The sequence below is a fragment of the Spodoptera frugiperda genome, chromosome 29 (assembly GCF_023101765.2).
Source record: "Spodoptera frugiperda isolate SF20-4 chromosome 29, AGI-APGP_CSIRO_Sfru_2.0, whole genome shotgun sequence".
Classification (NCBI taxonomy): Eukaryota; Metazoa; Arthropoda; class Insecta; order Lepidoptera; family Noctuidae; genus Spodoptera; species Spodoptera frugiperda.
This window is the reverse complement of record NC_064240.1, coordinates 646,062-906,228: the sequence shown is the minus strand read 5'-3', so window position 1 is coordinate 906,228 and position 260,167 is coordinate 646,062. Positions and strand designations below refer to the sequence as shown.

The 260,167-nt window shown below is 36.7% G+C and overlaps 14 protein-coding genes and 1 long non-coding RNA gene across 78 annotated transcripts; 7 read left to right on the top strand and 8 right to left on the bottom strand.

Annotated features, from left to right (window-relative positions):
- The first annotated feature begins 2,194 nt into the window (after positions 1-2,194).
- On the top strand, positions 2,195-32,018 carry LOC118268660 (fibrillin-2-like). The gene is made up of 13 exons (XM_035583228.2): positions 2,195-2,362; positions 3,353-3,485; positions 3,882-3,946; positions 4,241-5,922; positions 23,734-25,876; positions 25,960-26,072; positions 26,327-26,429; positions 28,365-28,541; positions 28,818-28,941; positions 29,056-29,126; positions 29,220-30,197; positions 30,278-30,399; positions 30,676-32,018. Exons 1-13 carry the CDS (start codon positions 2,265-2,267, stop codon positions 30,720-30,722), a joined length of 5,856 nt encoding a protein of 1,951 aa, XP_035439121.2. The 5' UTR covers positions 2,195-2,264; the 3' UTR covers positions 30,723-32,018.
- On the bottom strand, positions 19,793-22,842 carry LOC126912722 (uncharacterized). Of its 8 annotated transcripts, none has more exons than XR_007707387.1 (7): positions 22,694-22,842; positions 22,055-22,267; positions 21,629-21,841; positions 20,990-21,202; positions 20,564-20,776; positions 20,138-20,350; positions 19,793-19,924 (listed from the first exon to the last, which is right to left on the bottom strand). It is a non-coding gene; the product is annotated as an uncharacterized LOC126912722 (long non-coding RNA). The 8 variants fall into 8 exon arrangements; XR_007707388.1 differs by lacking the exon at positions 21,629-21,841 and adding an exon at positions 21,416-21,628; XR_007707384.1 differs by lacking the exon at positions 20,990-21,202.
- A 1,983-nt stretch (positions 32,019-34,001) lies between the features above and the next one.
- On the bottom strand, positions 34,002-45,271 carry LOC118268598 (mucin-5AC). Its single transcript, XM_050706659.1, has 22 exons — positions 45,132-45,271; positions 44,178-44,227; positions 43,940-43,981; positions 43,477-43,507; positions 42,356-42,405; positions 42,104-42,145; positions 41,087-42,023; positions 40,744-40,796; positions 40,475-40,510; positions 40,212-40,239; positions 40,007-40,053; positions 39,473-39,508; positions 39,297-39,391; positions 38,567-38,683; positions 37,967-38,530; positions 37,631-37,870; positions 37,343-37,486; positions 37,206-37,241; positions 35,829-36,485; positions 35,276-35,684; positions 34,727-34,872; positions 34,002-34,033 (listed from the first exon to the last, which is right to left on the bottom strand). Exons 1-22 carry the CDS (start codon positions 45,168-45,170, stop codon positions 34,017-34,019), a joined length of 3,816 nt encoding a protein of 1,271 aa, XP_050562616.1. The 5' UTR covers positions 45,171-45,271; the 3' UTR covers positions 34,002-34,016.
- A 3,190-nt stretch (positions 45,272-48,461) lies between these two features.
- Positions 48,462-61,257, bottom strand: LOC118268661 (cadherin-related family member 5). 50 transcript variants are annotated; one of them, XM_050706335.1, is made up of 13 exons: positions 61,100-61,257; positions 58,646-58,704; positions 57,776-57,811; positions 57,571-57,592; positions 55,807-55,847; positions 51,427-51,462; positions 51,122-51,327; positions 50,909-51,061; positions 50,762-50,848; positions 50,522-50,581; positions 50,248-50,461; positions 49,982-50,136; positions 48,462-49,443 (listed from the first exon to the last, which is right to left on the bottom strand). In XM_050706335.1, exons 1-13 carry the CDS (start codon positions 61,133-61,135, stop codon positions 49,412-49,414), a joined length of 1,137 nt encoding a protein of 378 aa, XP_050562292.1. In that variant the 5' UTR covers positions 61,136-61,257; the 3' UTR covers positions 48,462-49,411. The 50 variants fall into 50 exon arrangements, with proteins under 50 accessions (XP_050562292.1, XP_050562284.1, XP_050562291.1 ...); XM_050706327.1 differs by having other exon boundaries at positions 50,522-50,641; positions 50,702-50,788; XM_050706334.1 differs by having other exon boundaries at positions 50,702-50,788.
- A 4,446-nt stretch (positions 61,258-65,703) lies between these two features.
- Positions 65,704-68,511, top strand: LOC118268634 (epidermal growth factor-like protein). Its single transcript, XM_035583194.2, has 3 exons — positions 65,704-65,997; positions 67,705-67,741; positions 67,871-68,511. Exons 1-3 carry the CDS (start codon positions 65,867-65,869, stop codon positions 68,366-68,368), a joined length of 666 nt encoding a protein of 221 aa, XP_035439087.2. The 5' UTR covers positions 65,704-65,866; the 3' UTR covers positions 68,369-68,511.
- Positions 68,512-69,842: 1,331 nt separating this feature from the next.
- Positions 69,843-91,426, bottom strand: LOC118268307 (platelet endothelial aggregation receptor 1). Its single transcript, XM_050706296.1, has 8 exons — positions 91,273-91,426; positions 90,801-90,891; positions 89,930-90,726; positions 74,048-74,075; positions 72,934-73,880; positions 71,827-71,961; positions 70,320-70,450; positions 69,843-70,072 (listed from the first exon to the last, which is right to left on the bottom strand). The coding sequence occupies exons 1-8, from the start codon at positions 91,383-91,385 to the stop codon at positions 69,930-69,932; spliced, it is 2,385 nt and encodes a 794-aa protein (XP_050562253.1). The 5' UTR covers positions 91,386-91,426; the 3' UTR covers positions 69,843-69,929.
- A 6,118-nt stretch (positions 91,427-97,544) lies between these two features.
- Positions 97,545-103,278, top strand: LOC118268664 (putative uncharacterized protein DDB_G0282133). Its single transcript, XM_035583236.2, has 4 exons — positions 97,545-97,761; positions 98,385-98,485; positions 99,051-102,160; positions 102,938-103,278. Exons 1-4 carry the CDS (start codon positions 97,723-97,725, stop codon positions 102,985-102,987), a joined length of 3,300 nt encoding a protein of 1,099 aa, XP_035439129.2. The 5' UTR covers positions 97,545-97,722; the 3' UTR covers positions 102,988-103,278.
- Positions 103,279-104,485: 1,207 nt separating this feature from the next.
- Positions 104,486-155,804, top strand: LOC118268665 (uncharacterized). 4 transcript variants are annotated; one of them, XM_035583239.2, is made up of 8 exons: positions 104,486-104,921; positions 127,500-127,709; positions 147,953-148,096; positions 148,883-149,044; positions 149,233-149,409; positions 149,643-149,882; positions 152,561-152,787; positions 153,454-155,804. In XM_035583239.2, exons 2-8 carry the CDS (start codon positions 127,538-127,540, stop codon positions 153,520-153,522), a joined length of 1,191 nt encoding a protein of 396 aa, XP_035439132.2. In that variant the 5' UTR covers positions 104,486-104,921; positions 127,500-127,537; the 3' UTR covers positions 153,523-155,804. The 4 variants fall into 4 exon arrangements, with proteins under 4 accessions (XP_035439132.2, XP_035439131.2, XP_035439130.2 ...); XM_035583238.2 differs by having other exon boundaries at positions 104,491-104,921; positions 127,503-127,709; positions 152,561-152,805; XM_035583237.2 differs by having other exon boundaries at positions 104,491-104,921; positions 152,561-152,805.
- A 5,646-nt stretch (positions 155,805-161,450) lies between these two features.
- On the bottom strand, positions 161,451-165,253 carry LOC118268613 (heat shock 70 kDa protein cognate 4). Its single transcript, XM_035583160.2, has 3 exons — positions 165,085-165,253; positions 164,166-164,373; positions 161,451-163,293 (listed from the first exon to the last, which is right to left on the bottom strand). The coding sequence occupies exons 2-3, from the start codon at positions 164,371-164,373 to the stop codon at positions 161,540-161,542; spliced, it is 1,962 nt and encodes a 653-aa protein (XP_035439053.1). The 5' UTR covers positions 165,085-165,253; the 3' UTR covers positions 161,451-161,539.
- Positions 165,254-168,524: 3,271 nt separating this feature from the next.
- On the bottom strand, positions 168,525-175,749 carry LOC118268614 (transmembrane protein 161B). The gene is made up of 9 exons (XM_035583161.2): positions 175,585-175,749; positions 175,142-175,504; positions 174,932-175,011; positions 174,535-174,750; positions 174,231-174,347; positions 173,828-173,968; positions 173,364-173,538; positions 172,734-172,970; positions 168,525-172,404 (listed from the first exon to the last, which is right to left on the bottom strand). Exons 1-9 carry the CDS (start codon positions 175,585-175,587, stop codon positions 172,285-172,287), a joined length of 1,452 nt encoding a protein of 483 aa, XP_035439054.2. The 5' UTR covers positions 175,588-175,749; the 3' UTR covers positions 168,525-172,284.
- Positions 175,750-176,372: 623 nt separating this feature from the next.
- Positions 176,373-209,448, top strand: LOC118268468 (V-type proton ATPase 116 kDa subunit a 1). Of its 5 annotated transcripts, XM_050706290.1 has the most exons (19): positions 176,386-176,684; positions 179,956-180,135; positions 180,229-180,357; positions 182,356-182,444; positions 183,203-183,241; positions 197,053-197,179; positions 197,919-198,095; positions 202,799-203,011; positions 203,310-203,460; positions 203,833-203,972; positions 204,371-204,607; positions 204,989-205,101; positions 205,641-205,789; positions 206,116-206,252; positions 206,651-206,737; positions 207,045-207,158; positions 207,563-207,689; positions 208,068-208,200; positions 208,419-209,448. In XM_050706290.1, the coding sequence occupies exons 1-19, from the start codon at positions 176,568-176,570 to the stop codon at positions 208,516-208,518; spliced, it is 2,559 nt and encodes an 852-aa protein (XP_050562247.1). In that variant the 5' UTR covers positions 176,386-176,567; the 3' UTR covers positions 208,519-209,448. The 5 variants fall into 5 exon arrangements, with proteins under 5 accessions (XP_050562251.1, XP_050562249.1, XP_050562247.1 ...); XM_050706294.1 differs by lacking the exons at positions 182,356-182,444; positions 183,203-183,241 and adding an exon at positions 181,599-181,645 and having other exon boundaries at positions 176,373-176,684; XM_050706292.1 differs by lacking the exons at positions 182,356-182,444; positions 183,203-183,241 and adding an exon at positions 181,413-181,498 and having other exon boundaries at positions 176,373-176,684.
- A 28-nt stretch (positions 209,449-209,476) lies between these two features.
- LOC118268480 (uncharacterized) lies at positions 209,477-211,894 on the bottom strand. Its single transcript, XM_035582997.2, has 5 exons — positions 211,486-211,894; positions 211,095-211,286; positions 210,530-210,835; positions 209,999-210,128; positions 209,477-209,649 (listed from the first exon to the last, which is right to left on the bottom strand). Exons 1-5 carry the CDS (start codon positions 211,756-211,758, stop codon positions 209,564-209,566), a joined length of 987 nt encoding a protein of 328 aa, XP_035438890.2. The 5' UTR covers positions 211,759-211,894; the 3' UTR covers positions 209,477-209,563.
- Positions 211,895-212,609: 715 nt separating this feature from the next.
- LOC118268471 (protoporphyrinogen oxidase) lies at positions 212,610-214,261 on the top strand. Its single transcript, XM_035582989.2, has one exon. The coding sequence runs from the start codon at positions 212,709-212,711 to the stop codon at positions 214,128-214,130; it is 1,422 nt and encodes a 473-aa protein (XP_035438882.1). The 5' UTR covers positions 212,610-212,708; the 3' UTR covers positions 214,131-214,261.
- Positions 214,262-214,391: 130 nt separating this feature from the next.
- On the bottom strand, positions 214,392-222,544 carry LOC118268469 (dynactin subunit 4). The gene is made up of 8 exons (XM_050706228.1): positions 222,325-222,544; positions 221,309-221,585; positions 220,851-221,005; positions 220,087-220,249; positions 219,336-219,519; positions 218,810-219,014; positions 218,235-218,377; positions 214,392-216,227 (listed from the first exon to the last, which is right to left on the bottom strand). The coding sequence occupies exons 1-8, from the start codon at positions 222,451-222,453 to the stop codon at positions 216,014-216,016; spliced, it is 1,470 nt and encodes a 489-aa protein (XP_050562185.1). The 5' UTR covers positions 222,454-222,544; the 3' UTR covers positions 214,392-216,013.
- Positions 222,545-229,890: 7,346 nt separating this feature from the next.
- LOC118268476 (phospholipase B1, membrane-associated) lies at positions 229,891-253,827 on the top strand. The gene is made up of 7 exons (XM_035582993.2): positions 229,891-230,264; positions 246,516-246,771; positions 248,685-248,854; positions 250,562-250,778; positions 251,265-251,410; positions 251,894-252,062; positions 252,455-253,827. The coding sequence occupies exons 1-7, from the start codon at positions 230,178-230,180 to the stop codon at positions 252,637-252,639; spliced, it is 1,230 nt and encodes a 409-aa protein (XP_035438886.2). The 5' UTR covers positions 229,891-230,177; the 3' UTR covers positions 252,640-253,827.
- The last annotated feature ends 6,340 nt before the right edge of the window (positions 253,828-260,167 follow it).

The following is a 260,167-nucleotide window of genomic DNA, read 5'->3' as shown; positions in this document are numbered from 1 at the left end:
GTTTTACCGTTACCCTATATACGTATGTACCCACCTATACCTAATAAAGAATTTATAGGTATTCAATATTTGTGTGCCTCCCACCCTGGGTGAGGCGTGAGGGAGATTCAACTGTTACCGAATAAAAACCACTCGCCACCTCGAACAGGGATGGTGGTAGCTACTCCGGAGCTGCGGACTACCTAGCGAATTTACCGAGGCTCCGGCTCGAAAAACAAGAGTAGGAATGGGGTGGTTTTGAGACAGAGTCTAACCCTCCCTCTCGCCTCGCCCAAGACGAAAAAAGACATTGGATAATATTCCATACTTAAAAAAACATGGATCGCGGTAATTTGTTGAGTTGTTGCACTCTGTCAAAGACCCCGGCGAAAAATTATAAAATACTGTAAATGGTATTCCTTTCGAACGCAATTTTAACTCCCTAATACCAAAAAGGTAATTTATCTACCAAAAATAATAGACTGTTGACTGAAAACAAGCTAAGGTGATTTTTGGAAGGGGAATGCCCCAGCTGTATGTACTACAGGAAGATGAACCTATCTTGTACCTAATTATAACACAGTTAACTTAATAGGTATATAATTTTCCTGCATTATGCAGACCTACAATGTCTATTGTTAAGTTTTAGGGAACAGTGAGTAAAGTTTTGGGATTTTCTATCCATGTTTATTAGCATGTAAACTTCAAATGTGCGATATATGATTTTAATGACGTCATCCGTTGATTAGCTCGTCGATGGTCTATGTGCGAGTTCTGTCATGTGTCGGCACAAGTTCTTCACTTACCGAATAGCAAGTTAATTGTCATTCATCACTATTTCACCAAGCATTGCATGACAATTCAAAAAATGGAAAAGCAATATCTCAGCATTTATAAGTTTTTAAACTGCCATGGTCACTAACATTAGAATTGGAACTTGAAACAGGATATTTACCATGTTTTTCTATGATGACGGATGAACTGATCATGGCGCTTGCAACAGTGTCGAAATATCGGAAATTCATAGAAATAGAAAAACATGATAAATATCCTGTTTCAAGTTCCAATTCTAATTTCAGCATTTGTTTCTGCACCTGCCTGTAACGTAACCCTCTAGGTTCTTAGGTAGGTGTGCTTATTTCCAGGCGGACCTTTGGGGCCACGGGTGCATAAAGTAGGGACTCTACGTCCCATCCAGGTCACCTAAGGGGAGATGGTGATACAGTGGTCACGTGCACAGCAAAGCTCAATGGTGATCTCATCTCCCTAGGGATGTGCCGTACTTAACAGGCGTTGCACTGTGGGGACTCCAGGGTAGGTCAATTAGCGTGCTTTCGTACTCTTTTATCCTAAATAATCCTTATTTTTTGGAGTAGCACAATAATAATTTTCTTAACGAAAAGTGTACTTATTTCAATGATTTGACCGTGAAATCCTATTCACTGTTTGAATGGATTTATAGATTCCAGAACTTTACTCCTTCCTGTGTTTTGGGGAAACGGATTCTGTTGGCTATAGATTATTTCGTAATAGTACTAACAAACTGCACGGATCTCCCATGCTTAATTCACCTACTTAGATATATAAATACATAATTATATAGTTATGTATGCCTTTTCATGAGTTTAGAAAGGCGATATAGTCCGGTCAAAATAGACATTGAAGGTTACATTAATTCGTACCGGGGAAACCACGTAAAAAAACGCGCCATGTACCTACCTCACGGGTGGCGCGGAAACGTGTGCATATTATGAAGAATACAACTTTTTCAACATTTTGCATCGCTGTATCTTCGAAATGGTGATTCTTAGGAAAAATGTGTAGGAACAATTTTTATAGATAATTGCATGATGAATCATTTTGTCTCACCTATTTTTATTGTAAAACTTACCGTTTAGCTGAAAAACTCAAAAAACCGATTTTTGCAACATTTGACCTTGAATAATTTTTTTCCACACTCCGGATTGATGTGGTTAATTGACAAATTGTGTATAATAGGCTTCCCAATAACCATGCCAATTTTTAGGAAGGTGCGAATTAATGTAACCTTACCCCTATTTTTGATGCTAACTTGACCGGACTAATAGGACAAAAGTTGTTTTTGATTTAATGTTAGTGTTGCACCACAGGGTGACATGTGAGGATTTTGTTATAATTTAACAGTACAAATAATTTTATTACTACTTACATAACAGATTAGTGGCAGGAAGGGGGGTGATAGCAAAAAATATGAAGCTGCAAAAACCGACAGCATCTATCAGTGGTATCTCGGATGTAAAGTGAGGATGCTGGCGCGTCTGCCCACACTATGGTGTATTGTGTTTTTACAAATATTTACTACTGCTTGCGGTGACAGTTCGTCATACTGCACCAAAACTGTTCAGTAAGTTCCTATGTAATAATTAAAATAGTGATCTTGAAAAGGAAACTATTTGTCTCTGGAGCCGTTAACATCGATAGTTTGGACTATTTATTAGCGACCAGTTGATCCCTATTTTACATTATTACGTTTTTTTTTTTATTAAACTGCTGACTCGGCGAACGTTGTTTTGCCTTACAAATTATTTTTAGAAAATAGATTGTAGCCGATTTATAGACCTTCTGAATACGCATATAACATTTGGTAAAAATCGGTAAAGCCGTTTCGGAGGAGTACTTACGATAACTAACACTGTGACACACATTTCCCTATACAGTTCGACTACAGTTAAATCGTAAAATGTGTAATATATGTGCATTAGACGCAATGAAAACTGTCAACGAAGTGGCAACCACAATTAATTTGTCGAACACATACAACCTACAATAACATTACTGTAAACTGTCGAGGAGTTTCCATAACAATTATACTTCTTCATCATCAGGGTCTTAATAACAATCCCACTTTATCTAGGTGTAAAGTTCTCATCAACACAAATTAATCAAGTTCAAACACAAGTTAGTTACTGTTAACCGCTGAGGAGTTACCTCGGCTGTCTGTTGGGATCCCTACAATTTTCGAAAGTTCCTCTTGGTTTCCCTAGGATTCCATCATTAGATCCTGACCTGTTGAAAATGGGACCGGGTCGGGAGTCCGTTTCAATAATAAAAAAATAATAATAATTAGTTCACAAATGGCTGAGTAATCGGTGAACAAACAAAAAAAAAAACATCCGAACATAGTACCTTCTCCTTTTTTTTTAATTCGGTAAAAAGAAGATAGATAGCCTAGTAGGTAATAATTAAAATAATAACTATGTTAATCAAATATTTTTCTATTAAAAATTATTCAATGGATTTTGGTCATTCTGCTTTGAGTGTCACAATAAATATTTCCGCTTATCAAATATAAACCATAATGTTATCTATTGAATAAGTTATTTTTAATTTTCAGGGCTACACGTATCAAATGGATGACTTTCGTGGAGACATACGGCAAATATGAAAAAGAAAAATTTCCTAAATGTATCTTCAATTGTGAATATAAATATGTGGTGTATACTAAAATAAGTGGAGGGTATAGAACAGTGAGTATGTTTATATTTCACTTCTTAATAGTCTGTTCGATAAAGTCAAAGCTTTCTCATACTCAACAGACGTTTCCTAAGGTTTTCTGTGAGGCGCGATATTACTCCGGTCGAGTCGAAGCAGTCGTGCCGAAGCATGACTCTCCCACACTTAAGCAACTTAAGGATTAGGAGCATCATTCATTATTAAAAAAAATTACTGTGTCTTTACGATCCTCGAGATCTGTCTTGTTATGAGAATCTGGCGGAATGATGCATTTTAGTTCTTCGAAAAGACTATTGACTCATGTTTTAAGAACCTGACGCCTTTACCCGACTGGTACCCACAACCTCAAAACTCTTAACTTCTCAAAACTTTAATCTTCCAACTAAAAGTAAAGTAATTATTAATTTCAGGTAACTTACATCGATTGGAAATATACATGTTGTCCTGGATACACATCTGTGGAAAAATATTCAGGGTACGTAAGTACATATTAGTGACACTTTTTATTAATACTGTTATAGGTACTGTTTTATGATAATAGACGTTATTTACTTACGAAATCACATAATTATGTAGATACATAATTTACGGTATAGGGACGGTGAACAGATGGATGATCTGATGGTAAGCAATCGACGTCGCCCATGGACAACACCGATGGAGTTACATTTACAATTGCGTATTATTAATTATTGGGGATATATCTGGGAGACATGGGCCTCCAATAACTTCAATCACACGAGTTTATTAACCAATGTGGTATTTTCAGACTCCAATGTGAACCAATATGTTCAAGACCCTGCAAAAATGCGACGTGTGAGGCACCAGAAACCTGTAAGTGCAATAACGGATATGTTAAGTTTGACGAATACAGCTGCAAGCCTCACTGCTCCAGTGGCTGCCCACACGGCACCTGTGTTGCACCTGAAACGTGTACATGTGATTCAGGCTGGCAATTAGTTCAACCAAAAGATAATACAACGAAAATATGCCAAGCGATTTGTCCCAAACCTTGCATAAATGGATCATGTGTGGCACCAGACACCTGTCAGTGTACAAACGGATACATAAAGTCTGACAAATACAGCTGTAAGCCAGTCTGCTCTACTGGATGTCCCAATGGTGTTTGTGTCGGCCCAGAAACTTGCGCCTGTAACTCGGGGTGGCAATTGGTTCCACTGAAAGGCACCAATAAAACGATTTGCGAACCGGTTTGTTCTAAACCGTGCGTTAATGGCACATGTGCGGCACCAGAAACTTGTCACTGTGCAAAAGGGTATGTAAAATCTGATCAGTATAACTGCAAGCCATTCTGCTCTACTGGATGTCCCAATGGTGTTTGTGTCGGTCCAGAAAGTTGCGTCTGTAATTCGGGGTGGCAATTGATTCAACCAAAAGGTATTGCTACAAAGATATGTCAACCAATTTGCTCAAAACCCTGTATTAACAGTACTTGTGTGGGTCCAGAAGCCTGCATATGTACAAGTGGATATGTTAGGAGTGACATGTACAGCTGCAAGCCTTTCTGCTCCAGTGGCTGCCCACACGGCACCTGTATCGGCCCTGAGACTTGTATATGTAATAACGGATGGGAAATGATTCAAACTCAAGGATCCACCAACAAAACCTGCCAGCCTGTCTGCTCAAAGCCTTGCGTAAATGGAATATGTGTAGCTCCCGAGACCTGTAAATGTACAAATGGGTATACCAAATCTGGAAATTATAGCTGCGAACCTTTTTGTTCAAACGGATGTCCGCATGGAGTGTGTGTAGCGCCTGAAACGTGTGATTGTCATCCGGGATGGCATATATCTAATGACAATAAAACATGTCTGCCAGTTTGTTCAAAGCCTTGTGTGAACGGCACATGTATTGCGCCGAATACATGCAAGTGTTTGTTGGGTTATAGAGTTTCCGGTAAATTCACGTGTAAGCCTCACTGTAGCGATGGATGTCCAAATGGAACATGTGTGGGTCCTGAAAAGTGTGACTGTAATGCAGGATGGCAATTAACTAGATTGAATAACTCAAAGATTAGTTCATGTCAACCCAAATGTTCCAAGCCCTGTGTTAATGGCACATGTGCGGCACCAGAAACTTGTCACTGTGCAAAAGGATATGTAAAATCTGATCAGTATAACTGCAAGCCATTCTGCTCTACTGGATGTCCCAATGGTGTTTGTGTCGGCCCAGAAACTTGCGTCTGTAACTCGGGGTGGCAATTGGTTCCACAGAAAGGCACCACTAAAACGATTTGCGAACCGATTTGTTCTAAACCCTGTGTTAATGGCACATGTGCGGCACCAGAAACTTGTCACTGTGCAAAAGGATATGTAAAATCTGATCAGTATAACTGCAAGCCATTCTGCTCTACTGGATGTCCCAATGGTGTTTGTGTCGGTCCAGAAACATGCGTCTGTAACTCGGGGTGGCAATTGGTTCAACCAAAGGGTATCCCCATAGAAATATGTCAACCTATTTGCTCAAAACCCTGTATTAATAGCACTTGTGTGGGTCCAGAAGCCTGCATATGTACAAATGGATATGTTAGGACTGACATGTACAGCTGTAAGCCTTTCTGCTCCAGTGGGTGCCCACATGGCACCTGTATCGGCCCTGAGACTTGTATATGTAATAACGGATGGGAAATGATTCAATCACAAGGGTCCACCAACAAAACCTGCCAGCCTGTCTGCTCAAAGCCTTGCGTAAATGGAATATGTGTAGCTCCCGAGACCTGTAAATGTACAAATGGGTATACCAAATCTGGAAATTATAGCTGCGAACCTTTTTGCTCAAACGGATGTCCGCATGGAGTGTGTGTAGCGCCTGAAACTTGTAATTGCCGTCCAGGATGGCATATATCTAATGACAATAAAACTTGTCTTCCAGTTTGTTCAAAGCCTTGTGTAAACGGCACATGTATTGCGCCGAATACATGCAAGTGTTTGTTGGGTTATAGAGTTTCCGGTAAATTCACGTGTAAGCCTCACTGTAGCGATGGATGTCCAAATGGAACATGTGTGGGTCCTGAAAAGTGTGACTGTAATGCAGGATGGCAATTAACCAGATTGAATAACTCAAAGATTAGTTCATGTCAACCCGAATGTACCAAGCCTTGTATAAATGGCACGTGTGTCGCTCCAGAGACTTGTAAATGTCTTGCCGGTTACGTGAAGTCTGGCGAGAATGTATGTATGCCCCATTGCCGTGATGGATGTCCTCATGGCATTTGTATCAGTCCAGAGACGTGTATCTGTAATCCTGGCTGGAAGATGACGCAGACCAACACCACACTGAATAAAACTTGTGAGCCGGAGTGCAGTCCACCTTGTGTCAATGGTTCGTGTACAGCTCCCGGAAGGTGCGAATGTTATTTCGGCCATGAGAAAACTGAGAAGAAGAATGTTTGTCGACCGCGCTGCTCCAATGGGTGCAAGAACGGTGTGTGTGCCGGCCCGGACACTTGTGTCTGCGGCGCTGGATGGGAAGCGAGTAATGGCACGTGTCAGCCGGTGTGTAGTCAGCCCTGCGTGCACGGCGCGTGCGTCGGTCCTGACACCTGCGCGTGCCTCGCTGGGTATGAAGCAGGAGACAACAATACTTGCGTGCCACGCTGTGCTGCCGGCTGTTCTCACGGAGTATGTGTGAGTCCTGACAACTGTGTTTGTGACGCGGGATGGCGCAGAAGTAATAACAACGTAACATGCGAACGGGACCTAAATGGACAGATAAAGTAAGTTATCGTCATGTTAGTCACTGATAAGTTCTGTTCAGCCAAAATTACATATTATGTAAGTTAATTATGTTTAGTAAAAAAAAAAAATTTTTCTAGATTGAGGAAATTTTAAGGAATTCCTAAGCAAAGATAGATGACATTTAACATTATTTTGGGTTTCCCCAACCTATCAGTGATACCTAACAATACAAGTAAGGAGTTGGTTTAGGTACCATGTCACGGTAGGGGTGATAAATATAAACGACTTAAAAATAATTATAAAAATAACTTTATCAAATAGAGTGACTAAATAATTGATATAACACACTATAGAAAAGAAACCTCGAGAGAAGAAAATCTTACTAATATTATGAATGCAAATGTTTGCGTGTATGTTTGTTAACATAATCACATCAAATTGGTTGAAGGGATCGGGGTAAAATTTGTAACAGGGCAGATTATACTATGGAATAACACATAGGGCACTTTTTTAGCATGGAACCGCGGGCGAAGCCGCTGGCAGAAGCTAGTAAACAATATTTTATAAGTTACATAAAGCACGTTGCAGAAGGTGAAACATCCTCCCGTTCATTAATGTTATTTATGATTATACTTACATTTCCAGGTTGGAATCCCACGGAGTTACGATCACTGTCATTGTATTAAGCAGCATCGGCCTTATAGTGATGATTGCTGCATGTTCCGGAACTATTATTATATTGGTCCGGCGAAGCCGTCAACGGAAACATTACAAAGGTAAATAATTACATTATTTATTATTTTTGATATACTTTTTTGTATCTCCGGCGAGCCTGATGGCACGGGCTTAAGCCAAGTATTCGTCAACGTGGTTTTGGTTGTAAGTGTGAGCGGATTGTGTTGAATTTTCCGACTCACACTAAAGGAACTTTCTAACCAGTCTGCAGGTGTTTAAAATAGCTGCCTTTTGCAGAAGGTGGTAAGTGTTAGCGGGCAGAGAAGGGACTGGTAAAGTTGTCTAAGGATTACTCCCGTGGTAGATATAACGGTTGGGACAATAACAACTTTTTGCGAACGCCACATATTATTATCATCTTGCACAGGCATGCCACAAAGGCGTTAAACGTTAAACATTATTTTCCACATGTATGGGTATGAAAGTAAAACTTGGGCTGGCAACGATTTCTACTACTGAAACTTTGTTGTAGATATATCATGGTGACAACATTGACAAAAATAATTCCATGATGCAGTTAATTCGACTCATCTGCCACTTGCACCAAGATTGTAATTCGATGTGATATTGATTTGTCGGTGAATAATATTTCTTTGTCTGCAATTAATTCAATTTAGAGAAATAGAAAAATTCTAAAACGATCATGTCAACATCAATCATGTCAGTCTATTTTAAAAAAATATATCTTTTTTTATGATTGTGATTCTATTTTAAACATTTCCTTTGCAGATGTTGCTGTTTCAATTCCAGTACAAGAAATTACTCCTAAAGCACATAATATATTCGAAGACAGTGACAACGTAACCTAATCAGTTGGTAAATTAATGTAAGCCAATATGGATTATAATTAAAATTATTCTCTATACATTGTTTTATATTTGTTGATGAAGTGCGAAATAATGCTGCCCTGAGGTACACCAATATTCAAATCACAACAGCCGGAGAAAATATCACCATGCTGATTGCTACCCCTCCTAAAGATATGAAGAATGCCAAGGATTTGTTAGAAATTTCAAGTTGTGACATGATTGCGTGTCGGTCCAACACAAATCGCAAGCCCCGCTCGCGCGCTAGTGCCCTTTACTTTGCCCTGTAGAACAAACCGTATGATAGGTTATCCCACCTTGGATGATTTAGGAAATCTGTCCATCATAAATGATTAGTGTCATTATTTTCTTCCGTAGTAAATATATCTTTAGCGCTTCTATCTTGTTCTGCACTTCTCGCAGTGGCTACGTTTCAGTAGTATACAAAAAAATGGGGAAGATAGGACGTCCTAGTATTCGTAGCCCTGATTCTCATTGGGATTCCTCTCTACCTGCTTCATCTATTGTTTTGTTACAAATATGTCGTGGCGAGAGTCAGTTTTGATTATGAATTAGAATCAATGCGTTTTCGTGCCATCGGCTGTCGTCGCACCGTCGGCCCAAAGTATAAGGCGTCGGACTGTCTCCATGACACCTCATCTCAGCCACCGTGTCAACACAACGGGCCCAACTACGCTACCTTCAGCGACCTAGCCAAACTCAAGGATATTATGACATTGTTGTTACTTACAACTACAGCCGGAATCCGATAGATGGCAGTGTATCGTACTAAGGAACAATAGCAATCCTCCACATGTATAAGGACTGTCTACTGTCTACCTTCTACTTGCTTACGTAGCAGGTGATAACTGCGACACAGTTATAAAACTTTTGTAGCTATCATTGTATCATTTGTATTTAAGTTCAAACTATTTTACATTTGATTTTACATTAGTTGAAAAACTTACTTGAACTATAGTTATAAAGGTTAACTACTTACATACATACATATTTTATTTGTAACTTTTTTATTTGGCTATAAACAGAAAGGTCTATAAAATTACTAAATACTAGTACACCAGGTGTCTCAGTGGTGGGAAAATCATCTAATGACTACGCCCGCCTTGGGCGAACAAAAAGAGTGTCGGTGTCTTACTGACTAAAAACCACCCCGTTCCTATACCTGCTTTTCGAGCCGGAGTCTCGTAAACCCGCTAGGTAGTCCGCAGCTCCGGATCAGGCGTTCGGATCAGGATCGGATCAGCCCTCCTGGGCCCCATCTGAAGTGGTCTGATGGCTCTTTGAGACACGTGCGGAACGCGACGCGCCGTACCGCTCTGGTTGGGCGGCGAGCTACCCTTGCTCACCGTCCACAGACCCCCAGACGATGGCTGGAAATCGTAGCGCGATCTCCGACGCCCAGAGAGTCTCTCGTGACGTCAGGAGCGTGATGAGGTTCATTCCCTCCTACTAGTAGGCCAATACTGAAATTTTGGAGACGAAAAAAAAAATGAATGAATGATAATATACCAAAACAGAACCAAGTTACTGTGCTAAAGAAATTGAGTCCTTAAGTTGTAAGACGGAAAGTAGAAAGTGCAAGAATTCCTGGGTACAATTACACAAGGTAAACAATTACTTATATTCATGTTGCGGCCAATGCACCGTACAAGTCATATCATCATCATCAGCCGAGAGACGTCCACTGCTGAACAAAGGCCTCCCCCTTGGTCCTCCACGTAGAACGACAAGCCGCCACCTGCATCCACTGGCTCCCCGCCACTCTGACGATGTCGTCGGTCCACCTAGTGGGAGGTCTGCCCACGCTGCGTCTTCCGGTACGCGGTCGCCACTCAGTCACCTTCCTGGCCCAGCGGCCATCAGTCCTCCGAGCGACGTGGCCTGCCCATTGCCACTTCAGCCTGCATATTTTGAGAGCTATGTCTGTAACTCCTGTTCTTTGGCGAATTTCCATATTTCGGATTTTGTCGCGCAAAGATACTCCGAGCATAGCTCTCTCCATCGCGCGCTGGGCGACTCTGAGCCTTTCTAAAAGGCCAGCAGTTAAGGACCATGTCTCGGTACCGTACGTCATCACTGGCAACACACACTGGTTGTACATCCTGGTCTTCAGACACTGCGGGATTTTTGACGAGAAGACTTCATGCAACTTCCCAAATGCTGCCCATCCGAGTTGGATTCTTCGAGCGACCTCTTTCTCGAAGTTGGACCTACCTAGCTGGATGATCTGACCCAGGTATGTGTAGTGGTCTACAACTTCGAGTATATCGCTCCCAGCGACAACCGGTATAGGTGCAACATGGACATTTGACATGATTTTCGTCTTGTCCATGTTCATTTTAAGGCCCACCTGTTGGGAAACGGTATTGAGGTCGCTGAGCATGGTGTTCAGCTCTTCCAGCGACTCTGCCATTACGACTATGTCATCGGCGAAACGGAGATGAGTGATGTATTCGCCATTAATGTTGATGCCGCGTCCGCTCCAGTCCAAGAGCTTAAAAACGTCCTCCAGTGCGTTCGTGAACAGTTTCGGAGATATAACGTCTCCCTGTCTCACGCCCTTCCGCAACTGGATTGGCCTCGTAGTCTCTTCCTGGAGTCGGATGCGCATGGTGGCGTTGTTATACAAACACTTCAAAACCTCGATGTATCTATAGTCGATGTGGCACCGCTGGAGAGACTGCAGCACCGCCCAGGTTTCGATTGAATCGAAGGCTTTCTCATAGTCCACAAACGCCAAGCATAGTGGCAAGTTATACTCCTCGGTCTTCTGTATAACCTGCCGCAGCGTATGAATGTGGTCTATGGTACTGAAACCTTTTCGGAATCCGGCTTGTTCGGGAGGCTGGAAGTCATCAAGCCTGCGTTCGAGACGGTTCGTGATGACCCTCGAAAACAGCTTATACACATGGCTCAGAAGTGAGATAGGTCTGTAGTTCTTTAGCAGACAGTTGTCGCCTTTTTTAAAGAACAGAACCACCACACTCCGTTGCCATGCTGCCGGCGTGGTTCCCTCGAGTATGACGGAATTGAATAGCTTCTGGAGGACTAAAAGTATCGGTTTTCCACCCGCTCGCAGAAGTTCCGACGTGATTCCGTCATCGCCCGGCGCCTTGTTGTTTTTAAGCTGTTTGAGAGCCATCCTAATCTCGTACAGGCTGATGTCTGGGATATCCTCAGTGTAGTGCCGCGTCAGTTTAGCTCTTGGGTCCCGAGCTGTACCGACGATGGGTTGCCGTGTTGAGGTGTATAACTGTCCGTAAAACCTCTCGAGCTCTCCGAGGATCTCGGACTTCGACGAGATGACGCTGCCATCCTCGGTCTTCAGCCTCGTCATTTGGCTTTGCCCACAAGTCATATGTGACGATCAAATTACCATTGAGCGATTAGACAAGGTCGGGATACTCGTATTAGCAAGTGGATGCGTCATCAAAGACGACGGAATCACATTACTTTCGCGCAGACAGTCGAGCAATGACTTAAAGTTGAAACCAGATATCATAAACATTGATATACCTACCATTAACAATATTGTAAATGTAACCATGCCCTTACATGTTTCTGAGATCGACACTAACCACACAGACATTCGCTGGGAATTAAAAATGATCGGTGATAAAATTGATCAAGTAAAAAATAACACCAAAACAGATCTAGAAGACGAAACATCCTTCAACTACCACGATATTCACCACTACATCGCGATTTATGTACTTGCTGGAGCTATTCTATTAACATGTTTGGCGTACGGAGTGCGGAGGATCCGCGCACGAGTGCTGTGGCGCGCGGAAGCGACGCTGCCACCGCCCCAACCGCAACCGAGAACCCGCCGTGTAACTGACCACCAGTACCATAGTGAAAATAATCAGTGTTTTAGTGTTAGTGATGAATACAATAGAGTGAATAACCATCCCAGTACGAGTGCGACTGACCATGTATATGCCCGAGTGAATAAAGTGAAATTCCCAAACTCATTCAGTTTTAGTGTAGTGGAATAGAGACTGTAATAAATTGAATTTTAAGAGTTTTATGTTACTATCATCTTGTTTATTGCACCATATTATTGTTTTATCACCTTGTATCACCGTGCACCCTCATCATCCAGTCCCTCGGGAATATGTACAAAGTACAGTTTATTGATGTCAATCGCGCGCGCAGTCAGCAGTTCCACGCTGGCCCAAATCTTTAGTTTTAATATTAAAATTATTATAGAGTTAGTTAACAAACGATCACCAACCAAGACGCGTTTGCTCATACCATTAACCATTACCATTTTAACCAACCAATATACCATATTTTTACCATACGAGTTTTACTATTTATTTGTTGGATTTACGCCCAACACCATCTGTAAGAAATAAACAAATAGGTAATGAATTTGAATTTATCGTAAAAAAGGTTAAGGGAAAGGTTAAGTACTTACCTATAAACACAAAAGTTGTAGATCTTTTATTAGTTTACTACATAACTAGAAGTTACAAATACTTTATTGTGAGAAAATAACATCACATCGTCACATTACCAGCATATAAGTGGCCCCTGTTGACAAAAGGCCTCTTCTCGCATGGAGAAGGTTCGAGCATTAATCACAACGCTTGCTCAATGCGGATTGGCGATTTCAAATCAGAAATTATAAGCCAAGGTTTCCTTACGATGTTTTCCTTCACTGTTAGTCAGTAGTGTCTAAATAATCTTAGAAAGTACTTTTAACTCGGAAAAAGTCACATTGGTACTTCTCCGTTTGGTAGGTCTGAAACTAGATATACACACACATACACTGAGATGTACCTGAGATACAAAGTCTTAAGCCTCCGGACCACCACCACATTAACATGTCACATCGACAATGAGATAATAAACCTTAATATAATTGCTGAAAGTGTTTTATTACCTACTAAATTTCTCATTAATATTTTTTACTAGCTTCCGCCCGCAACTCCGTCCGCGCGGATGTCGGTCTTCGCGTGGAAGTTTTATTTCTCCATTTTGAGTAACTCTGACAATGACATCTTATAAATATCTATTGAAACCAAATATGGCGAGGCTCATAACAATTAAGGAGACCCCTCTATTGAGCTACTGCTGTTGAGCTCGCGTTCTGTAGAATAAAACTGAAAAATAAAGATTTTTCTACGTATTTTTCCAGGATAAAAAGTATCCTGGGCATAAACCCAGGATAATAAGGTATAATTATACCAAGTTTCATCGAAATCGAACCGTTAGTTTTCACGTGATGCCTGCCTGCGTACAGACAGACAAAACAATTTTTAATCACATATTTGGGTTTGGTATCTATCCAGTAACACCCCCTGCTATTTATTCTTTCAATATTTTCAATGTACAGAATTAACCCTTCTACAGATTTCTTATAATATGAATAAGAGAGTGTTCTACTCTTATGTTTATAATAATAAATGTAAGAGTAGACAAATATAATCAGAAAGCTCCAAACTGCTGAGTTATCGGGAGTTATACGTGTTATTGTGAGTTAACCATAAAAGATAGACATTTGCTGTCGTGGAATATTTTTTAAACCATTTTAAGGAGAACATTTCTGTCATACATTATTTCTGTGTAGCTTTAACCATTAAGGCTGCACACGCGACGGAAACTTAAAAAAATGGAGTAAGTTCTCCTGTTTTCCCAACATTTGCCTTCACTGCTCTGCTCCTATTGATCGTAACGTGATGAAAAGTATACTATAACCTGCCCAGGAGTATGAAGAACAATTGTACCAAGTTTCGTTGAAATCTGTCGAGTGGTTTTTATTAGAACATACAGACAGAGAGACAGACGAAATTTTTTCTTATTGCATTTTTGGCGCCAGTATCGATCACTAATCACCCGCTGATAGTTATTTTGGAAATATATTTCATGTACAGAATTGACCTCTCTACAGATTTATTATAAGTATAGATAACTGTGATTTCGGAATATTTTACGGTTATCACAAATATCCGCTTTTAAAATAATATTATTGTCTCGCCGGGATTAATAATGTCGGTGATAAGTTTGTTTGATTAAATTCTGAAATAGCTTGTGGAGCGCCATCAGTGTCAGAGGAGTGGTGCTACAATGGAGACTCACAACTTGCTTTTATTTTTAATTGTTTTTATACAAATAATTAGTGAGTGTCACTCTGGTGCAAACGTCTGTATAAAAAAATTTACGTAAGTGAAAAGTTTTTGTTTATTAGGTAACACATTTTTATTTATGATGCAGACTTTTTATTTTGAAACTAAAGAAAGGTAGGTACTTAGTTTTAAATATTGTTTTTTTTTTATTTTGTATCTTAAAGATGTAATGTTTTGTATCTTAAAGATACAAAATAAAAAAAAAACCTGTCTCCCATAGAGGTAGGCAGAGATAATGGAACGTCAATTGCAATTCATACCAACTCTGAATGAAATCTCCAAAATAATGTTGAGTTGATTATTACTAGATGTTTCGGTTTCCAAAAATATTTTGTAGAGCTTTGAAGGTTATAACTTGTATAACTTGTAAATCTTATTTAAAACTTTTGTTGTAGAGTGTTTTTTGAAGAAACTGTTGTAAACGTCTTATCACACCGAAATTAGTAGCCTTTACGTTACGTATGTACGAGTTGACTTTACTTTTAAGTAATCGAAACGAGACCGCGTCTGGCGCTCTGGTTGGTTGGTTTATTTGAGCCGGCCAATCCGAACGTAAATCCAACTCGTACTAAGACAACTGCCAAGACGCGAGTACAGTTGTAAGTTAAAACTATCGTACGTTTAGTTGCGTTTTCTCAATTAGTTTAGTGTCTAGTAGTCTTAATAGAATGCCAGTACTTTACTTAACAGCCTGTCATACCCTTCAAAACCAGCTAAGGGTGATTCTTTGCTACACCCGTTTTCAGATATTTGAACTTTCTGACCTGTTGTTTCTGTAAAAATGATCAGAATCGTTCGACTACCATATGTGCTCATTGGCATACCGCCTTGACATGAGACTCTTTATGACACTTAAGAATTCTTATAATCGTTACGCTTTTGTATTCTTTCGTCCGCGCACGCTGCTCATGACGAAGTGACTTGGAACGGCTTTCTTAACCTTTTGTATATAAGACAACAATAGAAAATACATTGTGTCTCGCGTGTATCCGCACTCCCGGCATTAACCACGGTTTAATATTAATTTGAGTAAAGCAGGATTTTATTTTTTTTTATATATCGCACAATAGTTATTATTTACACATTTACACACAACGAAATTTAGTAATTCAAACACACGAAGGCTTATTATAAAATTTTGTGAATTAAACAATAAACACCCCTCTCCAGTTGAAATTAGTTTACAGTTCTTAATAAACTTTGAACTGTTTCAATCACTGTCATTTATTACAACTTTATTAAAGAAACTAAGTATAAAGTGTGTTGTTTCTCGGACTTATACATACATACATATACATTACACAGGAACATAACATACTTATTTTTTTTAATAATAATTATAATGATTAATCAGGGGCTGGCACCGTTATATGTACGATAATCTACCCGAGTTCCAAATAAACTACCGATCCCTTCAGCCGTTTTGACGTGATTGAATAAGAAACATACACACAAGCACACAACCTTACAAACTTTCGCATTCATAATATTAGTAAGATTCCCGATACATACATGAGATGTTTTTTTTTTATGGAACGCGAAACGTAACGTAAACGACCCGACGTATCACCTGATGTTAAGCAATCGCCGCCGCCCACGGACACTTGAAACACCAGAGGCGTTACAAGTTCGTTGCCGGCCTTTAGAGGGTTAGGAATTTAAGGGGGTGTTGGGGAATCGGGGATTGGGACTTTAGTGTTAACTTGATATCATTGGAACAAACACGGGACGAACTTATTGTCGTCCCACGCTTTCAAAGTAAAAACATTACGTGATACACATTATGGCGTGATAATGTGTTTTGGGAAATCCCTGCAATCCCAACGGAAGCTCGTCCTATCAAAATAGTTCCAATTATTACGAAAAGTAATCATGTGATTCCCAATGTTGAATGAATATTCAACATTGGGAATCACATTGATTGAAATAAATATAACAAGATGTCCTTTCTATTTATATTTCTCAAATAACCCAAATAAATGTTAAATTATGCTATATTGTGTTTTGTCCTCCATCTATTAAGGCACAGTTTCATTAAATACGTAGACAGACATTAAATACGTAGTAGCAAGGAGTTAACACGTACCTACTATCTTTGGACCACCTAAAGAAAGTGAGACCTACCTCAAGTACGTACCTAAGAAAATGAAAAAAATACACGTGTCTAATGTTTTAAATTAATCTACACGACGGACATTAAAGTAAAAATTTGTTAAGGTTATTTTCTTTTTCTATCACCTTGACTGAATATTAGTTTTACATTGTTCTCACATAGTTGAAGCAATCGAAACAATGTAACCAAGAATTGTACTGTGAATCTGATTGCAAAAGAGTAACCTATGGAGTTTCTTGCTCATTCTTCCATAGGAATCTACACTTTGGAACGAGCAAATAGCTTCACTAGGGGACTGACCGGAAGACATACGTTATTAATATTATTATGTTTGCTTTGACGTTCAAAAGTGCCTTCCAGGTCTATTTGAAATAGATAATTTTGACTTTGACGTTGAAGTCGTCGACTCTACTGTAGCCAGTGTTTACTTATAAACCATTATAAAAAAAAAAACGAAAATCTACAATAATGCTTGACTTTATACCAGAATCGGATGAAGTAGTAAAACAATAAATAAACAATAAAAAATAAACTACTTTAGGTATATAGTTGTGGCGCCAACGATAACGCACAGGAAAACGTAGTTATTGTTTTGTTACAGTGGAGTGATATAATGAAAACGGTTGAAAAATGTTAGATGATAATGATGTAGGACCAAGTCATTGGACTCGCTGTTTTTGCGGCGGTAAGTCCCCTCTTTGAGCAGTGGCTTGAGAGGCGCCATGGCGTCCTCACCTACTGCATGACGCAGGTGCTAATCGGACATGACACCTTCGGTAGGTTCTTGTTTATGATTGGGCGGGTGGAAACGCCCGGGTGTCATCACTGTGAACACTGCCCGGAGGTCACGGTGGAACATACGGTGACGGTGTGCCTTGCATGGGCTGAACACCGCCGTGTCCTCAGAGATGTGGTCGGCGACGGCAACCTCTCGCGTTCGGCATTGGTTCAAGCCATGGTGCGGAGCGAGGGGGACTGGGATGCCGTCTCCTCTTTCTGCAAAGCAATCATGCTAGCTAAGAAGGCGGGGTAGGACTGGGGCGGTGAGGGAACGAACCTCCTCACGCCCCAGCCGTTGCGAGAGATACTCCGGGCGTCGGGGATCGTGTGACGATCTCCGGCCACCGTAAGTGCGAGTCTGCGGCGATGAGCAAAGGTAACTCGCCGCCCGATCAGAACCAGACCTAGTGTCTTTTATACCACTGAACCAATTTCAGTGTAATTAGGTACAACAATAGATCTGGGAAATGACGTTTGATAGTTTTTATTCCATATATCTCACGGGAACTGGAACTATTCGTTAAAATCCTGGGGCTCTATCTTCTAAATAATGTATACTTGTTTGATTAAAATGCGGTACAATGATGGGAAAATACATAGGACAGTGTCTATCTAATGGGAACGGGCACTGTACTACACGTATAACCCCTGTAGGATTGTTAATTTTTTCTCTTCCCGTAACTAAACAAGGGAAATAAATTAAATTACAACAACAACATAGTATCATAACTTAGATACCGAATCTATTCTGATAACGTATACTATAAACTTAAAAATTATTAATTAAAACACACAAATTTTCACAGGAATCATTATTCTACATGAGGTAGAAAAAAACGCTTGATCAAATTAAAACAGTTTCTTTCAATTATTTTCTTTCATCTAATCGAAATAGATAAATTTTTCTTTATTATGGATATTTATATACAGATTTTTCTAGGTATTTTTTTACTATTTTACAGGAAAACCAAAAAGGTTCGTGAGACTTATTGGCAAACGTCCGTCTCCAAATTCACACATCGAATAACAAGAAAACGTCAATTCCGAAATGTTATTGTAAGTTTCTTTATTTGTTATTAATTTTAGGCGCCGGCGCACTACACTCGAACCGCACGGGTTTGGGGGTGCGGGACAAAACCGCATGTGCGGCCGCGTGTATCCGGTTTCCTGTTTTATTTTTTTAAAGAGTAAAGATGAAGTTTTTTGCTCGTTCTTCTCCATTCGATGCTACACTTTGGAACCAGCACTTAGCTTCACTGACAGACAGACTGACGGACAATTCAATTTGATTGGTCAAAAACATCAATTTTTTAGTTCTCTTTTTAGTAAAGTGTACGTCGTACTTTGCATTATAAATGACAACATAATTTTATTTTATTAAAATTGTATTACATGTTCACAGTTTTAATGATTCTTTTTTTTTATGAAACAAGCCGGTTGTTTCACGCCGGTTTTCTCTGAACGCTTCGCGGTTTTGTTTTTTTTTACGTACAAAGCTGATATACATTAATCTGTGTTTTCTGTAATAAGTACCGACAACCGTGCAAGTGATTTACTTAGTTTTTATTTATTTTCAGAAAACTTATACAGAATGGTCGACTGTTTGCTGTACTGGATATGTCGTAGATAAACGGGTTCCAACGTAAGTATAAAACAGATGTGTAAATGTAGACAAATTTCTTAAAAAAGCAATCAATTAAATAGAACTAATAGTACCTATATAACAAAATTACTTTTTCCTTTCAGACTCACTTGCAAAGCTTCATGTTCAAAACCTTGTGTTAACGGATTTTGCCGCAATCCAGAAGAATGTGGATGCAAAACCGGGTATATTTTAGATCTCAAGAACAAGTACAACTGTCTACCACGATGTTCGAAGCCTTGTGGAAAAGGTACCTGTATAGCACCAGAAAAGTGTAATTGCAATAAAGGATACAAGTTTATAAAAGGAACCTGTCAACCGATTTGCTCAAAACCTTGCGTGAAAGGTTCGTGCACAGCTCCAGAAACTTGTGTATGCACAAAAGGATACACAAAAGTTGACAAATACAACTGTAAGCCCGTTTGCTCCAGCGGGTGTCCTCATGGCACTTGTATCGCACCCGAATCTTGTAAATGTAATGCTGGCTATCAACTTGTTCAACCGAAGGGCAGCACGAAGAAAACCTGTCAACCGATTTGTTCAAAACCCTGCGTCAACGGTTCGTGCACAGCTCCAGAAACTTGTGTATGCACAAAAGGATACACAAAAGTTGACACATACAACTGTAAGCCCGTTTGCTCCAGCGGGTGTCCTCATGGCACTTGTATCGCACCCGAATCGTGTAAATGTAATGCTGGCTATCAACTTGTTCAACCGAAGGGCAGCACCAAGAAAACCTGTCAACCGATTTGTTCAAAACCCTGCGTCAACGGTTTGTGCACAGCTCCAGAAACTTGTGTATGCACAAAAGGATACACAAAAGTTGACAAATACAACTGTAAGCCCGTTTGCTCCAGCGGGTGCCCTCAAGGCACTTGTATCGCACCCGAATCTTGTAAATGTAATGCTGGCTATCAACTTGTTCAACCGAAGGGCAGCACGAAGAAAACCTGTCAACCGATTTGTTCAAAACCCTGCGTCAACGGCTCGTGCACAGCTCCAGAAACTTGTGTATGCACAAAAGGATACACAAAAGTTGACAAATACAACTGTAAGCCCGTTTGCTCCAGCGGGTGTCCTCATGGCACTTGTATCGCTCCCGAATCGTGTAAATGTAATGCTGGCTATCAACTTGTTCAACCGAAGGGCAGCACCAAGAAAACCTGTCAACCGATTTGTTCAAAACCCTGCGTCAACGGTTCGTGCACAGCTCCAGAAACTTGTGTATGCACAAAAGGATACACAAAAGTTGACAAATACAACTGTAAGCCCGTTTGCTCCAGCGGGTGTCCTCATGGCACTTGTATCGCACCCGAATCTTGTAAATGTAATGCTGGCTATCAACTTGTTCAACCGAAGGGCAGCACCAAGAAAACCTGTCAACCGATTTGTTCAAAACCCTGCGTCAACGGTTCGTGCACAGCTCCAGAAACTTGTGTATGCACAAAAGGATACACAAAAGTTGACAAATATAACTGTAAGCCCGTTTGCTCCAGCGGGTGCCCTCAAGGCACTTGTATCGCACCCGAATCTTGTAAATGTAATGCTGGCTATCAACTTGTTCAACCGAAGGGCAGCACGAAGAAAACCTGTCAACCGATTTGTTCAAAACCCTGCGTCAACGGTTCGTGCACAGCTCCAGAAACTTGTGTATGCACAAAAGGATACACAAAAGTTGACAAATACAACTGTAAGCCCGTTTGCTCCAGCGGGTGCCCTCAAGGCACTTGTATCGCACCCGAATCTTGTAAATGTAATGCTGGCTATCAACTTGTTCAACCGAAGGGCAGCACGAAGAAAACCTGTCAACCGATTTGTTCAAAACCCTGCGTCAACGGCTCGTGCACAGCTCCAGAAACTTGTGTATGCACAAAAGGATACACAAAAGTTGACAAATACAACTGTAAGCCCGTTTGCTCCAGCGGGTGTCCTCATGGCACTTGTATCGCTCCCGAATCGTGTAAATGTAATGCTGGCTATCAACTTGTTCAACCGAAGGGCAGCACGAAGAAAACCTGTCAACCGATTTGTTCAAAACCCTGCGTCAACGGTTCGTGCACAGCTCCAGAAACTTGTGTATGCACAAAAGGATACACAAAAGTTGACAAATACAACTGTAAGCCCGTTTGCTCCAGCGGGTGCCCTCAAGGCACTTGTATCGCACCCGAATCGTGTAAATGTAATGCTGGCTATCAACTTGTTCAACCGAAGGGCAGCACGAAGAAAACCTGTCAACCGATTTGTTCAAAACCCTGCATCAACGGCTCGTGCACAGCTCCCGAAACTTGTGTATGCACAAAAGGATACACAAAAGTTGACAAATACAACTGTAAGCCCGTTTGCTCCAGCGGGTGCCCTCAAGGCACTTGTATCGCACCCGAATCTTGTAAATGTAATGCTGGCTATCAACTTGTTCAACCGAAGGGCAGCACGAAGAAAACCTGTCAACCGATTTGTTCAAAACCCTGCGTCAACGGCTCGTGCACAGCTCCAGAAACTTGTGTATGCACAAAAGGATACACAAAAGTTGACAAATACAACTGTAAGCCCGTTTGCTCCAGCGGGTGTCCTCATGGCACTTGTATCGCTCCCGAATCGTGTAAATGTAATGCTGGCTATCAACTTGTTCAACCGAAGGGCAGCACCAAGAAAACCTGTCAACCGATTTGTTCAAAACCCTGCGTCAACGGTTTGTGCACAGCTCCAGAAACTTGTGTATGCACAAAAGGATACACAAAAGTTGACAAATACAACTGTAAGCCCGTTTGCTCCAGCGGGTGTCCTCATGGCACTTGTATCGCACCCGAATCTTGTAAATGTAATGCTGGCTATCAACTTGTTCAACCGAAGGGCAGCACCAAGAAAACCTGTCAACCGATTTGTGCAAAACCCTGCGTCAACGGTTCGTGCACAGCTCCAGAAACTTGTGTATGCACAAAAGGATACACAAAAGTTGACAAATACAACTGTAAGCCCGTTTGCTCCAGCGGGTGCCCTCAAGGCACTTGTATCGCACCCGAATCTTGTAAATGTAATGCTGGCTATCAACTTGTTCAACCGAAGGGCAGCACGAAGAAAACCTGTCAACCGATTTGTTCAAAACCCTGCGTCAACGGTTCGTGCACAGCTCCAGAAACTTGTGTATGCACAAAAGGATACACAAAAGTTGACAAATACAACTGTAAGCCCGTTTGCTCCAGCGGGTGCCCTCAAGGCACTTGTATCGCACCCGAATCTTGTAAATGTAATGCTGGCTATCAACTTGTTCAACCGAAAGGCAGTACCAAGAAAACCTGTCAACCGATTTGTTCAAAACCCTGCATCAACGGCTCGTGCACAGCTCCAGAAACTTGTGTATGCACAAAAGGATACACAAAAGTTGACAAATACAACTGTAAGCCCGTTTGCTCCAGCGGGTGCCCTCAAGGCACTTGTATCGCACCCGAATCTTGTAAATGTAATGCTGGCTATCAACTTGTTCAACCGAAGGGCAGCACCAAGAAAACCTGTCAACCGATTTGTTCAAAACCCTGCATCAACGGCTCGTGCACAGCTCCCGAAATTTGTGTATGCACGAAAGGATACACAAAAGTTGACAAATACAACTGCAAGCCCGTTTGCTCCAGCGGATGCCTCAATGGTACCTGTATACGGCCAGAAACTTGTGTCTGCAACTCAGGGTGGCAATTAGTAGGCACTACTAAAAAAACATGTCAACCTATTTGCTCAAAACCCTGTACTAATGGCACCTGCGTAGCTCCACAATCTTGTCAATGCACAAAAGGGTATGTAAAATCTGATCAGTATAACTGCAAGCCATTCTGCTCTACTGGATGTCCCAATGGTGTTTGTGTCGGTCCAGAAACTTGCATCTGTAACTCTGGGTGGCAATTGGTTTCACTGAAAGGCACCACTAAAACAATTTGCGAACCGGTTTGTTCTAAACCCTGTGTTAATGGCACATGTACGGCACCAGAAACTTGTCACTGTGCAAAAGGCTATGTAAAATCGGATCAGTATAATTGCAAGCCATTCTGCTCTACTGGGTGTCCCAATGGTGTTTGTGTCGGTCCAGAAACTTGCGCCTGTAACTCGGGGTGGCAATTGGTTCCACTGAAAGGCACCAATAAAACGATTTGCGAACCGGTTTGTTCTAAACCGTGCGTTAATGGCACATGTACGGCACCAGAAACTTGTCACTGTGCAAAAGGATATGTAAAATCTGATCAGTATAACTGCAAGCCATTCTGCTCTACTGGGTGTCCCAATGGTGTTTGTGTCGGCCCAGAAACTTGCGCCTGTAATTCGGGGTGGCAATTGGTTCAACCAAAAGGTATTGCTACAAAGATATGTCAACCAATTTGCTCAAAACCCTGTGTTAACAGTACTTGTGTGGGGCCAGAAGCCTGCACATGTACAAGTGGATATGTTAGGACTGACATGTACAGCTGCAAGCCTTTCTGCTCCAGTGGCTGCCCACACGGCACCTGTATCGGCCCTGAGACTTGTATATGTAATAATGGATGGGAAATGATTCAATCACAAGGGTCCACCAACAAAACCTGCCAGCCTGTCTGCTCAAAGCCTTGCGTAAATGGAATATGTGTAGCTCCCGAGACCTGTAAATGTACAAATGGGTATACCAAATCTGGAAATTATAGCTGCGAACCTTTTTGCTCAAATGGATGTCTGCATGGAATTTGTGCAGCGCCTGAAATTTGTAATTGCCGTCCAGGATGGCATATATCTAATGACAATAAAACTTGTCTCCCAGTGTGTTCAAAGCCTTGTGTAAACGGCACATGTATTGCGCCGAATACATGCAAGTGTTTGTTGGGTTATAGAGTTTCCGGTAAATTCACGTGTAAGCCTCACTGTAGCGATGGATGTCCAAATGGAACATGTGTGGGTCCTGAAAAGTGTGACTGTAATGTTGGATGGCAATTAACTAGATTGAATAATTCAACAATTGGCTCATGTCAACCCAAATGTTCTAAACCCTGTGTTAATGGCACATGTGTGGCACCAGAAACTTGTCACTGTGCAAAAGGATATGTAAAATCTGATCAGTATAACTGCAAGCCATTCTGCTCTACTGGATGTCCCAATGGTGTTTGTGTCGGTCCAGAAACTTGCGCCTGTAACTCTGGATGGCAATTGATTCCACTGAAAGATACCACTAATATTATTTGCGAACCGATTTGTTCCAAACCATGCGTTAATAGCACATGTAAAGCACCAGAAACGTGTCAGTGTGCATCCGGATTTATAAAATCTGATCAGTATAGCTGCAAGCCTTTCTGCTCCAGTGGGTGTCCACACGGCACCTGTATCGGCCCTGAGACTTGTATATGTAATAATGGATGGGAAATGATTCAATCACAAGGGTCCACCAACAAAACCTGCCAGCCTGTCTGCTCAAAGCCTTGCGTAAATGGAATATGTGTAGCTCCCGAGACCTGTAAATGTACAAATGGGTATACCAAATCTGGAAATTATAGCTGCGAACCTTTTTGCTCAAATGGATGTCTGCATGGAATTTGTGCAGCGCCTGAAATTTGTAATTGCCGTCCAGGATGGCATATATCTAATGACAATAAAACTTGTCTCCCAGTGTGTTCAAAGCCTTGTGTAAACGGCACATGTATTGCGCCGAATACATGCAAGTGTTTGTTGGGTTATAGAGTTTCCGGTAAATTCACGTGTAAGCCTCACTGTAGCGATGGATGTCCAAATGGAGCATGTGTGGGTCCTGAAAAGTGTGACTGTAAAGCAGGATGGCAATTAACCAGATTGAATAACTCAAAGATTAGTTCATGTCAACCCAAATGTACCAAGCCTTGTATAAATGGCACGTGTGTCGCTCCAGAGACTTGTAAATGTCTTGCCGGTTACGTGAAGTCTGGCGAGAATGTATGTATGCCCCATTGCCGTGATGGATGTCCTCATGGCATTTGTGTCAGTCCAGAGACGTGTATCTGTAATCCTGGCTGGAAGGTGACACAGACCAACACCACACTGAATAAAACTTGTGAGCCGGAGTGCAGTCCACCTTGTGTCAATGGTTCGTGTACAGCTCCCGGAAGGTGCGAATGTTATTTCGGCCATGAGAAAACTGAAAAGAATGTTTGTCGACCGCGCTGCTCCAATGGGTGCAAGAACGGTGTGTGTGCCGGCCCGGACACTTGTGTCTGCGGTGCTGGATGGGAAGCGAGTAATGGCACGTGTCAGCCGGTGTGTAGTCAGCCCTGCGTGCACGGCGCATGCGTCGGTCCTGACACCTGCGCGTGCCTCGCTGGGTATGAAGCAGGAGACAACAATACTTGCGTGCCACGCTGTGCTGCCGGCTGTTCTCACGGAGTATGTGTGAGTCCTGACAACTGTATTTGTGACCCGGGATGGCGCAGAAGTACTGTCAATGGCTCGTGTGAGGTGGAGACTATTAGTCTTAATAACGGAATGACGGAAAAAAATTGGTAAGCAGTGTTACTGTTAACTTTAGAAGCAGTATCGCCCTATTGGTAATGAAGAGTTTTGTTCACTATGCTCATATTTTCAGGATTCAAACGTACTGGGTGTATGTTGCGGCTGTTGGAGCCAGCAGTTTGCTGCTGCTAACTTGTTGTATATTCATAATATTATGTTCGAAAAGGAAGCGAGCTTCTGAGAATGGTATGTTTTTTTGCTAACAAAAATGATTGGATTATTATACACGCTGTTTTCTCAATTAAAAAACATTCATTGGGAATATATTTTAACAATTTTATTAACAAATACGTTCTCCCAAGGCTTATGAACCAATAAGAACATAAAAATAACAACTGTTCAATATTGTTAAAAACGAAATGATGCCTCTCCGATTCGATGGAGTACAGTAAAACATAAAGTTGACATTTTAACTTTAATTTTCTTGAATTTCTTTACAGATGGAGCTACTGTCGTTTCGGTTCAAGAATTTGTTCACAAAAATTTCAATCCCCACAAGACGAAACAAAGTTATGACGTAAACTGCAAGAGTTCAGAACTTTAAATTAAAAGTAATATTTAAATAGTTAGAAGAATAATACGTTTAAATAGTTATGTAAATATTAAAATTTTATACATTTGATTCTAAGTTATTTATTTTAGTTAACTTCTAGAAACTATTACTTTTACTTTAAGATGGTTTTACATGTATTTTAAAATTATGTTTAAATGAAATGAAATGCAATGCAATGAAATTAAATTTAATTAGTTACGTATACGATAAAGTATACTATTATTTTTCTAGTCAATGTAAATCTTTGTTAGTAACAGTAAGTACTAATTGTGTATTATTTTTACTATTATTACTACTTTACAAAATAAAGTAAAAAGATAAGAAATATTAGCAATTTTATTTAAAATTACTTTTTGCATCATCATCCATATCGTGTGGTGGTAAGCAATGATGCGACCTACGATAGAACACGTCTGTCCATAAGCAACCTATTCACTCGAGCTTTGACGACACCTTCAGACTAACACAGACTACAGCAAAGAATTCCATTCCCTAGTTCGCATAAGCAAGTTTAAAGCGAAGCAGTATTACATTAGCAGTTTTTTTTTATTACGTTCGCCTTTAATCCCCGAAGGGGTAGGCAGAGGTGCACATTATGGCACGTAATTCCAATGTACACCCACATTTCACAATTTATGTTGTAAGTCCCATGTTATAGATAGTGAGCCTTTTTTGGTGACGGGGGGAAACCTTCAAAAGGCGCCTAGCTTTTTGGGGATAAAAGACTAGGGAGTGTGGGATTTTTACCTCACTAAAACCACCCCGGTGGCCACCCTCAACACCCGTAAGGGGCACCGGGTATAGGTGGTGAGCTTATTGCCATTTACCGGGCACATTTCAAGACTCCGTGCTACCACTGAGAAATGTTCGTTTCAGTTTAAAAATATTTGTCTAAATTTACAACAATTGACATGGTGTAAACAGTAGGCGCCTATTTCACCACCTTTATATTATACATAAGAGCCCGATAATATTAAGTGGCGTGGCTAATAGCTCCTACAAACTACGTTCTTTATTTTCTGGTATATAGCGGTTATACCAGACGATAATATATGGACATTGTGAAACATCCCAGAGCTACAGACTACCAAGCGGGCTACCGGAGCTCCGGCTAGAAAAGCAGGAGTAGGAACGGGGTAGTTTTTAATCAGTAAGAATCTAACACCTCGACTCACCCAAGGCGGAAGAAGCCATTAGATGATTCCGCTCCCCTCCATCAAAAAGACATTTAGAAACATAGCATAAATATTGTGAAAAGCGTGTCGCGAAATTAAATTTTATGTACTAAACTATAGAGTTTAGTTAGACAATGACTTTCTAACGTGTTGAAAAGAAACCATTCTTATATTTTCCATCATCATTAATTTAGGGTGTGACGCCACTAATATTGTTTGTTGCTTAAAAAATTTTTGATTTATGAATTTCATACTTTACGTGGCTTTGATCTGTAAAATATGTGACAGTATATTGTTACTTTATTTTAAAGGTGAACAATTGTATTTTTATAACAATGTTAATGAAAATCAAAACAAGGGATCGGTAGTTTGTTATCTATCACGTACAAAACTTAAACAATTTGTTATAAATGGTATTTATCTACAGGTACAGTTGACATGAAATGAAATATGAAAGACGTGCATACTACACGGACTTCACGGACCTATATACCTACTAGTATTTTTAGATAAAATCACAAAAAAACTAATTTTAAGAATGTCGTTGTGAATTAGTATACTTATCTCTAGTCTCGAGGGCGCAATAGATAACAACGTCGACTTAAAATATAAACAATTATCAAAACGTTTCCTTGATATTGTAAAAAATATATATTTATGTTCCGCTAATATCTTTTTTACTTAATTGTACTTTTCTAATCAATTGTTTTCACAAGTAAAGTTAAACTTTACTTAGTAATATTTTATTAGTTCGCAAGAGTGGTATAGGTACCTCACACGCATTTATTTTAGCCCTGCTTTTCCTCCCTTGTTTGTCATGTTATTGAAAATGACATTAAACCTTGATGTTATCAAAATCCTAATTTGGTATATTATTGTGCTACAAATAACACAAGTTTTGGGTCAAATTTGTGTAGAAACTAAACTGTAAGTAATATCTTTTTTAAACGATTAGAAAAACATTACATTTGTAGAGTAAGGAGTAAATACTTACATCAACTTCAATCCTCCTATTCCTTTTGGGGGAAGCCTATGTTCAGCAGTGGACATCTTATGGAAGATATGATGATGATTCCTTAAATAGATGTAAACACCAGCACATCAAGTTACTCTAATTGAACTTTCAGATTTTTATAAAGATCAAAATATCTATTGAAGAAGTGGCTTGCGCTAGTAACTATATACGTCATTTTAATCCTACAGGAGTTACCGTGACGTTCCTGAAACTTACACATACACCTACATGGAGGCTTACGAGAAGTCAGACTGTCTGTTCTGGTGTACCGACACTAGAGTGGCTACTGCAGTGGGCACGAGAATTGTGCGGGTAAGTTCACGATACACTTTCATACGATTTTATCTGTGTGTGACTGTTCCTTTTTCATGCGGATTAAGTTTCGAGGAAAATTTAATCTAAATTCATATAGAAAAATAATTACAGAAACTAATGCCCGAACAAGTTCACGTGTGCTGCGAAGGATACATACGAAAGGATGATAATAACGAGACCAGGTACCTGATTACTTTATTAAACCCTGTAACTTTAAGCAGGACCTCCAGCCAAGCTGTGTAACTACTTATATACCGTAATATTCTTTATTTCAGTATTAACTGTGAGCCATATTGTTCACCTCCTTGCGTTAATGGCTACTGCAAATCTCCAGGAGTGTGTGCCTGCAACGCTGGCTACTTGCCCGACATGTTCGCCAGTCACAACTGTTCCCCACTGTGCATCAAACCATGTGACCATGGAATGTGCGTCGCTCCCAACACGTGTGAGTGCGACGAAGGCTACAACCTAGCCAATGAAGTATGTGAACCAATTTGCTCCAACTATACAGAAACTGGCGACTGTATCAACTCAGTTATTTGTGAACCTGGATGGAGTAAAGTAATGAGGAATTCAATTGAAATATGTGAACCAACATGCACAAGCCCGTGTAACAATGGGACTTGTGTAGCACCCGACATATGTGAATGTTTCGAAGGTTACGAGAAAACAGGTGATGATAACTGTATGCCGCATTGCTCTTGGTGTGTGCATGGCACCTGTATTGGTCCTCAATTATGCCTTTGTGATCCTGGATGGTATAAAAAGGAGTGGAATGGCAATTGCCTTCCGCACTGCGACTACAAATGCGGTAATGGCACATGTGTAGCTCCAAATACTTGCGAATGTTTACCAGGATATAAAGTTGATGAAAAAGCCACTAAACTTGGTGAAGATAGTGCATTGTGTGCTCCTGAATGTAAACATTGTGATGGTACGTGTGCTGCTCCTGGTACATGCGTGTGTGAACCGCCTGAACATGAGGTACTGGTTACCATTGATGGACAGCCATGTGACTGTGTAGACAACTGTTCTGATACAGCTCATACATGTGAGAGAACAATTTGTCTGCTAACTACTACAGTGTCAAGTGTGACTAAGACTAGTGCAGACCAAACTTCAGAAACTAAAGTTACTGATATTTACACGAGTACATTAAGATCAACTGATATTGAAATTGCTGAGGTGACTACAGATGGATATACGGATACGGATTGGGAACAAAATCAATTAATGATTAGTGAGACACCATGGTATGTATATAGTAAATTATTTATTACTATTACATTGGTTATAATAGACTTTGTAAATAATATCAGAATTTCTTCCAAAGGTACAACTCTAGCTGGTTCTACGTGGCTGGGTCTCTTACTGTAATGGCGTTAGTCGTGACGATAGCCGCCATTTTGAAAAGGCGATATTTAAAGTCAATTACGAGAATATTTAATACACAGAGTAAGAACAAAAGTAATCTTTGAAAAATTTAAATCATTAATAATTTTTTAATTTAATACATTGAACTCCGTGGTGGCGGTCACCGGTAACCGATGTTAGGGGAGGATTTCCTTTCAACAGTTTTCTATTGGCAGTCAAAGACTTAAATAACCTTTTTTTGTCTATCTCGGAAATACTACATGTTACAAAATACTTATCTTGACTTTAGAATATTGTTATCCATATTAAAACTGTCTATATATAGTAACAATAATAATTATGTTTTCCCAATTTCAGATTCAGATGTGACTACAGCCGTGCATTATAAACAAAACATCAGTTGATACAATTTATTTATCCTATACGTTGTTATTTTATGCTGAATTTATCTAAAGGTGTACAATAAAGGTTATTATTATATTTGTTCCTTACATAATCACGGGACCACAGGGTCCCGGACCTTTGGAAGGCGTACGAAGGGCCGAAGCCAACTCGCAGAGGCCCGTTGAACAATTTTAATCTAAATGTAATGGGACATCAGCCGGCGATTATCCCTGTATGCACTATGGAAGTACACCAAAGGACAATCCCCGGTTGATGCAGGACTATTGTGAGATATGGTAAAAGGAAATGATAGGGATATGGGTGTGGGTGGCTGTGGAATAGTTAACCGGTTAACTATGGGGACTATGGCCCCTGCCCCTGACCAATATTGAAAAATACGGATAAACAGGCAGGGGGTGACTCGCAAACTCAATAGTGGGCCCCGGAAACGGCCGCTAGCATGTAGCGACAAGGGAAGCAACATCCGTTGAGCTGCTTGAGGAAGGGGAGGCATCCCACGGCTATCAGAGCAATCCCGGAAGTACGGTCAAGACCCCTACCAGCATCTTACTGGGATACGTCCTTCCCCCAAGTGGAGCTGAAGGCAACTCCACTCTTGCGAATCTCCACTCAAACCAGCCGATTAAGGCAAGAGTGAGGTAGGAGAGGCCACTCCGGATAGTCACGAGTACTAACCGGAGTTAAAAAGTAGGGCCTCTCCCGGGAGTCAGGTCCGTGGGGTCGCCACTGCCCAACAGCTCGCCACAAGCTGCCTTGCGGACTTATTATTATTATTATTATGTTTGTTCTTCACATAATCACGGGACCACAGGGTCCCGGACCTTTGGAAGGCGTACGAGGGGCCGAAGCCAACTCGCAGAGGCCCGTTGAACAATTTTAATCTAAATGTAATGGGACATCAGCCGGCGATTATCCCTGTATGCACTATGGAAGTACACCAAAGGACAATCCCCGGTTGATGCAGGACTATTGCGAGATATGGTAAAAGGAAATGATAGGGATATGGGTGTGGGTGGCTGTGGAATAGTTAACCGGTTAACTATGGGGACTATGGCCCCTGCCCCTGACCAATATTGAAAAATACGGATAAACAGGCAGGGGGTGACTCGCAAACTCAATAGTGGGCCCCGGAAACGGCCGCTAGCATGTAGCGACAAGGGAAGCAACATCCGTTGAGCTGCTTGAGGAAGGGGAGGCATCCCACGGCTATCAGAGCAATCCCGGAAGTACGGTCAAGACCCCTACCAGCATCTTACTGGGATACGTCCTTCCCCCAAGTGGAGCTGAAGGCAACTCCACTCTTGCGAATCTCCACTCAAACCAGCCGATTAAGGCAAGAGTGAGGTAGGAGAGGCCACTCCGGATAGTCACGAGTACCAACCGGAGTTAAAAAGTAGGGCCTCTCCCGGGAGTCAGGTCCGTGGGGTCGCCACTGCCCAACAGCTCGCCACAAGCTGCCTTGCGGACTTATTATTATTATGTTTGTTCCTTACATAATCACGGGACCACAGGGTCCCGGACCTTTGGAAGGCGTACGAGGGGCCGAAGCCAACTCGCAGAGGCCCGTTGAACAATTTTAATCTAAATGTAATGGGACATCAGCCGGCGATTATCCCTGTATGCACTATGGAAGTACACCAAAGGACAATCCCCGGTTGATGCAGGACTATTGTGAGATATGGTAAAAGGAAATGATAGGGATATGGGTGTGGGTGGCTGTGGAATAGTTAACCGGTTAACTATGGGGACTATGGCCCCTGCCCCTGACCAATATTGAAAAATACGGATAAACAGGCAGGGGGTGACTCGCAAACTCAATAGTGGGCCCCGGAAACGGCCGCTAGCATGTAGCGACAAGGGAAGCAACATCCGTTGAGCTGCTTGAGGAAGGGGAGGCATCCCACGGCTATCAGAGCAATCCCGGAAGTACGGTCAAGACCCCTACCAGCATCTTACTGGGATACGTCCTTCCCCCAAGTGGAGCTGAAGGCAACTCCACTCTTGCGAATCTCCACTCAAACCAGCCGATTAAGGCAAGAGTGAGGTAGGAGAGGCCACTCCGGATAGTCACGAGTACCAACCGGAGTTAAAAAGTAGGGCCTCTCCCGGGAGTCAGGTCCGTGGGGTCGCCACTGCCCAACAGCTCGCCACAAGCTGCCTTGCGGACTTATTATTATTATTATTATCAAGTTGTTTTTACACTTTGGTGTGAGTGTTAAACTCAAAAAAATATTATATGTATTAGTTACCCTTTTAAATTAAAGTTTATGATTCCTATAATAACTATCGTGAGACTTACTAAATTATCTAAAAATCACGGTTTACTCACATATGGAGTATAATAGTATATTAACGTATATTAATGGAGAACAACTCTACTAATTTCGAGTCACAGAGGGCGTGCGTAGACGCGGCGACGTTGCGTACTAGGTAGGTTAAACCTACTCTATTAATAAATCGTGATTTTGAGTAAATTTTATGAGTTTCGCTTATTTTCTTTTTTAGATTAGAACATAGATAATTGTTTATTTAAGCTGTAAGTTTTCTAAATGTAAAAATAAAATATCAGTTAATGTTTAATAGTAAAATAATTTTAGATAAAATAAAATATAATTTTTATTTCTTAACATTCAAAGTTGAAATATGTCGTATATTTTCTATTCTGATTCTATTCTAAAAATTAATGCAGTCTGGAGCTGACCAGTCCAAGTTTACAGTCCAATAGGGTTAGTTTAAACTAATCGACACCAGCCTTTAAATATCCCACTGCTAAGAAACACTCTTAAATTACTACATAGTATAAAACAGAGTCGCTTTATCTGTACCTATGTCCCTTTGTATGCTTTAATCTTTAAAACTACGCATCGGATTTTGATCTTTTTTAACAGATAGAGTGATTCAAGAGGATGGTTTATATGTATGATACGTGCATTACATATCTCCATTGCACCCATACGAGGCTGGGACGGGTCGCTAGTTTAAAATAAAACAATTTTATATTAACAGTTTCAAACGTGTATTAATGCTTATTACAAAAATCATCAATATTCGCTACGCTATCAGCAGTATAACTTACAAACTACACTTACCGCTGTACTCAGAGTCATTTAATGGTTACTTAACCCATTCCTTAGCAATTGTTTTCCATACAAAGATTCTATTCTTTCATTTAATGATCACTTAAACTATTCCTTAGTTTAAGTAATCATTAAATGACTCTGAGTACGGCGGTTAAAGAAGTTAATGTGTCCTAATATCATGTTGGCTCTTATTTTATCTTCTATCTTCTTCATTCAGGGTCGGTACGTCACTGAAATAGTGGAATAAAGCATTTGTTTCATTTATATCGATAACTATTATTTATCATAGGACATAGCTCTTAAAATCATCGGGCTGAATCGCTCAAAAGAAAAATTGCAATGTGGACAGACGATGGCATTGTGAGAGCCGCGGGGAATGAATCGATGCAAGTGGTGAGTTACCGTTCGACGTGGAGGACTGAGGGAAAGGGCTCTGATCAGCATTGGATGCCTTTCGGACAATGATGAGGATAAAATAATATTAACGGTTATTTTCTCTGCACCACCCAAGGGTGGCTCAGACAGGTAGAAAATGACAACGGCTTTAAATAATACTGCCTCGTTGGTTGAGTGGTCGTAAAGTATTATTGGGCTTTTTTCGATATTTCGAAAATGTCTCAGCAGCACAGAGTCTGGAATTGTGCCCAGTATATGGCAATAGGCTCACCCACTATTACATGGGACCTACAACACAAATGATGAAAAGTGGGTGTACATTGTATAGCGGCATTACGTGCCGTAATGTGCACCTCTGTATACCCCTTCGGGGATAAAAGAGGAGGTTACTATATAAATAAATAATACGCAAAAAATATTTTATTACAATAATGTAGTTATGGTAACTTACTGCAAAATATTGCTCCTATCATTACATAAATACTCAAAATCCCTCTAGATATGAAAAAAGGATCTTTCTTACGTACCGTACACTCTTCTTCTGTATCGTATGTATGTCATGGTGACAGCTATGACGAGTAGGACGCCACAAACAAACCCACAAATGGCGAGTCCCAAAACCGTTGCCATGCTATATGTTTCAGGTTCTTTGTCTATCGGTCCTAGTGGAGATCTACAAACACATTGTAATAAAGCCAATTAAAATCAATATAGAGAAAATATAATGAATAACTTATTTTTAAATAGAAATTAGAATAAAAAAAGTAATGATATTGTTTTATATGTCCTGCGATTCAAGTCTATAGAAATTTGTAAGTGAATATTTTTTATCGAAGTATTCGTAAAACCTGTAAGTTTTGATATGAAAATGTTCATATTTTATCCACAAAAATAATATTTATTAAGGAGATAGATCAAAGTAAAAATATTGTATTTATTTAACTGCACAATTATCACAGTGGCTGGGCAACCTGACCGTGGGTCCAGTTCCCTCAGCTTACCATTAAGTTAATGTATAATAAATAAATAGATAAATAATTAATTTTAAATATTCTACGCTTAAAGTCAACGCTTACCTTTCTGTTTTGTTTGGTATTGCACCTGGAACTGTTGTTGTCTCAGGCCGTCTCACTTTTTGGATATTAGCACCTGGAGCAGCTGTCGTCTCAGGTTGTCTCTTGTTCTGGTTAATAGCACCTGGAGCAGCTGTCGTCTCAGGTTGTCTCTTGTTCTGGTTAATAGCACCTGGAGCAGCTGTTGTCTCAGGTTGTCTCTTGTTCTGGTTAATAGCACCTGGAGCAGCTGTTGTCTCAGGTTGTCTCTTGTTCTGGTTAATAGCACCTGGAGCAGCTGTTGTCTCAGGTTGTCTCTTGTTCTGGTTAATAGCACCTGGAGCAGCTGTTGTCTCAGGTTGTCTCACTTTTTCGATATTAGCACCTGGAGCAGCTGTTGTCTTAGGTTGTCTCAAATTCTGGTTAATAGCACCTGGAGCTGCTGTGTTCTCAGGTTGCTTCATATTCTGGTTAATATCACCTGGAGCAGCTTTTGTCTCAGGCTGTCTCAAATTCTGGTTAATAGCACCTGGAGCTGCTGTGTTCTCAGGTTGCTTCATATTCTGGTTAATATCACCTGGAGCAGCTGTTGTCTCAGGTTGTCTCATATTCTGGTTATTAGCTGGGGCAGCTGTTGTCTCAGTATGTTTCACATTTTTGATATTTGCTTCTGGAGTAGTTGTTGTCATATTTTGTTTAATTGGATCTGGAGTAGCTGGTGTCTCAGTTTGCGTTACATTTAAGATATTAGCATCTGGAGTAGCTGTTGTCTCAGTTTGCGTTACATTTAAGATATTAGCAGCTGGAGTAGCCGTTGTCTCAGTTTGCGTTACATTTAAGATATTAGCAGCTGGAGTAGCCGTTGTCTCAGTTTGCGTTACATTTAAGATATTAGCATCTGGAGTAGCGGGTGTCTCAGTTTGCGTTACATTTAAGATATTAGCATCTGGAGTAGCTGGTGTCTCAGTTTGCGTTACATTTAAGATATTAGCATCTGGAGTAGCTGGTGTCTCAGTTTGCGTTACATTTAAGATATTAGCATCTGGAGTAGCCGTTGTCTCAGTTTGCGTTACATTTAAGATATTAGCATCTGGAGTAGCTGGTGTCTCAGTTTGCGTTACATTTAAGATATTAGCATCTGGAGTAGCCGTTGTCTCAGTTTGCGTTACATTTAAGATATTAGCATCTGGAGTAGCTGGTGTCTCAGTTTGCGTTACATTTAAGATATTAGCATCTGGAGTAGCCGTTGTCTCAGTTTGCGTTACATTTAAGATATTAGCATCTGGAGTAGCTGGTGTCTCAGTTTGCGTTACATTTAAGATATTACCATCTGGAGTAGCTGGTGTCTCAGTTTGCGTTACATTTAAGATATTACCATCTGGAGTAGCTGGTGTCTCAGTTTGCGTTACATTTAAGATATTAGCATCTGGAGTAGCTGGTGTCTCAGTTTGCGTTACATTTAAGATATTAGCACCTGGAGTAGCTGATGTCTCAGTTTGCGTTACATATTCCGTATTAGCAGCTGGAGTAGCTGTTGTCTCAGTTTGCGTTACATTTAAGATATTAGCATCTGGAGTAGCTGGTGTCTCAGTTTGCGTTACATTTAAGATATTACCATCTGGAGTAGCTGGTGTCTCAGTTTGCGTTACATTTAAGATATTAGCATCTGGAGTAGCTGGTGTCTCAGTATGTTTCACATTTTCGATATTAGCACCTTGAGTAGCTATTGTCTCGATGTGGCTCACATTTTCGATATTAGCACCTGGAGTAGCTGATATCTCAGTGTGACTCACATTTTCGATAGTAGCACCTGGAGTAGCTGGTGTCTCAGTGTGACTCACATTTTCGATATTAGCACCTGGAGTAGCTGTTGTCTCAGTGTGACTCACATTTTCGATAGTAGCACCTGGAGTAGCTGTTGTCTCAGTGTGACTCACATTTTCGATAGTAGCACCTGGAGTAGCTGGTGTCTCAGTATGTTTCACATTTTCGATATTAGCATCTGGAGTAGCTGGTGTCTCAGTGTGACTCACATTTTCGATAGTAGCACCTGGAGTAGCAACTGTCGTCTCAGAATGTGGCTCACATTTTTGATATTTGCTTCTGGAGTAGTTGTTGTCATATTTTGTTTAATTGGATTTGGAGCAGCTGTTGTCTCAGTTTGCGTTACATTTAAGATATTACCATCTGGAGTAGCTGGTGTCTCAGTTTGCGTTACATTTAAGATATTACCATCTGGAGTAGCTGGTGTCTCAGTTTGCGTTACATTTAAGATATTACCAACTGGAGTAGCTGGTGTCTCAGTTTGCGTTACATTTAAGATATTACCATCTGGAGTAGCTGGTGTCTCAGTTTGCGTTACATTTAAGATATTACCACCTGGAGTAGCTGGTGTCTCAGTTTGCGTTACATTTAAGATATTACCATCTGGAGTAGCTGGTGTCTCAGTTTGCGTTACATTTAAGATATTACCATCTGGAGTAGCTGGTGTCTCAGTTTGCGTTACATTTAAGATATTACCATCTGGAGTAGCTGGTGTCTCAGTTTGCGTTACATTTAAGATATTACCATCTGGAGTAGCTGGTGTCTCAGTTTGCGTTACATTTAAGATATTAGCATCTGGAGTAGCTGGTGTCTCAGTTTGCGTTACATATTCCGTATTAGCATCTGGAGTAGCTGGTGTCTCAGTGTGTTTCACATTTTCGATATTAGCACCTGGAGTAGCTGGTGTCTCAGTTTGCGTTACATTTAAGATATTACCATCTGGAGTAGCTGGTGTCTCAGTTTGCGTTACATTTAAGATATTAGCATCTGGAGTAGCTGGTGTCTCAGTTTGCGTTACATTTAAGATATTACCATCTGGAGTAGCTGGTGTCTCAGTTTGCGTTACATTTAAGATATTACCATCTGGAGTAGCTGGTGTCTCAGTTTGCGTTACATTTAAGATATTAGCATCTGGAGTAGCTGGTGTCTCAGTTTGCGTTACATTTAAGATATTACCATCTGGAGTAGCTGGTGTCTCAGTTTGCGTTACATTTAAGATATTACCATCTGGAGTAGCTGGTGTCTCAGTTTGCGTTACATTTAAGATATTACCATCTGGAGTAGCTGGTGTCTCAGTTTGCGTTACATTTAAGATATTAGCATCTGGAGTAGCTGTTGTCTCAGTTTGCGTTACATATTCCGTATTAGCACCTGGAGTAGCTGGTGTCTCAGTGTGACTCACATTTTCGATATTAGCACCTAGAGTAGCTGTCGACACTTTTTGGTTATTTGGACCTGGAGTAGTTGTTGTCATATTTTGATTATTAGCACCTGGAGTAGTTGATGTCATATTTTGGTTATTTGGATCTGGAGTAGTTGTCATATTTTGGTTATTTGAACCTTCAGTAGCTGTTGTCTCGGGATGTGTCATATTTTCAATATTTGCACCTGGAACAATTTGTTTGCATTACATTATTAAATTAAAAATAATATTTTAATTGTTCGTAATAATACCATAAAAAATTTAAGAAACAAATAGAATTGAGTAGAAGCGAGGACCAAAATTATGGCCATTATTATAAGTAATTTAGTGATGGTAAAGATACAAGATAAACCATCACAAAATCAGGAACTGAGGCAGTTCTTCACAAATATTTACCCGGAAAAAGGATAGCAATAAATACTGCCATCCTTTTTCATCGAACCCTTAGAGTGTAACTACGTACGTTCGCTCTGTGATTATGTCCTTCAGAGTAATAAACCAATAAAAATAATGACGTATATGAAATATGAAAAATCTGAATGGTAGCCCGGAGGTTATAATGCCCGCTTCTGGGGTTCGGGTTCGAAACCTACCAACGGCAAGTACCAATGTAACAATATCCGAGGTATGTGTACATACTTTTCAAGATTATTTAGACACCACTGACAAACGATAAAAGCCTGGGCTTTTAATTTCTAATTATAGGTTTGAAATCGCCAACCCGCATTGAGCAAGCGTGGTGATTAATGCTCCAACCTCCTCCGATGAGATATATTTAGACGTGATATAAATTCTTACCTTCAAAGTTTTCTGACCTTTTCACGTTACTCGAACAGTCTTCATTTCCCACTGAAGGTTCCTTTTTTTCTGAAGTTAATATTGAAATCTTATTTCTGTAAAAAAAAAATTAACATTCATTTGTGAAATGTTATGCAAAGAGTGCGAAAAGTATTTGAATCTTTAGTTATACTTACTTTAAGTATTCACAAAGTGCGTCGATGTCGCTCAGCCTGAAAAATAAAAGTATTTATTGAAAAAGGAACAAAATCATATTTAATACTTTTTTAGCTAGAAGAAAGACATGTTTAGTGCCTTTTCAGTCGCTCCAATTTGCAGGTGATCACTACAAAGCTGATGAGTACAAACTCATCAGCGGGTTTAAACGCACTACTATCTACACCTAGCGGTTTGAATTGAAAAAAAAAATGTGTTTGTATAATCTACTTATCGAAGGAAGAATGCCTATGCCTATGGGCTATAAAACATCAAGCTACAACCTATATATAGGGTGACTGGTAATTAGTGAGTCCTCATTAGGTATCTTGAGACATTACGCGTGCAAATGAAATTTTGTTGTTTTGTCATTGTGATAAAACTAAAACTAACGAGTATACAAAAAAGTTGTTTGTAATCATGAGTACAATCACTTGTTCAAATATCCTTCACTTATAACCAGTCACCCTATATAGTAGTGTAGTAATTTAAAAAATGAACTGTAATGCACATACATTAACGATCCCAAAGTCGCGAATGCCGCAGAAGCGGTGCAGTTCACCTGGAGAATAGAAAATATCAATATAGAAACTATTTTTGAAATGAACTTAATCTGCTATCAAATTAAGTCAAGTAGGTACCAAGAAACATTAATTAAGTCGTACACAGTATGTATTATAAATTATTTCTTACATTATTAATACTAGAAAATGAACTTACTTTGCCCGTGTCTTTTAATATAGGCTGGCTGAAAATAAAACAGATTCTTAAAACACGCAATTATTATACTGCAACAGATATGAGGACAATTACTTTAGATGTAAGATATACAATAGGCTCACCCCTTTCACATTGGACTTAATATATTGGTGAAAATTTTCATTACTTTGTATTGTCGGAGATCAGATGACCACAATTATTACTATAGAATTGAAAGGTGAAAAGTGTGAAATTAGTTATTATATAAATACTGTATAACTTACTTTGAGCAAGCGCAAATGTATTTTGCTAGTTGTACTCTGAAAAATGTAAAACCGTATTATTAGTATAATGTAATATATTTCTCATTAAAAACTTAATAGCGGGAGTTATAGAGTAAAATTTATAAAATAGTTAAGGGGTATATTAAAGACGAGCATGCATGAGAAGACTGTTGATGAAGCGAAAGAAGTATGTAACTTAAAATAGTTATTTTACAAATAACCCTGAAATTACAATACTGAAAATGATAATTGAATTCTTGAATACTTACGTTTCTTCTAATACCTGTATATCAGATATGTTATTAAGCTTTTTGTTAAATACCTGAAAAATAAAATTAGATAATGAATACAGATATTCATCGGATACTATAATTATGAATAAGAAATTGATAAAATAAAACGAAATTCATGGGCGGCTAGTGTCCACAGGCGCCGCCGATTGCATACGATCAAGTGATCCTCGTTTCAATTTTGCTCGTTTGCCGCCCATTGCCATATAAACCATTGCAGTTAATTATCAATATCAGCCCTAAACTTGCCATGTATTATGCATATGTAGGCACTCATGGAAATAACATAATACTTTGCCATGTATTATGACATTTTGTTTACCTTTAGAACTAAAGGTGGCTCATGTTTATCATCCTCATTTTTTGTATTAACTTGTTTAATAGTTTTGTTCTTAATTAAACTAGGAGGGTGTATTTTTTCATGTTCTTCAGTTACTACGCTATTTTTGTCGTCAATTTTACTTTCAAGACGATTAGCATAATTTATTATGTCATCATTTCCATCAGTTTTCTTTGCCTTTGGAAGTGAAGGTATTTCTTCTCCGTTAATTTTAGTAGGCTCAGATTTATTGTCGTCATTTCGTGTATTGGCTTGTTCAATAGGTTTGTTCTCATTCAAGGTTGCATGATGTATTTTTTCAAGTTTTTCATCTACAGTACTACCGTTTTCGTCATTTTTAGTCCTTATAGGAAATGAATATTTTTTTCCATTTATTGTATTATTTTCATGGGTATTGTTTATGTTTGGAACTGAAAGTTGTTTTTCTGTTCTTACTAAGGTTTTGTTTTCATCACTGTAATTTTGAATTGGCTCATTTTCTTCTTTTGTTGTATTGACTAGTTCAGTATTTTTGTTTTTATATAAAGTAGGAAGGGGTATTACAGATTCTTCAGTTCTTTGTTCGTCATTTTCAATTCCAAGGGGAGGTGTATAATTTTTGCCATTTAATGTGTTATTTCCATCTGTTTTGTTTATGTTTTGAACAAAAGGAGGTATTTTTTCACTAACTGAACTATTTTTTTCATCAATCTTATTTACTACCGATATTTTGTGATTTCTATCGGTTATATAAATAAATAAAGGCACATTATCGTTTTCTACATTTAGTGTATGATTTCTGTCATCTTTTTTGTTTTCTTTTAACTCTGGCTTATTTTCAGTTTCTATTTTCTCGATCTCACTAGTTTTTATCTCATTGTCAGTATAGTTAAGAAAATTTTTATACCAAGGGTCAATCCAGATTCTGCGTTCCAAGTCTCTGTGAACGTAAAAGAGTTAATAAGTGAATTCCGTATTCAGTACATCCATAAAATGATTATAATAATAAATGCGACTTACTTGGTCATCGATTCACATGTTGCCTTAATTGAATGTTGGAGTCTGAAAAAGTATACGTCTTATTATATCTATCTGCATATATCAACGGTTCTGAATCTCTAATTAATTCTTAAATGTTTAGATATTTCACGTACATTGTACTAAGACAGCCTCATTCGAAAGTCAAAATTAATAGAATATATATTTTCTTGTATATAGTAAGTATAGTAATATAATAATAATCGTATTAATAGGTAACAAGAGAAGACTTACTCTGGAGATAACTTGTCGGTAGCCACGACAGGTTTACAGAATAAAGCTTTCTAAAAAAATAAATTGGTAACGTTAAATTAACACAATTACAGCAAAAACGTAAACCTAATAATGCATAATTTACCTTACATAACCTCGGCTTATTGCAAGAAGTCATTGTGTGACATATATTCTGAGACAAATCGTATTTGGTTCCAATTAGGCATTGGTTGGTTGTTGATCTGTCCATATTATCACGTTAATGAAATTAATTTTTGCTTTTTGTACAATGTCAAAATAAATCCACTATAGATAAAAACGTATTAAGTGATTTTTTGCAGTTAATGATATCTTGCAATAGACCGACAATACTCATGCTTTGTACATAAAAATCTATATATGTACATAAAAAAGAGAAGGAATTCATTTCGGTTTCATTGTCACCATCAGTATTTTACATGTGTATTATATGTATAAGTTATTGCATATGTCAGAAGGGTAATAGTACGGGCACTTCTACAGACAACAAAGAAATAAAAATGGCACGCTTCGATAATTAATAGTGACATCAAATCCGGCAAAGAGGAGAGATTGCGGTTGACGAGAGGGAACATGGGAGCACCACAGCTGACACATGTCCTGGGACAGAATCAATATAAGTAGGATATAGAATATATATAAGAATCAATGTTCGACCAGAGATCGACCATTCTGACACAATTGTAATAGCAGACTAAGGCCCCTGGACTCCGAGAGGACAACCACTTACTAGAAATTCTGTCAGTCGATCAGTGTGATTGCAATCATTAGAATCAGAGTTGTGAGGTTGATATTGTAACAGTGAATTTCCCTTGATGTACGTTGTCAACTATGTTTGCACTTTGAAAATGACTGAGACCTCTGGAGTTTGTTTCGGCATTTCTTCTCACACTAGTCAGTAGGAAATGCCAGACCCATCAGTAGCTTAATTTTGAGGTAACAGTGTAATTTACGAAAATAAAGAATAATTTTATAACGAATAATCTATTGTATGCTGCTACCAACATATCGCCAACACCCATCCTCCGAAATATATATTAAGTTGTATAAAATGTTTATGTTATTTATTATTTATTACATGTATATAACATTCTAACACTTACTCGAGCGCCGTTGACATCGGGGCTTTGATTTCTGGAAAATAATTAGAAAAACATTTATCAGTAAGAGTTTTTTATAGCAAAATTCCCGTGATTACTTTTATAATATTAGAGTACATAATAATATATCAAAATCTAATACATATAATAATATAAAACATAATTAGGAGGCAAGTCACTTGACTTGCCTTATCGACATAGATTTGTACTTACAAATCTATGTCGATAATAAAACTGTAGAAGTATTAGTTCTGTACATTGAAAAAAAATTGGGTGTGTTAATACCGTGGGTGTTACTAGGTAGTAACAACCCTAACTGGGTGCGGGTGCGGGTGCGAGTGCGGGCGCGAGTGGCGCGTGCGGGTATGGGTTGCGTGTGCGGGTGCGGGTGCGAATGCTAGCTATTAAACGGACGAAATCGCGGGTAAAATGTAGAACAAAATAAATATAAGAAAAAGCTACTTACATATGGCAAATACAGCCATCCCTTGTAGTTTGAAATTCAGATCTGTAAATAAAAATATCCATGTGTTTATTCCACTCTCGCGACAACTTATAATCGTTATATTTTTAAATAATCTTCTAAACTTAAAATAATTATAATCTTACTCCCTAATAGAATTTGAAACATGACATTTTACGAATGATATTCTCGAGGCAGGACAATTGACTCTCATTTATAGAAACTACATTCGTTTACTTACTCATTTAAACCAAGTGTGCTTGGAGAGTCCTGTGCACTGACATTAAGTACCTGAAACAATTTTATCTTTTTGACTATACATTGCATTATCTTACACTAGGGTTTTCACCAATATTTTCATACATTTAAATGTGGGGAAGCCATGCTTCGGCACGAATGGGCCGGCTGATGATAGTGATATCACGGCCTCACAGAAAACCGATGTGAAAAAACGCTTGCGTTGTATTTCGTTGTGTGAGTGAGGTTACCGGAGGCCCAATTATCTCCTTCCTAATCCCCGATTCCCCAACAACTCTTAAATTCCTAACCCCCAAAAGGCCGACAACTCATTTGTAATGTGTTAGTGGTGTCCATGGGCGGCGGCGATTGCTTGCCATCAGGTGATCCGTCTGCTTATTTAAATGACACATGACACACAAACTCAGAAAATCAATTTGTGGATCACATAAAGAATTGTTCCATGCGGTAGACGAACTTGCGACAAGCGGGTAGTCCACGTTGCGGGTCTTTTAAAAACGATTGTAAGTTGTGTTGATTGTAACTTTATGTATATTACAAGCTTTTACAACAATGACAAAAATTCACTTAACTTTGTATGAAAAGAAAGTGTGACTAGAGTGACTGCCTCGTTGGTCGAGTGAGACTGCCGGGCAAGAGATCTCTGGTTCGATCCACGGACCAGGCAAAATATTACTGGGCATTTTTCGTCTTTTAGAAAATTTCTCAGTAGTAGCACGGAATTGTGCCCAGCATATGGCATGGACTCATCCCCTGTTACATGGAACTTATAACACAAATTGTGTAAATTGTACAGTGGCATTACGTGCCGTAATGTGCACCTCTGCCTACCCCTTCGGGGATAAAAAGCGTGACGGTACGATACAAAAGAAACTTTAATTTATACAGTTAAAAGAAAGAAATTAGTTATTATAGCAAATAGAAGAACTTAACTTACCAATATACTATAATATAATAAAACGTTAAACAAATACATATTGCAGGCTGTTCAGCGCGCACACACAGCCACTACTGTACCACTCTCTTGAAAAATACGCGGTATGTCGCCTACAAGTTCATTTATATTAGGTATCGTTATGCCGCAAAATAATATAGATTGTAGGTAGATACTCAGAGTTTTCCTCATTCCGTTTCTGATAAAGAACTAAACAATATGCACATTTTAATTAGGAAAATATTTCGGTAATTCCGCTTAGTATTAATAAGTAGGTATATCATGCCTGTAGAAAGGTAAGTTAGTTACCTTAAAGATAAGTAAGTTTACGAAATATAAATAAGGCAAGTTCAGATGATAAGCACGCGGGTCAGAGCACGCTGCGCGGTGCTGCGCGATAATGTAGGCTATACTAGCTGTGTAGCCGTAGTAGCTTAGGCACAGAAGCTTAGGTCTTGTGCCACGCAGATCATATTCGTCTATCCCTTTATTTTATAATAATGTTGGAAATGATCTGGGTCTATTTTCATCACACGAAATTTTGCTCCAATAACAAATTACGTGTAGAAACTAAAACCTCTTAAAAACAAGCTTTTATGCTTGCCATATATTTATGGCCATGCAGACTAAACGTGTATACAAAATGACAGGTCAATCGGTTGAACATATCTGCTTCAAAATTCAGTTGGTACAAAATTGCACCTTACACACCGTCCCGAGGATCATGGCCATCCGAGTGATCCGTGGATATCGTACGATTTCTGGGGAGGTGGCGAACCTCCTTGCCGGATTACCGCCGTAGGATTTGGAGGCGAAGGTGCTCGCGCGCGTCCACAGTTTACGCGCGGGGGCGAAACTCCGCTGCCGCGCCAGATTAGTGTATGGCGGGACGAGCTCAGTCGCGATCTAATGGCGGAATGGCTGTTTATTTGGTTCCTGTTTCTGATTGGGCGGGAGGAAACGCCTGGGTGTCATCACGGCGAAATAGGCCCAATAGTTAAGCCAAAATGTGCATTTTTCTGTTTGAGCTAATTTGAACACTCTTTACAAATACGGTATCGCAACAGCCGCGTCGTAAATTCGTAACGTTCCTAGACAACCTACAACATTATAGTTCTTCTGTGGTCAAGGTTCACACAGACATACTTTTATATTCGGTTTTCATTGAAATATTTACTTGAATTATGCTTCTGTGGACGAATACTACTTGCAGTTTCATTGAAATTACATGAGTGATCTCCATACTGTATTGTTAATTGCAATTGGTATTACAACGGACCTACTAATCAAATATTATCGACTTATACTACTCGTATTTCCTTCCTTGAAGTGCACTAATGTATTTTAACGGTTTCGCTAAAGGCATAGTTACGTATTGTGTTATTTAGAAGTAATTCTTTGTGACCTACTGCAGAGCCCCCACGGTGCGACGCCTGTTACAGCACATCCTTGGAAGACGTGCGTCTCCCTTGAGCCTCGCTGTGCAAGTTGCACAGCAGCACGTGACCACCGTGCTACCGTCTTCCCTGAAATCATTGGGTGGGTACCTAGAGTCTAAAGACCTACTTTATGCACCCGAGGCCCCAATTTTCTGCAAATACTTACAAGCCTGATAAAAGCGTGGGAGAAAACAAGTGTAGGAGAGCCATGCTTCGGCACGAACTGGCCGACTCAACCGAACCGCGGCCTCACAGAAAACCGACGTGAAACAACGCTTGCGTTGTATTTTGTTGTGTAAGTGAGGTTACCGGAGGCGCAATTCCTCCTTCCCAATCTTCCCAATCCCCGATTCCCCAACAACCCTTAAATTCCTAACCCCTAAAAGGCTGATAACGCACTTGTAACGCCTCAAATGTTTCAGGTGTCCATGGGCGGCGGCGATTGCTTACCATCAGGTGATACGACTGCTTGGCGTGTTCCATAAAAAAAGTAAAAGAGGCTTTCTCTTTAATGCCAGCTATTTTTATGCGATGGCCAAGTCGATTTAAAACGTTAAAGGTTTCAATATTAATTTGATAACAATTTATGCAATAACTTTTTTTTATGGATTAACTTTATGTGGATCTCACAACTTTTTACGGTAGAAAATGTGAATTGTGAGACTTTTTTTTACTGGATGTTTATGTCATGTTACAATTTTTTCTCAAACAAGTATTTTATTTATTTTGTGAATCATTAACCTTATTACAAAACCTTATTGTTAGTGTGTCGTAGATGATGGGTGTGGGCGATATGTTGGTAGCGGTGAAACTATATGTAATTCGTTTATTCTCATAAGCTGCACTGCTACTGATGGGGCCGACATTTCCTACCGACTACTCTGAGAAGAAATCCCGAAGCAAAGTCAGAGGTCTCAGTCATTTTTAAAGTGCAAACATCGTTAACAAAGTAGTAAAGTACAAAACTCTGTTTATTTTACTTAGAATTTGACGGACTTTTATACAAACCGCTAAGGGGTAAAAAGGGGTGAAATTTTGTGTGAAGTAACACAAAAACTAAGCACCTTTAGGTGTCACTTACATAAAACCTTAAATTTTGAAGTTCGTGAATACGAGCATTAGTCCTTTACTACTAAACTCAAAAATACAGGTATTTACCTAAAACATGATAGCTCCCATAAAAATAAATTAGATGCCAGAAAATATTCAAAAATATATTTAGTCACCAGTCAATTTATACATTTGGTAATCTTTGGCGAAAATCATTGACGTGTTTTTTCTTTTAGTCTCGCCTACTACAAAAATATTAAGATATCACATCACAGTGTTGTTTATAGGATGAGAGTACCGTCGCCACCGCCACAACATAATTTAAACGCACCCTGCAGATTTACATACAATTTTACAGACTTAGAGTGAGTGTCATCGAGCACATCAGCTTCACCCAGTCATTGTGCTAACCGTGCAGTCAATCAAAAATCATGTAACAGCCCAATCAATTTTGACATTCAAAGGTTAAAAAACGCAACCACAAAGTGCCGGTTGTCCAAGACCCCATAATAAATATCACCAGATCTATTTTTGAGGGGGGGACATCTTTGGTGGTCTAAGGGACTTTTCCCGCCTAGGGCAAGGCAAGAGGGAGTGTCAGATTCTTACTGATTAAAAACCACCCCGTTTCTACTCCTGCTCTCCTGCTTTTCGAGTTGGAGCCCTAGTAGATCCGCTAGGTCTGCAGCTACGGATCAGATTTAAAGGATGCTCGAAGGTGTTTGCTTCACGCTCGACTTTGCGGGGGCTTGTGATACCCCAGAGACCTCCAAAGTTTTAAACATATGTAGTTCCAACTGATGAACAATTTTTATGATGTATGCGAAGGTAATAAAATAAGTCATCATTTAACTTATATTTTTTATTTGATTTATTTACACATTTTTTACATATTAAAATCGACATTTAAAACAAAAACAAAAAGAAATCGTAAAATAATAATTTACCACCAGAATCCAAACTACTAGTGGCTAGGTAGTGGACTCTAGAACTAACCGACCTGAGTAGCCAGCCGTATCGAAAGAATGAGACTGTTGGCATAGGCTACAAGACAGACAAACATACCAAATAAGCCAACTTTAATTATCTTTTACAGGTTTTATGAGAATATTATAAGATGCTGGTTAAGGTCGCACGGAGCCGTTGCATGCAGGTAGCTTCCAACCGGTCTGTCTGGAAGTCATTGCAGTGGACATCCCGTAGCTGATATGATGATGATGAATTAATTGTCTGACTAGCTTTATCATTGTTCAGCTCGCTATGCTATCAATCACCGCCTCAAGCTTATTGGTGACAACAATAATCTATCCATGTCTTCTTCTAATACGCTAATAAGCCATCGCGCGTGATTATTTGTATCTGAATGAGTTACACGCTGATGGTGTCGTGGGCACAGCTTTCTTTACTTTTCTACCCGAAAGCCACTAACCCACGCTGACGAAGTCGCGGGTAAAAGCTAACTATATAAATAATAAGTCCTGTCCAAGATTATACACAAAACAAAATATCGAACGATTGAGCGTCGCTTTTCCAATATAACACATACCTACCATGTTACCATTTTGTTTGTTGCACAATACACTGATGTGTGAATATAATGTCAAATTCCATTAAAGACTGAACAATTGTACATACTAATTTTAAAATAAGTATCTTTTTACTTTGAGTAATGATATGTTTGTACATTGTACATAACTTGAACGAAGTGACAAATTATTAAGATATCAACTAAACAACCCGTTATGTTTATTTTCCACTACAGACAACTAAGTTACAATTATATAATGACCTATTTTATATCGGTATGTCCTGTTCAGGCGGGATCACTGGAACAATAAAAAAGCAACATGAGTAAACTATTTCGTTGAATAACTTTGTTATAAATGTGTATCAATGAAAGTAGGTAGTATTTAATTGTACAACCACACTTTAAACCAAGGAAAGGCTGAATTTAGGACAGGCTAGAGACCCCATTAACGTTTTGTTTTCTCGATATAGAAATTCGCGATATTAGATTCAGTTTACTAATAAAGTGTATGTCACAGTAATGAAATTGAAATTTAAACTAATGGAGAATGACAATTAAATAAAATTAAATGCAAGTGAAGAGACATTGGGTGATCAGTGATGCTACACCTTTGACGATGACAGGACCCTCTTCTGTTTCTTCAACACGTATTTCCCCTTATGCCTGGTTGCGGACACCCCCTAAGGTAAGATTTCCAATTTTAGTTTGACATTATCCTGCTTTTACTACACCAAATCAGGCAAACTACTAGCAATTTATAATCCCATGGTACACAAAATCGTGACCGTTACAAATCGCAGAGCCGATTAAAATAACAATTTATCTGTTTAACATACCAAATGATCGAGTTTTGTAGTGGTCGTATCCCTTTTTAGATGCAAAAGCAACGAGCAGGCCGGCGCCAAAAGAACAAAACAGTATTATTAGGAGCGTTGCTAACGAATACTTGTTCGGATCCTCGCTATTTGTGAATTCACCTGCTTTTCCACCCCTGAAAAAAAAAAACACTTTAGCTTCTGTAGTAATAGTGCTTTCAAATCTTAATTATAAAAAACAAACTGTTGTTAGAAGACTCAGTTTGTTCTAATACGAAGGTACTTACTTTTCATCAACTTCTTTTGGTGCAGCTGGCTCAGTTCCGGGTTTAACGGTTGTAGCGTTAGTTGGTGCAGCGGGGGTTGGTTTTGTTGTGGAACCTCCGGGCCCATCGCTTGTAGCGTTAGATGGTGCAGCGGGGGTTGGTTTTGTTGTGGAACCTCCGGGCCCATCGCTTGTAGCGTTAGCTGGTGCAGCGGGGGTTGGTTTTGTTGTGGGACCTCCGGGCCCATCGCTTGAAGCGTTAGTTGGTGCAGCAGAGGTTGGTTTTGTTGTGGAACCTCCGGGCCCATCGCTTGTAGCGTTAGTTGGTGCAGCGGGGGTTGGTTTTGTTGTGGAACCTCCGGGCCCATCGCTTGTAGCGTTACTTGGTGCAGCGGGGGTTGGTTTTGTTGTGGGACCTCCGGGCCCATCGCTTGTAGCGTTACTTGGTGCAGCGGGGGTTGGTTTTGTTGTGGAACCTCCGGGCCCATCGCTTGTATCGTTAGTTGGTGCAGCGGGGGTTGGTTTTGTTGTGGAACCTCCGGGCCCATCGCTTGTAGCGTTAGCTGGTGCAGCGGGGGTTGGTTTTGTTGTGGAACCTCCGGGCCCATCGCTTGTAGCGTTAGCTGGTGCAGCGGGGGTTGGTTTTGTTGTGGAACCTCCGGGCCCATCGCTTGTAGCGTTACTTGGTGCAGCGGGGGTTGGTTTTGTTGTGGGACCTCCGGGCCCATCGCTTGTAGCGTTAGATGGTGCAGCGGGGGTTGGTTTTGTTGTGGAACCTCCGGGCCCATCGCTTGTAGCGTTAGCTGGTGCAGCGGGGGTTGGTTTTGTTGTGGGACCTCCGGGCCCATCGCTTGTAGCGTTAGATGGTGCAGCGGGGGTTGGTTTTGTTGTAGAACCTCCGGGCCCATCGCTTGTAGCGTTAGCTGGTGCAGCGGGGGTTGGTTTTGTTGTGGAACCTCCGGGCCCATCGCTTGTAGCGTTAGCTGGTGCAGCGGGGGTTGGTTTTGTTGTGGAACCTCCGGGCCCATCGCTTGTAGTTTTAGTTATTACAACAGGGGTTGGTTCTGTTGGGCTGGTTCCATCATGTTTATCTTTGATAATTCTGTATAACAAATATAAATAATCACTATTTATTTGAACAAAATATTTTAAATAAATAAATATGTATGATAAAAAATTTAGAAACTCAGAATGGACTTACGTGAAGGCTTCGCAAAATTGGTTAACATTAGTATTCCTGAAACAAATGTTAAACCATTATTGGCAGCCATTACAGCTAAAAAGAATTTAAAAAAGACAATGAATCTAATCATGAGTAGTTCTTACGCGACGTCCTGTGTGAGCGTTCAAGAAGCGAATACGAAGGGATGCGGCGAGTCTTGAAAACAACAAACTGTCGAAACCTATTGAAGTGGCCTGCGTGATCAAACGCATGTGGAATCCCCGGTAAACCCGCTACTGGGCCCCATCTGTGGTGGCTCTTTGAGGCGCGCGCAGAACGCGACGCGCCACACGCACGGGTCTGGTTCTGGTCGACCGCAGGCCTGAAGTTACGGTGTGTCTCTTGCGACGGCTGGGGCGTGAGGAGGTTCGTTTCCTCACGCGTCCCGTCTCCTCCTTAGCTAACATGACTGCTTCGCAGAAGGAGGAGACGGCATCCCAGTCCCCTCGCTCCGCACCATGGCTTGTACCAATGCTGTTTGTTTGCTTATAATATCGGAAAAGATTTATTAGAAACGAAATGCATGTACTTAGGACTAAGGCACCGCATCGCACCGTACCGCATCGCATTGAATTCGCATGCCACCGCGCTATAATCACGTCCGCTTCTTGATGCCCACGCAAGACCGTGCAGTCAAAAGGGACACGTTTGACAGAGGTCGAATAGCGGTGCTCTCTCGTAAACTTGAACCTTTCACATCTACGCTCGCAACTCGTCTACCGTAGCGAGGCAAACCATAATTGTATAATGTATATGTATTATGTACATATGAAATACCGAAAAAGTTAAGTTTCCAGTAGTAGCCCTGTACTGATTCGCGACAGGTCTCAACTGAGAACAACTGTAAGTAGTATATGTCGTGGCCTTATCGTAGAGTTGCTCATTTCATGAAATAGTCGCATTTCATGGTGTGGGCAACTTAATTTGACCAGATCAAATTTGTCAATGTTACTCATCCACATTTGGCCAGATCATATAAATAGAATTAATTTACACAATAAATATCATGGCAAACGTGTATTATGAGAAATGTTCCTTTAGTCCAGTCAATTTAGTAATTCACCTCGGAATTCGAGATACCCAGCTATAATTTTGTAAATACTTGTATATTGACACCCTAAAACTTATCTCAAAACCTACATATGGTAGGGTGTAAGCAACTATTAAATTTTTGTTTTTGGAAATATCTCATTTCCTATGGGTTTTTGGTATTTGCATTTAATACCAATATTGTAGAATACAAATTTCTCTACAACTTTTGTCTAAACTTTTTTATTATACAGTGAACCGTTTACGAGATAGAGGGAGGAGAGCACGCGGTCACTGCATCTATTCAAAAAATTTTTTTTCGTCTAACCTATCCTTTTTAACGCTCATCCGGGGGAATTGTTTGGCAATGAACTCCACAATTTTTGTAACGAACAAAACTGGACATGTGTCGACCTAGAAATGTTGGGCTTGAATTCCAATACCCATACGTTTGTGAGTGAAGCGCACGGCAGTTGCAGGTGGTTGGATCACTGCATTGTTACTGACGCTGCATTAAGTACGGTTTCTTCAGTAAGAGTGTGCTACGACATTTTCTGGTCTGATCACTATCCAGTTGAGGTTCAGTGTAACTTGAAATATGTTTGTCGTATAATTAAGCCACCGCTAATTAAAACAAATAAGGTTGTATGGGGACAAAGAGATTTAAGCCAAATAGAGAAATATACTAAATATTGTAATAATAGACTTAGAGAAATTGGCTTCCCTTCTGAATTCCACCAGTGTGGTGATGGCATGTGTAGTAATAGTGGTAAAGACCACTTGTCAGCGATAGACACGCTTTATGGTGACATTGTGACAGCGTTACAGGAGGCTGCTGTGGATAGTTATGAGGGCAGTGTTAGACGACACCGTGCTCGTCAAATTGTTGGCTGGAACAAGTATGTTAGTGATTCTCACAGGGAGGCTAGGCAGAAGTTTTTGACCTGGGTATCTTTTGGTCGACCTCGTAGTGGTAACATTTATAAAGAAATGTATGAAACAAGAAAAACTTTCAAAAACAAACTACATTTTTGTCAGAATAACCAAGACTTAATTAAAATGAATGTTCTGGCCACTAAACATAAACATAAAGACTTTAAAGGATTTTGGAAACAAACCAAACAGCTAAATCCAAAACCTAGTGTCCCTGTGAGTATCAACGGCGCAAGTGAACCAAGAGACATTGCTAATTTGTTTAATGTCACTTTCAAGTGGAATCTCCGCTTAAAGGTGAACAAATCAAAGATGCGTCGTGTCCGAGGTGCCTGACCGCGTCACAGCGAAACAAGTTGCTCTAATAATTAAAGGTATGACTCGCGGAAAGTCGCCTGGACACGACGGCCTCAGCGTCGAACATTTTCAGCATGCGGGGCCTCACCTCCCGAGAGTTTTAGGATTATTGTTCACACTTTGCATTAGACATTCGTATCTGCCAGATAGTTTGATGAGGACGGTGGTAGTGCCTATAATTAAAAACAAGACGGGAGATAATTCCGACAAGTGCAACTACCGCCCGATATCTTTGGCTACAACTACAGCTAAAATACTTGATGGCCTGCTTGAGAGACAACTTAACGAACACCTAATATTAAATGATGCACAGTTCGGTTTTAGACCAGGACTTTCGACAGAATGTGCGATTATGTCTCTCAAGCAAACTGTTAGGTATTACACAGATAGGAACACGCCTGTGTATGCAGCCTTTCTTGATCTCTCCAAGGCATTTGACCTGGTTAGGTATGATATTCTCTGGCAAAAACTGCACAGTACTGGTGTGTCAGGTGAAGTAATTAATATATTTAAATATTGGTATGATCATCAGACTAATCGGGTCAAGTGGCTTGGTGAATTTTCTGACGAGTATGGGTTGGAGTGTGGGGTGAGACAGGGGGGTTTAACGTCTCCTGCACTCTTCAATTTGTATATGAACGGGCTGATTGATGGGCTGAGCAACAGCGGAGTGGGATGCTCGATTGATGGTCACTGTATCAACAGTATTAGCTATGCCGATGATATGGTGTTGCTCAGCCCATCGATAGCCGCGCTCAGGAAGCTTTTAGGCATGTGTGAGGAATATGCGAGGGCACACGGCCTCCTGTATAATGCTCAGAAAAGCGAGCTTCTGGTATTTAAAACCAGGGGTCGTACGCTGGGAAATGTGGCACCTGTGCTGCTTAACGGTGTCGCACTTCGAAGAGTGTCTGAGTTTAAATACCTTGGTCATATCGTCACCGAGGATTTAAATGATGATAGTGACATTGAAAGAGAAAGAAGGGCGATGGCGGTCCGCTGTAATATGTTGGCACGCAGATTTGCGAGGTGTAGTATAGATGTGAAGATCACTCTGTTTAAAGCATTCTGCCAAGGTCTCTACACCTGCAACCTGTGGGTCAGCTATACTCAGCGGGCCATCAACGCACTCAGAGTCCAATATAATAACGCGTTCAGGGTGCTGGTGGGGCTCCCACGCTATTGTAGTGCGTCTGCGATGTTTGTACATGCGCACACAGATGGTTTTTACACGGTACTGCGGCGCCGCATTGCTTCGCTGATGCTTCGTGCGCGTGGGAGTGCCAACACCATCCTGGGTGTGCTCAGTCACAAATTGGACAGCCCCCTTCTGCGGCACTGGGTTCAAACACAGGTGCATGTACCTGGGGCCCCGGGAGGCGGTAAATATTTAAATTAATATAAATAAATAATTATAATAGTTCATTTTATTTAAATTTAAATTTTATATCATTTTACTTTTAGTCGTTTTAATTTTATTTAATTTTAATTTTATTTCATTATAATTGTATTTCATTTTCTAGTCATTAAGATAATAATAATTTAATCTGATATAATATATTTTAATTTTAATTCAATCATAATTGATGTATGTAAACTTGTATGGGTATTAAGCCTGAAATAAATCATTTTTATTTTATTTTTTATTTTATTTTATTTTTATTTATCCGTGATGGTGGTCTATGGATAGGAAATTAAAAAATACTTCATGGTTCCTAAAACCATTTTTCGTCAAAATCAATTGTTTGAAAGATAGACGCTTCCAAAGTGGGAAAATTACAGCTGGGTATCTCGCATTCCGAGATTCTTACCTAATTTAACCTTATTTGACTGGACTACTTATACCATTTACATACACACCGTGACATCTTTTTTAAGAATTTTCATTCTTTAAATGTATTATTTATTTTTCTTTTTACCTAGTATCTCTATGAGTGATACAAAACAATAGACGCCTAGTACAAAGTGTGACCCACTTTTGTGAAACGAATAAAGTCACGGTTTATTAATTAATTAACTTTATAAACAATGTATACTCACAGAACTCCATCTGTTTGGTTGAACGGTGGCGGTAAAGAACACTGTAACAAAGACAAGACGGTGAAAAACACGAGATTTCACGTGGAAATGGCGCAAGATATAATGAATCGACTTGGCGGGGGCACTGTCATGCCCCCAGATATGCAGGGTGTTCATGAAGTCAACGTCCAAATGATCCAGGTAATCGGTAAGGTTTCAACAGTTATCAGAAAAAAATTAAAAAAACCATTATTAAATTATACCAGTGATTATTTAAATTATCCACGAAAATGTACAGTCTTTTGACTATTGTTGTTACGTTATCTTGGAAGGTGCTTCAGTGAAATCTTTAGTTTAAAAAATACTTTTTTTGATGAACCAATATTTTGTATAACCTTTTCATCTTACTTAAGTAACTATGTTAAAAAACATATACTGCGCTAGCAATGACAAATTCCGCCGAGGTTGGCGCATTGAACAAGGATCTAAAATGATAACACTACTTTATATTATTTCTTAAATACATCACAAAAAAAAATGTTCGTCAATGAACAATTTACTTGAACTTACTAAAATTTGTTTTATACCCAAAACGTACCTTATATTCACTACTTATTTTCGCAAGTGACTCTCTCTATCTCTATCTTGTAATTTCGTGAATACCACATACATAAGTAACGGTATTTTAAATGGCGGATGACTTAACTTTTTTATATTTTTCTAATAATTTTTAGAACCTTGTCGATCACCCGAATGTCGACTTCGAGACACCTATGTAATAACACTGCACTGTATTCCAGAGTGAACAAGTAAGATTAAGGGTGGGTTCATATCTGACGTAAAATACGTCGAGCGTATCATCGGTCGTACAGACATATCATCGGTTGAGAGTGAACGGTCAACTGTTTTTTTATACATTTGTCTGTACTAGCTTTACGTGACGCATGTTCCGTCAGATATAAACCCACCCTAATATGCAACAGAGTTATGCATCCTGGCATTATTCATTTTAAACAAAAGCGTTTATAATTATATTTTAAACTAAACACTCGATGAGTTAATCTAATTTAATAATAGCCAATAATTAAACAATGGCATCATTAACGATCCTGTTATCGAAATGAGGAAATTTAACCCAGTAAACTATAACTACGTGTAGTGTTGTGTAGACCCACTTGTAACATAATTTAACAATGTTTCATGATAAATGTTCTCGTGCACTTGAATTCAATATTTATTCTCGTGCAGTGGATGCATTTGGTCACATTATTATATTTAAGATAGATGCAGCTACTACTGTAATATACCTACATACATATAAGTAAATATTCCACCTGATTTCTCGAAAAGAAGGTACAAAATAGTCCCGTATGTGTGGGGTTTCTGTAGTCCTATTATAATTATGAACTATTATAACAATCCATCAATCGTTAAGTATTCGAGACTGCAGGAGGACTTTATAACAAAATACATGTACAGGTATTTTCATAATCTACAGCATTTTACTTGCAACTTATTAGTTATTTTAATAATGTTTCTTAGACAATTGTTTAATTTTTTAGTAACTATTATAAGATATACTAAATTAACTAAAACATCGGTTTACTCACGTAAATATTTTGTGTAAAGCTCTACTAGTTTCAAGCCATAGAAGGGCTCTTTGCCATGACGGCGCGCAGCCTACGCTCAGCCTAGAATTCCTCTGTGACTCGAAACTAGTAGAGCTTTTCTCAGAAAGTTATGTAAATAACCCGTTGGTTTAGTTAAGTAGTATTAGTCACTTACCTTCGTCTGTTCTAGCTTATGCCTGAAAAAATGAAAACCTTTATTAATATTCAAATATCAAGGTCAAAATATTGACATATTTTCAAAGTTCAATAAAATTATATTAAGTTTATGAAACGACAATTACAATGTACACAATACAACTAAATGTTTTTTTTTAAGATTTCATGAATTAAAAACATTTAAATTAAAATAAATAACTTACTCTGAACATGCGCAGACCATGTTAGCGAAGTCGAATCTGAAAAAAAAAGTATATTGTAATATTTTTATAAAATGTATTAATTATTATGTTTGTGGTTTATAAAAATAAAATTAGGCTTATAGTGACATATAGAGAGATAATTGAATAACAACAATAGGATATTATTGCAATATTCAATAAGGAAATTAGGATTTTTTGAAATAATATCCTGTTTGTATAACTTAGGATCCGAACGATCATATTAGTTAAAATAGTATTAATATATAAAAAAAAACATATTAAAATACTTTCGACATACTCTAAACTAATTATTACATTATCACAAACATTATTACATCACATCAACAGCCTGTAAGTGGCCATAGCTGAGACTCTTCTCACATGGAGAAGGAGTAATTAATCTTTTTTTTTTTAAACTTTGCCTCACTTCGGATTTTCTCCTGTATCGTGGGAGCGTTTACAGACATACAAGTTCACATACACATCACACCCGGACCCGAAACAACAATTTATGGATCACACAAAGAGTTGCTCCGTGCGAGACTCGAACCCTCTACATGTTGTGCGGCAGTCGGTTGCTCAGGTATCGCACCAAACATCACATAAATTGGAAAAAGTCACGTTGGTACTTCCCAGGTTTCGAACTCTTCTGTCTTTATTCACCCTCGAAACGTTTTCTCTCTTTCTTTCTCTCTCTTACTTATACTGGTCTACTCTTTTACTTATACTGGTTATATGTATAACCACGTGTATAACCTATTATAATTATTACCTATAGGTATTTGTAAACAAGACACAAGAACCTCCTAGTTTGTGGCAACTATAAGGGTCGATGTATTACGACTTTGTAATAAAACAAAAAAAACTTACATTTTATCATAATCCTCTTCCTTGATAGTCACCTCGTTCGCAGCAATGTAGTTTACTGCCTGTAATTAAAAAAATATGTTTGTAAAGCATAGTCCATGATGACGTCATAAACTTAAGACTTTAAACTTTATGCAGACGAGGATACTACCACTATACTACAAACTAATTTATTATATGGAGAGTAAAAAGTGCTTGGAACCAAATGGGTCCAAAGTTACTGAGATATGCCTATGGATTCTGGCTTAAACAGTACTATAAAATACTATAAAATAATATATTCTATTCATGTATTGATAGAACCATATTACCTATATAGGGTGACTGGTTATTAGTGACCGATAATTAAATGTGATTGTACTCATGATTACAAACAACTTTCTCAAAGAAACTTTTTTGTATACAAAATTTTATTAGCACGCGCGAGTAAAGTTCCAAAATACCTACTAGTCTTGTAATAACGCTGGCGTGGGAGCCTCGCTGCTAACAGCTTATCATGCGAAAGGATGCGCGCGCGAAATTATGTTGTTTTGTATATTTTATAAAAATAAAACTAATGAGTATACAAAAAATATTTCTTTGGGAAAGTTGTTTGTAATCATGAGTACAATCACATGTTTAAATATCGTTCACTAATTACCAGTCACCTATATTGTTGTATTTTGTAAAACTGATTGAAAACTACGGAGTATGATGCTCATTCTTCTCGTAGTAATGTGCAGTTAGCGAGCAAATAGCTTTATGATACAATTCTTAAGAGATACAGCACGCGTTCAGAACCGCAATACATATAGTAACGGCAATCTTCACGTTGGAAATACCTTATTAAAGTAAACAAAAATTAGACCACACGAAGTTAAGAAAAGCTTTAACAATTTGGCGAGTAATGTGAACTGTCCAAATAAAACTTTATATAAAATAAAGCCAGTTTATCATGGTTCCACTCTACCGTATGACTGGTGAGATGCCTTCAATACTTATGGAGAGTACTCGATTCTCCATCTCTCTCAAATTCTATCAAATAGGTGCTTAATATTTTTATAGAAATGTCTCTAAATATAAGTGAAATTTGGATAGGTCTCTATGTAGGTAGGCAACGGCTGTACAGTGTAGGTACCTATGTATTCTGTGTTGATAGCACGCTACGCGACCCGTGCGTCCTCGCGGTGTCCAAGTATTCCACAAAATTCCGAGTAAATACTGGACTCTCGGTGTACTGTGTACAAAGTTTACTAAGAAGTTATTTAATATTTCGTTTTTATGTAATTTTATTTCATGATATATGTTCGCATAGTATCACGTCCTCAAATATTGAAGGTATCTCTCCAGTCAGTCTGTATATGATCTTTTCGCACATTGAACGGTAGTTTAGCTCGATGTGTAGGTAAATGTACATTATAAATGGTAATCTAAAATATATGTAAATTAATATTAAATTTATTTTCAGTATGTTTGTAACAAACTGTACGTAATTAGTTGCCTTTTCCTTATCACTGGTGAGTCAAATTCTGAAATAGTTTACCATGATGTAAACTAAAGAGACGAGTGATCAAATATTTATTGTGTATACAACGGATGATTTATTTACCGCAGAATGCAATTTAATGTCCTAATTATTGACAACCTCAAAGAAAACCAGCTTAAGACAACGCTTATGTTGTGTTTCACCATGTAAGTGAGGTTACCGGAGGCCCAACTCCTCCCATCCGTAATATCCACTATCATCCGCAATCCAATACATCTGCGTTTCAGACATGTTTCTCCAACGACAAGAAATTAAATTGTAAATAAATTGGGTCCTGCATTTTCGTGTACTCTAATCATATTGTTCGCTATCTGCTACTGTTGATTCTGCCTTAAAATCACAGGACAAATATTTAATTTTGGAACCTTCTAAATCATTTAAACTATTCATTATTTATTTAAGTTAGTATTTCCTGTAATTAAATAAAATTAATTCATTGAAAAAAATTCAAAAATCATAAGCTCATCCACATAAAAATGACATGAGTAGAAAGTTCGCAAATAAAATGTACAAAGTTCAAACTTAAGGAAGCTACTGTAAACCGTTTTGCAGTTGTCATATACTAAACTTCATTAAAATACTTAATGAAAAATTTTAATGCACTAGTCACTCCTACAAGTTTCGACGACTGCCCTTGATTTGTGACCCCATTATCAGATCATTTGAAGACACTAGGACTTAAGAAGCTTTTAAAAATAAACCTCGCCTTTTTTTGAGGTCGGTAACAACAGATTAATTTTCATAAACAAAGTTGTGAAAACAATTTTATCATATTAAAATAAATTTGCCCATTTTATCCAACTAAGTTTATTTCCATGTTTATCTAGACCTTTAAACGAATCTTATTTTAAGATAAAGATAAAATGTACACACACATCTACAAAAATATATTGCAAGTAGTTTTATAAAATAAAATTTAAAAAATAACTTACCATAAGGGTTATAAACAAAAATTTTAAATTCGCCATTTTGTGTCACAACGACCTCGCGGGTCGATGATGTATTACTAAATAAAACCCTAACCGCCACACCACGGTGTATGTAATGCCACGACTTTGTGAGCAAAAATACCTTTTATACAAACCACAATATTTTCCTGAACTGATAAAACGTATTGTATGCTTTTTTATCGTTTTTAGGGAATTATAGACGAAGTTGGTCTATTTGTTGCTAGTGCAACTACCAAGCTAGGGAACAAGGACACTGGCTGGTCAAGCAAGCCAATTTTTCTTGAGTGGTGGTCGTGCTAAAGTGCGCTAAAACTGCAATTGCGGTCACCAAAATATGTGCGGCATCCATAACATTTTTTGGCAATCTAACAAACTGCAACCGCGTCGATGCCCGCCGAGCGTATCAAACCCCGTCTTTCAGAAGTGCTCGCTGTGGGCGTTTTCCGGCTGATAATGACGATTATGATTAAGGTGATATCCTAACTTTGTTAATGTCCATCTGGTAGATTGTTTTAAAGCACCAAATTAAATACTTTCGACGATATGTTGAATTGGATTATCGGGTGACGTCACAATTTACTACATGTTATAGGATAATGTGACGTAAGGACCTTGCGCTCCTAAACTTAACTCCGTTTTATCTAAGTATAACCTAACCTTATAATCTTCTGAATATATAAAACTCTTCCGTTACTGAATGAGTAACTGACTGATAGATAACGTACAGTAAATAAATGAATCTTGGCATGTATTATTTATGTTACCTTAGGAGTGTGTGGAAGCACTAAGAGAGGATTTCCCAAATTTTTTTATGCGTCCGAAGTCACTGGCAAACGCTAGTGAGAAAATAAAAAAATACGTATGTAATATTTAACTGACGGCCCAGTTAGACCTACATATTTAATTTTTTTACCCTTTCAAGTACCCTGTTGAGAACAAAACCAATATCATAACATCGCACCTTGTATTCTCCAAACATGTTGGTAGTAACGCAAATAATACAAATTAAATCAAATCATTTATTGCATTCATATGTAGATACATATGTAGGTTAGTTTCAACTGGGTTTCACAGTTAGGGCACGGCAACGTTTATAATAATAATGACACAAAAAGCATCAAGTCGGTATTACAGCTTAAGACCAACTTAAATCTTTTATCGTAAGCAAATTTTCTTAGGAAACCAAAGGTTTTTCTCCTTTCAGAAGTTCATAGCTATGTTATTAGTCTTCCATAAGGCAGGACATAAGATAAGCTTGTTTGGCCCAATAAATTAATACAGACTTTAATATTCTTTGCATGCTATCAACATATAATGGAATTACCTAAAACTAGGTAGTTGACAACTAAAAACCCAATACAACTAAAATATGTTGTATTTTATCAAATAATTATGGGGAAAAATATTTTCCTAATTAACGCCAGGAAACGCATTATCGCACGATGGGGCACAACCATTGTTGGTTGGGTGACAGGTTCCCGCAAGGTATCATAGGTTTGATTCCAGTACAGAACATTGAAATTTACCTCGGCTTTTCAAAAAGTACTATGGACTCTACCCACAATAGGATTGTGAAAAGCAATTAAAAATAGTCTTTTATGTACCCGGTTTCCTTAGAAGCTTGTTTTTGAGAATAATTTTTATAAATTTACTTTCTGAAGTAATTTTCGTCTTGTTCAAGACTTTCGCGGTTGATAAGAAGTTGTATATATTCATGATACATTTAAATTCAGTCATTCATGATATTCGAAGCGAGAGGGAGTGTCATACTCTTACTGACTAAAAACCACCCTGTTCCTACTCCTGCTCATTAAACCCGCTAGGCCCCATCTATGGTAGTCTGTTGGCTCATTGAAGCGCGCGCGGAACGCGACCCGCCGTACCCTCGGGTCTGGTTCTTGTTGGGTAGGTATTCTTACTCGCCGTCCGTCCAGCCATCCGCATTTGTGGTTGCCGGAGATCGTCGCACTCGGAGTTGTTGGGACTTAGGAGGTTCGTTCCCTCGTTTGTTACCCCGTTAAGTTGTCAGCAAATTCGGGTAGTTACTTGCGACCCCTTTTGTTCATGCTAGCACACAGACTAGTGAAGTGTTCCACTGGGGTTATACAAAATCTTACTATATGTATGTGACACAATGTCTATAAAAAGATGATTACATCAGGAGAATAATATTTAAGTACCTACCAATCACAAACGCTGAACAGGGAAAACGTTAAACAGGCGACACCTTCATATACATATTAGTTTCAGTTACAGGATTCTAAATATAAACATGATATAATAAATTAGTTGATTAATTCGCAAGGAAAATCCTTGGTTTATTCGTTTTTATTATAATATTGCACTTAAACACTAGCTTAAGTTATTAAACAGAGCTATAGCTTTAGTTTTGTTTAGTTAACATTTATTTATTTCATGCGCAGTTTACAGTCAAATGATATATACCTATAATTTTGTTTTGTTGCATCCTTATGCATTTAATCCTGTAACCAAATAAGAAGTAAAACTATACTGCCATGTGTAGATACTGGACACCTTGATTGATTATTTAAACTTTAGCATTGCAGGACCTAGTTCAAGCCGCACAAATATTAATAGATTCTAATAAAAACAAAACGGAAGGAAATATTCGCTAATTAATAGGAAAAATAAAGTCGATACCAATATTGAGAGTCGTGGTTGCCCAGGGTTTAAAGTCGCCCACTTCCCATAACACCATAAAATGTGACAAATGATATACAATTTGAGTAAAATCCATTTTCATTTTATTTACATCTGAAAACTATATATTTGGTCCATAGTTCTATTACTTTTTACATAGTTCGCCGTAACTGTACTATTATACTTTAATGGTTGTTGATGAATACACACGCTAAATAACTTGCTTCTTATAGCTGAATTAAACCGGTGATGATTTGCCATACTAGAACATATTTATTCTTAGTAATTACTGTTACTACATCATCACTTTATTTTCATACCACACAATATTTAAATTCCTAAAATTGCGATACTGCTATGAAGTCAACTGTAAATATAAACACATAGGTTTCCTTGAATATATTTTGTGTAAGTAATAATATTATTGGATAATCCCAGAATTCTCATTTAATTATACATTTTAGTACATAAGTGTTACTGAAATGCAATTTATTCACAAACATAGTTATAAATAGGTATCTAATTCACATATTATAATTATATATTTACTACAATAGAGATGATGACGGGGTACGAAAATTAAAAATCTATTTTGTCCGTCAGTTAGGTTATGAAAACACAATTGAATACGTATTTTTTTATTACCATACTTAGATAAAACGAATCAAACGTCATTTCTACGTATAAAATGTACCTAGAATTGATGTCACGTGATATTTCAAATCAATATATCTTCGAGAGTACCATTTGTTTCCGTAAGAAAATTATAAAAAACACGTGTCTAACGTTTTAAACTTATCTGCATTAAAATAAAAAGTGTAATTTAACAGATTCTGATAATATATTATGATTTCACATTGAGAAGTTTTAATTAAAATATTAATAGACAACAAAACATTTTTGGTAGTTAATCCTATGATTAAGTTGCTTTTGATTTTAAATAAAATGTTCGTTATAAAACAAAATTCTACTTATTATATTTCATCGTTTACAATATCTGAGGTCGGCCTCATAGGATGATGTACTATGGGGTTCAGAGAACTCATCATATAAAAAAGTGAAGTCGCGTTCTCATATAACCATCAAACCACCACAGATGGGGCCCAGTAGGGCTGATGCCTGATCCGGAGCTGCGGTCTACCTGTGGGTTTAACGCGGCTCCGACTCGAACTTCGGTGGTAGGAACGGGGTGGTTTTTAGTCAATAAGAGTCTGACACTTCCTCTCGCCTCGCCCAAAGCGGAAAAAGTCAATGGATGTCTTTGCCCTCTAAAATAAAGAGAAATTATCGTTTTTCACCCTTAAAACACCTATTTCGAACCTTAGATCAGAAATAATATAGGTATTCAGGACATGTATCGCTCTAGCTAATCCCATTAAACAGCATTTGCGCCGTACATTAGCATCTGACGTAACACCTATGTTATCGATCCAATTAAAACGTGAATTATCTTCAGGAAACCGTTACTCGTGTAGTATTGATATGAATCGAAATTTAATTATGAGGCGTTAGGTAGATGTTGTTTGCGATGTAACTAGCTATTTCAGCGCGGTTTCACTCGCTGCTCAGCTCCTATTGATCACAGCAGGATGGTCTATTGTCTTCCTCAGTAAATAGATTTTCCAACACATTTTTAAATCTCGAAACACTAGTTTTGAAAAATCCGGAGCTGCGAACTGTTTAAAGGGTTACCGGGGCTCCGGTTCAAAAAGCACGAGAGGGAACGGGGTGGTTTTTAGTCAGTAAGAATCTGACGCTCTCAGCTCGCCCAAGGCGGGAAGAGTCATTCAATGATTATCCCCACTCAAAAAAAAAGCTCTGGAGATTAACTCGTTTAACCAAAGAAACAATCAAACAAACAGACTCTTGAACTTTATAATATTGGTTTATAAATATTGATTATAACGAATTTAACTGCAGCAGCTATTTTGTTAGTGACATTGTACTACGAGCGGGGTTACCGAAAAGAAGTGGACATTAACTGCAGTATATAAATTTAACTACAGATAGTATATTGTACTTGTTAGAATTACCCAGTACTACAAGAAGGCTAGATCGTTCCTTATATCTCTAGTACTCTACATTACGATGGCCCGAAAAGTAACATATACTACTGTTGCCATAGTACTTTTGATGCAGATGTTTTATTTCTGTGAATGCTATTTAAGACAAGGTGACGAAGGTGTTTGCGAGCTACGTGTTACGGCCAACGATTTTCGGTAAGCTTATTTTTATTCTTTAAAGTTTTTTTTTATTAATGTTTTTCTAATAATTATGAATCAACATGGAACGTATTCGATTCAGGAAGGCATTCATTTTTTATAATAACTTGGTTTTTGTATTTTTTTATTTTTTTTGAGGGGGTAAAATCATCCAATGACTTCTCCCGCCTTGGGCGAGGCGAGAGGAAGTGTCAGACTTACTGACTAAAAACCACCCCATTCCTTCTCCTGCTTTTCGAGCCGGAGCCCCGGTAAACCCGCTAGGTAGTCCGCAGCTCCGGATCAATAATAACTATCGTGAGACTTAAAAAATCGAGTTTTCTCACGTAAATTAATAGAGAAAAGCTCTACTAGTTTCAAGGCACAGAGGGACTCTTCATCATAAGCAGCTTGCGCAGTCGCGGCGACGTCGCGCGACGAAACTCGTAGACCTTTTCTCCATTAATATTATAATTATTTATTTATTGTTATATGGTAATCAAAAACAAATCAGTATATTCTTAAACTATATCTGTGGTTCATTAATAGTGGTTCTAGATCTGGGTGTAACGAGCAGAGCAGTGGTTGAGTTTGTAAACGTAATCACGATAATAGGAGACAATCTTTGTGTAGGGCAACTATGAAAAGTTATAAAGTAGCTAATATTGTTTATTACTTTCTTTGATTATAAGCCTTAATATGTTTCTCAGTTTTAATATGAACCAGCGACCCGCCCCAGCTTCACATGTGTGCAATGGTGATATATTATGCATGTATTATACATATCAAGCTTTCTCTTGAATCACTCTATCAATTAAAAAAAGTATCTAAATCCGTTGCGTAGTTTTAAAGATTTAAGCATACAAAGGGACAATTGGGACAGAGAAAGCGACTTTGTTTTACACTATGCATGTAGTGATGATTGACAACGATCCTTGAACTTCGCTGAACGTGCACGGATGTGGCCGGTGAAGCCAAACTGAGTTAAAAATACATAATGCGGTCACAGATAACAAAACTAACGCTGACCGTTGTCCTTGTGATTAATTCGTAGGTCAAATGTATGGAAATTAAAAAAAAAGGCGTTGATTTCATTCTTTATCATGGATTGGACGTGTTTACTAACACCTCACCATTTGCACTGTTGCTGTCTATCCCATAATTATATGCTCTTGATTATTATTTTTTTTTTGTTTTAACAAAGCGTTGCCCCACACTAGGATTTTCTCCTGTGTAGTGAGTGCGTTTACTAACATAAAAGTTCACATGCAGACTTGAACTCAACTCAACAACAATTTGTGGATCACACAAAGAGTTGCTCCGTGCGGGAATCGAACCCGCTACACTTTGCACAGCAGCCAGTTACCCAACCACCGCAACAACCGTGCAGTCAAACGTGCACCAACAGTACATAAAATTATGTATAACGGGAGTTAGAGAAATAATTAACTTTGAACAAGGGGTATCGGGTTGGATTCCCGGGTCGGGCAAAGACTATACTGCTGGACTTTTTTCAATTTTTCGAACAGTTCTCAGTAGTAGCATGGAGTCTGCAATGTATATGGCAATAGGCTCAACCCCTATTACATGGGACTTAACACAAATGGTGAAAAGTGGGTTTACATTACATAGCGGCATTACGTGCTGTAATGTGTATCTCTGCATACCCCTTCGAGGATAAAAGGTGTGACGTTGCATAATTAAATAATATTGTTTCTTTATCAGGTCCCGACCTTCGCGTTACTCTGGCATAGTCGAAAGGGTACGTATGTACTATTATACTATACTTAATACACTATTTAATCCCTCTTTAATTGATTGATTAAAATAAAATACTAATAAATGTGATATTATTTACGTTATCAATGATACATCTATTTACATGTTGCAGGATGAAACAGGAACTAACTATTACATTCTAGTATGCTGCAATAAATATGAGTATGACACAGAGTCAGGTCGATGTATCCCCACATGCGATCCTCCTTGCATTAATGGGACCTGCATTGGCGGGAACACCTGTGTGTGTGAGGCCCCACTGACGCTGATAGATGGCAGCTGTGTCGCTCCAACCTGCACGAACTGCGAGCACGGAGACTGCACAGCACCAGACGTGTGCGTATGCCACCCTGGCTACATAAGATCTGAGGGTACCTGCAAGAAATTCTGCGACAAACCATGTATTAGTGGACAATGTGTGGGGTCTAATGTATGCAAATGCCATGGCAGTTTCATGCTGGATCCCAATGACTCCTTCAAATGCATCCCATGCGATGATAACCATGAACTTAAGTGTATTGTGACCTGTCGCCATGGGTACTGCTTACCACCTACTGACTGTACCTGCGTACCTAGGAAGAAGAGCTCGATATTTAAGATTAATTTTTAAGATTTTTGTATTTTTTTTTTAATTATCTTTTGATTTATTCAATGTTTTAATGTATAACTTTTTTTAAATTCATTGTGATTTTTTAATAACAAGAAGATGAAACTGTAATTGCTTTTATTACATTACATTATTAGACTACTAAATGTGTTTCTTTATTTGTTTTATTATCTTCTTCTAAAGAGACAAAGTTTTCTTATTGTCAACGTTTACTAGCAATATCAAAGTTAAAATTTAAAAGAAAGCAAAAATTACAATACGCGATCATTATTAAGACGTGTTTAGATATGTATATTTTGCAGTCAAAACCACTTCAGTCAAAAGTACTTTGGACTGAGCAGGTTGGTCAAAACCGGGTTTGATTGAAAAATTATTGGTTTATAGACACTTTCGACTGTTTTGCGGGTTAAAAGTAATTTTAACTGACGCTCTTCTTCAAAAGTAGTTTTAACAATAAAGCATCAGTCAAAAGCACTATTAACTCGTTAAATAACTGACGTTCGGAGTTATAAACTGTATTAAATTACTAGTTTATGCTGGCTACCAAAGGGGTTACCTACTGTTTCAGTGGAAATAATTTCAAAGTAGTCAATTCTAATCGGTTGATTCAAATAAAGTCCACTAGCAAGTTAGCTTTCGATCCTGCGCATGAACTCTTTCCGTTTGTCGACCCATAGGATTGTAAGAGCATGGTAAAGAAGACCGCACCAGATATGTAAACTGTATATATATAGTGTGTTTCTACACATTTTGCCCTGCACTGGCATTTACTCTTGTGTACACTTGTAGCTAACAGGTCCTGGACTATTTGTATAAATTAAATTTTGCACTGGTAAGTAACAAGTCTATGCAGTTTTGTAGAATACACCGACCATTAATATAAGTAAAACGATTTTGACAACATTTATCATAATTAACCTCACGCCTGTCTCTCATGAGGGTAGGCAGAGACTATGGAATGCGAATCGCTATGAACGCTTACACACCTCCTTCGCTTTATGAACAGTCATCAGTCTTTTCATGCATGCTCGTCGGTTAAAGGTACTTTTAATTTGGCCCATCTTCATCAACCTGCTCGACAAAGATCTCTTCTAACACAGAGAAGGAATGAGTATTGATTACCACGCTTTCTCAAGGCAAAGTGGCGATGTCCTCACTGTATAGGTATTTTCCTTCACCGTATATCGATGGTGTTTAAATAAGCTTACAGTATGAAAAAAGCAACGTTACGTCTTTTATCCCCGAAGGGGTAGGCAGAAGTGCACATTACGGCAAGCCGCTATACATTGTACACCCACTTTTCATCATGTGTGTTATAAGTCCCATGTGGTGAGCCTATTGCCATATACTGGACACAATTCCAGACTCCGTGCTACCACTGAGAAATTTTTAAAATACCGAAAAAAGCCCAGTAATACTTACAATAAGATTTTACGTAAAAACCGTATGATCAGGTCTAAAACAAATAAAAGACAGGTTTATCAAAAACTAGTTTTATGTCTTACAACTAATTATCTATACTAAAAGCACCGAACACTTCAATTACAGGTACATACATTACAGTCTAACTTATTCGTGTATTTTGTCGTATTAATTCGTCCGTCGCTTCGTCTTCGTCACCGGAGTCTTCGTCAATGGGCCCACTACTAGCTCTCTGGTTGATCAATGTATTCGGAACAGTGTAAACCACACTGCCTAAGGCAACATCTGGAATTTTATATAAAAAATGTTATTAATACACATATCAATAGCCACATTACAACGAAAATTTATATTTTTATGATATAAGGCGGCAAATGGCAGACGGATTCCTATTGGTTATAGAATTTGGGTCAAAGGAACCCGATCTTACAGATAAATAGAATTTTATTCTAATTATGATAAATGTAACAAAAAGTATTTGCGAAATCGTTTAGCAATAAAAACTTTGCAAATATCACGGTAAGATACTCACTCTCATGTGTAGGCTTGGCCGTGAAGTCGTTCCGCTTATACCAGAGCCTCTGCATCACCACCACGACCAGAATGAGAAGCAGCAGGCAGGCTCCACCGATCGCTATCAGAGTCATATTCATACTGGCCATTCTGAAATTTTAAAAGGTATCTTTAAATAAACTTTGAACTAATTAAACCTAAAAGCGTGTATACATTATACAGTGAAACCTTGTTAAGTGAGACATCACCTGTAAATTGGTATTACTTATAGAGGTCCAAGTCAGTTCATACCCTGTCAATGTCAAAATCCGTACAGTAATTTCAGCGTGATTGACGGGACAAACGTTCACATTTCGACACCAGCAATTTATACTGCGCTAACTCAAAAAGCGTACTTTACAGTAGAGGCGTTTAAAGGGAAAAACGTGATAACTTTTACATTAATTAAGATACTTTTTTGAAATTTGGTATGCTTAATATTTAATTTATTCATTGTAATATCTCATATTTATATTTCCTTCATTATTTCTATTTTTTGATTTAGCGCAAGTTAGCCGTACATAAACGTAATTCATGAAAAAAAAATTACATCTTATACACGTCTAACTTATGTTAGCGTAGTGTAGTACGGGACGTCGTAGTGCATGATCAATCATCTGATGCACATTTCAATCTATTATATAAAAATAAGTCGGGTTTTCCTTCCTGACGCTATAACTCCAGATCGCACGAACCGATTTCCACGGTTTTGCATTCGATGGAAAGTGGAAGTGATGTTATAGCAATAAAATTAAAAAAAAAACAAGAATAGAGCAGGTGGCGAAACGGAGTTCGCCGAGTTTGCTACTATTTTATAAAGAACATGTACTTACTTACAAAAAGAATAGTCAACGTATCATTAATAAACTAATTAATACGTTAACACATAAGTATTTACTATGTAAAAGTCGCTAAGTCGTTCATTTTACAAACGAACAAGTATACACACGAACGCACTAAACTACGCTAACTATGAGTTAGTGCAGTGTTGCACGGACTTTGACTAAAAGTGATCCCCGCGCACACTCCGCTAATAATAGTTGGCGTAATATAAATCGAGTGATTTCAAAAAGTACCTTTACTTAGCGTTTTATAAGATTTGTAACTTTCTTATTTTTGCATATTTCTTCTCAATTTTTTATGACGTATGTAAACACACATTTTAAGCAACTTGGCATAAAAAAAGTTTTTTCCAAATTTCGAGTTAGCGTAGTATAAATTGCTGGTGTCGATTTATAATATGAAAAAAAATGTGTGATAATTATATTTTCTGATAGATAATTAGACATTATGAGACCTTTACTTTGCCATAATACTTTGCCCATGTATGGACATTAAATTATTGTTCACTTATGACTTATGATAAACAAGATAGTCGTCAATCTTTTCTAGATCGAGTCTAGATTTAAGACACTATTGACCACATAGCAATTTGTAAAGTGTGTAATTACAACCATGGTTGTTTGGTTAATAGTTCGGATACCTACTTGACTTGGTCGGATGCGACCACCTCTGCTGGTACCTCAATATCCGCACTCTTGATGATACATGGCCTCTCGTTCAAGCACCGACACGTTTTCGTTTCATTGTTGCATTTACCCTCGCAGTCCTCACATGGCACTCTACAATCAAGTACACATGTTAAAATCATCAACAGATTTCTAAGAAAATAATAGTATTACTTGGTTCTAAGTTAGAAGTTTCAAGAGCATTCTCTACTACTTATTGAGAATAGGGATGATGACGGGGTATGAAAATTAAAATTCTATTTAGTCCGCCAGTTAAGTAATCAAAAAGTATCAGACACGTATTTATTTATTATGTAATTTAAATAAAAATCTATACTAATATTATAAAGCTGAAGAGTTTGTTTGTTTGTTTGTTTGTTTGAACGCGCTAATCTCCGGAACTACTGGTCCGATTTGAATAATTCTTTTTGTGTTGGATAGTCCATTTATCGAGGAAGGCTATAGGCTATAAAACATCACGCTATAACTATTAGGAGCGAAGAAATAAAGGAAAATGTAGACAAAACGGGGGAAATTATTAATTCTTGATGGCTTCCGTTGCGTGCGCTGCGAAAATGGTTCAAGATACGAAAATTATATGTATGAAAGAATTATTCCTCTTAAAATGATCTAAAAAAATCCGCGACAGTATATGCTTATCTTTTAGGATTAACTTACTAGAATCGTTTTTATGGTAATCAAACTGGGTCGAAATTAATGCATTATTTGTTAAGAGTTGTATTAATAATCTTTATCGAAATAAATGTGTTGTTCATTAAGAGTATTTAATTGTGAACAAAATTGTCATTAATTATAATCCAGTGCTATCACGAATTTTCAATGCACAAATTAACCGTGGGTAACAGCTATAATTTATGAAGCTGAGAAAGTTGTTTGCAAAAATAAATACAATGTCTAAAATAACTATTCCACGCGGACGAAGTCGCGGGCACAGCTAGTACTTAGATAAAACGAATTAATGTTTAGGAATGGCAGTAAATACGTCATTAATTTCTACTTATAAAACATGCCTAGAAGTGAAGTGAATTATTTTATTGCTTAAGAATTACTGATCACTTTACTTACGGTTTTATAGGTATGCAACTCTCTGTTTCGTTGTCGTATTCATAGTCGATGTCACACTGGCAGTCTGCAGACAACAGGGAGTAGTGGCCGTTCTTGCAAGGCTTGATACACAGATTGTATTCTGTCTCATCATGTATAAAACCCTCATTACAAGTGCAGTTGTCGGGTGCTGAGCAGTGCCCATTGATACAGGCTTTGGAGCAAACAGGCTCGCAGACGCCGAACCTGTTTTCATATCCATCGTTGCAGCTGCAAGTATTAGGTGTCATACATTTGCCATTTACACAGGGTGGTGAACATATTGGTGTACAGAGTCCATCTATGCGCTCGTACCCGCCGCGACACCGGCAGACCCCTGGCGCCACGCAGTCACCGTTGCTGCACGAGCTGCACTTTGGCTTACAGGTCGAGTTGATGCGTTCGTATCCACTGTGGCAGACACAGTTGTTTGGAGAGATGCAGTCTCCATTTTCGCACCCAACACACGTAGGCTTACATATCCAATAGTCTTCAGTTCTGCCGTATCCTACGCCGCAGATGCATTTGTTGTGTGCTACACAGGTGCCGTTCACACAGGCGGGCTCACAGATTGGGATACAATTGTACGGGTCGTGTGGGTCGGGCTTGTAGCCGTCGTTACATTTACATTTGTTGGGTTCTGCACATTTTCCGTTGACGCAGACATTGTCACAGACTGGAACGCAAGTGCCATTTAACTTGAGATAGTTTTTGTGGCAGCGGCAGTCGTTGGGCGCCATGCAGTCGCCATGCTGGCAGTTGTCGCAGGTGGAGGGGACGCAGATGGTGTTGTTGTAGAGCGTGAGCGGCGGAGTGCACGCGCACTTGTTCACGCCGACGCAGGTGCCGTTGATGCACGGGGAGTAGCACACTGGTAGACACTGGTCCAGGTCGCTGTCATACTCGTAGTCGGCACAGCAAACAGTTCTCTGTAATACAAATAATAATAATATTTAATCTATTTGGTGAATACCTCAAACGTATGTAGTTACGTAGATGTATAATTAAACTACAAAAATTAATATTGTAATTATATTACATTCATTATTGTAGTACATAGGCCAAAATACTATCTTCCTACGTGAATAATACATACCTGTACTTGCAGTCGCTTCCCCCTGGCCCTGGAAACAAAATAAGACATGTATTAAACATAGAGGATACTTTCAAATATATACGTATGAACGTGTTAGTTTAACACTTAACGATACATTTAAACCACCAATACTTTTCGAAAACCAGTACCCAGGTGCATGAAAAAATATTATAGAGAAAATACAAGGAAACTACTGAGCTTGTGCTGTCAAGCAGTACACTAATATGGCAGTCTGATCATTTATTTGATGCACAGGCGATAAACTTGTAAGTGCAAGTGTCCATAATATGTGGGCATCATGTTTGAAACAATCGTCTTTAGATTGTTTTCTTCTTCACGAATTGGTCTTATTTTCCCATTAATTTTGACGCTGTACTGTCGTTGCATTGTTCTCACATACATACACTAGATAAAGGATCAAATAATGTATCGAAAAGATTGTAAAAAAAAAATAACTTTTTTTGTACAGCAATGAAGTTTCTTTTTCGTTCTTCTCCATTTGAAGCTACACTTTGGAACGAGCACCTAGCTTCACTGACAGGCAGACTAACAGACAATTCAATTTGACGTTTTAGATTGGCTCAAGACAGAGACAGCAGCTATACTAAATTACCTATAGGTGTGTATACAGGTCCGCTCATTAGCCTATGTACTGAATTAATCATTATTTTCGTACTTGCATACAAATAACTGTGCAGACTGTACATTGGATGCGGCAGGTATTGCATTCACCAATGTGGCAGTATAAAATATTTTCACTCTTGAAAAGGCTTCTTTTATTCTTTAGTTAAAAACTATGAAACATGATGTAGCAACAGATACGTAGGTACTACAACATGACAAACATAGCTAGGGCGTTCATGTTTCTAAATAATGAGCGACAAAAGAGCAGTCGGGTCACCTGAAGGTAAGCTATCAACGCCGCCCACGGACATCCGTAACACCAGAGTAGTTAAAAGCAGGAGTCTAACACTCCCTCACGCCTCACCCCGCCAGGAAAAATCATTAATGATTTTCACCCCCAAAAAATATACTTTGTTTTACGCCTATTTTGTAAGAGGCCATGATTGAGCCAATCTATCCGTATCGAAGCATATCTCTCCAAACTTAATTAATGTCATATATTAATAGGTATATGACATTGGACTATATCAAATAGATGAGTTGCCGGATGTATGGCCCGAATGACACAATACATGATTTGCTGTGTACATGCGCAATATATGTAATTAATATGAAATTGTATAGAACTATGAGTCACATACAAAGTGGACAAGTTAGGACAAGTTAGGACATTTCTCCTGAAACAATACCAAGAACAGGCAATGGTTTTTATACCATTAACATCAGTGATAAAGTCACTTGCACATATACGTTCAATTTTTCAATTTATTAAAACTCAGTACCGAATTCAACTGGGTTATTCTTCTAATTGCGAAAACTCCAATGGAAAGCAAGTCTCACGTTACTAGTACTATGTTACGTTATTACACGTTATAAATAAACAAGTGAAATCTTACAACTACAATAATAAGTTAATACGTATAAGAAACCACAAATATTTTTATATGTATAACTTAAGACAAACAGACAAAAACAACAGACAAAATTCATGACTCCACTCGTGTAACAAATATTCCCCACAAAAATAAATTCATTATTTCGTTACATGAATGAAGCCCCTTGTTTTTTAAACCAGATAATGTTAGTTAGTCACAATAACAAAGCCGGTACTGTTGCTACACAAAGTTCAAATCTTTCAAAATACCGGGAATGTGGAAATCGAATTTTTATCTTAACAAGTTTGTAATAAGATACATAGTTGAGTAAAAGTTGTGTATGAACGGAAGAGAGTTATTATAAGAAATTTTGCAGTTGTGTTGTACATTGTACATATTTCGTGATATATATGATTGATTGATGGGTGCGGGTGATGTAGTGCGAATATGTTATGTACAGTGTAGATGTATGAGTAGCAGTATGATAACCAATCCGAAAGAAACATCCGGGAACTCGAACCGACAACTGATGGTTATGTTTCCAAATATTTATAATCGTTATATAGGTTTATATAGTTCTTCAACTCAGTACCAGGAGTATATAAAGTTCTAAGAGTTTTTCGATCGGCTATGATACTGCTTGCAATAATAGTGTGATCACCTGACTTTCCTTACCTTAATTTTTGTAGTCGTAACTTCTTTTGGGCACATACTGTCTTATTGGAACTTATACACTCGGATAATTCACTAAGGAAATAAGTAACGGTCTGTATATTAATTGTGTGTATGTGTGTGTAGTGTATCAATTGTACCTACTCATTTCATGCAGAATTTTATTGTATTTGTTTTAAAATGTACAGAATTTTCAGATATAATATGTTAATATTATTATTATACGTTAAGTTTAAATTGTTTTAAATGGTAGCAATACTACGTTATCGATTAAAAAACAAAGTTATATTAATTAAGAACAAATATAAATATCTTACGGAACAATTTCTTCGCAAACACCTGTATCACCTTTATTCAAAGACGCACAAAACTCAAATAACTGTAAAGTTATTATGAATAGTAGCACAACACGACCGGCCCTTGGTTCGAACATGTTCATCACATAGGTAATACTAATTAACGGCAGTGGTTTCTATACAAATGCACGTTGTTGGTAGATTCCCGCTGTTTTATAACATTAACACACGCAGAGAGGACAATACGCAATGCGCGATAACAACTATAAGCACTTCCCTTCACAAGTAGTAGCTCACTCTCGGACAGTGACTACATATTACCTCAACTTTGATTCAATTTCACAAACACGTCGCATATCACAAAAACCGAACAACTACAAAACTAAAAAAATAAAAACAAACACCTAATTAAAAGTTTAAATTTCAAGCTATACAGGATGATTGTTATTTCGCAGTGATGTTGCCGTGTGATTGGCTGAATGTGTTAGATGCGCGCGCACGACGAAAGCTCACGAGTGTGTCGCGGTAAAGTCTTGATGTCGTTTAGTTGAACATCTTAATGCGGTGTGCGAATGACGAACAATGCCATTTTGCATAACGTTGGACAGTTTTATAGACGTCCGGCGCTTCGTAATAAATTTTCGTCGTGACGTCGTTCGGGATGGGAATACATAATTACAAATTCAAACTCGCTGTTAGTAAAATGTAAACGCACAGTGTACACAATTGTGTGAGGTTGGGAACTATATGTCACGTTTGCTCGCCGCCACGGCAAATGATACTGTGGTTTTAAACAGACGAATTGAATTAATATTCTTATCAGTCTTTACTTCAGTTGTGTATGTAAATATTATGTATATATTTATGACACACTGTCCATTTTATATTTGATGTGGTTCAATTATTCACAGCCAAACCACAGCGTCTACAATGCCCAATTAAACCTCATAAAACTGAAGGCAATCAAAACAAAACATTCTACATTGTGTTCTTATGAATTATGCATGAAATTAGTTGTTATCGTGTATCGACCCATAAACAATCCTTCATAAAGAGTAACAATGTCAGTATCATGTGTCTCTTTAACATACCTTCCAAATAGCTAGATTTTTAGTCTTCAAAAGGTAGTGCCTATATTGTTTAGGTCACCTTAGATACCTAAACTGCACATGCAACCATTGTTTTGTTTCCTCATCCACAATCCTACGTATAAATTATCATCTCGGCTGTCTACTATAAATGAGGCATTTTGTTAATAAAATGCACTATTTAGCATGCCTCTATTGTTGCATTTGCATTTATCCATGGTTTCAATTGGAAATAATGTTTCTCCTACTCAATAGACGTGTTTCGTTGCCTATTTGGTCACAACTTAGCATTTATAAGCCAAAGTCATAAGTAAGCCAAAAGGTAAGATATATCAAAAACTAGACAGGAACTTGAAATTCTATAGTACGTTAAAATTCCGAAATCAAAATCCTTATTCAAAATCCCCAATAATGTATTTCACGAGACCTCGAAAACAGCAGTTGCATTAACTACCAATCCAAGTCACAATTAATCATAATAATAACCTCTAAAATATGATCTTAACACCAAAATATGACAATAAAAAATAAAATTCATCTACAAATATAGAGCAGCCTGTATCTAGCATTTCGGTATCAATGCAACAGCAGTAACAACTTCCTCGTAACAGTTAACTAGTCATTATAACGTTTAATTTAATTAACTACTATCAAACTGAGGTAAAGGACGGACAAATTGACAGTACCTATTCTCAATAGTAAATAAACAGTAAGGAGGATATACCCTGTTACATAATAAAGATGAGTACCAATAGTGAAATTCTAAATTGATAGATTTTTATGCGTCCTATGACCTTATAACTAATCGTTTCTCTTGAGTAAAGAAATAAGAAGATTTAATTTATATTTAAATATTATTAGAAACTTATGTAGTCAATTTTATTGTGCAATTTCTAATTCCAACAAGTAGTATTACTTGCTTACAACACAATCACTATGCAATCTCTTATCAACATTACATTTTTCATATACTGCATTAATCGACTGAAAATATACTACATAGATATACAATATACAGTCGCCTATACAAATATGTTTACCCGGCGATAATAACATGGACCACTAATTAATCGATTAATTAACAAAGCTCACGGAATATTCCACTGAAGTTATCTGTAAAAAGGACAAATCTGTTCAAAAATATAACTTCGTCATGTAACAAAACATAACATCCAACCTTTTGATGATGGAGTAGGCAGAAGACATTGCAAACTAGACTACAATATTAGTCAAGTAATTTGGTATAGGTAAGAAAATACAGTAGTTTCCAACGAGTGAAATTCAATACTCTTGTCTAAATGTTATGTTTGTATAAATTTTGTAAGAGATCACAACTTATGATGTCATCAAATTTTCTTACACTTATTTCTCAAATACTTACTTATTTATCAAGGAAATAAGTTAAGAAAACGATTGTTCTCATAGTCTCATTCATACTCTAAAATTTTTACTAGAATGCAGGCAAATCCGCTGGCAGAAGTTAGTATAATCCGCTGACATAATATAAACTAACGCATTTGTGCCATGAATGAAGGGTAGGGAAAACCATAGATTCTTACAATTTATTTTAACTTCTAACACATCACACAAGCACACGGGTTAAAACGACCCCAACCTTTTAATTTCCTATCTATTAAGGTACCTACTTAAATAAAAAGTTGGATATCCTACAGATCAAGGCTTTTTTTAGGGAGGAAATCAGCAGACTATTAGATAATGGCTAAAAACCACCCCGTTCCAAATAGCTCGTTGAGCCGGAGCCCCGGTAACCCGCTAGGTAGTCCGCAGCTCCGGGACAGATCTTAGCTGGTACTGCAATATCGGATCAAATTTCCACGTGTAGGCAATATAGACAATCGGTACAAAATGTGGACTACATCAGGCGTGTTAAATGTACATAATGTATTTTTTTTTAAATAGCCTCCATAATGTTTAGAATAATTTTTGAACAGTAATAATATCGTTTAAATTCTCTACTTACGTCGGGAAATAAAGTAACCATTTATTTACCCAATATAGTATTACCCAATATAGAATTACCCAATATAGTATAGTCTAAAAAAGACTTTTAAACCACTGGTTTTACACGTTTATATAGAACATTCTCGAATGACCTAAATATTATTATTTATTATGTATAATAATATATCAATATGTCATGGCTAAAATACCTGTTATAATCCTCATTTTTCTCTAAAGCTATTATTATATTGCGTAGCACATAACATGAAAGTATACCACATAATGAAATCATAATAATATTATTCATTTCATTAAATAGGCCACCAGATAGCACTTTTATATTACATATTTAAATAATTTAAACGTAAAATACATGCATTTGCTATCTCACTTCTCTGAGAAGAAATATTGAAACTAGCGAAGAGAGTACTTACAATATCCAGACAAATTCAAATAACGTAAGTATTCCGTGTATATTACAAGAATGTACTAACTTCTGCCAGCAGCTTCACCCGCCTTTCCGTTGGATAAATAATATAGCCTAAGTGTTATTTCACACCATAATCTACCCCAGTTTCAAATTTCATTCCAATCCCTTCAGCCGTTTTGACGTGATTGAGTAACAAACATACAAAACACATGAACACAGAAACTCACAAATTTTTGAATTGATAGGAGCAAGATTACAAACTCCCACTCCTTAGTCTTACGATAACACTGAACAATGACCAAGGCTTTATAAGTCTGTCCCACTATAAAAAAATCTAAACACATTCAGCTGTCACTTTCAGTAACAACACAAAAATATTCTTCTCAATAGAAAATAAATCACTATGTATCTATATATATTATTATGTAAATGTAATAGAATGTGTGTAGTATTGTGTCTTAGTTTTATTTTAATTTAGTGTAAAAATATGTTAGATCCAGTTTCCTCCACTTTTGAGGCAATACTGAGTATAGATATCACCAAGTTACCGAGCCTAAATAAGGATAACGGAAACTTAATTTGGGACCATTGTTCCTCTGGCTTTAATCTGAGTATCGTGTAGGGTTCTGTATAAACAACGAATATTATTTTGATCATAATCCTTACTATGATAAAAAAACAAAAGTTTATGAAGATGTGTATATTATGTTTGTTACTTTTTTACAAAACTAGTGGATAGATTTTGATAAAATTTGATACAGAAATAGATTATAATCCTGACGAAACTACTGGACAGATTTGGATAAAATTTGATACAGAAATAGATTATAATCTTGAATAATAGATGAGATCATTTTTATCCCGGGAACTTGGGCGATGCCGCTGGTAGAAGCTTATAACATTAACAACATAAGACCTGTATATCTATTAGATCTAGATTTGAAAAAAAATCCATCTATCTATTTGCTTGTAGCTATGTAATTTCCATCGACTTCAAATTAAATAACGATGTAAGAGTTTCTCAATTCTGTTCCCAAGGCACAATATTTTATTTGCCTTGATATGTAAACGCGATTCGGAAACTTCTATTTTATTGTATAGACTAGCAAATTATTTCGTAATACAATATGTAAAACTTTGGAATAATTACAACATACTTTGTAAAAAAAAACATTCTTCAACTTGTAAAAACAAAACAGAACTTCGTGATCAGGGATAAACAAAATAGGCAATGGAGCTTTAAGTCTTAGCTGAGGTAACCGAACACGTCCCTCAGTAGATATTATTAACCTCTGATACATATTTTGTCAAAAAATTACGTCTAATATATATTTTTTCTCTTTCCACATAAGTCTATTATAATTATTTACCTATACTATATACGTTACTACATACTACTATATGTATTAAGTTAGTAGCCACCTATTTTCATAAGGAAAAGAGCAAAACAGCTCATTATATATCGACTGGGCGGTTTTTTAATTAATAAGCTTACCGCAATTAAGACATATTTTTCCGTCAATAAATGGAAATACATACCTACTCCATTGTCACATTTAACCTATTGTTGGGCGACGATTGAATGCATGGTTTGTCGCGTGAGCACAAGCGTGACAACCAAATGTACTATCTAGACGCTAATATTTTTTTTCTCAAAAAATAATGTTTGAGCACACGAAAATTTTTTCAGGGGGCAAATCATCTCAATGACTTCAAGCCCACCTTGGTTACGAGGCGAGAGGGAGTTTCAGACTCTTACTGATCAAAAACCACCCAGTTCCTACTCCAGCTTTTCGAGCCAGAGTCCCAGCAAACCCGTAGGCAACCCCTCCCTTAAGTAGAGCCGTAGTTCGCAGCTCTACCTAAGGGTTGTCAATATAAGCCAACTTATTTAACGTTACACTATTCAAATTTAACGGCAAACTGCGATACGTAATGTGAGGTCCCTTTAAATGGAGCGACTACATCATAAGATTCGGAAACCCATTGGATGAAAGTAGAAACTTGGCGTTCAGTAAAGAACTAGGGAGAAGGAGGCCTTTGTTAGAAAAATTCTCGGTCATATTTTAAGGGGAATAACAACCGGCCTCATCTAGCTATTTGAAATATTGACGTGTAAAAGTGTTATTTTATGACCTATTTACAGGAAATAAATATCATTTATCATTTATAACCATAATTCTAAATGTAAGTTAAACATGACTTCTGTACGAGGGACTTAATTCCTAGTGCCTGTATTATAGGTACTTTTGATACGCCTGACTAGTCTGGTTGTAGCAAACGTGACTAGAAATCTATGAGGAAGTCTATATGCTTCATTGTTAGGTACACAAAGTTCAATTAAGTTTTCATTTATTATAGGTTTTATTTACCTTCTTGCAGTAAAATGTTCGGTAAGTTCCCATTATAGTTATGTGATCGGTATGTTAAAAAAGTAAATTAAAATCTTGGTTCGTTGTGGTTGCTTTGTAACTTTCTAGTTAACTACATATCTACCTTTGAATGCTTATTTATTTTACTATTTATCTATTTAGTAGAAAAAAAGACATGCATAATTTTACAGCTTAAGCCAATACATTATACAGTTAAAGTGATATATCATTATACAATTTAACCAAGGAATGTTTTTGTATTTCTTGGATACAATGATTTCGAAATGTGTTAGGTATAGAAGCAATAACAACGAAATGAGTAGAGTTCTGTTGATGGCATTACAATAAAAGCCTACTCCAAAATGGCTGAGGAAGGCTAAAGAAAAATAAGACATGATCAATTAAAATAAATAAATAAAAAATAAATTTAGATACATAAATAAAAAAATAATTAATTAATTAATTTACATATATTATGCAGTTTACAATTATTACAAGCTAACAACAAAAAAACTGATGAGTTGAAACCCGTGGGGAAACCCGAATATGATAATATTCGTTATTTCTGTACTGAGTCCAACGTCACTAAATAATAGATAGATCAATTTTTTATTGCCATTTAGAATTATTGTGGTTTACCTCGTATATAATATTTAAATAGATAAATAGATCACACGTGGGTGATAAATTTACAGAAGAAATGTTTCGTAATTAGCGAGTGACCCCTGTAGTGTTGTGATACGTTTATATGATGAAGCTGAAGCTTTGTGTAGAGATTTTATTCAACCTGTATTCTTCAGTGCTTCTTGATGTATATAGGTATTTTGTTACACGCTGTATAGAGTTTTAATCAAAATTTTGGATGAAGATCGCTTATTAATTTCGCCTATTAGGGAGCTTTGAGGGAAGACAAAGATATAAAGTCACATGTACTAGAATGTTCAAGGAAAACTAGATTGTGTGGTTTGCCCATCCTGTCACGTGGCACATCCAGTCTGTTATCGAAACTAGTTACATGTAGTAGGAAAATAACTAGGACTGCAATATTTTCTATTTACTGCGAATAAATATAATTAGCTAAGTACTTATGTATTTACGTCAGAGAACAAACAGGACGTGGGAACGAGCTGGAATGCGCATTTCTAGATATATTTTATTTATATGTAATTTTCCTGTGTTCCTGTGTCCTGTTATATAAGACTTATGTAAATATATACCAATTCAGACAGAGAAATGTATGTACCCATATTCATATATATTCGCAGAAATAAATGAATTTAAATTTGAAATAGTCTGACTTACTCTCAGTTTCAACAAACTATCAATTCGTATACTAGTCATATGTATAATGAAAAATACTAATGTTTGGATTTTAAAATTAACATTTGCGGTCTTAAACTGTGCCATATTGGGTAAAGCCCTGTATACTTTTGGTACTTATAGCATACTTTTAAAGATAAATGACTAATGCATAGCTTGTATTAATTAAAAATTTAAACATCATTCCTATACGATAAATATAATATTAGAAGATTATGAGATATATTATATTCTCCAATATAATATCATCTAAAATAATATATCTATTACAACCACCATCCTCACTAAAGTTTTGAGGAACACTATATACGTAGATAGGGACCGCGATCCTCCTCTTCCTTGAGGGTCTCAGGGCGGGAGGATTGTGAAATACCGACTCTCACAAGTCGAGATGTAAGGCATTACACCACACCTATATCTATTACAAGATATACTAGAAGTAAACTCCCTGTTTTATACTTTATACATACACATACATAAATAAATATTTTTATACAAGCTAACTTTTTATTAAAACTTACACTTAGGAAGACGATAACTATCAACCTCATAACAATAATCAAGACAAAACACCCAAAAATGAACCTTAGTCCAACAATTCAAAGCCTTTTTTTAATCTGACTTATAGCTTTTGGTAGTGATAAAATCTAGGCACTACGCTTTCTTTGTACACTAGAATGTTTGTGAATGGGACGTGACAGGAAGGTGTGCCCGTGAACAGCTAGTTTTTATGACTGTTGGTCTGTTGTCGCCTTCCTAACAGGAAGTGCCACCCCGTCTGCATGTCTGCAGCGGTTAGATTAACCTAAAAACCTAACTATTATTTATGTATTGCTGTTTTGTAAAACCATAGCGCAGGTGCATAATTATTTTGTTAGTGTTGCTGATAAATTGCCAACAGGTACCGAGATTCAGCACGGAGCAGGAGTTGGAATTGTAAAATTTTTAGTCAGTAAGAGTGTGACACTCCTTCTGAGGTTCAGTGAGGCTCACCTAATTTTCCACCCAACAGTCACAACGTGGTACAACGTTACGCATTTCGTCTACTTTCCGTAATAATACTATATTATACTGTCTAGTAGGGCTGATGCCGACTCGGAGCTGCGGATTATCCAGCGGGTTATTTGGGCTCTAGCTCAAAGAATAGGAACGGGGTGGTTTTAGTCAGTAAAACTCTAGCACTACTCTGGTTATTGAATGATCGTCCCCTTCAAAAAAACAAAAAAATATCAATTACTCAGCAGTCGCACATGTAACTACGAGACGCTCACACAAGCATGCAACAAGCAGTTTACATTAGGTGCTATAGAATATTGTATTATTAAGTAGCAGTGAAGGAAACAAGGGATGGCCATGTGGGGCAAAGCCCTGCAACGTTTTGTTTGTTATTAATTAAGCTCGTTGATACAAAGTTAATGAGTAGTTTACTGCGCATAATGATAACATTCTATTCCCGTGGTAGGAACAAAGGCCCGGTGACCTTATCAAACAAGGAAAGTTATTTATAAAACGTCAGTTTTGATATATAAATAGTGCCGTTCAAAAGCTTAGTACCAGGGACCCATGAAAAGTATGTAGTAAAGACAATAACTTTAAAGAATCCACTATCACTTCCGACCCGAAGCGTTCGATTTTTTACCCGACGTGTTTCTATATTTTTTCCTAATTAAATGAGATTCCTAATTATATTTTGTACATTGTATTATGATAACGTCGCCAGCTGTTGCAGTAGGTACACTGGTACATACATTGCACATAACGAGGGTTCGCTCGGTAACCGCGATAAGATAAAACATAGCGAATATTCCATGAATCGAGCTTTGATAGACCCTGTTATATAACTAAATAAATGCTATGAAAATCACTGATGATCATGAAATCACTGAAAATCGTTATGAAAATCAGTACTACCTACTACAGGATACCTTATATCCTTTAGTGTATAAACAATAAAGATTGAAATGTGAAATAAATACTTATTAAATTTTGTTAGTAAAGAGGTCACACAAGCACATTTGGAATTTTAGATCTGAAGCATTGAACAAGTGAAACATTGGATTTTAACTTTTTGTATGGCAAACGAGCAGGTCACCTGTTAGTAATCAGCTTTTCCAATAGACATCCGCAACACCAGAAGGGTCACAATACAAAAGAGCGTTAACTGCCTTTTAAAAATATCACATCAACAGCCCGTATTAAGATAAAGGCCTATTGTCACATGGTAATTAGATATTAAAAAGCCTGGGTTTCCTCACAATGTTTTCCTTCATCGTTTGTCAGTAATCTATATATATAAAACTCTTCCGTTACTGAGTGACTGACTGACTGACAGACAACGCACAGTCGAAACTACTGGTCGTAGACAGCTGAAATTTGGAATGTAGGTTCCTTGGGATATGTAGGGGAGCACTAAGAAAGGATTTTTGGAAATTCAACCCCCAAGGGGGGAAAAGGGGTAAAAACGTTTCTATGAAAAATCTTATTCCTTGGGTTTATAAACTTGAAACTTGGCATGAACACGTACATAGGCAAGTAAATATGTTTGACATTATAAGTTTTTTCAAACTACCCTCCAATCGTGATTTAGGGGTGCGATTGGGTGACTGATTTATTAACGCACAGCCGAAACCGCTCGGTATAGGAGTCTGAGATTTTGAACAGAGGTTCCTTTAGTAACATAAGTGAGCACTAAGAAGGGATTTTTGAAATGTCAACCCCCAAGGGGGGAAACGGGATAAACTGAGCCGGGGCTGCGGGAAAGTTCTAACGAGATACCGTGGCCCCGGAACGCAAAGGGCAACTGAAGGAACGAGGTGGGTTTTAGTCAGTAAAAGTCTGACACTCCCTTCCGTTCCACCCAGAGCGGGAGAGGTCATTTGATGATTTCCCATCCTTAAAAAAAGACTTTGTATGACAACTTTCAGTCGTCTCTTTAACATACATAATAACATACATAATTATGTACATACATGCATAACATTAATAACATCACGCCTTTAAATCCCTATTTTGTGTTAACACTACCCATACAAACAGCTAAAAGGAAACAAGTGAAGAGACGAAATTTGTCCGCATCCATTTTCACCTAAATTCTTAACGTTAATGAGATTTACTTTTTATTATCAGGTCAACCTAATAGCCTCACATGTACGTATAACTTCGTAAGAATTTTCTTTCAACTCCTAACCGTTGAGGAGTTGTACCTTCCATCATCAGCTCATTCACATGGGATGATGACTATCAGACGCAAGTACTTAAACAGATCTATGAAATTGTCAAAAACGTAATTGCCTGTAAATTTGAGGTTTGCCCTTGATTTCCCTGGAATACCATCATCAGATCCTGACTAGGTAACAACGGGACCAACTTGAAAGTATACTCTACCGAACAAAAAAAGTCACGTAAATCGGTCCATAAATCTCGACGTAATCATAATATATAACCGAATTACACGCCCGCGGGCGGAAAGCTAGTGTCTAAATAATCTTAGATTCAGTTTTAAAAATTCTCCTAACCAGGGATCATCATCATCGGCCTATTGCTCAACAAAAGCTTCTGCAACCATGGTAGCAAGCCTAGTACTAAGTCCACGGTCCAGGATACACCATAGTACCAACGCATCCGATGTTGACAGTTCCGATCAGTGTGTGACCTTCATGGGTCATCGGTCCATTTAGCACGGAAGTCGACCCACGCACACACGAGCTTGTGGTCAACACATTTGTTATATTCACATGCATCGTGTTCGGGAATAGTACATCTGAAGGGCTTGGCCTGATTACAGTAACTCTGTTAGCTTTGCAACATTATATTTATCTTGTTATTCGAGATAAAAATTGTAAGCTTATAAAACAATACTAAGAATTTTTATCTACTCAACTGCGGTGATAACAAGAGTTTTAAAGACTACTCCAAATTCGATAAATTCAAAAATTGACCTTAAATATAACTTTAAAGTGAAATTTATAGTTACCAAGCTAGGACTTGGTATTTAACTGCTAATTTCAATAACCAGTTAGTTAACTACAAATTTTTGGATCGATATCGATAAAAACTCTATAGAACTAGTGTCAAAAATCAATCTTGAAAGATTTTGGAGTTAGATAGGTTGTTGACATCAGCAGTTAAAGACTACAACCAGCAGTTACGTTCTATTTAATTTTATTTTATTAAAACTAACTATTAATGCCATCTAGTGGAAACTTGATACAACTTATCGTTCAAAGAGCTGTCGCGTCAGTGTAAATTCTGTTGCAAAACTCAGTTAGGTAACACCTTAAATATTTTTGAACAGTTTGCTTATTTAACTCTTTCACTTCATCTACTTGCATTCATCAATCATTTAATTTGTACTACGGCGGTTGAGAGTGCTTAAACTAACGAAACCTATTCAGTTTGAAATAAGGAAAAATGTGCTCAAATATATTAAAATACTTTAAATATATTATACAAGTTATTTAAATTCTCATAATAGAAGGAATTTATTCATGCGAATCATACACACAATACCTTCGGACTACCTTATCAAAATTTACTTAAACGGAAAGCTAAATATAGCCTCGCCTTTTTAAGTTGCGGAAAAGATCACCATTAAATGCAAATACGTAACGGTAACTTATTTAATTTTGAATGGCATAAGTCATAAGTGCGTTGTTATACAGAACATTAATATGTAGATTATAATATTGAAGTATCTATTTACTATCCAAAAGTATGCTGCCATCAGAAAACTGTTGAAGGCAAATCCTTCACTAATGTAGGTAACCGGTGACCTACGTGGCAGTTAACGTGTTAATTAAATGCGCCTGTGTTCTATATGATTGAAATTACTTTATTTCTCATAAAGGAGTTAGGAGAAAAGGTAAAAAGTTGAGGGGAGGACAATTAAATAGAGGTAACGAACAGAGATTTTACCTCTAACTTGAAACTGACAGACAACGGCATTATGGATGGATACTGCTTCAAACAATATTAAAGGAAAAATAACAAAAGTTTTCAATAGCTACATTCAGCGTATGCTACAAATGTGTATTTTAAGAAAATGTATTCATTATTTGCTTATTTATAAAATAAATTATTAAATCAATAATTATTTTAATCCAACGGCGTATTGTAAATAAATGTCTGTCAACGCCATCTATTTCAATACTACAGAAATAAAGTAAGCCGCTCCGTGTATAATCTGCGACTACATCCGACTTACAGTGATAGAGGGCGTTACTAGTTTGTTGAAATATCACAGATATAAATTAATTACTGCTAGAAAGTAATCAATTCTGAAAACTTTTCTAAATACGTTTGAAAATGAAATTTCTTATAAAAACAACATTATTAGAGCTCAAAATAAATAATATAATTTAACACCCCTCTTTTTGCGTCGGGGGTTAAAAATTAAATAAAGAATGATTCCCATCACATATAAGTACCTATACTAACAATTTTTAAATAACAAATTCACGTGATTCACAACAGACTCCTTGACTAAAAATAACATTTTCCTCATACAACCCCAAATTAAGGACAACAAAACAACACAAACAAAAAGCATGCAACAATGACGTCAAACCACTGACGTCATTAACATCGTCACAGACATACTAATAAAAAAACAAAACAAATGAAGCGTCCTATTCATTGTCCAATAAAAGTACAGACGTATAAAATGTGTGCAAGCGATGTCAGTATCATGTAAGACGGTTGTAGTACCAGACAGTGACCGGACTCGCGTCATACGTGTCCGTGCATACAATATCGGCCGACGTCCTGTCACCCGATAAATCTGATATGCACTGATGAATGAACCTGTCACTGCACTTCCTAATGTGTGCACTGGCCGGCTTTGATTTGTTCTCGATGATATATTGGCTTTTATCACCAATTTCCTCATTGCTGTTTCTGTCGGTCAAGATCTACACGAGAGATAGGTTCGTTCATTCATTTAGTTTAATGGTATATGTATAATACTTGTACTCTAGTTTAATAAATCTCTACTTTTTACTTTTAGTATTTTACTAGGTTTTTATTTAAACTGTCCTTCACTGCCGATTACATTTAACGGCAATGAACTATTTGAGCCATAACTTCAAGCTTTTTTTTTGCTTATCACTTAATATTAAACCAAACACCTACTATAAAATTGGAAACCATATAAATGTATATGATAAGTAAAATCAGCTGATATAATAGGCATAGTTACAGTTACCAGCACTTAATAAGGAAGGTAAAAATGTTATTAGTACTTACGGTATTGGCATCGAGCAATTCCACGGAACGCATCCTTTATCATCGTCACAGTATCCTCTACAGCTTGCATCACAGGGCACCACACACACATGCGCACTGCTGTCACTGTACACGTAGCCCTTCTTGCAAGAACAAACGTCTGGTGCAGAACAGTAACCATTAACACAGCCCTTGGAACACTGGGGTTTGCAGACACCGTTCACTTTCGCGTAACCTTTATGACAAGAACATTTGTCAGGCGCTACACAGTCTCCGTGAGAACAGCCGTTACACTTTGGAACACAAACAGTCTGGTTTAAAGGAATATAGCCTTTATGGCACGCGCACGTGTGAGGTGCAACACATTCTGCGTTAACACAGTCACAGATCGGTTCACAGATTGAGTCATTCTTCTTTCGGTAGCCATCGGCACAGGTGCACGTGTTGGGAGCTGTGCACGTAGAGTTGATGCAGGGTTTATCACAAACCGGGACACAGTTAAGGTTCTCATCTGCAGTGTAGCCTACATCGCATTTGAAGCAGTGTGTGGAGTTGTAGGGGATGTAGTTTTCTTGGCAGATGCAGGTGTTGTTGGCGTGGCAGATGGCGTTGAAGCAGGTTGGAGTACAGACGGGTGTGATGCAGGTGTTCGGTCGGTCGGGGTCGAGGTAGGCAGGAGACAGACACTGGCACTGGTCGGGAGAGACACACTTGCCCCCAATGCAGCCCGTGCTGCAGATTGGAGCACAGATGTCCTGTTCGCTGTCGTGCTGCCAGCCGTTGCAGCAGACCGTGTGATTCGTCCAAGTTAGATATGTCTGGAATTTTAAAACAGAAGGTTTAAATAAGTAAATTGATTTTGGCATTATGGTAAAATTCAAATTAAATGTACCTCATATTTATATCTCTTGACGACACACTTCCTTCGTCCACACCATTTGTTTATGGCAACATTGTACGGCTTTTTTCTTCGTTGTCGGGAACTGAAAAGATAATTTGCAATTTATTTCGTATGTTATCGATAATAACCAATTAATGAGCTTCTACAACTTTATTTTACATCTTTCTTGTTTTAATTAGAAAATAAGTAAAGAAAAGCAACTTAATTAATTTGAAATGGTTAAGTAGGTACTCTAATTTAATGCGAAACTGAAATATTGCGGCAGGTTAAATACATGTGAATGTGATCAAATACACCTACCAACCCGCACATTCAAATCAAGTAAGTATAGTATATAGTAGGATACAAAAATATAAACAAACAAATTTTATCATACACTACTGTCATATTACGCTTCGAACATTGCAACCACAATCCACATAAATAAAGCAACACACCCACTACAAGACAATTTAAATACTACCTGAGTTTCACTACACAGACTCCTTCACCGTCATTGTCTAAAGCTTGTGTATAATGAACTAACTCCACTAAAACAATCACTAAGAAACAAAACACTATCGTTTTTAAACACATCGCTACAAACACTACTTACTACAAAAAAATACACTTATTTTTTTTAACTTTTATCGTGTTTTTTTTTTTTAATTTAAATTTGTCAATCACAGCACCAGTGTGTCAGTCAGTCAGCTACGATATAATGATGTTCGCTATCTCCTAAACTATTACACACTCGTATCTTGGTCCGAGGCGCCACTGCGAGCGATTTACCGATAACCCATTTTTTAATTAAAGCTTTTTCCACTAATGGTGCGGGTAATTGTTTGTACCCAATTAACTTTAGTTTTTATTCAAACGCTAATTAGGTGATGAAACTGTTAAAGTGCCGAAATTTTGTGTATTTCTGTTATGTTATATTGCTTCCGTTAATCGTATTAGGAAATTGACCAGAGATTTAGATCAAAAGAATGTTTTCTCTATGTTTAAGATTAGTCGCTAATTATTTATATTTTATTTATAGAAAATCGTTTAATTTCTTGTTCAATAAGTAGAATGTTGCTGTTGTCAGATTCAGCTTGGTTTAAGAAAATTACGTACGGTATTATACGTAAGATTTATTTATAGGTAAGGTTAATGTCATGGGTTTGTTTTAATTTTATTATTGTGTGAAACATTTTCTTTAGTAGTGATGGAGTGTTCCCAATGCACACAGACGTAAAATTTGCTCTTTGAAAAGTGACATTGCTATAACTATACATAGAATCTTTTGGATGTCTAGCTAAGAATACCGGAGCTACGGACTGTCTGGCAGGTTACCGAGGCTCCGGCTTGAAAGGCAGAAGTAGGAACGGGGTGGTTTTTAGTCAGTAAGAGTCTGACACACCCTCTCGTTTCGCCCAAGGCGGGAGAAGTAGTTGCATGAATTTCTCCTTTAAAAAAAATGGATAAGTATATTTAAATAATCTTAACATTATGGGCCCCATAACATAACTGGTAAAAAGTGTAATATATGTAGGTATCCAACAAAGGTCTCATGTTGCAATAACATGGATAATAAAAATTATTATCTACAGGGTGACCTTGAATTCGACGTATTCCTCTCGGGAGGTGATAATACAACTAATTTCCTACAAAATTAGCCCTGAGGTCCTTGGGCGGAAAGTGGCTAGTTTCTGAGATATTCAACATTTTTGGTTTTGGTAAAAAAATCCCGATTTGATTACAAAAGCATCAATAAATAAAAAAATACTGGTTGGATTTTAGTAGTTTTAGTTTTAATCAGTTGCCAATACATCAGTTATCATTTACAAATACTAATAATAGCAGAAATATCATTCGTTTTAAAATAGCAAGTAATTTCTTATCAAATTTTGTTTTGTGTCACTAATTTGGTCGATAGAAAACTGGATTTATTTCAAAAAAATTATATGACACTAAGCGTACAAACTATTAGAAAAACTTCCTTGGTTTATTAGCTACCCAAAAACGTAAAATTATTTACAAATATCTCAAAAACAAATGAATTAATTGATGATAAGTAGAGTGTAAAGAGAAAAGGGCAATTTCAAAAACATCTTTATTTGCAAAATTTTGTTTCTAAGTGACCTCCCCTATGACGAATACATGCCCGAATATGCTTCCTTATCTCTATGGCGGTCACTCTTGGACTGAATACGCGTCTTATTTCGTCATAATCTTCAAATATGTTTCGGAGAAGAATTTCGATATACGGCCAATTCCGTCTGTACAAACAAGGGACTTCATGTAAAAATCAACCGGCATTAGGTTCTGGTCATTGTGCATGCCATGTAGTTGGACCGCGCTACTAATCCAATGCCTGAGAATCAATGTATCCGACCATTGCCGCACAGTAGTTCGTAATGCACTTGACAATCGTCGTGTGGAATAAATTCGTCAATCACATTAATAAATTAATTCAATAAGTAGAATAAGTTAATTCATCAATAGCTCATTCCTTAAAAATTCTTCATAATTCTCACCATTTAAATTCTTGAAGAAAAATAGGGTCCAATCAAATAATTATTTATGATACCCATGCAAACATTTGAATTAAAACCGTACGCGCGAACCCGATGGTTTTGCTTGTTTCGGATTTCGTTGACTTTTTGGGGCTAATAATGGATATTGTGTTAGTTTATCCAGCGCTCTATATCGTACTATTGTGGGGCAATGGTTGGATACCTTGGTTCCCAGGCGTTATATTGACACGGGGGTCCAACTACATGGCAAACGCGGTATCCAGAATCTAATGTTGGTTGATTTTTACATGAAATCTCTTGTTTATGCAGAGGGAATTGGCCGCATATCGAAATTCTTCTCCGAAACATATTTGAAGATTATGACGAAATAAGACGCATATTCAGTCCAAGAGTGACCGTCATAGAGATAAGGAAGCATATTCGGGCATGTATTCGTCATAGGGGAGGTCACTTTGAACAAAATTTTGCAAATAAAGATGTTTTTGAAATTGCCCTTTTCTCTTTACACTCTACTTATCATCAATTAATTCATTTGTTTTTGAGATTTTTGTAAATAATTTTACGTTTCTGGGTAGCTAATAAACCAAGGAAGTTTTTCTAATAGTTTGTACGCTTAGTGTCATATAATTTTTTTGAAATAAATCCAGTTTTCTATCGACCAAATTAGTGACACAAAACAAAATTTGATAAGAAATTACTTGCTATTTTAAAACGAATGATATTTCTGCTATTATTAGTATTTATAAATAATAACTGATGTATTGGCAACTGATTAAAACTAAAACTACTAAAATCCAACCAGTATTTTTTTATTTATTGATGCTTTTGTAATCAAATCGGGTTTTTTTTACCAAAACCAAAATTGTTGAATATCTCAGAAACTAGCCACTTTCCGCCCAAGGACCTCAGGGCTAATTTTGTAGGAAATTAGTTGTATTATCACCTCCCGAGAGGAATACGTCGAATTCAAAGTCACCCTGTATATTACAGTTGTTACATCTGCAATGATATTTCCAATTCTGCTAATATTTTAAACTAAGTACTTTCCTGTTATGAGTAGCAAAAATGGCAATAAATAATAATTATGTACTTTACACATTAGCAGACTACTAAGTACCTATAATTACCATAACAATACTAATTTGATTCGTTTACCATGAAATGTATAAAATCCCATTAGTTAATTATTGCTCAATTCCCGTACTTATTTGTCAGTGCTTTCCTAACTATTTGTGACCAGCTATTTCCGCGCGGTTTTACCCGCTCTTCTCAGCTCTTTGTGATCGTAGCGTGATGTTATACAACCTTTCTCAACAAATGGACTAATCAACACAAAAATATTCATTCAAATCGGTGCAGTGGAATCCTACTTACCTAAAGAAAAGACAGAGACATGAGTTAGTTTTGTATTTATACACATAGTGTTTCACCCACTGCTCAGCTCCTATTGGTCATAGCGTTTTCATCATTCATGATGATGATGAAAACAAAAATTTGCATTTTAAAAAGTGTGTAACATTATTCATGTATAATCTGGCAAATTAAACTAATGTTAATGCTAATATTTATTGTGAAAATGTGTTTAATTGTTTGTTGTGCGTTGTCGTCAAATCGTTTAAATCATGTGATATTTTTTAATATAGTTAGGAGACTGGAAAAGGACAAATGAAGACTAGTTTGTAACTTAAACCATTCAGTTAAAAACGCTTTTAGCTTTCCGCCCGAAAAGCCCATAATAATATAAATCGCTTACAGTAACACGGGTCTTACTATAAATTTATGATTATTAAATTGATAATGTATAAATTACCATTTTGAGCCTTATCGCCAAGCAATAAGGCCGCAATTGCCTAACATGTGAGACAATGAGTGTGCGCAACCAATTTGCATGCAGGCCCTTATCCTTTTATTCTTATCTATTTATAGATTTAGATATATAAGGAAGTGTGGTAATTGATTTATTGTAATTTTACTATAATTAGCATTTCTTGTAACCCATTAGTAAATTAGATAATTGGTTTTTTCGGCATGACGGACGTTTACCTTAAAATTCAGGTTTTCTGAGATCGATAGAATTATTTTTCTTGCATGATAAGAGCCAAATATTAGAAAAAAGACAACAAGATTTTGCTTTGTTTGTCAACCGTTTTTTTGCAGAAAGAGTTAACGACTAAATTTTTCACTTAAAACATTTAAAACTAATCATTGGGTAGTTTCTTTGGTCAAAAATAAATGATTTCGTAGTATAATTACAGTTCATAGACTTAATAATCTACTTAATATTCGATTTTTTCTAGAAATAATTCTGCTAAAAATCTGATGACCTTTTACTATTTCATACAAAATATCGTTTTTGACATTTCGATAAAAGTATTGATTTTGACTAGTAGGATAAATTATATTTGTTATAATTTTAGAAGAAAATACCGTAGGTACATTCAGTTACGCAATTATAACTCCACCAGTGTAGCGGGTGTCGAGGAGTATGCTGTCGAGCAATACAAGGCGTGATGTTGTTACAGAGCTCAGAAAGCTTGATACAACGAGATCAATGACTCCGCAGTGAAATGTTACGGATGCTCGTGATAACGCAATATATTTATAATACATTTATATTGTAAAATATTGCGTTCCTGTGAAATGCCCGGTACACATATTGAGGCTATCAACGTGGTTATCCTTGTTAAATAGAGCTCATCTTCCTCTCGCGTGATGAGCTGGGAAATACTGACTTATTTAATAATAATCCAAAGGCTTTTATTAAATGTAAAGTACTTAAAGGGTTTCCCGTGTCAGGCAAAGTAATATTTAGATTTTTCGAAATTTTCTCAGTAGTAGCACGGAGTCTGGAATTGTGCCCAGTATATGGCAATAGGCTCACCCCCTATTAAATGGGACTTATAACACAAATGGTGAAAAGTGAGTGTACATTATACATGTACAGTGGCATTACGTGCCGCCATGTGCACTTCTGCCTATCCCTTCGAGGATAAAAGACGTGACGTTGCACTACTTCAAGTGTTTAATTTGTTATGGAAGCATTTTCATATCATAGATTTGTTACCGCTTATTCTGAGGGTGACGTACAATCCGAGTACAATGCTACACTTAAAAAAATTGGACACTTGAAAAGGACAGCAATGCTTTTTGATAAACCTGAACATTTTAAACTGAGATCACGCCTACCAAGCACGTACATTATGGGAAACCCTTCTAAGTATTCTGTATTTTTTTTTAATGCTACAGGACAAAATGTGACTTGTATGTTTGTAAATGCACCCACGACACAGAGAAAAACCCTTGTATGGGGCAACGTTATTAAGGAATAAAAATTATTTTTTAATGTGACTTGTATGTTTGTAAACGCACCCACGACACAGAGAAAAACCCTTGTATGGGGCAACGTTATTAAGGAAAAAAAAAGTTTTTTATTATTTTTAATGGTCGCCCACCTTTCAGCCGTTGACTAACTAACATGGGTTATTGATGTGATAATGGTAACCAATCCATTTAGTAGTGTATGCTACTACAGTAGTCTACACTGCGGATCAGATTAATGCCAAGGGGTATCTTACCATGCGATGAATGGTCACTCACCTGAGCTCAGATAACATTGTTCTAACAAAGCCTAGATAGATGAAGACAATCATGTTACCTGGAAATATTAAACCAAATCAATATTCATTTATCAAGAAGAAAAATAACACTAAGCAGTCGTGAAACATGTAAAGAAAAACTTGCTTTCTACTTCTTCGATTAACCTCTTGTCTATCAGTATATGAGACACAATACACACACTGTATCTCGCATAGATCTGTGTTCTATTTTTTATATATATATTATATATATTTTTTATGTTATAAGCCAGCAAACGAACTGACAGATTGCCTTATGGTAAGCAATCGCCGACTCTTCTACACTTAAGAAGTTATGATTTCTATTTAATTAAATATGTTGTGTTTATTTAGACAAATAGTGCAATTTTCAAATTATATGAATGGAGAAAGACATCACGAATTAATATCTACGTTGTTTCAAGACAATCATGCCCCATCATCACTTCTCACCAGGTCCACTAGATAATGGTCAAACGTTTATCTAAAATAATATATTTAAAAAAATCCTGTAACTACTAGATCGCCACACAATACAAACGTTTCGTGTTTTATATAGCTGTACTTCATTTTGGTCCCAGTAAGTAAACTTCTGCAAGCAGCAGGAAACATGTACTATATGTATATAAGGAAAAATGAACTAAATACGTAAATCATATAGATTTGTGGAATGAATGATGTAAACTATTATATTAATAATATATTAGTTAGACCAACAGCAAGCGAGTGACAATGACGAATAGGTGTATTCCCTTTTAATGCATTAAAAATATATTTTGAAGTGAAAAAGTGTTAAATATGAAGATATTAATATATTGTGCTATTGTGAACTTAATTGTAAGTAGTTTATGTCTTACCATCGTTCAGTATTTAGAGTTATATTCAAGTTATTGTGTGTCTGTCTATTTTTACCATCTGAAAGAGTAATTTGATCGAATTAATTCAGTTTTACATTAGTTTTAGTCTCACTCTGAGCAATCGGTCACGAGATTCAGACAAAATATATAATACTATTAATGCATTTAATTTTTTTGTTATTGTCTGGTCTGTACGACACGCCCAAACATGTACAAGTATGTACTGTTATTTTATTACATGAAGAAATTGTCCTCTACTACGTACGTCACAAATATGTCGCGTAATTGATTTACATATATTATAATAAGCTATTTTCGTCACAAACAAATTGTGTCACAAACAATAGTGAAGTTTAGTAGTTTAGGGCCCAGTAAGGCTGATGCCTGATCTGGAGCTGCGGACTACCTAGCGGGTTTACCGGGGCTCCGGCTCGGAGGCAGCCCGGCAGGAGTAAGAACTGGATGGTTTTTACTCAGTAAGAATCTGAGACTACTCGCCCAAGGCGGGAGAAGTCAATGGATGATTCCCCTTAAAAAAGTATTTAATGTGTGCGTTTTTAGTATATTTACCTATATAACAATTTGCATAAATAAATCATACAGGTCCTCTTCGTACTTGACGTGTGTGGCGCCACGTGTGAGGAATACACCATTATATTCGAAGAGAACACATGCCCACGTTACAGAATTAAACCTTTGACACAGTAAGTTCACAATCATCATCACTACATAGTATAAAACAAAGTCACTGTTTTTGTCTGTATGCTTAAATCTTTAAAATTACGCAACGGATTTTGATGCGGTTTTTTGTAATAGGTAGAGTGATTCAAGAGAAAGGTTTATATGTATAATACATGCATAATATATCACCATTGCACTCATGCGAAGCTGGGGCGGAGCGCTAGTTGATCATATTAATCAATTACATTGTAGAAAGGAAATCACTGTTCTTAATTATATTTGTCTACTATTAACACAATACAGATATGTTCATCTACCTTATGCATTTTGAACGACTTCTTATGTTACGAATTCTTATGGCCTAAGTGAAGAATCATCAAGTGGCAAGAACAAGAACTGATATTAAATGTCACTTTAGCAGGCCAATCTGGTCACTGATGGTTTAGTGCATATCGATTAGTTAGATTATAGTTTGTTTCGCTGGTATTTTTAGAGAAATCCTGATTTGATAGTCGAGTGTTCCAATGAATATATGTCGCGGTAATAATAGGCACTTTATAAAACTTTAATGTTTATTTTTATTTTCAGCGACGAAATATTAAATTGGATTGGAAAAAATGATGACTGCAATACTTCAGAAATATATAACGAAATATATAACGAAAATAAAGAATGCCTTCTAGAATTCCAATGTTTGAATAATTATATTTCGTGTTTAGAGCATGTTATACCAAAAAATATCCAAAGCCATGCCGTAATACCGGATAATCATGGGACCCGTAAAGTCATTCGAGGAAATTTAAACAATAATACATCGTATGTAAATAATAATAGTACATTACCAAATACTACACTCAATGAAGAAGATGAAACATCAATGTTTAATGTACACTTAATTTATAATAATGTTAATGCTGCACTTGACGTTTCAAGCATAAAAAATAAAAAAATGAAAATGCATGATAAAGTTATCTGTCAATATGTAGAAATAGTTTGCAACAATGCAGAGAAGAAACCTTCAATACCCTTTGGAAGTACTGACAGTTATTTTCATAATGCATCTACGGTTTTTTTAGATATATCTATAGATCGGGATGAAACTAGCCCCTTACAACCAATATTTACGGGCTATTTCCCAGAACTATCAAAAGAAGCTTTATCCTCTTATGAAAATGATTTTCAATATCTTAAAACTGCATCATTAAAATGTCCAATATTAAAGAACGATACTAGCAAATGTGAAACAAATAAATCTGTCAATGTATACATTAATACCAACTATATTGAAAATAATACTAATACAAATTACCCAAATTGTACAATGGACACCGACATTCATGACAACATTTTTCATTTGATATGCGATAATGTAACATTTGAAATAAATAATAAACACTTAAAGTTTAGTTCTAAACCTGTACCAATATCTGATAGCAAACAAGACCTTTTAAGTTGGAGCTGCGAAGTCATGGAATCCAAAGACCTTTTAACAAGTAAAACCCCGGATATTGAAGTTAGTGATATTTATTTCAAGAACTGTTTTAAGGACTTAAATAATAATAACACTACTAACGATAAAAATAACATTAAATCCTCTATAAAAGACCTTTTGAAAAAAGAAAATACAGCAAACATAACTACACAGAAATTGATAAAAATAATTATGAATGAAAATGGCAACTGTACCCAAAATACAATTCTAAATCTCCGACAAGGAAAATTCATCAATTTTGGAATAAATAAACAAAATGTGCTCAAAAATGATGAAATTGAAATAAATCTTTCTAATTGTATCAAGGTAAAAAATTCTACCCTTAATGACACTGATAAGTTACCTTATAGAAATCTAGAAATGATCATTTCTTTACAAAATGAATCACTGAATGCTTCTGACTTAAAGTTAATGAACGGATATCCCAAAGAAACGAATGAAACAGAAAGATTATTTCTGCAGTGTGATCACTCAAATAATTTCCATAATAATACAATTAAAAATACCACCGTACTACAATGTGAAACCATTGATGCAAAAGATTTAATAATTCTAGAAAATAATAGCGAACAGGATACAATACTAGACGATCAAGCCTGGAACTGCCAAATCATAGAATACAAAGATTCTGTACCAAGTAAGGAAAATATTAAAGAAACATATTTCAAAGATTGTTTTAAAGGTAAAGAAAAAAATGAACATACTTCTTCCAAACCGGATCTTTTGAATAATGATAATACAACAGACGTAGATCCAAAGAAGTTTATAAAAATAATTGTAAATGAAAATGCCAATTGTACTGAGAACACAACTTTAAATATCCAACACGGAAAATTCGTCGATTTCGAAGTGACGAATGATAAACAGAATATTCTTGAAAATGATATAGTAGAAATAAATCTTTCTAACTGTATCAAAGCTAACGATTCTATAACTAATAGCTCTGATAAACTACATCAAGCAAAAGTAGAAATGACAATATTTTTGAAAAATGAATCTCTAAATGCTTCTGATATGAAATTATTAAATAAATCTCCAAAACAAAAAGAAACAGATGAAAGAGACAGATTATTTCTACGGTGCGGGAGTTCAAATATCTCTAATAGTAAAACAACTAAAAGTAGTAAAACATTAGAATGTGAAAACATTGAATTAAAAGATTTAATAACTCTCGAAGATAGCACAGACGTTAATCAAAACACAACAAAAGATGCAGCCACTGACGATGATAATAAAAATCTGATAAAGAACGTTGACGGTAATAAAACCGTTCCTAATAATAAAAACAAAGACACGAGTATAAATGATACAAGACAAGACGATAAAGGTTGGAATTGCAAAATCGTAGAATTCAAAGATTCTTTACCAACTAAGGAAAAAATCAAAGAAACATATTTCAAGGACTGTTTTAAAGATAACAGTAAAGAAATCAATGAACTTACAACTTCCAAACCAGATCTTTTGAAAAAAGATAATACAACAGACGTGAATCCAAAGAAAATTAAAATAATTGTAAATGAAAATGCTAATTGTACTCAGAACACAACTTTAAATATCCAACACGGAAAATTCGTCGATTTCGAAGTGACGAACGATAAACAAAATATTTTTGAAAATGATATTGTGGAAATAAATATTGCTGACTGTATCAAAGCTAACGATTCTATAACTAATAGCTCTGATAAACAACATCAAGCAAAAGTAGAAATGACAATATTTTTGAAAAATGAATCTCTAAATGCTTCTGATATGCAATTATTAAATAAATCTCCAAAACAAAAAGAAACAGATGAAAGAAACAGGTTATTTCTACGGTGCGGCAGTCCAAACACTAAAAGTAGTAAAACATTAGAATGTGAAAACATTGAATTAAAAGATGTAATAACTCTCGAAGATAGCACAGACGTTAATCAAAACACAACAGCCACTGAGGACGATAATAAAAATCTGAAAAAGAATGTTGACGGTAATAAAACTGTTCCTAATAATAAGAACAAAGACACAAGTATAAAGGATAAAAGGGAAGTTCAAAACACAATTACTTTTAATAGAAAAAAAGATGTAAATAAACTTGGCAACCAAGAAAATCTTGTAGGAGATCTGGAAGTTGAAGGGATAATACTTATAACAATAGCCGCAATCGCTGGTACCAGCACACTACTGGTTTTGGCCTTGAGATTCTGTAGAAAGCAAGAACATGACTACAGTGAGTATACCTTTATAAGCTTCCATATACAATAAATAGGTTTCTTTAAATTTCAAATTTCACACATCTTCGTAGACTAGTTACCAAAATGTTGTACCAAGTACAGCTATTAACATTCTCCAGAATCATTTACACTGTTTCTATGGTCCTAAATACTTCTATTTCATCTTCCTACTCCATCTCAAGTTACTTAAGCTATTCTTCTTCCATGTTCCTCAATCGGCAGTGTTTTCCATTTTCCTATACGAGCAGAGCTACGTGTTCACCACCAGGTGATCCGTGTTCCAGTTTATCCACTAACCCATAAAATTTCACTTTATACCTTAACATTCTTACGCAAATATACAACGTGTAACAAAATACCCATATAGGTACATCAAGAAGCACTGATGAATACAGGTTGAATAGAGTCTCTACACGAAGCTTAATATACGTTTAAAAAAAATTGCTACCAAATACGTGGTATCGCATGGTTCTTGATTTTAAATCATACAAACATGTCACAACACTACAGGGATCACTAGCTAATATTACGAAACATTTTTTATGTGAATCTGATCGCCTAGTACCTGTCTACCTAATTTTGAATCACGCGGCGGCGCGATTTGAAAAATTCATAACTTGGTACCATGAAAACATGAGTTTAAAAAGCTCTTACCGTATCGTTTGTTATGTTGTCTAGAAGCCGTGCAATTGATATGTATACCCCCTTTTTGTTACACGTTGTATAAAGAAAGACCAGTAGAAAAGAGTAGTAATAGTAGTTCATTATTTCAGGTCCAACAGCGCCAAGGGAACCTGGAGTTGATGAAGAGACGGCATTTTAAATAATGGCATTATGGAGTGGCTTTGCGACTACCCACCAGTCAGTCTACCGTGATAATTCTAGATAGTATGAAGTATTTGTTTTTTCTATCTTCGGTTAGAGTTCGGAAATGTAATCGGTGTGTGATAAAAAGTTCAAGTAAGACTTTTCTTCAAGGTAAAGCGAGATGTTGCATTAATTTTGTAGTAAGTACATTTACCTATATTTAAGTGATGTGTAAATAATATATTATTAAAATAAATTAAGAATCTCTAATATATTATTAAAATAAATTAAGAATGTGCTTATTTTATTTCCTGTCTCATATAGTAAAGCTATAAATATAATATAACCATGATATAGCAATAATTAGATACATAAAACTCTGATTCATTTCTTTTGGCAAATAGACGTAATGTTTCACGTTATAACCAGTTTTAAGAAAGAACATTCTTTACGATTTAAAAATCAAAGCTTGTGATGCAAGTCAAGTTAATCAAAAGAACGTTTTTAATTACGTTACTAATCCACTGGCAACCCTATCGCTGGAGTTGCCAAGCAAAAAATAAATCTTACAAAGTGAAGTGGAGTAGGTACGCTATAAAATTAATTTTCATGCAACTGAACCGCTGCGAAAATGTACGGTAAAAATAGTGCAGCTTTACTTGAAGTTGCTACAGTAATTCGCACACCGTTTACACGGACGTTGAAAAGATTGCGGATTAAAGAAAAGTAACAAATGAAAAAAAAATACTTAACCTGAAATATATTATATCATTTATATGTGAAGAAAGAGCTTCAACATATATTGTACTCCTAAACACCCCGTAACACATAAATCCTTTTGCTACAAGAACATCTAAAATTGGACCTTATCCAAATTTTATGATATTTATAACACAATAAACGACAAGTATCTCGCAAGCACCTGGCTTCGCCCGATCCATCGATGTGTGGCGCGCATGCCCCGTTGGATCTAACCACAATAAAAGGAACCCTAATGTCAAATATTATTACGTTCTTTGCACCTTATAAAGGACATTTTAAGGGCGGGGGTAGAGTCTATGTTATACTGGCCGCCGTAACAACTTCAGACAGGTTGGGCGTCGGCAAACTTCGGGGAGGATCGTGCGTTTCCGTTGTGAGTAGAGCCTCCGTAGTTTTTCAGACGGCAGGGCCCCAACTTGGGGCCTTTCGTATAAGTATTTTCGTTTTCAACTTTAGTAACGGGTTGTGGAGGTTACTTTACTAAAACAATATTACGAAGTGCTGTTGCGTGATAGCTCTTTCTTATTTCGGTTTTGTTTTCAAAATTTTAAAGAGTAATCATTATTTAAGTGATTATTAATATTTTTCTCTATCTCCGTAAATCAATAAAGGAATCAAAAGTGTAATGTTCTAGGCTAGACTATCGTAAAATTAACCAAATAAAAGCAATAGACACTGGAATAAAATAGTCAAAATCCATAGCAGTTAATTGGAAAAGTATGTGATAAATTTATTAGTACAATTTAGAGGTTCAAGTGCGTCCCTGGGCTTAGGGGTGCAACGGCCGCGCCGGCGCGCCCCGTCGATACGGCGCCACACCGCCGCCCCAGCCCGAGCGGCCGAATGCACGCGCTCCGCACTACGCCGACTTCTCAACATCCACACAAATTAATTCTACCAAAAACTACAGAATATCAATAATAATACCAACCAATCACAAAAACCCGCGCAATTTTCCCATTTAAACAGTGAATCCGCCATCATTGGAACCAGTTTTCTTTTATCCATTTTATTTATTTCGTGTGCCAGTGACACAATGCCTGTTAGAGTGCTGTGATGTATGAAATTATTTTGGAATCAGTGTTAATTTTTTGATAAACTTTTTCATGGTTGTCGTTAAAATAGAAGTAATTTAGGACGCAATAATAAATTGGTGATGTGACGAGCTTCTTGCGTAACAATCAGTAGGTGAGTACCATCTTAGCATCTTTATTTAAGCGTAGCTCTGTACAATGTGACAACTCTATATAGCGTAAGACGTACATAAGTTGGGATTTTACGTAATATTAGTCCTTAAGTCCTCAAGCTTTTGATTCTTAATTAAGTTTCCTAATTTTCAAAAGAAAAGGACATCCTAAATACAATAAATGAAATTGCTTCTAATATTCGTTACTACTCGATACTATCGATATGACGTACGGTAGCACACATAGTAGTACTCACTTTAATCCTGATTACTTGACGTAATCCTATCGAATGAAGAAAGGCTTCTAAAGATACTTAAGAAAGTATAACTTGACCTGTATGCTCACTGAGCCGCATAATGGTCGGAGACCAGGTAGACGCCGAACATAAATGAAAGAACGGACAGACAGAAAGACTGGTATACTTATATAGAACTGAGGGCACGTAATGTTGGTTAGATAAGGGTTTGGGCGTGAGAGCCGACTTTTTATTGACCAGTAGATTACCTATAGAAGTATTCTTTCTTTTTCTTTCCAGAAAGTTATAAGTCTATCTCGTTAACAACTTAACTTATGTGACTGCCTACATTTTGCCGGTAACTCTACACTAAATAGGCAGTGTATTTATAGGTATACGCATTCTATGTGATAAGTCATGATATAGAGATACTTAGATACGTGTGTCGCGCTGTCAACGCAATTTAATGTTCACCAACGTTTGCAAAGGATTTATCTTTAACAGTTTGTTAGCAGTCTAACTGTCGTATTCAGAGATATTTAATGATTACTTAAACTATTCTTTAGTAAAGATTTTATTTCGAAAACAACTGCTAAGTAATGTCTCTGAGAATAGCGGAAAGACTTAAACTCACTCACAAAACAACGGTAGAATATTGAACACATAACATTAATCTTCCCATTGTTAAAAAAATAAACCTTATAACATACTTTCAAGTACAGTGAATGCGAAAAGTATTTAACATATGTAATTGTAAATAACAGCCCCATTAAGTTGCAGTAACTGTGCACTCTCCGCGAGTGTACTCCAACCGAGTGAACTTGTTCAAACGACATCACTGAGATGAGGCAGTGAGTGCTATGCGAGAACATACTTATTTTATTTAAAAGAGACTGTTTTCTCTGGGTTTGTTTCGGTGTTTCATCTCAGAGTAATAATAATAAATAATTTTCACGTGGGAAACGCCATCATCGATACGAATGAGTTAACACGATCAGAGTGATATGGCTTTACAAATATAGGCATGAATTTTGCGTTAAGTGAGTGAAGTTACCAGAAACTCAACCCTGGGGTGATTTTACCCCCTATCTCCAAATCTCCAAAAAGCCGACGACGCATTTACATTTCGTAACTACTCTGGCACTATGGGGTGCCCATGGGCGATGCTGATTGCTTAACATCAGGTGATTCATTTTATCAATTGAAGTCCTATACCACATAAAATTTTCATTTTAAAATATTGACGTATGTTCGCAATTGGTTTGAATATTGAAATAAAAAATTTCAAAATTAAACATGTAGTATGAAATCGTACCCGGTGTAAAGCAATATACACAACTATGTGCAACCTAACCGTTCAAGAATTAAAAGCTGTGATACATATTACGTTATGTGTATGTTTATAATCCATCACATCACCATATCACACTGGAACTCTACGCTCCTGACCTCAATACGCCTAAGCAAACAATCCGGGTTATTGGCGTTGTCTTCATAATAAATTATTACCGCGTTACTTCGATACACAACACGTCAATTTTCACTAACTCGAAGAAGCGTTGTGTTCCCCACGAGACTGAATCACTCAGGTAACATATCACAACATACCTTTTATATCTTAAAGAGGTAGGTAGGTAAGTGTGAGAGAGCCATGCTTCGGCAAGAATAGGCCGGTTCGACCGGAGTGATACCGCGGCCTCACAAAAATCCGATGTGAAACAACACTTGCGTTGTGTGAGTGAGGTTACCGTAGGCTTAATTACCCTCCTTCCCAATCTCCCCAATCTCCGATCTAATAAAAAAAAATACATGTACAGTTTCGACTTTCTTACGATTTTATTATACCTACTTGTATGTATGTATAGATTGTAAAAATCTCAAAACTTATACACAGTCCTTTATTCGTCTCAGGAACCCGAGACCGTATCCTCGGTAGCTATCAGTGGCCGGCTATCTATAGTACCTACTATACATAGATAAGCGCGCGCCCCGCCACTCAGTCTACGTGGAAAGCAACATCAATCTAACTGGGTTTTTTTGTTTGCGCCCTAGAATCTATCGACCCGAGCCCTTTGTTGCAGCACCGAAGGCCAGCCATATAAATTCAATTGTTGGCATTGAGCCCTTTCCCTATTCAAATGTAGTTAAAGCATATCTACGTTCTGAGCGAACGTTTCATAAATTAGATCGCGGCTCTAGCAACATTTATCTTGCAGAAACATTTGGGATCGTTTTGTCTTTATCACTTAAAATGTGTGAAAAGGCCGTGGTGTACGATTGCCTCTGAACATTAATAAAGACTGCATCATTGCTTTAGTGGTCTCGATCGATCCTTAGTATGGGCAAAATAGGTAGGTATTAGGTTATACTCCCTTATGTCCGGGAATGTAGAGACTTGTATATATGAAATGGTGAAAAGTGGGTGGTACAAATTAAATGTGTCCCACAAAACCATGACTTTTACTTTCCGATGTGTCAATAATAAAACCATACTATATAACAACATCTCTATTAAAAATCTATTTATAACAACAAATCGTTCAGGAAACATCATTTTGAATCGAAATTGCTTATAAAAGCGTCCATTTTTCCGTTTGTGAATATAACATGAACACAAATACGCTCAGTAATTGTATTGTCATCGCGGCATTATATGTAATAGCGTCATTATACTCGTACAACTAAGTTTCACAAACAAACCTATAATTATGTTATCATTTTCATTTGTTCTTTACTTTACATGTATTACTAATAATATCATAAATGTGAAAGGATGTCTGTTTATCTTTCTTTCTTTCTTTGATGTCACAAGGGAGCATTTTGTGATTATAGTAATAGGTTGCTCTTAGGTAGGCGTGCTCCATCGTCGGCCACATCATCGCTTACTACCAGGCGAGATGGTAGCCTAGTACTATCCTTTAAAAAATGTAGGAAGTCTTTGAGTAATTTTTTTGGGCGAGGTCAGGGGTACTAGAATATAACATAGGCGTAAAAGTGCAGTTTGTATATACATATATTATTACTACGTATTTTTTGTGACGACGTAACATTAAAAATCAATTAAAGTATTAAGAAGCTTTGGTAGCTTAATATTGTTGCATTCTTACCTATAGGACACTAGTGAAATAGGAGCGTCATGTGATGTCCACAGTTTTAATAAAATTAGGTTGAGTCCAGTCATTTCAGTGTCTCACTCAAGCCTCTTCATTTCTTACCTCAATTTATTCAAGTTCGTATTCTCGAAAAGTTTCGGTCGATCGAACACCCCTCATAGCTTAGCTCCCTCCCCCCCACTCCCGCAGCCAACTAACTAACTTTCTCATGACATTTACAAGAGTTACTCTGTCAATAATTGTGTAAATCAATTAATTTACGACTATTCCCGTTATAGTTCCAGACGTCTACTGCCTGATCTGTCAATATTAAGTTATTGTTGACTTGGATTAAGTATGATAAAGTTTATTTTGTTGCAATTTCTTAATATACTATGATGCAGGTTTTTTCGCATTGTGATAAGTAGGTTTTATTTTGTGAGTATAAACAAAACTAACCTACAGAAGAACATTATATTTAATCATTTAATCAATTTATAACACCTTTGAAGCAGTATTAAGTGAAAAATAAACCTTAAGACTTTTTAATAAGGTTATCTTTAACTTAACTGTGTCTAAGGAATTCCTAATACATCGGTAACATTGTACTAGTATACATCACATCGATCGTATGTATTACATAAGACCGATGTCGAGATTAACATAAAAACTAATCAAGTAAAACCTAGCCTACATCCATCTGCATTATCTACATAAATCGGTGATACACACGGGTAACTGTTACATAAGTCGTTGAGATAGGTACCTCAGTGCATGATTTATTATTTTATCTATCCATTAAATAATAAAAATGTATCGTGAAATGTATTATCATACAAGCAAACTGTTATGATTGTCTACTATTTTATAAGTACTTTTCAGTTTTTCGAAAAAAAATCCGTAGTAGCACGGAGTCTGGAAAATTGCCCAATATATGGCAATAGGCTCACCCCCTATTACATGGGAGTTACAACATAAATGGTGAAAAGTGGGTGTACATTGTACAGCGGCATTACGTGCCATAATGTACTCCACTGACTACCCCTTTGAAGATTAATGCGTAACGATATTTTAAATTTTAAAATACAAAAAATGTATAACATTTAATGTAAGTACTAAACTACTAAACTAAAAAAGTGCGCCTCACCATAACGATTAATACGTGTAACTAGTTCTGCCTAGGTACATAATTTGATGCTAGAATAAATCTATAGCTATTAAAATCTTGGCAAGTTTATAAAAATATTCAAAGTTTAATAAAATTTGAACTAAATAAGTAAGGAACAAAGTTCATTTTCTAAAAACACAGGGATTTTCCTTCAGACGGGAAAAGTTTTTAAACATAATTTTGGAAAAACATGCCAAGTCTGAAATCTAGACGAGTGGCTTTTGATGTTTCTGATATTTTAGTCAGATGGTCGCAAGTAATAAGAGCATTATAAATTGGTTGTGTGGATTTTTGAAATCAACATATTTTTGACAATGTAGGAAGTCTGTGTTTCCAAAAAAGATAGCCAGGGTGTCGTCAAGTCTGAGTGTGGGAGTGCCTTGCTTCGGCGCGAATGGGCCGGCTCGACCGGAGTGATACCACGGCCTCACAGAAAACCGACGTGAAACAACTTACGTTGTGTGAGTGAGGTTACCGGAGGCCCAATTACCCATCCCAATCCCCGATTCGAATTGATTTATCATCAAAATCCTTAAGTTATACTAATATAGGTACCTACCTACCCATATAATTGTGTAACGTACTACATTTTACTGTAAGAGTACCAAAACCACAAATAATGTAGAGAATCGGTCCCCGACATCGTCCCAATTCTGCTCATTTACAAACGCTTCAATGAAGCGTGAATGTGTGTCGACTGACAATAGTGGGAATTGTGTACATCATATATTCATAGAACGGGGAGATTTCGGTTAAATATTTTAAATGGTTACATTGTTCATGTAGAAATCACACGTTCGAATGCTTCATTGGTCTTGCTCATAGATATTAACAGATGTGTAATATTGTTTAAAATGAAAAAGAAAAGTCATAATGATTCATTATTATGTTATCGGCTTACTCACGTAACTGTTTGACAAGGAACTCGATTAGTTTCAAGCCATGCTAGAGGCTCATATTCATGAGCAGCATTCCAGGACACACGACGCGGCGACAATCGCATGACTTCAAACTAGTTGAGTTCCTCGTCAAACACTAGAGTAAGCCGATAACATAATAATTAATTTAGTATGTCTCACGAAAGTTATAATAAAGTCATAATGATTCTTTCAAGTTCAAGGAAACAACAATGACACTGACTTGTAATATCATTATGCTCCGCGAAACTGTACATTTATCCGAACATATTACTGAATAGTCTGAGAATGTCCAAATCTGCATCTAATCAAATTCAAATGTGGGAGAGCCATGCTTCGGCACGAATGGGCCGGCTCGACCGGAGTAATACCACGGCCTCACAGAAAACCGACGTGAAACAACGCTTGCGTTGTGTTTCGTTGTGTGAGTGAGGTTACCGGAGGCCCAATTCCCCCCTCCCAATCTTCCCCATCCCCATTTCCGAACAACAACCCTTAAATTCCTAACTCCCAAAAGCCGGCAACGCACTTGTAACGCCTTTGGTGTTTCAAGTGTCCATGGGCGGCGGCGATTGCTTACCATCAGGTAATACGTCTGCTCGATTACCGGCGTGTTTCATAAAAAAATCGCTGACGTAAGGACAACAGTGCCCTCTATCTAACCTATCGCAAACCTGATTGCGATTCCCAAGTCACCTGCCAATTGTGAGGATCATAGCAAACCTCTTGTTAAAAGAAAAGGTTTTTTCAGCAGTCGACGTATTCCGGCTCCTGACAATGACGAACAATACATTTTTACATAGAAATACATATATAGTATGTATGTATAGACAATATAGTGCATCTCGAAACCCGCCGGGAGTCTGTTAATGATTTCCGTGTATTCGGCAGAAATATATATAAAGTGTGTATGGTTGCACGTTCGTGTAGGTGCATAATATCGTGACGTCGCGTTAATATTGCATTTTAATTAAAACCCTGCACAAAATTTATGCCCAGCGGCCTCTATTTACTTTAATGAGCGCTCATTATCTTACACACATATTTATAGGTACTTAATTATTCATTTTCATATAATTACCTTTTTGGTTCAATAGTTGAGACACTTTCATATACGAATGTATCGTGTTTGGATGTGATTGATTTCTGTTCACCTGGCTTTCTCACACTTATGGTTTTTACTAAGTACTATCTTTTTCCTTGCAAGTTTGTAATAGAAGTATTACAAACTTGCAAAAAATACCAGAAATCAATCAATTCTTTTCGGTACTAAATTAACCAACATGTTTTTCGAAGATCAAACATTGTTGCAATGATCTCTAGTGAATACCCAACCTACACCTACTTAACAAACTGCAGTAACTAACGTCAATCCTAAAGTTTCTTGCACCCGAATTATTACCGCAAGCCCTAAAGCGCAGGCTACACCGCACGCTGTCGAGCGAAAATCCTTTCACTGACGTAATTTCTCTCTACAGGTACTAAAATTAAATTGAGGTACTACTCGAATTTTACGTTCAATGTCAAAGTATTTATTTCAAATAGACCAGGAAAGCACTTATGAACGTCAAAGAAAATGAAATAATATTCAAAATGTATTCTTTCCAAAGTGTAGATGCCTATTGAGAAGAACAAGATATATCGGTTAATCTTTTTCAATCTGGTTCACACAAAATTTTTGGTTATATTATTTGGTTGATTATCTAACTCATTTGTGAAGAAAAATAGAAAAAATCATGCGAAAATTTACGCACGTTAACAAAACGGAATTAATTTACTGTTTAATATCTTCCTGTTTTATTTTGTCCATCCAACAATATCTGTATACATATTAAAATTAAAACTAGGTGGTATGATTTTGCCTTTAGTTCACTACCTAACGGTATAGACTAAGCTTAAAAACTAACCGACCTGTAGTAGTTTTTCACAAAAACAACGGCGTACAGTCGACAGCGTCGCTCGTCGCGTGCGTATCTAGGTTAACCGGGGCAGTAAATATTCATTCCCTGTTCAAACGCTATCAGAATATCGCCGTGTTGATTGCTTGTGATTAACATAAGTTGTGATGTAACTAGACAGACTAATACTACGTAGGAAAGGGGTAGGCAGAGGTGTATTTTGTTGAATTTTCGGTAATAATGCTACACTAGTAATGGAAGCGTAGTCGATAATAAACTTTACTGGACTAAGACATTAATGTAACAGATATTACAAAAACTCTAAAATTTACTACAAAAAATATCTAAAATTGAAATCAAAACTAATCCTCACACTTATTAGTACTATGCACTCAAGCCACAAGTCAATAAAGAGCACAAATTACGACAATAACACATACAATTTGACATACATTCTCCGCCAATTTATTTATTAAACCTATATAATAGACGATAAGCCTTTTTGCCCTACGCTGTGGGCACTACGCCAAACTAAGCTACTGCTGAGTAATACTTCCTCTAGTAACTGAACATGATTACGCTAATAACACACTAAGTTAGTGCTAGCTAAGTTACGAAGATTAATAGTGCTTCTTTCAACCGTTGGGAGCCACGTATTAGTAGCTTGTAGTGCATTCTAATGAGGACTAGGTCTTCCACTTTAGTACTTACTTCACAATATTTTTCTAGAACAGCTTTTTTTATTTATTATGTCTGGTAAAAATGTTTTGGATGTGTATTTGGTAGAAAAGTGATAAGTAATCGAAACGCACATCTTACTAATATTATAAATGCGAAAGATCGTTATTGTGTGTATGTTTGTTACACAATCACGTAAAAAGGGATCAGGATGAACTTGAGAACAGGGAAGATCTTGAATAACTCATAGGCTACTTTTTATCCCACGGGAACACGTGTGAAACCGCAGAAACTATAATAGTTTTTATTATAATTACTTATTGCAAATAATCTAAATACTTTTCAATAAGAACTTTAAATATTATAAAGCCCAAGATTGATTTACTATACATCTTCTTCTTCCTCAAGTAATGTGAAACCACGATAACACATAAAACAATAAACATAAACACTTAAAACATGTCTAAAAATAAATCCCAGTTGATACAATCCTTCCTACAACTGTCCTTTACAAATTAACTGCAACATCTCAACGTTCAGTAAGATAACAAACAAAGTAAACATACCGAAGGCTATAGCTGAAGTCCTTCCTTACAAGGCTTGCACCTTGATGTCACCTGGAGACAAATATCACGAACACTAGCGTGACGGACAAACAGACAGTGAGATTAGTAAATGGCCTTAACATTGATTAATGGTATTCTGAATATGGCAATGACAGAGTATGTCTCTTGACTTAAGTGAAGACCTGAATGAAGTATTGGATACGACTGAATATGAACACATTAAATAAATAAAAGATTGAACAAACATAACATGTCTTGTAAGGAGTTGTTTTGCAAATGTAATTTAGATCTTGACAGTCAGACGTTAAAGACTCTAATTCAATAATATTGTCGCTACTAAGACAGCAAAGTCACAGATTAGGAACATAATAATCTAAGGTTGCTTTTCCACCAGCGATGTACTATGTAGCTATGCTACGAAGATGTAGTAGTTGAGCTGTGATACTATGTGAACGTATCCACTGATACTAAGCTGTGTAGCTGTGAGAGAGAGAAAGATGCGCAGCTCCAGTATGCGATATATCGATAGTATCGAACCCAACCACAGCACGCATCTTTCCATATAGGTAAAACATCATAGTTGAGCTGAGTCCGTTTCCACCGGTGCTAAGCTATGTACCAATGAATATGATTGGTGGAAGCCAAACGCATCCACAACAATGTAGCATAGCACATCTCTGCTGGAAAAGCATCCTCCTAGTGCTATAATGTTGTTGTTGAAACACGAGATACGATTACACTACAAACTCCTACGTAAAATGTTCAACAACTAGTTACAACTGATATCACAACAAACATCCACCGCCACAACAAACAGTTATGTCGTTGCCAACAAAACGCAAACAGAACTCAGTACAACTGCCTTTCATACGTTTTATTCGAAACTCGTTTAAAGCAACGATGCGAGTGAAAACGTTCCATTATACTCTGGCATTTTTCACATTTCGACGTCAAATGCGTGTGTAAGCACTTTTAGAAGTGGGCATTTCATAAAATCCCGGCCATTTGACTGCAGACATACTGCGCCAGTCACCGCACTGCAGAACTCTGCAATTTACACTTTAACATAAACGGTTACAGTTTAAAATACTTTGAAAAAATCCAACTACTCATGTACAGGCAAGCATGTTCAAATTGTGTTCGATGCGGTAGCACAAGTATTGTGAGAGCTACAAAGAGTACAGAAGAGGCATATAAGATACCAAACAATGAAGCAGGCAGTGCTATTTTTTAATCTCAGCTGTTTTAGCCAACGAACACAGCAGACTGTTAAAAGGAAATAAAAGCTCTTTGTGAATCGACTAAAACATATAATTCATATCTAATCGATTCACAAGTCTGTATAGTACAAATAGCCCAGTGAATTTCACTTCCACGGGAATTCAAGCGATTACAAAGCCAGTTCTAAGACCAAGTATAGTGAAATTAGGTTGTTCCATTAGGAAATTCTAGGCAGTCTGACACGAGTCTAGCTTTGTGCCTGTTAGTGGCGTGTTCACGACACTCCCACTAATCTAGAATAAGTCCTATTACGTGGTAGGCAAAACGTCGCCTTAGCTATTATCTACCTTCCAACAAAAGCATGGAGTATAAAATTATATTTATTACACTTTCACCAAAATATATTTCTATTGAGAACTTAGATTGTCCGAGTCATCGTAACAATATTAAACAATTTCGTGGTATGGATATTTCAATGATATAACCATCTGCCCTTGGTAACCGTCGACCAAACTTTTGAAAGAAGCCCAAAAGTTTTATAGGATCTCATTAAGAAAATTCAGAGCTCTTGACCTTGACCGTATGATGGTAAATCGAGACCAATAGCTTTAGAAGAGTATAATCTTTAGTTTACTATTTTATTTTTTCATGATATAAGACGGTAAACGAGCAGTAGGATTACCTAATGGTAAGCAATCGCCGCTGACCATGGACACTCGAAACAGCGTTACAAGAGCGTTGCCGGCCTTTTGGGGGTTAGGAATTAAAAGGTTATTGGGGAGTCGGGGATTGGGAAGGGATAATTGGATGACACAACGCAAGTGCTGCTTCAAATCGGTTTTCTGTGAGGCATCACTCCGGTCGAACCGGCCCGTTTATGCCGAAGCATGGCTCTCCCACACTTAAAATTTAAAAAACTCTCACAGTAACCTCTAAAGACTTTCATCGTCTGGACGTAACATAACACGACACCCAAAACTCAACATAGCAACTATTTCATAACGTCTGCGGCCACTGCGTAACATTCCTGCAAGCCCTTACCGTACAAATAGCTCCAACCATCCGTCACGGCACAATATCGTCACATTAATCAAAGTCAAGTGTTATTACTAGCATTCCTCGACACACCACAATGTACCAGCTCACACTATATTAGAATACCTATGATATGTGTGGGAACCAGTGTAATTAGACCTCCGTGGTGATTTAGCAATTTTGTAGCTAGATTTAAAGTTTATCGGAGAAAGGGTTTGTGCGTGGTATAGTAACAAAATGGTTAGTTATCCGTTGTATGGTAGCGCTCAACGAACATACAGTCTAGTATAGTCGTTGGTAGCGCTATTTCATGCTAAATAGTATGTTAATAATAATAGGCTAGACCTATGAGACATAGATTTATTGCCAAATAGCTTCTGCCAGCGGCTTCATCCACATTCCCGTAGGATACAGCATATGCGCTGTCTACCAATCCAATATCAAAATCCGTTGATTTTAGCGTGATTGACGGATAATTATTTTTAGTGTGATATTCAAATTATAATATTAGTGTGATAGTAACACACATGAGAAACAAGATGAAGGTATATCATCCTTTTCACAAAAAATTCACACCACCACCGAAACGAATGCCCGAAAATCATTCCAGTATTTCTCTGTCTGGGAATCGAATACATTCCAGACATTTTTCCAAGAACTTCATCATAAGTATTTGTGTTAACATTCCCGACATATTTCCGTGTTGTACATTTATACGGAACATTGCTTCCGATCTCATATAAAATGTATGGACTCGACACTCGCTGCTAATAATAATAAAGATTTCCACAGTTATTCATAGCTACAATTGTCATACGAAGCGAATTATTATTAATAGGGTATCTATTGTATTGTTGCTATATTAGAAACACGTATTAAATTCTATGTTTAGACGACTTTCATCGATAGCGGTGTCAAGGTGGTCAGAAAAAGTATCATTGGGTAGGGTCTGTAATTGTTGGCCATATCAGCATTGTTGCCATATCACAAGATCCACTACTAAGCATAGGCCTCCCCTGATTATGAGATCAACGAACTGAAAGAGATTACCTCCTTCCCAATCTTCTCAATCTTCGATTCCCCAACAACCATTAAATTCCTAACCCCCAAAAAGCCAGCAACGCACTTGTAACACCTCTGGTCTTTGGGATATTCATGGGCGGCGACGATTGCTTACCATCAGATTTTTCGTATACTACCATAAAAAATGGTCTACAACATTTATTATCAAAGCGCAACGCTTGTAAACCGTACATGCTACAGCAAGAAATCCCCACCATATAACCCATAGCACATATAAGTACATGAACATATGAGTACAAACATACATACATAAACCAATAAATAGGTAATATAAAAAGGCATAAAATGTACAAAACAGCCGTTCATCGTAAAATACAAGCTATGCTAAGCTCTTTCAACATTAATCATGGCTGACGATAAAAAGCTCTATAGGTTGCCATAACTCACGCCACCACGCCAACTTAGTGACGCGCCCTGAATTTGCTTATATAAGTTACCTTCTTTTAGGTGTATCGACAGGTTTACCTAATACTAAGAACACCATTTCTGTAAAACGTGACTCAGATGGTCAGAGCGAAGGTGTCAATTTCTATCACGTTTTTACAACATATTTAATTCATATAATGACAAAAGTAAAGTAAAATTATAATCCATTCAATTAGAGGAGGAAGGAACTTTTAAACTTCAAACAAAAAAAAAGTTATAAGTGTCAGTCTGTTTGTCAGTCTTCTGTGAAGCTATTCTATGGAGGAGGAATAAAGTAATTTTTATGTTTTCTTTGCCAACAATCTGTTATTTCGATAAACTTTTTGGAAACTATAAATCATTTTAAGAAACAGCAACTGGTTTGATTTAATTCGACCACCCACTACTTGATTTAGCATATTACTCGAACTAAGAATAATATTACTATCGAGTTACTCTTACTGAAAATATTAGTGTTACATTATTTATTAACACCTACTCATATTACAACTTAACATAGAATAATAATCTTTATCAAAATTACTTAAAAGATGTTTTTAAACAGTCTCGTAGCCAGTGCTACGAAATCTTGCTACGCTGCTACGCCAAGACTACGCGTTACTACGCAGTTCTTTGCGTAGCGTAGCTGCTAATTTTGTCTATTTTAGTTTGATCGAAAAACAATTACGTCATTGTCTGTTTATCCTGAATGACTTACATGCATTCAAGGTTCAATATAAATTTATAAATAGGTATTAGCAAAACCACATACCTAACAATTTTCCTTAGTATCATCGTTTGTAATACTGAAATAACCGCTTTTTACTACATGCATATGAATATACATATGACAAATACACCCAAATCAGATTTTTTGTCTGTCTTTCTGTTTGTTTGTACAGACTAGTCTCTGAATATTTTTTTTTTTTTTAGTCAGTAACAATGGAGTAATTTGGCCTACTTTTATTTCAGAAAAAAATATGTTTTTTGCGAAAACATAAAATAACCCAATTTCTAGTAGAAGTCATTATCCTACGCGGACGAAGTCTCGAACAGCTAGTTAATTATAAGTTTTGATGTTCTGTATTTAAAACTTTGATTGCATCTTAGTTGTAGTGGCAATAAGTATGACAGTTGATAATTGAGTTCGCACTTAAATCAGGTACCGTAGTATAGTAGTCCATTGAAATATTACATAAGTTTTGCATTTTTTAGAGGACAACACTTTATTTTTGGATTATGTGTAGGAGTTAAGATCAAGTTTTCGCGTCCCCCTGCCGCTTTCTAGTGACCAGTCTATCATGATCTCGCTTTGTCGCCATTATTTCCGTAGATTTGAACAGCCTATGTATGTACTATCGTTTTTTTCCTTCTCCTCTAATAATATCTTCTGATTTATTTCGTCGCGGGATCCAAGACAGTCATTCATGTCCCTAGAACGCGCTGGACTTCAATGTTCCGGTGTTTTTATAGTTGTATCTACTGTAGATCCTGGCTTACATGAGTTGCAGCGGTATGGGAGGTTGTAGCGGTCTTGTCCCATTTAAAAAAAAAAACCTATGTATGTATTTTAATTTATAATATACAAGATACATCTCTCCACAACTCCCATCTTACAACCTTTTTACACTTCCATAAAGCAAAACAGAAACCTTCAAATACAATAAACAGCGCCCTCCATCTTAAAATACAACAAATACCGCAAGCCTAATCCAATCGTCGGCTATAAAAAGTGAACTAAAACCGTCTCTCACTAATTGGAGTGAATCTTAAAGCAAACGCCCCCCCCCCCCTAACACCGGCAGCGCTTGAGAATATAAAATGTTCCTCTGATTGCACGATGGGGGTGGAGGTCAGACGGTGAAGGTCTGGGAGTCAACTTTTGAGGGTACTGTGGGATTGGTAGAGGCGTTTGTAATGAAAGAGAATAGACTGATAGTTATAGGTTTAAAAAAATATATGGCATTTAAAACCGACAAAACGGTGTAAAATTAGACTCATATAATTTCCCATCATACAATATTGTTGGAGACATATTGGTACATATTGTTACATTCAAAACTCGAATCATGAGAATCGAGGATTTGTCGAAATATCGTAATCATGTTCCGAATAACATTTCACATGAAATATTACAAACGTTATCGCAATCGGTGGTTACTGGTTCGAACTAGTTTACACTGGTATCGCGTTTTATGTTGACCGAACATAATGATTACCGACCGTTATGGTACCTTAGTTAATTGTTACATTAAATATTCGTGTACATTGATTTTATTACACATTTTATTATAGAGGCTACACTAAATTATGTATAAAAAATATACTTTTACATTAATTTTATTATAAGTTTCGTGAAACATACTAAATTATTTATTATGTTATCGGCTTACTCACGTAACTGGCTCATATTCTGTCACGTTGCTACTCAACAACTCCACTAGCTGCGTCGTGTGTCGTGGAATGTTGATCATGAATATAGGCCTCTAACATGGCTTGAAAGTAGTCGAATTCCTCGTCAAACAGTTATGTGAGTAAGCTGATAACATAATAATTGATCTTATTTGCTATTAAATAATCTGCAAAGTCAAAGTCGAAGACAAAGCATTTATTTCAATTAATCCTTAAATAGGCATTTTTGAAACGTCAAATTGAATTGTCCGTCAATCTGTCCTTCAGTGAAGCAGGTCCTTCCAAAGTGTAGTTTCGACCGGAGAATGAGCAAAAACTCCATCGTTACTCTATTAAAAATAAATTTAAATATGTAGTCACTAGAAGTCTGAAAGACAGACATATTTTTATAATTTAATTTCAGCATCATCATCATCATATCAGCCACAAGACGACTGCTGAATATGGACCTCCCAATTCCAAAATGACTTCCAGATGGCTACCAGTTATTTTACAATACATGAATAATTAAACATTTTTAGCAATCTTTAACAATTTCTCTTTATAATATTCGTCAGATACTCCTACAAAAGTATACACAAGTTTAACAATAATACACGTTAGTACGTGTGGATACAAGCTCGCGGCACGTGCAGCGTCTGTCTACACTGCAGTGTGCAGCGTGCAGGCAATTTCCGGAGACTTTCTGCTACAATGTCGGCACATGCATGGCATCGATCGCACGCCAGGAGATTGTTACGGATATCTTGTGTTGCTTATTGTATATTTTAACAGTCCACAAACAATAGTTCAAAAACAGGAATTATGTTTAGTTTAACTAAAATTATTACAATTAAATAAACACTGACATAGATCTTAATATGATTAATTTAATGGCCAGTGACAAGTTGTATGTCCAATTTGAGGTGATATTAAAAATTATTCGTTTTCAATGAACAATAATGTTTTTTTCCAAACCCACAAATGAAATTCTGTTTCCATTATTTAAATGTTGAGTAGTTCTCATCGAGTAACATTATAAACCGACACATACAATTCACTCTTCTAATCCGCATTCCATATCACACGTCTTGTTCAATATTCACAACACATACCACGTACACATTATCGACAACAACGCGTGTCACAATCAGCACACATTACCTACGTCACCGGCAAACGGTCGTCCGGCGCTAACGTGCTGACCGGGCGCCGTCAACGGCCCGGTGTCGCCGTCAACGGGCCGGTGTCGCCGTCAGCGCCGCGGTCGCGTCACGCGGGCACCATGACGTCAGCACCGCACCTCACTTAGTTAATTAGCACTTAAATTGCATGGTAATTGTGAGGTCAATGTAACTTTTATGTAGTAGTTGTTGTATTCTAAACATATCGTAAGATTTTAATGTGTATTTGTACTGACGCGTTCGGTATTTGTACTGATTGGTAGTTTTGTATTGCCTAGAAATCGATTTACACGTAATATGGATTAAAAAAAGTCGACAGATAATTTTACTATAACTTTCGTGAGACATACTAAATTAATTATTATGCTATTGGCTTACTCACGTAACTGTTTGACGAGGAGCTCGACTAGTTTTTCCGCGTCGTGTGTCGCAGAATGCTGCTCATGAATATGAGGCTCTAGCATGGCTTGAAACTAGTCGAGTCCTTCGGCAAACAGTTACGTGAGTAAGCCGATAATATAAAATAATTAAGTATACAGATTGTCTGTAAACGTTACTAAATTGTATAAGAGACGCGTCTCTCCTTTCTTAAACCTTAAGAACATTAAAGTTTCTTTGGTGATTTATAGTACATAAGCTAGCACCATAAAGGGTGGGCATTGGTTCCGTGTCTAGCACCTATAGATCATTAATGAAATTGAAACCCAAAATGAGGTCGACTTCATGGTACTCATTGATTTGGGTGCGTTTACACTATAATAGTATTACTTCTCATGACATGTTTAGTAGAATGTTTTACGCGAAGGTTCTATTACTTTATAAAGAAACTCGATAAACAGAAATCAGTTCGAGAAGAAAACAAACAAAAATGCAGAAATAAGATGAAAATCTCACCACCTTAAGGCTAAGTTCAGATTGCAAGCACTGAGCGGGCCCGTCCAAACCGCCAAATTTTTTATTAAGCTAAAACAGTTGAACTTAAGTTAAAACAAATAAATTCGGTAGGTCTGTACACACAGATAAAATCGCAATAAAAACATCAAACGTTAGTTCCCTACAACCCCGCAAGGTGGCGTGACAATGTTATTAACCCGGCGTGACAGCGTGACGTCATTTGCCTAACTGACGTCGCCCTCCATTTTGATGTTAAGCTCACAATTGTCTTCTGTCTAAACCGTTTAAAACTTAATTTTCGAAATGCAATATAAAGCTCTAATTAAAAGGTAATAATAGCTAATTTTCAATAGCGAAATATAAAAAAATAACTTGTGCTTAGTGCCCAATATATTTATTAATGACACCCAAAATATTGAAGGCGACCAATAATCCCTAAGAACCACAAAATTATCTAATTTATCACATCTTTATGACAGTTTTATGGCAAGCTAGCACGTTGCCCGCGGCTGTGCCCTCGTTACTGGGACAAAAGTCTTATTGGTAATATAACCGATCGAGGTCATGTACGAGTTTAACCTACATGTAATTTAAGGACGTAAATGAAAACTGTTTATTTGTAACGCTTAAAAGCAATCTATGTTCAGGTAAAAGGAATTGTTAAAATTAACCAATTAAAAATACAGCTACGACAGAGCTGCGGACAACGTAACAGGTTACCAGGACTCCGCCTCAAAGCAGGAGTAGAAACGGGTGGTTAGTCAGTAAGAGTCTGGCACTCCTTCTCACCTCACCCAAAGTGCAAGAAGTCATTGGGTGATTTTGCCCCTCAAAAAAAAGCTACGACGGAGAACTTTCCAACAGATCAAAATGTTTTATATTTTTTTGATTGATTTATTTTTTAAAACAATGCCCCACATCAGGTTTTTCTCCTGTGTCGTGGGTGCGTTTACAAATATACAAGTTCACATGCACAGGACAGCCACACCCGAAACAACAATCTCTGCGATCAGTCGAAAATCGATGCTTCTGTTCAAATAAAAATAATTCAAAACTAGAAATATTTCACTTCTGACAGGGGAACACATGCTTACTGCAGATAGAAACCAGTATATAATAAAATTGACCCCAGTTACCTCAGCACGTCGATATGACGTATGAAAGGTCCGATGATCCACGTAGCCTTAGATACGATAGTTCGGCCCCACCGGCGCTGACCCCAGGGAATATAGCCGCGGTACCTATTCACTTATTTATTGACACCAATGAGAAAATATATGTTTTCTTCTATTTTTATAAATAGACTTTTACTTGGTTTCTAGTGACCTAGTTAGTTATGACGTTAGAGTTAAATAAAGGCCGTAAGGCTGCACTGTGCTGTACTGGAAAGTAGGTTAACACCATTAAAGTTTCAAATAAAAATATTATTGCGCCTATTTTTGAACCTAGAAACGAGCTGAGCTGTAAGTTACTTTTCATTACTTAATTACGTAATGTGTCTGTACCAAAATTATTAATATATGATGATTCCTCAAACAATTAGTTCAAAAAAGTTTATACCGACCCAAAAAAGTACACTCGAGATAAATCTAGAGTGGACTAAAGTACAGCATTACTACATCTTCAAATTTATCTTCTATTACTATTACCTTAAAACAAAAACTTCAACTCAAATAGGAAAAAATCATTTCCATAAAAATTCCTCAATAGTTAATTATTACGAAGAGCGAATAAATGTTATCTTCCAGTTTTCCCGTTAGCAAATAGCTCGGCTCGAATCTGTCCCCGGTATTTATCTTAAAAGACATCTTCAAATTGCTAAAAAAGGAATCTGAATATTCGTAACGGAAAGTGGAAAAAAATAATAATCAGAAAAAGGTCGGGGAAAGATATCATATTTAAATTGTCAATTTGCTGGTGACAATACGATTGTGCCCGGGGCCCTTCCGTGCGAAACTCTACGCTCGTAGGTACACAGGCCCAAACGACAATGGTAGTTGCCGGGTCCCTGCGATCATTGAAAAGGTTTTACAGTTATAAGAGTTTTCTGTAACCTGATTTTATTTCTTCATTTGTACATTGTGAGACTTGAAGGTTAGTCTTTGAAAGTTTTATGGATTCTCTTCATTTCAATTGTTATGGCTGTATCATTGGCCGTAGAGTTGGCTCACCAAGGTCTTGTTTCAAGGACTCGATAACCGGGTCGTACAAATTTTTATTTGGTTTAGAAAATTCTCAGGTGTAGTGTGTGTAGTGTGCTGACTTTGGATTTGTGATTAAAGTGTGGGGGAGCCATGCTTCAACACGAATGAGCCAGATGACGCGAAACAACGTTTGCGTTGTATTTCGTTGAAGTTTCCAGAGGTTCAATTACCCCCCAAACTCCCCAATCCCCGAATCCCCAATTATCCTCAAATTCCTAACCTCTAAAAGGCCGGCAACGCTTTTGCTTACGATCAAGTGATCCATTTGCTCGCTTACCTTATCCCTTAGAAAATGTGCTTTGTATAATCTCTATATACTAGCTCATAGGCTATGTATATGTATAACATTTACATTTACATGGAAGTGTTACACATAACAAGCAGTTTAAAAACCTATGAATGAAAAATGATATCGAAACTGTCTCATTTAGGCCCTTTTAAAACATCATTTGTAAAGTCTTTTCACGTTTGTGAAGACTATCTCTGTAAAAAAGCCGGTAACAAATAGGAGAACACTTCTCTCACGCCAACCTGTTGGACGCAGGGTATTAACCAACCAACTAACTAATGTTATTCGTGTTCATTTCTGACTTACATACACTTTGTTAAATGAGCGACAAGGGGAAAATGCTGCTTTGAAAAAATATACAAATGTTATGCTATAAGTAAACTTGTACATTGCATATTTTAACTTATATAGTCGGCTATAACAGTGTTTGTGATATAATAGGTAAGGAGAACACGAAATGCCAAACATTCCGCATAGTTTTCTGAAATTAATTTACATACGTTACGCTTCTTAATCTCCGAAAGGATAAGCAGAGCTGTTATGTTTAGTTTGACCCGATTGTTTGGGTCTTTCATAATATGAATTTCACCCCCTTCCTGACAACTGATCCATCTGATTTTTGTACACATTCTTAAATGTTGATGACCACATAACATAAATAGCCAAAAGCGTGAGTTACTAATAATATCTAATTGTAGCGTCTACCAAAATCTGTAGAAATTAAAAGCCATAATATTATGTATGACAGTTGAAAGTTCTAACTTTAATATCTAAACAAACAGAACAAATAAATATCCCCAATAAAAACACGCCCCGTACCAGCCATGCGTGATGACGTGATGCCGAGCAGTATGTCACAACTGTGTAACGATTTAATTACAATTGCTTGTAACTAGTCGTTCGGGTAGTTTCCACAACAGCCCCGTTTAATGTTACTGCTCGTCAAATTAAATGCTACTTGCTACATATTGTTCCATGGCACGATATTTTGTTCATGTCAATAGCCTTACACTAGGATATTTTGATGCGAAATTAAAAAAGAATATTGAAGATGTGTTTATGTTTTTGACTGCTAACAAGTTATCATCATTTATATTATTGTATCTTTTAGTTCATTCCATTGTGAAAACAATCATCAACAAAATTTTCCTCGTTAACAATCCAAAGTATATGCCTTCCCTACATAATAAAACAAAACCCTGCATTAAAAGAAAAATGGATAATAGATACAAACTTATTAGACAACACAGTAGTTATATATAGTACATTGTTAAGTCAAATTCCAAAAAGATATCCACATTAAATTACATCATATACACAGATACCTACACCATAATCAATGTACAAACTGCACAAGATAAGCAAATAACAGAGTGCAACAAATTCCCTAACATATTAGTGTAATTCATTCCGCTGCAGTCCGGCCGGCTGCCAACTTGGACCCGGTCCGAATTGGACAGGTGTCACAGCCACAAGCACTACACCTGTTCACACTGCGTACTCCATTTGTATAGGTAGCCATCGCCTTTCGTGTAATCCAGGTTAGAGATACAGATCTTGTGATTGGATTATGGGATTATAGCTTTAAAAGCTATCGTCTGAATAACGTCCATACGCGGAAAAAAATCTATGGTCGGCCTAGTTTATTCATGTCTTTTATTAATAGGTGAGAAATGTGTTTTTAATTATGACACAGTTCTTTAGTTACATAGGAAACAAAAAAGTATAACAACTAATTTAAAAAGTCATATCTACCATAAATTAACACATATTAAACACAAATAAGACCTCTGTAAAAGACACAAATAACCTCTAGAAGTTACAAACTTGTCGCTCAAAATATCTAAGTAAAACGTTGTCACACAAAAATCTATACAAACAAAACAATACGTACCTAATAAAAATAAAACAAGCAGACTATTACGCAGTTGGCAGAAATATTTAAACAAACTTAGTTCAATTAAGTACTTTATAGTCTACTCGACCTCCATAAAAATCCAGGTCTTTGTCCCCATATAAAGAAAGTTGTAAAATCCCGCTGTTTATTCCAAGTATTTCACTTCTATAATAACGAACTAAGTAAGAATCCATATGGAAATAGGGCACCATTGATTAGGTTTCTCTCTTTCACTACGATATGTTTTTCTTTGGCTTAACAACAAAGTTTCTTAGACTACGTTTTTCTAGTGTATTTTTTTTTAATTTCCACGAATATCTTTGTAGTTCTTTTAGCTCAGTTAGTAATATATTCTCTTACTGAATGTCAACTGTTTATTCAGTCGAATTTTCTTAGAAATAGACGTCGTACTAGTAAATTGTGTTTGTCGTTACAAACTAACACAAATACATACATAGGAGTGGTGTCCCTCAGGTAAAGAAATAATCGTTTCTAATGAATAATTTGTAAGATGTGATAGGCGGGTCCCAATAGCTGTTCAGTATTCACCTAACAATCATGTTTTCTAAGACACGTGTGTAAAATATTTCTAAATTCAGAGTAGTACTAATGTTTCGTAAATATGTGTGTATTGGCTAGTTAACCAAATGATAGAATACTTATAATACGCTAATATATCGGCTCTATAATACTTATATGGCAATAGGCTCACCCCCTATTACATGGGACTTGTAACACAAGTGGGTGTACATTGTACAGCGGCATTACGTGCCGTAATGTCCACCTCTGCCTACCCTTTCGGGAATAAAAGGGGTGACCTTGCACATAATACCTATATACAAAAATTTGCACAACAAACCATCATCATAAATTTTAATGTTGGGGTCAAAATGCTTACCGAGAACTTTCTTAAATTGACACACAGATAGAGTTGGGAATATAATCCACTTAATAACTTTCTCATTTCGATGCGCAAATATGAACACAATGCTAACTTTTTTTCGGCGACTGTCCGACTACATTAACTGGGTAAAACATTTTCATTTCTAAAATTAAGCCTGAGTACTTCCTCGGCTTTAATTTTAGTCTTTATTTAGACTATCACTTTATAGACTAAACACTTAAAGTAAATGGAGGAATTAGTTGAAGATTGTCGCAATGGATTTCTTTATTTCACACTCGTACTTGGTCTCGTCGTTGGCTTGGTTCTTAAAACATAGCTTAGCTACTATGATGACATTTTTAGAAATATTCTTCGAATCTTTATCCTGGGATTTGAAATAAATTATCCTATTTTATCTATGAAATCATTTTTTTATTTCAGTAAAATCCCAACTTAATTTAGTAATGTACTAAAATAACAATGGAATAAACTGTACAATATGTGTAAGAGAAGTTAATGTTTAATTTCCTTGTGACCAGCAGCGTCGGTGTGGTGTGGTGCGCGCGGTGATGTCGTTATGGAGGTGGTGCTGCCGCTGGCGGTGGTGTGCGTGCTGGTGAGCGCAGCACCCAACGCGACGCGAGCGCGCCACCCCGACGACCTGCCCGAGGAGCCGGTCCTGCCTGATGATGATGAGGAACTGCTGCACAAGCTCGACTACTACGATGAGGAACGAATCAATATTTCAGGTTAGTCCTAAATTGGATATCTTTCGTGTGAAGGTCCGTTTGGTCTAAGTTTCATACCATAAGGCTCAGATTATACATAACTTTATTTAAATGACTGTGTGAGTCTGAATTTCTTACAACCCTTGAGATACACATCATTACCAGAGGGTTTATACCTACCCAAGTTTAAAACTGTATTGTTGTTGTTTACTTCTGATAAATACCATGTACAAAATAATTTGCTAAAATGTAACTTCTTGCTCATCCTGAACAAAGAAAACCAACTATGTCGGTAGTGCCAAACAATAAATTCAGGATACTAAGCGCTCGTTTTTCTCAACGTCATTAAAAAGGAACCTTCTATTTTAACTCGATCACTCAACTGTAGATAATTCTAAACAGCTTAAAACTAGGTTACTAGAGCATATAAATGTGTCCTTACATAAGTGTATCGCATCTCTAAATAGTCATAAATGCGCATTCAAATCGAGAAGCACATAATATGTTTGATTTATAGGTCTTCGTGACTTTTGAAAAACTATTACTGCGGCAGCGTACATAGCGAGCAATGGAACTAGGTTAGGTTATGAACTAACTGTACTTATTCAACTCCCTTTGCGTTTTTCTTGTGACGTCACAAATGGCCGTGTTAACCTGAACATATATTATGCATCTACATATTATGAACATGCGGTTTTCTTTTAACAAGCTCAATATAAACGTTTTTTTATTATAGTACATTATGATCGATAGAGATGGAGGTCTGTGGGCGCCCTCGGCCCCATCTAAGGGATATAGGACTCTAAGTCAAGTCAAGTCAGGTCATAATGAAAATCCCATCCGAGCTAATCATCTTCTACACTTAAAAGAGATACTGAAGAAGTACACAATCATACAACACTAAACATTTTCAATATTTTCTCTTAAGAATCTCATATACAATTTAATTTCCATAACAGTTTAGCAAGAAGATTGATTGGACATTCCTCAAATAAAAAAGTCAGCACACCACCCATCCATCATCAGCAAAGCCAACAAAATTCACAAAACGGAAGCAATACATTTAACTATCTTCTTTCAAAAGATTTTTATATAACCGCAAGGTCTCCATAAACCAAATTTGGACCCAAGAGCGACCCTTGCGAACTCCATCGCCCATGAATAAGGTCCGGGTCGCATAAATATATCGTAAATATGGGCAGTATCAGTGCATCCGTAAACAGAAGGCCATAAATAATAGCATGTGGTTTTATGGAGATAGGTGCAAAGATTGACAGCTGAAGGAGTTTACGTACACCTGGCACCTGGTGATAAATATTGGACATCGAACTTTTGAAACAGATATGCTTATATGCTAAAGCTAGTCAAAGTTCTAGTAATAAGTCAAATGTGATGCATCCTTCTATGAATTCTTGTCTGAACTCTTTTTGTATGATGTTGTGTTTAGGTTAAAGTGATTTTTTTTTATTAATGGACGAACAGTATTTCCATTCCGTTCGTCTCAAAAGTCTAAATTTAATTGGTAAAGAATTTGAAGAATGATATTTAAATATTTTTTTAATGTATTCTATCAGATCTTAGTACATTTTTAGGTTTATTAGTCCAAAACATATATTTTAATCTATTCTGATAAACTAACAGCCATAGAACCACCACATCTAAATAAATAGTCTATATGACATCACAAGAGAAAATTGTATTTCTATTTTCTAATACACAGAAACTGGAATCCACGATCACAAAATCTGCAGGATTTACCTTACTCCTGACTTATCCATTCCAAACTAGATTGCAGTCCGCATTGGATCTTTCGATTATTTACTGAATGAGAAATGCCAATGCTACCTACCATCCACAACCCACAATCTTTTTACAAGGAACACGGCAATGAAATGAAATAAGGAGCAGTTTATTCAAAGAAAATCCGCTCTAAAGTTACAAAAGAACTAGGTGCATATTACACTGTATGAGTTTACAAAGTTATTCTGTTTAGTGCAGTTGAAAACAATAGTGCGGTACATTAAGTAGTGTTAGTGCTGTTTAAAGTGTGCAGGCCCTGGTAGTAAGCTGTTTATTACCATTCTGTAGGCTTCTTTAAAGCTCGCCTTTAGTCTCTCTTTGTTCGAGTTCCGTGCTGGAGGTCGTTTGTTCCACCAACTTAAATTGAGGATTCAAGTTGGGTTTTTAGTGTTTTATATAAGTTTTCTGTAATACAAAGAGTATTTTAGGTACACTTGGTTCACATCTTTTGCATTTTTCAAGCAATTTTGTCGCTATGGTCTATTTTTAATGAGTTTTTTCATTCAGATTTAATTGACTCCACGGTTGGCGCATTGGCTAAGCAACTAACTGGCTGCCGTGCCGTGGGTTCGATTTCCGCACGGAATAACTCTTTGTGTAATCCACAAATTGCTGTTCCGGGTCTGGGTGTCATATATGTGTGTGAAGTTGTATGTTTGTAAACGTACCCACGACACAAGAGAAAAGCCGAGCGTGGGGCAACATTTCTAAAACAAAGAAATTACATACTTTTCGCTATTCGTTGGTAGGTACATAAAAACTACAGTATGTAGTAACTAGCTATGTTTCAATAGGGAGCATTGCCCTACTAAATAAGAAAGACCTACTTACCATCAGATTTGGCACCAATACAGTTATAGTATTGCCCAATAAGTACACACAATAACCGCTCATAACATCTATGATGGCGCATACATTTCAAACTGAAATTCGTACAATACAATAACACTTTGCATAAAATGCTGGAATGTTGAGTATAAATGCAAAACTTTACAACGATAGTCGGGCCGCGACATTTGGACGATGCAGTCAAGTTTCCGATGCCACTGTTAAGAGAAACACAGAAGGCTAATTTACATAAAAGTAGTGTTTAATGCACACTTTTTCATTTTTGCAAGAGGTATTTGTGTGTGGTTGTACTAAGGGATTTTTCTAAAGGTGACAGAGACCTATCGATATTATTCAAATCGTTTCGTAACCCTAAATAAGATGCACTAGATCGAAATTAGGTATTACCTGCTTTTTTTTTGAAGCGGAGCTCATTGTACGGTCCAATGATTTCTTCCGCCTTGGGTGAGGCGATAGGGAGTGTCAGGGGTGGTAACCCGTTAGGTAGTCCGCAGCTCCGGATTGGATGTATTCTACCTAATACGTATCTTTTTATATTTATAATCCATCTGTCTTCATCCTCTGACCACAAGCTTGTAGTTCACAATTGGAAAGTTTCGTAGTGAACCTTCGGCTGGATGTGCTAAGTGACTGCAGTGTTTGAAACATTATGCAAGGGGTTGGCACCGCGCCAGCCACCGACAAACAGCCTTCCAATAATGTATAATGAAATTGCTGAATTCATGTAACTCCACCCAGCCTCGCCCCGCCCACATATCTATATTTACTTCATTGCTTTTTTAACTTCGTTTTGTTTCTGTAAATTGAGTTTTGCAGTCATTTGGATAAGCGAATAGAAAAAATTAAAGCACATAAACTTGCGTTCCTTGTACTGGATATTCTTTTATATAACCTATTTACATCAAGACGTACTGACAAATAATTAACTGAAATTAATAGCCATTATGAATTTTGTGTTATATTGAATGGTACATTAGATGAAAGTTATATATTTTCGCTTTTTTATTACATTTGTACACAGTATAAGAAAGTTACTTATATTTCCATGTTAGTATCACCAAGGAACTAGCAGTGACACAGAAAGAACTTTGTATTTGTGCTGTGCACCAACTATTATACAAGACCTGTTCCCGTCTGCACTGTCGCCAAACTTACACATAGGCAGGTACAAGACAAGGTCCATCTTGAATATTAAGAGAAATCAAATAAAATGAAAAGGCCTAATGGTCTCGGAGTGAACTGTCACGGGGTTTTGATGACGATGTTGAATCTTGCACAAAAGGAAAACTCAACATTTTATTAACAACGAAAACACGGAAATGGTTCTAAGTATTTCATCTTATTTTACATAGCAATCATCTATTTGATTTCCTTTGTGATTCTTATTCATTTACATAATTCTATGTAAAAATAATATCTGTACAATGATGGTCACATGCGCCTGACCACCACTAAGTTATTGTTTACTTGTACTTGATGAGATACGCTCTCTAGCCCCGCCTCATGACCTTGAATTGAAGAATAAAGCGGGCGCTGCAGGTACCCGAACAACATTAAGCGCACCACTGACTAAGGAATTACACGTGTTGCGTCACTAAGCTACGAAATTATTGCTTTTCTATTAGATGAAATATTTGGGAGCATGGTTTAATGTTTTTGGGTTAAAGCAATTCAATTTTAAAGTGGTCAGGCGGATCTGTCCTCCACTGTACTTACGTACAATTTTCCTTAAACGTTGCTAGCAGGAAAAAACATTTAAATTTCTGCAAAAAGTATCTTACAGTCTATATCAATAAGGTATCATTTTGCATAATTCATAATTCCCGGATATTTGGAACATTATGCTAATGTGCAACTGTTCAATACTACATACCTACCCAGACAGGAACCTTCTGAAAATATTTTCCTTCACCATGCTGTTATTAAGTTCTTATTTAAGCTATAAAGAACTCCTTCTTTAAGTTTTAACATAAGTAGGTACCGAGAAAGATACGAAAGCATCTGGTAGACACCAAACAATGCTAATTTTAAGTTGTAAGTTTTGTATTATATTGTTTTATATTTCTAAAACAATACTGATTCTTGAGGAAATAATATTGCATATTTTGTTTAACATTAGAGTAATCTCTAAGAATACTCCAACAAAATCCTCATTTAGGTAGTAAAAGAGAATAAAATAAAACTCTTTTGTTTTCTGACCGCTTACCGCTAAAATTACAAACGTTTTCTGCAATTGCAATTACTTTTCAGCTTATTAGAGTTCTAATATTTGCTCTTCATATTAAATAGGATTTTTCCAACAAATCCTCGCCGGATTTAACAAATAGGTTTCTGTAACGCAAATAGGGTGACATGGTTTTTTATATTAGATGGACTTTTCTTGTCAATCATTTTTAACATGAGTCAAAAAAAAAATAGAAAAGAATATAATATGATCTTATTTTTATACCCGTTTTTATTTTGTAAAGGAGTGAGTTCTATGTTAAAAACCTTATGCTAAAAATGTTTTAAATTTAATCATGCCCTAAAAAGCTGGCGCATTGCGGCTTCCCCATAACCGGTGCTTCATTAAGTAATTTGTACGGCTATGTTTTACGAGCATTCAGGTTTTTTGAGCTTTTTCGTGGAAGTAGGTAAATTATGCCTTTTTGCTTTCCCTTACCTACAGTCATTATGAAAAGATATGCGGTGTAATGCATGAAAATGTATCTAAGGTTCATTTTGGCTTTAAGCGTAACATGTTAATTTTTTATTAATAATGGGTCCTTAATTCGTAAATTGGAAGATATTGACAAAGTACTTTGACTATAAAGTTACTATGAAAGATCATAAAGTATCTAAGTTATGATTCGCATGTAAACACCGTTTTAGTAATTCTATTCGTTTAAAAACTACATAAATAAAACTAACCTCAAAATCTTCACAAAATTTTCCTTGTAATGCCTCAGACCTTTTTACATTAGACTGAATTACAAAATTGTGCCAACACTCATCCATCAAGGAATTCGTTGAGTTTCTCATAACGTCCTACACTTTGATTGAAATATGTTCAATCTACTACTAATTCTGTAATTTACTGGCGTCGTCGAAATCTAAAAAAGTAAGTGGCTGTTTGGATTGCTGCGGTATTCCGCCCTGCGGAGGTTTGACGTTATTGAAGGAAAAGTAATTTCCACTTGAAAATTATATCATAGGTTTCACCACATATATGAAAAGCTTCGATTTTTTTTAAAATCAAAATAAATGTCTTGCTACTAAAGTTAGTGCAACACTTTAGAGTAATACTTAATATTATCTTTATTTGCAAGCAGTGCAGCACTACACTACAAATCACGGACTTGGCACACTGTGCAGCACGACTACTGAGAATTTATTAAAACTATTCGAGACAGTTCTGCGGGATTTTCTGACTTATTCACTCAGACAGTTTATACCCGCAATATTTATAGTACACTTTGTACTTACCCTCGGGAAATATTACTGGATTTTTCTAGAATATCCTAGAGTTAGTGACTATGTGGTGTTCCTATTCGCAAGGGAAGCGGCGACCCACAATGTTTTACGGCCAATAGCAACACAGATAGGCTATCGACGACCCGAATAGAACACGTTCTATTTAACAAAAAAAGCTTGTTTTTATTCCATATGTTTTACTGCTTCGTTTAGATTCGTCTCCTGGGTATTGGGGTGTAAATAGGTGTGTTAAATGTTAAACGTAACGTTTTATGTGCGTACACTGGAAGGTGTAACTGATAACAATTTGCTTTGCCAATTTAAAAGCTGGATCCCATACTCAGCAGTAAGGGAACGGTGGAATCGTTACAATTACCTTATTCGTGGAATGGTCTCCACATTTCACATTAAAATTCTGAAATTTTCAATTTTATCACGGAATTTCGAACGATAGCCAATATTTGACTGATAATTTCCTATAGAATAGACTCTTATGTATGTACAGATCTATTGCTATAAGCGTACCATAACACTAAAGTTAAATTAAAGACAGCTCTCATGAACATAGGTACTTACCTAATATTACTGTACCACCAAAGAAAGACTCAAGTTCAAAATGGTATCCATTTACTGGGTACATCTTCCGATGATGATATTAATATACCTTACCTTTCTTTTTACCAACAATCCCAAATTAGACTCTTATATGTATTTACGTCCATCTATTCTATATTATGTATACTGGCCAATTATACACTTCAAAAAGAACAGCCACTGTTTCAAAATGTGACCCTTTCAGTAAAGGACCGTTTCTTATTTTAGAATGCATTAACTAGGGGGCGCCCTTGAGCCTGACCTTTGTACCTTGGCCTATCATACCGAATATTGGCGACTGGTTAAGTATTGATCGGAAATCAAGACCGAATTAAGAAAGCAGACTAAATTCTTATACGAAGGTAGGTTAGTGATGAATTGTAAGTTTTGTATCCTTACTGTTAGAGATTTATCTGTTACTATTTGCCTCCTTATGTAATTGATAGGGATTTATTTAACACTATCTCAACTAATATTATAAATATGAAAGTATTTTTGACTTAATATATGTCAATATTTTATAAAGAGCCTCACTAATGCATTAGGTTATATAATTTACCTGTAATATTAGCTGTAAGAGTTGAAATACTTAAATAAATGTTTGTCCGTCAATCACGTTGAAACTACTAAACGGATTTTGCTGAAGTTTGGTATACAGACAGGATGATAGAATGCTTGTTGTCCTGAAGCCGCTGGCAGAAACTAGTGTTTATTAAAAAATAATATATTGTTACTTTTTTACATTTACAAATTAGGAATTCTCATTGGTCAGAATTTATTTTGACTGTAGTCAGTGGACCAGTTAACAAATTCTATATTTCTTTCCTTTTAAAAAATGTTGTACGCCATTTTATTTTATTTTATCGATATCGATACTTTGACGAAACAATAACACAGCATAAAATAACAAGATCATTTTATTTAACGAACATATTCTGTACAATTATTATTTCAACAAAAAACTTGTCTAACCTCAATAAAATACAGCTCCTTTTCCAAAATTTTAGAAACAAAATTTTCATGTTGCAAATTTATTACCAAGCGAACTACGCTAACAGTTTTAAGAACCAACCACGCATGAAAACTGCCCAACCAGCCAGCAACGAAATTGGGTCAAACATTAACATATTCATAAGCAATTTAATTTGTACGTTGATACAAATACCTTATAAACGATTAAGAAAACTTAATGGCGACTCGTTCATGTTTTTAATCAATTTACGCTTTGAATATTTATGACGAGTCAAAGGATATTTTGTAATTAATTAGTTCCACCTGAAAGGCTTAAGGACTTGCTGTTGATTTACTGTTTAAACTCTGTTGTGGACACTTTAATGGGCTTCAAAGAAAAACGGAGCACTTCGTTATGTGTTTGCAAAATAAGCCGTAAGCACCAGGTACAAGGCTGGTTTTTTATTAAAGAACAAAGTGATTTGCGTTCTTTTTTCTGTTTATAAATTAACCATACGAAGTTTTGGTAAATTGCCGGGTTTGGTGATAAGCTCGTTCCTTGTCATTCAATAGATGAGTAGAGTAGTTAAGCGGTAACTGGTTTTGTTCTTCCTCGTAGACTAAATTGTCCTTCTTCCTAAATCATTAAAACAGGATTGTGTCTGGCTTATATGTACTTTCTAATATTATTTAGACACCACAGACAAACGGTGAAGAAAAACATCGTGAGAAAACCTGAGCTTATAATTTCTAATTATAAGTTTGAAATCGCCAACCCGCATTGAGCAAGCGTAGTACTTAATGATTAAACTCCGTGCGAGAAAAGGCCTTTGGTCAGCAGTGACTTATAGGTTGTTGATGTCTATACTAGCTTAAGTTACGAGCACTAATTATTGGTTTAATAAATTCATGAATATTAGGAAAAAAATCCTTTCTTACTCATATAAGGAAACTGGTTTCACATTACAATGGACGTACATCTTCAAACCCCATTTGGAGTAGTTGGAGCACCCTTCACATATTGTCCGCGCTTCTAAGAACCGTGTCCGTCCACGGATTCCGGTCATTATATAGGAAAATCAATTTTATTAGGAGGATATTCGATACCCTTCAGACTCACTAACTATGTAATATGATAGTTTGAATACGAATCTTGTTACATATTTAGACGTCTACACCTACAACAAACTGATTAACAGTTATAATACCAATGGCATTTATTGTCTATTCGGTATTTTAAATTGAAAAGAATTAATTGTAAAGTAAAATAGGTTTTTTTATAGGACAAGCTTGCCTGTGAGCCAGGTTCTACAGTAGATACAACCATGAAAACACCTGAACACTGAAGTCCGGCGCGTCCCAAGGACATGAATGTCTTGGATCTCTCAACGAAATAAATCAGAAGATATTATTAGAGGAGAAGAAAAAGAAAATGATAGCTTCCACTTTCCTCGGTGAATTTAGAGTAAAATAGTCGTCAACTATTTTACTATTAAGCTTTCTATTTCCAAATTCACAACGGCTGCCGTCCCAAATATTTGTACTTTAAGTAATTTCCACTTTTCCGATGTGGCCCATAAATGGCATTGAGACAGCAATTTAAAGGTTATCGTACCTTGAACATAACATAATTATTCTAATTCTAACAAAAAAGTACAATATTAAAAAAATATCATCCCAAGCGTGGGAGAGCCACGAACGGGCCGGCTCGACCGGTGATACCATGGCTTCACAGAAAACTGACGTGAAACAACGCCCGCGTTGTGTTTCCTTGTGTAAATGAGGTTACCGGAGACCCAATTACTCCCCTACCTAATAGTCCCAATCCCCTATTCCCTAACAACCCTTAAATTGCTAACCCCCAAAGGGCCGGCAACGCACTTGTAAGGTCTCTGGTGTTTCAAGTGTCCATGGGCGGCGGCGATTGGTTACCATCAGGTGATCCGTCTGCTCGTTTATCCCATAAAAAAGCATCCATTATCTTCGATCACTAGAACCAGCAAACTTCAAAGACTTGAAGTATTCTTCAACGCTCTCAACTGAAACTACACGAGGCGAGAGCGGTCCATGGATAATCTTGCACAAAAGTGGCGTATCTTGTCTCTTGAACTTCGATCTTCTTGCAATTAATACCGCAGCGTTCAAAGCAAACGTGCCAGCCATTTTAATTATTCAGAGTCTCGGAGGTGCGAACCCGAACGGTGAGTGGTTCGTTAGTCAGCAGCCAATTAGCTGTAGCTATCACAACAAACAGAATATTCGTTTCGATAGCGGAATAGATTAATTTTGTAGTGTATTTTATTTATAGTAACTACAAGTTTAAAATGTCACGTTTCATCGTAAAGGTCGGTAAGAATTAATTGTTTTCGTCCCGTTTTTTTTCTTTTTTTTTGAGTGGGAAAATCATCCAATGTGTTTTCCCCCTTTGGGCGAGGCGAGAGCGAGTGTCAGGCTCTTACTGACTAAAACCACTCCGATCCGACTCCTCGTTTCGAGCTGGAGCCCTGGTAAACCCGCTAGATAGTCCGCAGTTTCGAATTAGCAATTTTCACGTGGAAACAAGAAATTGCCTAGGCAAATATGAAGACGGTTGAATTAATAGTTGGGCGTGTTGAAGGTATCTAGATCTACAATTGCTATCTGAGTTTCATGAAACATCAAGATTTCACAGGGTGTCAAACTTTACACAAAAAAACAGTTAACATGTGAAAGCTAATTTTCTTACATTAGGTTTATTATTTTGTGCATATACCACCATACCATAAACGTAATTAATAAATAAAATTTAATGAAATTTTAATACAGTACGCCAAAAACAGTTTTACGTTAACATGGCAACTGGAAATACAAAAAAGAAAATGATTATAGAACTGACAAACATGTTACACATTATGTTTGATTTCATCTATTTTTACACACGAATTTAATTAGGTAATGGATATGGAAACATTTGCTGATTTCATTTGTAAATATTTTAAATTAAACATCAAAGTAAGGAACCGACATAATTATAACGACTTTTTATGTTTTACGAGAACAATACCAATTCTAATTATTTTTCAAACAAAATAGAAATATGTTTCGTACGTAAAGGCCACGAGTCACGATTGAGTATTTGTAATTATTTTTACGAAAATATTTCGCAGGATTTTCAATATGGCCGCTGGTACATGAAAAAAATCTGTGTTTACCTCACACGAACGTAAAGAAGCCCTCCGCTCGTTGTTTTTTGCTCTGGTAACAATTTTCAAGTGGACTCGGGCTGTTTTCGCCCACTTTTATTTACACAGCACTTTTTAAACCTTTTATTTCAACAACAAGGCCTTTAGCGATGTTTTTTTTTTTTTGTTTTTATTTTGTACACGAAACTCTCATTATGATTTTGAGCGAAAGAATTCTTTGTCATTGTGGAGCAAGCAAGCGACACGTGCAGTTACCAAGTAAAAGAAAAGAGTGTATTCCTTTTTAAAATACCGGCAATACACCTGTTACTCCTCTGGTGTTGCGGGTGTCCATAGGCGACACTGATCGCTTGACATCAGGTGATCCGCCGAGTCATTTGCCTCCTATCCCATAAAAAAGAACATAATTATGTAGGCTTCTGAAAGATCAAAGCGAAATGTAGCGTAAATTCTCTCTAATAAACTTGAAACCCTACTGAAGAAAGACTAAGATAGATTATTCTTCTTTTTAAGATGTCCCACAGAAAATAGTGTATAAATTCTAATAACTCCAAACAGACTTCCTATGACATCATGAAGTCTCGACACGTGTACAACCATGGTATCATTACTGGAACTAATTATACCTAAATAAACAAATACATAAGCAATACATACTATTACAGGAAAACTGTACATTTTAAACCTAAGTTCCTTCTGAATATAGTTCCAGAGGCCAGTGCTGAAAATAAGATAAAAAAAAGTTTTATTGTTTTTTTTTATCTTTAACAGTACAGACAAATTGTAACTATAAGTATCTGCCTTCTTATCATTTCTCCCTCTACATTAATCCTGTCACGAAACTCTTTTTCATATGCAAATACTCGTATCATACCCACATTAACAGCGGTGATTAAAATCAATAATTATTAATCATGAATTCACACATTAGTGGTTTTATTATCTAATCGTTATCCTTTATTTTATATTATGTTTACATTATTACATAATATTTTTAGAATGCAATACAAGTGATTGATATAGGTAAATAATTACTTAAACGCAAAAATGTCCTTATATACGTACTTATAAAATATGATAACTTTCGAAATACTTTACTCAACTCGGGAATTTAACTCAAGATCCCTCTTTGTACAAAAAAAAAGAAAGAGTAAGTATTCTCTAACAAAACAACTCCACTCAGTAAATATTTCTCAAAACCAATGAACGTTATTATCAATATGAGGTAATAACGGACACGGCACAAGTCCAATCTTCGTCGAAATAATCTCGGCCTCGCAAAACCTGATGTAGGCTGTAGGCTCGGCCATATATTATTTATTAACACAATTGTCCCCGTTTATTATTATGGGGCACATTTGGCAAGTCCGATCGTGCCAAGGATGCGGGACTGGCAACTTGCCAACCGTGACAGATGTTACTGGCATACTGGCATATTTTGAACACTTAAATTTTGTTCGACCATATTTTTTGGCAATTTCTCAGCTTGAATTGGCTATATTTTATGTGGTTAGCCCACTCACGGTGCTACAACGCCAAAAATGGGATTAATTCGTTCCATTCATTGGAAGTGAATGGCTCGAGTGAGTGAGTTGTGTGTGGTATGCCAAAACAATAACCGTATGAATTGAACTACAAACTTTTGTCATTTGTGTTTGTATCAAGACCTTTCACGTATGTACTTATTTACGAACTGAGACAATATCTCTGTATAGGGAACTTCTTTTTCTTTAGAATTCTGGCATCTAACTATCACTTTAGCTCACGATGTCAATACCAGCATACCTAACCAAGTTTCCTAAGCATAGCACCGGCATTATAATACCAACATTGTTTCTTCCCACTCCTTATTAGTACGTCAGCACTTCAAAGTTCCCTTCTTAAACTCCAGCAAAGAATTTATAATAACAAGCACGTCTTTTTTAAACATCACACGCGCGTTCTTTTAGCATACCTGGAATTCTGCCCCTTCCAACTGGAAAATGCTACTCTTCTATATTACGAATTTCTTGTCGTCAACATAAATTAACTGACACTTCTACATGTGCATATATCCAGGTTAAAAGTCAAAGAAGAATGAACTTTATGCTTCGTGTTGAAGGTGCGTTTTATGTTGTGACAGCTAAAGCTCAAGTAGACTCATTTCAAAGGGTGTTAGGAGAGACGACGTAGTCTTTGTTTTATGAAACTGGAAAAGGCTTGATGAAGAAAACATGGCTGTGTTTGGACATCTATATATAGGTACACGGCGACACAAAAGCCACCTACACTGCGAAGGCTAAGGTTTCTCATCTCGTCTGCAACATCTTTTGTATTTAAGCTACGTAGCGATTTCTCAACACCAGAGGGAAAATAAAATGTAATCAACCTTTGGGAGCACTCGAGCAATCTCTCCTTTGATTGCGTTTGCGTTGCAGAAATATTAAAATTTACACCATCATCGAGAATAACCTTCTAGCATTTAGTTGGGTACACCTTAACCAACCGATGGTATTATGTTTTTCTCATTATTATACTTTACTCAAGTTGCTTAGTAATAAATAAGTACCTAAGTCAACAAATTGTGTACCTAGGAAATTAAAAGATACCTAACTTAGTCACACTTAACGACTACAAACATTTCTAATAATAATAAATTACCTGACCTATAAACCCGTTTACTAACCAAGTATTTTCCTGCAACTACTAAGCATCTTAATTTGCCTCTAAATGCGACGTGTAAAATACTGTTGTGTAATCAAACGAGACGCCTACATAAATTTTTATAGCAATATCGCAGTTAAACGGACCATTGCGCTTTGTTCGCTGCGGAAACATTTTAAAAATACAATACTCGGAATTCCTAAACGAGAATGTTTGAAGTGTTGTTTATAGTTTTTTAATTGCAGAAAAATGGCTGCGACATTGTTTAATTTTTGGAACTAACGAAAAGTTTAACTAAGCAGAGCGTAGATTCTTTCTTTGTTTTTTTCAACCATGCTGAATGTTAGTTTGGTTTTCTACGTTTTAAATTATTATTACACTTAAGTTATGTAGATTTAAATAGCAAAAGTCGTTGTATAAGCTAAGTAGCGATGAGTATCAAGTAATAATCGCTGTAGTTTCGCAGCAGGCGCTAGGCGGCGGGTATGACAGGTGACCTCGCGGTCTACTGGCCTTGCATCGCAGAACACAACACTATAGCTCGGCTAGTGCTGTTACTTAGCTGTTAGGAAAGCTAAATCGAATTGTAGATTAGTAGCAAAGCATCTACATTTGATGCAAAGAGAAAATATTTTGATAGTTTATGGAGATTTGATTAAAATAGGTAGATATTTCTTTATTACATTAAAAGTAGGTAGTAAAGTATTAAATAAAAAGTACCTTTAACTGACGAGCATTCATGAAAATATTGATGACTATTGATGAAGCGAAAGAGGTGTGTAAGAATCGTTGCAATTGGCGTTCCTCTGTCTCTGTCTACCCCTAGAGGAGACAGGCGTGAGGCTATGTATGTTTCTTCTATTATATACCTCTATATACTTACTTATTCGCTTATTATATTATGGAATGTATAGTCTGGTAAATAAGCACATAAATATGTATTCGTTTGAATATGTCCTTCGATATAATCAAATCTCCGCAGGGCATGCCGACACAGTCCCTTATTAACAAACATTTTTTCGCATGTCGCAAGTAAATGGCGGAATTAGTGGAGGGAGGAGCTTCTTTTAATCAAAGTGAGGACAGACAGTGGGAGGACTTCGAAGATAATAATATGCTTCAAGATTGACATTCGTATCTAAAATTGACTATCTTAATTACTTAGGTGTTAAGTCTTTAGAGTTTGCCAGCTGAAGAAATATTTAATTCGGAATGAAATGTTTAGTTTAAAAAGAAATGTTACGTTTAGATTATTTCTATTTTGCATTTGACGATCATGAACCTACTCAGGGTTTAAGTTGTCTAAGCCCATTGGCCTATTTGACAGGAAATCGACGAACACTAGTGAGTAATTCAATTCATCATCATTATCCACAGAATATCCACTGCTAAACATAGGCTTCCTAAATGTGCATATGAAATTGTATGTTTGTAAACGTAACCACGACATAGGAAAAAATCCTAGTGTGGGGCAATCTGATAAGTTCAGTAAACCCCAACATGTGTTTTTACTCGGAAGATATCAAAAATAATACGATCACTGTATGTTAAAATGCCAAAGAAAATCCTTGATGTGTTTCTTTTTACTTTTTGCAAGTAATCCTAACCTGAAAACGTCCCTCATACAAACACACGCTGATGAGGGAAAGGCAAGCGTAGGTATATTTATTTACTTAGGATCGGATCGGTTAACGTATTTGCTTAAAAGCTTAAATATTTTTTATTTGTTTTCATTCAACATCTCGCTTTCGGATGAAAAGGTAAACTGACTTATGTAGGTACAAGAGAAATATGATAGATTTCTCTAATCTAATATTTTCTTAAGAATACAATGACATCTTATTATAACTATTGAAATCTAGCTTGACGGAATGATACCAAGGCCTCACAGAAAACCATTTGCAAACGCATCCACAACTCAAAATTCAAGGCAATGTTTTCTGCAAAAAACTTAAACAACCTAATATTAATATCTATCTACAATCTAGATACATAATATCAAAAGCAAAACGAAACATAATCTTACCCTACAATATAATAACAGCGCGGTACAGCCTGCCTTGCGGTGCGCCAGCCTTGGCAGACACGCAGATATGGTCTGGCTCAGGCCAACATGGCAGGCATTTCATTGCTAATTGTTCGTGCCATATGGCCAGACATTGCTTGTATTATATGGTAACGTGTAATGGAAGTTTAGATTATTATACGAATGACTGTATTTTTGGTTAAAGGAGGAGTGCATGACGATGTACCTAGCACATAAGGTGTTCTAAAATTGTCTGCCACGGTTATAAAGGAAGGTAGTGTTGTGTTTGATAATTACAATAGTGAAGAAATTTCATATCCCGGAATTTCAGAACACCTAGGTATAAGTTGCTTTTATTCGAAGTCTTAAAATTCAAGACTTTTCTTTTAACTAAAATGAGATGACGTTACATAAGATGGATAATCTTCGACACAATTTGAAAGTTCGATCGAGCTATCTAAGACCTACCTAGCATTAAATGGCAGGTCTCTAAACATTTTCATCCCACGTAACCGAACACGAACAGATTGTTATTAATTTTGCCATTTGATATTTTCATCCTTGCCGATCCGATTTCTACCGTATTATAATATTGATTCAAAGTCAAGTTATCAGGGCATAAAATTGATCCCCGTATCCTCACGCCTTTTATCGCTGAAGCGGTAGACAGAGGTGCACGTTACGGCACTAATACCACTGTACAATGGACAACACTTTTCAACATATGTTTGATATGTTATAAGTAATAGAAGGTGAGCCTATTGGCATGAGAAGAAAATGTATCTACTGTAAATAAAATCCAATAATTCGCCGGCATATCTGGAAGTCATTAGAGGAGGTCTATGTTCAACAGTGAACGTCTTGCGGCTGAACGTCTTGTCCAGTAACATTGTTGAAAAAGACATACTTTTTTAAGACACCTTATAACACGGCACGTACACAGCCAATATAAGTTGCAATTTTAAAAACACACTATATTTCGAAGAATAAGAAGTGTGATTATACATTTAAAGCTATTACGGTTTGACAGCGAAGTAAGTAGGAAATTATCCAGAATTTTCTAGAACAAAAAGCCAATAAAAGTTTAATGAGAGCGACATTTAACACATTTAACAGCTACATTCGACCTATTTGTTGGAAAACTTGAAACCAGAGAGAAAAAAAAGGAACAAACGCGAAGTTCCAAGGCGAGGCGCGCGGCGTCCTCAATCGAACGTCGAGTTCGCTTCCGGTGGAGCCTACTTCCGCCCCCGCGACGGTTCCGCTACACTTGTATAACATACTATGTTGAATTAAATTGCCAATTGTACAACTAATAACTACTTCCTTTATATTTTCTGTTCAATGAAAAGTCTGTTAGCATTTATTGCCGTCATTTATTTCTCTTTATTAGGGGAAGTCCGGGAGAGTTGAACCACTTTTAATATAAAATACCATAATTATTTGTTTATTGGGTTTAGAGAATCGATTATACACTTATGTGGTGCCTTACTTTAGTAGGTATATTTGTGCTTAATTATATTGCTAATAAATGCGCTAGTAACATTTTATTGGCATTTTACTAAAAAATGAAAAATGAGTCAAGTCTCCCTACCAACAGGGACACTTGAACCGAGGTATGGGGAGAGTTGACCATATTGTTTTTGTGGAAAATAAAAATCATTTTCGGCTTCAATCATAGTTTTAATATCTTATCTTATACAGTAATTAACTTGTTTTTAATACTGCTATCAAAGAAAATGTAATTAACATAACATTCTTCAGGGTTCCGTAGCCAAATGGCAAAAAACGGAACCCTTATAGATTCGTCATGTCTGTCTGTCTGTCCGTCCGTATGTCACAGCCATTTATTTCCGAAACTGTTGGGCCTACATAGTTGAAACTCTGTAAGTTGATGTATTTTGTTAACCGCTATCTGAATTTTGAATAAAAATTAATAAATTTAAATATTAAAGGGCACTCCATACATGGAACTGACTAAAAAAAAAATTTTTTTCAGCTAACCTATCAATGATGGGTGTCTATGGATAGGGCTTTAAAAAGGCATTAAGGTTCTTAAAACCATTTTTCGTCAAAATCAACCGTTTGAAAGTTAGACGCTTCCAAAGTGAAAAAATTAGTGTCCCCCCCCCTCTAACTTTTAAAATAAGAGAGTGAAAACCCTCTTTTACATAACTATTAACACCTATAAACCTCAGTAAACCTCTCCAAAGAACATCAAGAATATAAAAATATATATTTAAGTACCTTTATTTATATGTTACCAAATAACGTGGGGCCGTCGCCTCGTGAAGCACCATTAGACGCTCTCCCACAAACACTGTCAACGTTTGACGTGCTCCAGACACTTAGCGCCCTCTCGCGGTCCTTGGGAGCGAACACAACGGACCAAGGACGCTGGAAGGTCGACCGTGGGGTTGTCTACTGATGTCGACTTCAATAAGTCTATTGGTACTCACGCAGATGGTGAAAACATCTTAATTATGTGTGTGTATGAGTTAAATGTTTTAATGGGTTGATAAAAGTAAAACTCTGCAAGTTAAAATATTCCAAAATGTTATCCCTGTATTAACGGCAACATCAACCATTTAAACAGAGTTGGGATTTTAATGCATTCAATTATCACCGGTTATGTTGTTTCAGGAGTAGATAAAATTTATGCAAAGGTTAACCTACCTAATCATAACTTAGACTATTCTTGCACTGACGATATGCAGGTAAGTGCAACGCATAAAACCCAAAATCTTAACGAGTCAGAGTCAGTTAAACAAAAATACCTAATATGAAATGCTTAAGTAATCACAATAATACCTAATTGGAAGGAACAAAACAAGCATCCGTATTTCCTACAAATGAAATCTCGTGTATAAATAGACAGATTTGGCTTAATAATGGAATCGGTCATGGATGAATTACATACATGTTTCTGATATTCCAGATTCTTGAAATGAGATGCAAATTGAACAAAAATAAATGTACATTTTCTCTGTAAAAAAATCCTACACTGCACCCGAAAATACAGAAGACAACTTAGCCCATACAAAATGTTCTAGATACAGACTAGGACATAGGTCTTACTAGACTAGACGATAATCTTGCTAGTGCAGTCCACGACACGTCCACAAATAACGACACGCAAGCAATAGAAGGTGGATGCAACCCACAACGTGCTCAGTATCAGTAATCTCACTGAAAATGAGATTGAAACTAAAATTGCCAAAATTGCATATTTATTCTTGTACAAGCTTATACTGAATAGTTTTTAGCGTTCTGTAACCAAATTGCAAAAAACGGAACCCTTCTTATTGCATGCTGTTGTTATGTAGGTTCTATTGATAAACGTTTCCAGTTTTCGTATTATGATTAGGTTTATGTTGTGTTTTAGTTATTTAGTCCATCTCCTGCTCCTTCTTTAAATGTTTTATGTTTTTTTTTTCAATTTGTATCCAAGGACCTTGTTTCTTTCCCCCTAAAAAAAGAGACTTTGTTTCTTTTCCCGATTCTAACGCGTAAAAATATTACCACCACCTAGTGTCGTGTCCTTTCTTTTTGAATAGGCCGCAACCTTTAAAAACTTGCTGTGTTTTCCAAGAAACATTTAAAAAATTCAGAAGAAAATCTGAACGAAACTTAAAACAACAATATTCATTACTTTGATGTTGGAACAACTTTCCTAATCTCATTAATGATATAAAATTATAATTACTTTGTTCTCGTGTTGTGTTTCCACAGCACTATCGCATTTCTAACATTAACAAGGAAACTTCTGCTTTTATGTTATTAATAAACTGGTATTTTTCAAGGTTGTTATTAGGGAAAAATAACAATACCGCGATACCATATTCGCAGTATTCATTGCCCATTAAAGTTGATTGTGGCTCGCTGATACTGGCTTGCCATTTTGAGTCTTAACATTGTGTAAGGAAAATCACATTTTTCTTCCCTTTTCAACTGTGTTTGTACTAAATAAGTAGTTGGGTTAAAATGAGGTGGTAGACACAGGACACATGTTATGAATATGAGTTACATATCATACTATGTAAAGTCTATTTTAGGAGACGCAAGTGCAATCTATCTATTCACGAGATGAACCTTATTTGACATAACCACTGAACCAACGGAGTGGACCGATAGCAATATCTCAGGGAGCCGATACATATACAATGTAAGACATAGCAGCAAGGCTGGTCCCTACAATATGATCAAATCAACATAGTTAGGTGCTTCAAAGCTTTGGCCTCAATCTCGCCTCGGCCTCCCATTGTGGCATTTCTAGCCACTGGTAATCTTATTGTGTACGTAGTCAAACCTGACATATACATACATACAGTGTAACTGTGTGCCAATGTTAGGAATTGACTTGATAGATTTATGTTCGATTAGCTAATAATACTCGTTATTGTTCCTTTGTTCCACAATTGTGAGCTGCAAGAAAATTATAAATGAATTGATAAACGTAGAATTTTGTTGATATTGGCATTTGCTGAAAAAATGTTTTGAAAGATGTCCTCAATTCCTACCGTACTTTTGTTGACATTAATGCTCATGAGAAATATCTCTTTAGAAAGTTTGTGCCACTTAACTTTGACTCACGAAATCTAACCGAAAAAAGGTATAAGTAATTATTTCCATCATAAAACCACGCTGTTCGATGTTTTTTTTTTAATCTTGTCTTAGTCGTTGAATTGAAACAAGAACCAATCATGTCATCATCTTTTACTATTATTATAACTTAACCTAACAAACACCTGTGTATCTGATTCCAGAGAAGGGCATGTACCTGGGGTCGCCGTGCGAGTTCACCTGCAACCCCAAGCTCATGCACGTGTACTGCGACCCCACCACGGCCTCCTGCCAGTGCGACCCCAAGCACCCAGTCGCCGTCGGCGTCGCCCAGGGATGCGCTAAAGGTATTTTGAAAAACATTCGTTGAAACTTTATAAATTAAAAGACTATTTAAGGCAAGGCAACAGAAACTCCAGATTGTGAATCAAAGAACTACATTCTATAGGTGACCTCAATTGTGACAGCTCATATTTATACGGATTAAAATTCTATTTTCTTCAATAATTTTCAAGACACGTGCCAGAATACGACCTACGTGAAATGAGAGAAACTATCGCACGAGTTCGACTCAGTCTATCGATTTCACTGATTTCAATGAAACAACGTCGCTTTTCATTAAGTTATAAACAAAAGCCGGTTTGGCATTTGATATCACGCGTTCCAATAAAACCTTCGTAGTCCCAAGGTCACGAGTCTGCAACGGAAACCTTAAATGTATACAGGGCTGGAACAAAATGTTTCTATCGGTCCCATTATTTCCATCCGAGCTTTCAAGGTCCCCCTTTTATCCCTTTTGTAGCAAGTTACGTTGTTCGAAACTTGTGAGAACGAGTGCATAGACTAAGTTTCACAAGTATATTATGTTTTGTCGGATTCTGTAGGAAAATTTACCGTTTTGTTTTATCGGCATTTCACTTCTTTGTTTTGGTTAGTGGGAAGGGTGATAATGGATGTTTTATAGATTTACGATGTCGATTAGTTTTTGCACGGGGATACCGTGACTCAACTAACTAAAGAGAAAAATACTTTTCACCAAATTATACCATTTTTATTTAATACCTAACAGTGTATCCTGAAGACATTTTGGACATCATTGAAGACTACTATATAATTTTCATCTCCTTTTCTAGCTAAGAAATTGGGTGAACAGTGTTTCTACCGCGAGACGTGCAAGGCATTCGACAGTCACGCGTCGTGCGTGCAGGTCAACCACAATGCGTACTGCCAATGTGACTCCGGCTACCATCAGACCAGCCACACCAGGCCAACCAACAGGATATTTTGCACCGAAGGTAAAGAGATTTTCTTTACCTTTCCAGCTCAGAACAGAAGATCACCTTTCTTCTTTAACCAATTAAAATCCGTGATTGCTTAAAATTAGGTCTGGGCTGTAAACGAACGTAGGTTCAGAGTTAAATATGTTCTGGTGGACGATAATAAGGAAAGAAGATAGAGCTAATAAAACACCTTGTTCTTCCAGATCTGGTGTTGCTGACGGCCGACATGCCGACGCTACTGGGCGTGGCGTCGGGTATATTCGTGCTAGCCGGCCTGCTGTGCATGGTGCTGCACCTGTACACCAAGGCGCGCTACCACCCCACACACCTGGCCGACGCGAGGCTCACGCCACCTTGTCTGTACTCGCTGAACGATACAGGTCAGTTTACCACTACCCCTATGAATCAAACAAAAATTATGATAAAATTAGTCAGCTAAATTCACGTGATGAGAGAATTCAAGATCTTGTAAGTTAATTGGAAGTCTTTTCGAATGAAGACGCAAATGCTCGTATTTAGTGCCAGTGGTATAAGTAAGACACCTGTCACTTAATGCACAGTAGGCTCATGTATGTAGATTGTGCGTATGCGCTGCACGAAGGTCTGTCTACAGGAGGCACGTTGAGCGGCACGCGTGCATCATCCCGCGCGTCATCGCGCAGCGGCTGCACGTCGGGGACGCTGGACGAGCGCGACGGCGCGGGGTCTCGGCGCGCGTCGCGGCGTGCTGGCGTGGCGGTGTCGGCGTCGCGCGCAGGTGCGGCGCGCACCGCGGCCATCTTGCTAATCTCGCGCCACCTCAAGGCCGTAAGGCGGGACGGCGGCGCGCACCCGCCTAAGTGCGCCGCCAAAGGTGATCTGGATAATGTATGCGGCGCGGTCCCATCATCTGCACGTCTCGGTGTCCGGCTACCGACGGCTCCCGCGCCCAGCCTCAATGCAGGCCTGCTCCGCTTCGTCGGGACCTGAACTATTTAACGACTAGACTCTAATAGGAAACAGACCGGATTTTTTTCAGAGCGACCAACTTTAATAGCACTGATATGATCCCACTTACAACTAGGTCACTTCAGGACCTGGACCGATATTTACTGACTTATTGACTAAGACTGGTCGATTCCTAGGCACGTGAATGACTTTGAATGTCGACAGCACTTGTTCCATACTCCCGCCTGAGTGCGGAGCGGTGCAGGCTGCGCATCGAGGCGGGGTCGCGGGCGCATGAGAGGTCGTCGTCGGCCGTGTCCGTTAGATGTTGCGTCTCGGTGTTAGCGACCAGGACTGACTCCAGTCTGCGACTGATCTCCCACAATACCACCGAATATGCTGAATTTATTCCAAATGTTTTACAGAAACTTTGCTGTACTATTCTGCATGGATTACTTCCCTATCAACGTGTAATGTTTGTACAACAAGTATAAGGTACAAATTCTCTACCCAAATACTTTCTCCTTCTCTGTTTTTAGATCTTTATAGGTAATTAAGTACATAGATAGAGCTTCGCAAAATTATTATTATTTTATACCTTTTCTGTCATCCAAATCATAAATTGAAATTTTTGGGTAAGGGAAGTCAATTACATAAATAATGTTATCCTATTGTTATAAATAGTCGTCTGTTTCCAGAAACTGTAAGTAAACCAATTTAGAACAGGAAATATAACGATAAATTAATGACTGATGGTTAATTACCTACGTGCCTAAGTCTTTATTTAATTGTATCCGCAGTGCATCCACAAACTCATCATACCAATTTTCCTGTTTACTTCGTATCTAGTATCTGGCAATAAGTATTATTCCACCGGTATTTATGAGTTTTATGATCATAAGATCATGCTTTGAATGTTTCTGCAGTTTTATTATTTTCTGTATATCTGAATATCGAACCATCCCAGGAGTCTCAACTATTGATTATGATGACTTTACAACTGGTCTGTTGGGTTACTTATTCCTCAAGCTGGGATGACCACACTTTCCTCTTCTCAGCATATTCGGTGGGTGACAATAGTGACGTAAGTACAGCTTACTGTGTGTGAGGCTTTACTCGTGATTGGCTGGGCTTGGTGGAAACGTGGCGCGACAGTCGCAGGATGAAGTGTTTTGGCGGCGCGAGCAAGATGGCCATGGTCCTTTCTGTCTATCTCTTTCCCACACGCCTAATTTGTATGTGCTAACGAAACTGAAGATGAAATAACAAGGGTTGAAGATGGCAGTGATGCCAGAATTATTAAAGTACGTATTTATAATTCGCTTTACACTACACAGTGCTGCATGGAAGTTGATCGCTTCGACCAATTCCATTTTATATTTTAACAAATAATCGCCTGACTTATTATGACACGAACATTCAACAACAATATTTTACTTATAGCAAAATTGCTCCAACGACACACAAAGTTTTAGTTTCGTTAAATGAATCAGTTAAACATTAATGCAATCAGCAAGCTCATGCATTGCATTCAGGCAGGAACACGCCACAGTTCACACGCCTCGAGCTGCAACTTTACCTCTATCACGACAGCCACAGTCACATTTCCTGCGATTGACATACATGTAGTACTGTTCGCAAGCACAATCGGAGGTAGGCGAAAGCTTCAGTTTCATGGGCCCAGCTCCCTTGATGACTTGACTTTCTAAAATCGTTAGAAGTGTCAAAAATGTATGAGAATTTGAGGATGTCATAGAGTTTTGACATTGTGAAGTAAATGGTATTAGAAAGTGACATCGTCTACGTGGACAGCACTGCTTTTCCGCTTCAATATCTGTGAACACCTCACTGGCTGTGCATGTCTGCTTCCACTCACCTGTTTTTGTATGGAGCCCAACATTACCTACACACTGGAAATCCGTTGGCTTCGAAAACGAATTTTTAAATTCTACTTGACTACTTCTTACTGGTCCTTTTGTACGAGTTGGTCCTTTTGCAATGACAAGCAATTACTTCTTTACAATTAATTTTAAAAATTACTGCTTAAAACAATGTGACACACCACTTAAATCATAAAGAGATGAGTAAAACACATGTACCCATGTAAGTACATGTAGTTATTTTATTTTAACAACATAACAATACAAAATTTTGATACCTGTCTACTTTGAGCCCAAGAATATATGTACCTAGCTAAACTTCTCTTACCTACAAAACTCACCTAAATCTCCATCACCTAACTTTTTGAAGTAAATGTTGTCTCCACAAGTATTTAGGTAAATGTATTTTAATTGTGTACATATTAGCTATTGCTATCCGCTACGCTATATTTGTTCGTTTCTACGTATTGTTTATTATTCTTCTAATAAAAAGTTCAGTATTTTAAATGTTAATCAAAATAAAAAGTAAAATAAACTAGATACTTTAACCATAAGCTTCCACATTAATCACAGCCGAACATTTCAAATAACTTTTTAAAAAGAAAAGAAGCAGCAGTCGCTTCTCACGAATCATAGAAGAAACTAAAGAATATGGAATAGTTCGCACGCATCACCCGTTCCTTTGCAACGTCAAAGAATTTCTAATGCGCTCCTTTTCTCTCAGGTTCGCGACGTCCAAGTCTAACTTCTGTGCAAAGCAGTTCATCGTCTATCCGAAGCTACAGCGCGAGACGATGGGAGAGAGAAAGAGAACAGAAGGAAAGGAGACAGATGAGCATGCGTCTCGCTCAGTTGCACGACAAGATGGCGGCTGGGCGGGAAATGCCGAAGCATGCCCCGACTCCGTCTCCTCGGTCGCCCAACAACTCTACAGATGGACTGCTACCGTCTGTATGTGAAATTAGAGAAGTACGATCATTCCTCCTGTCCTTAGTAGTGGAGACAACCAAGTAAGATTACAGGCTTGTTCTATTTCACGAAGTCCCTAAGGGGCCACTATTTCTCAAACTTTAAGAGGTGCTTGATGTCTCCAGATTACCTCAATATTTTCAAAAGACAAATCACTGATAATATGTAGTTTGTTTCACTACTGAATGAACTTGGCTTTGTTGCCTAATGACTTCGTGAAGTAGAACATTGACTTTTTACCGTACAGTAACAACCAGTGTTGTTTGACCCCAACTCCTTACAAGGTCTGCACGACACCAACATTTCTGTAACCATATACGAAAACCAAGTTACGTTTTCCTTTTCACTGACATGACCCAGATTTGGTAATACAACCTTTTCCGTCTTGTAAACTTTAGCTCTTGACGTAGTTCCGTAATACCCGATGAGTACGTGTTTAAACCTATACTAGGCCCTCCTCTTTCACTAACAATTAAAATAGTCACGTTGATGTAGATATCTATGACACCACAAATACGAATTTTACCAAATACTAAACATTATGCCATATTTACGATTGCGGAATAAGAAGCATTAAAATAGCCGCTTATAAAGACTTCTATAACACCATGAAGTAAGTAACAAAACCGTCTCAATCTTCCATTGCAGTTAATTACAAATCCCGAACAACAGTTGCAAGGAGTGGACGGGCCGTGTTCCAGCTCCTCGCTTTACTGACACCAGGCCCACGGCAAGACGAGGAGGTCGCTGGACTCCTTGTCATCAGACGGCTCGCCAGCCATCGCCTGGATGTAGACCGTCATACCTCGGAGTGACTGAACTGTAACAAATTACCAAATTAGCTACCCACTAAGAAAACGTTTAGTGTATGACCATCGAATGCATGTACATAGAAGAGTGTAAGGAACTTGTAATGATGACAGAGACCCCTACTATTTCACGTCAGGCACCGTAAGCCTACGATCCCAGTTGTTGATATTGTAAGTAAACGCTTAATGCTTATAATTAGATCGATGAGTTTCTGGTTACGTCATGTGGTGCTTGATATTGCTAGAACTATTTCTGGGTTTTGAGGTTAACATGAGTAGCAAGTACGAGAAGCTGGGATTATTTTGTGTCATAGAAAAATATGATGGGGTAACGGAAATATGAATTTTGTAAGCAAAAAAGTGAAAAGCTACTTAGCATACATACGAAGTAGATATAATTTATTCATAACATTTTCTAACAAATAAGGTATGATATTATGAATTCTGAAATCAAGCAACATATGACGTGGTCCTGAACATTCCAGAAAATAAAAGTATAAGACTAGTTAATGATAGTGTTGTAATTTAATAAAAAGTTGTTATAAGCGCATTTATATGATTTGTATCGGTTATACGTGAACCTCTAGATTTATAGGTAAATTTACGCAATAAGTTGATGTTAAATCGAGATGTATATTGATTTGTTATTTAATATTATTATGCGTGGAGCGAGTGAATTGATTTATGTGTTTATATACGTAAATAAATCACCAGATTATTTTTAAACATATCGTTTTATATAAATATGGTATCGACTGTAAGAAACGGCTATAATACTTTTTATATTATCTACTTTTACTAATGTACCTGATTGTTGTTTTCGTTTAAGTGTAAGTGAATTCAACGCATCCATTTTGTTTTTGGACAAACATAATAGCGAGATACTAGGATTAATAAATGTCATGGTTGGAATCTGTAACACGGTCACTTCGCGAGCTATCCGGCTGGAATGTGAAGTAGACTAATGAGTACATATTACTAGACTTAACACACATACAGCTTGACCGTATTGGCTGGTTCATATTTTATTACGAACGTAATTATCATTGGATGAAAACTAATTAATCTGGAAAATCACATCGGACAGCTAATATTAGCCGGCTGGTTCGATAATTGACCGTGTTATCTGGTTTATCTGGTAATCGTGTACATTTAAGGTAATATAGGTATGGAGTGGTTGCGATGTGGCTCCGGCCAGGCCTTATAGTTCAGGAAACTGGAACACGGAAGTGTGCTGATTGATAAAGCATAGAAAACAAAACATTTTGTACTCGTAATGTAAATAAATAGTTCGAGAAATAGTTAATTTAGTGTTCGCTTGCTGAAGTTGGTTGTCTGACACTGTCTGCTTGCTCTAAGTACCCAAGATATTATTTTTATAGGGTCATAGTTTAAGGTTAAGATGAAACGCACATCCCGATAAAAGTTAATAGTTTCTAAAAAGACTTTCAGTGAAGTAAATAATAATTCATTGTCATCGCCAAACTTTTTAGTAGCATGCATCAACTATATTTGACTCCTTTAACTTTAATAATTGCTTAACACATGTAAGTACAAAGTTTACCACCATCATGATGGTTTCGGTCAGTCAGACACCCAAAAGCCTTTCAGCTTCTAAGCGAACCTCCACCCATTCGTATACATGATACACCTCCTAGTATTCATCATTCGATTATTTCGGATGTTTATTCTTATAGTCTGATCTCATAACCTTCCTCATGCTGCTTACCAAAACGGTAGATAGGATAATTGAATCTAATTCCTGTTTTCTTTGAGAACCGATGAAACAACAGCTTTGTGTTGTGGTTCCATCCATTCATTATGATATGAATAAAGGTGCTTATCCTTTGTATTTCCTTTTAAATCAATCGATTGTGATAATGACCTACTACCTTAAGAATATGGTATTGAAGAAAAAACAGCCAAGTGACGTAGACTTGAGAGTTTGGTGTCACATCTCCTACAATTTCTCCTTATTCCTTTCAAAAGCAGACAGTGAAAGATATATTCAATAAAAAATTCGATCAAATTATGTAATCGTGATAATAAATTGTAGTCATTTAAAGAGTATCCCGTTGTTTTGTAATAGCACAAACTGAAGGCGGTTCTAACAAATAATTACTGTGGATTCGACGTCGGATATGTTGTGTTATCGCTGTTTGCATTGCCAAAATAAAATGTCAACTGAAACTGTTTCTTGTTTTACTTCTGTAGCATGTCACACCTACGCTACACAATGCTACTGATTGTGCCATTATTTCTGGAAGCATGAGTCACTACAGACACAAGGGGTTTTCAATCAAAGTCCCTGTATTCAGTTGTGATACATGTATCTAGAAACAAGCTATGTGCTTATGGCTTAACTGCAGTGTAATTAATTTTTATCGGCTTATTTTAATTGTTCTCAATATACCTAGCATTAGACAATTTCTACACAAATCAATAGCCCAAACATCTACAGAGAATTTTGAAACCGAAAACCCTTACACTGGAGAATAAAACTCTGCAACCTTCAGCAGTCGCGTTTGCACGCGCTGGACCAACGAGACGATCTTCAAATAGAAATAGACAAGATATATCTACTTTACTTATAAATAGAACATTCTACGTCTGAAGTATGTTTATTTATATCGAGAGCATCGTGGACAACCGAAGAAGGGCTTCAGTGGATCTTCCTTACGTCAAGTGGTGACGTCATCACTCGACGCCCTTGTCAGGACTTCATTATTGGCTGCCCTCCAGTGTTCGTAGTTTGTTTACAAATTGTATTTCTTTTACTATCTACGTCTACATTACGGTGCGAATGACAACTTTTTTTAGCTAACGTAAAAATATTTGTGATACTTATTACAATTTTGTTTAAAGAAGTCAAGCACCTTCCACTATGCTAATACCCTCGGTTCCAGAATAGACGTCTGGTATTTTGGTGTTTATGTTAGAATTAATACGTATGAAGTGCTGTTTATCTGGAAATCAGACTAGTACATATCTATTAAAATTCTTTTTTTAGGATAGGATTAATGTTGCCTTAGGAATGTGGTCGGAATCTGGATAGGTGTAGAATGTAGGTTTGTAACTGAAGTTGAAACGATTAGACGAACTTAATAAAATAAAATAAAAACTAAAAGAATTACTGAAGCAAGTCACATTAATCCACACACACACACACCATTGTCCCAAAATCTATAGAACACTGCTTCTAGAACTTCTATCATGCATCAACCCATGATACATGTTCCAACAAATAGCTATGATCTTTAGTAATGTTTTATTTTTAACTCATTCTTAACAAACATTCGGACGCACTTATATGAAAACAATGATATAAAATGTAAACAATTTGCTTCCGTAATCATTTTCATCGATATTACTCATTTACTAGATAACGTGTGACTGTGAGAATTACCTTCGAGAATATCCGATAGCCTCTAGGAAATGGCGACCAAATGGACAACTGAAATTAACCGCAGACATTTTACAATCGATCTTTAACAAAAACCTGTATCGATCCAGATATTTGACAAAAACTAAATTCTGTCTTTGAGTAAGCAGCTAGAATATTTAGTGTTTATCTGGTGCATACAACATTTTGATTTGTTAGTGTTTTCAGAGTCCAAATTCCATACAAAAATATCTGGTTTCTAGCCAAAAGATCGTGAGATATTTGCATAAACATTAGCATAACACGTTCTACGTATCAAAGATAATTTTAGCTTATCAATTTAAAATTTGCTCAAGCCTAGAACAGTGTGGAATATGAGTCAGCGGTCAGGTAATCTGATGGAACTTTCGACTGGAGATATGTAGATATAGGATACCTACAAGTACCTATAATTGGAATGCTCAAGGATTGATAACAGTATAAATAATAATTGAATAACGTCATGCACCATCTTTATCTACCAAAACAATACAGAGAATGAGGATAATAGGGTATATGCATGTATTTTTTAAATGTTTTTAAATGGTAATTTACATCATTATATAAATGTTAAAAAAAACCAGCACCAAAAAAAGCAGTTTTAAAATAATAGATTCGTAACAGCATTTTAAACGACCGTCATTTTGGCGCGCTCGCGTGACGTCAAAGTCTATAATAACAGTTGAAACTGCAAAGTGTTTTGGGTCATAATTTGTATATATTTCGTGTTTTACGTGAATTCACTTCAATTACATAATGCAACAGGATAGTAAACCGACTTTTAAATATTGTATCGTGCCCGAGTGTAAAAATACAAATAGAAATGCACCAAATAAAGTATTTTTTCTTGTCCCGAGAGGTGAGGACGTAAGGAGAAAGTGGTGCAAAATCATGAAAAGGGACATGATATCTCCATCAACTTGTTTATATTGTTGTGAAAAGCGTTTTCATCTAATAAGGTATTTTGATACCATAAAGTACTTAATGAAAGTGCAGTGATCGCTAGCAGTTCAAGCAGTCATCATCATCACCATCATCCCGTGTTAGTCCAGTGCTGGACAAAGGCTGAGCCCTATGTCCAACCGTGGACATAAGCCTCAGCCTATGTACTTATGAGAACTTGAGGGAGTGCAAAGCACGCCACTTATACTCAAGCAAAGTGTCAAGTTAATGATACAAAGCAGCCTCAGCTTCAGATAATATGTTTTTCACACAATACAATAAATAACCTTAAAATGTTCTCCCATTCGCATTTTAAGGTTATGTTATTTCCAGGCTATTTCTATTTACTTATAGGTAAAAATTATCCAAAGAAGGCGTCGAAAACCAAATAAATATAATATTTATTGTGTAATTACCTTGCTGCTTTCACTCCTTTTATTTCAGTAGACGTAAAATCCGAATTTGATGTGAAATACGCGGTCATCATAAACACATCAATTTTTGGAAGATTGTCCGATTGTGCCTTGACGTAACCAATATCAGTCATTTCCTGTGACTTTCCTGCCACTCTTTTACGAAACAATATCACTTCAATATCAACTCAAAATCACAAAAAAACTGAATTTCGTTGCAAGCATTCAACAATAGCACTAGTTGATATTTGTTATTATAGACTTTGACGTCACAAACTACTCTGACCAATAGCAATGCGTTTCAACTAATTTGAATTTCCCGCTTATTTTGTGCATTTTGCAATAATTATTTTCTTATTCAAAACAAAATTATATTGAAAATTATTGATAGATTTATAAATCTAAAGGAAAAGAGATTATATGAAAAAAAAATTATCGTTATTTGAATCATGCGCATATACCCTATTAACAAAGGGACATTCCCGAAACATATTTTAGAAATAAGTAATGTGGCAGACTAAGTTTGCATTTTTTGTACCCTTAATTCGTACAAAATACAAACGAGTTTGATTGGTTAGTTCAATCGTGCCAACCAATCAGTGTGCCGAACGCGCTCTCGTTTTGTTTTCGTTCAACGTAAAACAAAATCGTACTAAGGATACTGTTCTGTATGAGTACCTAATATTATTCATATCTAGGTACTCAAACAACTAGAAAGGTACTTCACTTTATTACGCGATAGGCACTATCTAGAATCTACCTATGTGTTATGTTAGGATATGACGGTAGGTACTATACCTATGTAGGTACTTACATATCTGAGTACAGGTACCTCTGTAATGCATGATATATTGATCCCTGATTATTTCGTTGGTCAAACAAAGTATAAACCTATACCAAAATGAGATATGTTTTAGGTAATTTATTTCGAATACTTACCACCTAATATTTTTCCAGACTTTTGCTATTCACTTTATGGTAACGCTACTTACCGCAGCAGACAATTCCTTTTTATGCATCAAAGTAATAATAGAAACAAACGGGATATTGTGGCTTCCTCTAATACACATAATGAACGGGGAAAGGTCGTTGACATGAACGACTTCCAACCGTGACCGGTTACACAGTACCTACATTGAAAATTTGTGGTACTACCTACCTACACACCTATATTTCTACGTAGGTAGTAGTAGTACTTAAGAGGTAACTATTATCTTTAATATCTTTAATTTTATTGTTTTCTGGATGAAAAATCATCTAATGTCTCCTCTGTCCTCCCGCTTGAAGGTTGCACTACTTGAACCTTCCCACTATCTTTCATGCTTTGATTGTTCAGAGTTGGGATCGAGTTAAAAAAGCATTCTATTCTTGTGGCTAAACGAAGAGATATGAATTAGGTATGAGTAGGTAGTGGCTTCGCCTGCGTTTTCGTGGTATAAAAAGTAGCCTAATTTGTGTTATTCCATAAATAATCTATCCCTGTTCTTAATTTCATACCGATCCATTTAACCGTTTTGACGTGATTGAGTAATAAACACATACTTACAAACTCACAAACTTTCACATTTATAATTTTAGTAAGATTAGTACTAATTAAATGAATGAAAAATAAATAATTATTTCTAAGCACTCTTACAAATAATAATAATTTAACTTGTCACTACAAGAGAATGCCCTTGCCACGATCCGTTATTTAAACCTACACATCACAAGCTCACTAGCAAATAATAACTTCTCCATGACTATCCGTCCAAAAATGGAAAACTTCATCTGTGAGTGTGGGAGTTACCTACTTTATATCCGCCATAGGTGTGCTGTTGTAGACAATAGACAAAACAAAAGGAATTAAAACAATTGTAGGCATTAAATAAGACCATGAGTTAAAGTTGTATCTAGGTACCTATTTCAAAATGTTTATTCAGGCATTTATTTTAACATAACTAGAATTGAATGACTAGGTAGGTACACCGCGACACGCAAGTATCTAAACCTAGCTAGAGTTCTTGGTAAACTGTTTCCTTGATCGGCGGGCGGTGTGCAAAACTGGAAGGTAAGTAAGTAGGTACTTACCTATGTACAAATGTAGGTATATCTGCCCATCAAAATTAAAGATGGATGGATTTCCCTTACCAGGTAGGTCATTGCACTGTACATGCACCTTAGGTATATACCACCTACCTAGCAGGTCGAGCTAGAGCAATCTCAATTCCACATCTTCTAAATGTAGGTACCTAATAATTTCTCGGTCCTATTTATAGGTCAACCGTTGCTCTTTCTCGCGAAATACTATAAATAAAACTCGCTTCCAGACTATTCGTTTGATATTATTATAATTTTTAAACTACTTACTACATTCACAAATCGTTGGAATCCGAGATTCCACAAAGTTGTAAGTGAAATAAGGCAATATACATAACAGATGGTATTTAAAATACCTATTTATCACACACACATGAATCAAAATGGTAGGCAAGTAGGTAGACCTAGCATAGGTTGCACAGAACACAACCTTAGTTTTGCAAGACACGAGAAGTGCCGGGGTCGTGAACAGTGATTTGGGGAAGTATACTTGACACGAATTGAGACCTAGTGTTGAGTAGGTAACTAACTTCGAAAGATGAATGATAGTAAACGTAAATTGTGTCTATGATTGTAAATTGAGCGACATCTATATAGTAGTAGATATTGAATCTACAGTAGGCAGGTATTACACAATGGTGTTGTATAGGTAGGTATCAATCGATCGTAAGGTAGGTAGGTACCTACGTAAAATAGCAGCTTTTGAATTAATCGATAACCTAGTGACATTGACCTTGAATAGTATACCTACTCTTCACCTAAAATTTTTTTTACCTAGCTAGTATGATAATTGAAAAAAATCAGGTTTAGGTACATAACTACAAAATAGGCTACCTCAATTTCGTAGTTTGTAATTTTGTTCAGATACTCCAGTCATTTGTCTAGTGACTATTGGAACAAACCAGATTACTTCTAAAATTATATTTTGTATGCATATAAGAAAGTAGATACAGAATAAAGTCAACAAATAAAACAGTCGAATGAGTTTCAATCATTTATTGGAGACACTGTACTGTAGTTGAATACTGCAACATCAGTAAAAGCATGCTGTGAATTGTTGGAATGTTAGTTTAATCTACCTCTTCGATGGTAGGTCCGGCACCGCCACCGGGAGCAGCGCCTCCGGCACCGGGTGCGCCACCAGGGAATCCAGGCATGCCTCCGGGCATACCGCCAGGCATACCACCCGCTCCCTGGTACATCTTGGTAATGATGGGATTGCAGATACCTTCCAGTTCCTTTTGCTTGTGCTCATATTCCTCCTTGTCAGCCAGCTGGTTGGAGTCGAGCCATTTGATGGTGTCGTTGCACTTGTCCAGGATTGTCTGCTTGTCGGAGTCTGAGATTTTGTCCTTGAGCTTCTCGTCCTCCATGGTGGACTTCATGTTGAAGCAGTAAGATTCCAAGGCATTCTTAGCCTGAATGGTCTCCTTCTGCTTCTCGTCTTCAGTCCTGTACTTCTCGGCCTCGTTAACCATACGCTCAATCTCCTCCTTTGAAAGACGGCCCTTGTCGTTGGTAATGGTAATCTTGTTCTCTTTGTTGGTAGACTTCTCGACGGCAGATACGTTAAGGATTCCGTTAGCATCGATGTCGAAGGTGACCTCGATCTGAGGCACGCCACGGGGCGCAGGGGGGATACCAGTGAGCTCGAATTTACCGAGCAAGTTGTTATCCTTGGTCATTGCGCGCTCACCCTCGAATACCTGGATGAGTACTCCGGGCTGGTTGTCGGAGTAGGTTGTGAAAGTCTGAGTCTGCTTGGTGGGAATAGTAGTGTTGCGCTTGATGAGAGTGGTCATGACACCACCAGCGGTCTCGATACCGAGAGACAGCGGCGTCACGTCGAGCAGCAACAGGTCCTGGACCTCCTCAGACTTGTCACCGTGCAAAATGGCGGCCTGTACAGCGGCACCGTATGCTACAGCCTCGTCGGGGTTAATGGATTTGTTAAGCTCCTTTCCATTGAAGAAGTCTTGAAGGAGCTTCTGCACCTTGGGAATACGAGTAGAACCACCTACAAGTACGATGTCGTGGATTTGTGACTTGTCCATCTTCGCGTCACGAAGAGACTTCTCAACAGGCTCCATGGTGGACCTGAACAGGTCAGCGTTCAGTTCCTCGAAACGAGCTCTGGTGATGGATGTGTAGAAATCAATACCCTCAAAGAGAGAATCGATTTCAATGCTAGCCTGTGTAGATGAAGAGAGCGTTCTCTTCGCCCTTTCACAAGCAGTACGCAATCGTCGAAGGGCCCTCTTGTTGGTGGCGAGGTCCTTCTTGTACTTCCTCTTGAATTCCTGCACGAAGTGGTTCACCATACGGTTGTCGAAGTCCTCTCCTCCCAAGTGAGTGTCACCAGCGGTGGATTTTACTTCGAAGATACCATCCTCGATGGTCAGAATGGACACATCGAAGGTACCGCCACCGAGATCGAAAATCAATACGTTACGTTCTCCACTACCCTTCTTGTCAAGGCCGTACGCAATCGCAGCAGCAGTCGGTTCATTGATAATACGGAGAACGTTCAAGCCAGAGATGGTACCCGCATCTTTTGTGGCTTGTCTTTGGGAGTCGTTGAAGTACGCTGGAACCGTAATAACTGCATTCTGCACCGTTTTGCCAAGGTAGGCCTCGGCTGTTTCCTTCATTTTTGTGAGCACCATTGAGCTAACTTCTTCAGGGAAGAAAGTTTTGTCTTCGCCCTTGTATGAGACCTTGATCTTAGGCTTGCCACCATCACTGACAACCTCGAAAGGCCAGTGTTTCATGTCTGCTTGAACTGTGGCATCTTCGAATTTACGGCCAATGAGACGTTTAGCATCTGTAACAAACAAATAAGACTTGTTGAAAATTCCATTGATGTTAAAAGTATATTTAATACTTTTTTTATTTCCTCAGAATACTTTTATCATTCAATATGTTCAGAGACTCTAGTCTAGTATATTGGATATCATCATGAAAACCTAGTACCTAATAAAACTTGTGTTATAAACACACAAGTCTGTGACCTTGTTCTTGTCTAACCCATTGACCTTTCGCGAGTTTTACACCAAATGAGATGAGTCACATCTTGTAGAATTTATTTATGTAAAGATTATTATCCCATAATAAAATTACAAAATGAAATTATTTCCAGTATATCGAAGTTAGTCATCAATATTGAGATATGATAGAGGGATTTAAAGAATGACTCATCATTGCTCCCACATAACTAGAAACATCGGCTTAGGGTTTTTGGTAGGCCCAAATTTACCCGAAACAACAGTTCGCCTGAATGAGTCATTGCTATAATATAATATTTAACTCATTGTTGCAGGTAAAATTTCGATATACGTTAGATAACGTCGAGCAGAAGCTAGTTTCATATTATAAGTGCATCGTCAGGTACACAGTTGAATGACCTAGGTCCTGTGTATTGATCGCGCGACCTATTTCTGTAACTAGGATGCTACAATCAACCGCCCGGAAAAGACCGCAAACCACTCCGTGGTGTTACGAGGGCTTATCATACATTATTCACGTGTTGACAATATGACTAACGCTATCGCTTCCTGGTTGAGTATATTCATGATGCCGGTTTGCCTACACGAACTTCGTCCTCCTAACATTTAAAACAGCATGAAGGGTCAATGTAAGGTTATGGTGATGCAAGAGTATGCTACTAACAACTAACAGCAGTGACTAGAAACTTACCGAAGATGGTGTTGTTGGGGTTCATCGCCACCTGGTTCTTGGCGGCATCACCGATGAGACGCTCGGTGTCTGTGAACGCGACATAGGAGGGCGTGGTCCTGTTGCCCTGGTCGTTGGCGATGATCTCCACCTTACCATGCTGGAAAACTCCCACGCATGAGTAAGTGGTACCCAAGTCGATACCTACAGCTGGTGCTTTGGCTGCCATCTGTAACAATAAATCACAATGTTCAATGAAATAAGTGTTAACAGCACACTATCTTTGCATTCGAAATCCTAACAGGTCATTATTCATCAAAGGAAGTCGGACATAAGAGGTTATACGCCGCCATTTTGTTGGATGTAACGTAAAATCTAGAATTATCACGTGGGAAAACCGCCGAATACATTAGACGGTAAATCCTTCACGACTTACTCAATAACGTACTTTACTAATGTGTTGAATAGTTCAACTACGAAGCAGAAACTGCAACGGCGGCGGCCATTACATGAAAAATCAATAACTACTGTAGAACAACGGAACGTTCCAGAACAAATCGCGGAATAAATAGTAATACTACGGATGCAAAGTAATCAATATTGCAGTAAAAACATTAATATAGAATACTGGAAACTTAACACCTGCTTTAGTCACCACGTGGTTCTTTCAAGATGAACAAAGACGGTGATTTACTCACGTGCCATATTATTATGTTTTATATTCACTAAAATCATTACTATATGACAACGTGGATTATTCAATTTAATTATGAATAGTAATTCACACAGCTATACAACAAAAATTTATGAAAATACTTCCCGCCTCCAAGTCTCATAGCAACACAAAGAATTTGCAAAATTACAAAAGAAATTCAAAATATAGAGATTAAATTATTCCAGTAAATAAAATATAGTAAAATAGACAAAAGTGTGCACTTACTTTTTAGATTTTAATGTAAAACTATCTCAGTCGTTGACTCTCGTAGAGTAAACTCAGCAAAGGTGCGCGATTGACGGCTTCTTTTCACGAAATAATATGGCGGCGGAATTTCACCGCAGAGTTTATAAGAGCGGGGATGCGTCATTCGACGTCACTCGGTTGTTCTGGAATATTCCTTGGGTCAACCAATAGGACGCGCTCGTTCCGCGCGTGCTATTTCCTGATTGGTTAGAAAATGACATCTGCAGCTTTTTTTGAACATGGCGTAGTGGTAATAGTGTTGTGCGATAACGGGTGTGGTCTGACATATCGATAAAACAATTTCTAGGATTAGGAACTTGTAACTTAAAATTTCAAATGAATTGCTAATAAAGTCATCATCATTTCATGTACAATAAAGTTTTTTGAGCTCGAAACTTGGCAAGTGCCAATATGAGTTTTTTTGAATTATTATGAACATTCTAATATTATTTACACACCACAGATATTAAGTAAAAGAAAACATCGTGAACTAACCTGTCTTATGTTCCTTGGCATGATTTGTCTGATTCTTTACCTAATGAAAATCATGTATTATAGTAAATAGTAAAGTAATATAAATGTTAATATCAATATTAAAAAGTGTAAATATACCTAACTGTTGAGCTAATAATGAAAAAACATGATAGTTTATTTCATAAAAACATTGTTAACCATTCATAGCTTGCTAAGAAATATTTTTTTGAAAACACTTTATCTCATCAAAAACATCCTGTAAAAAACCCAAGTCTCGCAGCTCAGTCTTTCTACCGTCAAAAGTTGTGAGATCCATGTAATACCAAGTCGGTTAATCTATTTAGTGTCTACTTGAAGGACCTTCTGTCTTAAGTTATTACATAAGTTATTATCATGCCAATATTAAAAATATTTAACGTTTTAAACAAATAGATCGACTTGGACATCGCTTGATTTGATTATTAGTATGTATCACACTACACAGCACGACGGGCCAGCGACCAACAGGAACGAGAGTTTCAATCGCGTGAGGCGCGAGAGACTAAAGAATCTAATATAATATTGTAATATTCATTTTGTTTTCATGCGATGTCCAAGTCGATCTATTTGTTTAAAACGTTAAATATTTTTAATATTGGCATGATAATAACTTATGTAATAACTTAAGACAGAAGGTCCTTCAAGTAGACACTAAATAGATTAACCGACTTGGTATTACATGGATCTCACAACTTTTGACGGTAGAAAGACTGAGCTGCGAGACTTGGGTTTTTTACAGGATGTTTTTGATGAGATCTCACTTCTTTTTGTAGAGCCTTTCTTTTTGATACCATCTACTTCTAACGAATTTTGTTAAAGGTCTTATGATATTTTCTTATTTTTATATGTAGTCTTCCTCTTTTTCTTTTCCGGTACTACTTCTTGAGCTTCAGCCACAGTTTTTCTCAAAGCCCACTCCCTGTCTCTATGGGCTTTTCTCGGAGGCTTTGATGTCCTCCCTTGCCTCATATGGTAGGTACCTATCTACACCTATTAAATTTATAACCACCACCAACCACCAACTGCATAAATAACTTTGTAATCCCATATATTTATATGGGATTACAAAGTTATTGATGCAGTTGGTGTATTTGGAAAACTGGACCGAAATTACAAAATATTTAAGTTTTCCCATGATTAAGACACTAAACTCTATATGTATTCCAAATATGAAGCTTCTAAGTCTGCTAGAAGTGCCTTGGACTTTTGATGATCGGTGAGTCAGTGAGTGACAAAATTTAGAAACTTTAACAAGTTGTCATTCTTAAACTACTGGTTCAAATTGACTGAAATTTTAAATATTCCGTGTTTATACAATGCCGGATTAGTTACTGAAGATTCAGGTTTCTTGCTTTATCCACAACCGAATTATAGGGGGTCGAAAAAGGCCCGAATTGCTTCGAGAAAAGGATGGTACGGCCGTGCCGCTTTTTTTTTGCTCGACTTGGCGGGCACTGCCGTGCCCCCAGATAGTCAGAGTGAAAACAAAATTGTAATTAAATTGCATTTACATTTAAGAGTTTCTTAAAAATAATGTTCTTGAATTACCTGTGAACACGTGGTTTAATTTTACCACGTGGTTTAATTTTAGAACCTTTACCCAACCCAAACCAAAACCATTTTTTTTAACAATCACGCATTACAGCTCTCTTCAGGTAAATCAAATGAATTATCATGTTTAACTAAATAGTTAACTTACGTAACTGTTTGCTGAGAATAATTGATAAAAAAAATGTATTTTACGATAAAAATATATTCATTACCGATATTATTAACTTGGTTTGCTTACACTAACCACTGCACTAGCGTACCACTTGAAATCAGCGGTAAATTTAAATTGATCGTTACAAATATTTTATATTTTGTTTCATTGGATATTTTTGCCAGATAATAACTAATATTATTTTTTTAACAAAATAATATTTTGAGTGGAACCACTTTGAGTAGTTTCCGAAAAAATATAAATTCACATTGTGTTTAAAAGTTTGTAGGTATCGCCTATACGAAATTTGTAATACTGCCCTCTGTTGCGTAACATAAAAAATATTTTTTCTGGAATGTACACGAAGCGGGGAACTAGAAAACATTCGTACAGATCAATGATTATCTATTATATACTTATTTGTGTAGGCTTTTTATGTTTTTAATAATCATCTATTCATCAACACATTAGACCACGTCAGTTTTACCTTTATTTGGAGAAAAACGTTTTATCCTTCTGTAGATAAACTCGAAATAGATAATTAATAAGGAAAATAAGACTAATCTTTCAGTTGTCGTTATTATTTTAACATTATTGATATTTTTCATTATTAAAATAAATAGGTACGTAGGTATGCATTGTTTCCAATAAAACAAACAAGTTAACATTTTCGGTATTTATTATAAAACAGTCCAGTACAATACAAATCAATAATAAATAGAACATTCCTAATCCTACACAACCACCTAGATTCAATTCTTATTTCAGATTCATATAGAAAGCATTTGTGCTATACCTATTATGTACATAAAATACTAATAGTTTTGTACACATGACTCACAATGAGTTGGCAAATATTTATGATTAAGAGTGAAATCGATCAGTAAGGATTGCATCATATTTTAATGACCACAACAATAAGCTTGCTATCTATATTTCGGTAACTAAATTGACAATTAAGGGCAGGTATTGCTGCTGTAGGAAGATCAAAATCTTGGGACTCACACACATGAACACAAAAATAACAGAATAAATGTCCCGCTGCCATTACACACTACAATACTAAAGTAGTATTGTGCAAAAAATGTAAATAAAAAATACTATACACAATGTAAATGAAATCGTAGAGTTCTTAAAACAATTTCTCATTCTATATCTGTGTCAAGGACGGTTCTATTGTAATATTGGTGTTTTTTTTTTAAAGTCAAAGTCAAAATTATTTATTTCAATTAGACCAGGAAGGCACTTTTGAACGTCAAAGCAAATATAATAATATTAATAATGTCAGTCTGTCGGTCAGTCCTCTAGTGAAGCTATTTGCTCGTTCCAAAGTGTAGATTCCTATGGAGAAGAACGAGCAAGAAACTCCATAGGTTACTCTTTTCCAATCAGTTTCACAATACAATTCATGGTTACATTGTTTCGATTGCTTCAACTATGTGAGAACAATGTAAAACTAATATTTAGTCAAAGTGATAGAAAAAGAAAATAACCCTGAGGACAATAATCTTAATGCAGTCTGGAGCTGACCAGTCCCAGTTGACAGCGCCCGTTCACGAACATGACACGTACACCAGCACCGCCCAACTCAACCATGTTGCAGGGAATCGAGCGATCCAATGCCCGTGCCACCGCCAATGAGACCTTTGAGTGAGCATGACAACTCCAAGCTGACACAAGTGCATTCTACTAGTCTAATACAGTTTTAGCTAATTACAGGGCTCTCACATTTACAATGATTGTATCTAATTTAACAGAACAAATTGAAATAACATGGTTTTATTATTACATTATTGGAATTACTTTATTTTTTCGTTACCCTGTGGAGCTGGACCAGCCTGCCTCCAAGCATTTTTATCCTCTATATAATCATTCAATTTGTAGTATGCTAATCTACACATCGTTTTTTTAATACATAATTTAAATTGTCTTTCATTTAGGTGTTTTATTTCCTCTGGAATTTTGTTATAACATTTAACACCGAATCCCATGAACGACTTACTTATTTTTGACAATCTAAAGAATGGCTGGCTCAATCTATCCTTATGTCTAGTTTCATAATTGTGTCTGTCAGACACTTTGTCAAACAAGTTTAGATTTTTCCTAACATACATAATGTTTTCATAGATAAATTGACATGGAACGGTCATAATATTGATCTCCTTAAACTTTTCCCTGAGAGATTCGCGACGACCAAGATTGTAGATAGCTCTGACGGCGCGCTTTTGTAAAATAAAAATAGACTCAATGTCAGCAGCCTGTCCCCACAGTAAAATGCCGTACGACATGATGCTATGGAAGTAACTGAAGTACACTAGTCTTGCCGTGTCTATGTCGGTTAACTGTCGGATTTTCCAGACAGCATAAGCTGCAGAGCTTAATCGTCCCGCTAGAGATGTAATGTGAGGACCCCATTGCAATTTGTCGTCTACGGTGATTCCCAGGAAAGTAGTCTCTTTTACAAATTCTAATTTTTCACGATTCAATAATATGTCACATTTATTACTTTTAACATTTGGCAAAACAAATCTAATACATTTTGTCTTTTTATCGTTTAAGACTAAGTTATTGACTGTAAACCAATTCTGAACCTTCATTAGAGCATCATTTACGTCGTCATAATTATTTGTTCGTCTGTTTATTTTAAAAACTAGTGATGTGTCATCAGCAAATAATACCATTTGAGGTTCATTTTTGAATAAATGGGGCAAGTCATTTATATATGCCAAAAATAGGAATGGACCTAGTATTGATCCCTGAGGTACACCCATAGATACGCTAGCCCCATGTGAGTTTACTTTGTTTATTTGAACTTTAAGTTGCCTATCCTGAAGGTATGACTTTAATAGATTTAGCGATACCCCTCGAATGCCGTAGTGTTCTAGCTTCAGCAACAAAGTCCCATGCTCAACACAGTCAAATGCCTTCGAAAGGTCACAAAATATTCCGATAGCGTCCTGAGCTTCTTCCCACGAGGCGAAAATCCGTTTAATCAGAGCTACCCCCGCGTCAGTAGTAGAGCGTCCTTTGGTAAACCCGTATTGTTGATCATGAAAGATAGAATTCATGTTAAAGTGACGCAGCATCTGAGTAAGTATCAGTTTTTCAAATACTTTACTGAGTACTGGTAAAATAGAGACCGGCCTATAGTTATTGGGTTCTGCACTATCACCGGATTTAAATAATGGAACTACTTTACTATGTTTCATTAAATTTGGAAAAACTCCTTGATCTACACTTTTGTTAAAAATTAAAGCTAGATGAGGCGCTATAGTCTCTATAAAAGACCTACATATCCTAACCGACATTCCCCAGAGATCTTCAGTCGACTTAACTTTAATATCTTTGAATGCTTTGATGACTGCTTGTGGGTTTGTGTATTGAAATCGGAAATCAGAAGTGCATTCTTTAACATTACTTTTAAGAAGCTCGATAGAAAGAGATGGAGACGATTTCAATGCTTCCGTAGTTTTTAGCGGAATATTCTTAAAGAAACTTTCGAATTCCTGAGCAACTTTTAAATTTGTACTGATGCGTCCGTTTTCAGTATTTAAATTAAATTCAACATTACGTGGTTTATTTCTACCTGTCTCGTTATTAATTATATTCCAGGTAGTTTTTATTTTGTTTTCCGCGGTCTTAATTTTACTGCTAATATGAAGTGCTTTAGCATGCTTACAAACCGATTTAAATATTTTTGAGTACCTGGAGACATGACTGTGGAAAGCCTCACTACTATTAAATGGTTTCATGCCGTAAAGTTCAAACAACTTTTCCCTACTTATACGAATACCTGGTGTAGCCCAGTCACAAAAAACAAACTTACATTGAATGTGTTTACGTTTTAAAGGGAACAATTTATCATACTGTGTTTTAATAATGGATAATAAGTTGTCATAAATCTCACTCGGGTATTCACTAGCATGTATTTGGTTGCCTAATTCATTTTTTAAGTTGTGATTTAATAACTCAATTTTTTTATTTGTGAATTGTCTGAACATAATTTCCCTATTTTGTACAGTCGTGACAGTGTTAAAGTTGACTGTCAGCCCACTGTGATCAGATGGTAATCTATTTACAATGTCCTTATGTAAATAATCACAGTTGCAAAAAATATTATCTATACATGTCGCCGAGGTGGATGTTACTCGGGTGGGCTCTAGGAAAATATTAGACAAATCAAATGACTTAAAGAGACTCAACAAATTAGTACAATTATTGTTCTTTTCCAGGAGATCAACATTAAAATCGCCACATACTATAACATGTTTACTACTGGAACATGTTTTCTGTAGTACATCTTCCATTACTGAATTGAAAATACTAAGATTCTGCAAAATAGGAGGCCTATAAACACACACTACAATATGCCTATCCAGCTCAACACAGGACAACTCTATTGTGTGCTCTACTGATAGTAATGTAATATCTTGTCTTTCTTTATATTTCACTGACTCTTTCACTAAGATCAAGCTACCACCATGTATCATTGATTGACGGCAAAAAAAGTTGCCAACACAATAGTTTTTAAAATTAATAGATTCTGCTTGATAACTTTTCAGCCAATGTTCAGTTATACAAACAATATCATACTTAAATTTTTCTAAAAACAATTCAATTTCTAGAGTTTTTGATGAAAAGCCCTGCATATTTTGATAAAACAATTGTAACATATAACAATTTTATAGTAGTTATACTCTTTGAACATTACATAACACATTAGTCTGTATATAAATAAATAACTGATGTATTTTTTACTCTGTCACCATGATATTTACATCAAGTCATTTTGTATCATAATCTTTATCTAAGCAATCTTTTCACAATACAGATTAAAGGTTCACTTAAACATCTTTAATAGGAAATATCATTCAATCTTACAAATTACAACCAATCTTTATTATTTTCTCGCTCAAAATAATTCAACTTGTGACTAGAACTCTAAGGGCTATGGAGTCTGTATATCACGAGATTCTGAAATAGGTTTGGTAGGCGAGGCCGAGTGATGTCGTGAGGAACCACGCGAAGCAGCACCACCACGTCGCGAAGCCGAACACGCCTCGATACACGTCTACTGTGAATACCTGGGAATGGAGAAATAGTTCGGTTATTACATGACTTGCAAAAATAGTTTCCAAGAAGAAAGAATATGATCAACAAAGGAAACAAATCTTCATTAGTTTTGCAAAAACTAATGGTTACTTTTGTTGTACTGTATTTTACTGATTTTAATAATTATTGTAAGACAGTAAATTAATCATGCCGCGAACACTGCTCATAAAAGTCATAATGTGAGTTCAAACTAATAGACCTTTTTTCGATTACTTTACATGAGTAAACCATATTTTTTTTAATTAAAATACTGACTGAAAGGACAACTCCTTTAACTAAATATTGTTTTGTTTCAACTAACCATTTTCAAATTCTCCCAAGCAAGCTGGAACTGTTCGATACCATCTCCCTCCACTATGCTGTCAGTTACTGTTGACGTCTTATCATCCATGGTACAGACTTCTTGGCTCTCATAGAAGAGTCCGCTCCATGTGTACCCACCAAGGGTCTTGTACATCAGAGCCATGTACAGACACATTATGATGGGACAAATGTATTGGAGGGCTACTACACATAGGTAGTAGAATACTGATGCGATCTGCAAAAAGATATTTGAATTTAAAATATAACATACATTTCAGTGACACAAATAGCCTTAGAATGGCTTGATAAGAAAACATTGATTACAAAAAGTAATGTAGTGATACTAATTGAGAAAGACTGTTTGATAGGATTATGAAAAGAGAAATGTGGTAATGTCAGTAGTATCTACTCATAGAGAAACATGCAACATACAGCTTATAAAAACTATCGTGAGACATACTACACGTCGCGCAGCCTATAGAGTCCCTCTGTGACTCGAAACTTGTAGAGCTTTTCTCCATTAATTTACATGAATCGTGATTTCTAGTTAATGTTTAACATTATTATCTGCATCCTACTGATTTTTAAAATATAGCATTGTAATAAATTTTTAGATCCTTCTACTAACTTTCTTCTGCAAGTCAATGTTAGTGATCCTGCCAGCTTCTTTCTTCTGCACATCCAGTCGCCGTTGTGCCATGTCCAAGTAAGCCTGCAGCTGACGCGGCATCAACGCTAGCCGGATGACTATTGTGCTCGCCACTAGAATTATACGCATCGTGTCGAACGCGTCTGATGTCATTCTGTAAAGGAATAATAATAGTTTAAAAAAAAAGAGTATCATTAGAGTTTCTTGCTCATTCTTCTTCATATAAATCCTTATTTTGGAAATCTTGTTCCTGTCTAGCTTTACTGATGGATGGACAATATTTATTTGATGTTTCAACATGGGAGGCATGTTCTAAATGTTAAATTGAAATGAAATTGACTTTAATATATTGATCAAATTGTACTCAAGACTGTATTCAAACTGTATTCAAGAAAAGTTTTCGAGAAAATAAATATTTGTAAGTATAGGATAAAAATACTCACAGTGGTTTCTCCATCCCGCTGAACACTCGGACAGTAAGGTAGTGCCTGGTGATGGGACGCACCCACAGCAGTACAAGCACAAATGGCATTGCGAAATTAAAGTTGAGCAGTAATGATTTCATTTTATTGTCTCCATAGTATCTGGAATGAAAGAATGATTAACTACTTATTCAGATAATAAATATTTTACATTGGATTTTTCTTGTTTTATCAGATTACTCAATTAAAACTACATAATTATGCTCTTGCTCCTTTTCTCCACAAAATTCACATCAATTTCAATGCAAAACCCTTCACCAGATGACCACAAGCTCATATATTATTCTTGTTTAATCCTTGAAATTGGAGCTATTAGGTCCAATTGAAATAAATGATTTGACTTTGTACAATCTGGGTCACCTACCTAAGTGAGTCCCAGTGCATCCTGGCGACTCTCAGTCCAGGGAAGGTGAATAAAGTCCCAATAATAGCTGCCCACACAGCAAAGAAGAATTTCAATATTAATTTTGATGCTGGACCCCTGAAAACATATATAAATGAAATTTAATAATCACACCATTTTACATTGCTTGAATGATTGTTAGTTATGGAAAACATATTTTTATTCAAGCATACAGTGAATTTTCAGCAAATAACTGAATTAAATTTTGCAAGACACAGTATACTTATTTAGTTTTTAAGTTACATAACAAACATCAGAAACTTACACAGAGGACAAGCCTTGGTTTTCAAGGAACTTTGAGGCATTTTCATAGAAGCTGTCATAAGCAGGGTCTACTCCCACTTCAAGGTTGGCCTCGCTGACGATGAGCACCATCATAGCAACCAGTAGGAACACACAGAAGGCTACTATGCAGGTGGAACGCTCACCGATGGACTCATCACTTGTGAAATACTGCTTTGTCAAGCTCAGTAAGATTTTACTGTATGGTTAGTTAAGGATATTTTTTTATTTATATGGCAGGTTACACATAGACACATACAGCTAGATACCATTGTAAACCCTAGATCAGGGGTCCCCAACCTTTTCCTGGTCACCACACCAGGACCACTTTTATGATTTTTGATAAACCATGGAATTGATATTTGATATGTAAAGGATACAATGAGAACAGCACCACAAGGAGACACCACACCATACTCAAGTTGAACTCATCCTTCAGAGGGAATACTGATGTGTACACCTGCAAGTTGAAAGTAAATTAATGTTAGACTAAAACCAGCCCTATAGATGATAAAATAAAGTCCTTATTACAGTACATAGATCATAACTAGAAGGTAATAGAACAAGTATTAGACCGAATTAACACTTACCTCTGACATAAGATACACTATGGCTGTGTACAGTGAGAAGTCTACTATCCACACATACTCAGTGTAAAACCTCAAATGTACCACATCTAAAGGAGTCACGGGCGCCGTCTCCAGCTGTATATCCAGACTTCGAGGAACATGGAACGTCTCCGGCTTCCCATTCGACTCATGTTTACCTCCTTTCTTACCCTTCGAAGATTCTTTCGGAACTCCTGCCAAACTCTTCAATTCACTATTTGTAGGATACAAATATCTGTACAGCCTTTGTGAACATAGTAACCATCTTGCGAACGAGTAACTTCCCAACTTTTGTATCACTGATACCATAATCAGTGTGATAACTAATTGAGCGCCGAGCAGTGCCTGCAATGTAAATAAAATGCAATGATCCACACAGTCGTGCACAGAATCTATCTTTAGACGTATAAATTAAGTTTACACACCATTTCGTCTGGATTTTCATTCACATTTATGTCTATTCATAGTCTAAATTCGCTAAATTATTTTCGTTTCAAGCTAAATCCATAACCTCAATTCTTTCCTCCCACACATTCCTAGACGGATAATTTAAAAAGTGTAGCATAGTGGATAAAAATGTCATCCGTTGACATAATAACCTGAGCTCAACCCATGAGAAAAAAAGAGATGCACACTAAAAATATTGCTCACCAACTGTCAAACCCAGGTATTTTTATTTTAGTTGGTTATTAATAAACATCTTATAACGTTTTATTACACTTTCCTTTGTGTTAACATTTTAATTTTGAAACGTCTTTTTTATAATTAAGATATACTTTTTGCATAAATGGAGTATTAAAAAGAATACGTTGAAAATTTAGTTTACGTAGTTGATTTTTGTTCAAAGCATACTTCATAAACATACACCGTAACGTCAAAAATCAAATCGATAGTGTAAAAGAGATAAATATATTGTTAAACAGAGAAAGCAATAATCAATGTTACCACGTTAGAATTCATTCCCGCGGGTAATGTAAAACTTTACTAAAGATTTGTTGTAGCGTATTTTATAACAGTGTGATAAATCATATCAAAACAATCTGACAACGTATTGTATTCAAAACAAAACAAATTGACAATGAATTATAACAAAAAAATATTTACAGCTAAAGATATTTTTATTAACGAATCAACTTTCCAAAAAGCCTGAATATTATATGACGTCAATACTACTTACTAACGTATGGGAATGGGAAATTAAAATTTTCGTAGTGTAGCCCCAAACAAGTCCGTGTTGCGCACGATGAGTAATGTTCACTTGAAAGTTATTCATATCGATTGATTTGTCTCCACTAGTAATTTGGTTTCGTCGCTGCCGAAGTCTGCTCGCAGACTATTGCGACGGGGCCTTTTTCTGAAGTTGGATTAATTTTTATTTTGTGTTGAGTGCTGCAAGAAATCGTGAAAGATGGGGTCGTTGTTTAGGAGTGAAGAAATGACATTATGTCAACTTTTCCTGCAGAGCGAAGCCGCGTATGCATGCGTGTCTGAACTCGGGGAGCTGGGTCTCGTGCAGTTCCGAGATGTGAGTAGTGCCATGTGGATCATGTTATACGCCCCTTTTCTCTAATAATATTGGAAGACGATAGACAATGTATAGTTTCGATAAAGAGAACTATGACCTCGTTTCGCGTCAGATCGTGTTTCGTGCCCTGATTTCAAGATAATAACGATTTCAGATGTAATTATTACGACGATAATAACAGTATACTATTCAATAATCTACATGTATTACTGTCTTTTGAGCAAACCTGGCAGTTATAACATAGACACATTAAGTTGACCAATTACTATTAAATTCTGTTAATATTTTTATCCATAAAGAGCATCCTGTTACTGTGGGTATCTAACTAGTTGTGTTATATGTCACATTGTCAAAACAATAGCTTGGTTTGGTTGCTGTAGGTATATTGTTGACAGAGTATCCCTTAGTGAGAATGTTGCAGTCTCTTGTTAGAATACAATGGCACAATATACTTAAAGACAATACCATCAATACAGTTTGTTCTGTCTGTACAGTACTTTGTTCCATGGATACTTAGTTATCTTGTTCAAGGTGTAATGGGTTTATTCCTGCATCGGGAAAAGTATTGCTGGGATTTTTCGATATTAAGAAAAATTCTCAGTATGGCACTAGGCGCAACCCCTTTTACATGGGACTTATAACATAAATTGTAAAAAGTTAGTTTACATTGTACAATGGAATTAATGCACCTCTGCCTACCCTTTCAGGGATAAAAGGCGTGATATGAATACTTCATATTAGAAAGGTCTACTCATGAGTTACAGAAAAGAGAAATGTTATATCTGTGTCTTTTTAGTTATTTAATAGTTCAATGACCTCAGGACGCTTTTTAAGTTATATATCTTACCACCATCATTATATAAACTACACTACTTACACACCTTTCCTTATATTGTTGTGTATCACAATGAGTTGGCATTAGCATAGATTTACAGAGTAAAACCATCATGTGACCAAAGGCTTGTGGAATTCTTAATCTGTTTTATTTAATAAATGAAAACAGGTTTCAGATTGACTCCATTCCAAGTCTGGTATGACACTGCTTATATTTTCAAGTCATAATATTATTGATTCAGCCGTGTGAAATATTCAAAAACTTATACAGTTTGTCCAGTACATCTTCATAATGTTCAATTTCATTGTTATAAAATATTGCCAGCCAGTATTATTCAAAAAAAAAGTTAGTTCTACAATACTCTTTACTCAAATTCTCATTATTCATTCATTCTATTGAACATTAGTACCAACCTAAAATTACAAATGGAAAAAATAATCACATGATTGATTAAAAAAATGTGATTGGTATTAGTTAGTTATATAAGTTGGTCAAATTAATTACTTGGCAATCAGTGATAAGAACAAATTATTTCTGATAAGTACCTACACACCTAAATGCTGAACCTTAATCTTATCAATTACATTATTGTTGTAGTTAATTCAGAAATAAATTCTTGAGTTACCTATGTATTTGGAAATAATTAATAGCACATAATTTTAATTAATTTCTCATCTACCAGTATCCCTTCAGCCATTTTGACGTGATTGATATAATATTAACTATTTAGTAAAAAAGTCATATTAAATGAGAGATAGATAATGGAATTGTAAATAATAAAATTTTATAAACTATGACAGTTTCCAGAATCAGGTTATTACCCAGCCTAAATGATTCATAATGAACAATGAACACAACCACAAGATAACTATTATTTACCTATTGTTTGATATAAAGTTAGTTATTTTATTGTTTGACCAACCTTTGTTTGTATAAATTAGTAATACATTGGTAACAACATATAATTATTCTACAATTCATACCTAAATATTAAGGGGATGTTTCAGTCCTGCTTATTATGTCCTGCAGTAAATCAATGTTACATATTAAGTTAGATTAAGCTGAATAAAATATATGAAAATGCTACTAAATAACTTAAGATAGTACTAAAACAAGACCATTAAATACCTATAAATAGTCATTAATCATGTATAAAAGATAGGTAGTTGCTTAGTTTCTCTTTCAATAAATATGTTGTTGGCTCTCCAATATATAAGTAATTTGCATGCACCACGGCGCCTGCGCCAGTTGTACCACGGCGCATCGATACCGCGTTGCGGAACATCGTAACTCCGCGTACCAATGCCAACATTATTATATCATGACCTTTTTCTTGAAGTTGCTACAATGCCTGTAGTGGAGAAAAAACGTCCTGTCTCATATAGTTGAGGGCTTCTCCCGCCTCGGGCGAAGAGTGAGTATCAGACTCTTACTGATTAAAAACCACCCCGCTAATACTACAACTGATTAAAAACTACTCCGGGAGTTGAGGTAGATAGGACTTGAAAGTAACTACGATATAACGACGAGCCGAAAGTAGCTACGATATAATGATGATTCAAACAAGGTAAGATTAAAAAAAGCTGTTCGAAATTCCCCAGAAACCCGTCTCAGTTGGTCAACATATACCTATCTATTTAACATAATATGTATAACTTCTTGCCATTTTTACTCGTTAAGGAAGATCTCCAATCTCCATAATTATTGTCTGGGGTCATATGACCACCTCTTAAAATTCAATGCAACAATATCACGGTATTCCTAAACAGCATATTTTCATCAGCCTATTGTTATAAACACAATGTCTTCTATTTTAAATAACATCGTACATTTTTCATTGAAGCTTCGTATTGTTTCTCGACATAACAGTTTGACCTTCATCTTAGGAAAATTCATTGAATATTTCGTGAAAATTCCTTGTGAAGTTATTCCTTTGTCGATTGTAGAGAGATGCAGTCACCTGAATGCTTGTTTAATTTTTAATGTACTCTCGTATCCAGGTTGTACTTAAATGGTCATAAAATAGTGACCTATTCGATCAACAATGAGGCAGAATAGGTATAAATATGATGGTAGAACATAACCATAAAGCATATCCACTAACTTTACAACCATCTTTATGATAACCGTGAGTTACTAGGCTTACCGTCTACGTACAAAGTTTTATGGTCCGCCCGCATGGGTCGATATTCTATTGAGAGTAGTTGTTGAAGGGAATTAAATCAGTAATAATATTTATTGGCATCTATAGATAGCCATGCCACTTGAATCTACTGATATTACAGACAAACAACGCTAAGGATAAATGAAAAAGACTGCAGAACGAATCGAACGTGCCGCAGCGAAACCATGCAAATTACTCAGTCGAATCATTGAGTTTGAAATCTTCCATTCTATTAAAATCAATATTAAACATTGTACTCTTTTGTCCTCCAGTTAAACCCAGACGTGAACGCTTTCCAACGCAAGTTCGTCAATGAAGTACGTCGTTGTGATGAGATGGAGCGAAAGCTCCGATACTTGGAGAAGGAGATTCGCCGCGATGGGATCCCCATGCTCGAGATCCCGGGCGAATGCCCCGAGGCCCCACAACCGAGGGAGATGATCGATCTTGAGGTAAACTCTTCACTTATCCATCACAGTCACTAAATATGACTCAGCAACAGTCGTGTCAGCTCAATGTAAATATTTTTAATTTGTCTCTCGTAGGCTACCTTCGAAAAGTTGGAGAATGAACTCCGCGAGGTCAACCAGAACGCTGAAGCTCTAAAGAGAAACTACCTTGAGCTCACAGAACTCAAGCACATTCTTAGAAAAACACAAGTTTTCTTTGACGAGGTAAGTTTCAACAAGTACATAGAGCTCACGAATACCACCAAGGTCTAACTGCCTTCCAATAAATTCACGAAGTTATAAGTCTGTTAACGTGCCTAGTATCAAGTACATCGTCATTAGTAGCTGCCTCGTCGATATATCTCTAATGATAAAATGCCTCACTGCTAAAGTCCTCGTGATGTTTTACGCAAAATGTGTAATGTCGATTAATTATATCAACGTAATCTTATAGTACGTTAGTTAATTACGTCAGATGTCATTATATTGCAGTCATTCTTTATACTAAGTCAATATAGACTGGCATTGTAATTACAGATACTAGTCTGAAGGGAATGTCGTCAATAGATTCGAGATAGAGTTAATCAATTAGATAGAGTTCAGCTTGAAAAACACAATGGCAGAGGTATGAGGCCGATACAAAATCATGCTGTTGTAGAAAAAAACTAGCTCCACGTTCAACATGTCTCAGTCGGCCTAGTTTATTTTATCATCGTTTATTATTTATTGATTTCTCTTTATTTTGATTTGAATCAGTGTCTCATTCAGTATTATTATTTTATTTTATTTTATTAACTTTAAGCACAATAATAACAGTATCAAATACTAATTTATGTTCAACACTTTCAATTCTTAGTTAACATTTTCCTTAAATGAAGGTCGTGGGTCCTAATTTACTTATTTATATTTTATAAAATTATTTTATACTTATGTATCCGACAAAGTGGGCTTCAAAAACGACGAGCTTATGAATTGAAACGTTTAGATTCGGTTATATTGTTTGAAATAATGACGTCGTATTGTCAATGTCACATTTTTGTACGTCTATTGTCGTCAGTTGATTGATCGCACGCATACATTACTGTCTGCATTGATTGTTCTCGCGCTGGAGTACATGAACGATTTCTAATCTCCGTCAAACTCCAACGTATCCGCCGCACTATCACAAGATGATTTCATGCCCACAAATTGAATCCTTCACGCGCATAATCGTACCAAATGTGACATTGACATTGACGTGTGTCTGACCTTGGCGCCATATTGGCGTGTGTGTGCACAAGATGGCGGACCCGTCGCGCGAGGAGGAACAAGTGACCCTACTAGGGGAGGAGGGGCTCATGGCGGGCGGGCAAGCTCTCAAGCTGGGGTATGCTCAGATTGATTTCGACGCGCTCGTTGGACCGTTTTGATTTCCATTTTTGTCGATGGAAATCAAAGCACACACATGAGCGTTATTATTTTTGCAGCGCTTGTACTGTGACGCTGATTCTGGAGTCTACCGATCACCACTCAGGCAAGCATTGGAGTCGGCCGGTTTATAGTATATCATCAACATAACACCTCTCTTTGACTTCTTTGTGTGATGGAATGATAGCTTAGTGTAGCACCGCAACCAGCCCGGCCCAGTCCGTGCCAGTCTACTAAAGCTTAGTCAAGTACTCCTGACTCCCTTACCGAGCGTGCTAACCAATTGCTGCCTGAGTGAGATTTTAATTTTTATTTGAACTAACAGTGTTTCCGACATGATTTATTTTTGAAGTCCATCTACGAACGTTTCCAGCTATCGGAGTCGACAAGGTTTACAAAATACATAGTTTCTTTCCGTTATCATAAAGTCATCCACGCTTTCTGTACTTGTCATTTTATGCATGCCATTATGATTTTATATGTTCATGTCATAAGTAAGTAGATCACGAACGTGTCAGAGTTATAGAGTATATATTTTTAGTTTATTATAAACGACACTGTAATTTGAACACAATTCGAAGTAGATACAAACTAACAATGCATATGAAGCTTTATACAAATTGTTGGTAGCTAGGTAATGACCAGCACTCCACCGCGTAGTACGAGGTGATTGCAGTGACTCGATGGCGCTACTTTTTTACTACAACAGGCAAGGAAACGTGTGCATCGTGTGGTGTAAATGTCGTACCTATCGCGTTCATTGTGACGTCATATGGGCAATGTTTGTCTACATGTTTATGTTTGTCCTCCGTGTAGCACGAGGGTGGTGCCAATACCACTGAGTCGATGACGCGCGCCCTCATATCCGACGACCCGAACCGACATATCGGCCACGTCCAACTAGGGTATGTATGCGTGTGTACATACGCACTGGAGTGACACTGACCACCACCCGATACTGGACGCAGCTGGACTGTTGCTCCGGCCAACAGCTCAGCTGCCGCTCTCAGACCTGGTTCTATTGGTTGCTCGTCTTGTATGTCTACCGTGTCAAACGTGTCCACTCATAAATGTCCTGCGTTATTGTCACGAAAGATACACACTTACACCTACTAACTTTACTGATTAATATATCTGCGTTAGTAATCTGTTACGAATAATGACCTAGTGACGTACTACACGAAAGACGATGCAATCAATCACACTGTTCACATAAACTTGACACTTTTATTATTTGACGAACAATCTTGTAAATATTTACATTGTCAACATAGCAATTGCTCTGAACTTGAAGTGGAACTTCAGTTTTGCGGTTTATGTGAACACTTTTATGGAACTAATATTGCACGTGATGATACATTCCTGCTAAATATAAATTCATTTAAAAAAACAAGAATATCAACTTTAAAGATCTCCTGTTTAGTGCTAAAGATGTACAATTGGTCAATTAAATATAATAAATCCCCTCGCGATGACCTTTAATAAATGTAATGCATGTGATCCTCTCAACATTGTACATTTAAAATATTCCAATGAAAATATTAATAAATTGTTGTACATCATTACCGACACGACAATGTAATAATATAATTAGACTATAATGATAACTTGTAGCTCTAACTGTACAGTATTGCTAAACATTTGTGCTTGATTTATTCCCTAGTTTGCGGGATAAACAAGAATCCCTGGAATTCCTGCCTTGGTTAGTAGTGTATATTTGTATTTTATATTGTAGTTGGGTATAGAGGTAGATATGGTTCGGGTATGGTATATGTTATAAATGTATGGTTGCAGACTCAAAAGTAACTTGCCAGGCATCATTGAAACCAACTTGACTTCTTTCAATGTTGTCTTCACCACTTGGGGACGAGTGAACATTCAGTTCAATTTAACACCCTTCACTTGCTTACTAACATTCACTTCAATATCACAGTATTGTTTTAAAGAACGTTAGATCTCATGTGCGCCGTCAAGGTAACTTGGACTTCAAGAATAGATAATGGAATTAGGTGCGAAAATGTAAATGCTGAAATTTACACGGAACTCCGTGATCAAACTTTTCCTATTCCATAAATATATTTTATCAAAAATAGATTACAAATGTCTGAAATCAAAGAAATTAATTATTTATTCATAATGACCCAAGATGTGCTCCTTGGGGGACACCCATACCAGTTCAATGTGAATAGGAAATGTTTCGAGATCGGAGATATTTTTCAAATATAGACAATCCTAACAGCGTCTTGGTACGAGTGTCTTAGATAATAATTTATGTTTTGTGTCATATTATAGTATTATTACAAACTCGTGTTATTCATCTTTACAAACTCAAGGGTGTCAAACGGCTTACTAAAGTCCATTTAAGGACATGAGCTTAATTAACTTTAAAGTTGTAATTAATACAAGAATCTGGTATCTAGAAAAAATATGCCGAAGACTAATATTGAAGTTCTAGTGGTTGGTATGGAGCCAACAGCTGGTTATCATGTGCCAATATTTAATTTAAAAATGTTTATATTCAATCTTACGGTATTTGAAGTGATTGAAAATTGTGTTTAACAAGTCTAACAATGACGGAGTTTCCGCTACAACCTTGAATCGATCGAGTATGGTTGTGATAAATTTGCTTAGCCTTTTCCAAGTAGATACATTGTGTAACACAATGCTGGCTGTCTAACACAATATGGGCTTGTTAGGTATCAATTACGTCATTGAGGTTGTTTCTAATTGACACTGTAGCTACAAAGTGTATCAACAGTTTACTGGCAAATGTAAAAGCATATTGAACGACGACCTTAGCAGATATTATTTCGTATATTTCATAATAGGAATAATATGATTTAATACGTCTACCTTGAAAAGTAAAGTACTGCTAAAGTGTATGATTGTAATGCGAATGGGTTGAAATTTTCGAAAGAAATCGATTGTATTCTCTTATTGTTTTCATTGTTTTTCCGGTTTATCAGAGTTTTGTCGCTGTCTACAATACTTTGTGTGTGAATCACAAGCCACCCGATTGGACGCAGTCTGTTTAAACACAAACGTTTATTAAACGCATGGTTTGCTTCACAATGATCACAATATCTGTTGCAAGATGTACCAGTTCCTTGTCTCAGGTATCACACGACTATCACGTCACGACCTCATTCCCACACCCGTTTTAACAATATTAATTATACTGCATAAAGTTATGTATTGTTCCGAAACCTTCCTCGGTAGGACGTGCAAAGATATTTACTTATTTCATCTCACACGTTATGTTTTTATTATGCCAACAAAAATTCTCAAGTTATTTGTAGATAACTGATTCAAACAATAACAATACTTTTATTTTATCGAATGTTATTAAGATGACTGATAACGACGTTTTGTCTGAAGATTGTAACTATCTCAAAGGTCGTGCTTAGACGAGATAAAATCTGGATCGGAGTAAATCACTGTGGCGGATTTATTGCCACTACAACAAGGTTACTTGGTTTGAGATAAAAGTGATTATTTCAAGATTAAAGTGGAAGCAGTTAGTGCCGCTGTATGCACTGCCAAAGTCTTTGGTAGCAGACTAGTAGTGATGAAAAACAGAATTAGTATCGTTGCATTGTCTGTGGACACTGCATGGAATGCATTACTTCATTACTAATGAGTGTAAAGGATGTCTGCGTACGAGTCGAGTAATGGATGGTTTTACTGATGTTGGCTCGTGTTGCACAAGTAATATAATAAACTTTTGCACTGTGCACATAAAACGAAGGAAATTAAATGCTTCAGCCAGAGACCATAAACCTAAATCAATAAGTCCATGTTAGATTACGGAGTATTTCTTAATAAACAACAGTATTTATATCTAAAAAGAACATTTTATTATAATAAAGATATACATAGCAAGAATGACACAGTTACAATGACAACCAAAAACAATCATGCCAGCTAGTTAAATTTTCAGGAACAAATATTAAAACTAAACTCATTTGTGTTACTCAACACTCCCCCTAAAATTTAACTACAATAAAAATAAATCTCCCACTGAAACTCACATATCAAACAGTGGGAAAAGAAAACAAAATCTGATCTCTTAAATAGATAAAAGATTGAGTTGGTAATGCTTTAGTCAATATATCAGCCAATTGACTATTACTAGGAATATAATTTATCTTAATTACACCAACCTCAACCTTTTCTCTTATAAAATTAAACTTTATATCTATGTGCTTAGTTTTCTTGTGATAAACAGGATTATTGATCAGCTTGATCGCACTCTGGTTATCAACATACAACGGCACAGATATAATATTTTCACCTAAGTCTAACAATAATTGTTTTAACCACAATATCTCCTTTGCAGCCTCACATGCAGCTACAAATTCTGCTTCTGTCGTGGAGAGAGCAGTAGTCTTTTGTTTCTGGCTACACCATGTTATTGGTCCCCCATTCAAAATGAAAATGTAACCCGTAGTAGACTTACGCGTATCAATATCGCCTGCAAAATCTGAATCTGAATAGCCAGTAAGATCACTACTTCCTCCATAAGTTATACATAAGTCCTTGGTATTTATTAGGTATCTAATAACACGTTTAAGTGCATTTACATGTTGCTGACTTGGATTGTTTACATATCTGCTCAAAACATTTACAGCAAAAGAAATGTCAGGCCTTGAAACAGAACTTAAAAATAATAAGGAACCTATAGCTTCCCTGTATGGAAAATTAACAATATCTTCATCAATTTTCTTTGAAATAACAACATTTACATCTGCCGGGGTATTGACAGGATTTGAATTACTCATACAAAACTTCTCTATTATTTGTTCTATGTAATCCCTTTGACAAATATAGATACTATTATTTACTCTCTCTATTTCCATTCCCACAAAATATTTCAATTTTAGTTCCCTTATTTTAAATTCTTGTTTCAAATCTTTCATAATTATTTTAATCATTGAGGAACTGGAAGAAACTAAAAGTACATCATCAACATAAATTATTAGAATTACTTTTACCCCATTGAAAATACCAACATAAACACAACAGTCAGCCTGAGATTGCACAAAACCATACTTAAGCAAAAATTCAGTGAATCTTCTATTCCAACAACGCGATGCCTGTTTCAGACCATACAATGATTTATTAAGTTTTAAGATACAATCATTTTTAAATGTAATTCCTTCTGGTACTTCTATAAAAATATCCTCATCTAAGTACCCATTCAAAAAAGCAGTTTTTACATCAAATTGTTGTATTTCTAATTTATATTTAGCTGCAATAGAAAGAACAATTCTTATAGAATCGTATCTCGTTGTTGGAGAGAATATTTCTTGATAATCTATGTCTTTAATTTGATTAAAACCTCGTGCGCATAAACGATCTTTGAAGCGTCTTACCTGATCATTTTCTCCCTTTTTAATTGCAAAAACCCACTTTGTAGTAAGTGTGTGTTGACCAGACCTCTCGACTGGAGTCCAAGTATTATTTTCTTCATGCGCAAGCAGTTCTTCATCAATAGCTTTCAACCATTCATTTCTTTGTGGACTCTTCATTGCTTCAGCGTATGTCTGAGGCAGTGACAGTTCAACAAGATTTGCTTCAAATCTTCTATTAATTCTAGGTCTCAAATTTATATTCCTTGCAATTAATTCATCATCTAATTCTTGAGACGGTTTATATGTAGGGTCACTACTACTACTACAACTCAATATGCTATTGTCATTCTCTGATGATGATATTTCTGAATGAGTATTCTCTAGATTGTTTTCTTGTTCTAATGTCTTCTCTTCATCATCAATATATATTTGTGTAATATTTTTCCGTATCTCTGGAACATTATGTTCTTCAAAAATAACATTTCTAGATATTTTAATCTTCTTGGTTTCTGGATTGAACATCCTATAATTGTTGTTATCATACCCAACTAGTATCATTTTCTCACTCTTCTTATCAAGTTTTGTTCTTAGTTGATCAGGAATATGGACATATCCAATGCTTCCAAATACCTTCACATGGCCTACATGAGGTTTGATGCCATTCCATAGTTCATATGGTGTTTTCTTAGGAGTCTGGCTGGAAGAAGTTCTGTTTAATAAATAAACTGCACAATTCACAGCCTCTGCCCACAATTCCAATGACACATCTCTTGCATACAACATGGAACGTGCACTTTCTACAATGGTACGGTTCTCTCTTTCAGCACGCCCATTTTGTTCAGGTGTATAAGGTGCAGTGCACTCATGAACTATACCTTCTTTGCTTAGATACTCTTTGAAGGATTTATTTACATACTCTCTTCCGTTATCAGTATGCAATATTTTGATACTATGCATGTATTTATTTTTGATAATAGCATTGTATTTCTTGAATATATCAATCACATCACTTTTATGCTTTACAAAATATACATGCCTGAAGCTTGTTACAGCATCCTTGAACAATACAAAGTATCTTGCACCTTGAACAGATGTATGACTCATAGGACCACAGACATCACTATATATAAGGTCACCTGGCTGTAGTTCTCCTCTTACAGATTTGTGAAATCTAAATCTGCATTGCTTTCCATAGGCACATGCTTCGCAAACAAAATCAGCTTTATCATTGTTGTCAAAATTCAAGCCTTCTACTGTATTTTCAGCACTCATATTCCTGATATTTTGTATGTTAATATGTCCCAATCTTTCGTGCCAAATTTTAATGTTACTTTTATCATTTTGTACCAAGTTACATGTATCCGAGATTACAGCTTTTATTTTCAATTCATATAGATTATTTTCAGTCATTGTTGCATACAATACTAACTTATTATCTTTGTAAATGAATGCATTGGAGTCTTTCTTAACAATGGTGTATGATTTTCGCATAATCACACCTTCTGAGAATAGATTTCGTCGCAAATTCGGAACATACAATACATCATGTAGTTCACTGGTCTCCCACTGTCCATTGACATATCTCTTTATTAATACCTTGCCTATGCCAGCTACTTCCACTGACTGCTTGTTTCCTAATGTCAATGATTTCTGATTGCATTCAAATAATTCTGCAAAGAACTCCTTTCTGTAAGTCATATGTGCGGAGGCACCACTATCTAAAATCCAAACATTCTGTTCAGCTTCATGTAAACCTGCTTCTACATTGAACGCTAACATATTTGCACCTTCTTGTTGAGGTTTTCTGTTCTTGGATTTCTTTGGATAACGACATTCTCGAGAAAAATGTCCTCGTTTTCCACAATTATAACATTCAAATCTATGTTTAGTGTTATTATTCTGATTCGAACTACAAGCATTTTTATTTGGCTCACTTTGCTTAGAGCTCTTCTTCCAACTTTTGTTGGCCACAAGGAGAGCAGTTTCTTGCTCTTCTTCACATTGCAAACTAGCTTCTTCATCTAACAATCGTGCAGTGAGATTGATAAGATTCTGTTGTTTTGGATCCAATGACATCCATGCTTGACGAAGTGATCTGTACTTTTGTGGCAGTGTTCCAAGTATTTTTGTAATCACAGCCATTTCACTGACATTTTCACCACTTTCTTTCAACTGCTTGGCTAACGATTCTACTTTCGAAATATGTTGAGCTACGCTGTCAGTCGGTGACATTTTATATTGATAAAATTTTTCATGGATTATCATTTTACATAACTCACTCTTTTGTTCATATATAGATTCTAGTTTCGTCATAATTTCCTGAGCTGTTTCACAATTTTCCACCAAAGTAATTTGCTTGAGTTCCATCGAAGATGTAATGATGAACATCGCCATGCCATCGTTCTTTGTCCATTCAACACTATTTTCAGACGGTTTGGGCACTGAAATATCAATCCCTTTTGCTTTCAGGGCACATTTTATCTGAAACTTCCATTGTCTGAAGTTATTTCCGTCAAATTTATCCATGTTCATAGATCGCGTGGACTCCATTTTGAGATTATTTCTCAAAATACGATTGTAACTTTTTCTTTGCTATTTTCTTTTAGATATCAATTACAGAACCTCCTGGGCCCATAACCTGTTAGATTACGGAGTATTTCTTAATAAACAACAGTATTTATATCTAAAAAGAACATTTTATTATAATAAAGATATACATAGCAAGAATGACACAGTTACAATGACAACCAAAAACAATCATGCCAGCTAGTTAAATTTTCAGGAACAAATATTAAAACTAAACTCATTTGTGTTACTCAACAGTCCAGTTAGGTTACAAAGCGAACATATTCTTAATCTGATGGTTTTACAAAGTCCGCCACACTTCGTGACCACTTATAGCCAGATTGCTCCTTCCTTGTTGATTACATTTTTATTATTATTTACTCATTTCAGTTTACATTGCTCACTGATCCGTTTGTCAACTGCAGTTGTTTTCATGTTTTCCTGTGGAGCTCATATATCCGCAGTGACGCATCGTACACATCGTACAGTCGAATCACATGATTTGTCTTAATAGGTATAAGAGAGATAATCAGTTGCTGTAATTTATTGTTCTTCCTGATAGAAGAATAATAGTTGTATTTCTTCATCTCAATAATACTAATTTTCTTCATATTTGATCGCTTCTTTACCAGAACTTAGCAATACCTTTCAAGTGAAAGCATAGTCCTTTTTGGTGTTTGCAAGAAAGTGGCTTTGCCATACAAAGGTATGAAAGTCGTTTCTCTTTCATTTACTGCATCTATTGTCTTGCAGTTATTTGTTGTTTTAGCTTTGAGTGCTGCGTCAATATCCAGAATCAGTCATTCCTACACTTTAGTCCCAGGAAGCAAATTGAGAACCGCTAAATCATCGAGACAGACATACAAACAATTGCCTTAATGACAGCCAATTACCATGTAGTTGTTCCGACAGCTGCTTTCTCATAAACATGTGTTCCAATAATATTTATATGTAGATGTACCGTTACGTAGATCGTCGACCTACAAGCTCGTGACTGACTTATTACCGCTGATGCGAAAAGTATCAACTGCCTGACAGAAGTGAATCAAGTTCATGGCGACGCGAGCCTTTAGGCGACTTATTTGCTTAGAAAGCTGTCCTACCTGTTTAGAAGTCTCGACCAGTTGCCTGATAGTGATCTTGAATTCAGCAAGGATTGTACTTGCTTTGTTTTTGTTGTGATTCATTGTATGCTTTATTTTAGCAATAAAATGTCAATGCCAAATTAATTTACAGCGTAGGCGATTAGCTTGTTTTCCCTTGTTAACTGTTGCTAGGCCAGTGATGTAATGAGATCAAACTGAAATTCAGTTTCTTTGAGAATAGCTTATCTAATAAATGCCGATCCGTGGATCTGGGTCAACATGGCGTTTTCCTAAACAGCATTTCACGATAAACAATTGTGCAACCTCCTCTGATCGTTCAGCAAATCTTTTCCTTCCTTTCCAATTATTTTATCATTGTTCAAATAAACGTGTTTTACTGATAACCTCGATTCGTTGACAGAGCGTTGTTATGTAACAATAGCGCTATAAATTGTACTATAGAAGTGTGTACTATAATTATTATCAAAATACAAATTAGTGATAATGATTACTTTGATGGTACTTGAATGTTCTTCGTGACATCCTCGTTCCGTAGTGTTTCAACGAGTGACAAGTAAATACTTGGCGTAGAGTCTATACTTGGGTGTGTATCTAATTTGTATGGTAACATCATCAGGTATTTTGATTGTGTCATTGAATTGCAATTTACTGAACCTTTTTTAAACAAAACATCATCTTCCAAAGCGATGTTTTGCTGTCTTTTATTTACAAGGAATTTAATGTGTTGTATTGATTGGCCTTCTTCGTGGAATATACCTAATAAAATATATTCTGGGTTTCTTTCCTGTAGAGTGAATGCTATGGATGTTTTAAAGGAAATTTCCTTCCTTATTATTTTGTCCAATATTGAAAACTTTAGGTTCTAATATTCAAAATATATTTTGGTCGTGTACATTTGTAGACACAGTCTTTGAGTAGTCATAGTTGCGTAATCTTTTACAGTTTTGGTCCTGCCAAGGCAAAACATTTCCTAAGAGACGCTCATTCGTTCTCATAATGAATTATGGATACATCCATTTGTATATTATAATAGAAGGATTAAGGACACTTCACTGTAAGATGAGTGCCTAAGAATGAGATTACTCCGTCTGTATTATATCTACAGCCCAATAATATTGTGTAAGGACGCCATCAGCCTGGTCTATTGGCTAAAGCACCTTGACAACCTATTACACACCTGGCTAAGATTGAATATAACCCTCAATTACGGTAAAGTGTATGTAAATAACATTAAATCACAATGGAGGCGGGCACAGGCCTCGTTAGTTTACTATCGACCTATTTTATGGTCAATTTGAATAACACGAGTTTATATGTACCCTCTATTTCAGTGTTATTGCGGAGATATTGATATAAGATTATTAAGTTAAAACATAGTTTTAAGATTTATTTGACAAGAGATGCATTTGAAATTGGTTGCTGCGAAGTTTTTACCGTCAACGTTTTTGTATCTATGTGTACTTTGATATGTGTGTTTTACTCGAATATTTTTGTGTATTTTCGTGTCACCAAGTGTAGACGGAGACTTTCAAGCTTTTAGTTTTTGTATGAAGTCACGAGACTCTAATAAAATGTTGTCCGTTTCAACTGGCAGGTACATCGAAACATTCCGCGGTACAGACAGACTCCAGAACTATAAATTACATACGTTTGCGTATACAGACGGACAGACGTTTGGTATTCCGCCAAGGTGACGGGCGCCACTATCTCTTACATCACTTGTACCTACGCTACGTGAAAACACTCGACGAATCAAATAGCACCTTGACACTTTGCGTTAAAATTGTAATTACAGTGGCTTGCCATTCTGGCTACTGGGTTGCTGACACGGAACTCCAAATCTGTCTTGATAAAAATTTACAACAGTTGTAAATTGTATGTCTTACGTGGCATCTCCATGTTTTTGATTAATTATACTTTCTGGAACTCTTCAAACTGCTGTAATTGGGTTTTCGTAAAATATTATTGAGATTTTAAAATATTCCTGATGATGATCTTCAAGGAAATAAGCGCATTCTTCAATATTTAATAACGTGGTTGGAGATTCCAGTATTTACATGTATTACTAGTTTATAGCACGTGATGATGAATAGGTACAAGTGCTAATTATACATTCAAATGTGAACCTTATTGATGACAGTCATTTCCTTAGAAGACGACGTAATCTTTCCATACAAAATATCGTAAATTCCATTATAATATAGACCTAGGTCATTCTCAAATAGTGTACCTAATTAGCACTTAAGTTCGTGATACATATGTATCAAAGTTAGTAGGTAGGTATGTACGTTAGTTGCCAACACAATCACACAATAAATACTTAGTCATCTCGGGTTTTTTATCAGCAAATGTACCCAAATATTAGAATAATTATAATCAGTATTTAGATTTCCATGTAAAAAATATAAATGACAGCATTTATGTATAATATTTGAGGGCACCAGAGTATAAGTCATATAGCTGTTGAAATAACATAATCATTATAGTCGTTTTGTCCCGTAGTCCCACTCCCTACGAATCAAGACCAGAAAACTATGCCGGGAAATATCGAGTTACTCTCACAAGAAATTCAATTTTATCACAAAATAATACAGTTCAAAATCTAACTGATAGATGTACCTAATCCAATAACCAGAAACTATCTTCATCAGACAGTACAACACGGTTCCAGTCACTGCAAATAGCGATCGTAATGCCAAATGACGTCATAGTCTGGGTCTGGGGAATTTCTGACAAATGGTTTAACCGCAGTTTGCTGTACGTAGGAATACAACAAACCTTTCCTCCAAGGGTAGTTGACCCCAGATCACAAAATGAAGGAAATAAAGTACTAAATAACTTTATTAAGAAGGACATATTGTTAGAATTGAATGGCAATTCTCACGACTGACATAGAGAACCGTACAATTCCTAATGACTGATAATTTCTCAAGTGACAATGGACAATGGAATTAGATGTTCCCGGATTTCTGTCTATCATTTGTTTTGTCTTTATGTAATGTTCAACAAAATACCGTGAATCTTTCATTCTATTCATCTTTGCTATTTGCAGATGTTATATTATACTTTGATGGTCGTCTCCACTATGCCTATGGCAATACGGGCTTATGATATGACGATCAAACCCTGACCTAAACTGTTTCATGTGCAATATTTCACCGTCATAATGCATTTTATCTCAAAGTAAATGTGTGTCTAAATTTAGTTGGCACTTAGTTGCTAAGTAATGTATCCGTTTTTATTCATAAATGTAAATCTTGATGAACTGTTTCTTCGTGTTTTCCTGGTAAAGCAATAAAATCGTACATCATGGCTCACAAGCCAGCCATAACGTTATACGGAACGGCCATGCTCTAATCACGAACAACAAATACAAGACTAATCTTTTATTTACACCCATATAACAATAGGTTTCAATGTAGTCTGTCTCTTATACACCGAATTACACATCCAATTATAGACATTACATATCTTTTCGAAACAATTTGTTAAATAATTGTACAAACAAACTCGTAAAAACAGCGGTAAAAACCGAATTCAAGGTGGATTAGTGTTTTTGAATGACAAAACTAGCGTGATGCTGACTGTTGATAATTATAATTATCTAAATACGTATGGATTAGTCAATTTCAACGAAATAATGTTACATAGTTTCCAATGACACAAAAGTAAAGGAGAAATCCCCAGACACGGATATGATTCAAAACATTCAGTCTTTTCAGTAGCATTTGACCTTATGGGGGAATTAAGGAAGCTTAAATAAAACGATTTAATAAATAAATAAAATAGTCTAATTCTGAATGTACTGAGTATTAATATATCCAAATATGATTGCCGACCGAAATCCTCATCATTTAACTTTGTCAAAGAATGCTTTACACACAGTTACCGTCACACTTTATCAGATGATGTATTGTTTGAAGATACGATACCCATTATGGTTCTATTATCGTATGTATTCGCAATGGAAAAATGATGACATATATGAGATCTGTATCTTATCTTCGAAATGTGTGTAATAGCACAACTGTACTGCATGATACGTCAAGTGTTTCTCACGGAGAGAAATCTGCATTGGTTCCATTTTCAGCAATGCTTGTATTTGGATCTTTGGAAGTTGGTCCTTTCACTACTTTGATAGCCCTATATTCAGCTATTGTAAATCCTATAGGGAATTTGAAATACTCCTCTTGAGTTACTTTTGCGTCAAAAAACAATCTAACCTCTGCTCTGCTATTAGGTTCTATCTTACAATGACTACTATTATGTTCAACTTTGATATCATCAACATTGCCCTGTCTATCAGCTTCTTGTCTCGTGGCAATGTGGTCTTTACTCTTTATTTAGTCCTTAAACAAATGCAGAAGCAAGTTAACATTGTCGTAAATGACGCATTTCTATGCAAAGTACAATCAAGTTTATTATACTGATATATTTTAATCATATCACAGTTATGAGGGCTATGGAAATAGAACGAAAACGTTGATGAAGATAATGGTTTATTAATATAGGATGTGTAGTTGTGTAACGAATTATGAGTTCTTTGTACGGGCTATATTTAAAATGGTCATCTACGTGTAGACAGTGCTAGGCGTCTGCGTTAAAAATAGTCTTGAAGGCAAAGTATGGACGTAGATGAGATAATATACCTAATACATGATTACGTAAGGTCGTAGATGTGTTCCTTTGGGAAACCCCTCCATAAACAGACATTATAATGAGCTTTTATTTCATTTATATTGTGATAATTATGTTAGTTTTGACACTTTATCTTATAAAATTGTTGTTGTTTTTAACTAAATTCAGAAGCATTAGCATATAAATTATAGATTTTTTAACTAAATTGTACTGGTTGCTTGCACATCCGTGAGTCTCTTGGGGCTAGTAGAATACCAGCGCAAGGCCCTGTCTCGCACATGCTGAACTATTCCCGATTTCACCGCAGACTTGGGACATACGTTTTATACAATACATCATTATTTCTATCAAATCTTTTCATAAACTGTACTTACATGTCATTTGTTTTGATTTTCTTTCTTTCTACCTTAGAAGATAATTATAACTATAGATTCTTTATACAGTAGATTCTATTTTGGTCTACCATCTCTACCGCTTTCGTAACGCACCCAAACTGGTGACGTCACTGAACAAAGTTCGTTTACATTCCTTATTTAATTCAATTTTAAGGCTAATCGATCTGTGTTCCAATTCCCAAAAGGCTTTGGGTGAGGATCCAAAGATATACTCGAAGTTGTTGAAACATATCAGAATGTAGGAACGTTTGACCATTTCAACTTATTTATGGCTGAATCCTAAAACACGTAAAACGAATTTCGTTTCGGTCTTACATTAGCAACAAAAGACACGTGTGACCAATTTCAACTTGCATCTCGTGATTTGTTTTACACTTGAAATTATTTTTGAACGTTTCTCGTTAGCTGTTACATCAACGTCTCCTGCTCGTGCAGTTTGTAAATAAATATAAATGTTACGTGAAAAGAATGTTTCACGTTGCTCCACGTCATGCAAGGCGAAGTCCGAGGCTATACCTATACACAAGCAAATCAACGTACTCTCATTTGTCAAATAGATTTATGACTTTATTACAAAACGGTAAAGTTGAAAATCTTTTAATGACAGACGGATGAGTGTATTTTCATATGCTAGCGTATGTACTTATTATTTATGTATATGATGTACTTCCTCGTCACACTCGTCTAGCCGGACATCGTCTTCACGACGAGACTTTTTATACTTTTTTTTGTACGTTTTCTGTTCCAATATTATCACTAATCCAACCAAATGTTATTTACAGACTGCGTTTGTTTAATGTCTACCTATATTTGTAGAATAGTGCGGCCCTTCAAAATTCATCAAAATTTCACCACTCTGTGGTCTATTGTATATTTTGGCGTAATTTTCCTTAGATCATTACCATTGTATTCACGATCTGATGACGAGAGAATTTCTTCTACGCTAACGTTGTTGTAATGTTCGTTTATTTCTCAAATTGTGAAAGTAGTTTAATTTAATGAACGGCAATTACTTCCAGATGTTTTGTTTTATTTGTATAAGCATTACTATTTATTTACTTTTCAGTTAAATCTCTCAGACATTGGAGTAAATAAGACTGATTAATTTCCTGGAAAACTATTTTATACAAATTGCGTCACTTTGCAGATTTGATAAAGAAAATATCAGCCATTGGAGGTTTCTGTCGTATGTTGACGTTATCTCCATACATTCATGTTTCTTCTGCGAACTTCTCTCGTCACAGTTGTGAGATATCCTTTACTTAATCTGAGGTCGATAGTTGCTTGTGAAATATGGACCGAAGATCTTAGACTGATGGTTCAATATTTCATATCCGCATCAGTAGTTGTGGCCCCGCAGCAGAATTAGTGCTTTGGGTGTTTGCGAAGTAACGTGTAAAGCGCTTTAGCTGCTGCGTGATTGTTGGACTATTGCTAATTCTGATTTTTGTATAGTTTCGTGGCTGGAGTGATCCTTCGTGAGCGCATTCCTGCTTTTGAGCGCATGTTATGGCGCGCCTGCAGAGGCAATGTGTTCCTCCGCCAGGCAGAGATCGACACACCCTTGGAAGACCCCTCGTCTGTAAGTATTTAATCTTGTGCAATGTTTGTAACCAGTTTTGACCGGTATGGTATTCAATTTTATGGCATTTCCCTGCAGTAATGTTAATAGTTTTCCTTATCTGTGATAGGTTCTGACTTTCTTGTTATCTACGAAGATGACGCGAGTTATTACATTTTGACAGTTTAAAGATAATTTGTATTTAAACAGAATGCTTCCTCATTCAGCTCCGTCCTCGAACTTGTCTGACAGAACAATTAATAAATGAAATTGATTTACAATGGAACGACAGCGCTTATCGATTGTAATAAGTATGTTTCCGCAATTGGAGAGGCGTTTAAGCAATTTATTCGATATGCCTACTGTAGGATTTAATTAAAAACATTATACGTGATTGTTTGATATACAATTGATCATTATTATGTAACGTAATGCACTTCAACAATCTTTATTTTCCTTGTATGCAAACATGGTTATGCATTCTTCAAAATACCAAAACAATGTCTCAATGATCGGTATTTGGTTTACACAAATAGTAAATACTATAACATTTTTCCTTTTCTTAGATGTATTTTCTTTCTGTCTTAGAATAAGATCCAAATACCTTGTTACAACTTCTATTGCAGAACCAAACTGACGTCTATTCCTTATTGCAAACAACCATTCTTGAGGACCCAGAATCAAATAATAAGGCTATTAAAATAAGACGGTTAAAACACAACTATCATAAATGCCACTCAATAATATCGTACTTTTTCAGTCGGACCAGGTGTACAAGTCGGTGTTCATCATCTTCTTCCAAGGAGACCAGCTGAAGACCCGTGTGAAGAAGATCTGCGAAGGTTTCCGTGCGACCCTGTACCCTTGCCCCGAGGCACCCGCTGACAGACGGGAGATGGCCATGGGAGTTATGACCAGGATCGAGGATTTGAACACGGTGAGCACTATTCAGTAATACATGCATAGCCTTTTTTAAATTTCATCTCAGGAAGGTGTAACAAAAGAAAGAACTGGTTCTTTTTTCTAACTTCTTCTAAAAATTTGCTATCGGTAGTAGTGATACCAGTAGGCATTGATGACGTCAAGCGACAATTTATTATCATCGTACCTACTTGTACTGTGTTCCTATGTGATAGTTAGTGCGTGGGTTAAGAAGGATATACCAAGATTGCACTTTAATTAATTGCAGTAGATATGAGGTAACTGTGAATGAGACGAATGCAGCAACAGTACCTAGTAACACGTAATATTGTTGCATTTAATGAAAGCGGTAAAAGGAGCTGAGTTTCTGTAGGTACAGGGGCGACTCTGTTGCCATACGATGGACACAAAATGTATTGAACAATTCTTTCACTTTCCTTATTGTATGTAATAGTTAAAACCTGACTGTCTGTTCTATTGTTTGAGTTGCTCTGTTTCTGTTATCTAATGACGACACCGAAACAGTGGCGTAGCGTGAGTGTCGGCCGCCCGGGGCGGAAGACAATTTTGCCGCCCCCTTATTTAGGTATTTTAATTTAATGTATACTACACATTACATACATTCATAATAGAGAACTTTTCGGCGAGAACAGTCATGAATCAAAGCACTCCCCGTGGTATAGGCGATATAATGTACAACGAAGCTACATCTCTACGGATTGCCAAAGTGTCAAGTCGGTTTTAAATTTCCTGCCACTCAACAATCCGATTCGCACGCCGCTGAACGCGGTCCAGAGGATGAACCTGGTACTGGGGTATGCCCACAGATGAGACTAGTATTCCATGTGGAGCCAAACCTGCGCCTTATATAGAAGCAGGCGATGGCCTGGAATGAAATACTGCCTTGTTCTGTTGAGCACACCAAGCTTTTTCGAGGATAATTTAGCCTTATCCTCTAGATGGCCACGGATATGGACGTCGCTCGAAATGTTGATGCCAAGTATCCCAATTCTAATACCGGGCTAAACACGCCGACCTGTGTCTTAGTAGGGTTAAACTGGAACAAATTAAGTTCACCCCAATCTGAGATTCTCCGCAAAGAAGTCTCGATTTCAGACACAAGTCTGTTTCGGTTCTCGATGACGTTTTCCCGAGAAATGTTAGCGCGGCCGGTATAATAGGCATCACCTGTACTGTCATCCGCATAACAATGAATGCTGCAGATTTGCAACATATCATTGATATGGAGGAGGAACAAGGTAGGTGATAGCATGCAGCCTTGAGGGACACCTGCGTTTACAGACAGAGAGTCGGAGCATTCCCCGTCGACAACGACCTTAATGCTTCTGCAAGGAAGCAGTAGACCCATTCGCACAATTTCTCGGGAAGACCATAGGAAGAAAGCTTCGAAAGAAGCGCTTTATGCCAAACCCGGTCGAAGGCTTTCGCCACGTCCAAGCTAACTACCAACGCTTCCCCCTTAGATTCGAGCGTCTGTGCCCAACGGTGTGTCAGGTAAACCAGAAGATCCCCAGCCCATCGACCTTTACGAAAACCGTATTGCTGGTCACTGAGTAGCTGGTGATCCTCTAGGTACCGCAAGAGCGGGCAGTTAATAATGGATTCCATTATTTTCGAGAAGAGGGAAGTTATGGCTATCGGTCTGTAGTTGGGCGGATTTGTTCTATCGCCTTTTTAGGGTTCCGTAGCCAAATGGCAAAAAACGGAACCCTTATAGATTCGTCATGTCTGTCTGTCTGTCTGTCTGTCTGTCCGTCCGTCCGTCCGTCCGTCCATATGTCACAGCCATTTATTTCCGAAACTGTTGGGCCTACATAGTTGAAACTTTGAAGGTTGATGTATTTTGGTAACCGCTATTCGAATTTTGAATAAAAATTAATAAATTTAAAAATTAAAGGGGGGCACTCCATACATGGAACTGATTCAAAAAAAATTTTTTTTCAGCTAACATATCCATAATGGGTGTCTATGGATAGGTCTTTAAAAAAGACATTAAGGTTCTTAAAACCATTTTTCGTCAAAATTAACCGTTTGAGAGTTAGACGCTTTTAAAGTGGAAAAATGAGTGTCCCCCCTCCCTCTAACTTTTAAGATAAGAGAAGTAGAAAACAAAAATAAATATATGCTGTAGATTTCAATAGAAACTAACAACGAAAATTGGTTTGAACCAGATATCATTATTAGTTTTTAAGAAATAAAACATTTTCAAAAACCGCAAATATAACTTTGTCGTTCATACAAACACTATGTAAAACCAAGTTATTTTACAACTTTTATATTATGTCATCTATTTGCTGTTACGGAATCCTTCATGGGCGAGTCCGACTCGCACTTTGCCGGTTTTTGTTTAGGGATCGGATGGACCAAGGCCGTCTTCCATGATTTCGGGACTGCGCCTAAAGAGTAAGCTCATTTTATTCGGTCCAAATTTGTACAGTCGACTCTATTTAAAGGTTCCCTCTCGGGGCAGGACCACTCGTTAAAGGTTCCATCCACACTATCACTACTTTCTCCGATCTCTAGTTGCAAAAAAAATATAAAATGGTTGAAATATTTACAAAATATTTTTATTATATATTGTTTAAAATTTGCCGCCCCTAAAAAGTGCCGCCCGGGGCGGGCCGCCCCTGCCGCCCCCACTACGCTACGCCACTGCACCGAAAGCTATTTATAGAAAGTAGTATTGATCGGAATTATTGTGATTAATGCCAGTGGGAACTTACATGTTTGTGTCTATGTCTGCCAATATAACAGACTATTGAATAATATTAGTTATCTATTAGTTTTTGACTGTATCAGTAATAATTATGTGGGAATAGGCTCATCCCCTTTTCATCTTTTCGTCTTTCACCTAAAAGACTGGCTTCTGACAGCGGCTTCGCCTGCATTCCCGTAGGATTAAAAACAATATATAATTATCCTATCACCCAAGTCTAATTTAATAAATTTCATCAAAATCCGTTTAGTAGTTTCAACGTAATTAACGCACAAACATTCACATTTATAATATTAGTGTGGCGAGAATATCTCTAATCTCTATGTGCATGTGCACCTCTGCCTACCCCTTCAGGGATTACAAGATGCTATAGTATATGACGAAGGAGAAATCTACGTGGTGTTTTGAAAAAGTGTGACGTCATCATTGCTGACGTCACAGTTGTTGTTCCCACGATGGTCACCCATTTTGGGGCTTAGAAAAACTTCACGAGTACTGTAAACTTAGTTTATTCAACTCCCAGAGAGGTCCGTACTGTACGGCGATCGGAGCGCAACTGCCTCGATTGCCTACAGTGCGGGCGTATTTATAGGACTCGGCGCACGAGCACGTGCTTACAAGTTTTAGGTTAAGTATTGAAATTACAATGATAACGTTAATTTTACATCGTATTAAACTTAAAATAATCAACTGATGATTAATAAACTGATTTTTAGGACAATCAAGTGAATTAACCAAACTTATTCTACTTTCTCTGGATAATTGATGTGGTTGCGCCGACATACATATTATATACTTATTACATCTACAAATTCCAAAAGTAATTTTATCGTCCTGTGACTACAAAAATATTCCCTTATAAATACTTATTTCTTAGTTATAGTTAGTAGTATGTATGTTACGCAGTGACGTCCAATTTCGGTATCGTAGGTACTAAAACATAATATGTCGATGTCCGCTATCATATCATAGAATGTTTGGAGGTCACCAAACCGGTGCCGCGGTGCCGCGTGTCATTACCTACGTGTTTTTGTTACACTTTGTAATATTAATTACATACATATTTGAAGTGATGATTGAATCAGAATGAGGATTTCTGCGATCCTCTAGTCAATATAACACAATCACGTCCAAGTGGTTCAAGGGACCGGTGTGAAATTTGGAACAGGGAACAGTAGATTATGCTATGGAATAACACATTAGTTTCGGCCGAAACCGAAACATGTATAAAATTACTTAGAAAACTGAAATTTGGTACATTTTATCGATCATTGCATTAATTATTAATTAGGACATAAAATGGCAACACAGTAATTTTCTTGTAATGATTTATTATTTAATATAATATAGAAAAATATTAATAATATTTTTATTATTTTTTTTCAAATAAAGTTGTCACAGCAAAATGTTTATTAGTTATGAATAATCAAATTACGGCGCACGACAATTCCCGAACATGGCTGCCAGCGGCCGCCAAAGCGTTGCTGCGAGAAACGACGTTAGGCGAGCGTGCACGACAACTTCCGAAATCAGTTTCGGTTTCGGCAAAAATTTAGAAACTTGATTTTTGGCCGAAACTCGGCTGAAACCGAAACCGAAACCGAAGTTTCGGTCGGACACTACTTTTATCTCACGGGACTGCGGGCGAAGCCGGTAGCAGAAGTTACTACATACATACAGGTCAAACAGAGAACCTCCTTCTTGGTACTTGCTGGAATAGGAACCTACCTGGATAAGTATCCAGCCTAAGAACTTCACATAAGTACCTAGCAACTATTTTTCTCTTCGTTATCACACTCGATCCTTCGCGTGTTGCCGCTGACAGAAGCTAGTACACAGTTACATACATACAGGTCAAACAGAGAACCTCCTTCTTTTTTGAAGTCGGTTAATATACAGTCTTATCCAGCCTAACAACTTCAAATAAGTACCATAGCAACTATATTTTTCTCGTCTTCTAATTTCGTCTCTTCCTTCATCAGGTACTAGGTCAGACCCAAGACCACCGTCACCGGGTGCTGGTGGCAGCTGCGAAGAACATCAAGAACTGGTTCGTGAAGGTTCGCAAGATCAAGGCCATCTACCACACGCTGAACCTGTTCAACTTGGATGTCACCCAGAAATGTCTCATCGCTGAGTGCTGGGTGCCCGCTCTTGATCTGGAAACTATTCAGCTGGCTCTCAGGAGGGGAACGGTGAGTTTAAAGTTTTAGGGTCCATATTTACTCTAGATATTGCTTAATAGTATCTATCGTAATTATGGTGTATGAAATTAGAGTCAAATTACGATTTACCCATGTAGGTACATATTCAAGGAGTTTGCTTGATTAGTTTAAATTTTGGCGAAGTTCACCGTAGTGGTCATCGCGTATGCGGCTCATTATTATGAGCCCCTGTCGTGGCTTGAAACTAATCGAGCATCTTCCTCAAATATCTACAGAGTAAACCGTAATTCCTAATTAATAATTACTATTAATATATTGGTTTATACAGGAGCGCAGTGGTAGCTCGGTGCCTCCGATCCTGAACCGCATGGAGACGTTAGAGGACCCGCCGACGTACAACCGCACCAACAAGTTCACGTCGGCCTTCCAGAACCTCATCTACGCGTACGGTGTCGCCACCTACCGGGAGGTCAATCCTGGTACGAAGCTTTACAAATACTAACTTTCAGTCGAAGTACTTAAATTGTAATTAATCCATATACGGAAAAAAATAATTAATAAGTGAAGGTGTGTCAGAGGTTCGTTCTAAAACATAGATTGGAATGGAAAAGAAAATCCATTGTTTTTGACCACACCTTTACTTAAACCACCCTTATCAAAGATTCATCATCATCATCAGCCTGTTCTCGTCCACTGCTAGACAAAGGCCTATCCAATTGCACAACACTTATGTATCAAAGATTCATCATTCATCATTGGAGAATATATTAAAATCTGTTAAGTAGTTTTTGAGTAAATCGCCAAAAGCAGACATTTTTATAAGGCCTTAACAATATTTCCCCTATAACCAGCCCCGTACACCATCATCACGTTCCCGTTCCTGTTCGCCGTGATGTTCGGAGACCTCGGCCACGGCGCGCTGATGGCCATCTTCGGGTTCTGGATGTGTTACAAGGAGAAACCATTGCAAGCCAAGAAGATTGACAGCGAGGTAATGTATACAGTTGATACAAATAGGTATTTGTAGCAATCCATGTTGTATTTTAATAAAGAATGACAAAATTTAAAGTACCTTTAACCAACGAGCATGCATGAAAAGACTGATGACTGTTGATGAAGCGAAAGAGGTATGTAAGATTCGTAGCAATTGTTTGATCAATTCTCGTCGGTTTTTGTTATAAAAGATAGTAAATAGTTTTTGTTATTATTTTTAATACCACTTCACTTCACTACTCTTGAAGTTGTTCAATTTGATAGTGGATTGAGAATTTCTGTATTGACTTGTCAATATAATTTTTATTCCAAGTGTCTAGTAAGTCACTACAAGTATCAGTCGAAATTGCACCCTATTTCAAAACGAATAAAATTTAAAATCCGTCCTCTTTACAGATCTGGAACATATTCTTCGGTGGTCGCTACATCATATTGCTGATGGGTCTGTTCTCGATGTACACTGGTCTCATCTACAACGACATCTTCTCCAAGAGTCTGAATATCTTCGGCTCCTCTTGGAGGAACAACTACAACCAGTCCACCCTGGAGAGCAACAAGCTACTGCAACTCAACCCTGATTCAGAAGATTATATCCAAACTCCTTATCCGTTCGGTATCGATCCTGTTTGGCAGGTCAGTTTTATTTATATTCAGTTATTTATTTCACATAGCTATCTAATGCGATAGAGTAGGCATTTCATTTTGACGGTAATGATGCGTAAGTTCCTATTTGTCCAATCAGCATAGGAGTCGCAAAAGCGGGAGTATGAACGGGGTGGTTTTTAGTCAGTAAGAGTCTGACACTCTCTTTCGCCTCACCCAAGGCGGGAGAAGCCATTGGATGAATTTCCCCCTCAAAAACAAAAATAAGTTAATGATTAATCATCAATTACGCCTACATAAATCACACATCACTGGACATAGAACTTCCTACAAAAACTTCCAAACCAACCTTAGTTCATTGTAAAATGTACCTTAATGCTATATTAATTAAAACGTATTTTCGTCTAACAGCTGGCTGAAGCGAACAAGATTATCTTCATGAACGCGTACAAGATGAAGATCTCAATCATCATCGGAGTGTTCCACATGTTGTTCGGTGTCTGCATGTCGCTCTGGAACCATCTGTGAGTATATTAGCACATTAAATGCCATAGGGGGCAAAAGTGACCGGCGGTAGCGAAGGATTTGCCTTCAACAGATATTTGTTGGTAGTCAAAGTATTAATTATATACGACGAAGCACGATAGTTTTACTATGCACTTATGGGACTTCTTCGGGAAAATTATAGATACCTTTTAACTTAAATTATGTTTGATTTAAAAAGTTCTAAAAGGGCTTTGAAAGAATGAAAATCTTTGAAAAATAAGATAATTTGATATTTCCCTCGTTTTGCGGTAAAAAAAGAGATCGAGTTGCTGATTTTTTTTCACGAGAGTAACCTCTTAGCTTAACCTCGTCACTTTAACCTTTATTACTACATTTACCGTTAATAATCTACTAACTTCTTGTTCAGTTTGGAGTTAGTTTGATATAACATCTGTATTAATTATGAATTTTGGACATTCTTACAAAATAAACTATATAGTTTTGTACTCAAAATTGTGTTTCATAAACCATCACATACATGACACAGTCCACATTACTAAGATGTTCGATATTCCAGGTACTTCAAGCGTCGCATCAGCGTGTACGTGGAGTTCATCCCCCAGATCCTGTTCCTGACGCTGCTGTTCTTCTACATGGTGCTGCTCATGTTCATCAAGTGGACCACGTACGGTTCCACCCCACCATTCTACGGCAGTGATGACCCTGGTACGTGTAGCATTTAGCAATCCTCCCCTTTTCTCAATCCCCTACTCCCTAAAAGGCCTCTTGTAACTCCTCTGGTGTACATGGGCGGCACTTATTGCTTACCATCTGGTGATCAGTCTGCTACACTATCCCATAAAAAACCTTGTTCTTAACACGTTGACATCCGAAATTAATAACCGATTTTAAAATGGATGGATTTATAACATGATTTGTATGTAGCACCTCTCATTGATTCAAAAATTTTGGATTACACTTGGTGTTATTAATTTCGATCCTAAGATATTCCGTTCACAGACAAGTTTGTAACAAACATACGTCCTTTGCAGAGATCGTGAAGACGAGTGCATACTGCGCGCCGTCGATCCTGATCACGTTCATCAACATGATGTTGTTCAAGCACGACGCCAACACGCGCCCCGTCTGCGACGACACCATGTACGCCGGACAGATGGGCATACAGAAGGTAACTATCATATGCAAACACAGATTATAGTCACATTACTTTACGCGTGCAATTTTTACCAATGTAATTCTTTAAGAAGTCAAAGCTTAATCATTACTTTATCCATATTCTTCTATTTTCATTAATTTAATAATCTACAGAATTTTAACAGACACTGCACGGTTGGCACTGTGACTGGGCAACCAACTGCTGCGCAATGTGTGAGCGGGTTCGATTCCCGCACGGAGCAACTCTGTGTGATTTAAGAAGTTGTATGTTCACAGGTCTAGGTGTCATGTGCATGTGAACTTGTATGTTTGTAAACGCATCCACGGCAGAGGAGAAAATCCTGATGTGGGGCAACGTTTTATATAAAAACCTACAGAAAATAGTCAACTAACAATACATGAATGTTTCAGTTCTTCGTGATCCTGGCTCTGATGTGTGTGCCGGTGATGTTGTTCGGCAAGCCTTACTTCATCATGAAGGAGCAGAAGCAGAGGGCTGTGAGTATACCACTACTAACTATATTTATATCAGAACATCTTTTAATTTCCAATAATTATTCAGTATTTTCTGTGATTATCACCCAAAGATATGTTTCTTAGTTCTATGATACTTAATTAAAGTTGTGATTTATTTTAATGCTGCTTTAATGGATAGCTGGCGGTAAGCATTACTTATAATCAATTACAATACAATGTGATAAAATTATATTTAATAAAGTAGAAATTAGTATTGATCACTATCTTATGATCACAACAGTCGCTATACTAGTTTAATTGTCAATTAACAAAAGCAATATATGTACAGCGTCAGGGCCACCAGCCAGTAGAGGGCGCGGCCGAGAACGGCAACGCGGGCGGAGCCGCCGCGCCAGCTGCGCATCATCACGACGAGGACATTACTGAAGTCTTCATCCACCAGGTAACTTATCTTCTTTATATACAGACTATCCATGTATATTCTATTCAATAGGTACCTAAACAAGAAATTTAAAATGTACAAAAGTGGCCAAAGTCGGGTTTTCTTTCCTGACGCTATATCGGAAATCGGTTCATGCGTTCGAACGCATGAACCGATTTCCACGGTTTTACATTGGTTGGAAAGGTCTTTGGCTCCGTGAGGTTTATAGCAAGAAAATTCAGGAAAAATTCAAGAATATTCCTATATTAATAAAATAATTGACATTTACATCAGTCGGTTGGATCGCGACCGGTGTCTGAACCGTATACTATTGATTGTTATCAGGGATGATGTTTTTTGTGTGTGTAATGCAACACAGTTGAGATTCCTATGTCCCGATAAATAACCCTACATAATACCGGCAGGGTATCCACACGATCGAGTACGTGCTGGGCAGCGTGTCCCACACGGCGTCGTACCTGCGGCTGTGGGCACTGTCGCTGGCACACGCACAGCTCGCCGAGGTCGCATGGAACATGTTGCTCAGGAAAGGTAAACTATACTCTTCGATATTTTGTCTTGTTCACATTTTAACTGGATCATCAGCTGTTGTGTTACGTGTCGTGAGTGTAAAGTAATACTAATCTGCAGGCTATCAATCGAACGTGGTTATTGAATCTATAGAATAGCAAATAATCGTTTCAGTAGCTTAAAATTCCTAAAACGTGACAAGCTAACCCACGATGGTAATTAATGAAACTCAGTATGAAGTTGAAGTAAATCGACGAGTACCGTTTAATAAAAACAATTATTTCGAAGAGAACCCCGAAGCATGGCAGAATTTTTTGCCGACCTCAAAAAGAGGTTCTCTATTCATCGCGTATATTTTTGTCAAGTTTGGAGCTAACATGTGTATATTTGTTTCCCCAGGTCTGATGTCGACGGACTTCCAGGGCGGCATCTTCCTGTACATAGTGTTCGCGGGCTGGGCCGCCATCTCCGTGTCCATCCTCGTCCTCATGGAGGGGCTCTCCGCCTTCTTACACACCCTGCGTCTGCACTGGTCTGTGTCTTTTATCTTTATTTTAAAGAATATATTATCCTATAATAGAATTTTTCCTAAAATACTACATTTACTAAGTTTCATCTTATAATAAAAATACTATCAGTCTGTTTTCATCATAGAAACTTTGAACTCAATATTCTTCTTGGTATTCTGATAGTTCCAAGAAACTAAACCATAGTTGATATGTTATTAATAAAACCTATTTCTTTCTACAGGGTGGAGTTCCAGAGTAAGTTCTACCAGGGTGAGGGTTACCTCTTCCAGCCGTTCTCCTTCGAGGTGATCCTCGACTCGGCGGGACAGACGGAAGAATAAACACGACCAACGCATAACATACATTAAAATATACTACTTCATCATAAACATTACAAAATTGCCCAAAAATGATTATTCAATACAATATAAAAGACAGATTAATGAAAAATATGAAATAAAATGTCCAAGGAAGTATGTGGAAGTGATGAAAGGGTATATTCTAATGTAATGTGAAGTAATTATGTACCCGGCGTACTGTTTGTAGTAATGTTATCGTCACAGTGTATACAGCTGTGACTAGGCAGCTTATACTCTATAATGTTACTCCCTGTTCAATGTTTCGAGTTAAATTCAATGTTATGCTAATCAAATTTAATGTTGGTGTCTATAATCACGATATATTATATCTTACGCTTTCGTCGTATTTCGGAAATTACTTAATCGTATACAAGTAAGGTAAAACGTTATGAGATTCCCCAAAAACTTTATTTACTACAACACCAAGGGTACAGATTACAAATAAAATCATTTTCTTTTGTATTTTCCTAATTAATAAATATTTTTTTATTTAATCCAATTTTTTGTAAGTAATAAAGTGTGAACGGCCACTCTGTGTAACCCAGTATACATTCAATTGTACTTAAATATCGTTCGTAGAATCCGTACTCCGTGTAATTTGATTGATATCTGCAGTGTTGATAGATTGCAATTTTAATTTAATAATTTTTAAATAAATTACTTATTATAAAGAGTTTTTTATTCAAAATGTAAGTATAATTATTTATTTATTATGAATTTGTCTACATAAGGATATCTCGCAGTATTCCAGTCTCCGTATGTAACTGTGTAATTGTATAATGATATTGTGTCAGACGCTCTCTGTATTGTAGCTGATTGTCATTCCAATCTATCGATGTTATCAACTTAGTTCGCTGAGTGTCGCGTAGCATAGTTTTATGGTGATGATTAAAGGTTTTTAGTAGCATTAAACTATTTGTTTCAATTGAAATCCGTGTTGTATTGTGTTTACAGTTACAGTGCAATACTTGTAGTAACATCTGCTTGATAACATAGAGCATAACATTTAATGGGTCTTGTATAGAAGCTAATCGTACTCTGCGCCGATAGTGATGCTGATATCTCCGGGCAGTACGTTCGTTTTGTGATACCAGCGGTTCGTGTCCACCACCACTGCAAAGAAAAAGGGCCAATCAAAATCAAATTATAATCAACACTGCAACATCTAAGACAGAATATCTGGTGACAAAGTTACATTTGAAAATCGAATCGTTTTACATTTTAGCACTCACTGGTAACCATGTATCCATCGTACACTAAAAGTTAAATATATACTAATATAAAACACAGAGTTTGTGTGTTTGAACGCGCTAATCTCCGGAACTACTGGTCCGATTTGAATAATTATATTTGTGTTGGATAGTGCATTTATTAAGGAAGGTTATAGGAGGTATAATACATCACGCATCATCAATAGCAAATTATAAGCTGCCTACGATAAAATATCAGGCGAGTTACTCACGTATCTCTCCCGGGGCGACAGTGAACGTGATCCAGCGGCAGTGGTAGAGGCACTCGGGCGGCGGCGCCAGCTGCCACTGCTTGTGGCCGCGGACCTGCGCCTGCCACGACATGTGCTTCACAGAGTCCACCTGCATTATATGAGATGATATCTTTTTATCAAAGGAGGTCGTGGAGTGCATATTCTTACAAGTAACTAGAATGTAATGGGAAATTAGCGTAATATTCTTAACCCTACAAATCTAAAAAACATGTGGGTACTTGAGTGAAATGGTAAAAACTTTTAAGCTTCTCCGTAGCCTTTGGAAGGAGTGGTAGAGTCTCGCCACAAATTAATTGAATTTCGTTCGAATTTCATTAGATTGAGCTTTTCATTATCAGATCAGTTTTCCCCCAATTATGCGCTTAACATGAGGCGAATGTCAATACTGGTATATCGTACCTACTAAAGTATTTCACGACACATATTATGTTCTATTTCTATTGTCAACTTAACTATGGTTTAAATAACATTGTATTTTCTGATACTCACATGCATATGCGCACCTTGACCAGGTCCGCCCATAAAGATCCAGTCAACCATATCACTCTCAGCAGTTTTAGGCAGAAAGTAGGGTCTGTTGTAGTAAGACCGGAGCCTTCTCGTCTCACCATCATAGCAGGTGCTCCATCCGACGTACCAGGGTTGGCCTGAGAGATTAGCCCTCGCCTCGTCCATATTAAACACTTCTTGTAACGACTTCAGACCAGATTTGTACGCGAAGTAGAAACAGTCGTTGATTTGTTTCCCCATTTTGCCCTCGCTGTAGAAGTTCGCAAAGAAATTGAAGTCGAATTCCTGTAAAATTATCAACTACAAATTACTGCTTGCTTTGAAAGACAAAGTAAGCTTTAGCTGTCAATCGACTGTTAATGTAGTACCAACTGAAATAGGATTGGTAGGTACCTTCTAAAGGCCCAAAAATAATTAGAGATTTCCCCTAAAATCCTATCATTCTGCGATGTTTTCATGACAATAGCACAATTTAACCGAATCTGACATTACAGAAGAAAGATGTAATTTGTTCCCTTTCCATTTAAAACCCGACATACCATACCTTCAAAGCTCTCCATCCATTAGTAGCATCAGTGACGATGACTGGTGTGGTGCTGTACGCATACTTGTCTTCAAACTCCTCAGCCGTGATATTCGCCAGCCGGACCACGTCATCCACACCTAAACACATGGAACAGTCTTCTGGCGGACGGAACGCAGACTTGGAGAATGAAGGGAGTTCTATTAAGCAGTTCTGGGGAAGATAAACAGATGTTGATTAGATAAGTACCTTTAAACCGTACCGTAAACTCATATGTTGCGTTTTAGAGTAGATAGAGTATTATAATTTTGCTAAGCCTGGGAATCGAATCCGAAACTGTAATCGCGTTTGCAACCTACGAGGAATTTGATTAGATTGATTCTTAAATGGGCACATTTCCGAATAAACTTACCCTACTTTCTAGAAACTCCGTATAGATCCATCGTGCACTAAAAACAAACGCAGAAATTAAAACCACAATCAAGACAATGTAACTTGATGTTTTTCTACCCAGAGGAACTTTTTCTTTCCTTTCACTGCTTTTCGGAATGTCCAGACGCGCGATATACGAATTACTCAATTTCAAACTGTCGATTTTGTTAAGAATTTTCATCATTTTCAATTCTGCTGTTTTGTAAGTTTTCGCGCACGTTTTAGGGCGGATAGACGTTTGTGGGGGATTCATTGTTACTTGTTGCGCGTCCCAGGGTAGAATGAAAGGGGTTTCTAGTGTCGCAAAGGTTTTTATAGAGTTCACAAGTGCGGTAATTTAAAGAGCTGATGAGATGAAAGGATTTATAAGAGGGAGTTCCTAAAATAATAAAAAAAGGATGATGTTGAGAAAGTGATATGCTGTGGATAAAACTCCAAATATTGTTTATTTATTTTTTATATATCTTATATTTAGGTATCATGGCATTGTGCTTATAAGAACAGAACATAGTAGGTGTTAATAAAGTATCTATGTAACTAGTATTACTTTGTCAACTGACTCGATCGATGGCTCAGAGATGGAATTTTATAAGACCTCGTTTTTTGCAGTCCGTGGAACATATTTACATATTTTAGATTAAAATATTTGCGTATTAGCCACTCTATACAGCCTCCGTGAAGGGATAAATAAGTAATGTGTTGTGGGTGCAATAGGTATGAAATTGGAATTCATTATCTGTCGCGCCGCAGCAACTGTGTCCTCGTTACACGCTTCACGCTTGCGGTGACACGATAGCGATTTAGCGCTCTTCTTATTAAATATATTGGTGCCCTTTTTAATATTTTTGACGGGCGAATTATTTTATAATGTTATAGTTTTCTGGTCTCATGTTTAATTCAATTATAATGATATTGTTTGATGCTAAGCTAGCAGATTAACCGCCTCCGACAAGTCATGTTGTCTATTAATTTTATTACATTTTATTTGAACTTATTATAATTATATTATCGTTAATTTTATTTGATTGAATAAAAAAAAAAAAAATTGTATTTCACGTTTCCGTGTTCTCAGCTGTTTTGAGTTGTTATTGTCAAGTGTTAAGTCAGAATGACAAGCAAATGTCAAAACAAACAATCGCCGTGTTATGTTAATTTTGTTACCTATTTTTGTTAAAACATTAAATTTAAATTAATAAGTGAGCCATGGCTGCTATCCTGGGTGGCGGCTTAGGAGGCCTGTCTACTGGCTACTATTTACTTAAAAATAATGTGCATAGCAACAACAATCTAAAGTTATTTCTCTTAGAAGCGACGAATTACTGCGGTGGATGGATCAAATCTATCCGAACTAAAGACTACGTGTTTGAACAAGGACCAAGAACTATTAGGCCTAAAGGACTAACTGGATTGAATACCTTGAACATGATGCAAGATCTTGGGCTCAGCGAGCACATTGCGCCAATCAAATCGGACCACCCGGCCGCTAAGATCAGAATGATCTACGTCCGTAACAACTTACATACTCTACCTTCGAATTTTATGAGTGTCTTCACCAAGAGCCAGCCATTTTCCAAACCTTTAATTTATGCTCTGTTAAATGATATTAAATCACCATACAAAATATTACCAGACGATTCAATATATAATTTCGTAGAAAGACGTTTTGGTAAAGAAATTGCTGACTATGCCATATCTCCAATGATATGCGGGATTTGTGCTGGTGATGCTAAGGAAATATCGGTCAAGTTCTTGATGAAAACATTATTTGAATATGAACAAAACCATGGTGGAGTAGTCAAAGGCTTTGTCAATACCTTTTTCAAATCAAAATCTGATGATGAGTTTGACCTTAGTGAGCTTGCAAAAAAGGCGCAAGAAGAAAAATGGAATGTTTACACCATCAAGGGAGGCTTGGAAACTTTTCCAGATACTTTACAGAACCATTTGCTTCAAAACAAGGTGGATGTCAATCTCAATACAAAAGTCGATGAAATAGAGTTTATAGATTCAGGCTCAGTGGTACTGAAGCAAGAAAATGGAGAAACTAGAAAAGCCAATCACATCTATTCTTCTCTACCAGCTTATGCTCTTGCTAATTTAGTGAAAAAACAACATCCTAGACTGGCCCAGACACTAAGCGACATTCCATTTGTTACTGTAGGCATAGTGAACTTATATTTTGACAAAGATGAACCTCTTATTCAACCTGCATTTGGATTCCTCGTTCCACCAATTGAGAACTCGCCTATCCTCGGGGTAGTGTTTGATTCTTGTTGTATACCTGACCAAAAAGGGACAGTGTTGACTGTCATGCTTGGAGGTAAATGGTTCAAGCAAAGGTTTGGAGAGAATGCCACTGAGAAGATGTTGTTAGATGTGGCTTTGAAGGAAATAGTGAAGATATTGAACATAAAAATGGATCCTACTGCTTATCATGTGAACATTCTGAAACAATGTATACCTCAGTATGTGATAGGACATTATGAGAGAGTGGCAAAGATTCGGGAGTACATTGCCTCAAACAATTTACCAATATCCTTAGTTGGGTGCAGTTATGACGGTGTGGGTATAAATGACGTCATATACTCAGCAAAGAAACAAGTTGAGAAAAAACCATGTCTATAAGGTTAGCATCTACTTGGGAAAGCAACTATTTGGGAAAATATCTTAGCAAATATTAATGTGTGCGGGTAACACGATAGTCAACATTTATTTTTATTTTTTTGTAATGTTTTAAAATATATCATTCTTATTGATGTTTCTATTTATTTTTTGTACTTCATTAAAGACTTTTTATACATTTCTCTTAAATAACTTTGCATATACATAACAAGATACACAACAGGTACCAGTAGGTATGAGAAGAAAAAAAAACAACACCCAAAGTCATGTTCAAAATATTTTATTTCAGCAAACATGTTACAATACTTGTAGCAGTATGTATAAAACGTGCAAACTTCAAGCTATTGGTTATATGCACAGATATTTAGTGAGAACATCTTATACTAAAATAATATCTTACTTCTTAATAAAGCCTATAAAAATAAATAGCTAACTAAAATATCCAAGTGCATGGAATTTCATGAATAATTTCATTTAACACCCACATTTTAGGAGAAATCCTTATGTGGGCAACACTTTTAAAGTAAAAATAACAAGCTAAGTTTATATTTAGGCACATGTGACTGTTCCTAGCTGCTCTATGCATGTACAATATAAAATATTCGATATTATCTTACATAATATAATATACATTTGTTTAGTAATTGGTTTATTCGTAACTTCTAGCTAGTGCTGCTGATATATTTATTTTAGTAACATCTTAAGTACTAGTCTTGTTTGATCTTATGATACCTCAATTCAGGATCTAAAATGTGATAGATTAACAAAATCTCACCGTGTTTAAAACTGGAAGCCGTATTTTGTTTTCTGTTATAATTGCAGAATTTTGCAATAATAATCTCGTTCTCATGACAGAATAGGTATGTAATTTAATTATTAGTTATCTATAATTTCTGACCTCAGATGACCTTTTTCAAATTTTCAAATTTTTATCTTGAATTGTTAAGATAAAAGGAAAAAGTTGAAGTTGTCTGTTTCAAATAAATAAGACTTAAATTCGAATATCAAAGTAATTCGGCGGAAGAAACGTAAATAAATAGACGTGACTAGAAAGTCACGAGTATTGTAATGAGCAACATTTAAGCATGTAAATAACTTAAAATATTATGCTTCATTATTGGTCAATATATGAAGTGTTAATTGCATTTTGTAAGTCTTTGATCACAGGAGCATTGTTATTGATACTTTATGACTATAATATTTTTATCATACAAATGTATGTAAAAGAGCTCTTACACATGAGCGGACCTTCGTCGTCGACTGCAGACGACGGCTAGCGGTGAAACGTCCAAGGCTCGGATACCGGTTAAATTTTCAAACCGTTATTATGTACTTGTACGCAAAACCTTTACATTGGGTTTCGTTCGCGAAACCGGTTTTTTTAAACCGGTATTTGGAACAGTATTTTCATAAAGGTTTTTCGGATTAACCGGTTTAGAGCAATAAAAACCGGTTAATACGACGCACATCAAAGAAACGCCGCGCGCTGTTCAGCTTATTTCAATAATAATATTTCAACGCGTGTACCGACATGCCCCTCGTCGAATAAACCGGTTAATTTAGGTTAAAATAAAGTTCTTTAATGTTCACGTTCTTAAGAAAAGTTCGGAGGAAAACCGATATAAACCGGTATTAACCGGTATTTTTTAAACCGGTTCCGAGCCTTGGAAACGTCAATGGATGCCGGTGACGCGTATTTAAGTTTTGTTTTCACAAATAATTAGTTATTTTTGTTAGTAAATAAGAGAGCTATAGACTATAACATAAATAATTATTTCTTGTTTGTATTCAAAGACTGATTAGCCCAGTAGACATTATGGTATTAATTCTTATACCAGATAAGCTTTTATTCCATATTGCTAAGGATGAGTGATGAGATGTGTGTACTAGTTGGAGCTGACGGTGCCCAGGTCGAGTAGCACGGTGGTGTAGAGCGTGTGGTCGCGCGGCGTGGCGGCGGCGGCGGCGGGCGGCACGGTGTTGCGGTACGAGTACTGCAGCGCTACCTTCGCTACCGCGGGCGCTCCGCCCTCCGCTCCCTCGTCTGTCACCACTTCCAACCGAAGTGCTAATTTGTTCGATTTACGCCACATTATAATGCTGTAACAAAATATTATATCAGTGTTTATGTCACATTTATTTTATAACTTACAATAAATCAGGGAACTATACTGTGCCTTTATCTTCAAGCACTGTATGGAACATATTAATTTGTATCATGTGAAGTGAGTAAACAGGTAAAAAACTAACGACATTAAATGATAACAACGACATTAAAGCGTGGGAGAGCCATGCCTCGGCCCGAATGGGCCGGCTCCACCGGCGTGATACCACGGCCTCACAGAAAACCGACGTGAAACAACGCTTGCGTTGTTTCGTGGTGTGAGTGAGGTTTCTTAGCCTCCAGTAGGAGGCTAAGAAATGTATTTCTAATTGCTGTTGTATTGCGTAAAATAATAGTTACCGATCATCTTTAGTGATAACTCCCTCTTGGACATCTGTTGCCATGGTACTTGGTTATGTACTTACTTCCAATATGTAAGTACAAATTAATTTTGTCCTAGACAATAATTATAAAGATTTCAGTTGCACACTACACGCGTTTTCCTAAATACCTTGGGACTATTCCATATTATTTTTAGAGTAATATAAGGTCGAAACCACACTCTATTACACCAGTGACACAACTTATATAGGTATCTAGATAACGAATGTATTAAATTTCTATGTGCAACCACTTCGAAAATATGAAAACGTCTGAATAGTTCTAGGTGCACTCACGTCTTTTATTGAAAAGTTCTACACGCAAGCTCATGAATACAAAACGTATTTAAGGCGAATTATGAGAGGGGTTACTTTAACGATGTAATGCAACGATTTTTTAATATTATAGTTGTTTACTATTATTACTGGCGACTTTAACTTATATCAATAAGGGGTTGTTGGCTTTGATTAACTGATATTTGAAATTCAGAAATTAATTAGATAAAAAAAAATATAGTTGAACCTCATATTTTTTTATATGACGATATAGATCATATTTATAACGAATTTATTTGAACTATACTGTGAGTTTGAAATCATTCTGCAATTAAATTAATTAATTTCACTTTTTAGTTTATTCCGAGTAATAGGAGATATCCCACAAAAACATTTCATGTTAAATGTTGCCAAGACGAGACCATATAGCTCGCACTGTCAAAAAGTAATCAGATCCCGTGTAGAGCCAAGTTTCTAACCCTATACTTTTGAACTGGCGAGTCGGCCGCACGGACTTTTTGCTATTCGTCATATGGGCTTGAGCTTAAAAATCTATTCAATCTTCTAAACTCTTTCCGTGCGGCCAACTCGCCAGTTCAAAAGTATAGGGTTAGAAACTTGGCTCTTTCACCCCCTAGTTTATGGGGTTGGGGGGTAAAAGTTCCAAGTTTTAGGATTTTTTTGTTGTTTGGGTACTAATACTAGCTTACATACCAAATTTCAGTTTTCTAGGACTTCAGGAAGTACCTTAAGAATTTTGTTGATCATCAGTGAGTGAGTGAGTGAGTGAGTGACGAAATCGGGGTATTTTAGATATCAATAAAATCTAAAGTATAAGAGCTATGCAATTGAAACTTTAGAGGTTTATTAAGTCTACCACTGACATTATATCCTGAAAATTTTGTTTATCTGGTATAACCCAAACTCAAGTTATGAAGGTTCAAAAATACGACGAAGCGCTTCGAGAAAAGGTAGGTAGTGCCCTTGCGCTTCGCTTGGCTCGTCTTGGCGGGGGCACTACCGTGCCCCCAGATTTGAAGTGTTTAATGAGAAAACGGAAGGTACAGTAAAATAGTATCCAATGTAAAACACACCTCGTTGGCTGTTGGCCGAGAGGTCGCAAGTGCGACTACCGGACAAGGGCTCCCTGGTTCAATTCTCAGGTCGTCATATTTCTCAGTGGTAGCACAGAGTCTGGAGTTGTGTTCAGTAAATGGCAATAGTGGAAGTGGGTGTACATCTTATAGTGGTATGTCATTCCGTACTGTGCACCTATGCCTACGCCTTCTGGGATAAAAAGCCTGACGATACGATGTAAAAAAAATACACATAAACACATAAACTCACTCATTAGTATCATGTTGCGCGTCGTCGTCGTACTCGGCGGCGTCGTCGCGCTGCGCCAGCGTCAGCGTCACGTCGGGCGCCGACACGCGGCTCGTCGCGGGCTGCTCGCATGTCACTTCTATTGGCTTCAGAGACGTCGTGTCCTGGGTTTGTACAACGTGTTTTTAAATTCCCAAGTGATTGGATAGAGGAGCATATACATATTTATGATTGAAATTATTAACAGACTAACCGAACTCAAACCAATTTATTTTTTTGACTTTATATTTATATTATATCTATAGGGTTCCTGTCAAAAACAGATATCGATCCAGATATTTTGGAATAAGAACGGATAATAATTATGGCGGTAAATGTATAAGCTTCGAGATGAATAGTGCATATGACACACATTTCTGGGCATCTTAAAATAGTTGGTAAAGGTAAGCATCCACAGGCCCGCATCGTATGCAACGGATTTTAGTTTGTCTTTTATAGAAACTCATCGACCATGTCTACATGCGATGCGTGCCGATGACGTCATGTGGAATGCGTTACGCAGACGCTTACCTTAAAAAAACATGCCTACAACTAACCTTCTCCAAATTGAGTGATCGTTCGAGCGACTTCTCGATACTCTTAGGTTCCTCCTTCTCCTCAGGAGGTGGAATATCCTCAGGTTGCAGCAGTCGCAGCTGCATCTCATGTCCGGTCGGGTTGGTCAGCTTCAGTAGCAGGGCTGACTTCCCGCCCGGTTTGACAGGCTCGTGGGATATTATCTTCACTTCTGGTACATGGTAGCTGCAAGTTTAAAGGTTTTTTTGAAGTAGGGTTTTGAGTTGTGTTCCAATTACTGTTGTAATTTAATTTTGTGATTCTCTTGTAACAAGTTTAGAAGTGAGGAAAATATTTGTTTTTAATGTTTTATCTGTTCTGCTCTGTACTCTTTGCTGATAAAATTATTTTTATAATTTTTGTATGATATGTTTTTAGGTTCAAACTTTTGGCTTTGTATGATAACTACAAATAGATAAGAAGTTAGTAAAGTAGCAATGCGAGTGAATACGATTTTCTATAATATTAAGATACATCTTATGGTAATCTTGATTTGTCTTGACTTACTATGCCAACAGTTCAATCTTGAACTTGATAGATCCGGGGTTGTACTCAGGTTTAGTAAGGTTATGGTCGCAGGCCCGGCAGCGCTGACTGCGCTTGACGCTCAGCAACTTGGCCAGCGGGTGCAGCCGCGACACTGACGACGGCTGCCACTCCGGGGACGCTAGGCGCTGGGGCATGCTCGTTACTATGATCAGAAAAACATTTTTTAAAACAGTCTTTGAAATAGAATTAAACCTATGTTTAAAGAAACCGATTTCCAAAAACTAAAAACCTTAAACTAAAATCCAAAAAATAACTATGATTGTACTGCCGCGTCTACCCGCTGCTAGTTTAGAAGTCGGTGCTAAAGCTTAGGGAGCAAGAAAATGACCTAACATATCCACCACATTGGAGAGTTCCAAATTAAATGAAACTTATGCCCAACCTAGCCGAGGGAGTAAGAAAAGGACGTATCTTTTTACATGTAATATATCCACCAAATTGGCAGAGCCACGCGGGAGAGTCAAGCTTCTGCACTGGATTGATATCACTCTGGCTTTACAGCAAACAAATCGTGAAAACAGTTTGCGTTGTGTTGCGTATAGCCATACATATTATGGTCGCCAATCTCTTACTCTGCAAAGGTCGGGAGGGAGAGCAAAGTATTTATAACTCCAGTTGTAATCATCCACCATCATCACCAAACATCTGCTATTTTTCCGCCATATTGGTTACCTAAAAAAACCTAGGTAATCACCAATTGAATACTAACTCTGATTCAGATTGACCTCCTTGGTGAATATATCCTCAGGTAACTCCTCAACCTCTTCTGTGGCCTGACTGGGCACGAAGCTCGCGATGGCAGACGACGAGCTCTCACTCGACGGCAGACCAGCTATGTTGCGTGCCATCGCACCCGTTAAACCTGTCTTGTCCTATAAACATAGAACATTGGTCTTGTTATTGCTTTTTTCAAGGGTTGTTTTACTTATTGAACATTAAACTGTTGGTTTAATTTAAAAACAATTTTGTTAGGAAAGATAATGCATAATATTTTATTAACTGTAAACAATAAATCAATAACATTTCGTTATTACAAATTGCTTGTTTAATTTACATCATTAACATTAAGTTTGATTTATAATAAACACATAATGAATTATACAGGTCAGTTCACACATAATAAATTACTGCATTATAAAAACAAACTAATAATTTATTACTTAAAGTACTTATAAATAAGTATTAGATAGCGTAACTGGTGAATAGTTTGCACACTTAATATAAATTATATTTATTTTGCAAATAGGTTACAATGTAAACTTTTACATGTCAATCTCTAAAATAATTAGATGAGGCCGGCATTTCCTATCGGACTACTCTGAGAAGAAACGCCGAAACAAACTCAAGGTCATAGTAAGATGTCAGAGAACCATGCAAGTTGATTGTGTAGTGGTCTTTTGAGGAAAATTGAATAATTTTAAATACTTTAGAGTACAAATACTACATTATTTTAAAATATCTTGATCGACTTACTGTAAGAGTGATATATTTCCCTCTGATGTTGAACTTCTTCCTCTCTCTTTCAATCTTCTCTTGTTTCTCCTGCAGTGCGATCGCCTTGTAATAGTCCAGGAGTTGGTTGACGCGCGCCGCGTGCGGGTTCGTACGCTCCGGCCACCCACCTGACGCTGGATACATATTTACATATTATGACTTAAGTTTTGAATGTAAAATAATGGTAAATTCAAAAAATTGCTAGGAAATTTACTGTTGTAGGTAAAACAGGAATATTCAGATGTTTTTTAAATTTAAAATGTTTGTGACCCCATTCTTTTAAGATTTTTTTCCGTAGTTCAGAAGATGGAGGGAACAAAAATCTGCATATAAAAGTATGTTAACACATACATGATCCAGGAGAAAACTCTAGTCTTAAGATATATTCCCACTTAAGAGCATTGGCTTACAAAAAAAAAATAAAAATAAAGACTTACCAACAGGCTGATCTGGTATTCCAACATCTCTGGAAGTCCACCTACAATTGAAGCAGGACAAGTAGTACATCTTCTTGGGCTGCTTGCTCTCCACCTTGGTGTCTCCACCTGCTGCAGGGTCCTGGACCACCTGTCGAGGCTGGGCCATCGTAGCCCGAGTGGACAGTGTGTGGAAACAGCTGGGGCAGTCAAAACAACTGCTGCATCGGTTCTTCTTGAGCCGAGCCTCTGATGATGGCATGTTCTCCAGGCAGTTGGCACAGTAATGTGAGTCCACCTGGTGACAGAATGTTGGTTAATCTTACTGGAATAGGATTCAGTGATGTGAATATAAACAAAGTAAGCTTTATGCAGTGCTTTAAGTAAGTTTAAAGGAACATCTTTTCATCAGATAAAGAGGGTGAGGAAAAAGGAGGTCCCTGTTTGCAAACACACTTGTGCACAGTGGTCTAGTTAGATATACTGGAGACTTTAGTTATTTATAAATTATTAAACTTTGTTCTTATAGGATTCCAGCAAGTTTAATCACTTGGATACTCAAGCAAAGTAAGAAAGTAAATTATTCTTATTGGTGAAATAATAATAGTTAGATTATAAGCCTTTGCAGATTTCTAACATAAAATAAATAAGATTTTAAAAAGACTAGGCTTCTGAAGTTCGTAATGTGAAAAAATAAATTTCCTAAAGTTGAGTGGGATGTAACACAATGGCAATGAGCTTCATGCACAATTTTCTTTTAACTATTATACATTACATTATTTTAGTTTTATGGGCCAAATAACGTACATCTAAAGCTGTATATTAACATCAAGTTATTACATATTCCACATATAAATCTAGACTAGACAAGGTGTGCCTAGATTTAAAACAACAGAATAAATTTTAATAATTTCTTCAGTTTTATACTTATGTCACGTTTAATATATGTTAACCCAGATGTGTTAATCGTAGGCTTAATCTCAATTTGCCAATTTTATAAATATTTATGCAGTAAAACATATAAAAAAGTGGGTTACCTCATGACAAATGCAGAAACCGCAACGTATTTTTAAGCAATGCCGACAGAAATATAAACTAGTAATAGGTTTTAATTGTCCGCAGGAACATATGTACTTAACGTAGTCTGGCTGAGTTAAATAAGCCATTTTTTATACGTTTTTTAGTTTAGAAAACTGAAAAATCTATGCAAAATACAAGATACCAATGACATTAACGTCTATGACACATCTTGACAATGACAGTTGACGTCATACTTTTTAGTTCAGAAATTCACAATGGATTGGTTTATTTGTAAACATAAAAACATTATAAGATAATTGTTTAAGATTTCTACGTTGTTTTGGTACTATAATATAATTTAATTTAATTGTAAAATATTATTTACTCTTAAACGGTGAGAGTGTGCGGTGTGGAGTACAATTTCGTTGCAAATACTCGTCAACAATGACAAACAGCCTGTATTGATCTGAGGAGTGGTCAGAAGAATAGACTACAATAGTATACCCACGAATCACCTGAATAACATTAAACAACCATTGTTCAGAGTACTTATTTAATATATAAAAGGTTTTAGGGCTTGTCGTATTTCTTTTTTCAAACCTAACTATAGGTAATCATTTTATTGATGATTGCACGATTGGCACAGTGGCTGGACAACCGTCTGATGCGTAAATGCAACATAGCGCAGGTTTGTTTCCAGCACGGAACAAATCTTTGTGTAATGTGATTCACAATTAGTGGTTCTGGGTCTGGGTTCTGGGTGTATGAAATGCACCCAATACACAGGATTAAGTCTAAGTGTGGAGCCAGTTAAAAAATAATCGTATATGTATAGGTAAAAAGTGATGTTTATTTGAATTCGCAATCGTTGACGGACAGTAAGAGGAAGTACCTACCACTATCCTTTCAGTCTGAAATTTTGTAACAAAGTTCTAATAATTAATCACAAGTGACCTAGATATGTCAGGTGATTTCCGAACAAAATGAATGCGTGGATTCTTCACACGCAAGGCCGTGGCGCGAATGTTAACCGACGAGTCAGGGACGGCTGGAGGACACTAGAATACTTGTATGGTAGCGTGACCATAGTATATCCATATCGCAACCTCGAAAAATTGGACACTATAGATCAACAAGTTTTGGGTTAAAGAAAGAGTTTAGAGATATTCCGTGCGGGAATCGAATAAGCAGACAGGCTGTGAAGCAATTTAGCACTGCACTGCACCGACCGTATAGTTAAGTACCTACCTACGTACTCATTGTCAGTTCAGTAGTTTTCATTTATGCCATATTTATTAATGTTTTATACATGTTTTACTAATGTAATAAATGTAAAAGTTTATAGGTATGTTTGTTACTCCTTCGCGTCAAAGGGATCAGGATTAAATTGGAACAGGGCTAGATTATGGTCTGGAATTACACATAGGCCAGGTGATGCCGCTTGCAGATGCTAGTCTGATATATCTAACACTAAATAAAATGATAAATAACTTTATGTCTAACAAACCATAGCTACATTTAGCTATCGCTACTTAGAATCGTAATAATGTCATTTATCATTACATTACACGTCTGATTCGCTAATTATGTAATTGGACGGTTGCCCTTTTGACATCAGCATATAATTTGATAATATCAAGTCATTTCACAATTACCTATTCGTATTATGATCTTTTGCGATTGTGACTTATGAAATCATAAAGCTGTTATTACTATTCAAATAGGTAATTTAAATGTTCATCCTCAATGCCTAGCAATTTGATTGTGTTGAGTAAGTTTCGTAACTATTTACTTAATTAAATTACGCATTTAATTGATTTACACGAAATGTGAATAAATCAAAAATTGTTCTTTTTACATATTTCGAAAGTTTAGTTAGAGGTTTTTGTCCTTGATGTTTTTGATTGGACATTTTCTAGGTCGAATACGTGTATGAATATATTTTCAAGGTTTCTCCTCAGTCCATATAAAATTATACGATACTCTATAAACAGAACTTACGGACAGAAGAAATAATTGTCAGGATTTGTTCTCAGATTTATGTCCTTTTTTCACACAACAGAGTGCGTCTCTGTACAAACTCTTTAGGTCTTTTAAGGTATGCCAGTAGGAACCTTGTCCAGCGTGGCAGCTGCTTTCTAATGGCGTAATATATTGCGAAACTGATCGATGGAACACTTATGTCATGTATTAATTACTGCCACCATCGTTGTTTGTCATTAAATGCCCTTTTTCTCATTCGGAATCCAGTTACGATTGCAGTAAATTATATTAATTGTTGGACGGCTATTTCTTCTTGTTACGATTAGTTTTATACTTCATAGTTCATACTAGAACCACTGTTTATAATTTTAAATCTAGGATAACCCGCGAGTATATCATCTGTTAAGTATCTATTTAGTTTAATCTCCTACTCTCCATTAAGATTAAGCCTATTTGTCTATGCGTAATAAGTTTAGCCTCACTAACGAATGTGGTGCATGAAAAGGGCTTGGTATGCGGAAGGCCCAACAATCATAACTTTTACATTCCATGTATAGGATCCTTGTTACGAACGCATATGCATTGAAAGGGAAGTAAGTATTTACCACTGTTTTAAATGCATCAATCGATGCACCGACTTCTATGGAGACACAAAATTAAATTAGCCTATAATATTTTCCGGAGCTGCGGATAACCTAGTGGGTTTACCGGAATTCCGGCTCGAAAAGCAGAAATAGGAACGGTATGGATTTATTATGGTATTCAGTAAGAGTCTGACACTCCCCAAGGCGGGAGAAGTAATTGGATGATTTTCCCCCTTAAAAAAGCCTAAAATATTGGCATATTAGGTTGGACTGAGATAGGAATCTGTTTCTCGAATGGCATTAATTGAACTTGGGTCCTCAAAAACCCAGGCAATGACTCAACGAGTCAACCGCCACCACCTCAATCGTGTCATTAAATAAAGTATGCAAACTGGTGCTTGAGTTAGTTGTACAGGCGACCATAAATCCGTTAAGTGACATAATGTTTGCATAACGTACACCCATCCGCATAATGTCCTCGACATGACTTGACCGAGCTCACCGACCACTGTTATCCGGTATGCTGAACAACAACCCTATATATAATAAATTGGATTCTTCTTTATACGTTTTTAAACTGACATGGTCACTAGTAATATCATTAGAACTTAAAGCGCCATGATCACGGATGCCGCCATGGACTGGTAAATATCACGTTTTAGACTCTACTGATATTTCTTCTTTATTTATTTACTAGCTTCCGCCCGCGACTCCGTCCGCGCGGATGTCGGTCTTCGCGTGGAAGTTTTATTTCTCCATTTTGAGTAACTCTGACAATGACATCTTATAAATATCTGTTGGACCCAAATACGGCGAGGCCCATAATAATTAAGTAGATCCCTCTATTGAGCTACTGCTGTTGAGCTCGCGTTCTGTAGAATAAAACTGAAAAATAAGGATTTTTTTTCTACGTATTTTTCCAGGATAAAGAGTATCCCATTTTATGCTCAGGATAGTAAGATATAATTATACCAAGTTTCATCGAAATCGAACCGTTAGTTTTCGTGTGATGCCTGAACATACAGACAGACAGACAGACAAAAAAAAATTTAATCACATATTTAGGTTTGGTATCGATCCAGTAACACCCCTTGCTATTTATTCTTTCAATATTTTTAATGTACAGAATTGAACCTTCTACAGATTTTATTATAATATTATATTGATATTATTTTTTTCATACCTTTTTACTATTTATTTACTTTTTTTCGATGAATTAAAACAATAACATGAACCGAAGTCTTGTAACGATCGACATAGAATTATTTATAAATAATTTATTTCTTATTTTTATTTTTTGATTTTTGAAATAAAAATATATCTATGTCCTTTCTAAGGTTCTAAACTATATCTGTACCAAATTTCAACCAAATCCGTCAAATAGTTGCGGAGATTAATGGTATAAGCATAGAATGTTCGACGTGATTCTTTAATTTGACATAACTTTTTTATTTATGAACCGATTGACATGAAACAAACACTAAATGTAAATTTAAGCATCCCACAATATATTCGTGAAAACCGCATCCAACTCGGATCAGCCGTTTCTGAGATTAGCGCGCACAGACGAACAGACAAACAGACAAACAGACAAACAGACAAAAAAAAAGTTAATTACATTTTTGGGTTCGACATCGACATAACAATAACCCCTGCTATTTTTTTTATTTTTATTTTCAATGTACAGACAGCACTTTTCTACGATTTTATTATATGTATAGATATAGATGGACGGAAGGAGTAGCATCGGAAATGAGGTGATGTCAAATGTCAGATGTTTACCTATAACGCGAGCGCCTCTAGTCAATGTAGCACCTTAGTGCAATACTTAGATACCTCAGAGGCGTCTTCTATCCTACATCACTACCAAAGAAATAACTAGATATCTGTATATCTCCTCTTTAAGGCAACCTTTATTTCTATTTCTAAATTCATCTGATTATATTATTATTAGGTGGATGTCTTTTTGTAAGAAGGCTCACCTACTTTATTACACTCAAGAATTTTCCTTACAAAGAAATTGTTACACGTCCTAGTTTAGACAAATATTTGGTGAGTCAATGCACGTAGGTACCGCACGTGCTGCGATCAAGGCAGATATAAAGTGTGACACTCTTGTGATTCGATGTTGGTACACAAACATTTTTGGTAGAGTATTTAGTGGTTTCTTAAGTAGAGGAGTATGGGTACATAAGTACATTAGACAGATACTAGCACATAAGACTCTTCACGTCATTAGAGGTGATAATTGGGCTCGGCTTAGAGTAATAGACCCAGCCCTTAATAGAGAAAAGCTCTACTTGTTTCGAGTCACAGATCTTAATCATGAGCAGCATGAGACGATATTGGACGATAAGAGTAATCATAACATAAGTGGTGAAAAGTGGATGTTACATTGTGATATGCGTACCTCTGCGTATTTCCTTTTGGATTAAAAGCCGTGATGTAATAAGTTGAAGAGGATGAATGCTGTTTTGAAAAGTCTCTCGTATGTTTTCCATGCTTTTTATAGTTTATACTATGTACTCTAAACGCATGTATTGCAACGATCTAAAATCGTTATCAGCCTGTCCATTGACCAAACACGTAATACAAATTTATTGCCTGCCAGCTTAGCATTCAATTTGTTTATTGTTGAAAATTGACAGAATAATTTATGGACAGACATTTTTAATACGTGTTTACAAAAATCCGTGTATTCAATTTGATTGGGCAACAAGATTTTATCTAACGCGGCGGAAATAATTACCATGTGTTGGTGTCGATGTAAGCTGGTTACCTGTAGTTTGCCAAAAACCTCAAAAATACTTACATATATGTGATTTCGTCATGTCGTGTCAATAGTCCTAGGTGAGTAGACATCAGTAATTAGTTGGGTAAAGAAAAGGAAGTAGCTCCGAACTTTCTAATGTTAACTTGTTTTTTGAATATCGCGAAATACTTATATTTTGCCAATTCAGCTCTGAATTTTTTACATCACTATATTTTTTCATCTTTCGCATAATCTGTTTCCAAAAACCAAGTGGGTTTCGTAAAACCAAGATCCGACGACATTATCAATTAAATATATAGGTAATCCAATACATAGACAAGTTACGATTATGATTTCCGAACAGATTTGTTTTTAATTCTATTGTTATACTAACACCCTAACTAAACTTTAAGGACTGTTCCAGATTTCATGCTATAAAATAATTGAACTCGTAATCTCTATAAAGTCCGCTTTTGCGTAACTTTCTTGTGGAGGATTACTTAAAGAAATCCTTGGAAAAGTAGCATCATCGACTATGCTGAAACCTGATTAGTGTGCGTCAGTGGAAATTTTCCAAAGTAGCTCCGGTTAATGGAGCAAGCGAACATGACGTTAGTTTCATGGCCGAGTTTTAGAATAAAATATCCAACTTTCATCACCTACTTATAATGAAATTTATGTAAATTCTAATGATACAAGTAATCAGTTAAATGATTCACAGATTGATTAGGTTAACGAACACATCAGAATCCGTGATATGGCCAGCTTAGCTTGGATGAAGCATAACTTGTAAATTTCATATGTACGATTACATAATTATCCGCCAAGACATGGACATCTTATATTTTTGAATAGCTCACTACAAAATTATCCCGTGTTACCTAATAATTTTGAAAATAAATATCCCAGAGCGACTTCTGCAAACACGGAAAGCCATCCTTTTTCCGGGGGACCTATTTATGTACGGAAACCATAGACATAAGTAGGCTTAGTGTAGAATTACAAACTGGCTGGTTAGCTCAGGGCTCGAGTAATCCATGATTATATTTGAATTTCGAACTGGTTTCGCGCTCACTGTTAACTTACTATTTTACACCTAATCATACGAAATTGTAAGTGGGTAATACCGGAGCGCGTATAATGGATAATTGTGTGCTTCTATAAATTCTGAACTAAGTAGGTACATGCAGTTTGTGCATTTGATGCTATGGGTACATGCTCAAAACCAGCATTTTATGATAATTGATTGATTTATGAGGAAACAGCCTTGTGATAACGTCGTGATAACAAAAATCTTGAAAGTATTAATTTACTCAGGGAGTTTTTTCGTAGCCAAGTTTGTAGCAAGAGAAGTTAATGTAACGTTATTTTCACTTTTATGTAAATTAGGTACACGGGCTATAATAATATAATTGACAGAACTAATTAGGGATATTATTCACATCGTTTTAGTTACATTTTTAATTTCCGCTCTCTATTCTCATTGGTTGGTACTTGCGAATTTCATTGGCAGTACTTAACTTTTTAAAGCCGTGTGACCGGAAAGCCTATCCGTTGTTGTATAATAATAAAACATTTTTATTGCTCCCTATGTTTACTTTGTCTAATTAAATTCTCTATTTAATTTCAAACTACTCCTGAGGTGAATGTAGCTATCTGGTTAGATTGTATAAACTAACGAGACATACATTATTAATAGGTATTTGTTCTAAATTCTTGTATAAAAAGTGTCCCACAAAAAGCAGGAGACCTTGCAATGCTCTAGTAGACTAGACTTGTGGTCATACCTGCCTAATTAATTATTACTTACCTAGGTATTCGTCCTTTCACTAGTCAGCCTAAATTGCTGAAATGTGTGAGTAAAGCTTACATGAAAATGTTGATAACCTTCGTCCGATAGATAGTACCCAACAAATCTTAATCCAAATAGATCGGATGTGTAAATTAGTGAATAATTAAAAAAAAATCTGTACTTAGTCGAATTTTTTTTTACTTGTTAATAAAGTCTTTTTAATGAAATGTATAATAAATTAAATAATAATAAATGTGGTGAAATGTACTTGAAATGCTCCATACTCCATTAAATAGAGTTCGTAGACTTTTGATAAACTGTACCTAATATCTATAAACTTTAATTATATTACCTAATTTCCATAGTCACAGATTCCTCCCTACCACAGGTGCTCTACATGAGACACCCCTTGCGATATCCTCAGCGAACTTCTGCCTTCTAGGGGACAAGTTCTAAGGTCGGCCTCACGTTTTATCTATTGTGCAATATGAGGCGCGCGGTGCGCCGCCGCGCATGCGCCCACATTTTCCCGCCAAACTCCGCACGCGTCCAGACGCGTACGAAAAACAAAATAAAAAAAATTAAAACTCACGTCTATAATTTTATTTATGGTCTAATAAATTTTAAAAATGGAATTTTGTTGATTAGATATTTTTTCATGTTGTTAAAATGGAAGTCATGTTTAATTAATTAAATTGTAATAAAATCGGGTGTGGTGACAGTGTTGTGTGGTGGTTAGTGGTGCGTGATGTTACCACGATGTGGTTGGCTGTGGTCCATCTGCTGCTGGTGACCGAAGCCCTAGCGTTTAACATCAGCAACTTGATCTCACCGTTCAGCGATGTGGTAAGTTCATGTCCACTTTCATACATTTTACAGCATAATTTAAATACCCATTAGATATTTTATAGCTATTTAGAAATACATGAGTGATATTTATGGGCCATAATCTTCGTTAATTATGAATAACAGCGACATAATGAAATGTTTCATCTCTACGCATGACTGATATCTGACATCATTTAATTTGAATTTTGAATGACTTAACATTACCTATTTCGAATTTTATTTTTGACTCAGTACTTTCGTGATTAAATAACTAAACATTTGTCTAAATTTAATAATGCTCCTTTATAAAAATGTTTACGTAAAAGTTATTCTCTCTTTCTCTATTTAAAAATATAAAAACATAAGAAAGACTATTAAAATATAGGCATTCAAGAGCTTTTACATTGTGATAAGTTCGTTATGTAAGGTGAATGAACTCTGAATGCCGAACTTTACAAGTTAAAGTTACAGCCTAAGACGTTTTCTTTTAAATGCCTCTAAAGATTTTGCTTCGAATACCTAATGTTTTAAGACCTAACGGATTATTCAAAAGATAATTTTAATGGTATTCAATATTAATTGGGTCATGCTTCATATGGCGATGTGTCTATGTGGGTGAAATTCAGGAATGGTAAGTCTGATATCCCTATGAATTGTTAGTTTATCTAGTGCTGATTCATCTTAAATCCCTAATTAGACGTCCTTAAAATTTGAAGAAAGCAGATCAATAAAAACTAACGAATAATGTGACCACGAAAATAAACTAAGCTGAAGGTGTACCACGTAAGGGATTTTTTTTTGATGGGGAAAATTATCATCTCCTTCCTTGGGCGAGGCAAGAGGGAGTGTCAGATTCTTACTGACTAAAAAACATCCCGTTCCTACTCCTGCTTTTCAAGCCGGAGCCCCGGTAACCGGCGATGGCATGTCAAGAAATGATTCTGACATTAATAAAAATTTATAATTTCCGTTTTCACCAGTTGTCTACAGATTAGTTTGTAAAGTGTTGATTTACGACAGTATCGTAAAATTAATTGGTTGTTAGTTTAAAGGTCTTTTGTTCATCAACACAAGTAAGTTCCAACTGATGGCTCCTCACTCACTTTAATTGCTACATGTACAAACAACTTGACAAACAAATTGTTACCTGACGTAATTATCACCTTTTGACGAACATTCACCATTTTATTTACTTTGATGTCTTTCGACACACCGTAATCTCAATGTTAGATATACAACATACATAGGTATATCCTTTTAAATTCGTGTCCAAACGTTAAAATTAGGCAATTCGCACAAACATTTAATTTCAATTATGTATTGGCGAAAACCGGTTCCCGAAAATAGAAAAAGACGTATAATTTCGCAACCGTTGTTTAAACACCCGTACATGCGTATTAAATTATGTATATTGATCGTTGACTAGGTATGTGGTAACTTGGCAAAAGCGTGGTTTAGCAAATAATTATACGGGTTGAGATAATAAATTTGAATTTTATGGTCACACCGACAATAGGCCACGTAACTTTTACTATCCATGTACCTAATTGATGATAGGTAGGTACCTGTTTAAGGTCCGTTTCAGAACTTACGAAACTATTAACTTATTGTCTACCTAGAGCTACAAAGGTTTACTGATAAAAGACGTACTAATTCTATTTTTTCTAGTCTGTCAACATATCAATATAAGTTTGTACGAGCTTAAAATTTACTCCAAAAATACATAATTTTGAAATTGATCGCAACAGGCTACAGAGTACCAGCCTGCTACCTGTATTCTATGTAGTCTGTTAACGGTTTTGATAATCTTAGACTTACCATTGCCTTTTCGGTTGTGACCTGCGACTCTACTACTCTAGTGTATTGTGTAGGCACGCATTATTGAAATAGTAGCAGTCTAATATCGGGCTAATTTTGCAATAAGAGCGTAAACAGGGATTGGTACACTACAGTGTACAGTACAGCTACAATGTGGTAATATTTCCAGTTTCAATAGCGAAAAACCCAGTCGGCCTATGACTAGACAGATGAGTCAGATACCCATAAAGCTAAACGATTAAATCTTTCTCACAAATCCAAAGATTTAGCAATATATACAAACACCTGTACATGTTGGCGAAGGTTAATGCTTCATTCATGGTCATTGCAATCTAGGATCCGAAGGCCATTTCCAAACACTACTCTCACTAACACAAGCACTTTTATTTTCACTCAGACTGACTATACACACCGACACAACCAAGTTGCACACATCATCCACCAACATCTTGCCACTAAACATCAACTTCTTACCGAACCTCCCAAGCCTTACTATCAATATATACCAAAACCTGTGCTGGAAAGTGCCAATCACAAGTTATACTTCGACAGAGCCATATTAACAGATAAAACCGTGCACAACAATAGACCGGATATTACCCTTATAGACAAAGTTAACAGAATAGTATATATTGCCGATATAGCTATTCCGAACACCCACAACTTACAAAAAACTATAACTGAGAAGATACACAAATATACAGAGCTGAAAGAAGAAATATTAAGAATCTGGAGAATGAACAAAGTATATATTGTGCCATTGGTACTCTCCAGTACAGGAGTCATCCCTAAGTATTTACATCACGGAATCAATCTGATAGACCTACCCAAAAATATATACATAACCATGCAGAAAGCCGCAATTCTAAACACATGTCGGATCGTGCGGAAATTCTTGCAAGAAGATGCCGTTGAAAACGAATCCCACCATGAAGTTCACTTGGTTTAGGCCCGTGAGCTTCATTAATACCGAAATTCTTAAAATTTCGAGAAAAAGGAAATACCTTAAATAATAATAATATATTTATTTCAGAACAAATGTCCATACAAAAATTTTAAACACAATGACAAAAACACAAATTACAAAGGTTAGGGAAATTTTACATTCAAAAGTTTACAATACTTGAGCACGTAAGAATGCTTGCAGGATATTTGCATCCTGTTTTTCCGCAATCACTCTTAGGATGCTGTTAGTGCTACTCCTTACTCTGCTCAGTAACGACGCGAGGCGTTTGCGTACTATGGCATGAAAGCCATCTACCCTGGCTTCCGCAAACATACTGGAGGCACTGCAAAATCGGGGCAGCCCCAACAACATCCTAAATCCGTTGTTATATTGGACACGCAGGGCACTAAGCGTCCTCTGCGTATACCTGAACCACAGGCTGCACGTGTAGAAAGTCTGGCAGTAGGCTCGAAACAGTGTGACTTTAATTTGTTCACTACAACGCACAAACCTGCGGGCCAGCATATTGCTTCTAACCGCCAGTGCCCTCCGTTCCCTCTCAATGTCAACGTTGTCTTCAAGGTCCTCAGTAACGTAGTGTCCTAGATATTTAAACTTTTCTACCCGCTTGAGTTCAATGCCACTTAGCTTTATTGCGGGCACATTTAATCTACACTTACCAGGGGCCCTGAAGACCATATACACACTCTTGTCAGCGTTGTATTTTAAACCATGCTGAAGGCTATAAGTTTGACATATTGTGAGCAAATGTCTCATAGCATTTACAGTTGGGGTCAGCAGCACCATGTCGTCCGCGTAACTAAAGTTGTTCATACATACGTTGTCGATCCAGCATCCTACTCGAGTGCTGCTGAGCCCAACTATAAGCTCGTTAACGTACAGGTTGAAGAGCTTAGGAGAACTCAAACCACCTTGTCTCACCCCGCACTCCAACCTGTACGTGTCTGAGAAGGTGTTTGCCCATCTTACATAATTATTCTGGTTTCGGTACCAGAAATGAAAAATACGTTGCACCTGTGTAGGCACGCCAGTTTTCTTGAGTTTCTCCCATAACAAATCATACGATACAAGGTCGAATGCTTTGGAGAGGTCAAGAAAGCATGCATACACAGGTGTATTTCTTTTCGTGTAATATTGAACCGTGTGCTTCAGGCTCAGAATTGCGCTTTCAGTGGAAAGTCCCGCTCGAAAACCGAACTGTGCGTCATGAATATTAAGATGTTTATCAAGTTCTGAGTCGAGCACACTGTCCAATACCTTGGCTACGATCGTAGCCAAAGAAATCGGCCGGTAGTTGTTCTTATCGGACAAATCGCCAGTTTTATTTTTAACAATTGGTACTATGATTGTTTTCATAAGATCTGGAGGCAAGTACGAGTGATTCAGACATAAAGTATAAAACATCGCGAGCACGCGTGGTAAATGAACACCAGCGTATTTTAAATGCTCGATACTGAGTCCATCATGACCCGGTGACTTGCCCCTAGACATGCTGCTCACAATTTGACGAACTTGTTTAGCAGACACGTTATACAATTCACCGGTCACGCTAGACCCAGGATCTGCAGAACACGGTCCCAGAGGAGACTTGGTGGTAAAATGTTCTCTAAAGAGTTCAGCTATATCTCTGCTATCACTCGCACCCCCACACTCACTGGAAGGCCAGTCTTATGGTTTAAACTATTTGTTGCTTTCCAAAAATCACTAAAGTTTTTAGAGGCACGACATTCTGAAATTATTTCCATTTTTAACTGTTCTTTATTGTTGTAACACCACTTTAATCTCTTTTTAAACAATTTGCGACTTTCACACATTTCCTCATATACAGTACCAGATTGTGGCCTATTTTGAGAAACCCAGTATAAAAATTTACTTCTAGCTTCCCTGTGAGCTTCACATACATGCTTATTCCAGCCTATCACATGCTTTTTCTTACGCTTATGAGACTGAGTATTACAAGTGTTAATAGCTGAGTCTGTTATTGCCCTTATTATATCCTTATATAGTTTATCTAAATATATTCTATGTTCCTTACAATTACAAATATCACAACTACATTGCCTTAACTCTACAGGAAAATCTATTAATTTAAGTTTACTATTGCACAATTTGGTATAACTTTTTATCTGCTCCTTAGTTCTATAGCCCCATACAGCTTTATTTATTCTATTAATACTACAATAGTTATTTTTACATATAATTGCACTTAACTCACACTCAATGACTATGGGCAAATGATCTGACCAAAACATATCATAATTAACATATACATTCTTAACAGTTTGTTTGGCAGATTGACTAGTAACACAGTGATCGAGCCACCTCACACACCCGTGAGCCTCGCTTATAAATGTATAATTATTTGCTACACTTCCTAGTACATCTATATCCACACAGGACCATTGTTGATCCATACATAAATTAATTAATTCGTTACCGAACAGTTCTCCCGGATGAGCATTAAAATCTCCTAGTAAGTACACAGATTCTATAGAGTAATGGTCAACTATCGCACATACCTCGCCAAAACATGTCGTAAACTCCTCTAAATTGTCTATTCCATTTGTCGGCATGTAAATACTAAACACAAGGAACGCACGATCTCCTAAAGACACTTTTATTGCACTGATACGCGGATTATTGCACTCAATAACAGTTACCTCTTTGAACACACTTTTACGCCACAATATTGCCACACCGCCGTAAGGTCGTCCTTTAAAAACACCGGTTGAAAGATCCACCGCTGATGTGCCTGTGTACGCAAAGTCCTGGTCGATTGTGCCCAATATCGGTATGTCATAGGGAAATAGCCAGGTCTCCTGTAGGGCTACTATATCCGCCGAGCAACACAGTTTTCTAACACAATCAATTGATCTTTTTATCGATTTACAGTTAAAACTGACAAATTTAGATAAAGAAGTAGTAGTAATAGTATTTGTTTGTGTACCCATTATTAATTGTTATGTTTCACATCACTAGTCAAAACATCGTTAGCGCCTTGTTTAGCGCGATGCTTAGTTTTATTAAAGTAAACAAAACGCCTGAAAGACACACCTTCTGGCCATAGGCTATCATCTAAAAACTTTGTGAGTTTGTGGTGTGGTACAAAGATTTTAAATGCATTATAATTTCTTTCCTTTTGCATTATAATTTTCTTTATTGTTACTGTCGTTTGTGTCTTCGACCGTATGAATTCAATAATATCGCTGTCGGTTACTTCTTTATCAACACGGGATATAAATAATGGAATATTCATTTCCGCAGCTTTAAATTTTGTATCCACTTCCGAAGCCGCTTTTCCTCTACTTCCTGCAAACTTGTACCTTGGCTTCTTTTTCTGTACCGTTGTCCATTCATTCTTATCCTCTTTATTTGGTTGTAATTTCTCGCTCCCGCTTATCGCTTGTGGCATAGACCGCTCCCGCACGGCGCATTTTGTTTACATAAACTATTTCATATCAACGCTTCCCCGGTCACCTTATCACCTCTATCTAACCCGGCAGAGGTCAGTCAGTTATATTTTATAGTTTTATGCAATAAAGAGAGAACCTAACTTTATTAGCATACATCGGGCACGATTGTAGATTATATGAATTTGTATGAAGATCGAATTTAGTATCAAATCGTTTGTGACCTAGAGAAAATAGAAGGCTAATTTCTTTTTAACTGAGAGAAGACAGAAAACAAGTTACGTATCCTTTGGTCAATAATAAAATCCTTGAAAGTGTAAGTGATAGGGCCCTTAGAAATGAATAACGCAATATAGTAGTAGATTGTAGGTCCAACAGTTGCCACGCTTATTCGAGTTAGGCCGGCTATTCGACCTACATTCTGACGTCCGTATTGGATGCTTTATCTAATACAAACTGGTTAAATGGTCCCACGTTACGTTATCGAGAGCGATTAAACGCTTATTAGGTTCTATAGAATCACCTGACTATCTGACGAGCGTCAAATGTAGTCAGGTACATCGGTTTTAAAACTAAAGGTGGCCTATTGATCAAGATCCGACCGTGTCAAATAAACTTATGATTATTATACATTATTACGACTGCATGTCAAATTTTGCGAATCTATAATATTGTATATAATTGGCTTAATTGTTTTAATGAATTGCTCATTTGTATTTTTTCAATAATAGTATTTACACTTTTTTCAGTAATTATAACTTTGACTCTGCTTTCCATATTACTCAGTAAGCATATGTTTGCAATAGAGGTACTAAGATCTTGCATCACATACTAAAATAATAATACATAATCAGTATCACGAAGCCCTTGCACCTAATTTTCACTCTTCGATTACTTATAAGTGGAGTTCATAACTATCTATAAAATTTTATTATCCCATTAATGAAATAAGTTCATCTTCAATACTTCCAAACAGCGAGAGACCGGTAAAACAGGAAGTCTCTAAATAGATTGATACCTATAATAGATCAACATTAATAAGACCAACGAATGAACATTTTCGTAATTTTAAACGCGTATCAATAAAAATACCGATTGCTTGCGTAAGTACCGTGTTAAAGTTATCGAGAAAGAATGATGGTATATAGTGAACTTGTTTGTCTGTCTTACTGTTTGTTTTTTGATCTAGTTGTCTAAATTCAGCCTTTGACCATTATGTCTTTGAAGAGAGATTTTTTGATAGTTCTGTCAGGCTGTCATAAATAGATGTAAAGGTAAAAGAACAACCCACAACACCAGTGATAGATACGCATTATGAAAAGTACTTAGGTATGTAAACTACTTCATAATAATGCATTTCCCGAAAACTTTCTTCGAGAATGTATTAGTTTTCCTGTTGACACAGAATCTCGATACATAGTCAACAAAAAGCTTCACTACAAAGCTTGAGTTGACAACCACATGACGATTTCAAGTGTCACTTATTATGTAAACGGTGTCATATTTATGTACCTTTACTTATATTGTAGATATCTGACCTTTCCTAAAACTTCATACTTCTGTTATTTATCTTTGATTCAATTGAGATTTTGAATAAAATGATTGATGGTGTTATTCAACGTAGCTTAACGTGCGAAAAATTAGATACAATCGCATTGTAACTATTAAAATTATCCAAACACAAAGTGAGATAAAATCAGAGACAGAGCCGCGGCGCGGTAGATACATTATCTAACTATTACTTATCTTGAGTCGTATCTTATGTTAATTCGGTCGCGCGTCGAAAGCACAACTGTGCCTAATAAAACATCTTATTCTCACGAGTAATGATTGTTTTCACTAGCCCCGTACCCTTTCCAAACGTTAATATTTCTTGATTGAACGAATGTTCTTTGACATTTGCCATACAATTTGTATTAATGTAGAAGGTACTGGCTACTATGATAAACAAACAAACATCTTCACCGATCAATGCGTTGCGTATTTCACTTTTAAATCTATGAATCTGTTATGTAAGATTGGTATTCAATATTTTTTTTTACTTGTCAATCGTCAGGTGTTGGTATCGAGAATTTTTTTCATGTGCTTATTGTGGGACTAATATAATAATACACAGTCTCGGCTAACCAGGCCAAATATCTAAATGACTCATTAAGATACCGATTTCATTCATAATTTCTCCACTTTTTAAAAATAATTGTCGTGTGAACAATGTGTCATCTCATGTTACGTGGTAAATGATTAGCATGTTACTTATCTTGTAATCTTATGTTACGTCTACAAGAGAATGAACGTTTTCATTTTATTATTTCATTGTAATCACACGTGTTATGTTGTTTTAATTACTGTGACCTTACGTTTCGTTGAAATTGTTTAGGTTAACTAAGTAAAAGGGGAGATGAAATATGTTATATGATGTACAGAGCAATGAAGTTATTTACAGCAATTAAGATTTTAAAAAGATGAATTATCTCCTTGCCACACGATTAGTTATTATTTTATCAAATTCTTAGATGCACGTGTAAACTGTATGCAAATGATATCTAACTGGAGCATTTAAGTTAAAGTTCTGTTATAGTCGAGTTAAACGTGTTCTCACGAGTAATCAGTGATCCAACCAGTTTGGCAGTTAACGAGAGTTACTCTGTGAGCCGCATTCTGGATCAACTTGCTAATCAAAATACTATCGAGTAACGTGATGAGTTTGTCATTACTATTTTATTTATTTTTCTTATACCTACTTGTCAAGGAAATTACGCTTGCATGTAATCCGGTACCTACGTGGGTACATCTGCATGATTGGTGGTTCCTAAAAGTATAAAACCACGTTATTAATTATATTTATGTGTGAAAGCTCATCCACTACCTAAGCTATGTCTTGTATTGCACATTAAGACTGGCTGCCCTCAATAATGTTGAGTAACATATATGTAGTACCTGGATTTCCCTAGCCAGACGTCAAGTTAAGATCACTCAACTATGTGGCAAGCACTTAAAATATGATCTACTTGAAGTTACAGAATAAAAAAAGTCTAATACAGATAGCTATCTGTCTTAAATTACTTTATCATGTATTGCAAACTGACCTTCACTCTTCAAATGCGAATGTAAATTGAAACTAAAAAAGCTAAGAAGTGAAGTAATACACTGGCGGTTAATAGATATGTATCTTCAGTAAAAAAACAGATTAGGAAACAGTTCACGCGCTTCCTTTCTCCCGATGATTCTTCCGAAGGTCGGATGTTTTGACATCTCGTCACCTCATCATTTACATGTTACGAACACATTTCTGGCGACCAAGTGTCTACCGAGTTTTATCCGATTAGCAACCGGTACTTAATCACAAACGATTATGCAATCTCTTAAAATATCTCAACTATTGAATACATTTAAATACGTTGATTGCTAATATAAATATTTAAACTAGAATTTCTGTGCGTTAGAATGTTAGTTTTGGCGAATTTGTAACACATTATAAATTAGGTAAGATTTATAAACCTCTACTCATTATCGCGATTACAAGACTGTAAATTAATTATTCAGGCTTGCCTCATACAGAGTTATAAATTCAATATAGCTAGGCCATAAATAGATATTAATTGATCTGACATATTTACTTGAATCAAGTGCGTACGTACGTGTATTTTTAGCTTAGCTTAGGTTATACACATCGGCTATTGAGCCGAGATGACTGATCAACCGTTATTCAACAGTACGATAGTGCACAAATAAAAAAATGCAAGCCTGTACAAAAAGTATAGAAGCGCAAACATCCGCGTTTGCCTAACAATGTTAATTAAGTTCGTAAAGCTTTGCCTACTCCATCGAGGTATTACGAGACTAGTTTCAAGTAATGCTCGAGTGTAGTAAGGTGCTGTAATGCGGGACTCGCTGCGGTTTCTATGATCTTACCTAAATTATAAGACATAAAACGTTGTGTGTCCTAGTTCCTAGATATTTTTGACAATAAACCGATGGAGCACGTTTTTATTGCGGAACTCTACGTGATGACACAGACCTCAATGTCTAGTCGTACTGTGGTATCAACTAATGAGCTGATTGCTCAGTCGTCTAGTCGTGATTATGTTAGCTACACATTGTCTGAATCACCTGTGATATATGTACCTATTCTTTCTAGACCTGCCTTTATCTAGATTCATTTAAATGCTGCTCTCACAAGCTTTTATGTGGCGAGTATTGAAACGACACTTTAAACAGATGTACAGTTAACCTCTTTAAGATGTTAAAATTGTTGTATAGTGCAATTTCAAATTCCGTCATTTTAAGATAATATAAAAATGTTCGAACTGGTTTTCAATAAATGTTGAATTGAATTTGTATCGAAAAGGAAAAAGCGTGGGAAATAATTGACGAAGAAAATACATATAGGTACACATTTCCCACAAACGTATTGTAAGTTATGCAACTAAATTAATTGATTCTTATGTGATACCAAGTTTACTGTGTCAGCTAATAAATAATATAAACTTATCTGGGTCATAAATAGAAATAGACAGTTTTCACACAGTACTTTTTCATGTATTTATTTTAGGTCAAATAGTTAATTTCTTTGGATAGCTAATAAGTTACCTGAATAGGCCGGGGTTAACGTTTTAATCTTTAACCATTAACCCTGCACCCATCGCCTGTTGATTACGACAAAGGTGGTTAGCCCACTACAGGCCGCGGTAACCTCTCGCCCTCACCTCAGCTTTCACGGGTTGACAAATTACTTACAACGGTTACAACTTCATTAATGCAAATATTCAGTATATACTAACAAGTAGGTCTGTTGTTTCAAATTAGTTTGTTATAATAGAGGATGATTTGTCTGGTACAGATGAAAGATTTTTGTAGTTTTCCTGATTCTGTATTTTCCTTCCTCACATGGAAAATATTGGTACTCGTACATCCTCTTTAAAATTATAATATTATTGTAAATACATACAATTATGTAAAAATAGATGAAACGATATCTGCCAGTTAAATCTTTCTTACGTTTGTGCAAATATTTGAGTTATTACATAAATCGTTTGCTAATACATGCCTACCAATCTCGTTTCCGTTCTTGTTTTGTTGTAATAACTTTTTAATGGTACTAAATCCCACGGGGTGAGTAACCTCCACTTAGGACGTAAATGTTTGTGCTACTTCCTATATGTTTAAGATATTTGCGAAGGTGTCATTAGTTTATTTCTATATTGACCTATAAAACAGTTCAAAGAACTTGTACTTGCAATAAAAATATACAAGATGTAAGTAATAAGGATGTTATTAAATAGTTAGGTGGAACTATTGATGTGATTTTAATGATAAGTTGGTTTTAAAGTGATGAATTAGTCCAAATTGTCTACCCAAAAATATATTTTATGCAGTCACTTTTAAGTGAAGCTTTTTGCATGTACACAGTTTACACAAGAAAACCAGAAACAAAAACTACTCACGACACAATACTCTAATACAGTACTGTCACTGTTGATCGAGCAACTGATTCTCCGCAGTCGTGACCAGCGTGACTTAACACTGAGCAAGTAAGCACACATCACACTCATTGATACATACATACATACATGGTAGATCTTTCCTCTATGACGAAATACTATTCAAATCACTGGACATGCAACCGTTGCACACGTGAAATTAATAAATGTTCTACCATTTTCCCAATCACAGTTTCACACGGACTACCTAAAGCTATCGACTATTGCAATCGTGTGAAACTGACGTATTGGTTAACGACAACTATTGTTCACTAAACTAACAGTCGATTTTAATACACGTGAGATACTCCTGTGTGAATTTTGCTATCGTATTAAGGTATTGGCGAACGAAATTGTTGCGTGATCGCCCGATTGTTAGGCTATTCACTAAAACTATTTGGTCCCACCAAGTTTTAGGATAGTTTTCTTGTAATAGTCCCGGTAATAATGAGTACGTGGTGTCAACACGTGTGAACATTTTTAGTGTCTTGTACTATGAAGCAAGTTGGCCGAATTATTAAAAATAGCAACCTGATTGTATTTCTACATGCGCGTTGATGTCTTTTAGACGCGGCGTAGCGTTGCGTAGACGCTGCGTAGCTATTTATAAAGGCTACTTAGTTGTGCGTAGACGATGCGTAGCGTTACGTAGACGTTACGTAGCGTTGCATTGACAATTCATTTCGAGCGCTGAAGCTGTGCATTATCTGATCATCATAATATTGTCTCCAACATAGATAGAATATGAGATTCTAAAACTACATAAATCAATCTGAACGAAGATGAAATAGCTACGATCATTACATAAAAAGTCGATAAATCCGTGTGACTTTTTAACAATGCCGCTTCGTGACTGACTTCGCATGCACACAGCGAATAAAAGTTTAATTGGAAACCTGAACTTGAGCATACTTGATCTATTCGCGATTTTGTAATAAGAAATCGGAAATTTAAATTAATTTTAAGAATTTATGTATAGAAGTGTAGAACATTCATTTCCGCTGAGAACAATTTTGCAGTTCTATTTACTAACTTATCATTATTACATAATTTGAGCATAATTAGGAATTTACCTTTTACCTAATAAACGTAGTTATGTCCATTACTGAATCCTACTTCGCAAAATAATACCGAGGGAATTCTGCAAATTCTAGGTCTTTGCGGTTATATAATTAAAATTAATTACATCAACATAGTATGAAGGTTACGTAGGACATATATTTTATTACGACAGGCAGTATATAATATGTTTCTCCATGAACCAAGCTCTTGAACTAGACAGTGCACAATGCCAAGAACAATATCAATGTGTTTATTCAGTACTTCAGTACGTATCTAGAGAATATTTGGAATTTTAATTAGTTTTTAAAATTAACAATTGGAATTAATTAATTTTAATAAGTAGAATTTTAGTATTTAGTGACTTGTTAATGTTAATATTAAAGTGAGATTTTTGTATAATTTGTTTTGTGACATCTATCAGTTGGATCTAGGTCACCATGAATAGGCACATAATATTATAAGTATTTTATGATATAAGTATATTATATCTTATTTCCTACCTGCTTGAGGATAAATAAGTAGACACATTTACCTTTAAGTACCTAATATTTTCATAAGTCCTTATTACAAAATACACACAACTACTCTTAACTCTAAATCCGTGTCAAAAACCTAAAAAGAAATGCTTTATTTCCCACAAAATCGAAGCTTTCTCTATTACGCGACCTCATCGACACCCTCCACATTGAACGTAGAGTAGCTCTCAGATAAACAGTCAAGAAGGTCACACTACATCATACTAATTCTTTGTACATAATACCAACACATCGAACTATACATAACCAGTTTAACATACTCCCTCTTTGTATAATGTTTCTGCACATTTGACGGTCAGTTTATAATGGTTTGTATAGCTTGATATTGAGTATACTAAACTATAATATAACTATATAACCAAAGCCTTATGTAACCAATACGTAATTGAAATAATATTATCTAGCCAAGTACGAATTTAATTGCATTCGTTGACTCACGTTTGGTAGGGTTAGTAGTTTGGTACCATTATGGTGTTGTTTATGGGTTTATGTAGGCCAAATATTTGGATCAGTCAAGTAGGTATTTGATAGTTCCAACATTTTGAGGTTGGTTTTGTTGAAGTAATCATTTGTTCTGGCACAACTTCTATAGCAATATTTCATCTGTATCTAAATAAATATTACTACAATAAACAAAACAAAATTATTTAACATTGTCTAGTTTTTTCCTCATACATAGTGTTTACATACTCAACTCTGTGACACTCAAGCTGTCAGCTAAACGATTTACCTACATGTCAGCTCTATTGACCCACTAAACTCAGTCTACACGCGCGCGTCTTAATCGCGGCGTTTTTCTACCACGTTTTTTGCAGTTATATCGATTTAAATAATATTCTTTCAATAATAGACGTCATTTATTTTTAGTTATTGTTGTAATTTGACAGAGGTCCTTGACAAAATATTAAAATCACCTTATAAATTACGTAAAATTGAAAAAAATATATAGTAAATTGTATGCGTACATATTACATTACCTACATATTGCACATCTAATTGTTACTTCATCACAGGCTCTTAAATTATATAATTACAGTGTACCAATTGAATTATAACATGTACCTAATATAATTAATTAAACAGTGGTCACCATCCCGACGGTTCCAGCAAGGCAGCAACAATATTGTCGGTCAGCTCGCGTCCGTGTTGCGTGTGCGCATCTAAAAGCGTCGCTTTGATAGCCGCACGCTTTCTCATTACGCGCCAAATGAATCTCAATCAGTTTGCGCACGAGTTTCGACATATACACTCCGAGTGACAATTAGTTGTGTATTATGTACTCGAGAATTAGATGCCACCTTACATGGAGCGTGGTAATTACATTTAGAATGAATGATTATTTGTATAGCCCAGACAGGCGTTGATTGAATTTAACTAGTTTTAAGTGATTTTAATGACATAACATGTATGTTCAATAATTGGTGTAGTGTCGATCATGTGGAGTCGTGAGTTCGTGACCTGTACATTGCTGCAAAGAATGTGTAATGGTTTACCAAGATGGCTCATTGGATAGTTCTTTAATGTTGATCCTACCCGGTGTTAAGAACCGTTCTTTATTGACCGCAAATTCAACCACAATGTCTTTTTGTAACATACACGAAGGTTACGTTTTGCAACAAGGAACACAATAGTCAATTTATTTTGTCTTCTAGCCAAAGTGTGACACCACTTGATCATTGAAGTCTGGGCATGTGATAGTTGACGCTCCCCCGAGGCACATTAGTACCGGATATTCATTCTTTAGACATTTGTCTCTCATAATATATCAAGTAACAAAACATTACATACTTACAAATAAAATATTTATTTTTTACGCAAGAGCAACATAATGATCACAAATCAGTGTCAACGACGTCTAGTTACCATATTTCAACCATTTCAATATTTGCCAACTATTGGCCAAAGGGAGCACTATTCTTCACCTTCAAATGTGACACACTTCCTTGTAGCATAATAAAGAGAATTGGCAAATACATATACATCGCGGCAGTGCCATACGTTAAAAGCTCACAGTTTATGTAAACACGCATGCGTCGGATTCATCTCACGTATTAAATAATAGTTCGCAATACTATCATGTCCCAGATTGTTTGTACACTTTTCTTATTTATTACTTGGGAAATCTATGACAAAAACTCACTTGCATAATCTTACTTTATCTTAACCGTAATCAGGTAAGTAGACAGTAGAAGATATCTAGTAGTGGAATGTACAAAATCATATAAATTACTGAACATTACTCCTACTTCTTCACCAAATTATAATCTACAGTTCACACTACGAACTAAGTATACTTATTTAATTGTAAATAATATTAATTAATTACTTTAATCACTTAATAAAACCACGGATGAAATACAAAATCAAGCAAAATCCGCAACAAATTACAAATACGGCGTGCCAGATACATTTGAAAATATTATAAATTCGTTAGCAAATCCTTTAACCGAAAACAACTCAAGGATTCTCATTAATGCGCTCCATTTCACAATTCTACTTAAAATTCTTGATAGGCGTTAAATGTGCGCACGAGTGTGCAACGATGTTATCGTAACGTTACACTTGAAGCCTGGAAAAGTGCGCACTTTGAGGACGCGGCAATGAAATGACCGACCTTGTACACTGCTCGCCACTGTAATATAAATCGTTGTTAATGAATTGTATGTTTTAGTCTATTTGTTATGTAGCGTAAATTCATATTATTAGGTCCGTTAACCTAGCGTTAGCCGGCATTCAGTTACGTGAACAGAATTTATTGTTCGTATGCTAAGATGTTAATTGCTTATATAATGAATGGAAAACATGAATCATTTGTTTAAAACATGTCATTACAATCTTTGTGAATGCGAAATGTCTGTGAGTGATGAATGGGAACGTGGCAGTATGTCAATGGTTTTTATGAAGATGCTGGTTAGCATCATTTTACTTATAACAAGTGGTTAAGAATCAACCACATATTGCTGACCTTTATAACAAATTTTTAACACAATTTTCAGGTCCAAGTTCGCTACCCAACTCGCAAGTCGCACGTCCGTCGTCAACGCGCCATACCTCCGTCCGTGCCGTTCCCGTGCGAGGACGCGCTCTCCTGGGGCCGCAGTCCCCAGCGGCCCACCTCCGTGCATCGGTTAAGGCCGGGAGACATTGATGTGGTGGCCGCCATCGGGGACTCTCTGGTCGCTGGCAGTGGAGCGCTTGAAGAGTTCGCGTTAGGCGCTTTTGTGGAGTACCGGGGTGTTTCCTGGTGTGCTGGTAAGAGATTTTATTCCTAGTTTACTTTAGGAATAATTACAATCCCATTTAGTCAAGGACTACACTAAAACACCTTAAACTCATTTCACTCAGGTGCAACTTTCATACATATAGCTTATTCCAGTATCAATAAAATACAAAATCAAGGTAGACCCGTACCACCTGGGCACCTGCACGTAACGTAACATAAACCATAAAATTTACTATAACATTCAATCAGTTTACGGTCTGTGGTTATCGTTAGCCACTCCTGACCACAATCATTTCCTCAATGCGCCAATGAAATTGCACACCATACATGCTAAAACGAAGGTTAAATTGGCTCACTTACTTATCAATCAAAATATAAATAGGAACCGCCTAAATATTTGCTGAAATAGACATTAATGTAGGACACCTTTTTGTTATCTTGAAAAGTTATACAAAGTTGTATTGCACAGTCTATGTTAAGACGAAATGGTTCAGACTTATTGCTTAGTATACAATTGTTGGTAATAAATGAGAACTTCATATTACCACCAACAATTTAAAATGTTCCACAAATTAAATACGCTGTGAGCTAGTAATACGGTAGGCTGCAAGGATAGGTCTCTCCTTGCGAACAAGCATTAATTTGTTCTAAGGCTTCATCGTTAATTTATGACATTAAGCCATAAGGTTTACAGAGTGTGACGTGATTTGTCTAATGCATGTTAACATGGAATTCATTACGTGTGTTACAACCTATTACATAAATGTACTTTGACTTTACATATGTTAATCACTTGCACATTTCACACTTCCTTCATACTATGTTTCAATTCCATTGTGGACTGAATCGTACGACATGTTAGTATATATACACTCGGCGTCACAAAAATCGCACCTCTTTTGAAATTGTAAGTTTAAAACATGTCCCGCCTTACACCTTATTAATATTGGTATCAATTGAAAGTACGTTTAACGACCTTTAAATTAACAACAGTTAGAATTCTTAAACATAACAGATCTCATCAGCACGTAACGTTAAAAAAATGGTGTCAAAATATTCAGAATGAGATAACATTCCTCAAGAGACTGTTGTCACATTAATTCGTCCATGAGAGAAAGCATGGAAGCAGTCATCAGGGCTAGGGAGGGTAACACTAGGTTTTAAGTTGTTTTAGGCAGTTGTCCCACCGGCAACGATGAACGAGTAACGAGTAGAGCTAGAACTAGAAACGAGTGAAAACGAGTGAAAACAAAAACAAACAAGTGAAGCGAGCACTCGCCGGCAGTGTGAACAGTCAGCGATCAACTATTTGTATATGCATCTCTTTTGTTTACACGGAAAGTATATCTATTGTACATTTCTTGAGCGAGAAAATGGCCGATAGTTAGTCGTTCACTCGCCGTTGGTGGGACAGCTGCCTTAAGGACTTATTTGCTGATAAAATAAAATGTAACTTTTTAATCATTTGCATTTGCTTGCTTTTTTATTCCCTGGTAAACAAAAAACCAAATCCATTGATTTATTCTTAAACTTAAATGAATTGCCTTTCCAATGATACCTTACAGTCATATGTCTGCCATTGATTAATAGGGTTAAAATGACTATGAAGGGAACTTTTAAAGAGGTGCTATTTTTGTGACGCCGAGTGTAGTTAAGTACTGATTATTGCAGAGGTGTAGAAGTATAATTTAAAGATTTGTAGAGTACTTGTTAAATCTAGCATAGAGCTAAATTCAAAATCGTAGCTTGTGTGTTAAAATATGTGAATACTTATTTAGGATCTATTTCACGATGTATCAGTATATTGTTTGACGTATTTTCCTTACGAAAATGGTCACTTGAATTAATAGTAACTTAATCAGACATTATGAAGCTGACTCTTGGTATTCTAATTGACGATGATAACCCGAGAGCTACATTGAAAATAATTTTAACTTTTCAGGCGGTGACGCGACATGGCGCGAGTATTTAACCTTACCAAATATCCTGAAGGAGTTCAACCCCAACCTCAAAGGGTTCTCCACGGGTACCGGCGAGTGGCTCACGAGGAACGCCAAGTTCAACGTCGCCTTCCCCGTGGCTTCCGACGAGGACGCCTTGAAGCAAGCTAAGGTTAGAACACTGTGTTTTTATATGTGTTCCTATAACTATTTAGATCTCAAAGATTTTAATACAAATTAAAGAAGATATATTGATTTCAATAAAGTGACTAATATGTACCAGCAAGTACTACTTTACTTTCAAAGCTCGGACTCGAAATGGCTAAATAAATAACGTGTTGTGAAGGAAAATCTATGTAAGCTACAATAATTACGAAACAACCCTCTTGAAGTTCATACCAACATTATTTATTTACACTTAATGTACAATTGTACCATCCTATTTGTATTGTATTGTACCATTCATACATGCCAAAATTATGCCAGACCGTCCCTAGCAATCGGCCACAAATCTTACAACATAATTACACATTACTACAACCTTTTAATAACCGAGCGAATCAAGTTTAATTGTGCGTAGCCTTTATTGAACTCGGCCTGAGTTTAAAGGAAATAAATAATAATAACAGCACGTGCTTGCACACAATATTTACTCATTTGCCAATTTTTACGAGTTTTTTGTTAAACTTATGGAGCGTGACCCAAACACATTACTTTTTTTGTGTGTCTACAAATAATGATGTTTTGTTAGATAACTTCACAGTAGGTTTTTTAACATTGATAGGTAAGTCTGCGTTTGGCCACCAACCCGCTTACTGCCAAAGCAAAGTGAATTTTACTTAGGTAAACTAAAGCCTAATATTCACAGAAGCAAAATCTTCATTCAGAATTTATGTGAATTTGTTGATTTTTGACCCGTACCTAATTGATGTTATAATTTCTAAAAACGAAGGAAACCATAACTTATCACGTACTAAGTTTGCTGCAAGCATTGTTTCATTTCGTTTCCTATTAAGAAATAGTACCGATTGCACTTTACCATCAAAACTTCGCAACAACGTACTGTTCCAAATGACTCGTATCTTCATTTAAGCCCTTCATAGTAATAAGACGTTACAAAAACTAATGAAATGTCAGAACGGCGACCGCTATTAGTGACCCTGATGACATGGGCCTTTGTGTGGAACCAGGCCAACACCTTCGCTGCACTATTTGCTAAGCCATTAAGCATTAACAAATATGTGACAATTATTGTGTCTTCTCAGTACTTTATTCTCATAAACTTCTTGCATATTGTCTTCGCAACTTGTAACTAAACGTCTATTTGGCAATGTGTGTATGCGAAGTGCTTATTTTTAAGTGCGAAGATTAAATAAATAGTCGTTTGATCGCTTGGTGTTAGTATGTGAAACGAGTTTAATACGTGCAATGTTGTATGTTGTAATTTTATGTGACTTCTTCTCCTGGTATGTCTTTGTTCTGTGTAATGAAAGAGTAATGTTTGAAGTTGCTCTCCTTAATATTGAACAATCTCGAATCGAATACAAATTGTTCATATGCAAGATCTAAGTCTACTTATACTGTTTCTAGTAAGAACAAAATGTAACGTCATTCAGTATTGAGGCTAATGTGCATTCTATGTTAAATGTACTCCAGACATACTCTGCCCTCCGAAACTGCGGACAACGTAACAGGTTACCGGGGCTCCGGCTCAAAATAGAAGAAGGAACAGGGTGGTTTTTAGTTAGTAAAAGTCTGACACTCCCTCTCGCCGCACCCAAGACGGGAGAAGACATTGGATGATAATTAAAAAAAAACATAGTTTACCCAACCCAACTAACCCAACCCAGTAATTCAAACTGTGAAAAATCTTTCACAGATCTTGGTAGCTCGAATGCGATCATCTCCAGAAATCGACATGGAGAACGATTGGAAGATGGTGACGGTGTTCATAGGGGCCAACGATCTGTGCTCGGCGTCCTGCCTCAACCCAGTCTCGTGGTCTCCGGCCGCGCATGCGAAGAAGCTGGCTATAGCACTGGACTATCTACACAAACATCTGCCCAGGACTATTGTTAACTTGGTACCAGTTTTAGGTAAGTTTCTTAGAGATTGCAAAAATATTTCAGAAATTAATGAAGTCCTGTGTCTAATGTTATATTCTTAACTGTCTTCATCATTACCATTTACACATTAAACGCCATGGGGGAAAAGTGACCGGCGCTAGCGTTGGACTTGCCTTCAACAGATTTTTGTTGCCAGTCAAAGACTTGAGTAAAATAAAAGAAAAAGGAGAGTTATTTATTATTACGATAAAATTACATCTGTAATTCTATTATTAGAACTTGAGACGGGATATTTGCCATGTTTATTTATTTCGACGAGAACTCTGTTCATCCGTGATCATGGTGCTTGCAACAATATCGGAAACTCATCGAAATAAATAAACATGGTAAATATCGCGTCTCAAGTTCTAATAATAGTGTTAGTGATCATGTCAGTTTAAAAACTTATACATCTAGCCACATTAGCAATGTAATGATTTTTTTAATGTCTTTCATTATGAATTCCAACTATTCCAGACGTATCAGTATCAATCCGCGTGCTGCGTCCGATGATGTGTCGACTGATGCACTCGTTGTTCTGCACGTGCTTCCACCAGGGAGGGAACGAGCTCTACGACCTCGTGCGCATGGCCAGGCTCTACCAGAAGGCGGAGACGGCGCTGGTGAGTTATGATTAACCTTTCCATATTGCGTTATTAGTATCACGGGGCGTTATAATTACATGTTGCATTATTAGTATAGTGAGACACATTAAATTAATTTTATTGTATTGTATCTTCTCATTTTGATACGGAGTGCTACTTAAGACGTATGAGTCCCGAGCGTGGCTCGAAATTAGTGGAGTTACCAGTCACACAACTTGTAAAGTGATAATGTGATTTGAAAATTTGTTGATCAATATCATTGTTTTAGGATATTATTTAATGTGTGATAATTTTTATCATCCTCTTTGGAAAATGAGAGATGTTGTTAATGTAGGTTTGTCATCCGTGTGGTTCTATTTTAACCTGTATTTACACTACATGTAGTGAGTGACTGGAGCTACGTTTTAAATGGAGAGACTACTTACTGTCCCTATTTAAAAGTAACAAGAAATCTGACACAATAACTTCTTGCTAGTAATAAACCTGACATTATAATTGCAGGTGGACAGCGGTCGCTACTCGTCCGACGATCAGTTCGCGGTGGTAGTGCAGCCGTTCATGCGCCTGTTCAACGCGCCGCTGCCGCCGCCCGCCGCGCTGCCGCTCGTCATCCACCAGTCATACATCACGCACGACTGCTTCCACTTCTCGCAGAAGGGACATGCTCTTGGTATACTCTCATACTTACATAACTAGCTTTTAATACTGGTCAGGTTAGGCAATGCTCTTGCCTTACACCGGACGCAATTCCAGACTCCAACCTATTACTGAGAATTTTCTGAATAATCGAAAATCTGCTTCACTTCTCTTCTGCTTACTATTTATGACACTGGCCAAAGATATATAAGTAAAAGTAGTCAGTTTGGTAGGTGTGAGTTACGGAAATTCAAAGACTTATATCAGATTTATAGATGTAATGGAGGCAAACCATAAAGTTACCGCTTATAAGGAATATGAGAGACTAAGATCAGATTTCTACAAATCTGAGGAGCTTAGCGAACTCAATGATCTAATGACAACTTGCTATTTACTTCCCATTAATACCTTCGTTACACATTCCAGCGGCGAATCTCCTGTGGAACAATCTTCTAGAGCCAGTGGGCAACAAATCAGACAACGTGCCTCCGGTCCTCCTCCGTTCGTTCCGTTGTCCCTCCCGCAATGCTCCATACTTCTTCACCAGCAAGAACTCGCGCTCCTACCTCCTCACGGGCAAACAGGACGGAGCTGATGAGGTCTTCTTATGATCATCATTATGCAACATCAGAGGATACAACAGTTTCAAATAGGTGGTGTTTCTCTAAATGACTAAAGACTAGTGCAAATGATTTCCTTTCGTTTCGTGTATAGTGATGTGGCTTAAAGACAAGTTGTAATTCAAGATGGTTATTTGGTGTTGGTTGGTGCTAGCGACCTAGTCATGGAACTAATGGATGTGTTTGATAGATGATAAAACAAGGACTCTTTGGATGAAGTTACAAGACGATTATAATCATATTTGTGATGTGTACAAGAGAAACTCTTTTCACAGTTCTTTAAGTAGATATTTTTGTAAATGTGTTTGACTTTGAACGAAGTGGCGGACCAAAGTAAGTATCGGAAGTTACAAAGACTTCTTTCTCATAAAGATCCTGAAATAAGTTTTTATTTCATTAAAGGTGCCTTTTCTTAGACAAGGAAGAAATAGGTGAAATAATCCTTAAGTTAATGTCTTAAGGAACTCGATAAATATACTTGTCAAATGTTGTTCTAGATATAAACGAATGATTTGTACATAGTAATTTAAATATGTAGGTAAATAAATAATGTTCTTATAGTAAAGAGTTAGATAGGTGGGCCTAGGTGTAGATAATTGGAAACCTCATTGTTAAGTTCTAGTAAATTGGTAGGCGATCCCAAAAATACTTTTATAATTATTACATGTTGCATCATAAGACGAAAAATAGGAACAACATTGGGTGTTCTATAATTCTTTTCTTTCAATTAATTATTCTAAATGTCTTTAAGATTATTCCAATAAGTCATAACATTGATTCTAATTTGGACTAGCTTAAGGCAAGGCTATGAGCTCCTGGCGTGACTCGAAATCCGTCGAGCTATCTCGAATAAGTAAAACCTGTAATGTTTCTACAACAACTAAGTTTATCTTTCTATTAACAAATGTACATACTACAAATAGTTTAAAACCCTATAAAAGTGCTCCAAATATCATTAATTTAACGTTAAAACTAAAGAATACTAATTAAGTTATAGTAAACAATAGCTCAATGTTGTGATGTAGTGAATTAAGTGACACTTAGCGACAGTAGTACCACTTGATAGTGCCATCGACGTACGCTCTGAACCAAATGTTATTGTAAGACAAGTTACCTATAATTAAGTTATCGGTCCATGGCTATAGTAATTTTAAGAGGAAATAAATGTATTTTTGTATATTATCTTTGTTTTATTTTCTTAAATATATGACTGTTATTGTCAGATATTTGTTTCATCATCATCATCAGACCTCCTCCCCTTAGACCTCCACGTAGAACAACAAGCTGCCATCTGCATCCTAATCCAAATTTGAATAGTGCCTACTTATTTAGTTATAGCAAAGCGCACTATAGTGAAACAGTATGGTATTCCATTAGGCATTTCGTAAGTCAGTATTATATTCAAGAAATAGTCAAGTGTGTAGTCTCTCATGAAATACCGATAACTTTACCAACGTGTGAACGTGTTGGGAACTACACCTGGACAAAGACAGATTACTTGAGTACAACCTTCAGGTGATAAGTACGTACATATACAGCTTTTCTAATTCAGGGGCCTTAATAGGAGTTTGTTTTACGTTTAAGTTTAACGAGATCGAAACGAGAGTGAGATAGGCGCTCATAATTAGTTTGTACATTGCAAAATTTTGACTGCACGGTTGGTGCTGTGGCTGGGCAACTGGCTGCCGCGCAACGGGTAGCGGGTTCGATTCCCGCACGAAGCAACACTTTGTGTGATCCACGAATTGTTGTTTCGGGTCTGGGTGTCATGTGTACGTGAACTTGTATGTTTGTAAACGCATCCACGACACAGGAGAAATTCCTAGTGTGGGGCAACGTTTCAAAAAAGTCCGTCCAAACACGGCATACTAAGGCCTCTGTTGTCTTTTGTTTAACGGTCACAATTAGTAACTTATCCGAAAAATCGATCCTATTCCACAGAGTCTGGGTTGAAATAGGTTTTAATTTCGCCCGTTAACAAGTTAAGTCCAGAAAGAGTATTTGTTTTGGACTAGACTGAACCTATTTATACTTGTATGCTCATTTAAAAAAAGTGCTACTAATTGTAGAATTTACCTATCAACTGTAAATGCGTGACTTGTGTGCTTTGATCGACGAAAACACATTACCCGAAATTAGACTCGAGCTTGACAAATTAGAACATTGGACACACCATACAAAATGAAGGCAATAAAACCAAACAATGCTTGATGAGACTAGACACAGTTTTTCGATCACAACAAACAGTAAACGACATGCGACGTCTGTGTACTATATACAATTACTAGTATATAGATAGATATAAGTATATAGGTAGGTAAGGTAGGACGGCGACTTCACGGCCGGGTACCGCCGAGCCCGGGCTGGGCAGAGCATGAAACCACATTAATTCCATTTACAGGCAGACATGGGTCGTCAACTTTTTAGGTTTGATTTATGAATTGGTTAAGATAATTAACTAAAACTCACAATTTACTCACGTATGGAGTCGATTTTTAGTTAATTTAGTATGTCTCACGATAGTTATTATAAAAATATGATTACGGCAAGTTTAGTTTCATCATCCGGCTTTGATAGTCTACAACAGGACTATAAGCCTCTTCAACCATGCACCGCAAATTTTCATACTTAGTTTTAACGCTTGGCAAACGGTTGTATATGGAATGTAACCATTGACTATTAATTTTATAATACTTAGTATAAGATTTGGAATGTCCAAAATACAAAGCTATGTATGTATGTCTAATCAACAAAATATCTTATCATGTTACCACTGACTCATTACCTCTGACTTAGCAACAGTTGACGTCCAACACAGACAGGAATACAAAACAACAGCCTATCTATGATATATTGAACTGAAGTTTTCAGGCAATGAGAAACGTCCCATTTTTGTATCTAAAATTATGGTAGTTAACTAATATTTGTTATCAAAGATGATTGAATTCATCAAATATATTGTACAGGATAAAAACATGAAAGTATACCTTGAAATATAGATATTTATTTACATAACAACTATGATAAAATAATTAAATTGACTTTACTAATGCATATCATCATAAACAAAAAACATTATGTTACCATGTGCACAGTTTAAACACTGCTTAGTCACCGAATCATATGGCACATTCAATTATTGCAGCTATTTTTGGAATCGAACGAAAAAACGATTTTAATTGAATAAACTCAGAGAGCCAAATATGGCTGCAGCTACTAAACTACGTCGGGGTATCTATGAAATAACCACAAAGTATTGTGGTAGTCCAGTAGGCGTACAATTAGTTCGCCGCGACCTACAGACGGACATTTAAACAGTATGCTGTACTAAAATATCACCGTATTTGTACATTTGGTCTACAAGGTATAAGCTGCTAGCGATTTGTGATACTTGTTCAGTTCAGCAGTGGCTCCAAATAACGTCAATGATTAATTACTTTCAAAGCTGACAATGAATCGTCTCCACTCTGAAGTGAAAATATAGAGTAGAGGTTCCTATACTGATCGTTTCACCCAGTTGCGTTGCGCCCTGATAAAGTGTGTATAGTCACACAAGAATCCAGCCTGCTCAAAAACTCCTTCTTCGATTTCGTAAACACTGACACTATAACAACAATCTTTATGAATCAATCTTATGAAACGCTCGCTATAATCTCACAACTTGCATTTATTAGCTGGGTATCGCACAAACAAGCTCAATCGGTCCGCGGGCCGCACATGGCGGTTGACATCTGCACAATCAATTGCTGCTCTTTATTGATACTAACCAATCTATATTGCTCAGGAAACCCTCGAGTAAATGGAAGAAAGAACAAGTCCAGATTTCAAAATCATTAAGTTTTAATTATCGGATGACCTGATTAAGGTCACAGGGAGCTGCTGGATACAAGTTGCTTTCAACCGGCCTGTCTGGAAGTCATTGGGGTCTTATGGCTGATATGATGATACGTAATATAAGGATTTCAGTATATCAAAGCATACTGAAAACCTGATGTTACACATCTAAACATTTATATAAAAAAAACATTATAGTAGAGTTATAGATCCAGAATCCTACAAACAAAATAATAGATTATAGGAATTAAGACATACATACTTTGTTCTAAGGAAGAATATAATTTAATCAATGACTCTTTCAAGCAAAACTTATTACAAGAACAAAAACTGAAACTCCTCAACCAACATGTCACTAATATCGACCCACACATAAACAAAACACGAACTACAACAAAACATTTCATGAAAATCTCGTCCCTTCAGGCAATAAAAAATAGACAAATAGGTAAACAATACATAAAACAGCGTATATTTATTTTTTATTAACGTTGCGTGGTTTCAGACGTAGAGTAGAGCCTTTTAAAGCCTGTTCCCCCTCAGAACTGGTGGCATTTAAAAACGTAATGAAAAAGGCTTGCTATATACAACCACGTAGTCTATAAACTCGTAGTTTTAAAGTTACGTCCGTAGGATCGAGTCTATGAAATTCAGTGATTATTGATTTAATAACCGCTGTTGGCTGAATGTTCGGTTGCTGCGTTACCTGTAATGGTTTCGATTCTCTGTGTCGTTATGTATCCGTAATATATGAGTATGCATATAGGGAGAAAAAATAGACTCCAGTGGTATTCAGTAAAGGTAGATATGATTAATATTTTCAGATCATATGTTCAATTTGACTGCACGGTTAGCGCGGTGGCTGGGCAACCGGCTGCCGTACAACGTGTAGCGGGTTCGATTCCCGCACGGAGTAACTCTTTGTGTGATTCACAAATTGTTGTTTCAGGTCTGGGTGTTATGTGTATGTGAACTTGTATGTTTGTAAATGCACCCAAGACACAGGACAAAGTTCTAGTGTACGGCAAAGCTTTTTCGGAATCATCTAGCTATTTAAAATATTGACGTGTAAAAGTTTTATTTTATAACCTACTTACAGAAATAAATATCATTTATCATTTAAAAAAATCCAGTTGAATTATTATTGGCTGGACTTCAACTACTTACTTATTAAATTATAGTTTCGAAACACAAAGTAATAGTTCTTCCCACCAGTCAGTAGTGATAGCAACTCTCCAATTGGGTCAGAGATTGTAGTGGACGCCTATCTCCAGCCTAACAGTAGCTTATAGAAGAGATAACGATTGCTACTTGCACTTACGATTTACTGCTTGAAGCTGCAAAATTGATGGCTAAATGAAAATACTTTACAATCTAGCATAGATTCTTCTTATATCCACAAGAATATACCAACTTGTACCAGGTTTGCAAACTTTAGATGAGTCCTCTAAATATACATGGCTGCTTGCGTTCGTTTCCCATGTTTTTTTACGATTTTCTAATGCCTATTGTGTTCGGAAAATATGGCGGTTGTCACTTAAAATTCGTATAATAATTGAAAAAAAGAGAAAAAAGAAGGAAAAATAATTTATTGGGCACCAGGCAAAATCGGTTTGTCCTTGTGGATTGAACAAGTAAACCTACGTCAAGAAAATAGCGTTTTCCTTTTTAAGCCTTTTAAAAAGACAACACACCTGTGACTCTTCTGGTGCTTATGGAAGGCGCTAAAAAATACTAATGCATTCCAGCTGTAATTCAGTAAAGAATCTTACAAACACCCATAGTAATAGTAAAAGTATTGACCAAATACTTTACCCTTGCTTTTAATCCAGCTTAACATAAATACGTAGGTGTCTAGCCGCCCTAGTTTAAGCTGAGGCGCGACATGTGTGTGGTGTGTGCCCTAGGGTGTGGTGCTACACCCCAAATTCAATATCGTACCTCACACGAGTTCTGACGAGTTCATAACTAGTCTGTACATGTCTGATCCTTTATCCAAATACATAATGTGGGTAGAGTTTAGTGTTTATTTTTTATCAATTTTATGTTCCAGTAAAGGAAGATATACTTTCACACAAATTAACATTCTTCTAAACAAAGGTACCTATATGTACTTATTGTATATTAATACAATATGCCGATCGCATAAAAATAGGAAAACTACACGAAACTACACGCTAAGGATGTATGTTGCCGTACCCTAACCGGGTTTCATGTTGAGACAAATGCTCCTAATTATGTATCATCTTAATGTACACATGAATGCAATAAATGATTTGAGTTTGAGGATATACCTCTAGTGTCAATAAAGTACACTAACATAAAACTTTAAAGCTTCAAGATTACGAAATACTCGTATTTTACTGAAAACAGAAAAAAACTACTAAATGTACCAAAATATTGAATTCAACTATGGTAGTACTTCAAATGTTGTTATACTTACAAACTCACTAATGATATGACGTTAGTAGGAACCTCAATATTAAAACAAATAATATGTAGAGTTGCATTCAATGAAGACAGTAATGGCAGACACCAGTGTTTTGGATTAAAATCTACCCATAGCTACTCCAGCTACATACGTAGGTCTACATTCAAATTATGCAGATGCAAAATTGGGGAAGGGTCAAGGTTCCCTTCCCCATTCATCTCAACCCTTTGGTTAGGGCGTCCATGATTCGATTTCGCAATCGTAACCAGATTTGTGCAATGTGAATAATATTTTCTCGTTAGTCAGATAATGTATTATTGGCTTAAATTCAAATGACGGCTGTAGTAAAAATGCTGGTTAATCACGATCTAGCATTTTTTGTTTACTCATTTTTCACTGGCCTAGTGTAAAATGAGTCAGGAAGTAGGAATATACCTAATATCAAGGAATACCAAACAATACGACGAATATCCAGTGAACAGACATTTTACAAGGAAATAACATACATACATACATTTTAACCTCACGCTTATCTTTTATAGGTGTTAGCAGAGGAAATGGAACGCCAATTACTACGAATCTTACATACCTCTTTCGCTTCATTAACAGTCATTAGTCTTTTCATGCATGCTCGTCGGTTAAAATAAAAGAAAATAATAAAAATAAAATATTTAAAACATATACTCATAACAGTAATACATGCTCATTTACTCAAAATACACAAAACCCTTGTGTAAATAAAATACATCTGTGACTTATTTCTGTCAAATGTGCATAAAATCGCTGGTCCACAAAAGTAAACCATTTCTTATAAGTTACAACATTCCTTTGTTTTAACCCAAATTAACATAAAACTCACAATAGTTCTAAATCATTAGTTTCGGTGATCTTAAACCTCATATTTGTGAATACAATTAGTCACGGAGCTTTGGCTTGGCTTTAGTCACTAACTCACTACTTCGTGCAGTGGGGCAGGGACGGACCACGGAATATTGGGCACGTCTGGACACACTCGCGGTGTGATTCAGCCGTCCTATTCTGGACATTACTGTTGCTCGATCTGATGTTGATCGATAGGAATGGCTTAGGTGAAAAAATTGAGCAGCATTTTATGAATGAGGTTTTTTTCGTGTTTGGGATGAAATTAGGAAATTTTGTTGTTTTAAGCTTATAATGAAATTTTAATAGTAGAGGCTCGACACAAGAGTCTTAAGAAGCAAACAAACAAAAAAAACTAGTACAACTAATGCAAAT

What these genes read in the sequence shown, in the direction of transcription:
- LOC118268469 (XM_050706228.1), bottom strand. Translation starts at nt 222,453, where the DNA reads ATGGCTTATTTAACTCAGCCAGACTACGTTAAGTACATATGTTCCTGC. An exon ending in GTTTCTGCATTTGTCATGAG is followed by an intron (nt 221,586 to 222,324) that starts GTAACCCACTTT and finishes TTCTGTCACCAG; the next exon opens with GTGGACTCACATTACTGTGC. An exon ending in GGAAATATATCACTCTTACA is followed by an intron (nt 220,250 to 220,850) that starts GTAAGTCGATCA and finishes CTATGTTTATAG; the next exon opens with GACAAGACAGGTTTAACGGG.
- LOC118268660 (XM_035583228.2), top strand. Translation starts at nt 2,265, where the DNA reads ATGCTGGCGCGTCTGCCCACACTATGGTGTATTGTGTTTTTACAAATA. An exon ending in GGAATGACGGAAAAAAATTG is followed by an intron (nt 25,877 to 25,959) that starts GTAAGCAGTGTT and finishes TCATATTTTCAG; the next exon opens with GATTCAAACGTACTGGGTGT. An exon ending in GAAGCGAGCTTCTGAGAATG is followed by an intron (nt 26,073 to 26,326) that starts GTATGTTTTTTT and finishes ATTTCTTTACAG; the next exon opens with ATGGAGCTACTGTCGTTTCG.
- LOC118268665 (XM_035583238.2), top strand. Translation starts at nt 127,538, where the DNA reads ATGGAGGTGGTGCTGCCGCTGGCGGTGGTGTGCGTGCTGGTGAGCGCA. An exon ending in CAGGATATTTTGCACCGAAG is followed by an intron (nt 149,045 to 149,232) that starts GTAAAGAGATTT and finishes TTGTTCTTCCAG; the next exon opens with ATCTGGTGTTGCTGACGGCC. An exon ending in GCCTAAGTGCGCCGCCAAAG is followed by an intron (nt 149,883 to 152,560) that starts GTGATCTGGATA and finishes CTTTTCTCTCAG; the next exon opens with GTTCGCGACGTCCAAGTCTA.
- LOC118268598 (XM_050706659.1), bottom strand. Translation starts at nt 45,170, where the DNA reads ATGTATTTGTTTAACGTTTTATTATATTATAGTATATTG. An exon ending in ACCGACAAGTTATCTCCAGA is followed by an intron (nt 42,146 to 42,355) that starts GTAAGTCTTCTC and finishes ATACTTTTTCAG; the next exon opens with ACTCCAACATTCAATTAAGG. An exon ending in ACATGTGAATCGATGACCAA is followed by an intron (nt 42,024 to 42,103) that starts GTAAGTCGCATT and finishes TTACGTTCACAG; the next exon opens with AGACTTGGAACGCAGAATCT.
- LOC118268634 (XM_035583194.2), top strand. Translation starts at nt 65,867, where the DNA reads ATGGCCCGAAAAGTAACATATACTACTGTTGCCATAGTACTTTTGATG. An exon ending in GTTACGGCCAACGATTTTCG is followed by an intron (nt 65,998 to 67,704) that starts GTAAGCTTATTT and finishes TTTCTTTATCAG; the next exon opens with GTCCCGACCTTCGCGTTACT. An exon ending in ACTCTGGCATAGTCGAAAGG is followed by an intron (nt 67,742 to 67,870) that starts GTACGTATGTAC and finishes TACATGTTGCAG; the next exon opens with GATGAAACAGGAACTAACTA.
- LOC118268661 (XM_050706300.1), bottom strand. Translation starts at nt 61,135, where the DNA reads ATGGCGAATTTAAAATTTTTGTTTATAACCCTTATG. An exon ending in TTTTGTTTATAACCCTTATG is followed by an intron (nt 58,705 to 61,099) that starts GTAAGTTATTTT and finishes TTTTAATTACAG; the next exon opens with GCAGTAAACTACATTGCTGC. An exon ending in ATGGTCTGCGCATGTTCAGA is followed by an intron (nt 57,593 to 57,775) that starts GTAAGTTATTTA and finishes TCATTTTTTCAG; the next exon opens with GCATAAGCTAGAACAGACGA.
- LOC118268307 (XM_050706296.1), bottom strand. Translation starts at nt 91,385, where the DNA reads ATGTGTTTAAAAACGATAGTGTTTTGTTTCTTAGTGATTGTTTTAGTG. An exon ending in AGTTGCATACCTATAAAACC is followed by an intron (nt 71,962 to 72,933) that starts GTAAGTAAAGTG and finishes ACTTGATTGTAG; the next exon opens with AGTGCCATGTGAGGACTGCG. An exon ending in GTCGCATCCGACCAAGTCAA is followed by an intron (nt 70,451 to 71,826) that starts GTAGGTATCCGA and finishes TTAAAATTTCAG; the next exon opens with AATGGCCAGTATGAATATGA.
- LOC118268664 (XM_035583236.2), top strand. Translation starts at nt 97,723, where the DNA reads ATGAAGATATTAATATATTGTGCTATTGTGAACTTAATT. An exon ending in GTGCTATTGTGAACTTAATT is followed by an intron (nt 97,762 to 98,384) that starts GTAAGTAGTTTA and finishes TAAATCATACAG; the next exon opens with GTCCTCTTCGTACTTGACGT. An exon ending in AGAATTAAACCTTTGACACA is followed by an intron (nt 98,486 to 99,050) that starts GTAAGTTCACAA and finishes TTTTATTTTCAG; the next exon opens with CGACGAAATATTAAATTGGA.
- LOC118268613 (XM_035583160.2), bottom strand. Translation starts at nt 164,373, where the DNA reads ATGGCAGCCAAAGCACCAGCTGTAGGTATCGACTTGGGTACCACTTAC. An exon ending in CCCCAACAACACCATCTTCG is followed by an intron (nt 163,294 to 164,165) that starts GTAAGTTTCTAG and finishes TGTTTGTTACAG; the next exon opens with ATGCTAAACGTCTCATTGGC.
- LOC118268468 (XM_050706290.1), top strand. Translation starts at nt 176,568, where the DNA reads ATGGGGTCGTTGTTTAGGAGTGAAGAAATGACATTATGTCAACTTTTC. An exon ending in GAACATGTTGCTCAGGAAAG is followed by an intron (nt 207,690 to 208,067) that starts GTAAACTATACT and finishes TTGTTTCCCCAG; the next exon opens with GTCTGATGTCGACGGACTTC. An exon ending in CACACCCTGCGTCTGCACTG is followed by an intron (nt 208,201 to 208,418) that starts GTCTGTGTCTTT and finishes TTCTTTCTACAG; the next exon opens with GGTGGAGTTCCAGAGTAAGT.
- LOC118268480 (XM_035582997.2), bottom strand. Translation starts at nt 211,758, where the DNA reads ATGAATCCCCCACAAACGTCTATCCGCCCTAAAACGTGCGCGAAAACT. An exon ending in ATGGATGGAGAGCTTTGAAG is followed by an intron (nt 210,836 to 211,094) that starts GTATGGTATGTC and finishes ATAATTTTACAG; the next exon opens with GAATTCGACTTCAATTTCTT. An exon ending in TGTCGCCCCGGGAGAGATAC is followed by an intron (nt 209,650 to 209,998) that starts GTGAGTAACTCG and finishes TTTTCTTTGCAG; the next exon opens with TGGTGGTGGACACGAACCGC.
- LOC118268476 (XM_035582993.2), top strand. Translation starts at nt 230,178, where the DNA reads ATGTGGTTGGCTGTGGTCCATCTGCTGCTGGTGACCGAAGCCCTAGCG. An exon ending in ACGCCTTGAAGCAAGCTAAG is followed by an intron (nt 248,855 to 250,561) that starts GTTAGAACACTG and finishes AATCTTTCACAG; the next exon opens with ATCTTGGTAGCTCGAATGCG. An exon ending in GCAGAAGGGACATGCTCTTG is followed by an intron (nt 252,063 to 252,454) that starts GTATACTCTCAT and finishes TACACATTCCAG; the next exon opens with CGGCGAATCTCCTGTGGAAC.
- LOC118268614 (XM_035583161.2), bottom strand. An exon ending in CTTGTGGTGCTGTTCTCATT is followed by an intron (nt 174,751 to 174,931) that starts GTATCCTTTACA and finishes CTAACCATACAG; the next exon opens with TAAAATCTTACTGAGCTTGA. An exon ending in CTTGGGAGAATTTGAAAATG is followed by an intron (nt 172,405 to 172,733) that starts GTTAGTTGAAAC and finishes CTCCATTCCCAG; the next exon opens with GTATTCACAGTAGACGTGTA.
- LOC118268471 (XM_035582989.2), top strand. Translation starts at nt 212,709, where the DNA reads ATGGCTGCTATCCTGGGTGGCGGCTTAGGAGGCCTGTCTACTGGCTAC.